The sequence below is a fragment of the Lacerta agilis genome, chromosome 1 (assembly GCF_009819535.1).
Source record: "Lacerta agilis isolate rLacAgi1 chromosome 1, rLacAgi1.pri, whole genome shotgun sequence".
Taxonomy (NCBI): domain Eukaryota; kingdom Metazoa; phylum Chordata; class Lepidosauria; order Squamata; family Lacertidae; genus Lacerta; species Lacerta agilis.
This window is the reverse complement of record NC_046312.1, coordinates 11,627,590-11,893,362: the sequence shown is the minus strand read 5'-3', so window position 1 is coordinate 11,893,362 and position 265,773 is coordinate 11,627,590. Positions and strand designations below refer to the sequence as shown.

Here is a 265,773-nt window from a genome sequence, read left to right as displayed (position 1 = left end):
GTACGTCACTACTGGGAAAACCATAGCTTTAACTATATGGACCTTTGTCGGCAAAGTGATGTCTCTGCTTTTTAAGATGCTGTCTTTTAAGATACCCATCCATATTCTGCAAGAAATAACAATGATGATAGCATGCTATACTGTACTACACTAAAATGTTATGTTTCTTTGAATATTCCCACCACACCCTTTGAGAACAACTACTTCTAGTGCAACACTATATGATGGGTTTTGGGATCATGTAGCCATGCTGCTAGGGAAAGAATAATGGAAGGAAATTAAGTAAAAAGTTTCAATTAAACTACAGTGGTACCTCGGTTCTCGAACTTCTCCGTTGATGAACATTTCGGAACCCGAATGCCAAAAACCCAGAAGTAAATACTTCCATTTTCATACGCGCCTCGGAAGTAGAATGGCTTCCTCTGTGTGTTCTTCAATTTTCTCAATTGAATTTGCAGGCAGCCCTTTGTGCCTCGGTTTTCGAACGTTTCAGAACTCGAACGGTCTTCTGGAACAGATTACATTCGAGAGCCGAGGTGCCACTGTAATCTTCTTCCACCAACCTGATGCTCTTCAGGTGTTTTGGACGGCAACAATCAATTAATAGTGTTATCCTCTGCGATTTTGTCTAATCCTTTCTTAAAGCCATCCAAGATGGCAGCCATCGCTACATCTCATGGATGCTTAAATATTAGTACCTTCTTTTGAAATTCGAAAGCCCCAGCATGTCAGCAGCCCATCACACTGATCGTCCGGTTAACTCTCTCCTCCATTTCCAACTGCAGTTAAGAAAGGAGCTGTGAAGCAAGAGGAAGTGTGTGTTATCGATGCTTTGCTGGCTGACATCAGGAAGGGGTTCCAGCTGCGGAAAACGGCCAGGAACAAAGCCGATACTGACACACCCGCGAAAACATCACCCAGTCAGCCGCAGAAAGGGAAAGAAAATGGTAAGAATAGGAAATCAAAAAGTCATAGTATCTTGGTTTTCGAACAACCTAGTTCTCGGACATTTTAGCTCCCGAACACTGCAAACCCAGAAGTGACTGTTCCGGTTTGTGAACTATTTTTGGAAGCTGAATGTCCTGCGCGGCTTCCGCGGCTTCCAATTGGCTGCAGGAGCTTCCTGCAGCCAATCAGAAGCCGCGCTTTTGCAAATGTTTTGGAAGTTGAACGGAGTTCCGTTATGGATTTCGTTCAACTTCCAAGGTACGACTGTAGTAGCAATTGCTGTTTCTGCTGCTGCTGCTGCTGTTATGAAAACTAACATGTTATTAACCTGATATCCCAGGGCAAGATAAACTACAACATTAAAACAGATTTAAACAACTTGCAATCACAAAAATCCACCCATCGCTACAATGAAAATGGGTTTTTAAATTTTATGGGCAGCCTTGTCCCACAAGCAATTGCTCTTTTTGGCAGCGGCAGGGGGTGGGGATTTTAAGAACATAAGATTTCCTGCTCATTTAGGTGGCAAAGGTCCACCTAGACAGGCATCCTGTTCTCACCGTGGCCTACAGGACCTGATTCCAGTGGGGAGCCTGCAAGTAGGACCTGAACACAACAGCGCTCCCCTTGCAGTTCCCAGCAACAGATACCCAGAGCATCTGTGCAATGCTGCTTGGTGTGGGTAGCATTTCATTTGACTGAGCCCCCATGTGGCGGAATCTGGAATTTACCATTTAGGAGGCTGAGACTAGACGTCAGGGCAAATAGGAGGCTGAGCTGGAAAGCAGCCACCCAATGACATTCAATTTATATCCCACCATCTTCTCCAAGGAGCTGAAGGTGGTATATGCTGTTCTCCCGCTCCTCATTTAATGCTGACAACAACCTTGTGAGGTAGGATAGGTGGCAAGGCAGTAATAATAATAATAATAATAATAATAATAATAATAATAATAATAATTTATTATTTGTACCCCGCCCATCTGGCTCAGTGAGTTTCATGGCTGTGTGGGGCTCTGAACCCTCTTCTCCCAGGTCCATAGGAGTCAACTCTTAGGGGCTGGGGGGTCTTCAGCCCCCCAATAAAATATTTGAGGGGGATGGGGCCCCCCAAAGTTTATGGGCATTGCCATTCAAATGGTGTGTGTGCACCGCATCATGTGATCAATTATGTGGGGTGGGGCTTGCCTGCCCCTCCACAACATTTTATTCAAGTTGGCACCCCTGCCCAGGTCCAAGTTGGATGCTCTAACCACTGCACAACACTGCCACATCAACAGTTACTCAGCATGTGGCTTCACATCACATTTCCTATCTCCACCAGTGGCAGGTGGTAGAGTAAAGGAAGGGCAGGGAAACTCACATTACTAAGAAGGAGAGGTGGAGAACCCAGAAAGTCTTGGTGGGGGCTGGCACTAGGGAAATTTAGCAGCAGCCTGAACGTTTGTCCGACAGCGTGTTTGTTTCTCATTTTAAGGTGCTGGTTTTGACCTTTAAAGCCCTATGCGGCTTAGGACCCTCGTACTTAAGGGACCGCCTCTCCTGGTATGTCCCATGTAGGACCTTAAGGTCCTCAAATAATAATCTTTTGGAGGTCCCGAGCAACAAAGTCGCTAGGTTGGCCTCAACTAGGGCCAGGGCCTTCTCAATATTGGCCCCGACGTGGTGGAACAGTCTATCACAAGAGACCAGGGCCCTGCGGGATTTGGCATCTTTTCCGCAGGGCCTGCAAGACGGAGCTGTTCCACCTGGCCTTTGGGTTGGTTTCTGTTTAATATTTATGCTTCATCTTTTATTGGTGGGTTATTTTGAAATTGAGACCTGCAGTTTTAATTGAATTTTAAATTTGTATTTTAATCTGTTATTTTAAATTGATCGTTTTTATGTTGTTGTTTTTTTTGCTGTGATTTTAATTGATGTTAGCCGCCCTGAGCCCGGTTTTCTGGCTGGGAAGGGCGGGGTATAATAAAAATATTATTATTATTATTCACACAAAAAACCCCAGAGATGGATCTGATCCTTGTGTATTTTGTCGATTTTTTTCAGGCCAGAGTTTCCAGCCTGCCAAGACCCAGCGAAGGAGGAAGGGGGAAAGGATGTGGTTGCACAAACCAGCCTCCAGGGTCAAGTAGAAAAAACAACTTCGGATGTCACGACCCCAGTTAAGACGCACGAGGCTGTCGCTGACGCCGTGGCTTCTGACAAGCCCGTTCCTGGAGTGGGGAATGGGAGGTGTTCTCCAACCCGGCCTGGTACTGAGGAGACAAATTCCTTGAATTCGTTTCCACTGGAGGGAGGCGGAAAATCAGGAAATGGCGCAAATGTGCAAGAGGGGACCGTCCCCTGTAGCGCCCAGGACAACGTGGACTTCAACAACTTGGTGTTGTCCCAGTCAACCTCCTTCATCAAGTTTGGGAGCAGCACCTCGGGCCACGAAAGTGAAACTATTTTATTAGGCTCTGGAGACCCAGCTGGAGAAACAGAACTGGTTTGTTCGCATAACGGCTTAAATCCGAATGTCCAGGTGAGCGGAGCCATCAGGAAAGGCAGCAGAAAGGAGGAAGAACCCGGACATACCACAGAGCTACTAACCCCGGAGGCGCCGAAAGAAGCGGTCAAGGAAAACAAAGAACCTTCTATAGACTCTCTGGTGGACATGTCTCAGGAGAAGTCCTTCTCGGAGGAGCCAGTGACCGATTCTTCGTGCTCAGCGGCGGTCCCTCCGGAGCAAGCCCTCGCCGACAAGGAAGGCCAAAGGGGCTCCTCAAAGCGGAAGAAGAAGAAAAGGCACAGCAAGAGCAACCCAAGTAAGCCCTTTTTGAATTGTAATTGCTGGAGGTCAAGACTGAGCCGAACTTAGTTAGCCTGCTGATGGGCTTCATTCAGGCAGACCTGCCCCCTCTCTTTTGCAGATTTTCAGGGACAGAAAAAGGGCAAAGCGTTTATCCCCAATGGCAGCCCAACTTCTGCCTGTCACATTTATTTATTTATTTATTTATTTATTTATTTATTTATTTATTTATTTAAATTTAAATTTAAATTTAAATTTAAATTTAAATTTAGATTCTTTATTACATTTGTGTGCCACCCTTTATCCATAGATCTCAGGGCGGTTCGCAACTGCGAGATACGAAACCGCGGGTAGCAAAGGACTGGCATTAGTCTGAGGTAGCTACAGATGTCGCCATCTCATAGCCAAATGCGATTGGCTACGTAACGTCCTTGCGAAGTCAAATCCGACTGAGGGCGACGCTTCTTTTCCCTTACTCTGATTTGACTTTGTGACACAGCCAATGAGATGTGGCCACCTGGCGGTGTTTGTAGCCAGCTCCGAGGGTTCTGTCTGCCCTCCCTCTGGCATCTTGAGGGTAAAAAAAGGAAGGGGGGAAAACAGGTGCACACAGGTCCAGTAAATAAGTGGTGAGAAATCTGAGTGGCTGGGAGAACATCTTCCCCTCTCCACCAAATCCCGTTTCGAAACAGAATACCTGAGAATTGTTGGCTAAGTGTTATTGGAGATACAGTTTTATATAATGGGCAGGAAGCTGAAGCTTATTTACAGTGCTACCTTGGTTCTCAAACTTAATCCATTCTGGGACTCCCGAAACAGTTCAAAAACCAAGGTGCGGCTTCCGATTGGCTACAGGAGCTTCCTGCACACGATCAGAAGCCATGTTGGATGTTTGGCTTGCGACAAACGTTCGCAAACCTGAACATTCACTTCCAGGTTTGCGGCGTTCAGTAGCTGATTTGTTCAAGATCCAAGCCGTTCGAGTACCAAGGTACCACTGTATACCTAAATTAGATTATTTCCCCCCACCCCCCATCTAATCCACCAATTAGATCAGGGGTCAGCAAGGTTTACCTCGCCTGGGCCCGTTCACTCCCGCAGAGATCGCTCCGTGGGCTGGATCGTGTCTGATCGTGTGCCGGTTCAGCGTAGCGCACGGGGATTTGCTGAGCGAGTGGCTTGGTTCGGGGGCGACTTGGGGGCCATTTAAACGACCCCCGATGGGCCGCTTGTGGCCCATGGGCCAAAGGTTGCCAACCTCTGGATTAGATGCTCATGGGAAGCCCACAAACAGGACCTAGTTGTGATTCCCAGCAATTCGTACTCAGTGTCATGCTGCTTCTGCCAGTGGATGCAAATCAAAACTATTGGGGCTGGTAGCCATTCACAATAGTTATTGAACGTCCAAGAGAATAAGTACGATGCCATGTAGCTGGACTTCTGCATTTTCATTCCTTGCAAATGCACACATCCATCCTACAAAAAATAAATAAATGATGGACACCTGCCTTTCTGCTTCAGAGCTCTCGTTTGACTTGTATATAAGCATCATCAGTTAATTAATTATGACTAAACAAAAATTTAAAAAAATCCTTGCAGTAGCACCTTAGAGACCAACTAAGTTTGTTATTGGTATTGATAGCCATCTGTCAGGAATGCTTTGATGGTGTTTCCTGCTTGGCAGGGGGTTGGACTGGATGACCCTTGTGGTCTCTTCCAACTCTATGATTCTATGAGGTTTCATGTGCATGCACACTTCTTCAGATACCTCCATTTCAAGCGGCTCAATGTGGTGCCTTCCATAGTTCTCGTTACAGGTGGTTATCTGAAGAAGTGTGCATGTACACGAAAGCTCATACCAATAACAAACTTAGTTGGTCTCTAAGGTGCTACTGGAAGGAATTTTATTTTTATTTTGTTTCGACCAAGGCAGAACAACACGTCTACCTACCTGTAACTTAATTATGACTAATCAACTAAAGCTCCCGAGGTTAATCGGCTAAGACGTCTTTAATCAAGCAACTTCTTTGTGACATCCCGCTGACTTTCGGCCCGAATGGCCATGTTGTTAACAGTTTTGGTATTGCTAATCACCTGGCTACATTCAGCGTCTCTCTTTTATTTGAAAGCAGTGGTTGACACTGATTTAAAAGCGATGGTTGATACTGGAGATAATAAAGCAAAAAGAGGTTGTGAGTTGCAGTGAGGTATGTAAACCACCGGGGGCAGCTTCTCTGTGTGAACTAACCGTTGCGTTTGGGACTTCCCACACCTAATGATCATTGCTATGTAAAGCTGTGCTTCTGCCTCTGTAATGGCTAATTATATGCGCTATATTCTTTTTGTGTGTGTAATTTTGCCATCCGGGTCCAATCTCTGTAGCTACTGAAGTCACTAGCAAGACTCCTAGTCACTCAGGATTGGGTCCAAGGTCTTACTTTTTTTTGTGTGTCAAGCCAATCATCGTTTCCTCACAGGAAAATTTTCGTCTCCTGTTGAATCGTTTAATGTTGTCAGGCGTGTGGGGATTACGGGTGTCCTTTTCGTCTTGATTTCTGTTTTCCATACCCTAAAATCCTGTAAAAATGCAATTTCAGTTATGTTCTCCTTCTTTGCAACAGGAGAATGAAATGGAGGCTTCCCCGCAGCCATCCATTGAACTTCATGGCAAAATAGAGCTTTGGGTGAAGATTTCAGCCCAAACCGTTCTGCACACTGGGCCCACTCCATTGTCAAAACACTCTAGTAATATTACTAGTAATACAGGGACATGGGTGGCGCTGTGGTTTCAATCACTGAGCCTCTTGGACTTGCCGATCCGAAGGTTGGCGGTTCGAATCCCCGTGACAGGGTGAGCTCCCATTGCTCTGTCCCAGCTCCTGCCAACCTAGCAGTTCTAAAGCACACCAGTGCAAGTAGATAAATAGGCACCGCTGCAACGGGAAGGTAAACGGTGTTTCCGTGCGCTCTAGTTTCTGTCACGGTGTTCCATTGCACCAGAAGCAGTTTAGCCATGCTGGCCACATGACCCGGAAAGCTGTCTGTGGACAAACGCCGGCTCCCTCAGCCTAAAAGCGAGATGAGCGCCACAACCCCATAGTCGCTTTTGACTGGACTTAACCATCCAGGGGTCCTTCACCTTTAGTAATATAACTCTTATTTATTTGCACGGTGCTTTGGCAGGTTAAAACCACTTCTCATGTCTGCAGTCCTTACCACAACCCCTTAACTTAGGCCGATGTGGTTATCTCAAACTAAAGATTCCTAATTCATAGCGCACATTGGTCAATAGCCAGTAGAGAAGGTAGGAAGAAAACAGAACACATAAAACACAATAGTATATATACATTAAGTACAATATTAGATGTTCGGTTGAATCAAAACAAGATAGTCCTTACCCGCAGGTTTACAGTGTGTTTTTGAGGAGCAACTTCATGGCCCATCTCCTCTGCCTTCTTAGTGTTGCATTTAAACCGGTCTTTAAAATAGAGGGCTGTCCTCTGTGAAATAGGACACATGGCCACCCTATTCCAGACAGCAGGGTCACAGTGCACAGACAGGCGTATCCAATGCTTTTCTTCTTTAAAAAATATGTTCAGGGGTATTCTTGAGTATTGACTCAAGAAAATCATCATTTTATAGTTCAAATCAGGAAAAATAAATACGGAATCTGTTCTGGAAGTCCGTTCGACTTCCTAAACATTTGAAAACCAAAGTGTGGCTTCTGATTGGCTGCAGGAAACTCCTGCAGCCAATCGGAAGCTGCAGAAGCCCCATCGGACGTTCGGAAATAGTTCGCAAACTGGAACACTCACTTCCAGGTTTGCGGCATTCGGGAGCCAAAACGTTTGAGAACTAGGGCTGTTCGAAAACCAAAGTACTACTATAAATGGACAAAAGTACAAAGATTCACAAAATGTTTAGGGGTATGCATACCCCTGCGTCAGCCCCAGAAAAAAAAGCACTGGGCATATCTGTGAGTTACCAACCCACCACTTCTGTTCACTGGAGCTGTGACATAAATCTGGATCAAAGTCCTGATAATCTGATGGTGGGCTTGCGCTGCTGTTGGGTGTCCAAAGGACTCTTCAGTTCTTCCATTGCTCAATGAGACTCCACTCAGATTTTGCCTTCGGTGGTGTAAAGCAGGCATTCCCACCCCCATCTGTGGCCTTTTAGATGTTGCTGCACTCCAAGTCCCATCACTCCCAGCAAGCATGGTCCATTGTCAGGCACAATGGGTGTTGTAGTCCAAGATGCCTGAAGGGTAGCGGTTTGGGGAGGACCAGCGCAAAGTGTTGAGAAACAAGAGGAAGAATATCCTGAAATTGCATAGTTACTCCTCCTTTGCCTTCTGATTGCAAGCCACCATAACATAACCCAATGAACCAATGACATGTGATCTCTAAACGCCTTGTTACATGACCAGTGTGTTTGTTTTACCAGGCCTTCCATTCCCCCCCCCCCCGCTAATTCTGTGAATACCCATACAGTACTGGAAACGATATGGAACATCTCTCCCAAGAGATCCCAATAATTGTCCAGAAATGGCCATTATTTTCTCGTAAGAGCACTTTGTCCAGTGAATATCCCATTCAGAGTTCCCTGTTCTCAATCACACAAACATACACACACACACCCGCAAAAAAGGAAAGTCTTCCAATCAGTGCATGAGGATGAACAAAAATCAAGAAGCCCAAGTTTTTGAAAGAAGTTATAAAATGTTCACCTTTATAGCTATGCTGTCAATATAGCCTTTATACGCATAGTGACCTTGGCTAACATGCAAACTGTTTCTATTGGAGGCTGCTGTAGACATTTTCGTTCCACCCCCACCCCCACCCCCCAAATAATGCATTCACTTGAAAACACAAGTCAAGGCAAAAATTCATTTATCCGTGATATTTATAAACTGCTCCACCCACCCACACCATAGCACCAAAGTGGAGCTCTCAAATTTCATTATCCCTTTCAGCTTGGGAGGTTTGTAGACTGCTAAAACTCTCAGCCATGTCACCAGAAAAAAAAAAAATGGCACGTGGAGCATAGCTGTCAACTTTTCCCTTTCCTTGCGAGGAATCCTATTCGGAATAAGGGAATTTCCCTTAAAAAAGGGGGGGGGGGAGTTGACAGCTATGACATGGAGCTGCAGGAGTGTTAGAGCTAAACAGATTGCAGAGATCGTACATGATGCGATGCTCCAAATTAAGCAACCCCTTTGCTTCAAAATGGCACTAAGGAAATTGACGTGTCCTTTCCTTTACAGGTGGCGCAGCGAGACAGAAAAAATAAAAAGAAGCGCACTCTTCAGTAACATATGCTATGGAAGGTAGCCATGGTAATGGGGGTAGAGGTGGGTTGTTGTTTTTCTCCTAGGGTGACGGCGGGTATTTCATAGGTAGCACCCAGATGCAAGAGATTTCCAAACATACGTGCCTTACGCGAAGTTCTAATTCTGTACAAACTCCCTCCCAGTTTCATGCTGTTGCAACAGGCCTCTGGGTAACTCACAGATCAAACGCCTGCAGAAGCCGAGGGAGATGTGGCCTAAGTGGTGCCTCTAGAACCCAGTGGCAGGGATGATTTAAGCCAACAGTGTCAACTTCCTATTGGAAGTGCTTCCATTAAATGACTGTATAAATGGGCTCTGGGCCATTGAAAGATATGTGGGACCAAGGTTGTGTTGTTTGTTGTTTGTTACTGTGTTACATGAAATGCAAATGCTCTGCTGCGTCTGTTCCTACAAAGGCTCACACTCCTGTTCCAACTGAAATAACAAATTTGGCAAAGCTATAAGGCAGGGGTCCCCAAACTAAGGTTCGCGGGCCAGATACGGCCCGTGCGAGCCAATTATCCGACGCCCGACGACGCCTGCTCTTACCGGCGCAGCACAGCGCAGCTGCCCATCTCCGGGTCTGCGCAACACCGGAAATAGCTTTTGCACATGTGCAAAGCCTCATTTCTGGTGCACCTCCGGGTCTGTGGAGGCCTGTGCGCACGTGCACAAGCTATTTCCAGTGCCGCGCCATGCCGGAAAAAGCGAGCGTGCACGCGTATGGGTACACGCTCCTCCGGCCCACTGCGCGATTGGCGATGGAGGAACTGGCCCAAGGCCAGGTAAGTTTGGGGACCCCTGCTATAAGGCCTCACCAGACTCAAGCAAGCAAGTTGTGCAGGAAGGCGAACAGGAAATCCCAAGATCTTTTTCTCAAAGCTTACTCTTTCAGACTTGTAAATGTACCAAATAATACACAGTTCCCATTTTAGGTAATAGCACTGATATATACCTTGTCATGAAAGCCTTGGAGAACCCAACAGCCAGGAAGCTAAACAAGAACTTCATTGATGCTTAAGCAAGAACAGAACAGCAAAAGGAAGTGCCTGACTCGACTCAGGTACAACTGGGTCTAGTGCCACCTAGTGACTAAACTGTAGAATGACACTATCCATGCAGACCTGTTTTGCATAATCCCCCAGCATTTATGCATCAAGCGCATCATCTGCTGTGTCAGTGACAAGCCATGGGCAGCTGCCACAGGTCAGCAGGGAGTTGAAGCCCAAGAATGCACAGTAACACTTTAGAACTAGGAAGATCTTGTTGTCCAGTCAAGGTCCCAGCTCAAGCAGGAAACCATTTATAGCCCTTCGGTTCACAGCCTGGATGGGCAGGACCAGTCCAGAGTCTTAAGAATACTGCCAGGAATATACTCCAGTATGTGGCTATGACAGCCTGCTTCCAACAGACATACTAGCTGCAGCAAATCCCGACATAGTGTTCCATCTCCATGGACAATAAGTCCATCAGTGGCTACTAGGCACAATGGCTGTCTTCTTCTGCCTCCACTGTTGCTGGGAATCACAAGCAGGGAGAGTGCTGTTCTCAAGTCCTGCTTGCATCATGTTGGCCGCTGTGAGAACAGGTTGCTGGGCTTAGCCTGATCAGGCAAGGATCTTCTATGTTCCTATGTTCCAATTACTTCAGACAAAAAGCCCAGTCTACGCAGGCCTCTGAATGAGGTGGTCGGGTTCTAAAGAGATAAAAACGGGCTGCATGGCTGCAGAACGAGGTGATGTTTTTGGATGCTGCCATAGATAGATAGATAGATAGATAGATAGACAGACAGACACACACACACACACACACACACGTAAATATTATTTTTTTAAATCCCTGGAAGTAGAAAACTAGCACAGCTGGCTGGGCTAAATCTCCTTTCCCCTGGGGAGTGGTAGTTTTGAATGCAGGCTTGGATTATTATTATTTTTAAAAAAGAGAGAGAGAAATCCCTGAAAGTCAGAAGCTAACACAACAGACCCAGCTGAAGCCCTTTTCTCTAGAGAAGCTAGTTGCTATAAACAGAAGTCGATTCAAAAGCTACGACCACCCACTTACTGCAGCCTGAAGTGGTATAGTCAATTCTGCCTCACACAGGATGGATCTAAACTCATAGTTTATAAAGTTAAGGAAGAGTTTTCCTAACACAGATGGACACATTGCATCCTACTTTTAACGTTCACAATGCATTATTAAAATGTGACACAAGAGGGCGCTGCAGAGCAACCAGGAACTGGCAGTAGGGAAACAGCATGGGGAAATGGCTTTTAAATGGCCAGAATGCCCTGTGATGTTTTGGAATGATATATCGTTCTAATAACATTAAACAGGTCAGTGTAGATCCAGCCTGAATCAGCTGCACTCTTGACTGGGAGAGTGTCCTAACTCTTTTTCTACCTTCAGTTCAGCAACACACGAACCCTGCGCCACACAATTCTGTGTGTCTTTGCCAGAAAAAACACTTGCCAAAGTATTAACATCCTTAACTCCCTAAAAAGCTTTTCACTCAAAACCTTCCCATGAGAAACCTCTGGATGTCAAAACCTGCTTTGTTTGGGGTTGTTGTTGTTGTTGTTTTTCACTGCCTGATCTCGAGGGATTCTGTGCAGACTATGTGGCTTTAATGGACTTAAAACCTTTTGGTGTTCACTAATTGGAACCTTACATAATCTATCCTAAGAACTGATTTACGTCATTGTTTATTTCTGTTGAGAACCCCGTGGATATGTACATCGCTGCCCCCTTCTGTATATTTTACCCAGGTGACATTGAAATATTACGCTGAAAGTATGGAAACAATTTTATATGCTGAGCTTAGTAACAATATGAATTGCACAAATTCTTGTTAATGACTTACAAGAGGCTAGACGCTCTGCTGAAGTGAGATGGGTGTCATATGGTGGCTTATTTTGCCTAACACTTGACTCAGAGGGCAGCCAGTTCTGACCATTTCTTTTTTGGTGATCACAGGATTTCGCTTTGTCAAAAAAGACCGCGAGAATACTTAGGGCACCTTTAAACTGCTTGTGCGTGTCATATTTGGAGATGGTTTTGTTGGGAAAGTCCTGTTATCTAGCCCTGACCTAGCCTTGGACAAGCTAGGCATTTATCTCCCTGTGGCCAACCACCTAGGCAGAACCCCAAAAGGTGGGTCAGGGCTTGATCTCTGCAAGGCATAGTGAGCAGAAAGGGACACATTTCAGGGAAACAACAGAGCACCAGACCAAACTCATGGACCAAACAAATGCATAGACAATAGGGGGCTGTGGGGCTGGATTGAGGGAAGACCGATGCTCAGTGGTAGACCATCTGGCATGCAGAGGTTTCTAGACAAAACAAAAAAAATAAAAATAAAATCCTTCCAGTAGCACCTTAGAGACCAACTAAGTTTGTTCTTGGTATGAGCTTTCGTGTGCATGCACACTTCTTCAGATACAGGTGGCTTCTGTTTCAGTGTATCTGAAGAAGTGTGCATGCACACGAAAGCTCATACCAAGAACAAACTTAGTTGGTCTCTAAGGTGCTACTGGAAGGAATTTTTTATTTTTGTTTTGTTTTGTTTTGACTATGGCAGACCAACACGGCTACCTACCTGTAACTAGAGGTTTCTAGGTTCGTTCCCCAGCATCTCCAAGTAGGGTTGGGGGTGTCACCTGCCAGAGAACCCAGAAAGCCACTGCCAGTCAGAAAATACAATCCTGAGCTAGATGGATGAATGGTCTGGTTCAATATAAGGCAGCTTCGTATGTTCCTATCCTGGGAGAGATGAGTTCCTTGCACATAATACCGTAGTAGTGGGTTTCGCCACTGCTGCTCTCCTCTAGGGTAACCAGATCCAAAGAGGGATGGACTCCTGTACCTTCAATTGAGCTGCGGTCAAACATCCCTGCGTGCCAGGTTGCCCCTGCCAAACTTCCTGTTTCTGTACAGTGTTACTGTCCCTCCACCAACCCAAGATGGAAGAAGCAGGAATTCAGTGGGACTTTGGTAGAAAGCCTTGGTTTTTAAGGAAGAGGGCAGCCTTGTCCAGCTCTGGATGGACTAATGATGATTTCACAACGTAACTTCTCCAACTCTGTGTATATGCCTACTTCCTGAGTGCAATAAACTGGCTTATATTAAATATACTCCTCTGAGCCTGCCTCTTTTTTTAATTGAAAAAAGTTGCATGAGAGTTATTGTTTATTATATTTTAGGGTTCCCCAAAACGGAACCCAAAGCGGCACACACAAAAATGAACATGTGAAAAGTGCTAGAATGTGCAGAATTGTGATCTCCTGCCAACCCCACCAGGTCCACCAAACACCACTCACAACGTGGCTTCTTCTCTTCACGGTTTAAGTCCTTCATCTTGGGAGTAAGACCCATTTGCATTCAGAGCAACCTGCTTCCGAATCCATGAGATTGAGATTTTTGGCTCCAAGTGTGTCAAAACCCATGTGGCATTTGCAGAAATATTAAATTTAAAATGTGTACGTTAGGAGAGACGTAAAATAAAGTGCCTAACCCACCCTCTATGCCCGTGACTCAACGTTATTTTATTTATTTTTGTGATTATATCTGACCTTTTCCTCCAATGAGCAGAGGTTGGATGGCCATCTGTCATGGATGCGTTAGTTGAGATTACTGCATTGCACGGGGTTGGGCTAGACGACCCTCAGGGTCCCTTCCATCTCTACGATTCTATGATAAGGTGGCATGATAAGGATTCTTCCCCCTCTCCATATTAGCCTCACAACACCCCTTTGAGTTAGGTTAGGTTGAGAAGCAGTGACTGTCCCAAGGTCACCCAGTGAGCTTCATGGCCGAGTGAAAATCTGAACCCAGGTCCCCCACATCCTAGAACAGCGCTCTGGCCACCACAACACACTGTTTTGTTTTCTATACAGAATGTTTCCATGCTGCTGTATCAAACAGCACACTAAGCAGTTCACAAGTGAAACTGTAGATACAGTGGTGCCTCGCAAGACGAAATTAATTCGTTCCGCAAGTCTTTTCGTCTTGCGGAAATTTCGTCTTGCGAAGCACGGTTTCCCATAGGAATGCATTGAAATTTAAACAATGCGTTCCTATGGGAAAAAAGTCCAAGCCTCCTGCCGGCGAGCGGGGAAAGCGAGCGGCAGAGCAAGCGGCAGAGCGACCGGTGAGCGGGGAGAGCAAGCAGGGAGCACGATCTGCAGCAGGGGAAGCCAGGAAAGCAAGCGGGGAGCAGGATCCACGGCGGGAGAAGCCAGGAAAGCAAGCGGGGGACACGATCCACGGCGGGAGAAGCCAGGAAAGCAAGCAGGGAGCAGGATCCACGGCAGGAGAAGCCATCGGAGCAAGCAGGGAACGCAGTGGGAAGCCAGAAAAGCAAGCGGGGGACACGATCCATAGCGGGGGAAGGCAGAAAAGCAAGCGGGGGACACGATCCACGGCGGGAGAAGCCAGGGGAGCAAGCGGGGAGCAGGATCCACGGCGGGAGAAGCCATTGGAGCAAGCAGGGAACGCAGTGGGAAGGCAGAAAAGCAAGCGGGGGACACGATCCATAGCGGGGGAAGGCAGAAAAGCAAGCGGGGGACACGATCCACGGCGGGAGAAGCCAGGAAAGCAAGCAGGGAGCAGGATCCACGGCGGGAGAAGCCATCGGAGCAAGCAGGGAACGCAGTGGGAAGGTAGAAAAGCAAGCGGGGGACACGATCCACAGCGGGAGAAGCCAGGAAAGCAAGCAGGGAGCAGGATCCACGGCGGGAGAAGCCATCGGAGCAAGCAGGGAACGCAGTGGGAAGGCAGAAAAGCAAGCGGGGGACACGATCCATAGCGGGGGAAGGCAGAAAAGCAAGCGGGGGACACGATCCACGGCGGGAGAAGCCAGGAAAGCAAGCAGGGAGCAGGATCCACGGCGGGAGAAGCCATCGGAGCAAGCAGGGAACGCAGTGGGAAGGCAGAAAAGCAAGCGGGGGACACGATCCATAGCGGGGGAAGGCAGAAAAGCAAGCGGGGGACACGATCCATAGCGGGGGAAGGCAGAAAAGCAAGCGGGGGACACGATCCACGGCGGGAGAAGCCAGGAAAGCAAGCAGGGAACGCAGTGGGAAGCCAGAAAAGCAAGCGGGGGACACGATCCACGGCGGGAGAAGCCAGGGGAGCAAGCGGGGAGCAGGATCCACGGCGGGAGAAGCCAGCGGAGCAAGGAGGGTGAGCGGCGGCAGCAGGAGAAAGCTGGGTGTGGGGAGCAGGGGCCGCAGTAAGGGAGAAGCCGAGGCTAAAATGGCGCCGGACCTACCTCCTCCCTCCCGGAGCGGTGAGTGTTCTGGGGTTTGCGGGGAGCAAAGGGCAGGCTTGGGAGCCGAGGGTAGGCTCGGCTGCTCCACCTTGGAACTTGTGAGCCTCTACGGTGGGAGGAGGCGAGCTGCCGCTTCCGGTTCCCGCCACTGCTGCCGCTCTCCTTGCAGCAGCAGGTTCCGGCTTTTTCTTAAAGTGGTACCGCGCAAGACGATTCGTTTTGCGAGTCACGGCCATTAAAAAATTCGTTTTGTGAATCACCTAAAAAATCGAAAAACCCTTTCGTCTAGCGGGTTTTTCGTCTTGCGAGGCATTCGTCTTGCGAGGTACCACTGTATATCGCCATATGTAGCCACAAAGCAAATTCTATACACACAGGGGCACACATCTCAGAAGATCTTCAGAGCGGCATCATGCAATATGATATCACATCACTCCTGGGAGGGTGCCATAGATGTTAAAAAGCAGAGCAAATACAAACAAACCCTCAGCCATCCCATAAATTTAAGGTAAGGCTCAGCCCATGTCTTCAAGAAAGGTCAGCCCACCCCTAGCTCATTGGCAGTGGAATCAAGGGGGTTCCCTAGGCTGCAGGTGGCTCTCTGGAGGGTGTGGACCCCCCACACTAACACCTGGTTTTCTGGCCCTGAGTCAAAGAGGATGCCTGTCAGTATACACAGGTCCAACATTTAGGCCCTGGAGGAAAGTGTTCTGAACAAGGGGCAAGTTTGAGGCATCTTGGGTTCTAGAGCTTTCAACGTGACTGACATCCATTCTCCTAGCGCAAAATTCAGCAATTCCCAGCGAATGTTCCTCTGCCGATCCAAAGTGTGCAACCTTTCAAGAAGCGTGCACGTTTTAGCAGCGAAATCCATGGCAGTCCTGCTTCATCACAGTACATTTTTTGGTAAGCTTTTCGATTCAGCTCTCCCCCCCGACCACCACCTCACTTATATCCATAATGCAGCTTCATTTATAAAGCTCTGAATCAAGATTAGGCAGCCTCTGGAGATTTAGGTGTTTAGTTCAGCTTTCCTCTGCCCACCCCACCCCACCCCCCACCACAATTAACCAACAAGAGAACACACATCTGAAAGAATACCTGGCAGTTATATACAGGTATACAATTTGCCCAGCAGGTGGCTCCATCTTCCCTAGAGTGAGCAGCTGACAAAAAAAAAAATTGGTCCTGTGCTGCAAGTCAACATAAATGGGGTTTACTTACGTATTGATCAATTAATGCATTTACTGTATTTATAGCTCGATCTATCGAGACAGCATATGTGGTCCTTCCCCCTCCGCCCATTTTATCCTCACAACAACCCTTTGAGGTAGGTCATGCTGAGAGATAGTGACTAGTCCCAAGGTCACCCAGAGAAGCATCATGGCCAAGGGGGGATTTTGTGGGATGTAAAACTGCAGTCAAGTACAACATTCCTACAGTAGACATGTATGGGGATGTTTTGTACCACTCAGGAGAAGACTTCCTGTTTCCTCCTGAGCTGGCACAGACTTGAAGAGGGTGTGGTCTGTTGTACTAGCATGGAAGAGCACACGGCCTCCATGTTTTGATCAGTGTGTGTTCTCCATTTTGTATATTGCTGTGTGTTTAGAGAACTAACTTCTTTATGGAATAGCTCTAGTTGTCATGTAACCTAAGCCTGCCTTCAGGGATATGTCTGTGAACCAGAATGAATTTGTGAGTAAACTACTTTTATATTAACATTAATCAGATTCTTATGTTTATTCTTTTTAAGGGGGTTTAGAAGGGATTTTACCCGGAAGGAATCTTTAATAGTGAGATTCAGATGAGTCAGCAACAAGCTGATCGCTATGTAATTTAAAAAGGGGGACTCTGCTAGAAGATGGAACTTGCTAGCGCAAGTTAGGAAGGATATTGTTAAATTATATGTCCTCTCCTGCCTCCCTAATCATCCCCACAGATTTAAGGCGCTGTGGTCTAAACCACTGAGCCTCTTGGGCTTGCCGATCAGAAGATCGACGGTTCAAATCCCTGTGATGAGGTGAGCTCCCGTTGCTCGGTCCCAGCTCCTGCCAACCTAGCATTTTGAAAGCATGCCAAAAAGTGCAAGTAGATAAATAGGTACCGCTCCGGCGGGAAGGTAAATGGAGTTTCCATGTGCTGCTCTGGTTTTGCCAGAAGCGGCTTAGTCCTGCTGGCCACATGACCCAGAAAAACTGTCTGTGGACAAATGCCGGCTCCCTCAGCCAGTAAAGCGAGATGAGCGCCGCAACCCCAGAGTTGTCTGCGACTGGACTTAACTGTCAGGGGTCCATTACCTTTTTTAAAATAAAAAAATCCCCCCCCATCTTAGTTAAACTGCTCCATGCTGCGTCTCAGCACCACACCGTCTGAAATGAAATTTTGGCCTAATGCTCACCCTTTGCAAGACAATCTCCCCATTTTTCCTCTCTCTGTTTGTGCATTAGCACCTTCCTACTTAAGTGACCAGTGACCAGTTCATGGGAGAGAAGCAAAGCCACGTTCCAATTTTCAGCATGGAAGAGCCAGCATGGTGTAGTGGTTAAGAGTGGTAGATTCGTAATCTGGGGAACCGGGTTCGCGTCTCTGCTCCTCGACATGCAGCTGCTGGGTGACCTTGGGCTAGTCACAGAGTGTTTGTTGTGGGGGAGGAAGGGGAAGGAGAATGTTAGCCGCTTTGAGACTCCTTAGGGTAGTGAAAAGCGGGATATCAAATCCAAACTCTTCTTCTTCTTCCTTTTTTTTTAAAAAAAAAAAACTGGAAGTTGTTGCAAAAATTGACAAGCCATTTCCCCCAAAATGCATTTTTAGATTTTTAGATTATTTCCAGAAGTGGAAATGACTTTGGTTCACATTAAGATGGGCAGGGTATAAATACCGGTAATAAAATAACAATATCAACAATTAGGCTGATCCAGATCTCTCCCCCCCCCCTGAGTGTGTGTGTGTGTGTGTGTGACCCAAATAGCAAGTTGAAATGAACACATTTCAAATTTGCTATGAAGAGGTTGCATGCAGAATTTCAAATTTGAATTGGGGGTAAAATTCTACCTGAAAATTGGAAACGTTTGCGCTTTAGACTTCTTGGCATTTCTCGCTTCGATGCTGGCAGGTGCCAAGTATGAAATATAATAAACTGTCAGTTGTCAAATCCTGTTAAAATGCCTTAGCTTTTCAGCTACAAAATATTAAGAATGTTGCAAAATGTTGTATCGGTAATTCTCAGGTCCATTAAATATGGCCGCATCTCAGCCGTTGGCACTAAATGTCATTTCGTATTTTGCCTGTGGTCAAACGCCGCGGAGAACAAACTGTCAAATACCACATATTGAAACACAGTTCTCCGAAATGGATATAAGATATGCAATGTCATTTTCACTAATATAGGCATTTAATGGACACTTTCCCCCTAATGGGTACATTTGGAACACATTTTCTTTTGGTTGGAGAACGGCATTACAAAATTCAGGGAAGTGGCAGTTTCTGCATTTCAGTTCCCAGAGTGTTTAATGAGGAAGACTCGTGTTAAAAGGTGAACTCAAGCCAATTTCTCCCCCAACCTGCAATACTTGCTTTTTTGCTGGCCTGGGCTATCCTGGTCACCTCCCTGTCAGGCCTCAATCAGGCAACAGGGAGGCAGAAGACACAGGCCACATACCTCAGCTTACAGCATGCACATGTGTTGCTAAGCTCATGGGATGCCATGAGCCAGGGCCGTCTCATCCATAGGGGCTAGTGGCGTGGCACGGCAGGCGCCGGGCCCCCCAGGGGTGCCCCCGCGAGCCCGCCGGCATACCGGGCGCCCCCCTCCCCAACCCGCCCCCTCCCCCACGGGCGGGCTGGCGGCCGGGCGCTCGCGCGCCAGCAGCACAGCCGCTGCCGCCCATGCCGCTCCCGGGCGGGCTACGAGCTGGCCGCCCTTGCCTCCCATCCTGGGAGCACTGGAAGGGCACGCAGAGCCCTGCGCCGCTTCAGCGCCATGCCTCTCATCCCCCGCTCACCCACCCCCCCCTCCCGAGGGGCGACAAGCATGGGAGGCGCCGGAGGGATCGCCGTGCCACGGCAGCCGATCTCCCTAAGACAGCCCTGCCATGAGCGGTATTTGGGTGAGTAGCAAGCAGGCGCTAGCTAGAGCAATGAGATGTCAGGATGCTGTCCTGTCTCTGGTGCTGAGGTCAGATTCAGATGCCAATCCAGCCATCAGTAGTGGCAAGTGGGGGTGGGGGTGGGGAGAGGCAGTGTGGCAGCAGGGATCAGGGCTGTGTGGGTGCACTGGCAGAGCTCATCCATTGTTTCTGCTGGTGTGTCTACACTGCCCCGACCTTGCTACTGCCCTCTACTGAACTGTGTGCAGAAGAGGGCAACCAAGATCATCAAGGGTCTGGAAACCAAGCCTTATGAGTAACAGTTGAAGGATCTGGGTATGTTTATCCTGGATAGGAGGAGACTGAGAGGAGATAGGATAGCCATCTTCAACTATCCTAAGGGCTGTCACTTGGAAGAGGGAGCAAGCTTGTTTTCTGCTGCTCCGGAGGATAGGACACAAGGCAATGACTTCAAGTTACAAGGATATTCTGACTAAACATCAGGAAGAACTTTCTGACAGTAAGAGCTGTTCGACAGTGGAACGGTCTCCCTTGGGAGGTTGGGGACTCTCTTTTCATTGGGGGTTTTTAAGCAGAGGTTGGATGGCCATCTGTCGTGGATGCTTTAGCTGTGATTCCTGCATTGTAAGGGGTTGGACTAGATGACCCTCGGGATCCCTTCCAGCTCTACAAAAATGCAGGAAGATGGAAATGCCATCAAAGCTGTTGGATATCCAACTGAAGATCTTTATTCTCCAAGAAAAGCATGAAAGATATTTACAAGATGAGAGAATGTTGATGCTCAAACAATCATGGGCATTGTATGGCATTAAATAAAGCCACCTTTTTTGAAAACTATACTAAGAAGAGATTCTATTCTGGGGATGGACAACAAACACCACCCATTAATCATGACATGTGAAGAAATTTGGCATGAGGTTTACTTTTATTTACTTTTATTTATTTCTCAATAAAAGTAAACCTCATGCCAAATTTCTTCACATGTCATGATTAATGGGTGGTGTTTGTTGTCCAACCCCAGAATAGAATTGAAAATGTGTGTATGTCATGGGACTGGCCTTATGAAACAAAACATCCGAACTACAGCAGGGTTGCCATTTCAGTCTTGTGTGGTCAACGTCATGGTCCATCTTTGTCTTTTGAATCTGAAAAGCAATGTTGCATACTCCATGGTGTTGGATCCAGACATCTTACCTGGAAGTAAGCCACATTGAACCCAAGTGGACTCGTTTCTGAGAATATGTATATAAGGTTGGGCTCGAAGATCACAGCCACACCATACATTTACGGCACATAGCTTCTCCCAAAGAATCCCGGGAACTGTAGTCCACAAATCTACAATTCCCAGCACCCTTATGGAAGTAAAGTTCCCAGGATTCTTATGGGGACGCCATAGGCCTCTAAATGTACCATGTGGTTGTGACCTGCGTTAGATGTCCTTTAGACCCACTGGACTCCATGAGGCCAACTGAAGTCCTATTGATTTCCAACTCTCAACATCCCCAGCCAGCAAAAGCAGCAGCCAGAGATAGATGGGAGTTGTAGTTCAACAGCCTATGGAGGGCTACGGACTCCCCAACCCCGATGGCTTTAAAAGAAGATTAGACAAATTCATGGAGGCAATGGCTAATGAAGGCTACTACCCATGGTGGCTCTTCATGCCTCTACCATTGGAGGCAGCCATGCTTCTGAAAGCAGTTGCTGAAAACTAGAGGAGGGGGCATGGCTCATGTGCTCAAATCCTGCTTGCAGGTTTCCCAAGGGCATCTGGTTGGCCAATGTGGGAACAGGATACTGGGCTAGTTGGGCCACTGGCCTGATCCAGCAGGCTCTTATGTCCATCTCGGATGTACAGTCAGATCACATCCAAAGACAATCTCAGTACAGAAGATCATTCTGGAGCATTCTTCCCCCTGGGGCCATTTTCACTGACGGTTAAATCATCTGCATTTTCGACATCTGCCAACCAAGTATGATACCAATGGCTGCCTTTCCCTTTCGATCCAGTTTTAACAACATCCACAGATGTGCACAAATAACGCAAGAAAGCCGTGTTGGGTGTCACCTCTGGCAAGTTCTTCCCTCTTTGTCCTTCCCCTGGCAGGCAGAGATGGGGAGCTAAGAAACTGGCACCTTATTTGGGCAGGAGCCTAAATGTTCCTCTGGACAAAGCCAAGCACTCCAGCCATAACAAACGGAAGAGCATTCCAGGGTAAACTTTGCAGTGCCCAGGAGCACACCTGCCTCTCCAATTGTTTAGTCTTTCTTTGTCGAGATAGAAATCAGCCTTCTAAACTTGCGCCGTGCGGTCTGTTTGATAGCTCTTGCTCTGTGTATCTGCTTTACTGGGTTGTTAGACCAGGTACCCATGTTTATTCTGGGCGCACTCTGCTCACGTTTTCCCGAGCGCATTGATGCTGCCGCTACAGCTCTTGCTGTTCCCTGGCGCTCAGCCACAAAATGCCACGCTATAAATAATGGAGCAGGGCGGCCGACGTCTTCCAGTAAACCAGTCTGCTTGTATTTTCATCATCACTGAATTTTGCTGAGATCAGACTCTCGGCAGCATCTAATATAGGTAAGCAGGGAAAGAGTTTTACACTCAACTCTTGGGGGCCCTGCTCCATCAGAGCGACGTAGGGCTCATCCAGGTTTGCGCTCATCCCATGCCTAGAAAGCACAGTTCCAAGCCTCATGACAACACTGCAAAAATGGGTTGCGGTGCAAGGGTGCCCCACAAGGTGACAAGGTTCGCTTCATAGAGAGTTGGGAACCAACCTCAAGTCTCGACCTACGGCTGGTCTCCCCACTTTCTGCCCTGCCACCCGTAACGGACAGAAGCCACCTCTGCTTAGATAAATAGGATTCTTCCCATTTGTCAAATAATGAGTCTATACAAAAAGGAATGTTTATTTTCTTTATTTCATTTTCAAATCCTGATTTTAAAGGTCCTGGTTTATTTCAGGCCAGAAACACGGAACAACTACGTGATGGCAAAGTTCCTGAATGAAAGGCTGCACCTATTTATTAATAAATAATATGAACCCACTGATGGGCTCCTGTTTTACGATGAATTCACATCTGCTTTCCTTTCATATTTGACAAGCTCGTATAGTTTTCCCCCCATTGGAGCTTATAATGGAATCTCCGGTTTCCTGACTCAGTTAGCTTGTGAAGTTATATTTTCCTTGAGTCAAGATTTCAAGAAGTGATCATTAACCATCAAATTATATGTGGTCAATACATCAAAGGCACTTTGCTCTGACAGGAACAACTGCTTTTTTCCCTTTTTAAAAAAAATGCAGCAAAATTCGACTTGGGCAAATGAGCGAGGGAAAGATAAGTAAGCTCCCCTGCCTTATTATCTTTAGAACAGATATCTCACATGGCATAATTTCCAAGGTGAATCGTCAATTGTTGGTACCCAGGCTGATCCTCAAATCAGTACCTCGTGGGGGAATTGAAGAGCAGAGCCAGGAATCCATCACAGGTGAAATGATTCTGCAGTTCAATGTGCAAAGTCTCCTTGCTCTAGTTTTGCCAGAGGAGCAAGCTTCAGGATTCTGAGGACATCATCGACTTTGTTGGAGTGGCCGCTGTTTGCCCCCGCTTAAACTCTTGTATCAGGATGCGGGTGGCACTGTGGGTTAAACCACTGAGCCTCTTGGGCTTGCCGATTGGAAGGTCGGCGGTTCGAATCCCCGCAACAGGGTGAGCTCCCGTTGCTCAGTCCCAGCTCCTGCCAATCTAGCAGTTCAAAAGCACGTCAAAGTGCAAGTAGATAAATGGGTACCCCTCCGGCGGGAAGGTAAACGGCATTTCCGTGCGCTGCTCTGGTTCACCAGAAGCGGCTTTGTCATGCTGGCCACAAACCCAGAAGCTGTATCCCGGCTCCCTTGGCTAGTAAAGCGACATGAGCGCTGCAACCCCAGAGTCGTCCGCGACTAGACCTAACGGTCAGGGGTCCCTTTACCTTTACCTTTAAACTCTTGTATAATTGTAAATAAAGCAAATATTGCCGAAACAGCAAAAAGTCTATGGTGCACTGCTCTGAGAATGGCAGTCACCAGTCATGATGGTGATGTTCTACCTCCACTGCCGGAATCAGTACTCCTACTACACAGAATGCCAGTTGCTGGAAAACACAGACAGGGAGTTACAGGTAGGTAGCCGTGTTGGTCTGCCATAGTCAAAACAAAATTAAATTAAAAAATTCCTTCCAGTAGCACCTTAGAGACCAACTAAGTTTGTTCTTGGTATGAGCTTTTGTGTGCATGCACACTTCTTCAGACCACTCAGCTTCTGCTCATGAATTTCCCATAGGTTTCTCGTTGGCAGCTGTGAGGACAGGAATCTGGACAAGATGGGCTCTTCTTACATTGCAAAACCTGACATTGCGGTGATGCCTGTTCAGAGTGAGGGAAATGCTTCCTGCTCTCGCTCTGATTTGGCTTCACGACTTGAGCACTTAGCCAAATATGACGTTGCAATGGCCACCAACCTGGAGGGCCTGGAAAGGGGATTAGATGAATTCACTGATGATACAGCTATCAACAGCAACTATCTGTGGTGGGTGTGTTCTGCCGCCACAACCAGAAGCAGTACAGCTTTGGATATCCGTTGCTGGGAATTGCAAGTTGGGAGAGTGCTATTGCACTCACATCCTGCTTTCCAGCTTCCCATCAGCATCTGGTTAGATATTGGGAGAACAGAATGGCAGTTGGAGGGGACCCCAAGGGTCATCTAGTCCAACCCCCTTCAATGCAGGAATCTCAACTAAAGCATCCATGACAGATGGCCATCCAACCACTGCTTAAAAGCTTTTCCCCAGGCTAAACATACCCAGCTCCTTCAACCACTCATCATAAGGCTTGGTTTCTTGTGCTCTGAACATCCTGGGTTGTACATTTCAATGTTCACATGAAATAAGCTCTACAGAATAATGAGTATTGACCATTTTCGCATCACTGCATTCTTTCGGGACACTTTTGGGGCACCACTTTTTCTAACATTTGCAGAGTTCTGAAGCAAATCACAAGCCACTTATTTATCTTTAGCATCTACTCTCCACTCCCTCCTTTCAACAACAGCAACATTTATTAGGTTTGTGAGGTCCATGCCTTTACACAAAACACCATACAACACCATTAAAAAGTAAACAATAAAATTATTAAAATAGGTTTAAGATTTTAAAAGCCTGTGCCGCGCTGCCGCAGCAAAGGGGACAAATCCAGACCAAACAAAAAAACAAAGAGGCAAAAAATGAAACCCAACACCCCCCATACAGGAAAAAGGATTCAACAGGTTAGGAGAGCGATGGGAGGGCCTTCTCTGCCTCATTCAGGAACCTCACCCTGGTTTTCATAGCCCTCGCCATGAAAACCGCTACCACGTGGGTAATCCGTGGGTCAGCGTCCACCAGCAGAAACTTTACTTGGTCCTCAGAGTTGACTAATGACTTGGGAATAGTTTGTAAGATCGCATCCCTGAAGGCCGAGTAAATGGGACAGTACAACAAGTAATGCGTGAGGTCCTCTTTGGTTCTCATGTGGCAAGGACATAAACGGTGCTCTACCGGGATTTTTGCATATCTGCCTGACAGATAGGCCGTAGGGGTAGTTTGAAAACGGGCCATGGTGAAAGCTCTCCGGAGTGTGGGATCGGTGATATTCGCCAAGTAATTGGCGCAGGTTTTAACTGATTTCAGTCGGGGAAACCAGTGGGAGGACCCTGGGTTCTGTATTTTTGTGATGTCTAACAGGGCGTCTCTCTCCAGGATCCATTCCCGAACTTTGTCCGGGCTCCACAGTTTGAGTGTATTAAACTCCGGTAGGGTGTATCTAACCAGGATATCAGATAGATTTTGACGCCAAGTGGTGTTCTTTTGAAGAGAAACAAAGGCTTGTTTGGCCAGTAAGGTGTTCGAGGTATTTGCAAGGTTGATGTAAAAACGTAAGAATCTCAAGTGGGCCCTGGCAGACACAGAAGGTAATCCTACCTCTACTCTCAAGTAAGCTGCCGGAGTTCCTTGAGGAAGGCCTAGGATCCTCTTGAGATAGTAATTTTGCAAAATTTCAAGCCGTTCCAACAGCCTCTGGTTCCACCCCCAGAGCTCTACCCCATATAACATCTGGGGAATAGCTTTCCCAACAAAAGCTCTTATTGCCGGGATCACCAGTTGTCCTCCCCGGGTATAGAAGTCGGTAACTAAACAAATCTTGCACTCCCTCCTTTCAAAACCCGCTTTTACTGGCTACTCTGAACACCTCTGTCCCATTTACTTTGCACAGAAGGCTATTTGAAGGAAAGGAAACATCTATCTTGATTTCTCATCTTATTCAATAGTCTAAAAAGCATCATTTTATTATGCTGGTGATCACCTTCGACCTGACAAAATGACATGCCGTCCTCTATCGGATTATTATTTCATATTAATCAGATTCTGGTGGTAGAAGAAAAATGAGTGTTTGCAACCGACATGGACATTCAAGGCAATTGCTGAAAAGGTTTCTCAGTCGGTGTTTACTTTTGCTTTTTTCAAGAGAGCTTTGGTTTCTGGCATATATAATAGTCGCCTTGACTATTCAGCCATTTCTAACAAATCAGAGGAGAAAGAACCACTGAACATGGCTGGTGGAGAGCATAACAAGATATTGATCTCAGGCTCTTGAATGGGGACGTGGTAGAGAGTCAGCCTTGGATGCAGAACGTCCCAGGTTGTGGGGTTGGTGGGCCACAAGTTTTACACGAGTCAGCAGTGTGATGCAGCAGTATAAAAAGCAAATTCACATTCTTCATAGAATCCTAGAGTTGGAAGAGACCACAAGGGCCATCCAGTCCAACCCCCTGCCAAGCAGGAAACACCATCAAAGCATTCCTGACAGATGGCTGTCAAGCCTCTGCCATTCTTAAAGCTGCATCAACAGAAGTATAGTCTCCAGATCAAGGGAAGCAATAGTAAAGCTCTATTCTGCCTTGGTCAGACCACACCTGGAATACAGTGTCCAGTTCTGGGCACCACAGTTTAAGCAGGATATTTGACAAGTAGAGGAGGGCAACCAAGATGATCAAGGCTCTTGAAACCAAGCCTTATGAGGAATGATTGAAGAAGCTGAGTATGTTTAGCCTGGAGAAGAGGAGACTGAGTGGAGATACGATAGGTAAAGGTAAAGGTACCCCTGACCATTAGGTCCAGTCGTGTCTAACTCTGGGGTTGCGCGCTCATCTCGCTTTACTGGTCGAGGGAGCCGGCATACAGCTTCTGCGTCATGTGACTAAGCCACTTCTGGCGAACCAGATCAGTGCACGGAAACGCTGTTTACCTTCCCGCCGGAGTGGTACCTGTTTATCTACTTGCACTTAACGTGCTTTCGAACTGCTAGGTGGGCAGGAGTTGGGACCGAACAACAGGAGCTCACCCCGTCGCGGGGATTCGAACCGCCGACCTTCTGATCGGCAAGCCCTAGGCTCTGTGGTTTGGACCACAGCACCACCCGCATCCTGAAGATATGATAGCCATCTCCAAATATCTGAAAGGCTGTCACATGCAAGAGGGAACAAACTTGTTTTCTCCTACCCTTGAGGGTAGGACTTGAGGCAATGGCTTCAAGTTACAAGAAGGGCGATTCTGACTACACACCAGGAAGAACTTCCTGAGAGTAAGAGCTGTTTGACAGTGGAACAGTCTCCCTCAGGAGGTTATGGACTTTCCTTCCTTGGAGGTTTTCAAGCAGAGGTTGGATGGCTATCTGCCATGGATGCTTTAGCTGAGATTCCTGCATTGCAGGGGGTTGGACTGGATGACCCTTGGGGTCCCTTCCAACTCTACAATTCTATGATTCAATCCCTGATATCTGTAGCTAGGGGTGGGAGATGTTCCCTACCCGAAACCCTGGAGAGGTGATGCATAGCAAGTGAGCTCCAGCTAAAACATTTTGTCCTGAGAACTGTTCTCTTTTGAAGGAAAACTATATGAAAATGATGTACAGGTGGTACATTACAGCAGTAAAAATGGCAAAAATGTATAAAAGTGGGTAAAATATTTGTTGGAAATGCAAAGGAAAAGAAGGTACGTTTCACCATATTTGGTGGGAATGTACCGGTAGAGAAGTAAAAGAAAAATTGGGAGATGATGACTCCCGGCGGCGACGCCATTGCGGGTGGTCGTGGGCTGCTTCGGCTGCGAAGCGCCCAGTCCATCCCGGGGGTTTGGAGCCCCGCTACCGCAAAGCGGGGCTCCGGTGGGGTGCGGGAAGAGTGTCCCGCACCCTGGGCTCCCCGGCTGTGCCCGTTGTGGCTCCGAACCCTTCCCTCGCTCCCCCTGTAAAGGGGGAGTGGGGGTGAAGGGACGACGGAGCCGGGCTATAGGGGACATGCCCCAACCGGGATGTAAATGCGGCGACAAATCCTGTGATGAGCGTCTAAGTTCTACCTTTGATGCATGGATTTAAAGAAACCCGGTGGTTGTGAGTACTTGATTGGACTAGATATTATGTTTTTTTGGACGATCCGGGGGAAGGAGAAAGGCAGCCTGCCTCCCTCCCTTCGAGTGTAAGAAGTTAGCCAATTTGAGTGACTGCTGCTACAGAACTGGTTACAAAGTACTTGAACTTTGATACATGAGACTGTTAAAATTTTCTTTTGGGGAGTAAATTCGCGGAAAATATCTCCGTTTAAAGCTGCGGCCTTTGCGCTCAGGCTTAGGAAAAATGGCGACGGAAAGTTTAAACTGAGGTGAAAAACAACTCTTACAAAAGGAAGAACATAGAGACAGAAACTGTAATTTGACACTCACTCCCACCCCCTCTACCATCATGTTGGGCTTTGTCTTCGAACTTGTTTTGAACTCTGGACTAACGGAAGAACAAAGGCTCAATGCTTTGAGGCTGGAACTGCTTTATCGGAAAGTGAAAGTCTTGTGTGGGGATTTGAAAAGAAATCTACTTCCCACAGAGGAGGCTCTCAAAAACTTTGACACTTTGGAAGAAAACCTTGGCAAGGAGCTGAGAGGGTTGCTGGAAGGATGGAGAGAAATGACAGGGCGACTCCGGGAAAAAGATTCGTTCTTGGGGGGTGGCAGCCCCAGGACGACGATAAGATTTGTTATATCCAGACCCCGAGGTGTGAGCTCGGGGGCAAGGGACAAAGAATTAAGATATTTACAAGAAGAAGAAGAATGGTATAAAGAAACGGAGCAGCTGAAAGAAGATGAGATGGATACCCTGAGGCTCGTTGCAAGGAGTGTTCTGAACTGTGCCTGGATCTGTGGACATTTGGAAAAAGAAGGCAACTGGAAGTTTGGTTCTGGCGTCACTAGGAGAAGGATAATGGATAGAGGGGGAGTGGGGTGAAGTATTAAGTAAAATCTAAAACGGTCTGTTATGGCATTCTGAAATCGGAGGGTGAAGACTGTTAGCTGTATGCAGTTTTTCTTAACAAGAAAGGAGATATTTGAAGTTTTTATGTTATTAGCAGCAGATTAAAGAACAGAGGAGATAGTGTAGATTTGATAAGAACGATTTGTGAAGATTTATGATGATGTATTGCTAGTAAATCTAGTATAAGATGATTAAGTTTATAGACTAAGACGATTAAGATGACTGTTTAATTCTATATATATAATTGTGTTTAATTTTTAGAAGAAGAGGTTAAAAAGCAGATTAGGGGTATAAAACCGAAGGTGAAAAGGTAGGGGAAGTCAACCGTCAAGATTCAGAAATAGAATTTTTTTTTTTACGAGATGCTTAAATAAGAAGAAGAATCCTGGCAATGTTTGTATTTGGTTTATAATTGTACTTGTTTTGTATGTGTATAAATGTAGGTGTGGATATGGGTGTATGTTGTTATAAGGAAAAAATGCCAATAAATTCTTATTAAAAAAAAATGGGAGATGATATATAATGAACTGAAAAAAATGTTTAAAATGACATTTGTTAAAAAAAAAACCACAGAAGCATTTTTATTAGGGATTTCAGGGCGAGATCTGCCAAGGATAAACAAAGAATTTGTTTAATGTATGCTACAACAGCAGCAAGAGTCTCGTTGGCACAAGGATGAAAGAATGAAGGAATCCCGACGAAGGGACAATGGCAAGAAAAGTTGATGAGTTATGCGGAGATGGCAAAGTTAACATATAAACTACGTGAGAAGGACAACCATGACTTTAAGGAAGAATGGGAACTTTTTACAATTTATCTAAAAAGAAAACAAAAGGATTTGGACGCCTTGGCAGGTTTTGAATAAACATCCACAAATTTATAAGTAGAACATACGATAGATAAAGTAATGATATGTGGAAATTTATAAGACGCAGAAAACAATATGTATAAATAAATCGGAGAAGGGAGTTGAGGGATGTCTCAGGTGGGCAGGGGAGGGGAGAGAATAAAAAAGGGGTGGGATGTAATTAATTACAATGATAACTTGTTTTGATAAGTCTTTAATTAAAAAAAAATTGTCCTGCACCCCTTCCATTGCCTCGCCTTGATTAAATGCCAACAGAGCATTTGTTAGAGGCAGTATTACACAGAGTGTCGATGTTATTGGGTTTAACGGATCACAGCCAAAGGAACCGAAAATTCCCCAGGGAGCCATTCCTGACTCCTCCCACCTTCGTGTGACTCATATCTAGCACTCCCCTCCCCTCCCCTCCCCTCTTTCTGGGGATCATGGAAACCTTTGCTACAGAAGCCAATTCGTTGCTGATCTAACACTTGGCTGTACAACCCTGGGCAGGAACTGTGAAACCTCAGCGGAGGTGTGAAGCACGGCACGGCACGTCTGGCTTTGCCAAAGGGACGACGAGAAACTGCACTGATGCCAAACAAGCAAGGCTGTTAAGCCCCATGAAAACTCGACAACATGGTGTGACAGTGCAATCCCTGCAGAGGCCTGTCCCCAGCAAACCACAAGATCCACCAACTTTAAGAGGCGGTGTCCTGCTTTGTATTGGCGCGTCAGTGGTATCTTGCAAATGGCACCTTTTTAAGCTGGGAGGGGGTGATGTCAATCTGCCCGTATTCAGTTGGCTTTCCTCCATGCTGAGTCATTCCAGCCATTGCAAAGCCAGTTTTCCAGAGCTGCAGCAGCAACTATCTTCTGCTGATGAGTCAGTAAATATATCTCAGGTGCCTGCAATTATACGATGGCAGACAGGAGTCAAAGGAATAGCTCTGGATGCATTTAGCCTAGAGAGAGTTTCCGGTGAGAGAGACCCATGTTATGGGACCCTGCACATGGGTGCTTTGATCTGGGTGTTCCTTGACTCAATAATAGTGCATGAATGGTGGATTTATTCTGCTTTTGTGTCTTCCCAAATGTGGGAATAAGATAAACCAAGAAACTGTGGTATAGACAGCAGGAAATCAGAGGATATGCACAAACCGAAAGGCCTTTTGAAATGTGCACTTCTCTGAATTTTGCAGTGCACTACTCCAGCAATGCATACAAAAACACACTTGCTAGGGTAAAGTGTGCATAAAAGTGCGTATTCCAGTGCAAATAACATACAAAAAATGCATGGCATTAGGAGAAACCGCTGTGCAAAGATGTGTATATTAGGGGAGATTGCATACAAAAATGGATACATTGGGAGAAATTCCGTGGTGAATTTTTGTAGTGACTGAAAAAGAAAAAGAAAAAAAGAAATCACAATCTGATGTGAAAATGAGGAGACATGAACTTAAGTTTGGAAAAATGAGAAACTGAGAAAAATTGAAATGGACAGATTTACCCTTGCCAGTTTTTCCCCTTTGGGGAATTATGTTTGCTCTATAACAAGATGTTCCAAGAGGCCTTGCCTTGCCGCTTTTGGCTATAAATTCGTAGGGAGGTGTGATGAGGTCTGTTGAAACGAAATCAGTTACAACAGGAAAGGAGAAGGCAGCTCAAAAGATAAGAAAGAACAGGAGCACACTAGCTGAAACCTCTGAGAAAGAGGAGGGGCAGGCGTTTGGCCCTGTGCTAAGAGCGTTTGCTTTTGTTAACCTCCCCAATAAGGAATGTTAATTTGCCGCTGCCTCTCTTTCATCAGCAGCTCACTGTGTGAGGCTCTTTTTCATTCAACAGATGAGAGAATCATATTACCCCATTTCTGCTTCTCCGGAGGGGGGTTTCATGCTGCTTTCCTCTGTGTAGATAATAATTAAGGACAAGCATAAACGAACTTTCGTGGCACCAACCTCCTCTAGTTATAAACTGAATTCTCAAATTATATCTCTTCCCCCACCCTCCTTCTCACACAGGAAACTCGATACACCTTTAGGAATTAACGATAACAACAACAATTTTCTTAGGTTTGCTCGGCTTCTTTGATCCTGAAGTATCTGATGGAACATCAGAAGGCCTTGCTCCAAGCACTTCATCATGTTAAATGATGGTGTGCCAAGCCACCTGGACCTGTGCCAGGGATGAAAGCAACTCTATTCTCCAGAAATGTTGGGTGAAAATTGGAAGCTAAGACTCGCCCTCTTTCCCCCGCGCCCCCCAATCTTTCCAGATCCAGGGCCCACCTTGACTCTCAGCCTGCAACATCATACACCCTTGTGCAAATTAATTGAAACAAACAATGTGATTTATTGTACAAAACATATACATGTACAAAACTCACATATACGTACATTAGTAACAGATATGACCTCCACTGTTTTTAAGCAGCATTTGAACATGGTTTGGCATGGAGTGTTAGGGCGCCAACAAGTTGGCATGCTGTAGCGCAGCAGTCAGTCAGATAAGCCAAGGTCGAACAGTCCGGGTCAGAAGCCAGCCGAAGTCAGGTATCAGTATGGGGTCAGGAGAAGCCGAAGTCAGAACAGTCCAAGTCAGGAACCAGCCAAGTCAGTCAGGGAAAAGCCAGGAACCAGGAACAAGCCAAGGGTCAGGAACAAACCAGGAGTCAGGAACAAGCTGAGGATCAGGAACAAGCCGAGGGTCAGGAACAAGCAGGAGTCAGGAACAAGCCGAGGATCAGGAACAAGCCAGGAGTCAGGAACAGAACGAGCAAGAGCAACCACGCACTCAGCATGTCAGTTGCAGGTGCTAGTGAAGGGAGCATTCAGCCTTTGTTAAGTAGCTGGCCTGCAACCACGTCTCTTACGAGTTGCAGCTGCCTCTAATTGTTCCCTGCGTCTCTCAGCTCTACGCTCTACAGCTGAGAAGGGAGGAGGGGAAGGGCTGTTTCTCTCCTCACAAGGGCCTGATTCTGGCTCGAATTCCTCCTCCTCCTCCTGTTCTGGTCTTTCCCCCTCTCCATCTGACTCTTCCTCTTCCGAGGAGTGCCGCCACCAGTCTTCTCCAGGTATGAACTCCTCCATTTCCCCAGGTTCTTCCGTGAGTGCAGCCTCACCAGGGGGGGCTTGCCACCACTCCTCCTCATCTGGCTCAACCCTGACATGGAGTCTACTAGTTTCGAACAATCACTGTTGATTTTCAGATCCTTGCACCACACTTGAATCAGCGCCTGAATGAGCTTCTCCACAGTCGTACAGTCTACAGCACAGAGGCGACTTTTGCATATAGCCCACAAATTGTCAATGGGATTTACATCTGGGGAATTCCCCGGCCAATCAAGTACCTGTATTTGCTGCTCTGTCACGAATTTCTTCACCGCTTTCGATGTCCGACAGGGGGCTAAGGTCCTGCTGCAATATCCCAGTACCGTCAGGATACCTCTTTTCCAGCTTTGGAAAAACTCTCTTCCGTAGAACCTCAATATATTGTGGCGAGCACATCATTCCTTCTATTGACCACAGGCTTCCAACACCATAATGACCAACTGACTTTTCGCGTTTGTTTTGAGTACAGGATTACGAGTAAGATAGAAAACATGCTTTGTTTCAATTAATTTGCACAAGGGTGTATATACCAACAGCAATCTGCTAAAGATTGTCCTTACGTTGCCCAAATGCACAAGAGAAAGATCTTAGAAGGCTTGGGAGAACCCCAAGGTTTGCTGAAATACAAAAGAGGGGGAATTACGGGGGAAATCCAAAAAAATAGCTCAATGCAGACTAGAGATGGGTGAATCTTCCAATTCTGGTTTATCTCCATTTCTCATTTTTCCAATCCTAAATTCAATTCTCTGGATTTCTACAGCAATATGTGATTTTTAAAAAATCCTCATGAAAATTCATCAGCATTTTATAGTTCCTCCTAGTCTGCACATTTCTGTTTTGAGCAATATACACATTTGCAAACAATTTCCCTTAATATGGTAACGCTGTGTATGCCGTCTCCCTCCTCCTTTCATTTTTATGCATCCTTTCCCCTAACACATGCATTTTTGTAAGTACTGTTTTGTCTCGAAATTGCACCACAAAATTCAGGGAAGTGTGAATTTCAAAGCATAGTTTCATTTCAGTTCTTGATTGGTTCAAGAAGCACAATTTAGGTAGCTTCTCATTAAAAGGAAAATAAAATCAAAATTCTTTCCCTACCCAGTATCCACAATGGCCAGAGAATTCTGACTTGACTGTGGGGAGGCAGGATGGAAAATTGAGTGACCGGGGGGGGGGGGGCAGAATGAGCATCTTGAACAATGGTATCTGCAACACAATATGGGATTTAACTGCAACACTTTAATATGTATTTTCTTCTCTATATCGGTTCCCCCCTACTTTGTCTTTTTGCCTCACTGAACTATGTGGAGCTATGTAGAATGTAAGAAATAACCTCTATATGCACTATACATTTAAAAGCAGCATCATACAGCTATTGCTATATTATTATTATTATTATTATTATTATTATTATTATTATTATTATTATTATTACTTCTCCCAAAGAAATTTGGGGACTGTGATTTGTCTGAGAGTCTTTCGGAAATCCCTATAGCCCTCATAGAGCTACACTTGCCAGGGTGGCTCAACCCTCAATGCCTCTCAGGGCCGTCTTAAGCATATTCAGCGCCGTGGTTCAAAGATCCCTTTGCGACCCCCCTTTCCCAGAGTTGTCGACCTTTCCCCAAGCCTCTGCAGGTATCTCTCTCCTCCTGCGGAGGCTTGGGAGGCAAGCTGCATGCCCACCAGCCATATAGTTGGCGGGGCGCAGCTTCCATCCTAAGCCTCTGCAGGGATCGCTCTCCTTCTGTGGAGGCTTGGGAGGCAAGCTGTACACCATCCATCCATATGGATGACGGGGCACAGCTGGTGGGCATGCAGGGAAAGGGGAGGCAGCCAGCAAAGCCGTGTAGCTCCCACACTCGCTGGGGCGCCCCTGAGAGGCCAGCGCCCTGGCACAATGCGCCAGTTCCTCTTGCCAGGGAACTTTAGCAAGGATGGGAAAGAGACCGGCCTTGGGAGTTGTGGGCCCTGAGATTTCTAGGAGGGCACTGCACCAGTTATCCAAGCACACCAATTCCCCCTGCTAATAACACTCCACAAAAAGTGGTACCTACATTCCTGAGTCTTCAGCGGGACTTTGTGCTTTGTGCACATGACTTCGTGATGTGAAAAACGTTGGCATCCCACACAAGAGGGAGCAAGAGACCTTTGTCTCACCCACCAAATGCTATTATTTGTAACGATTATCACCCCCCCCCACACACACCTTGTATTTCTCCCATATATGTGAGGCTAGCGATAAGTGCACATTACCCAATTTCCTACACATCAGCATCTTGTTTGCTGGATATCTTTTTCTTTAATGGTGCTGCCTTAAGTGTCCATAAAAGTTTTCTATTTTACAGTCATATTTTATGCTGATAACGATTCCCCAACATCTAAACACCCAGTGCAACTGCGCCGATGCTGTGGTGGCAGTGGCAAACACACAGCCACCCAGGCACATATGGAGTAGAGTGGCATAGCTGGGCGAGGCTGGCGCGGGGCCCTCCCAAGCCACGGCTGATTACTGGAGCCAGGCCTGCAGTCCAGCATTCTCTTCTCACATTGGCCAGTTAGGATATGAGAGAAATAGCACCTGTCCATTCATGACCCCCAGCAAGAGGAATTCAGAGGCATATTGCCTCTGATATCCTCAGCATTATGGGCAGCCACTGATAAGCCAACATGCTTTTAAAAGGCCCTTAGCTGTGTGTTTGTCTTCATTCTGATCTCATTGGGGGAATGAAGAGATAAGCCCAGGGGTTGGCAACATGCGGCCCATGAGCCGGATGTGGCCTACGAAGACCGTTTTACCTGCCCACGAGCTACCCCTAAACCGAGCCGACCCCTGGATAAGCCACTTTCCCAGCAAAAAGCAGGCTCCCCCGTTTCAGTCAAGGAGAAAGAAACCAAACAGCTACCTGCTACATGTTTAAGCAATTGTTTATGTTGGGCTTCAGCATGGGCGCCAAGTTGAGCAAAATATTGGAGGGCCACCCACTCTTCTGCCCTGCCCTTCTGTGGGGTGCACCCTCCTCTGCTGTGCACAACAGGCTGCTGGCCTCCCCTTTTCCTGCCCCACCCATTCACCTCTTGCCCCCCAACCACATGCAGGAAGTTTCTGCCTCCTCATCTGCCTTCCCCAAACAATGTGTTCCCAATCCAAGGGTGCTTTGAAAGTAGGATTGGGGGTGAGGACATGTGAATTGCCCACATTTTCTAGTATAGACCTTACTCTCCTGAAAGTGTGCACAAAATTGCAACCTAGCTACTGAACCCAAATTGGCGACGTTGGATTTGAGCAGACCTTCCCCCTCCCTCTTCTAGATTGCCCACATTGTGAACAACTGAAAAACAGGATGAGGGCCTGAAGTCTGTCCCTGGTCCAAGGGATGTTTACCTTCTCCACTCTCCGTCTGTTTTCATGGAAACTTTTACTTCTGCAGCTCAACATCAAGCCAATTTCCTTGCTTAAAGAGTTTTTGACCAAGGACGTCCTTAGGTGTGGGTCTTAATTGTTGCCGCCAGCTTCCGGAACAGGCTGGCCCCGGGAATGGTTTCCTAAGTGTAGCCATAGAGATGGAACCAAAAGCTGCCCACTGGTCTATTCCAACAACTCAGCTTCTTTGCACTGGAGTGAGGAAGAGAGTAACCTTTCCTAGAATCTGCCTGCTTTCAGGTTCTTTTCCATCATCTGGTTTGGAGAATCTATCTCTGGCCATTTGCCAAACTCTTAATAAGGGAGGTTTCTGTAAATCAGATGACTCCCCTAGTCATTTGATGTTTCCATTGCCGGTGTGTGCTGAGTCACGAGGATGGGGGTTACATAGTGTCGAGTTAACCGGGCAAAATGAATTACTCAAGAAATTCCTCTTTCAAGGATGGTTGGAAACCCTACTGATACATGTTTGTGTATGTTATGGTTTAAGGGGAAATTATATGAAAATCATATGGGATGCGGGTGGCGCTGTGGGTTAAACCACAGAGCCTAGGGCTTGCTGTGATCAGAAGGTCGGCGGTTCGAATCCCTGCAATGGGGTGAGCTCCCGTTGCTTGGTCCCTGCTCCTGCCAACCTAGCAGTTCGAAAGCATGTCAAAGTGCAAGTAGATAAATAGGTACCGCTCTGGCGGGAAGGTAAATGGCGTTTCCATGCGCTGCTCTGGTTCGCCAGAAGCGGCTTAGTCATGCTGGCCACATGACCCGGAAGCTGTACGCCAGCTCCCTCGGCCAGTAAAGCGAGATGAGCGCCGCAACCACAGAGTCGTCCGCGACTGGACCTAATGGTCAGGGGTCCCTTTACCTATGAAATCATATATCGTTGGTACATAAGACCAAGTAAACTGGCAAAAAATGTATGAATCTAAATCAAACAAGTGTTGGAAATGTAAAGAAAAAGAAACTTCTTTTTATCATATGTGGTGGACTTGTAGTAAGGTTAAAGCTTACTGGGAAATGATATATAAGGAATTGAAAAGGATGTTCAAAATAACCTTTGTTAAAAAAAACAAAACAAAAAACCCAGCAGCTTTTCTTTTTGGGAATTATACCTAAATACCACAAGAATGTTACTCACCCAAAAATGGAAAGAAGCAGAAGTCCCAGCAAAGGAAGAATGGATACAAAAACTTGTGGAATATGCAGAAATGGTGGAACTTACTGGAAGAATAAAAATAAAGATAGCAAACTTTTTATTTAAAAAATGGAAATGGTTTATGGAATATTTACAGATAAAATAATAATAATAATAATAATAATAATAATAATAATAATAATAATCTATTTATACCCCACCCATCTGGCTGGGTTTCCCCAGCCACTCTGGGCGGCTTCCAACAAAAGATTAAAAATACATTAAAACATCAGTCATTAAAAACTTCCCTAAACAGGGCTGCCTTCAGATGTCTTCTAAACGTCAGATAGTTGTTTACTTCTTTGATATCTGATGGGAGAGCGTTCCACAGGGATAAAACAGATAAGAACATTGGCAGGATTATTGTAATAATCTGCCATTTCATAACACTATATATTTAAAGTAGATGAATAAATGAGCAAATTAAATGAATTTGGATATGCAGAAGATATTAAAAAATAAATTTAAGGAACCACAGAAAGAGGGGGAAGGAAGTCAGGTTTTCAAATGTTAAAATGATTGCAAAATTAATGAAATGTATAAACTTGAAAAGTATAAAAACTTTTTTTAAAAAAATATACGTGTTTGTGTATCATGGAGGTTTCACGCTGCTACGAATCAGTGTAGACAGCACTCTGTTATGTTGACAAGGCATATGCAAACTCGGCCCTCCAGATGTTTTGGGACTACAACTCCCAGCATCCCTAGCTAACAGGACCAGTGGTCAGGGATGATGGGAAGTGTAGTCCCAAACATCTGGAGGGCCGGAGTTTTGCCTATGCCTGATGTAGACCAATGTTCTGATTCGGTATAAGGCAACTTCGTAATTTCCTTTTTGATGTTGCTGTCATGCACTGGTTAGAGGCAAAAGAATGGGGAGGGGGGACTAGCTGGTGAACCCCCAAGGGAAGAAGGCTCAGAGCCCGGGGATTGGTGGTGGGACGATGATGAGTGGTAAGATGTATAAGACTGAATCAGATAAGTGCTGGAGATGTGAAATATATTCGGAAGTCAAGTGTGAATTTCATGCTCTTTATTCAGCTCATAGTAGTGAGGAATGCAGTTTCCCCAAAACGTCTGCTTTATATACACTATTTACACAATGGGCCCCACGTGATTGGCTAATTCCGGGATACTCCTGTATGCCAATCGGAGTGCGGATTCACTTCCACCTGGAGCTGGATTGGGTGGCTCCTGCAGACCAATCAGACTGCTGCATTCTGAATCCTATTGTTCTAGGACCAATCAGACTGCTGCATTTTGGATCCTATTCAACTCAGTACATAACAAGATGAAATGAGGTTGAGGAAATATTCTTTCATATGTGGTGGACCTGTAAAAGGGGTAAAAGAGTATTGGGAAATGATCCATAACGAATTGGAGAAAATATTTAAAAGTACTTTCCCCCAAAAAAACCAAAGTCCTTTCTGTTGGGGATAACTCGGACTGAAATTCCCAGGTGTCAAAAAGGGTTATTTATGTAAATAGGTAAAGGTAAATGACCGCTGGACGGTTAAGTCCAGTCAAAGGCGACTATGGGGTTGCGGCACTCATCTCGCTTTCAGGCCAAGGGAGCCGGAGTTTGTCCACAGACAGCTTTCCGGGTCATGTGGCCAGCATGACTATACCACTTCTGGTGCAACGGAACACCATGATGGAAACCAGAGTGCATGGAACCGCCATTTACCTTCCCACCACAGCGGTGCCTATTTATCTACCTGCACTGGTGTGCTTTCGGACTGCTAGGTTGGCTGGAACTGGGACAGAGCAACGGGAGCTCACTCCGTCACGGGGATTCAAACTGCCAACCTTCTGATCAGCAAGCCCAAGAGGCTCAGTGGTTTAGACCACAGTGCCACCCGCGTATGCCACTACTGTGCCCTGTGTTTTGCTAACCCCAAAATGGAAAACGAGTGAGGTCCCAGCCAAAGAAAAATGGCAACTTAAGTTGACAGAATATGTGCAGCTTGCAGACTTAACATATAGAATAAGAGAACAAGAAGAACATATGTTTAGATAAGATTGGAAAACATTTATTGAATACAGTTTATGGGAAATAACTGTGTACAGCTAAAAATGCTGGCAGCATTAAGATGAATTCAACAGTGTAAATAAGTTATGATGGATGTAATAATGGAATACTGAATGGTATAGTTTTTGTAAAATATGCAGGGATTTATGATGTGTAAAATGAACCATCTGGACCATCAAGAAGGCTGATCGCCGAAGGATTGATGCTTTTGAATTATGGTGCTGGAGGAGACTCTTGAGAGTCCCATGGACTGCAAGAAGATCAAACCTATCCATTCTCAAGGAAATCGGCCCTGAGTGCTCACTAGAAGGACAGATCCTGAAGTTGAGGCTCCAGTACTTTGGCCACCTCCTGAGAAGAGAAGACTCCCTGGAAAAGACCCTGATGCTGGGAAAGATGGAGGGCACAAGGAGAAGGGGACGACAGAGGATGAGATGGTTGGACAGTGTTCTCGAAGCTACTAACATGAGTTTGGCCAAACTGCGGGAGGCAGTGAAGGATAGGCGTGCCTGGCGTGCTCTGGTCCATGGGGTCACGAAGAGTCGGACACGACTGAACGACTGAACAACAACAACAAAACCAACTGAAAGAGAAGATGGGAAGTCATTGATATTACGATGGATGAAAAAAAAGGAGTACTTTAAATTGCAAAAAGAAAAATTTAATAAAAATTATATACAAAAAAAAGGCTGGGAAGAAGAGATGTCAGAAGCTGAAGAGGTAACAGGGCTTAGTGAGCAGGGAAAGTCTGTGGCAGAGAGAAGTCCCGAATCAGAGGCAGCAGCTGGAGCAGGAGAGGAGGGAGGCTGAGGGGCAGAGATGAGTCAGACTGATGGCAATCAATGGCTGCTAGCTAGGTTTCTGTCTCCAAAGTCAAGGCAGGAATGCTTCCAAATAGCCATTGCTAGAAACCGCAACAGAAGAGGCTGTGCTTGTGCTCAGGTCACACTTCAAGATTTCCCATGGGCTTCTGTTTGGACACTGTGAGAACAGGAGGCTGGAGTAGATGGGCCAGTAAGCTATTCTTAGGTTCTTGAAAGCCAACTGAGGGAGGGAGAAAGGAATGGAGTATCCTGGAACAGGGCAAGACAGGCAGGCTGGAACCCTCACCAGTGGTGGAGCTTCATGCTCCGGCTGGGGGGGGGGGGCGAGAACAGGCTGGGGCGTGTCCTGGGGCGTGGCACGCCGCCATCAGGGGCATGGCGCGCGTCCTGGGGGCGTGGCGGAAAGCTTGCATCAGCATGACGCCCAGCGCAGGGGGGGCAGCCGCGATGGCACCCCACCGGGATCATGGTGCCGGGGGTGGTGTGCTCCCCGCGCCCCCCTCTTCCTCCACCAGTGACCCTCACTCCCTGCTGCAGCACTGTGTGCCAGGCCCCTCCTGAACTAGCAAGTCTCTTGCAGTTATAGGTATGAGCAACTTAAATCGCACCGTCACAAAGGAGGAAGGCTCCTGTCCTGCTCCACTTTAATGTTGTCAAATGACATTGTCTTCGGGCTGCCTTGGGCTGAGTTTCTTTCACTGGCCAGCAGTTTAGATCTAACATTCCTGGTTCCACACCCAAGCCCACGAGAATGATATAGGTAGCCTGGAGAGAAGGAGTTAACGAACCAAGCGGAAACGCATCTCCATGTAGCTCCCCTCCCACCCCCACCCCCAAGGCACACTGACAGTGCAAAGCATGTCTCAGCAATAAAGGTTCTTGTTCCCTGCAATGCTGGAATCTCCTTCAGAGGCTGTGGGAGTTGGCGAGGGAAGGACGGCTCTGAATGATTAGAGGTTTATGCAATCCGGCAAAATTAACGTTTGTTCGCTGCCTGCGTGCCGAGTTTAGATGAGGATCTCCTGGGGGCAATCACAGCGCTTCCCCGGTGCTGCACGTACTACGAGCAGGGCAGCCTTGGCATGAAATACAGGATACAGTAGGGAAGAGAGGCTGTTAACTGTGTCCATCCCAGCCGAGAATTCACATGGAGAAGCTGCTAAAATTGCGGGCTAGGTGACGTTGGGTGAATTTGTAGCTGGTTGACGGACCAAAGCCAAAGAGTGTTTGCTAATCGTTCCTCATTGTCCTGGGGAAAGGTGACAAGTGGGGTGCTGTAGGGTCCTGTCCTGGGAGAGCTGTCGCAAAAGAACAGGGTTTTCGGAGCACATCCCATCAGCAGATTGTCAATGCCCACAATGAGCAGGGGCATAGCGTGGGCAAGCAGGGGGTGGAGCCCCAGGCGCACAATTTTTAGGGGGCAAGAACCAGACATGCACACACCCCTCCAGGGATCCCCATCCTGCCTTGCCTGCTGCTAGAGGTCTCTGAGTCCCAGAGCTCGGCCTGGCCTAGCCGCCATGTCCCCAGCCCCCTTGCTGAATGGCTGCCTGGTATCTGAAGAAGTGTGCATGCACACGAAAGCTCATACCAAGAACAAACTCAGTTGGTCTCTAAGGTGCTACTGGAAAGAATTTTCTATTTTGTTTCGACTATGGCAGACCAACACGGCTACCCACCTGTAACTGGTCAGCATCAGGGAAATTTGCCTGCCAAGGGCTGTGTTGGCTGGCCAGGCTCCTCACCGCACAGGCAGGCAAGGGAGCAGCACAGTGCCACTTTGCTCCGGTGGCAAGGGCTGAGCCGGCACAGGGGCTCCAGTGAGAGCCAGTGTGGTGTAGTGGTTAAGAGCAGTAGACTCGTAATCTGGGGAACCGGGTTCGTGTCTCCACTCCTCCACATGCAGCTGCTGGGTGACCTTGGGCTAGTCACACTTCTCTGAAGTCTCTCAGCCTCACTCACCTCACAGAGTGTTTGTTCTGGGGGAGGAAGGGAAAGGAGAATGTGAGCCGCTTTGAGACTCCTTTGGGTAGTGATAAAGCGGGATATCAAATCCAAACTCCTCTTCTTCTTCTCCGTGAATCCTCTGTGCCCCGTGCGCACGTGCCTGGCAGCTTTGGCGGCAGGGTCTGGCCTGGAGTGGTGGGTTCTGTTGGCCCTCGGTGCCCCGCCCCTGCCTGGACACCAAAAAAGGACGCAACACAGCTGACAGTGAGCAAATTAAAACCCGTCAGCTGGAATCATTGTGGGATTTGGTGCCCCCACCAACCTGTCAAACCTGGCCCATGAATGGTGAGGGTGGTAAAGATCTGGCCTCCAGGCAAGTTATGCTCCCTTCCCTAAAATAAGACTTGGGGCAGATCCACACGATACACTTAAAGCCCATTCAATAGATGTTTAAATATGTTTTAATTATTTCCCCAAAGAATTCTGGGCACTCTAGTTTCCCACTCATGGAGCTACAGTTCCCAGCATCCTTAGCGAAGTTCGGTTCTACTAGAACGACACTCTGCTAATGGAGCAGCCTCCGTTTCTCAGGCTCAAAACGAAACAAAGGCCTGTGGTTAATGCAGTCCTGCCACGCTCCGTTCTCAGGCTCAGGGGGAAGCACCTTGTGTCACTTACCTCTCCGATATAGCTGATTAAACCATCATGCCTTGAGGGACCGTAGATGCATTTCTTGGCAGCCCAGGCATGTTTTTCCACAGCAGATTTCCTGTAGAGATTTAGATGCCGAACGTGAACAGCATGAAGTAGTGGCAATAGAAACTGACCCAGTCAGGAAATGATAAGTGACTCTGCAAATCGGGCTTTGGATTGGGGGAGCCAGCTGTTTATGGAGCAGCAAACATCAGTCGGAAAAGAGTTTTTGTGTGACAGGAGGCGAGCAGTCTGCTGACAGAGAGCAGCTGTGAACACTGTAAGAGTCTGCTGGATTAGTACAAAATGCACCTGGGTGCTTTTGGAACTAACCTTCCCAGGGGCTGCTTCGGACCACCTGTTTGTGGACCATTCATCCTGAGTTCCTTGCGCAAAGCCTATGTGGAGGTTAGACAAGGTCTGGTTTCGATTTAGCATTTGTTCCCATCTCTTTGCAGCGGGGTTATACATCAGTGAGGAGTTGAGAACAAAGAAAACAATGAGAGCCTGCTGGATCAGGCCAATGCCCCATCTGATCAGGACCACAATACCTGAAGGACTACCTCTCCCCATATAAACCACCCCAGACTCTGCGTTCATCATCTGAGGCCCTTCTTCTTCGTGTGCCTCCTCCACATGAGGTCCAGAAAGTGGCAACACGAGAACGGGGCCTTCTTTGTAGTGGCTCACCGCCAGGCGCCAAACGAAAACATTCCTCTTCAACCAGGCCAGTTTGGGCTGATTACTATTCCACAGTCTTTTCAATGTGTTTGTGGGAGGGGGATTTATTGTTTTGCTGTTTTGTCTGCCTGGGGCTAATGGCATCTCTTTGTTTGGGATGTGGCATACCGGTATTATGGCTCCTGTGAGCAGAAACTGAAAATGGAATTGCTGGACTGTGGAAAACACTATTGTATTTTAATATTCTGTTGGAAGCAGCCCAGAGTGGCTGGGGAAACCCAGCCAGATGGTGGGGTATAAATTATTATTATTATTATTATTATTATTATTATTATTATTATTATTATCAGGGAAAAACATTTCACACAGAATTAAGAAGGCAAAAGTTGAACAGGTCAGTGGTTGTAAAAGTAAAGGAAAATTATATGAAAGATTAACATCTGAATGTTTTATTGATTAACTAAGAAAAGCAATGTGATATTGGATGACCAGCACTTTGCGAAATTCAGAGCATGGGAAGTCACCCAAAGATATAAAATAATGCATTTATATTTGGCTTTTTTAAAAAAAAGTATTGCAATTTGGAATGTCTTAATGTGGTTTTTATTGGATTATTAAATTGGAAAACTTAATAAATATTATAAAAAATAAAAAATATTGTTTTGCTGTTTTGTTTTACTTATTTATTTGTGTTTCTCCTGTATTTTATTCCGTGAAGTACCCTGAGATCTTATGATGAAGTGTGGTGTACAAATGCAATGCAATGCAATGCAATCAATCAATATCCAGCATCCTATTCTCATGGTGTCCAATCAGATTCCCGTGGGAATCCCGCAAGCAGGACCCGAGCACAAGAGCATTCTCCCCACCAGCTGTTTCCAGCAATTGGCTGTGCAGTGTCGTGATGTCATAACATTCATTGAGTTATCCAGAGTGGGTGGAACCACCCATATAACTAATTTGGGGAAAGGAAGTCTCAATAGCCGGAGGATGCAATGGCACTGAACAGGGAGAGGAAAATAAATGTATATTCATTGATCTCTGTACTTATCAGGGGCAGGATTCTTTCCCACTGAAACTGCTAAGTTTCTTTCTTCCTACCGGTACAGTTGGAAACTAGGTACCATTCAGCACATGCTCTAATTCAAATCATAGCCTAACCCTAAACTTAGCTGGTGGCTTTCACCAAACCTCTTATCATACAGGATTATATATTTTTTTAATCCTCTGCTTGTTAAAATGAAAATAGCTGATGGGGCTGTTGGGAGGAAGAATGGGATAATACGGTAATTCCAAAGCATTTCCCTGCCAAAAGCTTTGCTATATTAATTACTTGCAATCTTTTTTATGGGGGGGGGAGTTTACAAAAGGCAATTTTCGAGATGTTCAGCTGGGTCCATTTCATGCCTCCCCAATACATACCTGCAAGCGGAAAAAGAAATTAAAAAGCCCTCCTAATTGAAGGGGAAGCAAATTTATATATCATCATCTAACACCCACACACCCATATGATGGTTATCAAAGGAAAACTCTGAGAAACCGTTTTCTCATCTAAGCAAGCAAGGCATGGCAGGTTGGTATGTTTGCTGGGGTTTCCTCAGGGAGGAAAAAGGGGGAGGCGAGAAGCAGGAGGGAAACGTTTTGAGGTTTTGCTCAAAGGAAATTCCAGTAATAACGAATAAAGCAAATAATGTCGCCTAAGGAGCCATCAAGAAGGCTGATCGCCGAAGAATTGATGCTTTTGAATTATGGTGCTGGAGGAGACTCTTGAGAGTCCCATGGACTGCGAGAAGGCCCTGCATGGCATAGCTCATAGTGCTCACTAGAAGGACACATCCTGAAGTTGAGGCTCCAGTACTTTGGCCACCTCATGAGAAGAGAAGACTCCCTAGAAAAGACCCTGATGTTGGGAAAGATGGAGGGCACAAGGAGAAGGGGACGACAGAGGATGAGATGGTTGGACAGTGTTCTTGAAGCTACTAACATGAGTTTGGCCAAACTGCGGGAGGCAGTGAAGGATAGGCGTGCCTGGCGTGCTCTGGTCCATGGGGTCACGAAGAGTCGGACACGACTGAACGACTGAACAACAACAACAAAGGAGCCAAGCATGCCGAAAGCCAGCTAACTGCTGTAAACAAGGACCTCGCACATCGTGCTGGTGTTCTAACCGGCTTCATCACTGCCATACAGTATATGCCACAAAAGCCAAATGGAAGCCAGAACAGAGTTGAGGGAGCTGAGGCACTCGAGCTGTTGCTAGACTCCAACTCCCATCAGCCCCAGTCAGCATGGCCGACAGTCAGGGAGGATGTAGTTGGAGTCAAGCAACATCTGTGAGGTTGCGCAGCCTTGAGACAGTGCATGGTTTGTGTTCGTTCTTGTTCTTGTTTTCATTATGTATCTCGTCTTCTCGTTTTGTATTGTTACGTTGTGAACTGCCCTGTGATCTTCAGGTGAAGGGCGATCCAAAAATTTAACAAATAAGAAACAAGAAGTTTACTAACGGTAAACAGGTTCGTTGGCAGGACACATGGAATCAGCTGGCGTGTCAAACCCCCGTTGGCAGACGTGTGCCGGTGGGAACATGATTTAGCTTGTGGGCAGAGAGCACAAGCACTGAGCCAAATGCCCCTCTCGAGAACTGCAGAGAAATGCATCCTTTGCTGCTGCTTCTGCAGCAACATCATTTGAAGAAGAACAAAAATTAGGAGAAAAGCTTGATGTCTTGTTGGGCATCTTCTGGTGGGGTAGGAGAGGGGGTAGGAGAGGGGTATTTGGGGTAGGAGGGGGGCATGGAATGGAATGAAGATGCCTTTGGGTGTCTTTCTATTGTATTTTGTAGTTATATAGATCATTTCTGTACCCCTTAACATACAAAGTTATCTCTAAGTGGTGTGCAGAAAACTAAAACAGCAGCAACAGACAACTTAAACACCGATAAATATTACGAAAACACAGTTGCATAAAAATGTCACATCAGTATCAAATTACTAATGCATGAACCCAACATTGATTCCTTCTCCTTCTGCATTCTTCCCTCTCAGCATCCTGGCCCCCACCCAGGATTCCACCCATCCACCCAGGACTCTCAGCCAGGGCCCAAACAAATTCACAGTTCACCCACAAAAACCTGAGAATGAAGAGGGTTCCTGGAACCTGCTGACATCGCCCAAGTCTCCCACACTAGGCTTGGTTTTGGAAGGACAGGCACTGAGGCAGATGGAGAATCCTCAGGCTGCCCTGAGCTGTGTACCACCCCGCAGTCAGCTGCACTTGCCACACCCACTTTCAGGTGGTGTAGTGGTTAAGAGCGGCGGACTCGTAATCTGGTGAACTGGGTTCGCTTCCCCGCTCCTCCACATGCAGCTGCTGGGTGACCTTGGGCTAGTCACACTTCTCTGAAGTCTCTCAGCCCCACTCACCTCACAGAGTGTTTGTTGTGGGGGAGGAAGGGAAAGGAGAATGTTAGCCGCTTTGAGACTCCTTTGGGTAGTGAAAAGCGGGATATCAAATCCAAACTCTTCTTCAGGTACAGCAGGTTTGTTTTGTTTCCCAGAGGGTCCCCAGAAAGGAAACATAATATAATATAATAATAATTATTTATTATTTATACCCCGCCCATCTGGCTGGGTTTCCCCAGCCACTCTCGGTGGCTTCCAACAAAATATTAAAAATACAATAAAATGTCACCCAACCACTCACATTTCTTCCTCTAGCTTCTGCCCTCTTCTCCAGCTTTTGGCACACCCATGTTTCTGTTCACATTGGTGTGCATTGGGACCTCTTTTTGCATGTGCCCAGGATTTATTTTTGTATGCCTGCAAAAAAGGGGGGGTGCACAGACCCTCCAAGTGTCCCTATTTTTCCAGATACAGGTAGGTAGCCGTGTTGGTCTGCCATAGTCAAAACAAAATAAAATAAAAAATTCCTTCCAGTAGCACCTTAGAGACCAACTAAGTTTGTTCTTGGTATGAGCTTTCGTGGGCATGCACACTTCTTCAGTGCCAGTCCTGGATTTACAAAAGCCATACCTGTTTCTGAACTGATCCCAGAATGTTCCACTTTCCCCCTATTTTCATCAGAGAAATGTTGGAGGGTGTGGCGTTATGTGACCCCCAAGACAACTGAAGGCAGCCCTGTATGGGGAAGGTTTTTTTTTAAAAAATGTTTAATGTTTTATTATGTTTTTATATATGTTGGAAGCCAAGCCACCCAGAGTGTCTGGGAAAACCCAGTAAGATGGGTGGGGTATTATTATTATTATTATTATTATTATTATCATCATCATCATCATCATCATCCCTATTTTCATCGGATAAATGTTGGGAGGGTCTGTATGCATTCCCAAAGGGCAATCCAAATTTTTTGTCCTTGTTTTCTCCACCCCCTTTCGATTCTCACAATTCTCTTCCAAGCAACTATTTGTTACAGACTGGTGGAAACCAAGGACAGTTGTGTGGCTTTGAGAGTGAGACTGCGTGCAATATGCAGCCACAAGTTTTGGTGGGTGCTGTGCAGCCTTTTCTCTTGGTGCTAAACGAGCAAGAGCAGCCAACTTGAAACCACACTTGGGTGGTGAGCAGCACCAGACCATAGAGTGATCGGGGCAGAACTGTCAAGTTTAGTTCATATTAGGGTTGCCATTATTATTATTATTATTATTATTATTATTATTTATTAGACTTCTGCTCCCATACCTTAAACAGTGATTAATTGCTGGTTATTGGCTGAAATGACTGGATTCAATAATGTATTTCTAACTCTGATTTTAGTATGAAAAATGTTAAAGGGCATATGAATCCTACAGTTTACCTGCGGCATCAACCTTTTTTAATAAATTTTTTTTATTCATTTTCTGATTTTTAAAAACATACAAAACAAATCATACAGAACAAAACATACAAAACAACAACACAACAAAACATGTAATTATAAATGTCTTGATCCTTATTTTGGTATTCATCTTAAATGGACTTCCCCAAAGCCCCTCCTTTCTGATTTTCATTTTGCATTGTCTCTGGCAATTTTCCTTATCAAGGTTCTTAACGTATTGAAACATATAAAATATACCCAACCATTATCTTCTAACATTCCCAAATCATTTTTTCCTCACCCAATCGTACAAAAAAGACTAATCTTAATTTTTTTATAATCCAATAATTAAATTTAGACATTACTAATCTAACAATACCTTCCCTGCTACCTCCTCTCCCTTCTAAGGCTATCCAAATATCCTAATATCCATATAACATCATATATTTATTAACCTATTTTTAATCTTAAATCGCTGTCTCCTCCTCTGGTCCACAAATCCCCCAATCTAGTTGGCAAGTCCCATAAATCAATCCCATTACAAAGCCAAGTTATCTTATTCATCTTTAACCTTTATATTATCTTCACCCCACCTACCTGCAGCATCAACCTAACCCGTATAATACTCATTATGTAATGCCATGAACCTCACTGGGTGATCTTGGGCCAATCACTGCCACTCACTTTAACCTACCCTACAGGGTTGTTGTGGACATTAAACAGTGAGGTGGGGAACCATGTGTGTTGCCTTTGAGTTCCTTGGAGAAATGCAATAAATAAGTAAAATAAAACACAGTGGAAAACGATGGCTCAGCTGAAGCAATTCTCATGGAAAGGTGACTTGTAACACTTAGGATATAGGCTTCCGACTGCCAATTCTCTCCTGGCATTTTCTTAACTTGAACAAGAGTTTGGCAACACGATTACTCTTTGCATTTCACGGCTGGACTGCAAGTTGATGAATGTGACCCCTGCATTTTAAAATAAAAATTTAAAGAAAACACTGGCCGCACCTTGCCATTATTTGACAGTGTCTGCCTCTCTGAAGAGACAATAGAATGGGAACAAACTGACCAGGAACTAAATTATAAATCAGAATAAGAATCAGGTGACTTTAAACACAAGCTGAATGACCATTCTCTTTTTTAAAAAATGAATTTTCCAAAGCAAACAGCAATTAAAAGCAATACATTACATATTCAAAGATAAAGATCCTAAATCCTGTCCAAATCTTGGACCATTTCAATTAATACCTTCATCTCATTCCCCCACCCGTACTTCCCTCCACCTGTGCGCGATCTTCTTTGCCTTCCTTTCTTTTTGTTATTGTTGCTTTGTTCATTATATTTCTTTTCCCGTCGTTAATATTATATTATATTTCCCGTCTCCTTGCGGCTTTTCAGTTATTGCATATTAATTTTCAGGCTCCAGCATCAACTTTTTCCATGTGATCCTTAACACATTCCCATTCTTTCTTAATTATTTGATTAGATACTCTCTAATTGATGCCGTTAATTTTGCCAACTCCGCAAATTCAAACATTTTAGTTCTCCAATCTATTAATTCTGGTATTTTATCAGTTTTCCAATTTTTTGCTATCACGATTCTGGCTGCTGCAATTGGGTAAAGGAATACATTCCTTTTATCCTTAGGGATGTCATTTGATATTAACCTAATAAAAATTCCTCTGGTTTCTTAGAAATTGACCTCCTGGATATCTTTCTAAGCTCTTCATGTATCGTAATCCAGAATTGTTTCACCATCTTGCACCCCCACCACATGTGATACATTGTCCCCACCTCTGTTTTACATCTCCAACGGAGGTTTGATGGTTTTTATATACATCTTTGATATTTTTATTGGGGTGAGGTACCGGCGGTAAAACATCTTCGTTATATTTTCCTTAATCAAATAACACGCTGTGAAGTTTATATCGGTTTTCCATAGCCTTTCCCATCTGTCTAAAGGTACAATACCTTCAATAAAATACCTGAATGACCCTTCTCAGTGGTTCGTCTCCTGCAGGCATTACTCAGCTATTTCTCTTGAATGACACAGAAGTATTCACATTGCTTAGCTACTCACTGCAATCATCTTATTAGCAAGGCTGGCATCACAGAGTGCAGGGCCGGCTCTCCCATTCGGCAGAGTGAGGAAATGGCCTCGGGTGGCAGATGTGGGACAAGACAGAACTGTGTGTGATGCAGAGCTGTCAATCTTCCCTTTTTTGCATTGGGAAACAGCCATAGCTGTCAAATTTTCCTTTTTTTGCAATGGGCACTGGAATAAGGGGATTTCCTGCAAAAAAGGGGGGGGGGAGTTGACAGCTATGGTGTGATGCATGGCCTGGCGTGCACTGCTACAACAGCCTGATGCCCTTGGGTGCTTTGGGGGTTGCCATCCCATCACCCGTTTCATATGCCAGTCCAGTCAGATTCTGCCCATGGACTGGAGGCTGCCATTTTGTTCTCAGGTTCAGAAGATAACATCATCTTAAACTATATATCCAATATATGGGGCTTGAAAAATGGTAAGCGCAAATGGATTCTCTGAACCCTTACATCTGCAAAAAGATTGATATGGATACATTGGCAGGGGAAGGGGAAAGTCTTCCTTAGATCCATGGACAGACGACATGGCAACTCTTGCAACCTATGAAAATTAGGTATGGACAAATGGACAAATGTATTGATATTAGGAAATTATTTATTGGAAGCATAGTGACTCATGAATGGGCATATACAAAAGGGACATAATAAATCTTTCTTATATTATTATAAGATATATTAATATATTAAAATAATTTTATTAGTACATTATTATAAGATACTGAAAGGGGTTGGAATAGATGACCCTTGCGGTCCATCCCAATTCTACAATTCAGTGATTCTAAAAGTACATTTTAATGGCGTTTCATTATTATTGTTGTTGTTATCAGGGCCGGATTTAGGTTTGATGAGGCCCTAAGCTACTGAAGGTAATGGGGCCCTTTATATGTCCAGCTGTCCTTTGTCAACAACAAATCGTCGCTGTTTTTTGTGTTGAATATATGCTATATGGTAATTTATGGACCTAATAGGTATCTAAAGCCATTTGCATGTAACAAAATTTGCATTTTATCAAAGTGATTGTTGAACTGAAATACAATTAAGAAGAAGTTTATTAATAGTGAAATACAATTAAGAAGAAGTATATGGGGGTGCGCCAAGAGAGTGGGGCCCTAAGCCTTATAGCTTGTTTAGCTTATAAGTAAATCCGGTACTGGTTGTTATCCTTGCTTTCTTCTTCATCATCTGTTTTTCCTTCTTTCCTTTTTTTCCTTATTCACTTTAATCAGTTGTAAAAAAAAAATCCATAACTAGGGACTGAGCATAAGCAAACCCGCACTTAGGAAGCTTTGGAATCTCAGGGATTCGAGTTTCCCATCTCGCCATGCATCTCTGGCGATGGGATGACCCTACACCGTCGCCTGATTTTGGCGAGAGAGAGAGAGAGAGAGAGAACAATAATCGCATCCTCTCCCAGTGCGCCAGTTCGCTCTCTCGGCTTCTGGTTTTAATAGGAGAGCCGCAGCCAATCAGGTGAGCGCATGCAGCTGGGCATCCTCAGCCCATTTCGCTGGGAGTCTTTTCGGTCCCTGCAAGGCGGCGGCGGCGGCGGCGTCTCCACCCCTCATCACTACCACTCCCTTCCTCTGCAATGACCTAAAGCACCATCTCTGCAAGGCTGCTGCGATGGAGCAGGATTGCAATGCAGGGCAGCAGACCTGGACCGTCTAGTCTCTGGTGACCGGCGGAGAGTGTCAGCAGTTCGCTCCCAGCTCGAGCCACTTTTTCCTGCTGCGTCTCAAAAAACCTTCCATCTTCTGCGCTGGGACTGAGCCTACAGCCGACTAAGAGTCTCTCTCTCTCTCTCTCTCTCTCTCTCTCTCTCTCTCTCCTTCCTCTGTCTCACATTGCTGAGAGCCAACCCAACCCACCAAGATGTGTGACTGTTTTCATCTAGTACTTCCAAACTGGCCGGGATCTCCAGGCAGTGGTGGGCTTAACTGTTTTTTTCTACTTTCCTTCTGCGCTGCTGCTACTGCTGCTGCCGCCGCTGCTGCTTTGAAATGCCTTTGCTAGCTGCGAACCCTCCCTCTGTGATATCCTCCTCTCCCTGCAGCTTCTTAGGGTGTGGCTTTGCCCAGATAACTGCATGCATCAGAGTTCAGAGCAGAGTATTCACACGGGCAAAACTTCATTTCGCCTTCTTACAACGCGACAAAGTCACCTCTGAAATCTCCTGCAATGTGTCAATTGCTCTCTTTTTTTGTGGTCCCTGTCAGAATATGTCAGGTTCTTTAAGCCCAGATTGCATGCCTTCAATTTCACCCCCCCCCACCTCCCCACTCCCTTTAGCAGTGAAGCTGCTAGGGCACACTGTGCATGGCATGGCATGTTCTAAAAACAACAGCAGGAAAAAGATGGCTTTTTTGACTGCAACTGAAAATATGTGATAAACGCTTTGAATGTGTAGTTTTCAACATTTCACATGCTTACTGTCAAGAGTTTATGAGGGATCGCGGTGAAAGTTAATGGTGTTTTCAGGCACGGCATAAGGTTCAGCAGAGTTACAGTAATGCCACCATAAGCTTTTAAAGTTTCATAAATAATTTCAGACTGTGTTCCCATAATCCTCTTGAGGAAGGAAGCGTTTTAAGCTTTCTTTTTCTTTTTAAAATGAGGTTTCAGGATTCAATCTTGTCTGGAAGCTGTGCTCCTAAGTCCTGAGTATTGGGGGGAAGGTACAGGTGCGCAATAGTGACCAGAATACACTCTGTGCATGCCTCAAGCTGCTCTTCTTCATTTCATATTCCTTCATGTGTTTTTCTTTAAAGAGCAATATTGCTGAAGAATGATGATGGAGGCAGGTTAGCAGGCGGAGTTTAGAGAGAAATGTTTAAGAGCAAGACGAACGGAGAGCCGGCTAGAGTTTTATTTTCCTGTTTATTTTCTGACAAGCAACAGTGGCATCTTGACTTGTTTCCCCTCTCCCAAAAGGCAAAGTAGATCTTGTTATTTTTGCATCATGATAACCATCGCCCAGTGTGTCATGCAAGGCATCTCAGAGAGAGAAAAGAAAAAGGGGGAGGCAACGGCGATTGGCTGATTCATCCCAAAGGCAACTTTTCAGAAACAAGTGCAATTGTTTAGGAGGCTGGCTGGCTGGCTGCCATGTGTTTGATATATTGCAAGTATGTAGTGAATAGACAGAGAAGGTCGGTATCAAATCAGAGTGCCTGATAAGTGAGATTTCTTGCAAGATCAAAGTGAACATCAAATCTTTTCCTGGTGGCTCATCTTGTGTTACCCTTTTAGTGATACTAAGTGTGTGTGTGTGTGTGTGCGCGCGCGTGCACACATGCACACACAGAGAGACATGCCTTTTGAAAGACCGCAACTTGTGAAAAGCTTTCTGAGGAGGGTGGGGTGGAGCGATCTTAAGGGTGTGTGTATTGAATACATGGCTTGTTACAATGCCTGTTGTGGTTTTTTTTTATACAAATCTCTTATAATCCTGTTTCCTAACGCGTTGGAATTTATGGGGCTGGCTTTATCTCCCCTTCATTCTCATGCAGAGTAGTAACTTTTACTGATTACGACTCCTCCACGGAGCCGGGGGGGGGGGCTATTTTTCCACAAGAGAAAAACAGAGCTTTAGCCCTTTCCCTAACCCCAGGATAATATTTTGATTAGATGAGCATCATCCGAACAATAATATTTTCCAGCTTCGCATTTTACAACAGGGATGGCCGTTTGGCAACCTGAGGGCTGGATCTGACTCCTGGAGCAACTTTATTGGGGGGGCAGAGACACCCCCCACACACATTTTGATCAAGCTGTGATAAAAGGCCTTGCTCATAGTTTCACTCTGGTGCAATAGGAGCGACTCCATCTGTATTTCATAAAACTCTATTGTATCGCTGTCTTTTCTTGTTTACTCTGGATGTAAGGAGGGACTTTGCTTCTCTTTCTCTCTCCGAGAACATTTATTCCTGAGGCTCCCACCACAAGGGATGGTTTCATTTCTTCTGAGCACATATGCCTTATACTTGGGAAGCCCCTTAACTGCTGGGGGGGGGTCCCAAGGTTATTATAGAGTTCTCATCTGCACTATTCGTTTTAAAACAGTATCATGCCACCTTAAGCAGTCGTGGTCCCATGCCCCCCTCCCCTCCAAATCATGGAAACTGTAGGAACTTGTTAAAGATGTCGAGAGTTTTTTAGGAGACCCCTGTTCCCCTCTCAGAGCTCCAGTTTCCAGAGTTCCCGGTGAGAAGCGGGATTGATTGTTATACCATTCTGAGAATTATCTCTCTTTGAGGGGAATACAAACTCTCAGCATCCATAATAAACCACAGTTCCCAGGATTCTCCTTGGGGAGCCATGAATGTTTACAGTGGTTTGATGCAGCTTTAAAAGTGTAGCAAAAATGGAGCCAAAGTCTGACTATCCATGAGAAGTTATGTTTCTTTCTGGACGTGGGCACTGGTGTTTCTGAGGCTATGTACACACCTCACAATTCAAACACATTCAAAGTACATAACTTCCCCTAAAAAAATCCTAGTGTGGGAATTGTGGCTCTATGCTGGGTGAACTACGGTTACCAGGATTCTTGGGGGAGGGGAAGTTTTAAATGTATGGTGAATTCACAGCCTGTTGTTTCCTCAGATTATGTAGTTACACCAGGGGTCAGCAGCCTTTTTCAGCCGTGGGCCGGTCCACCGTCCCTCAGACCATGTGGTGGGCCTGACTATATTTTTTTGGGGGAAATATGAACCAATTCCTATGCCCCACAAATAAACCAGCGATGCATTTTAAATAAAAGCACACGTTCTACTCACGTAAAAACACGCTGATTCCCGGACCGCCCATGGGCCGGATTGAGAAGGCGACTGGGCCGCATCCGGCCCACAGGCCTTAGGTTGCCTACCCCTGGGTTACACAGTCCCTGGTGCTGTGATTTGAGCAGAAATGCGTTTCTGTTCGGCTTCTGCCGTTGCCTCCAGCCCACCCTTGCCAGAACCCTCAGCTAAGGTCTTACGCACCCGGTTGCAGGGAAGGGCCGTGGCTCAGGGGGAGAAGGCCCCAGGTTCAATCCTTGACCTGTCTAGGGCTAAAACCCCAGAGAGATACTGCTAGCCAGTTCAGAGACTACTGAGCTCGTTGGATAGATATTTCAAGATACGACAGGCACCCACAATTTCCACTTTTCCGAAACAACTGAAAACATTTTTCTTCCGGCGGGCTGTCCTAGCTGGATAAGCGAAACTTTGCCACGCATATTTTGTATGGTTCTAGTTTTGTTTTACATTTATTTGTTGCTTTGTGCTTTTTAACTGTGTTTTGTTTTTGCCGTACATCACCTTAAGACGATTGCATAGAAGGTGACAGATAAATTAATAATGATAAGAGTAACATTCCTACATGCACTGGTTCAGTTGTGCCAATCTTGATCGATGGGGAAGGTGGAGTGCATTTTTACACAAATACAACAGTGTGAGTCATGATAGCTCCCTAGTATCAGGACCCCTCTTGCACCAGCCCTATCCATTTCGCATTTTTCACTGCAGACTGCAGGATAAGAGGCTTCATCTTAATTCCAAGCATTTGCGGCTTAATTGAATTACAGATCAGGCTGCCTGAGCAGCAGGTGCAAGGTCTTGCGATAAGTTGAGTTGCCATGTTCTTGTACGTTTCCGTTGAAGCAGAGTTTAACAGCTTGTCCAATGCCAAGGAGCCGAGAAAACCTAAGAGATCTGCTGCTGATTTGCTAATAATTGACCTCTCTTGTGCATAATGCATACCAAGGAGTCGAGGCTTTGCTGACAGAAACCTGTTATTGCTTAGCATCAGTTACAAATTACTTCTAAAAGGTAGAGCACTTAAGCAAGTTAGAATTGCAAGAGAGGGGGATTGTGAATATTACGTTATTGGGTTTTATTCCCCTTGTAGGACGCTCTGATCTCCCTAGTGAGGAAGAGCAGGATGAAAGCAGAAAGCAGATTTTAAATAAAATAAAATAATCTTGCACCCCAAACATAATGCTCTGAAGTAGAATCACTTCATATCCATTCATCTGAGAGAGATGCTGAAAAATCCAGGTTTATTATGGGTGGATTGGCCCATTGCTTTTTCCAGTCAATAATATAATAATAATTTATTATTTATACCCTGCCCATCTGGCTGGGTTTCCCCAGCCACTCTGGGCGGCTTCCAACAGAATATTAAAAATAGAATCAAACATTAAAAACTTTCCTAAACAGGGCTGCCTTCAAATGTCTTCTAAAAGTCAGATAGTTGTTTATTTCCTTGACATCTGATGGGAGGGCGTTCCACAGGGAGGGTGCCACCACCGAGAAGGCCCTCTGGCTGGTTCCCTGTAACTTCGCTACTCTCAATCTATAGTTCAGGGATAGCCAACACGCACCTCTCCAGATATTGTTGGACTACAGATCCCATCAGCCCTGTCCACTGATGGGATATGTAGTCCACAACATCCGGATCATACCACATTGGCTACTCTTGGCATACTATTTTGCACATGAGAGGTAAAATGCGTGCAATCAAATCCCAAATCCTGCCTGCCTGCTTGCCTTCATTTATTTATTTATCTAACAAAATTTAAATATGGCTGGATTGAAGAAGAAAGCTCTAAGCAGTTCACGGTAATATAAAGTAAAATTTAAACGTTCTCAAAAAAACAAAACAAAATAAAATTCTCAATAAAAATAAAGTTAAAAACAGGCATCTAAAAGCACTCAAAAGAGTATTGAAATCAACAGTAGCTAAAAACACACGAGAGGCAAAAGAGATAAAAGAATTATGCATGTCTAGACAGGCTTGCCCAAATAATAAAGCAAATGCGCCTGCCTGGTGTCAAGAGGCGAGGAGTTCCACAGGTGCTGCCACACTAAAAGTTTGATTACTTACAAGTGTGCGATAGGTGCAATGTAGCACTTGTAACAATGTCTGCTCCACAGACTGAGGCAGTCAAGAAGGCATATGTGGGGTAAAGAAAGCCCACAAGTCCCGTCCCCGTCCCCCCGTTAGCAACCAGCTCATATTCACTGTGATACCAAAACAACTGTGTTCCAGCAGGAGCTAAGATTCTGCTTTGTCTCCTGATGGAATGATGCTAGGCTGCTTGGCAAGGGAGGCCATTAAATTAACCACCTGAGGTGTATATACCCCTCCAAGCCCAAGGCTTTCCCTTTAGTACTATATCTGCATTTCCACCATAGTGTGAATAAGCTTGTCTGCACATTGTGTAATGTATGCGATAAACCTCAGCGTTACAGAGCACTGTAGTCAACAAGCGCTCCCTTTATTAATCACTTGGGCACAGCAACATGCTTGTTTTATACTTAATTGGGCAAAATAAGGAGGAGATGTGCTTTTTGGTGGAATGATGCATTGTGGTTGCCAAGAGTTATGATTCAGTAGGGAAGTGGGCATCATGACTTAGTAATGATTCCAAGCTGCCCAAAAAAAGTGTATGTGTGTTCTCTTAGTAGGTCGTTGCGTAGAGAGAAAGAAAAGTGCTGCCTTTTTCTAAACCCAAAGAATTCATTCATTAATTTATCGCCAAAATCTCAGTATGGGTCCCTATTGCAGATACTGAGAAAGCGTGAGACAGATATAAGCTGCAGTCTTTTGCGCATTTGGATGCAAATCCTATGAACATTTACTCAGAGGAATGCCTCTTGAGCCCCATGGCACTTCCTTCTGAGTAAAACATGGATGGGATCCAGCTGAAAAGCTGCCACTTCTTTTTAAAAGGCAAAGACTTCAGAATAATGAATTATGTACTTTGGGATAGCTCAGCTGGCAGATCATGAGACTCATCATCTCAGGGCTGTGGGTTCGAGTCCCACGTTGGGCAAAAGATGCCTGCATTGCAGGGCATTGCGCTAGATGACCCCCATGGTCTCTTCCAACTCTACAATTCTATGATAACAGAGTGCATAATAATAAATATGTATATCAGGAACACTTGGAAAAGTCCAAAGACTAGTAATTAAACTGAATATTTGCATCATGTGCTATGCAAGTCATCACCTGCCTTAATAATAATAATAATAATAATAATAATAATAATAATAATAATAATAATAAATCAGTGGTGTGTTTACAGCAGGACTAGCCAATGTGGTGCATGCTAGACATTTGGGACTACAACTCCCATCAGCTCCAGGCAGCATAGTGAATGGTCGAGGATTATGGTAGTTGTAGTCCACATCTAGCCATTGGCTGCCCCTGGTCTACAGCACTTTGCCAGAGGATCTGCACAGAGCAGCTCAGTGTAAGTAGCTGGCAATGCAATCCTATGCATAACTAAGTTCTCTGGATGGTTTACATGCCTCTTCAGAAGTAATTCCCTCTGAGTTTATTGAGGCTTATTCCCAGGTAAGTGGGTAGAAGATTTCAGTGGGTCGTGGTATTTCCCCAGTTCTCTGGGTTCCCTAGTTTCTTTCTGGCCACTGTTCAAGGCGATGGTTCTTACCTTAGAACAGTGTTTTTCAACCACTGTTCCGCGGCACACTAGTGTGCCGCGAGATGTTGCCTGGTGTGCCGTGGGAAAAATTGAAAAATTCAAGAGAATTACTTTATATATAGTCAATATAGGCACAGAGTTAAATTTTTTAACATTTTCTAATGGTGGTGTGCCTCGTGATTTTTTTCATGAAACAAGTGTGCCTTTGCCCAAAAAAGGTTGAAAAACACTGGCCTAAACTACATGGAGCTTGTCCAAGCCTGGAAGTTAGAAGTGCATGTTCTGATGTTGTGCCATATTTCTGATATGATCTGTAATCTGTTGTGTTCTGGAATTGGGTGTTGAGGCTGTAATGCTTCAGCTATGGTAGGAGTCATAGAATGGTCCACAGCAGTTTCCAAAGTCTAAATACTTGATTGTAAGCTGCATTGGGTTACCTTGGGCAAGATAAAAGGGACTAGCGTATTGCATAAATATTAAACACAGCAGCTAGCTAAACCGGAAATGTTCAACCTCCCTTTGAAAGCACCACACATATCATGAGATTACTGTACTGCTACCACGATACCTTATAGGGATGATAGAAGGACTATTTGAAGTCCTAAATCGAGATGGGGAAGGTAGTGTGTGTTCCTCCAGATGTTGTATTCTGACTCCCATCATCTCAGACCACTAGCCATGTTGGCTGGGTCACATGGGAGCTGGAGTCCAACAACATCTGGTCTGCACCAGATGTGCTCCCTCTGCCCTGAGAAGGCTAGGACCAAGATACCTACAGACCCAGCCTCCGATAAGGTCCTGACCATTAGAGAAAGAATTATTTGCCACAATATAGACGTGGTGTTCTAGGAGAGACTCCGCAAGGATCTGCAGGGCAGCAGCAGCCAAGGTTCATGCCAAGAATTTCAATGGACCTGAGGTGTGGTCTGTGAGTGCGCAAGACAGAAAGCAATGCAGCCCAAGAAAGTTGACTCACCCTATGAGATCTTCTGCTACAAATGCGACGAGAGAGAGAGAGAGAGAGAGAGAGAGAGAGAGAGAGAAAGGAAAAATGCTCATAGCTGGCATGGAACGCAATACAGCTTTAAATAGTACGCAGCACTTGGAAAGGTTTGTTGTATGAATAATGAGTTTGCACAATGCTATAGTTACCCCAGATAAACAAAAACCAGGAATGTTGCTTCCTGGTGTTGGGGCAAAGGACGAGCTGGTGCGCCTCCATTCCATGTGCAGAATCCAACCTGTTCGGCAATTGAACCGACGCCAGCAGCAGTGACAGGACCTCCCCTGCTTATTGTATGGTCAAATATGGCTAGTGTTGGAAGAGATGCTCCATTATGAAATTGGGTCCCTAGCTGTTTGGGGCTTTGAGAGCCAGTGTGGTGTAGTGGTTAAGAGCGGTAGACTCGTTATCTGGGGAACCGGGTTCGCGTCTCCACTCCTCCACATGCAGCTGCTGGGTGACCTTGGGCTAGTCACACTTCTCTGAAGTCTCTCAGCCCCACTCACCTCACAGAGTGTTTGTTGTGGGGGAGGAAGGGAAAGGAGATTGTTAGCCGCTTTGGGACTCCTTCGGGTAGTGAAAAGCGGGATATCAAATCCAAACTCTTCTTCTTCTTCTTCTTTGTGTGCTAGTGCCCTGCAGCTCACTAGCAGCCAATGCAGCACTTCCAGGACCACTGACACTTTAATCCCATTGTTGTTGTTGTTTAGTCATGTCCGACTCTTCATGACCCCATGGACCAGAGCACGGCAGACACTCCTGTCTTCCACTGCCTCCCGCAGTTTTGTCAGATCCATGTTGGTAGCTTCGAGAACACTGTCCAACCATCCCGTCCTCTGTCGTCCCCTTCTCCTTGTGCCCTCCATCTTTCTTTACAGCATTGGACTTTCCTCTCGCTTCCAGGCATATCCGCAACTGAGCCACCTTTCGGCTTTGGCCCAGCCGCTTCATCAGCTCTGAATCTACTTGTACTTGTCCTCCGCTCTTCCTCAGTAGCATGTTGGATGCCTTCCCATTAGGCTGCCCCATTTACTGACCTAGCAGCTGCATCCTGCAGTAGCTGGAACATCCAGACCATCTTCAAGGGCAGCCCCACATACAGTGCATTACAGTAGTCCAGACAGGACCAGAGCATGGGCAACTGAGGCCCAGCTATCCCAGTTTAGCTGTAGCTGGCAAACCAGCCTAAAATGGGCATAAGCACTCCTAGCCATGAAGGCACAAGACTCTGGCGACAGGTTGGAATCCAGGAGTACTTCCATTTCTGCTTAGGAGCGATTGTGTCAATGGCCCTCGACATTTCAATTAGACCAGAAAGGAATCAGCTCCCAGCGAGGAAGTTTCATGGAGCAACAGCTGCATTTAAGTTGGATCCCGAGTTAATATTTTGCCAGAGCCGGATTATGAACAAATAAAAGCGAGATCAAAACCCTTGCCAACCAATATAAAGCGAAGTGTTTATTCAGAAGCAAACATGCCAGCAAAAGTGAAGCGCCTTGCTAGAATTAAGTATAAAAGCAAAGAAGGCAGTCCTCCAATCGCGGGAGTTTGGAAGAAGCTGACATCAGTTTCAAGCCTGGGTGCTTATGGGAAGCTTGAGAAACTGGTTTCGCTATGAAAATAAAAGCTTGTTGCAGATGGATTCCACTTTACCCCCGGAGTGTGACCATTTGAAAACAGATGAAAACGGATACGGATCACTGGTGGAGGAAAAGGAGAGCGGGGGGAGCACAAGCCCCCGGCAGCATGATCCCAGTGGGGTGCTATCGCGGGTGCCCCCCGCCTGCGCTGGGCGCCACACCCCCGGGACGCACGCCACGCCCCCGGGATGCACGCCACGCCCCCGGGATGCACATCACGCCCCCAGGACGCACACCATGCCCCCAGGACACATGCCATGCCCCAGGATACACACCACGCCCCCGGGATGCACACCATGCCCCCAGGATGCACGCCACGCCCTCAGGACGCACACCAGCCCCGCCCCCACCTGCCCTCCGCCCCCCCACCAGAACATGAAGCTCCACCACTGATACAGATGTTCCCACCAACAGGGAGGTGTATCCACACCTCTTCATTTACCTGAGGCATTTGCAGGGAGGGAAAAGCATGGATAGCCTAATAAGAGAGAAGTTTTTCAAATGTGCACCAAGTAACTGCATCCATCCCTGTGGATGGCAGGATCTGTATTCAAACTAAATTGAACGGGTGATTTAGTTGACATTCCTGCATCATAGGGGGTTGGACTAGAAGACCCTCAGGCACCTTTCCAACTTGTATGATTCTATGAAAGAGGTGTGTTGAAGATGAGCACGAATGATTCCAAGTTGAGGAAAACTACATTTTTGTGCTGCAAAAGGGTTAGTTTATGTGCGACCTCAGCCGACTTCAATGCCTTCCATTGAAGGAGCTAACCCTATAAGAAAGGAAATGCAGGCTTTTGAAATCGCCCTCCTCCTCGTTTTATTTGTATGCCGCCTTTCCAAGTTTGCAACCATGCTCAAAGTCAACCGCCGTTGCAAAGGATCGGAGCCGCTCGGTATTTTGTGTGTGGTCCCCTAACACTTTGCAGACACGCTCGCTCCTAAAAGTGTAAAGCATGACTGAGACAAGCTGGGCAGGGGCTGAGAGAAGGAGGCAACGTTCGCCACCCATCTGCTTGTCAGAAAAAACCGGGAATTGGTCGAGAGTACATTTGGTGGCAAGTCCATGCATGTTGGCTTGCGCTGCATGACACAGCATCCTGCCTCAAGCTTTGATGGGGGAAAATGTAATCTGTCTCCAGCCTTAATGCAAAACAACCAATGGTCAGTCACCTTCATATCCCCTATAATATAAATCAGAAGTGATGGCAGATGGGCTGCACAATCTGGGAAGATTTCCAAACTTTTTCTTTTTCTTTTTTAATAAAGTCATTTAAACAGTGTTGTTTGGCAGTGGTGTTTGAGCAGCACTGCAGATGTGCTCTGGACGAGGATTAAGCTGGAGGACAGGTAGGGAACAGAATCTGGCAGCGAACTGGTTGGTCTCCTTTATGCAGCTCTTTTTAAAATACATTCTGGCCTGGAGCTGAACCCAGATGTGAGCAGAGAGAGGAGATAATGTCATATTTATCCCATTCTGACGGGCAGTTCTACAAAGGTAACTTGCAACAAGAGTTCTGGGCACACAACTTGCATTGTTGAGATTTTTCTTAGAAAAAGAAGAGTACTTTTGATAATTTTCCTTGAATATTTCCCACCTTTTTGTGGTACCCAGGTTGCCGAATACACAAACGAGCCCTAGTGTTTATGCTTCTTAGGGCTGACAACATGCATGCCAACCAAGTGCCCCTATTTTCAAGGGACAGTCCCGGAATTAGAAAAGCTGTCCTGGCTTCTCAATTTGATCCCAGAATGCCCTTATTATTTATACCCCGCCCATCTGGCTGGATTTCCCCAGCCACTCTGGGCAGCTTCCAACAAAAATCAAAATACATTAAAATATCACACATTAAAAGCTTCCCTAAACAGGGCTGCATATAATCCTTTATGTAAAATACATATTTTTGTGCACATTTTTGCACACAAACAAAACGCAGAGAAGAGCACAACCCTACCAGGATTTGCATTCTGACCAGCAAACCTGTTTAGACCCAGCTCCGGTCGGATTCGGAGAGCTTTTGCCATGGTTCCCGAGCACGCCGAGGACTTCAAATGCTCTGTATGAGAGCTGAGCTGTATTATTATTAATAATAAATATTTTAAGTACCTAAAATAGCCGGGCAGTGTACTGAGATAAGATAAAAGACAGTCTCCACTTGCAGGTTTACAGCCTTCAGGAGGCTGGGGGACGGGTTGTTAAAAAAGAGTGAGGCAGCTGACCAGACCACAAGTGCTAAAAGCATCATTTGTGGGAAGTGAGAGGCATTTGAAGGAGTTTTTTTGTGTGTGTATAAAGCGGGTCAAGAAGTAGCCATGTGTAAGATAACAAAGGGGAGGGGCTTCCAGTAAAAGGGAGCATCAACTGGGAAATGTCATGTTGGAAGGATAAAACATAGAAAACATGGGATGTGGAGGAGATCGGAGCCAGCAGAAAGTAATGTAGCTTGTAATGTACAAATGTTATAGAAACCGCACAGTGCATAACCAGATAGGAGCTCTCTTGGCACCACTGGGCGAGGGCTGCAAATTGGTCCTAGGCACTGATGTCTCTTGATGAAACCATGGGTGCGAGTCGGCGTTGTGCTAAGTCTCTCACTCCGTCACTGCAAGGATTTCTGCCGCACAACAGAACATTCTCCCTCCTCTTCTCCTTTTGCACGCCCTAAATCATAGAATCATAGAGTTGGAAGAGACCCCAAGGGCCATCCAGTCCAACCCCCTGCCAAGCAGGAAACACCATCAAAGCATTCCTGACAGATGGCTGTCAAGCCTCCGCTTAAAGACCTCCAAAGAAGGAGACTCCACCACACTCCTTGGCAGCAAATTCCACTGTCCAACAGCTCTCACTGTCAGGAAGTTCTTCCTAATGTTTAGGTGGAATCTTCTTTATTGTAGTTTGAATCCATTGCCCCGTGTCCGCTTCTCTGGAGCAGCAGAAAACAACCTTTCTCCCTCCTCTATATGACATCCTTTGATATATTTGAACATGGCTATCGTATCACCCCTTAACCTTCTCTTCTCCAGGCTAAATCGATTCTGAATGCTCTCCCAATCCTCTGCAACAGATTTTATGGAATCGTAGAATTGTAGAGTTGGAAGGGATCCCCAGGGTCATCTAGTCCTACCCCCTGCAGTGCAGGAATCTCAGCTAAAGCATCCATGACAGATAGCCAGCCATTCTCTGATTTAAAACCGCAGGGAAGAAGAGTCCACAACCTCCCGAGGGAGACCGTTCCAGGGTCGAACGGGTCTAACCATCAGGAGGTTTTTCCTGATGTTTAGCCAGACTCTCCTTTCTTGTAACTTGAAGCCGTTGGTTCGAGTCCGACCCTCCAGAACAGGAGAAAACAAGCTTGTTCCCCCTTCCAAGGGACAGCCCTTCGGATATTTCAAGATGGCTGTCGTATCAGTCGCTTCTTTTCTAGGCTAAACATACCCAATTCCTTCAACCATTCCTCATAAGACTTGGTTTCCAGACCCAGATTTGGGAGGTTCTGATGATGTGCAGAGAGTTGTCCAATGGGGATTGCACAATCACAATTACACAAGTGGGGATGCTCACACTGATGGGACATTACAGTTGAGTGCTACCCCCTTTCCCCCCGAGACTGTCACTTATTTGGGTTTGATCCCAGAGGAGGACCCCAATAAACTGGTATCCGGATTCCCCCCCTTCCCATTTTCCGGCACAACCCTTGCATTATTTCCAACTAAAGTGGGTCTTTATAAGTTGAAGACCCTTCCTTGTGTACACTATAGATGAGGGATGGGGGAAGCATGGCACTCTAGATGTTGTTGGATTACAGATCCCATCATCACTGACCCTTGATCATGCTGGCTGGGGCTGATGGGAGCTGGAGTCCAACAACATCAGGAAGGTCATAGAGTCCCCCAACCCAGCAACAAACTACGGTTGTTGCTGCACTTCCATTCAAGTCAGGGTGCATTTCTAACCAAGAAAGGCAGAGTGTGATCTGTAACTGATTTGAATGCCTGTTCTCCCCACTGGTTCACAGATACCATTTGCATACTTTCCAGCCTGCATTATCTGGGGATAAACGGAAAGCTATTACGTAACTGCTGGGTGGTGACAGCCAGCGTTCTTGTTCTTTCTGCTGAAACACAAGGAGAAGGTGGAGGCCGAGAGGAGTGATCTCTTGCTTGTGATCCTGTGGCATTGTTTCTGTAGTGAGCTGGTAGATCAAAATGCTCTTGATTAATAGGGGTGGGGGAAATCAGGATTTGCAGTAATGTCACTTTGGAGAGGAGCCAGCTTCAGGGAGTGGAGATGGAATAAAGTTTCCAAGATTATGAGAACAACATGAGAGCATGCATTGCCACTGGTGGTGTGTGAATTTCTGTGGCTCAATTTGCTAACAACATCGTGCTGATGTCACAGGGGCAAAAACACAGCTAACAAGCTCAACTCATGCATATAACTGACACTCTTCTTTGAAAATTAAACCAATGTCCAGACTTTAACATTGAAAAACTTTACTTGCAGAAACTTATAGATGAATTAAAACATAATATTTAAAGTCACATGCTTCTCCAAGCATGGGCTTACAGTCTCTTCTTCTAACTTCCAAACAACTGTATTTTCCTCACTTTTCAGAGCTCAGCACTTTCAGCCTGTTAAGGTTATGCCTTGCAGCTCCTATGGGAGATTCCCACTTTCACCTTCTCCTACAGCTTTGCTCTCTTTCTTCCAAGCGCTCCAACACTCTATTCAACTTAGCAGTGTTCACAGTGGATTCTAAAACACAGTCATCTTGCCGCACACAAAACGGAGTCTGTCCTTCACTGGATACATCCCATGTGACCAACATTAGCCAATCACATGAGAACTACTAGAGAACTCTCCAGAATTCAGCTACCAAGCAAATAAATTTAAACACACACAAGCATTTACAATTTCAGTGAATTAAATGACTATACTTAACTATGTTCTTACTTCCACTGTTGGAGGCAGAATGCCTCAGAATACTGACTGGTTGGAGTCTATCAACATCTGGGAGGTTCTGTAATGGCTGCCTTAAGGATATACGTGGGTAGATATATCTTGAGCAAAGTTTGGCGAACCTCCGTAGCCAGAGGACTTACTGGGTAAACTTCCTCATGCTAAAAAAAGGTGGAACTTTATTCTTTTCTTTTGCGCCTTACTGCTGTCCACAAATTTAACAAAGTTATGCAAAAGTTAAAACTGTGGAATGAGTCGAAATCCAGGTATGAATTTGTGTACGCCGCGGAATTTGAAGTTGCAGGATTTGAGTTAACTTAGTGCAGAATTTGTGTTTTGTCTGACTTCTCTCGCTGTTTCACGCCTCTTTGATCACTTGAGGGACACCACCTGGTGAGCAGTCTAATGAATTAGCCATTATATATTAGAGAGCTACTGTGTGGAAATGGGATGATGTAACATTTCAAGGTGGGTGTGACCGCCATGCTTTCGGCATATGCACTAGTTTCAGTTTAAGGGACTAGGTGAATGAAACGTGGACACCAAATTCGTAACCTCGTGACGTGATCAGTCGTAAAATCTAGTTTATGTAACAATGAGAAGTGCTTGTCAGCAAAGGAACAAATTGGGCCAGATATTCAGCTGCTGAAAAATGAGTATAGATTAAAGTCCGAGCACTGGCCTAAGAGCAGGGCACACCCAAACCATAACTTACAGCATTCTTTAACCATCACGCTCCGTCCACTGAAAGCCTGGGAAATATAGTTTGTTTGGGGTGCTGAGAATAGGAGACCCCATATTCCCCGCCCAGGCCTACAATTCTGAGTGTTCCTTGGGAAGCGGGATTGAATGTTACCTACTCTGGCAATTTATTTCCTGCATTGACACAGGGTTCGACTAGAAGACCTTTGGGATCTCCCCCATCCTGTGGTTCTACTCATTAATTTCCTGCAGTAAATGAAATGCAGTCACCTTGCATCTCTGGACACCCCAGTGGGTCAGACCAAAGCCCCATCTAATCTGGCATTCTGCTTCCCAAAGCAGGTGTCTCCAGGAAGTCCACAAGAGGGCATAAAGTCCTCTGCTGTTGTTCGCTACCCGCTCACAGTCTGGTGGCATGCCGCCAGTGACATACAAAGGCGGTGGTTGCCTTATTCTTTTCATCAAAATATTTATATACTGCTATATGGTACAAAATAACAAATTGGTTCTCAGTAATATCTACATGGGACGCGGGTGGTGCTGTGGGTTAAACCACAGAGCCTAGGGCTTGCTGATCAGAAAGCCGGCGGTTCAAATCCCTGCGACGGGGTGAGCTCCCGTTGCTCAGTCCCAGCTCCTGCCCACCTAGCAGTTCAAAAGCACGTCAAAGTGCAAATACATAAATAGGTACTGCTCCGGCAGGAAGGTAAACAGCGTTTCCGTGTGCTGCTCTGCTTTGCCAGAAGCGGCTTAGTCATGCTGGCCACATGACCCGGAAGCTGTACGCCGGCTCCCTCGGCCAGTAACGCGAGATGAGCGCCACAACCCCAGAGTCGGACACGACTGGACCTAATGTTCAGGGGTCCCTTATATCTACATATAACAAAATCCTGTAACTATTTAAGACACCATCAATTAAGTTTTATGGAAAGATGTTTTCTTAATTTCCTGAGCGAGGCTGGTGAAATAGAAAAAGGTTTCAGCAGGGATTTTAAGGCTAAAACAGAAGGTGGGTGCTCAGTCTCTGTTGGCAGAGCTTTCCACAGGACTGGATTGATGGGATTCTTAATAGCTCAGTCTGTAGAGCATGAGACTCTTAACTGCAGGGTTGTGGGTTCGAGCCCCATGCTGGGCAAAATTCCTGCCTTGCAGGGGGTTGGACTAAATGACCCTCGTGGTCCCTTCCAACTACACAATTCTATGATTCTATGACACTAAAGGCTCCACTTCACCAACTCAGGAGACAAGCAATGACACTCCTGCAGTAGATCTCAGCGATTGATCTGGAACATAAGGGTTCAGGTGGCCTCTAATTCCTTATATATCCAAGGAAGTCACTGTGGTCTACAGCAGAGCTTCTCTAGCAAATTCCAGAGTTCCCGGAAGCCTGATCCACAATAACTTGGAGCAGGGCTTTCAGTGTGGCAGCCCCTGTTCTGTGGAACAACATTCCTGCCATAATACAACAAGCACCTGCTCTCCGTACTTTGCGGAAACAAACGAAGACCTTTTTGTTCCTGCCATTGTTTTCTACCTTGTATTCATTCTAAATTCATAATGTGGGGTTTTTTGTGCTGTTTTTAAGTGTTTTGGGGAGGTGGGGTGGTTTTTTCCAATTATGTTTTTGCGTTGCTTTGACATATATGGGTGGAAGAAGATACAATTATGGTCAGGGCCGTCTTAGAGGGATCGGCCGCCGTGGCGCGGCGATCCCTCGGCACCCCCGGCGTACCGCCTCTCCGCCCGCCTCCCTCCCTCGCTGGCCGCCCCGTGGGAGGGGGGGTGGGCGAGCGCGGGATGAGGGGCGTGGCGCTGGAGTGGCGCGGGGCTTTGCGCGCCCTTCCCAGCGCTCCATCTGGGGCTCCAGAGGGCAGCCGGCTTGCAGCCCGCCCGCCGGCGCATGAGCGCCCACCCGCCCACCCGTGGGGGCGGGAGCGGGTTGGGGAGGGGCCGCCTGGTATGCCAGCGGGCTCGCGGGGGCACCCCTGGGGGGCCCAGCACCCTGGTGTGCCACACCACCCAGCCCCTATGGTGAGACGGCCCTGATTATGGTACCTCTGAATGTGCTTCTATGCATCTGATCAGAAAGTACTGTGGTTACTGTGGCTAAAGCCAGGTAGCTTTTTTCAGTCATTGTGCAGCAGAACATTTTCCAGCAGTTTTTACCTCTCGAGACATAAGTCCTTCATCCAGCACCCAAGAAACACCATCGCTGCACACGGTAGGCGACATGGCTTGCTTCATGCAGACTTTAATGGTTACAAACAATCATTATGGCTCCATTAGGTTAAATCCTTCCTGGGGCCCCGAAAAGAACAATGGGCGATGTTGTTTCACCGCCCAGGAGGATCGTGTCCACACCCACACGAAATGTGGGTCCTCCTTCATCAATCATAGTTTGTGTCAACAGACCAAAAGACACTGATTTGTCATGTTTATTCAGAAGTAAGTCCTATCGCACTCAGTGGGGCTTACTCCCATGCAAACATGCACAGGATTACAGCATAAGGAAAGGAGCACATTAAGATGCTAGTATATTCCTTCCTATATATAACACCCAGACTACCACACCATGTGTGAGCAGTGAAGACTCTCAAGTCCGCAAAGAAGTCCTGGCAGAGAACACTTTGCTTCAGAGTATTCTGAATATTCGGAACGGATACTCAGACTATGATTCTATGATTCCGTTCACTGTGCATCAGAGGCTCCATCTGCACTGTGCATTTAAAGCTGTATCATAGCACTTTAGGGATGCGGGTGGCGCTGTGGTCTAAACCACTGAGTCTCTTGGGCTTGCCGATCGGAAGGTCGGTGGTTTGAATCCCTGCGACGGGGTGAGCTCCCGTTGCTCTGTACCAGCTCCTGCAAACCTAGCAGTTTGAAAGCACACTAGTGCAATATAGATAAATAGGTATCGCTGCGGCGGGAAGGTAAACGGCACTTCCGTGTGCTCTGGCTTCCATCATGATGTTCTGTTGCACCAGAAGCGGTTTAGTCTTGCTCGCCACATGACCCAGAAAGCTGTCTGTGGACAAACACCAGCTCCCTCGGCTGGAAGCGAGATGAGCGCCACACCCCACAGTCACTGGAATTAACCCTTCATTTAACCTTAGCTTTAGATACCACTTTAAATAGTTGTCGCTTCCTTCCCCCCATGGGATCCTGGGAACTGTAGTTTGTTAATGGGCTGAGAGCTATTTTGTTGTTGTTCAGTCGTTCAGTCGTGTCCGACTCTTTGTGACCCCATAGACCAGAGCACACCAGGCACACCTCCTGTAGTTTGGCCAAACTCATGCCAGTCGCTTCGAGAACACTGTCCAACCATCTCATCCTCTGTCGTCCCCTTCTCCTTGTGCCCTCCATCTTTCCCAACGCCAGGGTCTTTTCTAGGGAGTCTTCTCTTCTCATGAGGTGGCCAAAGTACTGGAGCCTCAATTTCAGGATCTGTCCTTCCAGTGAGCACTCAGGGTTGATTTCTTTAAGGATGGATAAGTTTGATCTTCTTGCAGTCCATGGGACTCTCAAGAGTCTCCTCCAGCACCATAATTCAAAAGCATCAATTCTTCGGCAATCAGTCTAGAAGACACCTATTCCCCTCACTAAGCTACAATTCCCAGAGTGATTTAACCGTCTTCTCCCATGGAACTTTTGGGAATGGTTGCAGCCATGCTGACAGAGTCTGATTGCAGTAAAAACACCTGGAAGGCACCACGTCGGCTATCCCTGAATTATAGTAATCATTTCTAAATCTGCATCTAGGCATATAAAATTGCAAATATTAGTCATTTTGTTGTGGTGATGCATTTCCTCTCTTGGGGCATTGTGAAAGTGGCTGGCTGCATGTGATGCCACATCCCACAACTCCCCTCTGCTGGGGATATTGGGCAATTCAGACAAAAACGGAAATGGGAGCTGAAGTTGCCAACATTCCCTTATTCTTCCTATGTCCAGAATGGAAATCTGCCCAGTGAATGTTATTGGTATCTGTCAATGATGTTACTTTCAATCTGCCAATGATGGGTAATCTATTTTATCCCCCCCTTCGCATTGGTTCCCCCCCCCCTTTTGAATGAATGGGGTAGAATAACATAATTACACAACTGCCGCAGCAGCCAGTGAAACAAATAGCAGAAGGCAGTAGTTCTGGGCAGAAGGCAAACTGCAGCAGAAGGGAAACAGGACTGTGTGCGAAAATACAGGGCAGAAAAGAAAACTATCTCCTTCTTACATCCCTGAATCTAACCTCTCCTCCTCCTCCTCTGGCAACTGAAACAAAGCTAAATTATGCATAACTGCATTTGCTCTCAATCATTTCTCATGAGCCCACGCCCCCCCCCCCCGCACCTCCCCACTATCTAAATTCGATTGCAATCTCCTCGAGCCCGAAGTCTTTCCTTTTGTTTTATTTCATTGTGCTCGTACTATATAAATACTAAGCGGTATAAGGTTTCCCATGCAACAAGCTGTCAAGTTCCTTTAATGTCGTTCTCATAAAGGGAGGAATTCCGCCAACTAACCAGCGCTCGGCCCACATGTGTCCTTGATTAGATTAACAAAGTGATTTGTTGAAAGAGCTGTTTCTGTTGGCTCCGCGAGTTGAAACACCGCTTGATTTTAAATCGGGCTTCGCTGCTCTCAAGGCAATAATCAGGGGAGGCATGAGTACCTCTCTGACAAATTGGTCCAGAGAGGCAACAATTGGTGGCTCCCAGGACATCCTTTTTGGGCACACACATTTGCCACCATCTCTGTGCTTCCTCAAATGACCGTCTCCACATCCACACCACACATTTAAAGTACATTCAACCCACAAGCACATGGTTCCCCCCCCCCAAAGAATCTTGGGAACTGTAGTTTCCAGAACTATAATTCCCAGCATCCTCAGAAATCTGCAGTTCCCAAGATTCCTTGGGGGCAGCTGTGTTATTTAAATGTGTGTTGAATGCACTTTAAATGTACAGTGTGGGTGTGAGCTGAGAGATTGGGAGCAAAAGCAGAGGGTCGTTCCTCCCAGGTTCAATCCCTGGCATTTTCACTTTAAAGCAGCATTTCCCGGTGTTTTCCAGATGTTTTGGACTACAACTCCCATCAGCCCAAACCAGCACAGCCATACTGGCTATGGCTGACAGGAGTTGCAATCCAAAACTTCCAGAGGGCACCAGGTTGAGGTGGGCTGCCTTAGAGGAAGTGCTAGCAGAAAGACCTCATAACCGCTTCCAGACAGAGTGGGCAAAGAGCTTAACTAGCATAACACAGCAGCTTCCTAGGTCTCCTGTCTTTATCCCGCAACTAATGCTTCTCAAACTTAGGCCACACCTGCACTACGCATCTGAAGCAGTATCATGCCATTTTTAACACTCATGGCTTCCCCCAGGGACTCCTGGGAACTGTAGTTTGATAAAGATGCTGAGAACGGTTTTTTTATTTTTTATTACGAAATTTATATATATATATATATATACACACACAATTACAGAACAGATGTGAACTCATACATTATCTCATAAATTATACATAAAAAAACAGATATAACAACTCAAATACGAATATTCCCTTGCCCCTCCACCCTCTTTAACTTTCACCCGCTTCCACCACCCTCCACCCCACACGGTGCAAAACTCCCAATCTACTCTGCTGTAATTTCTTCTCCCCCCCCCCACTATTTTCTTTTTGCATATTTTTGATTCTGATATTTATAATCTCATATCTTAACATTCCTTTTATTTTTCCATTCTTTTTAGCTCTATCACGAGACTTGTCTTACTCTGAAAGGAGTTCGGGCTTTTCGATATATCTTCCTACGTATTCCCTAAAGGCCTTCCATTCTTTTTCAGTTTTATCTTTTGAGACCCCTCCAATCTTCCCTGCTGTTCTTGTCAAATTATGATATTCTGTTAATTTGGTAAGCCAATCTGTTTTTGTTGGGATCACACAGCTTTTCCAATTCTTTGCGACAAGTATCCTTGCGGTCACTGTCGCATGTAAATAAAGCACTTTATCCACTTCTTTTAGATTCCCCGGTGTAATGCCCAGTAGAAAGCCCTCTGGGGTTTTCTTGAAGGAGTATCTCAACATTTTCTTCATTTCGTTATAAACTATCTCCCAGAATGGATTAATAGCCAGGCAGCTCCACCAAAGACGCTGAGAACGGTTAGCGGTTTTACCCTCATAGTGGTTTAACAATCACTATTGTGAGGTGAATCGAGGCCTCCAAACCGTTCTCAGCACCCACAACCAACTACAGTTTTCATGATACTGTTGTAACGTGGGGTTAAATCAATACACAACAGATACTTTGGAGGAAGCCATGACTGCTGAGCAGTATAATTCTATTTTTCATGTATAGTGTATGGTTTGGCTTCAGAGGGTTGTCAGCAAACATTCCTGCTGTATCTGAAGAAGTGTGGATGCACACGAAAGCTCACACCAAGAACAAACTTAGTTGGTCTCTAAGGTGCTACTGGAAGGAATTCTTTTATTTTGTTCCTGCTGCAATGTTTCACCTTGATTCCAAATTTTGATTATAGAATCATGGAGTTGGAAGAGACCACAAGGGCCATCCAGTCCAACCCCCTGCCAAGCAGGAAACACCATCAAAGCATTCTTGACAGATGGCTGTCAAGCCTCTGCTTAAAGACCTCCAAAGAAGGAGACTCCACCACACTCCTTGGCAGCAAATTCCACTGTCGAACAGCACTTACTGTCAGGAAGTTCTTCCTAATGTTTAGGTGGAATCTTCTTTCTTGTAGTTTGAATCCATTGCCCCGTGTCCGCTTCTCTGGAGCAGCAGAAAACAACCTTTCTCCCTCCTCTATATGACATCCTTTTATATATTTGAACATGGCTATCATATCACCCCTTAACCTTCTCTTCTCCAGGCTAAACATACCCAGCTCCCTAAGCCGTTCCTCATAAGGCATCGTTTCCAGGCCTTTGACCATTTTGGTTGCCCTCCTCTGGACACCTTCCAGCTTGTTAGTATCCTTCTTGAACTGTGGTGCCCAGAACTGGACACAGTATTCCAGGTGAGGTCTGACCAGAGCAGAATACAGTGGTACTATTACTTCCCTTGATGCTATACTCCTATTGATGCAGCCCAGAATTGCATTGGCTTTTTTAGCTGCTGCATCACACTGTTGACTCATGTCAAGTTTATGGTCTACCAAGCACCTTACCATTTCCTGTGTTGTGAGCAGAGTCTATATCCCTGCCAATGCCGCCTTGTTTTTATCTTTTGCTTTTCTTTATTGAATTTATATCCCGCCCTACCTCCTGAAGGAGGAATGTTAAATAGTGCTCCAGTCCTTCACTACAATTACTCTGGCTCCACATCGACTTTGTCTCCACTGCTGTGGAACCCAGGGCACTTCAGCTCTGCATATGCAAAGGCAAGGCAAACAAGTTTTCATTGCAGGTTGCCAAGTGCCCTGGAATGTATACTAGCCGGTGGCAAACCTGGAAGGACTGCATCCGAATTTCCAAAAAGCAGGGCGGGTGGGATGAGTAATATTATGAGAATTATAAGGTCTAAGATATAAAATAAATGTTCATAAATGTACCAGGCAAACACACACACACACACACACACACACACACCATGTGTTTGAAATAGTACAGGAGAACAATCCTGAATCCATTTTGACTCTCCCAAATTGACCTCAGTCATAGCTGTCAACTTTCCCCTTTTTAAAAGGGAAATTCCCTTATTCCGAATAGGATTCCCCGCAAGAAAAGGGAAAAGTTGACAGCTATGCCTCAGATATTTCTCTGCGTGGGTGGCGCTGTGGGTTAAACCACAGAGCCTAGGGCTTGCTGATCAGAAGGTTGGCGGTTCTAATCCCCATGACAGGGTGAGCTCCCGTTGCTCGGTCCCAGCTCCTGTCCACCTAGCAGTTCGAAAGCACGACAAAGTGCAAGTATATAAATAGGTACCGCAATGGCGCTGTGCGCTGCTCTAGTTCACCAGAAGCGGCTTAGTCATGCTGGCCACATGACCCAGAAGCTCCCTCGACCAGTAACACGAGATGAGCACTGCAACCCCAGAGTCGGACTCAACTGGACCTAATGGTCAGGGGTCCCTTTACTTTTACCTATTTCTCTGCAAGGAGGAAGGAAATGGGAAAGGCTCTCCCATTGACTTTGGACTGTAGGGGCTTACACCTCTCAGTGTGGTGTAGTGGTTAAGAGCAGTAGACTCGTAATTTGGGGAACCTGGTTCGCGTCTCCACTCCACATGCAGCTGCTGGGTGACCTTGGGCTAGTCACGCTTCTTTGAAGTCTCTCAGCCCCACTCACCTCACAGAGTGGTTTGTTGTTGGGGAGGAAGGGAAAGGAGAATGTGAGCCACTTTGAGACTCCTTCGGGTAGTGATAAAGCGGGATATCAAATCCAAATTCTTCTTCTTCTTCTTCTTCTGCTTCTTCTTCTTCTTCTCTTCAAACACAGTCTTGCAAGTATCTGTTAAGCTGAGCAAACTGTGAATATGAATAAGAGATTCAGGAACTAAAGCATTTACCACCTTAAAGGAAAGGCCAGGCTACCCAGAAAAGGCAATCAGATTAGGCATTATCAGGTATCCTGGCAGACAAGAGAGAAGCAAAACAGTAACAAACCTGCAGACACCCAACCTGCAGAAACTCGCAGCAAACATTGCTCTGAATGCATACCCTCCAACATTTCTCCAATGAAAATAGGGATGTATTATTATTATTATTATTATTATTATTATTCCAGGATCAAATCAGAAACTGGGGCGGCTTCTGTAAATCTGGGACTGTCCCTGGAAAATAGAGACACTTGGAGCGGTCTGAGAATGTCAGAACAAAAGTTGTAATGACAACAACAGCAGCAGCAGCAAATGCATTCACTTATATATTGTTGAATTGCACCATTTCACAACGCAGGTCACAGAATTGTAGAGTTTCAGGGAGCCTTGAGGGCCCAACCCCCTGCGATGCAAGACTCCATGACAGCTGGCCATCCAATCTCCGCTTAAAAACCTCCAATGAATGAGAAGCCCACAGCCTCCCCAGGGAGTCCGTTCCACCGCCAAACTCCGAATGCCACACACACACACACACACACACAAGCCAGGCTTCCTAGCTGCTTGGAGCGGCTCTAAAAGGCAGCCGTCGGACCAGCTTCTCACACTGCGTGTGTTTCACCAAGAACTTCCATGCTGTTCCTTCTCGGAAACGCTCACTGATTCGGAAATGAAATGGAACAGACTTGATGACGAACACATGCAAAAGTGGCACAAACTGGAACTAGACGGGTCTACCTGGCCTGCCATTCGTTCCAGCAGGCCCCCTTTTTCCGTTTTGGTGGTGGCTGCACTGGATCTTCTCATTCGGAGGGGAGGGGGAGCCTTTTTCACCCCAGGGGCCACATTCTCTTCCGGAAAACCTTCCGAGAGCCACATGAAAGTGACGGGTGCGCCTGGAGGCCAAAGTGAGCAGAGCTGTAATTATACGTTTTGTGCAGTAGCCTAGTGTCTGAAAACAGACCCCTACACCTCCCCACGCCCTTCTCTCTCTCCTCCATCCAAGCAAGGAAGAAGCATCTATGGGTGGCCATCTGTCATGGATCCTTTAGCTGAGATTTCTGCATTGCAGGGGGGTTGGACTAGAGATGACCCTTGGGTGCCTTCCAACTCTACAATTTTATTTTAAGAGTTTGAGGACACATTCCAGCCAGGCAAGAACACTCAGGACAAAGCAAGGCTGGTGAGGAGTGTGGTGAGCTTGGGAAGAGTTCCAAGCCCCAAATACAGAGACATAGAGGGCCACACTTGGCCCCCAGGCCTGAGCTTCCTCACCCCTGTGTTGATTGATACAGTCACAAGGCCTTTGAATTTGTTCCTAGCTTTATTCATATTTCAATGGATCATAGAATCATAGAGTTGAGACCCCAAGGGTCATCTAGTCCAACCCTCTGCAATGCACGAATCTCAGCTGAAGCATCCATGACAGGTGGCCATCCATCTAGAAGGGGAAGTTGCAGTAAAGCTATTGGCTTCCTTTGAACACTCTGCATCAGAGGTAGTCAGTGTGCTGCCCTTCAGATACTTCAGGACCACAACTCACATCAACCTTGACTGCTGGTCAACCCTGGAGAGGCTGGTGGGAATTAAGAGTCCCACAGCACTTGGTCATCTCTTGATATTGTAGACTTGGAAATGGTTCAGAAAAAGGAGCAACTTCTCTATAAGGACAGATAGCCATTCAACCTCTGCCAAGGAAAATGCCACTTCCATTCCACTGTCGAGCAGCTCTTACTATCAGAACGTTCTTCCTGATATTTATTCGGAATCTCCTTCCTTTTAACTTGAAGCCATTGGTTCGAGTCCTACCCTCCAGAGCAGGAGAAGGCAGCCTCGTTCCCTCTTCCATGGGATAGCCCTTGAGATATTCGAAGATGGCTAAGATGCTGTTTGCTTTTGGGGCGATGTTTAAGTATTATGATTCTAGTAGTTTACAGACTATTCACTGCTTTGAATAGAAAAAAGAAAAGTGTGCTAATTATGTTTTAAGATATATCGATTTCTTTAGATGGCAGGGTTGTATGCCACTCAGGTAATCCCCGCAAATTCTGTTGGAAGTGGTAAAGGCCTGTACAGTATCAAAGAAGAAGGGGGAAACCCAACGCCTTTCCATGACGCGATCCTGAAAAGTATAACTCAGCATGAACAGAACCAACATTTGACTGTGGTTTGCGGCTCATTGATTTCTGTGCATGGAGAAGCTCAACAAGATAGCTCAGTTGGTAGAGCGTGGGACGCTTAATCTCAGGGCCGTGGGTTCGAGCCCCACGTTGGGCAAAAGATTCCTGCATTGCAGGGGGTTGGACTGGATGACCCTCGTGGTCCCTTCCAATCTACAGTTCTATAATTCTAAGGTGTCCAAATCTCATTCGCCTGAAGTATTCAGCAAAGCCAAATGTAAGCAGGTTTGGGATTTAAATCCCAGAATTCAGGGGAATCGTGCCATATCTTGCCACAAACGAGCAGCATGCGTGCACATTCACTTGCTGTCACATCTTGCGGCCTTTTGCTGGCAGATCACACCCAACTCTTGCATTTCTAGTGTGTGTTCAGCAATATTTGCTCTGGTTCCAGTCTGAGCTTCGGGTAGGACAAAAAGGCCGAGCCACTGTGCTTCCTTTGAGATGATCCTGAGGTTTGTTTGCTTCTGGCATTTTATCAAAGAAGTTGATCTCCTGTTTCTTCCCCCCAACCCCCAACCCCACCCGCTCCACTTCCTCAAGGGGGGGAATCACTGGAGGAGGGCCGGAACAAAACTTGAACAAACCAGTTTTCTACCAAATGCTAAGCAACTTTTCTCGCTTATGAGTATCTTGGATGCAGAACCAACACACCCTGACCTGGACTTGAAATAATATTCCAAGCGAATGCATATGCCTGACTGCCGGCTCCCAGTGTTAATTGAACATGAATATTCCACAGCCGTAGGTTTTTAAGTCCTCAAAGTGTTGAAAGACTGCAGGAGGCACAGAATTAAGGCAATTCCTTGCATAGTTTCCTAGGAGTTAGCCCCATTCACCATAGAGTCATAGAAATGGAAGGTACCCCCAACGGTCATCTAGTCCAACCCCCTGGAATGGAAGGGAGCTTTCCCTGGGTGGGCTCAAACCACCAACCTTCTGGTTAACAGTCAGACACACTGCCCCATTGTGCAACAAGAGGAATTAGCATAATAAGCATTGCTTCAGAAAAAAAATGCATAGGATTGGTGGGAAGCTATTGTTAGTTTAGACAGGCTTAGAAGTTAGAAGAGGGATTAACCAACATCATGGAGGACCCACCCATCAGGGTAGGATCTTCATACAATCCTGCTCACGGTGCAATCCTTCCCATTTCTGCTCAATGTCCCATTAAGATCAGTGGGGCATACTCTTAGGTTAACAGGTAAAGGTAAAGGAAGAAGAGTAGAAGAAGAGTTTGGATTTGATATCCCGCTTTATCACTACCCGAAGGAGTCTTAAAGCGGCTCACATTCTCCTTTCCCTTCCTCCCCCACAACAAACACTCTGTGAGGTGAGTGGGGCTGAGAGACTTCGGAGAAGTGTGACTAGCCCAAGGTCACCCAGCAGCTGCATGTGGAGGAGCGGAGACGCGAACCCGGTTCCCCAGATTACAAGTCTACTGCTCCTAACCACTACACCACAGTGGCTTAAGTCCAGTCAAAAGCAACTATGGGGTTGCGGCGGTCATCTTGCTTTCAGTTTGTCGACAGACAGCTTTCTGGGTCATGTGGCCAGCATGACTAAACCACTTCTGGTGCAACAGAACACTGTGACAGAAACCAGAGAGCATGGAAATGCCATTTACCTTCCTGTCGCAGTGGTACCTATTTATCTACTTGCACTGGTGTGCTTTCAAACTGCTAGGTCAGGGGTCAGGAACCTGCGGCTCTGGAGCCGCATGCGGCTCTTTCGCGGCCCTGCCACGGCTCCGGGGCGGCTGCCTGGGGCACGGAGGTGGCGCGGAGTGGTGGGGGCACTGCGCCTGAGAACTCCTCGGCCGGAGGGAAGACGCGCCAGCCCTGCCAGCGATGGAGGGGCGGTTTGCAGGGGGGAGAGAGAGAGGGAGGGAGGGGGCAGCCGGGGGGAGGCGCGGGGGGCGGGGCCTGGTGCGACGGCGGCAGCGCAGTTGGCGGAGCGGAGCGGGGCCGTCCCCGCCGTGGCCCGCCACTGTGAGCGCGCAACAGGCGCTCCTCCTTCGGCTCCGGGGCGGCTGCCTGGGGCGCAGAGGTGGCGCGGAGTGGTGGGGGCACTGCGCTGCGCTCCTGGCCCGCCTGGGCTGCGCCCGCCGCGCCATCCTCCTGACCCGCCGCGCCTGCCCGCTTCCCTCCTTGGAGTGTCGGGCCCGGTGGGCGGCTGGGGTGTCCTTGTGGGGCTTGGCTCCGTTGCGCCTTCCCCGCCCCCGGAGAGGCGGGCGGGCGGGGGACCTTCCCGGCGTCGGTCGCCGGATGGTGCTGCTGCCGCCTCCGCCTGGCTTTGCTGCTCCGCCTCGCCGTCCGGCGCCTCTTTGGCAGCGGGATCCGGGGGGCGCCCGGGGGCCCGGCCGGGACTCGGAGCCTTCCTGCGCCGCCGTGCAACAGGAAGGCCGGGCGGCGGCGGCGAAAACGTCCGGGCTGCTTCTGAAACCTCCGCCAACCGGTGCTTCGCCAGCACTCACTGCGGGCGGTGTACATGCTCAACGATGGCCCCAAGGGCGGCTCGGGGGCCCGGAGCCCCGAGGCCGGCGCGCTGCAGAGCCTGGCGCGATTCCCCCCCAAAAAACCTGTTTTTTGCTTTTTGGCTTTTTGCCTTGCTCTCCCACCCCCCCTCTCTTTTTTTCCTCCCCTCCTTTTTTAATCCAAGGGGAGAAATCCCATTTTTTAAAACAAACAAACAAACAAAAAATAAACAAACACCCCCCACAGCTGCTGCAGCCACTCTATTTGAATTTTTATTATTACCCTTTTCTCCCTCTATCCCCCCTTTTTCTTTTCTCTTCCCCTTTTGTTTTTGTTTTCAAAAAAAGGAAAAAGAAGAAAAAGATTTTCCCCCTTTATTTTTATTTTTTAAACTACTACATATTTTTAATAGATATTCTCCCCACCCCACCCCACCCCCAATTTATATTTTTCCACCCCACTTTTCCATTCCCACCCCCCTTTTTCTTTCTTTATTAATTCGCTTGCCAACCTATCTTAGAGGGGGAAGCCCTCTCTCCCACCCACCCCACCCCCAATTTATATTTTTCCACCCCACTTTTCCATTCCCACCCCCCTTTTTCTTTCTTTCTTAGTTCGCTTGCCAACCTATCTTAGAGGGGGAAGCCCTCTCTCCCACCCACCACACCCCCAATTTATATTTTTCCACCCCACTTTTCCATTCCCACCCCCCTTTTTCTTTCTTTCTTAGTTCGCTTGCCAACCTATCTTAGAGGGGGAAGCCCTCTCTCCCACCCACCACACCCCCCCAAAACAACTTTGAGCTGAACCCCAAAAAACGGGGGTAGATCACTGCTGAAAGTAGATCACAGTTTCTTGGGAGTTGGCCACCCCTGGTATAAGACATGTAACTAGAATAAAATTTTTAAAAAACCAAGCAAATAATTGTAATAACTACTGTAATAAAGCACTGCTATAATTTCCCTAAAATTTTGGTTTCATTCGCCTTTCCGTGCTGAAATGTCACAACCTGAAGGACCATGGCTTGCCCCCCCCCCAGTTTTGATCCTGGGTACGCCCCTGAGTCAATGCAAAAAAGTAAGAACTTATTCTTGTTGTTTTTACTAATTATACTTTGCATTGGCTCCTATACGTTATTTATTATTATTGCATTAAGGTAAGAAACAATATATGCAGCGTTATATTTGTTTTAAATGTCGCAATGGTTTTGCGGCTCCCAGGTTTTTTTTTTTTCCTTTGGAAACGGGTCCAAGTGGCTCTTTGTGTCTTAAAGGTTGCAGACCCCTGTGCTAGGTTAACAGTAGCTGAGACAGAGCAATGGGAGCTCACCCTGTCGTAGGGATTTGAACCACCAACCTTCTGATCAGCAAGCCCAAGAGGCTCAGTGGTTTAGACTACAGCACCACCCGCATCTCAGGTTAGGTGTGCATAGGATCACAGCTCAATTTACAGGTGCTAAGCCCTATCAACAACAACTAGTCAACCTGTCCCAGTGGCTTCAACAGGATTTTATCATGGTTGAGCGGGATCCCAGCTAGAATGTGTGTGTTTTGCCCTGTCCTGGCCCCAGTCGTGCGATGGTAAGGAAAGTCTGAAACACACATATTGCCAATCCATATGCTGATCCCACGCGGCCACACCCCATAAACCTGGGCGCTCCACCGTCGCAGGCCCACAGGTGTGTGATCCTTGCATTGCGCTAGGCAATGTGATGATGACTCATGCACAGACATACACACACCTGCACACGTGGCCACAACAGGTATGCAAATCTGGCAAGAGACTGTGTGATTAGATCCAGGTAGGCTGCAATCCTGACTCCTGAGTCCACTGGTGCTAAAATAGCAGGGTTGCAATAAATTTGCTGGATGAGCCCGAAAGAGGATGTCTAAAGGACGCCATCGGTGGCAAGATATTTAACTATGGCCCTTGCATGTGTGCTTGTGTGTGTTCTTGGCTACGTGTGTGTTTGTGTGTTTGGCGAGTACAGTGACTCATTGCCCTGAGGCCAGATTGGAAATGAATCTCAGGAAGAGAGATGTTTTGTTATGTGTGCTTTCGTTCCCAATGCATTTGCAGCCACAGGGAAACTTCTGCTCTCTCTCTTTCTCTCTCTCTTTCTCCACCCCTGGATCCACATTGGTGCTTGCAAATGTAGGCTTAGAGTCCGTATTGAAATTACACCCGCCCCACTCTTCTCCCTCCATGCCTGAGGGTGAGTCACAGACTCGGCAAAAGGCATGGAGAGTTGCTCCAGCCCTGAATGAAGCAGTCCAGCTGTTGCCTTCCTGTAGGGGTGGAGTAGGGGCGGGGGTCGGAGTTGGATATCACAGGCTGCCTGAGCTGCAACTGCACCACTGAGCTTGCGAGTGTGGCAGGCCAGGAGGACTCCTGGCGGAGACGACGAGGCAGCTCTCTTCCTTAACCTGATGGGAGGAACTCCCCGCTCAGCCTGACTTCTGAGATTCAGCAACAACACGTTTGTTTTGCTGAAGTTCTGCGTGCCTCACTTTGCAGAGGGCTGCTTGGAGGAGAAAACGGGCGTGCTTTATCTGTTCGAACTACAGAGCCATTTTTGAGAACTTTTGTTTCTTTGTTTTGGTAAGTCTTTTTCTTCTTCTTCCCACCTTCTTCCTATTTTGTTGGGGTATGTGGGCTTGCAGCATCAGACTGCAAACCCAGACATGATCTTCTTGGTTTGGGGATGCTTCACTGTCTGCATGCACTGCGATTTAAAGAGAGAGAGAGAGAGAGAAGATTACATGTCAACTTGGGACAGTGCTCCAGGGATGTGATGAGGAAGAGAGGTACGGAGACTGTGTTCTGCACCCACCACCAAGTCTTGCTGTGTTGCAGAAGTAAAAACCCAGAAATGAACACCTCAGAGGTTGTGGAATTGGGCTTTTGGGTAGCTTTGAGGTGAGGGGGGATTTTTGATCAGAAGTACAGTATAGCAAACAGTGATGACTGCACAGATTGCTTTATGAGTTCAGAGATAAGGGACAACTCTTACAAGCTGAATGAGATCAGTATCAGTAAGGTATACAGTTAAAAGTTTTCTGCTCAAACCTGTGCATGTTAGATTCAGAAGCAGAGTCCCATCAACTTCAGTCAGTTTTCTTCCAGGGGCGTGTTCACAGGGTTGCATGCTGGCAAGAAAGTCTTGTGTGTATCAGGAAAGCATAGTGGCTCAGCGTGGAAGCTGAGCTCCCAATGCCTTTGGTTCAGTTTTTACATATAAAGGTGATCTATCAAAATCCAAAACAATGAAAACCAAAAGCACCACCATCCTTCAAAATTCGCATTTATCTTAATCTTCTGAGGCAGTTCTCCAACCAAATAAGGTGTGCAAAATATACCGGTATATATATCTGGATATATTTGGGGAAAGTGTGCCTAAATAGGAATACATTGGTGGAAGTAGCATACAAAAATTGATTATATTAGGAGAAATTGCTTGTAAAAAAAATAAATAGACAAAGTTGCATAGATCAGGAGAAAGTCATACTAAAATGCTGGCTAATTTGCAAGATGATTGGGATGGGGGAAGGATTGCAAATTGCAGCACATATGCGGAGAACCAAATTTAAGATTTGGAAAAATGAGAAACCGAGAGGACGGGAATTGACAAATCCTTTGATCCCTAGTCTCCATATGCACAGAGCGAATAGGCACAGTCAGCACACATGCACCCTAAAATATTTGAGAATGAGCAGGAGTGGGCTTGCTTGTCAATGGTGAGGAGCCTGCCGCGGACTTAGCCCCACCCACTCGCTCAACAGGGTCTACAAGTTGCACCATGCAAACGAGTAGCTGTCATTCAGCCATTCTGACCACTGCCTTTTGAGACCATGCGAGGAAGGCAAAACAGGCACCGCACTTCTGATGTGGGAGAGGAAGGCGTGTCCCTCTGTGTCTACAACACTGCTGCCTTGCAGCAAGTCAGTTTAGGGCTGTTTTACACTGAGTGGCAGTAGTAGTAGAGTTTCAGACAGGCATCGGTTCCCTGCCCTACCTGGAGATGCCAGGACTCTAACTCAGGACTTCCTTCGTGCAAAGTGCTCCCACTGAGCTTTGGGTCCTTCCACAAGGACATGCTCCCTGTACAGTTCCTTACAATAACCAAGCCTTCCTTACACACCCAGTGTTGCAGACACAAGCAGTCAACAGGAGGGGGTAAGATTGCAGCCTTCCCTTATAGAGATGTCACAAGCACGGACTCCCCAAAGGTTTCCTACTGCCCTGAACATGCCTGATCTTGTCCGATCTCGGAAGCTAAGCAGGGTCAAGCCTGGTTAGTACGTGGATGGGACCCTGCCTGGGAATACTGGGTACCGTAGGCTTAGAAGCCTGGATAGCTCAGTTGGTTAGAGTCTGGTGCTGATAATGCCAAGGTTGCAGGTTCGATCCCTATATGGGAAAGCTGCGTATCCCTGCATTGCAAGGGGTTGGACTAGATCCACAGGGTCCCTTCCAACTCTACATTTCTATTATTTTTATAAGATCAGGTTTGGTTTGATTCTATTCTGTGCTTCTGTTCTCTGCATCAGTCTGTAGGGAAATTAAATGACCTTTGCATCTCCTTGCAGGCCCCCTTTTAAAAAGAAAGGTGGAAAATTATGAAAAATACATGGGGGGGGGAATGTTAGATTTCTGGGGCTGGTCCATCCATTTGTGTGGCCTCATCCTATACATGTTGGCTTACAAGTGAGTTCCATTCAGTTAACTGGGATGCATTCCCTAGTAAATGTACTGTACTTAGAACTGCAGACTTACAAAGTCCCTGCTCGCTGGCCTGTCCCCAAAGTCAGTAAGGCGGGTGTTTGTATTTTTTAGTGCGTTGCGGATTTACTGCCTAAACCATGTTTTGATTTCAGTGCTTCATTCTTCTTCTTGCACGTTCCCCTGCATACCTTTCTAGAAACTCAAGATAAAAAGAAAGAAACAGATAGAAACAGATATAACCTCCAGAATTTGCAGGTGCTAGAGACAGGGCCTTCTCTGTGGTGGTCTCTCATCTGTGGAAGTCCTTCCCAGTGGGCAAACAGTTGGCCGTTCAGTTCTGGGTTTTAAGTGGACTTTGCAGCAATTGTTTCAAACTGCTTTTTTTGCCTTCTCTTCTGGTGAATAACTTGGACGAGTTTTGATTTATCCCAGTGGCTTTCCTGCAGCTGGTTTCAAGTGTGTTCTAAATCGTAATGTTACAGGTTGCTTGGCTGGACTTCCCTAGCTACTGTTTCAAATTATGGCCCCTTGGTTGATATTGTGCTTGTGTAGGTTTTATAGCTGAATATGTAAGACACCTTAAGGGGGCTTTCTGCCCTGGAAAGGTAGCTTTAGAGATACTTAAGATTAAATAATATCTATAACCTAAGATATGCTGATGACATAACCTTGATGGCAGAAAGTGAGGAGGAATTAAAGAACCTTTTAATGAGGGTGAAAGAGGAGAGCGCAAAATATGGTCTGAAGCTCAACATAAAAAAACTAAGATCATAGCCACTGGTCCCATCACCTCCTGGCAAATAGAAGGGGAAGAAATGGAGGCAAACCTAGACAGCATCTTAAAAAGCAGAGACACACCTTGCCGACAAAGGTCCGTATATTTAAAGCTATGGTTTTCCCAGTAGTAATATATGGAAGTGAGAGCTGGACCATAAAGAAGACTGATCGTCGAAGAATTGATGCTTTTGAATTATGGTGCTGGAGGAGACTCTTGAGAGTCCCATGGACTGCAGAAAGATCAAACTTATCCATCCTTAAAGAAATCAGCCCTGAGTGCTCACTGGAAGGGCAGATCCTGAAGTTGAGGCTCCAGTACTTTGGCCACCTCATGAGAAGAGAAGACTCACTGGAAAAGACCCTGATGTTGGGAAAGATGGAGGGCGCAAGGAGAAGGGGACGACAGAGGATGAGATGGTTGGACAGTGTTCTCGAAGCAACTAGCATGAGTTTGGCCAAACTGCGGGAGGCACTGAAAGATAGGCGTGCCTGGTGTGCTCTGGTCATGGGGTCATGAAGAGTCGGACACGACTGAACAACTGAACAACAACAAGAAGAAGATTAAATAATGAGATGACTCTTGCAGAGTTTCTGTCGCTGTTTGTACTGGAGAAGAAAGCCATTTTCCTTGGCCCTCAGCTTGAGGGGAGTTGTATATTTGGCTATATATTTGTATATTGGCTGATGTGTATGTTTGTTTAACAGAAGGGGGTGAAACACAGGATTGAAGGCTCTGCTCTGAGCCAGCTTGGGAGGTTTCAAAGCATTTGGAGGCCAGATTTGACCCCAGGGCTTCCAGGTGCCTATCAGTATTGCAGATTCCATCAGAGCATGAAACAACAATTTCTGGTTTCCATGTAGGAATGGCAGGCCAGACAAACCCAGCCTGGCCTGCTCCTGTGCAGCTTGAGCTACAGCCATTAATTAGCCAGGAGAAGCTCTTATTTTAACCTCTTCCTTGCTGCACTTTAGATGACTAGTGAAAGGACAGCTGCAGGGGCCAGTCTGCAAGTTCATAAAAGCATAGAGTTGGGAGCAGGGCTGGGTTCACTGCACATTTAGAGTTGAAACTATCAAACGCACACTATCTGAAGCAACACACAAACTGAAACTGAAATTCGCACCTGTCTGAATTTTTCAATGGCGGTTTCCAATCGATGTGTACAGAAATGCATACGTTAGGAGAAAGTGTGAATGAAACTGAAACTGTCAGTGAAATTCACATACAAAATGGCATTCTATCGGGGGGGGTGGCTTGCAAAAATGTGTGCGTTGGTCAAAACCACATGCAGAAATGTGTTTATTGCGATAAATTTACACTAAAACAGTGTTTTTCAACCCTTTTTGGGCAAAGGCACACTTGTTTCATGAAAAAAATCACGAGGCACACCACCATTAGAAAATGTTAAAAAATTTAACTCTGTGCCTATATTGACTATATATAAAGTAATTTTTCAATTTTTCCCACGGCACACCAGGCAACATCTCGCGGCACACTAGTGTGCCACGGAACAGTGGTTGAAAAACACTGCACTAAAACACTGTTGGATGCTTATGATGGTTTTTTAAAAACAACAACAACAACAACAACAACAACCATTCGTTACTGCAGAAATGTGAAATACTGAATATAAGGCTGGAAAAACAAGCAACTGAGAGAAGTGAAATTGGCAGATCCTTCCATTCATGGTTGAAAGGGATCTTTTGGGGGTGCAGACCACACCCCTCACTGGACCTGCTCTGCTTCCCAAATCTTTTTGCCCAGTTGGAACATGACCCTGAACTCTCCCAATGCCCCTTGTTTGGATGGAGAATAGAGAGGGCCGTGCTTGTGTGCATGTAGAAACTAGCCTGCTGAAGTTCCCCAACCTTCGGTTAGGTTAACTTTTGGTCTGGCTGTCATGTCCTCAGATTTGGGTCTTCAGATATGGGTCTGCCCTGAGCAAGTTATGTGCAAGGATGGGGTAGGATATACAGCACGGAAAGGGTTGCGTTGGCCGGGGGTCTGGTGTAGCGTTCTATCCAAACCTGGGATCTAGATGTGCTTCTTCTCCCCATGCAAACCAAGGTTTGTTCTTGGCCCGCTGCTCTAAGCCTCTCAGCTGCTGTGCCCCATGCCCCCCTTGACTGCCTTTGACCAGGATGTGTGCTTGAAATCCCTCTTGCTTGCATGGGCAATGGATGGAGAGATGCAAGAGGGCTGTGGGTGGAAACCTCCGAATTGTAGCCTACTGTACAAAGGAAAGAGTCACACCTGGCACCCCACCCTGCTTTTGCCTCTGGCCCTGGCATGTGGCCCCTGGAAGCTTGCCAGTGAGGCAATGTGGCCCCCAAGTTGAGAAAGCTCCCCCACCCCTGTTCTGGGGTGCCCACAGCTCACAATTGGTGCTGCTCAGCTGCTCAGCCAGCTGGCAGAATCCTAGCTCAGCTCTGCAGCTTCAAGCTCCCCTGGAGTCTCCTTCCCAGTCAGCTGACCAAACCTGTGTTTTACCCTCTCCAGCAATCTCTAGCTGAGCAGGCAGCTGGCAGGGTGTCAGGATTGGCCAGACATCTGGCCTGGCACAAGGCAGAAGTCAGGTATTGGTGCTCTGATCAAGCAAAGCTGTGCCGGGGCTATAGAGAATACTCCTTTTAAAAGAAATCATAGACCACAGGATCATAACGTTGGAAGGGAACACGGGAGTCATCTGGTCCTGCAATGCAGGAATCTTTTGCCCAAAATAGGGTTCGAACCCATGACCATGAGTCTAAGAGTCTCATGTTCTACCGACTGAGCTATTCAAGATGGATGGGTCTGGAACCCTGAAGGCTGCAGCCCCGAAGGCAAAAAAAATCTCCACCTGAGGTCCAAAGGAGAGGATTCTGTTGTTCATTTCTGAAGGCAAGTGGATTTCCATAATTGGAAGGTTTCTGAGGGTCATCTAGTCCAACCTCCTTGCAATGCAGGAATCACAGCCAGGGGAGTCTTTAGCATATGCGCTGCCAGGGTGCAAAGATCCACCCAGTGCCCTGACAAGCACCGCTGTTGTGAATGACAAGCGCCGCTGCTGGTGCGCCGCATCTTTGGTAAATGAGTACACAAAGTCAAAAGTCCTTTAGTGAAACAGTAGGTATACAATTTGTTTTTCTAGCTTGATCAAAATGATTTATTATTTCATAATGGGTAGATAGTTAAGAGCTTAGGCAACTCCAGCTGCAGGCGCCTGGCACCCCCCAGAATTCGGCACCCGGGTGCCCCGCACCCCTTGCACCCCCAGGTAAAGACGGCCCTGATCACAGCTAATATGAGCAGAGCTTTCACCACTGTGCCTCCTTTTTTTTAATGGAATACCCACCTTGGGGAGGCCTTCTAGGCTCCATCTCTCCAAGGATTTAGAAGACCGAGATTTTGCGGTCATGGGCGGCTCCCAATGCAATGTCTGGCTGCCACCCCCAGCTTGTCATTCTGATGGTTCTGTTTTGATGGGTGGGGCAGGAATGGTTGAGTGTAACAGATGGTAACCTCGGTGGATCTTTGCCAAACAGCTGCTAAGAGTTGGTAGGAAGGTACGGTTTTAAGGTGAGAAGCTGCAGGCAGGTGGCGATGCATAACCTGCCTTCCCCTGCCTGCCGCTTTCCTCCTGTGTCCCCTTCTCCCTGCTGCCCTCATTGCCAGAGCAAAACAAATATGGTTAGTCCTATAAAGAAAGATGGAAGCAGCTGAGGATCTTCACTTTGGAGAAGGATGGGAAAGGACAGGCTAACCCTCTTCAAATACCCAAAGGGTTGCCACATAGAAGAGGGCAAAGACTTCTTTCCTGCTTCCTGCCAAGGCAGGACTGGATCAGGGGCAGAACTATCTGCTCCGTCACCCGGAGCGGCGCACATGCTGTGCACCTAGGGCTAGCTGTAGCGGGTGGGGAAGGGTTAAGCACCCTATTCCACTCACTGCTTCTCTGCTTCAAATCATGCCCTCCCCACACTGCTTTTCAACTCTTCGGTAGAGAACCAGATTCTCTGCAAAATGTCTCGTTCCATCCTTAATGGCCAGATTTTACTTGATTTTATTGTAAGCTGCCGTGGGAGGGAGTCATGTGAGCTTGACTCTTTCATTCTTCACAAGCCCTATTTATGCTGGCATTCCCATTCAGCTGTATGTTAGTGCAGGTTTGGTAGTTGATACAGAGAGTAAACCAGCTTCCTTTGATGTGTCTGTGTTTTCCTCTCTCTCTCTCTCTTTTTCTTTTACTGTTTTCGGTATAGCACTTTCCTAAAGTAAACTCAGCCCTGTGGATGGGAGGCTTATATAAATCTTATGTGGGGCAAGTGTGTTAAAGATGACCTCAGCCACTACTTAAAAGCAGTTCGCTGGAGATGGCTGCATTCCAGTCTGCAGTACAACTGTTTTTCATGCAAAATGCATCAAGGGCATATATTTTTTTCCCCAGTCTGGAAAGTGTGCCGGCAAAACTTCTCTTTGGGGGATATTCTTCTGGGCCCTGGTCATAGAGAATATTTTTTTAAGTTACAGTATTCATCATCTTGTTAGGTCAGTTTTTATTCCCAGCTATGAGGTCAGTGTGCCTTTAGTTCTCTTTGGCCAGGTTTGCTGTTAATCACCATAATCAAGTCCAGCGATCAGGGGATGATACAGTGAAATATATTAAGGCCCGGTGATTGGAATTAATTAACTTATGATTCACAAAGTTTGATGCAGTTCAGGAATTGACGTTCAGGAACTTCCTCTCTCAGAGGAAGAGAAGGGAACCTGCCCCATTGACATCGCAAAGGATCGTTGCCTTAGGAGAGCGAGAAAAATTCTCAGGGATGACTCACACCCCGGCTGCGCGTGCGCAAAGCGCAATTTAGTGCTTCTGCACATGCACGAAGCGCCGAACCCAGAAGTAACCCGTTCCGGTACTTCTGGGTTCGGCACGTTCGTATCCCGTGACGAATGCAACCCACAGCGAACGCAACCAGAGGTATGACGGTAGAAGTAGAATTAGCCGTACCAACAGGCTAAAAAATAGCTTCTATTTGTGGGCTGTTAGGCTGTTGAACGGAAAACAACACAGCGAAATTGACTTGCGAGGTGGTGTGTCGTTTAATAAAAGATTGAGTGTTTGGGGGGGAGCCTTGTTTAATTTCATTGTACACAGGTTGTACAATGACAATAAAGGTATTATTACTACTACTACTACTACTACTACTATGTAAGTCCTTGACAACTGCCCTACAGGATGCGAGAAAATAAGAACAGCCTTGCTGGATCAACCCATCTATTCCAGCATCCTGCTATCACAGTTGCCAACCAAGTGTCGATTGAAACCCTGCAAGCAGGACCTGAGTGTCCATTCCCGGGTTTTCTGCAACTAGTATTCAGAAGCAACAGTGAAAGTAGAACATAGCCACCAGGCTAAGTAGCCATTGATAGTCCTCTCCTCCTTGAATTTGTCCATTCCTCTTTTAAAGCCATTCGGAAGCAAGCCTGATGAGGAACGGTTGAAGGAGTTGGGTATGTTTAGCCTGGAAAAGAGGAGAGAGAAGATATATGAAAACCATCTTCAAATATCTCAAGGGCTGTCACAAGGAAGAGGGAACCAGCTTGTTTCCTCCTGCTCTGGAGGAGGGTAGGACCCGAACCAATGGCTTCAAGTTTCTTCCGACTAAACACTGGAAAGATCTGTTTGACAGTAACAGCTGTTCACCAGTGGAACAGTCTCCCTCGGGAGGTTGCGGACTCTCCTTCCTTGGAGGTTTTTGAGGAGAGGTTGGCCATCTGTTGTGGATGCCTTAAGCTGAGATTCCTTCATTGCAGGGGGTTGGAGTAGATGACCTTTGGGGTCCCGTCCAACTCTACAATTCTATGATTTTTTGAGCTAGTGGCCATCACTGCATCTTTTGAGAGGGATTCCATAGTTTTACCCATACACTGTGTTGTTGTTATTATTTATTAAATTTGTGTACTGCACTTCACCCATAGATGTCAGGGATGTTCACAACTGGGGTGAAATACTTTATTTGGTCTACCTTGAATCCTCCATCACTCAACTTCGTTGTTTTAAGCTGCAAAAGGAGAGGCTGACCACTGGATAGCTCAGTTGGTTAGAGCGTGGTGCTGATAACAGCAAGGTTGCAGGTTCGATCCCCGTATGGGACAGCTGCATATTCCTGCCTTGCAGAGGGTTGGACTAGATGATCCTCCGGGTCCCTTCCAACTCTACAGTTCTGTGATTCAACGACAGGATTCCCCAGTCTGTCAACAGGCATTCAGTAGCACGCTGGGGCAACATTGCAAGCACAGCTATTCTCTTCCAGGCAAATATTAACTCTGCTTTGCTCTTGATGCGGTTCAGTGGATGCTGTCTCCGCACCATTTAACTTGGTTGGTTTTTGGTAATGCCTTCATTGTTAACGTGAAACACGGACAATAAGGCATGAGCCTCGCATTACTTTTAAAAGCACCATTTGACCTGCTTGGAGTGGATTCACTCAAACAAGGAAGCAGCGTCTGTATGAAGTTCAACCCATCAGGGAAGGCCATAGCCCAGTGGGTGAATGCAGAAGGCCTCCGGTTTCCCATGGCTTTCCCCCAAAGAAGCCTGGGAAGTGTACTTTGTTAAAGGTGCTGGGAACTATAGTACTTTGAGGGGGGTCTCCTAACAACTTCCAGCACCCTTAAGAAGCCGGGGTTCCCAGGATTATCTGGGGGATGCCATTACCGTTAAAGTGATTTAAGAGTGCTTTCAATGTATGGTGCAGATGGGACGAAACATTGGGGAGAGGGGGCGATGAAGTTTCTGCCTGTGATGGACAACAGCTGGTGGACTACAGCTCCCATAATCCCTGACCATTGGCCGCACTGACTGGCTGGGGCTGATGGGAGTTCCAGTCCAACAGCATCTGGAGTTCCACAGGTCCTCATACCTGCTGAATAGAGAATCATAGAATTGTAGAGTTGGAAGGAACCCTGAGATCATATTTCTACAGTTAAACCATGCTATATGATTGGGGTGTGCTGAGCTTATTGTGTGATGTCTACATGTGACCTTTGTACCGTACCGTATTTTTCGCTCCATAAGACACACTTTTTTCCTCCTAAAAAGTAAGGGGAAATATCTGTGCGTCTTATGGAGCGAATGGTGGTCCCTGGAGCCAAATTGCCCAGGGGCCAAAAGCAGATCGTGCTTCTTCTTTTTTATAAAGAGAAAAGGGGGTGTTGAAAGGACCCCGCTCAGCAGCTGATCAGCAAGAGATCGGGAGAGAGATAAGAGTCCTGGCTCCCTTTCGGCCGCCCCCTTTCCCAGGCCTCCATTCTTGAAAGTGCTGCAGAGGGAGGTTGTTTGTTTCCCCAGCGACATGTGACTGGCTGATTAGATTATCCGTCTGGAAACAGTAGAAAGGGCTCCCTTTCCTTAAGATTTTTCAGAAATGTGAGTTGAACCCCGTAAAAAACAGGGCTTTTCCTCTTTGCTTTTCCTCCTTTGCAAAAAAGCTGCAAAACTTTTAGCTGATCCTCAAAAAAACAGGGCTTTTCCCTTTGCAAAAAAAAGCTGCAAAACTTTTAGCTGATCCTCAAAAAAACAGGGCTTTTAGAGGAGGAAAACCAGAAAAATATTTTTTTTTCTTGTTTCCTCCTCTAAAAGCAAGGTGCGCCCTATGGTCCAGTGCGCCCTATGGAGCGGAAAATACGGTATATGTTAAACCCAGTGTGCTTGAATTACTGAAGAAAAGCTATGCAGGGGCGCGGTCCTTTAAGAAATCCCAAGAACATAGAAATGTAGCCTACCAGCCTCTTACCAGGCTAGTAACTTTTGAGTGTTATTTGCAAGGCTGTATAAGGCCAGTCCTTATTCCTTTCTATCCTAAAACTCATGGGTTAGCGATCATGGGTTTTGGGTGCCAGTGAAAACAAATGACGGCACTGTCTGCCACATAATACAGTTTTAAACAAGGACTTCTGAGAGATTAAAATCTATCACTGTGCTCCAAAAGAGATACCGTTTCCATGTGACTGCCAATATTTCCTGTTTCTAGCAGAAGAGCATTTCCTGTTTCTAATATCAGCCCAATGCAGCGATACACAAAAAAATAAGCCTGGCATTTTGGAAAGAGAGACAAGGTTGGAATGTGTGTTGTTCCCTGTAGTACAGGAAAAAGATGGTCAGTGTGTTGTTTTAATAGAACTGTTTCCATTATTCTAGAGGAGCTAATTCTAGCCATTAAACCGAGCTCTTTATGAGATTTATGAACCCTGGGATTATGCACGTAAACATCAACATTTCAGGCTTCCTTGAAAGCAAACAATTGTGTCATCGTTGCGCAAGCAAATATGTGTAATTACGGAATCTGTGCTTCAGGAATTCTCGAGGAATTTATTCTTTGCAAATTCATAGACCTGATCTGATCTGCGGCTCCAGGACTAAGGAGTGCACTACATTCCTCCAGATATCGTGACACAGATATCTGCTCAAAAACTGTCCCCTTTTTTATTTTAAAAAATGTGCATTTTGGGATAAACTACAGCTAGAAATGCAGAACGTGAGAGAAAATATAATCGCAAATGTGTGACCTGGGCAAGATTGCATGGGAAAATTTTAGAAGATATCAAGCTAGCTGATAGATTTGCATGAGGACTTCTTTTAAAAAAAAAAAAAACCCTCACAAACTGATGTGAAAATGGGAAGAATTGAATGTAAGGTTGGAAAAATGAGAAACTGGGGAAAATCACACCTGGAATTGACAAATCGGCCCATCCCTAAGAGGCCTGGGGACACATGCACCAGCCATACCCAAAAAAAACCTTTCAGGAATTCAACTGAAGACAGCTAGATTCTCTCCACAGATCGTGGGTAGGCAAACTAAGGCCCGAGGGCCAGATCCGGCCCAATCGCCTTCTAAATCCAGCCCGCCAACGGTCCGGGAATCAGCGTGTTTTTACACGAGTAGAATGTGTGCTTTGATTTAAAATGCATCTCTGGGTTATTTGTGGGGCATAGGAATTTGTTCACCCCCCCCGCCACACAAAAAATATATATATATAGTCCAGCCCCCCCACAAAGTCTGAGGATCAGTGGACCAGCCCCCTGCTGAAAAGGTTTGCTGACTGTTATGTATTGAAGTTCTCACCCTAGGCCACTAGGGGTGTTGTGTATATAGTTTCCCTCTGCCTACCGTGGCTGCAGTTCTCACTCAGGTCCGCACATGCAAATGAAGGATTGAGGGTGCCGCTCACGGATTGGGTAGCTAGAGAGAAAGTTGCTACTGTTGCATGTTACTGAATACTATATAAGCAGGCTTGCTCAGCCCTTCAGTTCAGTTCTGTTCCAGCCTGAGAATAAAGAGAGCTGCTTGGAGAATCACTGTGTTGTCTGCTATGTCCACCCATTATTTAATATTGACCCCTGCCATAGATCTTCATGTTCAATATGTAAAAGGCAAAAGGGGTTGGTGCTGATGTGCACAGGCAGTTATGGGGCTGGGGCATGCATCATACTTCTTTTTTTTTAATGACTGAGCAGGGCTTGAGGGGAGGGGGCCTGATTTGATAAAGTGTCCAAAACTCTGAGTTAGGGAAGGAAATTATAAATGCCTTAATATATGTGAATATATTATATGACTATAATTTATTTGCCAAATGCTTTTTACTTCTTTTGTAAGCTATTAGCTCCCGGGCAAGGCATGATATTAGGTATGGGTCTATCCATGTATGGAAGTGAGAGCTGGACCATAAAGAAGGCTGATTGCCGAAGAATTGATGCTTTTGAATTGTGGTGCTGGAGGAGATTCTTGAGAGTCCCATGGACTGCAAGAAGATCATACCTAAACATTCTTAAGGAAATCAGCCCTGATTGCTCACTGGAAGGACAGATCCTGAAGCTGAGGCTCCAATACTTTGGCCACCTCATGAGAAGACTGCCTGGAAAAGACCCTGATGTTGGGAAAGATGGAGGGCACAAGGAGAAGGGGACGACAGAGGACAAGATGGTTGGACAGTGTTCTCGAAGCTACCAACATGAGTCTGACAAAACTGCAGGAGGCAGTGGAAGACAGGAGTGCCTGGCATGCTCTGGTCCATGGGGTCACGAAGAGTCGGACATGACTAAATGACTAAACAACAACAACTACCTTTTAAGTATGCTGATAGATACTGTGGGAAAACCCACAAGGATTTACTTATTGTGCGTGATTGGCTGCAAACATGCTGTACATTTAAAGCTCCCCCTTCCCGCCCCCCCAAAAAAGAATAATGGGAACTGTAGTTTAAGGGTGCTGGAAACTGCAATGCTGTGAGGGGGAAACTATGGCTCCCAGGATTTTTTGGGGAAGTTGATGTTCCTTTAACATGACTTAAATATATGGTGTGTGCGCAGACTTTATTTGTTTCCTTCAGCAGCTGATTTGAAGGTTGGCAGCCGTCCTCTTCAGGGATTACTGGCCACACATAAGGGGATGTTTTGTGTTCCTGAGAGAGGTTTTGCCCTCCCATTGTTCCTTTCAGCCTCCTCACCTTGAGAATTTTGCTGAGCCTGATTCAGCAGAATCGCCCGCTAATTCACATACCAGTCTGTCAGGTTCCACGGGAGAGGTCTCCTTCTCTACTGCCAGAAGCAAAGATCACAATAATGCAGGTGTGCCCAGTGACTGAGAGTTCAAATGTTGGCTGTTGAGGAAATGTTGTGATACGGGGAGTATCTGGCTCTGAAGCTGCTGCCCCAATCCATACATTCAGTATTCACCATGCAGAGCAGACTCATCACCATAGTCCAGGGGTTAGGAACCTTTTGTGGCCAGCAAGCCAGATCCTTATCTCCCCACCCAACCCCACGATGGGCCACGTTTGACATTACCTCAACACCTGGCATTACTATGACGTCAAGTGATGCTGCCCTTTGAAGCCCCAAATATTGGTTCTTCAAAGTGCAGCATGGGGCTGCACTTTCGAACCCTAAAGCTTTGAAAACTGGAAGTGTAAAGAGCAGTGCAGGGCTGATTGCGAAAGGGCTTTCAAACAGCCCCACGCTGGGCATCTGTTCTCAGCAGGAGAACTGGCAAGCGCAGCCAATGCAGAATCAGGCCCTGCCCCCGATCACCAGCTGACGTCGCACACCCACCCACCAGAATAGTGCCAGCTGATTGACTAGTGGGCATAAATTTGACTCTCTAGCAAGCCTTGTTGTTGTTTAGTCGTTTAGTCGTGTCGGACTCTTCGTGACCCCATGGACCAGAGCACGCCAGGCACTCCTGTCTTCCACTGCCTCCTGCAGGTCAAACTCATTTTAGTAGCTTCGAGAACACTGTCCAAAACCATCTCATCCTCGTTACAGGTAGGTAGCCGTGTTGGTCTGCCATAGTCAAAACAAAATAAAATAAAAAATTCCTTCCAGTAGCACCTTAGAGACCAACTAAGTTTGTTCTTGGTATGAGCTTTCGTGTGCATGCACACTCATACCAAGAACAAACTTTGTTGGTCTCTAAGGTTCTACTGGAAGGATTTTTTTTTTAATCACATCCTCTGTCGTCCTCTTCTCCTTGTGCCCTCCATCTTTCCCAACATCAGGGTCTTTTCCAGGGAGTCTTCTCTTCTCATGAGGTGGCCAAATTATTGTAGCCTCAGCTTCAGGATCTTTCAGTGAGCACTCAGGGCTGATTTCCTTCAGAATGGATAGGTTTGATCTTCTTGCATTCTAGCAAGCCTAGTGGGCATAAATTTGACTCTCTAGTGCAGGCATAGGCAAACTCGGCCCTCCAGATGTTTTGGGACTACAACCCCCATTATCCCTAGCTAACAGGACCAGTGGTCAGGGATGATGGGAGTTGTCCCAAAACATCTGGAGGGCCAAGTTTGCCTATGCCTAGTCTAGTGGTTCCCTGCCCGTACCATAGCTACGTGGTTTCTTTGTTAGTTTCTCCATTCCTAACTTCCATAGTGTAAAAGCACCTTTTGAATTTCTCCCTGGCTCTCCATACTAGAAAATAGGGACATCCCATTCCATAATGACAGTTTGACTATTTATACCCCACACATCTTTTTTTTTTTTATAAGAATTTATTGGCATTTTTCTATAACAACATATACCCACACCCACACCTACAATTAAACAAATGCAAAACACATAGAACAAATACAAACAGTGTCAAGTTTTCTTATTGCATCTTTCTAGAAAAAAAAAAAATTCTATTTCCATATCTTGACTGTTGACTTCCCCTGCCTTTTCACCTTAGAGTTTATATCCTAAATCTATTTTATAACCATTTCTCCTAAAAAAGAAAAAAGAAATTAAATTCAGTTGTATAATTACAGTCAATTATATCTTCAACATTTTACTAAAAATACATCTCTACATCTTGATCTCAATCCTCTTATTCCATAAACTTAATCCACTTAAATTTACTTTACTTATACTCCACCTCACTGATCTTCACAGCTCATTCGGTCAAATCTATCTCTTCTATCCTTAAGATTGCTGCTAATAACATGATAACTAGAAATATCTCCTTTCATGTTCAAATAAAAAATATAACAAAAAATTGTTGACAGTATTCACCCTCCGATTTCAGTTTACCATATCAGGCTACCTTAAGTTTTACTTATTGCTTCACCCCACACCCCCTCTGTCCATTATTCTTCTCCTGGTGGTTTCAACACTAAACTTCCATGTAGCTTCCCTCTCCAAACGTCCACAGATCCAGGCACAGTCCAAACCTCTCCTTGCCACGAGTTCAGAGGTATCCATCTCATCATCTCTCAGCTTCTTCGGTTCTTTGTGACATTCCTTTTCTTCTTGTAAATACCTTAATTCTCTGTCCCTGGCCCCCGAGCTCACACCTCGGGGACTGGATATAAAAAAACTTGACGTCGCCTTGGGGCTGCCACCCCCAGAAAGCGAATTTCTTCTCCGAAGTAGCTCACTCATCAATCCTCTCAGCTCCTTGGCAAGGCATTCTTCCAAAGTGTCAAAAGTTTTGAAAGCCTCCTCTGTGGGCAATTGGTTCCATTTCAGACCCCCACACAAGACTTTGACTTTTCTACAAAGCAGTTCCACCTTCAAGGCAGTGAGTCTCTGTTCATCCGTTAGTCCAGAGTTCAATACCAGTTCAAGGACGAAGCCCAACATACTGGCAGAGGAGGAGGAAGTGGGTGTCGTATTTCTACTCCCCTCTTTGTTCGTCGCCATTTTCCTGAGCTGGAGCGCAAATACCGCAACTTTAAATGGAGATATTTTCCTCTAATTAGCTTCCCGAAAGAAAAATTTGCCAGTCTCATGTGTCAATTTTAAATACATTATAGCCAGTTCTGTAGCAGTAATCACTCAGATTGGTTAGATTCTTGAGCTCGAAGGGAGGGAGGCAGGCTGCCCTTCTCCTTCCCCCCGGATCGTCCCAAAAGCACGATTTCACTCAAATTCTTTACTCACGACCACCGGGTTCCTTTAGCTCCATTCTTCACAGGTAGAACTTAGACGTTCACCGCGGGCTCTGTCGCCGCATTTGCATCCCGGTTGGGGCATGTCCCCGAAGCCCGGCTCCGGTTGTCCCTTCACCCCCACTCCCCCTTTACAGGGGGAGCGAGGGAAGGGTTCGGAGCCTCCGCGGGCGCTGCCGGGGAGCCCAGGGTGCGGGACGCTCTTCCCGCACCCCAACCGGAGCCCCGCTTTGCGGTAGCGGGGCTCCTGACCCCCGGGATGGACAGGGCGCTTCGGACCCGAAGCAGCCCTCGACCACCCGGCGATTGCGTCGCCGCCGGAAGTCTATACCCCACACATCTTACTGGGTTGCCCCAGCCTCTCTGGGCAACTTCCAACATATATAAAAACAATAAAACACAGTGCTATTTTTCTAGAAAAAAGGGGTGCTGGAACTCACCATGAATGCCACCCTTGTTCTATTACAATGGTAATGGTGCCCACCTGAGAAAAAAAAAGCCCTGATAAAACATGAAACATTTAGGGCTGCCTTCAGATGTTTTCCAAAGGTTGTATAGTTGCTTATCTCCTTGGTTTGGGGGACATGTAACTCCATAGCCTCCAATGTTTCTCCAATGAAAATAGGTAAAGGTAAAGGGGCCCCTGACCATCAGGTCCAGTCGTGTCTGACTCTGGGGTTGCGGCGCTCATCTCGCTCTATAGGCCGAGGGAGCTGCCGTTTGTCCGCAGACAGCTTCCGGGTCATGTGGCCAGCATGACAAAGCCGCTTCTGGCGAACCAGAGCAGCACACGGAAATGCTGTTTACCTTCCCGCTGGAGCGGTCCCTATTTATCTACTTGGCACTTTGACGTGCTTTCGAACTGCTAGGTGGGCAGGAGCTGGGACCGAGCAACGGGAGCTCACCCCGTGGCAGGGATTCGAACCACCAACCTTCTGATCAGCAAGCCCTAGACTCTGTGGTTTAACCCACAGCGCCACCTGGGTCCCACTCCAATGAAAATAGGGACATCCTAAAGAAAAGTGGGACATTCCAGGATCAAATCAGAAACTGGGATGGCTTCTGTAAATCTGGGACTGTCCCTGGAAAACAAGAGACCCCTTAGTGTGTCTGCAGAGCGAGAGGCAAATGTGACCAGAGCAGTCAACGTGAAGGTACCGTATAGACCTGGCAATCCAACACAACTTCAGATAAAATCCATCTGTTTATTCCTCTGGAAAGAACCTACATTCCCCCAGCCTAGGAAAGAACAAGGAAGTCTACCAGAGCCAGGTGTTACAGGCCTTGACACAGTGCAGGGAAAGCGGTGAGAATGTGTTAGCAAACGGGCGGCAGATGACAAAACGCACACAGCAAAGAATCTTCTCCCCTGGCTTGTGTTTCGATTTCTTTGGCTCTCATCTCCTCCAAGAACTCAAGAGTTATTTCCAGTAATTGCAACTCCCTCCTGGCTGGGGTGGAGCTCTGGCTGTGCTCACCCAAGACGTCTCATAGAGTGTAAATCATTCTCCTCTCCAAGCCTCTTTGCAGTGGCAAACTTCAGCTTCTGGAACTAAGATGCCTCGCAGCCAGGAAGAGGCAAATGGCAGGCACAAAAATAGTAAGATGCCATGAAATAAATAAATACACCTTTATTTACGTTACCTAATCTGCTTCCATTGCAATGTTGAACCTGTTGCAGAATTTGAAGCCAGCTTTGGGTGACGGTAGTTGAGAGACATGAAAATGCATGTACTGTATATGCCTCCAAATCTTCCCTTTGTGGGCTTCTGCCAGCTCATGCATTGCCAAACTTCTCAAACTTTATGAGTGTATTAAAGGCAGGGAATGTGAACCAGGTCTCAGGTTAAACTTCTGAAATCTCCAGGCTGAGAATGTTCCCGATCTAAAATTCTGGAGAGCAGCTACCTGATCAAGTTTGCAGATGACACCAAATTAGGAGGGGTGGCTAATACCCCAGAGGACAGGATCACACTTCAAAATGACCTTAACAGATTAGAGAAGTGGGCCAGAGCAAACAAGATGAATTTTAACAGGGAGAAATGCAAAGTACTACACTTGGGCAAAAAAAAAATGAAAGGCACAAATACAGGATGGGTGACACCTGGCTTGAGAGCAGTACATGTGAAAAGGATCTAGGAGTCTTGGTAGACCACAAACTTGACATGAGTCAACAGTGTGATGCAGCAGCTAAAAAAGCCAATGCAATTCTGGACTGCATCAATAGGAGTATAGCGTCTAGATCAAGGGAGGTAATAGTACCACTATATTCTGCTCTGGTCAGACCTCACCTGGAATACTGTGTCCAGTTCTGGGCACCACAGTTCAAGAAGGATACTGACATGCTGGAAAGTGTCCAGAGGAGGGCAACCAAAATGGTCAAAGGCCTGGAAACAATGACTTACGAGGAACGGCTTAGGGAGCTGGGTATGTTTAGCCTGAAGAAGAGAAGGTTAAGGGGTGATATGATAGCCATGTTCAAATATATCAAAGGATGTCATATAGAGGAGGGTGAAAGGTTGTTTTCTGCTGCTCCAGAGAAGCAGACACGGGGCAATGGATTCAAACTACAAGAAAGAAGATTCCACCTAAACAATAGGAAGAACTTCCTGACAGTGAGAGCTGTTCGGCAGTGGAATTTGCTACCAGGGAGTGTGGTGGAGTCTCCTTCTTTGGAGGTCTTTAAGCGGAGGCTTGACAGCCATCTGTCAGGAATGCTTTGATGGTGTTTCCTGCTTGGCAGGGGGTTGGACTGGATGGCCCTTGTGGTCTCTTCCAACTCTATGATTCTATGATTCTACCAGTCAGTGCAGACAGTCAGAAGCAGCTTGTCATGTTCATCTTAGGAGGGGGTCAGTGTTTTTTTCAGGCCTGCTCCAAAGTGAAGGCTATCCAAGTCGGAGACTTTTGGACAAGAACAAGCCCCAAAGCCACATTCATGTCAATAGGGCTTCTGCCAGAAACCCAGAAGATATTATGAGCCACATGCTGTGAAGCTGAAATTGCGTCAAGCCTATCAGTAAGGAGGTAATAAAACACCCACTGTCTGCATTTCCTTGTTCTTTTGACAACAGAACAGCTTCTGTGAAATATTATTCACCTCCGGCTGAAAAAGCTCCCAGCAGTGGAATTCCAACAGGCCCACAAAGCTTGCATTTCTGGCATTTCTTGATTTTTTTCCTTTCTAAAAGCAGGTTGTACAAGTTTTTTTTTTTTTTAAAGAACACTTTCACTGCAAAAAAAACAGGAAAGCATCAGGGAAACAGCCCTGTCCTGTTATTTATGGACTCGCCTTTCCCCCGGACTGTGCTTCAGCCCAACACCTGTTTGAGCGGCATTCAAGCAATGGGAACAACTAGGAGTGTTGTCAGCGTAGAGTTAAGCTGCATGGAGTTCAATTTGTCCCAGGGCACAGGTTTCAAAGCATCTACGCCCTGGGATGCGTGACGTGCTGAAAAAGACAAGCACCTCTGAGTGTAAAGTGAATTAATAGTAATTGACCACAAGCAAAATCAATCTCCCTGAGATTCTAGTTTCCAGCTATGCGTTATTCTATTTTTCACAGAGGGAATCTTTTGTATTTGGGAACAGTTGCAGCCTGACAGCAATATGCTGAATGCACAAAAAGTTCAATCCTTGGTGAAGACTCTGGATTTCAGCGTTGTGGGTTTGAGCCTTGCCTTGGGCCAAATATTCCTGCCTGGCAGGGGGTTGGACTAGATGATCCTTGGGGGTCCCTTCCAGCTCAACCATTGTCGCCCCGGACACAATCAAGACACACTCCTCTGCTGCCTTTAAATGCTCCCCCCCCCTATTTTTACTTTTGCTTCTCTATCCCCTGAATCCTTCATGTTTGTCTAAAGAAAAGGGAGAGGGGAAGGCTTTTTAAAATGCCATTATCCAAGCTGACCTCAAAGCCAGGAGACCTCCAAGGTCAAAATGCTGACAAAACACAGTCCTGATAAAAAGCCCTGTCCCCTGGAGCATTGCACATGCTGCATACCTTTGGGAGGGGACAGAGGTTAATTTGTGAATAGAGGTTAGTGAGAAAACTGGGGACCAAGCAGCTAATGTCAACAAGGAGCTGTTGGTTTTTCCTACGGATGAGACAATGCCTTTGGAAAGTTTTCTTTCAAAAACCGAAACTACAGTTAAAAACGGATCTCATGTTGCAGAATGTGTATCAAACGGGGAATGATTCCAGATGCAGAAATTGCTTGATCATGTTTTCTTAGAATTAGATCTTTGGGTCCTCGATCAGACATAGCCAGATGCTCTTTCTTTCTTTCTTTCTTTCTTTCTTTCTTTCTTTCTTTCTCGGAACTAGCAAACTTTTATTGTTTTCCTTGGATGTCGGATTGTTTAAAAGTAATATTTTCTGTGTGCTATAAAATGGTTTTAAGTACAAAAGAATTCCATGGCAGAATGACAACAAAGTCCATATAGTCCAATATTGGCTGATGTGAATGATAGGCCAAAACATTGAATTATAGAATTGTAGAGTTGGAAGGGACCCCAAGGCTCATCTAGTCCAACCCCCTGCAATGCAGAAATCTCAGCTGAAGCATCCATGACAGATGGCCATCCTTCTAGAAGGGAAGGTTTCAGTAAAGCAGTAAATTGGCTTCCTTTGAACACTCTACATCAGAGGTAGCAACAAGATGCCCTTCAGACCCTGCAGGACCAAAAGTCACATCAACCTTGACCGGCTGGTCAGTTCAGCAGAGGCATATGGGAGTTAGAGTCCCACAGCACTTGGTTATCTCATGATATTGTAGAGTGGGAAAGGTTCAGAAAAGGGCAAGCCAACACGACCAAGCGGGTGGAGAAACTTCTCTACGACGAAAGGTTGCAGTTTTTGGAACTTTCTGGTTTCGAGAAAAGACAAGCGAGAAGAGGGCATGATAGACTTTGTAAAATCATTCGTTACATGGAGAAAGCGGATCAAGGAAGGTTTTTCTCCCTCTCTCATAGAATCATAGAGTTGGAAGAGACCACAAGGGCCATCCAGTCCAACCCCCTGCCAAGCAGGAAACACCATCAAAGCATTCCTGACAGATGGCTGTCAAGCCTCCGCTTAAAGACCTCCAAAGAAGGAGACTCCACCACACTCCTTGGTAGCAAATTCCACTGCCGAACAGCTCTCACTGTCAGGAAGTTCTTCCTAATGTTTAGGTGGAATCTTCTTTCTTGTAGTTTGAATCCATTGCCCCGTGTCCGCTTCTCTGGAGCAGCAGAAAACAACCTTTCTCCCTCCTCTATATGACATCCTTTTATATATTTGAACATGGCTATCATATCACGCCTTAACCTTCTCTTCTCCAGGCTAAACATACCCAGCTCCCTAAGCCGTTCCTCATAAGGCATCGTTTCCAGGCCTTTGACCATTTTGGTTGCCCTCTTCTAGACACGTTCCAGCTTGTCAGTATCCTTCTTGAACTGTGGTGCCCAGAACTGGACACAGTATTCCAGGTGAGGTCTGACCAGAGCAGAATATAGTGGTACTCAAGTGGTACCACTATGAAGTACATAGTGGTACTTCATAACACTCGAAGATTCAAATGTTAGAAGATTCGAGGCAGATGAAAGAACTTATTCACGCAGTGTGGAACTAAACTGTGGAACTCACTTCCACAAGAGACAGTCGTGGTGGTCACCAACACAAATGACTCTAAAAGAGGAACTGGACAGATTCATGGAGAATACGACTGTCAATGGCTATTAGCCATGATGACTATGCTCTGCCTCCAGGGTTGGAGGCAGCAAAGCTTCTGGAACCACAAGAGGAGAGAACGCTCCTGTGGTCAGATCCTGCTTCAGGAAAGCCCTGGCAGGCTTCCAGAGAACGTTGAGATTCCTGGGCACAGAATTCGACAGCCACGTTTCTCCCAGGTTCTCGAATTATTATGAATAAACCCTTCTTTGCCTCCAGGGTGGATTTGATTTAAATCGAACTGATTTAAATCACGATTTAAATCACTAGTCAGTAAGGCTCAGGGTGGATTTAATTTTTTTAAAAAAAATCTGATTTAAATAAAAAAAATCGATTTAAATAAAAAAAATCAGATTTTTAAAATTTAAATCCACCCTGAGCCTTACTGACTAGTGATTTAAATCGTGATTTAAATCGTGATTTAAATCGTGATTTAAATCAGTTTGATTTAAATCAAATCCACCCTGTTTGCCTCTTTTTAAAAATTATAATTTAGTGGGCTGTCCCTTTCTTTTGCTCATTTAAAAAAAAAAAAATTTCTCTCCTCTGTTTCTGCATTCTTCTCCTCTTTTTTAAATGGTCATAAAGATTTGGTGCCCCAAACAGTGTTTCCTTTCCCAGCCCTCCTCATATTGTTTCCTCTGCTCCCATTTTTCAGCCCTCGGAGAGACACAAAGTTGCTCATAAACATGCTTTCGGCTGGTGGATTCATGTGTGGTTCTCTATAGCAACAAACAAAACCGTGAGTCAGAAACTGGCATGGAGCTATAAACACGACACTGCCCAGCGTTCTCTTGATTTCTGTGGCATGCTGCTGAGTCCTGCTGTAGAAAATCAAGTGGCCCCTGATATCTGTTCTGAGTTTCTAACAGAAGTGCACCCCTTTTTCTCATTCTGTTGTGCAATTCATCCTGTTGTGCAATTGTTAAAAGTTCTCCAGAGCCGCCCCCGCCCCCCCCCCATCAGAACATTTGCAGAACACCATGTCAGCAACATTTTAATTTTGTGTTGCACTTGAATGACTGGAAAACAGGTTTGGTTCTTCTTCCTCACCCCATCCCAACTCCTGCCCCCAACTCCTGGAAATTAGGAACAAAGGAGCCAAATAAGGGGACAGGATTCCTGCACCTTTAATAATTTACTTGCATGGCATCCAGCCAACCCAGGTAGGAAAATCCCATAGAAATACACCTTTGGCTAGCCACTGGCCCGGTTCAGATGCAAAGTTCTAGATCCAACAACTCACATGTTACAGCAGACCCTCCAAGTGTCCCTATTTTCCAGGGACATCCCTGATTTAAAGAAGCTGTCCCACTTTCTGATTTGATCCCCAAATGTCCCACTTTTCCTTAGGATGTCCCTATTTCCACTGGAGAAATGTTGGAGGGTATGGAGTTATCCGACCCCCGAGCCATCTGAAGGCAATCCTGTATAGGGAAGGTTTTTGTTTTAATGTTTAATGTTTTATTGTGTTTTTATGTATGTTGGAAGCTGCCCAGAGTGGCTGGGGCAACCCATTAAGATATGTGAGGTATAAATAGTAAAATTATCATTATGGAATGGGATGAGCCTATTTTCATCGGAGAAATGTTGGAGGGTATATTAGAGAAGGAACAAAATCAGGCTTCACGAGCTCTCTCTTTCCCCCTCTCCTGTGCCCAACTGCAGGGGAGACATCCTTCTTTGTTAAACCGCAGCTTCAGGGGCGTAGCAAGGTAAATTGGTACCTGGGGGGCAAAAAAAATTTGTCACACCCCCCCCTCCCAGGCATGGGAAGGTCAGGTGGTACCCGGTGCAGAAAATTTCTTGTCAACCCCCCCATTGATTCCCCCCCAAATGGTTTTACATTATTTCATATTTTCTTACAAAGGAATAATAACAAGTAATAATAAAAAACTTTTATTTATATCCCACCCTCCCTGGCCGAAGTCGGGCTCAGGGTGGCTAACATCAGATACATAACATTGGTATAAAATCAAACAATAATTAAATTACCTCCTAAAAACATCTCAAAATCAAATTAAAATCTAATTAGATGGCTTTCCACAGGGTTAGGGTGGGGAACAGTAAGTGTTCTCTGAACTGAAATTTCAGCCTTCACGACATATGAAAACAGCCAAGTGAACAGCTATTTTGGTGGGGGAGGGTCAAGATATTAACCGATATGCATGTAATTTCATATATAGCTATATAATCCCTAGTATAGTAAGATAAGACCTTCGGAGCAGGCATTAAAAAAAAATCAAAATAAATTGTTCCTTCATAATTTGTCACCCCCTCCATTATGGAACCCGGGGCGGCCCCCCCGCCCCCCCTTGCTACGCCCCTGCGCAGCTTGTTGTGTCTACAAAACTGGGACAGCAAAATCACAGTTTTGTGGTTTGGATGTTGCAAGGGAAGCATGATTTAATAGGTAGCAACTCAACGTTGGGCAGATATAGATCTCTACAGTAGCAATTTATCTCTGGAACTCTCTGCCACAAGGAAGCTCGTGTGGCCATCATACTTCCTTCACTGGCAAAGAACCCTGTGCAAAATGGTTGCTGCCGGTTTTAATTGTATTTTGGATAAATGTGCAATTAATTGTGGCTGTTTTGACTTTTATTGTGTTATTATCTTCCTTAGTGTGTCAGGCAAACCACTATTCTGAGTCATGGTTTTTTATAGGGTAGTATAGGGGGCACTGGGGATGAATTTATGCAACCAAGGGGGCAGCGGCCCCAAAAAGTTCAGAAACCACTGGTCTTGGGCAAGTGTTAAATGTGTTTCCTTCAATCACTGATGAGATTATATCTCACAATCCCTAAATGTTCTTCTTGGTCACTTGAATATGATTAGTTCACTCTGGGCAACATGACTGCCTGTTGTTGAACATTTCTGGAACATAAAGAATGTTTTTGTTTTCGTTTTCTGCACTCAAATGCCAACTCATACAATACAGGAATACAGTGGTACCTTGGTTTTCGAACTTAATCCATTCCGGAAGTCCGTTCTTAAACCAAGGCGTGCTTTCCCATAGCAGTGGGGGACCCAATTTACAAATGGAACAAACTCAACAGGAAACGGAACATGTTCTGCTTCCAAGGCAAAGTTCACAAACCAAAACACCTACTTCCAGGTATGCAGCATTCTTAATCCAAGTTGTTCATAAACTAAGCTGTTCTTAAACCAAGGTACCACTGTATTTAAAAGCTTTTGGCTTCCCTCATTCAGAGTAAACACTACTGCAGGGGTCGGCAACCTAAGGCCCATGGGCCACAAGCGGCCCATGGGGATCGTTTAACCGGACCATGAGCCGCCCCCGAACCAAGCCACCCGCTCAGCGAGTCCCTGTGTGCCGCGCTAAACCGGCGCAGTGTGGGGACTCACTTCCGCGATGCCAAAAATTGCGTCTGCCAGATGCCGGAAATGGGGGGGGGGCCTCACAACATGTGCAATCCAGCCCACGGAGAGGTCTTCGCCGGGGTGAACCCAGCCCGGGCAAGGTAAACCTTGCCGACCCCTGGAATACTGGGCTAGATAATAAATGCCCTGCAACATTCTTGGGACACTATTTTTTTGATCTCGTGTGTACAAGAGCACTCACGCCAGAGCGCCAGACCAAAAAAGGAGCATCTTCTGATCCAGCTCTCTGGTCCAGCTGACTTGCACCATAGTGAGCACAGTGATGAGAAATGGGACATTCTGGGATCCCATCAAAATTGCCTTACGTCGGGGGTGGCCAACTCCCAAGACACTGCAATCTAGCAGTGATCTACCCCCATTTTAGGGGTTCAGATCAAAGCTTTTTTTAGGGAGGAGGAAAGCCATGTTTTGGGGGGGGGGCGCAGGGCTAAAATGTTGAGTTGTTTTTTTAGGGAAGCCAAAGTTTTTTACCTTCTTTGGGGAGCCAGTGATCTACCAGTGGTCTGCCACAGACATCCAGTGATCATCTACCAGTAGATCACAATCTACCTGTTGGACGTGCCTGTCTTACGTGTTCCAGGATGCCCCACTTAAAACGGCTCAGTTGAGGGGTATGGATAAACCGGCTTGCTGTGCTCCAGTTAAAAACAGCAGCTTGGGAAAGCAAGCTGAACATCCTGGGGAAATGGAACGGTCTTCACCTGTTGCCGAAAGGATAGCAAATGTGATGCCAGGCGAATTTCCTTGAGAAGGGCATTCAACGTCTGGAGCAACACAAGTGGAAACACTTATATCAGAGGGGGCTCAAAAAAAGACCTCTTATTGATAATACTATTGAGGCAGGGTCACTGGAGAGAAAATAACCTTCTAGCTACCTGGTTCCCAAACTATTTATTTTGCCAATGAGGCTTCCCCCCACGACATTCAGACATGGGCCACACCCACACCACACATTTGAAACACTGTACCACTTTAAACAATCATGGCTCCCCCCCCCCCAATAATTCTGACAGCTGTTTGTTTTGTAAAGGCTGAAGAGAATTGTTAGAAGACTCCATCTCCCAGAATGGTTTGGGGAAAGCCATGGCTGTTTAAAGTAGCATCACAAGTGCTTTAAATGAATGGTGCGAATGTGGCCCTATGTGCGCAGCCAGGGGCGTACCGAGGATCAAAACTGGGGGGGGGGGCAAGCCATGGTCGTTCAGGTTGTGACATTTCAGCACGGAAAGGCGAATGAAACCAAAATTTTAGGAAAATTATATATAATTATAGCAGTGCTTTATTACGGTAGTTATTACAATTATTTGCTTGAATTTTTTAAAAAAAATTTATTCTAGTTACATGTCTTATACCAGGGGTGGCCAACTCCCAAGAGGCTGTGATCTGCTTTCAGCAGTGATCTACCCCCGTTTTTTGGAGTTCAGCTCAAAGTCGTTGACCTTTTTGGGGGGATGAGGAATGCCCCGTTTTTTTAGGGGTTCGGTTCGTTTTTAGATTACTGACCCCATTATGTAAACAGCAAACAAAAACAGCTTCAAAAAAACTGGAAAACTTCACACACACCCCAAACAGAAAGCCCCAAATGGCTGAAAAACTCAGTTTCCCAGGATCCTCAGCCCTCGCAAAGGAACTACTCACCATGCAAGGGAACTCAGTTTCCAAAGCTCCCTTGCAACGATCAGCCAGCGCAACACACACAAACACACGCGCGCACACACACACACACACACACACACAGTGTCGGCCAACAGCTCAATTGTTATTGAGATTTGGGGAGGGAGAGAAAGACCAGTAGTTTTTAGGAGAACTTTTTTTTCCTTTTAGGCTGCTGATAACCATTTAATTTTTATTTTAATTTTAATTTTTGCTTCGGGGGGGGGGCAGCTGCCCCCCTGCCCCCCCCCGGGTACGCCCATGTACGCAGCCCTGAAGTACTTGTAGGATGCCAGCTTCTTGACTGGCACCTGCTTCTGTTATCTTTAGCAGCGCCTAAATCAGCAGGCCATGAAGGATGCAGTGGAAAGCACCTTTCAGTTTCTGCAGGTCACAAGACCAGGCCAGGGTGATTTTTTTTGTGGTTTCAGCTTGCAACCCCATCTGCTCATGAGCAATTGCAAAGTGTGCGTCTGTCAGCAGTGAGTCACTACAGAGAATACACACACACACACACACACACACACAAACGCAGCACCAGAGAGAAAGTTTTCCAGGGGGAAAAAATAGGACTTTTATTTCTATTCGAGGACAGATTTGAACTCTGGTAGCTCCTTTTCTCTATAAATTAAAGGGCTGATTCTACCAATTGTCTAAACTCATGATTCCCATAAATACCTTGACTTCAAGCTTCCTTATTAAATGCCTGGTTCTCATTGCCAAGCAAGTGTCAGGGTTTTCGTTTTGTTTTTTTATTTTTTGTTTGCAAGCAGTCATGCCATTTATGGTGATTTTTACACAGAGGCTAGATGTTTCTTCTCTAGAAACATCACCAATAAAACCCAACAGACTCGTGACAACCTCTAAACTTACAGAGGTACATAACTCCCCCAACCGCCTCATTTCTCTGATCTTGTCAGGGTTCCTCTCAGCTTAGCCAATAACAAATTGTTGGTCTGGTCTAAAAAAATAAAAAGGCACCTCTTCAGGACAGGGAGAAATGGAGGTGGGAGGGGGGGCGGAGAGACCAAAGCTGTCAGCTTTTATAAACACTGTTCCGTGAAAATATTGTGCCATAATAAAGTTTGTTGCATCTTTTAAGGTGCCAAAAGACAGTTTGAATGTGAAAAAATGCACAGACCTATCATTTCCAGAGTGCTTTGACATTCCGTACTCCTTCTCAGGGAACTCTGATAATTGTAGCTTTGTGAAGCGAATAGGGGTCTCCTAATAACGCTCAGAGACTACAACTCCCAGGATTCTTTGGGGGAGGGCCTGAGTGGTTAAATAGGCACAATACTGCTTTAAATGTGCTGTGGCAGATGGGGCCATTGAGTGTGTTTACCCAGCTGATGCTTTTGAATTATGGTGCTGGAGAAGACTCTTGAGAGTCCCATGGATTGCAAGAAGATCAAACCTATCCATTCTCAAAGAAATCAGCCCTGAGTGCTCACTGGAAGGACAGATCCTGAAGCTGAGGCTCCAGTACTTTGGCCACCTCATGAGAAGAGAAGACTCCCTGGAAAAGACCCTGATGTTGGGAAAGATGGAGGGCACAAGGAGAAGGGGACGACAGAGGACGAGATGGTTGGACAGTGTTCTCGAAGCAACTAGCATGAGTTTGGCCAAACTCCGGGAGGCAGTGGAAGACAGCAGTGCCTGGCGTGCTCTGGTCCATGGGGTCACGAAGAGTTGGACACGACTAAACAACTAAACAACAACATGCAAGACAGGGACAGGGAAGGTTAGCTCCACATGTCTATCTTCCCAGCCCTGCTTTGAACCCTCCTTGAGTAATTTAGCCAAACTACTATAGGACCTTGATCTCTGATGATGCTTCTTACTTGCCTGGATGAAGGGCAGAGAGGCGTGTGAGTGAAGAAGAAACTAGCCTGCTGTCCAAAGGTGAAACTCACATTTGTTGCTCAGCCCACTCTTCCCTCTGGCCCCTTCCACCAGCAGCATGTGGCCCCTGGGACATTGCCCAGAACGGTTCCCTTTCTGCACCATAGCTCAAGATGCAAGGCTGGTGTGTGCTCCATTTGTCTCTGGCCGGATCACACATGACACAGATTTGAGCTACTGATGAAACATCACATGGGCTATCTACTCCGGGCCCAGCCATACTGTTGTTTAACATGGATAGTAAGCTTCCTGACCTCTGGATTTTTTCATACTAGAGACACTATGAAAAGGACAGGGTGTGAGAAAATATTTATTGAGAGAGGGGCAAATGTGGGAAGGGAGGATTTGGAGGAGAAAGTAATATGGTCAATGGAGAGCTGGGAATTTTACAATCCACATGAAATGAACAGCATGGATGAATCTGTGGCATTTTCTTCCTGGTAAGTGGCTTTGCAGGGTTCATACAGGACTGAATATGAATTGTTTTTCTCTATCAGCTGTGCTATTCTGTGACTAATCAGCCCCACACCACAAGGGGCTCAAAAACAGGCTTCTGGGAATCAAAACGAATGAACCACACATTGAGCAAATCTCACTTCTTTTCCTATGTACAGAATTACACTTAAAAACTCTCAATCTGGTTAGTCACTTTTCAATGCAGCCAACATTTCCAGAGTTTTCACTCCTTACATAAATCTCTGACAACTGAGGCTTTGTGTCAACCTCCTTCTGAGAGGCATTGATGGAATTTGTGGCTGTAACTATTTCCAGTAGCCACTGGACTGCTTTCAAAACAAGGGAATGGTTTTGAAAGAAGTCTGTAGGCGTTAAGACAGATCAGAAGAACATTTAAATATCATAAGACTATCACACAAACACACACACACACACACACAGAGAGAGAGAGAAGACAAAAGAGGACATGTGTATATGTTATCTCTTATTTAGATAGGGGGTGGGCAACCTGTAGGCCCTCCAGAATTTTTTTTTTTTGGGGGGGGGACTACAAATCCTATAATCTCTGACCATTTACAATGTTTTCTGGGGCTGATGGGAACTGGAGTCCAACAACATCTGCAGGGCCACTTTGCAGAACTGAACGGCGAGCGAGATGTATGAATGTACATACAGTAATTGCTTTCTTTTCTCCAAGTGCATCATCTGGGATGAGCAATCTTTGGCTCTCTGTCTGCTAAATGTGCCGTCTCTGTGGTACGAAGAACACAAAAATAGTTTTCTCACTTGATGTCATCAACATCAATTTATTTCAATATCTTCTGCTTTCCCCACAGAATTCAGGGTCATCAGCTCCAATTACAAATGGAAGTAGCAACCTAATGCTATATTAAAATAGCACAAAATGCAAGATTTTCATGAGCTCTTAGATCTCCAGTTACCAAAGCAAACCGCAATGGACTTGCTTTCTGAAACTACAGTGTTCAAGAGACACCGTTTAGAACATGTGATTCAGCCTGTGCTAAACCATAATAAAAGCATTTTATAGGTTGGCGGCAATATTTCAATGACTGCCTCTCCCCATGTGAACTGACCCGGCAATCATAATCTTGGGCCCTTCTTTCTGTCCTTCCTCCATGAGGGGTCCAGATGGTGACAATATGAGAACGGACCTTTTCTGCAATGGCTCCCCATTTGTGGCGTGCTCTCCCCAAGGAGGCTTGTCTGGCGCCTTCATGATACATCTTTAGGAGCCAGGCAAAAACACTCCCCTTCAACCAGACCTTTGGCTGATTTACAGACCATGTCCTTTAAAATGTGTTCATGGAAGGGATGGTGTAATGGGTTTGTTTTTATTATGTACTTTGTGTTTTTATTTTGTATTTTTTTATGCTGTGAACCGCCCTGAGATCTTTGGAAGCGGTATACAAATTTAATATAAATACATAAATACTATTTAAATGGAAAAAATAGATGTTGTGGGTTATAAATGTGAAGTCTATGGCCCATTAGATGTTCTGGACTCAAACTTCCATCAGCCCTGGCCACTATAGCTAATGGTCAAGGATGGTTGGAACTGCAGGATGGAAACATCTGCTGGGTCACAGGTCCCTTCTACTCCCCATTTGTGGAAGACAGGAAAAAAAAAATTTGACTTTGGAGGCTCAGTCACCATACAGCAGGCGTGGGGAACATTTGGCTTTCCAGATGTTGCTGAGATGAGACTCCAATCATTGCCAACCACTGGAGGGATAGTCCAGAAACATCTGGAGGGCCAAAGTCCCCCCCTCCTGTATAGATCACGTTTTGCTGTATATGTATCCCAAGGAACAGGGAGGGGGAACCTCAATCCCAGAACCAAAGGCAATCTTCCACCATCCCATTGGGACTCTCACACGACCACACCTATTTCCAGGCTACATCTCTTCACTGGCCCCAAGCCATGCCCTCTCAAACATTTTACTAGAATCTGTCTTTGAGCAATGATAATGCTTGGGTTGGGGGGTGGAGAAGTGTCTATGTGAGTAGAAACGTCTGAATTTTGTGTGGCTGAATCACAGCCTATTGTACAAAGGATAGAGTCACATCCATTGTTCCATGCACTTTTGTCTCTGCCCCCCCCCAAAAGAGGAGAATGTGGACCCCAGGCTAAAAAAACAACAACTCCCTACTCCTGTTCTAGAAGCTTTGCAACTGTTGCTTGTAATTTGTTGTTCAGAATTTCCATCCTGTCACCTTCCCAATGTATTAGCTGCACACTTGTGTCCATTGTTAACGGGAAAATGTCAAACAATTACTTATGACTGGATTTGTCCCATGAGGGAACTGACATCACACTTGGTCAAATGAAATCCTCACCAAAAAAAAGCTTTTTAAATGACTCATGGGTGTTAAATTGGTGTTCTGTTGAATGACCAATTCTATGCCAATGTATTCCATCTCTGGAGGCCAAACAAGAGTTTGCTGACTAAGAAATAATGCCAATTAGATGTGGTTGATCAGCTTATTCCCTATCCTTTATCGCGGGTGTGGGTGGAGCCTTATTGTTTCGGGACCAACCTCATGGACCATATTTAACAACCTGCCAATCACAGGTCATCATTATGTCGTCACAGGATTGAAAAGTGGGCAGGGATGTGTGCACCTGCCAAATGTGAGGTTTAAAGCCTTTTGCAAAAGTGCTGTTTGAAGCATCTGCCCCCTTCTCCTTTACATGAAAGATGTGTGTGGCTGTTTCAAACAGCACTTTTGCGAAGCGCTTTAAGACAGCCCTCATGCTTCTGCTTCAGCTAGAGCCTAGTACAAGGGTGGGGGTGGGGCCTTCTCCTGCCCGACTAAAGTATCTCCTTGGGTGCAACCTTCAGGGGCGCCCACATGTGAATGGTGGGCATGGCCAAAACAAGAGTGGGAATTCCCAGAGGTAAAAATGTGTGATGCAACCAATGGGCTACCCTTGTGCCAGAGGCCACATTCCAGCTACACGGAAGCCAGCGGTTTCTAGGTACACACCCTCTTCATCCAAGCAAGCAAGAGGCACTGTTACAGCTCAAGGACAGCTGGGTTGTTGTTGTTGTTGTTCAGTCGTGTCCAACTCTTCGTGACCCCATGGACCAGAGCACGCCAGGCACCCCTATCCTCCACTGCCTCCCGCAGTTTGGCCAAACTCATGCTAGTCGCTTCGAGAACACTGTCCAACCATCTCATCCTCTGTCGTCCCCTTCTCCTTGTGCCCTCCATCTTTCCCAACATCAGGGTCTTTTCCAGGGAGTCTTCTCTTCTCATGAGGTGGCCAAAGTAGTGGCCTCAGCTTCAGGATCTGTCCTTCCAGTGAGCACTCAGGGCTGATTTTCTTCAGAATGGATAGGTTTGATCTTCTTGCAGTCCATGGGACTCTCAAGAGTCTTCTCTAGCACCATAATTCAAAAGCATCAATTTGTCGGCGATCAGCCTTCTTGATGGTCCAGCTCTCACTTCCATACATCACTACTGGGAAAATCAAATCTCCTGATTTTGCAGTCCCTGGGAAAAACAGCAAAGAAGTTCAACATCTCCACGTTGGAGAGTTGCATTCCCCGAGGCTTGCTTCAGTCAGTGGTTCTCAGAGAGCAAGTCAGGAGAACCCCGAATGGGCAGTCCCTTCCATTTGTTTTCTTACTTTCCAACAAGTAGATACCTTGAGTCTTCGTATTGTGCCTTTGTTCCTTGCGTTGACTGTTTTTCGGCAAGAAGTCATTTGTTTCAGCCAACCTATCAGGAGCACATATAAACTAGTTACATAGATTCATTTTTATTTTGTTAAATTCATTTGTATGTCATTGATAATTGTTTTATATCATTTTATGTACAACAGTTAGGTTTTTTTTTAATTAAGCTTTTTATAAATTCTTTTTTTTAAAAAAAAAATTAACAAATTTACATAACCCTCTAAAGTCTCCAAGGCTTTGCACTTCAGAGAAATCCTTATCTGTGGACCTAATGACTCTATTTTCTTTGAGATGTAAATCCCTGGAGCTGGATTTAAAGTGAGCTCTTCCAGATGAGATGGTCTGTCACTTTTCTCCTATGTTCTCACTTGACACTGCCCAGGAGCACAGAAGTATCCAGTCTTGGGTTTATGTTTGGCCAGGTGTGAACAGGTTAACTACCTGAAAAGTCAACATTTCTCAACTTAACTAAAAAAAAAAAAAGCAGGCACCTTTCAGACAGAAGGGGGGGTTTCACATGTTGCATTCAGAGAATATGAGGGCCACCTGGTACTATGCTTGAGTAGTTGCCCTTGGTGCCCTCAGGTGGATCAGGACCATGTTGCTTTGGGTTTGGGGCGTATTTCAATTCCATATCTATTATGAGGTTAATAACCTTTGTTTTTCACTGCTGTGGGTGGGACAATTGTTTGATGGCTTGTTTGACCATTCCAGCTTCGGGGAGACAACTCAGACCAGAAGACACTGAGGCTGACGGCGAGGCTGATGCAGAAGATGACTCTGTGAGTAACACCCAACAGTTTTACAGCCACTGCTGGTTTTAATTCAGAGATTGCTGAGCATCTTTTCCTTTACAACAGGAGCTAAGAAGAACAAGAAGTCAAATTAAAGCCTAAGTTTAATTCATAAACCATGCTGACTCCCTTTTACCCCCTGAACTGGAATAGAGTATGCAATTTTATTTGAAAGTCTCCAGTCCATATTCAGTGTCACCCAGAGCAGAAACCTAAAAATTGGGAAGTGACTGCCTGGTACTTAAAAAGACTCTGGGCTAAAGCCCATGGGCAAATTAATTTCCCTCTGGGCAAATTAAGATGGCTGATAGGATCTTACCTGTGTTGCATCATACAGCACACCTGTTCAAAAGTGAGAGGGGCTTGGGTTGAGCTGTGAAGGGATAGACAAAGGGTTGGATGAGGTGTAAAATAAAGAAGGTTTTTTTTGCCAGTTGTAAAGGAGGAGTGGTGTGAGAAAAGTGGGGGGTTGGTCAAAGGGATTGGTGAGAAGGTGGGGTTGGCGAACAGAGGCGGCAGCCCCAGTTATATGTAATAAATACAGTGGTACCCCGGGTTACGTATGCGATCCGTTCCGGGTCACGGTACGTAATGCGGGTGTGTGTAACACGAACGCATGAGGAAAAACCCCCCGGAAGAAGCACGATTTGAGCGCTTCTGCGCATGCGCGAAGTGCACAGAACGCTTCTGCGCATCTGGGGGTCGTGCGTGGGTTGCACGCGCTCCGGAAACACTTCCGGGTTACAGGCATTCGGACGTCGAACGTCCACAACACGGGGTGTGCGTAACCCGGGGGTATTACTGCAATGGTTTGCATAGTCGATTTAAAAAAATTGGCTGTGGAAAAAAAGAAGTTAGGTATGTCTGAAGAGTCCTGCTGGATCAGCTGAAAAATCCACCGTTATGCCAATGGCCGAGCAAATGACTCTTAAAAACTCACAGCCCTGGTGTGAAGGCATATGGCCTCTCCCACTGTTTGCCCCCAGGAAATGTCATTCACAGCCATACCACCTTTGAGCTTGGTTTTACTGCCACTCCTTTACAGATACACATCTAACTCTTTTTTTTAGTTTTGCCCCATTTCGCTGGGGGGAAGGTGATGCAGTGATTTCAAAGGATTCCCTTCCTCTGCTGCTTTCTCTGCTTAAATTAGGGATGGGGCACATTTTTTTAAGCCAGTGGCCATATTCCATCAGGAAAAGTGGGGGGGGCAAATGCGGGGGAGGGAGGGAGGGAGCTACGGGTGGGCAGAGCTGCAGCCAAAAGTGGGCAGGGATACCTTAAGCTCTCTTTTTGCCACCCCTTCTCTGGAAATGCCTGGCTTCTGTGCTGGGCACTAAGAAAAAGGCTGTCAGAGGAACAATAGATTGACCTTGGGGGTAGAGGCTAGGAGGAGACACCGAGACTGGGAAGGAAGGTGTTATGTATTGAAGTTCTCACCCTAGGCCACTAGGGGTGTGTGTGTATATAGTTCATTCTGCTGCAGTTTTCACTCAGGTCAGCATATGCAAAAGAGGGATTGTAAAGTGACGTTCAGGGATTGGTTAACTACAGAAAGTTGTTACTGTTGCTTTGTAGCTGAGTTCTATATAAGCCGGCTGCTGAGGCCTTCAGCTCACTTCTGTTCCAGCCTGAGAATAAACAAGAGCTGTTTGGAAATCACTGTGTCGTCTGCTGTGTCCACCCACAACTTAACAGAAGGGATGCAGGCCAGACAGAAACCTACCATCCTAGGCCCTTATTTATACTATTCAAATTGGCAGCATCCATTGTTCATCAAGTAATATTGAATAGAGGGTACCTGCCGATGGTGGAAGGGGCTCCCTTGAGACTGCCTCCCTTCATTGGGGGTTTTCAAGCAGAGGTTGGATGGCCATCTGTCATGGATGCTTTAGTTGAGATTCCTGCATTGAAGGGGGTTGAACCAAATGACCCTTGGGATTCCTTTCCAACTCTACCATTCTACGCTAAATTACGTTGTTGTTCCACTCCTACAGGTCGACGAAGTGACAACTGAAAACATACGGCCAAGACCACAAGGATCCTCTCCTGTTTATGAGTATTGCATAGAAGATGAATATTTTAACAAAAAGGCAAGACGTGACACAATGGGATTTTGTCTTTTACTGTTTCGCTAGTGTCAAGTTCTTTTGGACCATCGAGATAATGGCTTCCTTAGCCCTTTGAAGTTAAAGGCAAAACTGGCATCAGTTGGCCATGGGGAGAACCACCTGTTTTTCCCCAAAGAATGCCCCAGGAAAGACACTACATAATGACATAGTGTTGTCCCAAATTCTAGAGGGAAAGCCAATGGGCCACTAAGGCAGCTAAGCCCTGCAAGAAACAGTGGCAAAGGAAAAAGTGGTGGTGGTGAGACCTCCGTCGCCATGTTATAAAGATAAGCCATCCCTCATTTGGCTGAATACTTGGCTGAATACTTTGGCCCAGCCCTAGATAAAACCATTGAAACCAAGCATATATGTCCAGCTGGAACGTCTGAGCAAATAAAAGTGTATTTGTCTGGTGACGAAATGGCCCTATAGTTTATTTGCATTTTATTTGCATTTATTTTTGACAATTCATATACTGCTTAATTACACCTTCATTGCATATCTTTAGGCACCATGTGCCTCTTCACCCACCCAAATCTTTGGCTAAATAAATAATGTAGGGCCTTTTAAACTAAACTTATTGTTTTCTTTGCTATTACCAATTTGTTATGTATTTTTGTGTTCTTATACTGTAAACCACTCTACGATCCTTGAATGAAAGGCAGTATATAAATGTGAATAAATAATTTTTCCTGGTCCCTGTGTGTGGGTTTGTACACACACATACATATATACCTTGGAAGTCTAAAGAGGGGTGATATTGTGTGCAGATAACTGATTTATCTCATATTTCAGAACCCTTGAAATGAATTGTCCAGCTATTGTTAACTGCAATGCCACTCCCACCACAGAAAAATTGCTAAGTGACTACAGAATGACAGATTGGCATAATCTGTGCAAATCCGTTTTAGCTAACTTAAAAATTACACCTGTGTTCCCAGCTTCAGCAAGATATAGAGAACAGACAAAGACGGGATTCTTCTATCAAAATGAGTGAATCACAGGTGAGCTTAAGGTGCCTGATAAACACCAGGTACGCCCTTCAGTACAGAAGAGCATTGTTCCGGAGCTCTTCAAACTGAATGATCTTCTCATTGATACCTGGCCCTGGAAGGGAATGCAACCACAGATTTACAAATACAAGCTTTAGCTGTTACTTGCCAAAGAATACTTCCCAAACTGGTTCTAGTTTGCGAAGCCACAGAGGGCCAGTCCATACAAGTCTTGGGTGTGTGTAGGTTGTATGTTTGGAGAATATGCATGTACAGATCCCTGCAGATAGGTACGCACTCACTCACACAACTCTGTCTACACATGGTGTGGGCGCATGCGGGTGTGTGCCTGAAATATGCATTCAAGCCTAACTGCCTGTGTGAACCAGCGTATAGGTTTTCTGAAATGTTTCCCCAGTCTTTCAAGGGAGCTTGTGATAGACCAAAGTCCCCACCCACAGATTCTCACTTGTCACAGCGCTGAAGATTCTACGTATACATATCCAGGGCTCTGTTGTACTCCATGCTAAGAATAATAATTAAATATCTATGTCCAGGACATCCAAACAATGGTGGATTCTGCAACCAATACTTGCATTATTTATTCTACAATGTTTTCTTTTCTGCAAAGTTTATTTTGGCGTTGCTTGTAATAGGATGGGAAGAGACACAGCCGCTTTCCCCCTTGGAAGTCATCTGAAACGGGAAAACACTCTGCCCAGAAAAGCTTTATGTTGACTCTGAATATGTGCAAATAAGCCCAGCAGTTCCACTGTTGTCAGTGTAGTTTGCTGTTTTCTGGATGCCAAGGGTTTCAACTATTCAGTATAATGTCAGGCTGGAACCAAATTGTGTGGGAAGATCTCCACATAGATTTTTCACAATCAATCAAACTGTTTACCCCAATTTACCTTGGGGTTCAATTAATTTGCTGTAGAGCAGCCACACCTGTGAAATGAAACAGGATATGCAGGTGGCTGGAGCTGTGAAGGATGATATTGAATATACCCATTGTACACCTAAGCGAACATTCATTTTTCAAAAGGAGGCGAATCGAATAATATTCAAAGCATTGTCATAGTCGTGCTACTGTCTCTGGATGAAAGACTACTGACTTGAGACGCAATTAGCATTCTATTTTGGTTTAAAACCTGGATAAGGAAACTTTTTAGCCTTTCAGGGGCTAGAATATTCTAGAAGCTTTTGTAAATCTACACAATGTGCAGAAGTGCGCCTTTGATGCAACCACCCTTCAGCTGATGTTTACTGATGTTATGACAGGAATGGGTTGAAGTCTTCAACATACAGTATTAGAAATGAGTTTTGATAATGTGCTTTTGGTCCAACTAGGAATCTATGGAGGTTACCTTACAAACAGAAGTCGAATCTGGTGCAAGTGGATTTAGTGTGGCTGGTGGAGGAACCGAAGGATTATTTGTGAAGCAAGTGCTCAAAGAGTCCCCAGCGTCAAAGTTATTCAGTCTGAGAGAAGGTACAGTATGGTCTTATGTCACATTATTTTAGTAAAATTAGATTTGAAAGTGAACCCCCCTCCCCCCGATGGGCGGGGTATAAATAAATTAGTAGTAGTAGTAAAAAGTTAATTAAAATGTTGGTCAAATTCATGTAAACTTTTTTTTTAAAGCACATTGGACAATCTATAGAGGAGGAGAAAGTGGGGTTCTCTTTTTTAAACAAATGACTGAACAAATAACAGTAGAAGAGCTGGGACTAACCTACTTACAGTGCAGTCCTATAAATGTTTACTTAGAAGTAAGCCCTATTGAATTCAATAGGCCTTACTCCCAGGCAAGCTGGTATAGGACTGCAGTCTTAGTCAATTGACTATGATCTAAAATTATCTTGGCCAAACCCTACGCCAAAGGACAAATGGACATAAATCTGATATCAGGAATCACAAGACAGAGAAACCAGTAGGAGAACACTTCAATCTCCCAGGACATTCTATAAAAGATCTCAAAGTAGCTGTCTTAATACAAAGAAATTTCAGAAATAGACTGGAAAGAGAAGTGGCTGAATTGCAACTAATCACCAAACTTAGAACCATGGAGAAACCTGGTCTGAACAAAGACATTGGATTCTTATCTCATTACACTTAACAAAGCTATCTTTAGCCATCTCACCCCTTGCCTTTCCCTGCAAGACTAATTGCAGCCGTTAAGAGTCGTCAACAGGTTTTCCACACCTATCAGCTGATCACCCATTCCCACCACCCTCTGAGTAATACCCCTCCCCACTCCCTCACTATATTTAAGGATCTGGTGACTTCTGTTTCAGTGTATCTGAAGAAGTGTGCATGCACACGAAAGCTCATACCAAGAACAAACTCAGTTGGTCTCTAAGGTGCTACTGGAAAGAATTTTCTATTTTGTTTCGACTATGGCAGACCAACACGGCTACCCACCTGTAACTAAAATTATCTTGACAGATAGCCAGCTGTAGCTGGAGGGCTTAGAATCTGTAAAAAACAACAACAACTGTACAAATAAAATCCTGCTCATGAATGCTCATACAACCTAAGGGGCAATTCAAATGATCAGATACAGCAGTTTTGTACTCCAGGGTGATCCCCACACACAGGGTCGGATTTAGTTTTGATGAGGCCCTAAGCTACTGAAGGTAATGGGGCCCTTTATACTGTATGTCCAGCTGTCAACAACAAATTGTTACTGTTGGGTTTTTTTGGGTGTGTTGAATATATGCTATATGGTAAGTTATGGGCCTGATAGGTATCTAAAACCATTTGCACATGCAGAATGCAGGCACCCTATATATAGAAATGAGCAAACCAGTGATATTTTAGGGAGCAGGCGAGGCCCATTACTTACACCATTGCAGCCTACACAACACAAAACACTGTTGCTGTATGTAGGCTTTATTTTATTTGTTTTTTATCTTATATTTTGGAAATGTACATCCAGTTTCCCCCCCTTTAAATTATTTGGGGGGGGGGGCCAAGAGAGTGGAGCCCTAAGCTATAGCTTGTTTAGCTTATACATAAATCCAGCACTGCCCCCCACACACCTGAAACAACAACTTGTTAGATGGTCACTTGCAACATGGTTTTGTGAATGCATACATAAAGTGCGCGTGCTGCAGGCTTATCTGAAGATCTCTGAAAAAGAGCTTGGCCAGAATTCTGCATGCACAAGTTTGGGATGCTTGTTATTTCCATCATATGACATGATCCAATGGTTTCTTGCAGGAAGGAGAGTTCTGGTGTCCATGTAGAATTACTGTAACTGGAAATTACTGTATATGAAATATGTCAATACTAGCATTTAATTCTGGGGGATATGTGTAAATACTTTCATGAGCAGGTTGTTGAATCAAGACACTGGAATATGTGCTTTTTAATGGTACAACAGGCTCCTTTTCAACAGATTTAGATTTAGAAGTGCCCACGTGGGTGGGGTGTTTGCTGTCGTTGATAGATGTCTTTGCATGAACAAGGCATCTAATGAGCAAGCCCGATGTTTTGACACCCAATTAGTTTCTGCTGCCTCTTTTCACAGGTGATCAGCTTCTAAGTGCCACGATCTTTTTCGATAATATCAAATATGAAGATGCACTCAAGATTCTGCAGTATTCTGAGCCGTACAAAGTACAGTTCAACCTCAAAAGAAAGCTCGCCAGGAAGGAAGATCTTGAGACAATGCATTTTGCAACACAATCGAAAAAAGAAAAAATGTATCAGGTAATGCACAGCTGTAAAATTACACTTCGGATCAAGGCTTGGATCTTGGGGGAGGTATTAACTTGACCATCGCTCATGTAATTTTAGGACAATGGTCTAGATCTGGCAATATATTGGGCAAACAGAAAGGCATTTCTGCTAGACTAAGGTAGCCCTGTCAAATTATCACTTTTTTTTTTTTCAATCCCACTGCAGCGCCTCTCCACTCCATTGCTGCACCAGAAATGCCCATCATGCAAACTAACACCCACTCGTCTGTCTCTCGATCCAACCTTCAGGGTTTTTTTTTAGTGGAAGTGAAATTTGAGGGGGTGTGGCCTTTGAGGCATTGAATTATTGAAGCCCTTTTTGTGTGTGTTCCTCAGTTTCTGTAAGAATGCAGTAAGCCTCAGAATAGGATGCAATCTCTCTCTCTCTCTCTCTCTCTCTCTCTCTCTCTCTCTCTCTGTGTGTGTGTGTGTGTGTGTATCATATTGAGCTGCCAGGCATCTTTTTATTATAATTATTTATTGATTTTTTTTACCGCCTTATACCTGGGGGGGGGGGGTCCTCAGGGCAGTTCACAGAATAAAATCAAGATATAAAACCACAAAATACATAGTAAAAATAAAAACAATAACTCAATACCCCCCCACAAAAAAACCACACATTTGAAAAGGGCATAGGATGTCAGTCAACTGAACCAAAGGCCTGGTTAATGTCTTGGAGACATTTTAATGCCAATAGGCCCATGCGTCTGTTTACATGTTTCTCGAGCAGCCAGTCATTTAAATGTTTTTTTTTGGGGGGGGTACTACTTTTTAAATGAGTTTATATTTCTGTACACTGACCTGATGTTTCATGGGAGGGTAGTATGTAAATGCTTTTATAAATAAAATAGATACATAAAGGGGGTGTTTTTAAGCCTAAGGACAACATTCCTTCACGGACAACTTCATGAGGGACACGGGCCAGCAGTAGGCAGGGCCTGAGGTAAAAGTGGGGGTGGCCATAGGCATACTTTGATGAGGAACATGGCTCTTTGTATAGCAGGCTACATTTTTATCCATTCTCCACCAAAGCAAGTAAGAGGCATTCACACAGTTCAAGGACACATTCCTGACAGAGAGGAATACAGAAAAGTGAGGGTACAGAAAAATGACAGAGATGTATTTGAGGCCTGGGTAGAGGCTGTGGCTTAGGGAGAGGGGGTCCTGGGGGGGGGATACACATCTGGCTTTAGGTTCCTCATACCCAAACTGAAACGACAACTTTCTAGTTCTTACGATGGCGAAGGCATACTTGAAAATGTTGTGAGCAACGCCTGCCGAAATCTTAGAAACCAGTGGGATGACTGGACAATACTGTATTTCAAGTGGGCAGGGTGCTGGTGTCCTTTTGATAATGATTTTATTGGTTTTCCAAAAATAGCAAAAGTTAAAAAAAAAACAATACCAATAACAATACAAAAATAAAACAACAATGCTTGACTTCCCTCCATTCCCCTTCTTGGTTCCATTATTTTATAGTTGTTCGTGCACGTCAGTAACACCTTATGTTCTTAATAATCCATTTTTAAAACCTTCATCTAATTACAAGTGAGTTATACTAATTACAAGTTATACTAATGTAAAGATCTATACACAAAGCTTGAAAAACATACATTGAACATTTGCCCTTTTTTATTAACTCCAAGTCTCTCCTTCTTGCACATCAGAATATTTAATTTATGCTGCATAGTTCAATACAGTAGTTAGTTTTGCCATTCTTCTTTATCTTCTTTGGCAGAGGTTTCTTCCTTCAGAAGTGGCTGTCTGGTCTTTGCCTAGCATCCACTCTCGAGATACAGGAACAAAGTATTTCGCTCTATAAATCCATCAAGTCCTGTACCTTCAGGGTTGTTGTTTTTTTTAAATAACAATCATTTTCTACACTCTCGTCAAATCTTTATATGTCTTTTCCCAGACCCCTTTTAAATGATTTTTACATTGCCACCTCAGGGTGCTGGTGTCCTGAATGGCTCCTTGCTTTTTTCTCAAATTGCTAGCAAAAGCGAAACAAATTGTGTAAAGTAGTTAAAACGACAGGATAAACTAGGCACCGTGAGGTGAAATACGGTATACAATTTTGTTAGGATTTATAGACGTTACTTCGACAGGTGCAAGATTTCTTATCGGTATACATTTTTGCCCCATGCTTCTTCCGGGGGGGGGGGACCACACGGTTTCTTTGCCCCCTCCCCTGTTATCCTGACAATAACCCTGTGAGGTAGATTAGCGTGAGAGAAAATGACTGCATGGCTGTGAGGATTCTGCATAGGATTCGGCTGTAGTTCCCTGAGAAATGCTGCATTTTGATGTGTTTTCTCCCTAACCAGCTTCAGTCTGATTTGAAAATGTAAGTCATATGATGACATCCATGCCCCCTCTCCACCCACTAGTGTGGACAGGCAATGGGAGACTTGGAAAAACACCCAACCTTTTATCTCATTGTATTATGAAAAAGATTTAACAAAAATTATTATTATTATACATCCAACCATGCTGATGTGTACAATGATGTCCAAATGTGATTTGAAATGAAGAAGAGGGAAATTATCCCACTGCATTTTAAGCTGGTAATGTGTACACAGCCAAAGTCTCTCTGTTAATTTAGTATGTTTTAATGTTTTGGGGTTTCTTGTTGCTATTTATTCATTTAAAAATTCTGATGTACATTGCCTTCAACAATTTTGAAGATGCAAAGGGGTGGGGATTAAATGCACACGTAATAAGTACTACAACCATTTATTTTGGAAATTCTGTTTCTCAGGGGAAGGAAGCACTAGAAACTTCAGAAAAGACATTCACAGAAGAAGATAAAGCGGACCTAATTGTAAAACAAAGAGTTGGAAGGCCAAAAAGATCCAAGAAGGACAGACTTTCCTGGCCAAAATTCCAGTCAATAAAAGGTAGAAAGATATTGGGGCAAAGGAGATCTCGTAGCACGTCAGATGCATATGAACATGCGATTCCGGATATTTCCCCAACAAGTACAGACACAGAATCACAATTTCAGCCTGAAGAAATTCATGCAAAAGTTAAAAGAGGAAGTCAAAAGAAACTAAGATTCCCCAGTATTGGATTCAAGATGCACAGAGCTAAACAAGAACCAGAGGAGAGGACAAAATATGAAGTCAAACCTCTCACAGACTATGAAAATGACACTGCCCAGGAAATCCCAGAAATAATCACAGTGCAATATTCTACTTCACGGGCTAAAGAGAAAAAACTGGAGGAAATACAGGAACCCAGAAAAGATGTTAGGGAAACAAAATTTGAACTGCCATATCATACAGGTAAATACCCTGAAGTTGAATTAACAATTAAAAAAACAAAAGAAAAGAAATCAAAATCCAAAGCCATCACAAAAAAATCAGAAACCACAGTGATAACAACACAAATAACAAAACCTGTATTGCAAACAGGTGAAATACAAGATATACAAATAAAACAGTTAACACCACCGAAACAACGAAAAAAGAAGCAAAAAGGATCTACAGAAAAAATGTATACAAAATTACAAATGGATAGTGAACAAAGAGAAAAAGAAAAAAAAGACATTGATGGCATCAAAGGAATAATTGATCAAAATGAAGAAGATTCAAAAGTCACGATACCAACAACTGTCATACATATGCCGACAGCCAAAGCTTCTTTGGAACTTCAAACTACAAACATACAACTAGAGACGCCATCAACTGATATGTCTCTGGGTGTTCCTGAGATTAAGAAGGATGGCATGGACACTACGTTTAAAATGCCGAAATTCAAAATGCCCAAATTTGGAACAGAACTGAAGGCTCCAGACCTAAAGATTGAGGCACAATCGTCGGATATTGCTGTAGGTGGAGTTGAAGCTAATCTGGAGGACACCGACAGTAAATTTAAGATGCCAAAACTCCAAATGCCCAAGTTTGGAATGTCACTTCCCAAGGAGAAATTCACTACAGAGGCAGAAACCACCTTACCTTCTGTGGATGTGGAAATCTCCAAACCAGAAATAAAAGGGGAAGTGACCCTGCCCTCTGTGGGGATTGAGACTGACGCGAAATTGCCCGGAGCTGAAATGAAGGCACCTAGTGTAGAGTTGGAGGTTGCTGAGAAGGGCAAAATCAAAATGCCTGATGTCAAAATGCCAAGCGTCAAGGTTCCCAAAATGAAGACTCCTCAGGTGGGAGTCTCTCTGCCAAAGGCTAAAGCAGACATCTCTGTTCCCAAAGCAAAAGTGGAAATTCCAGAGGAAGAGGTCTCTGTTAAGGTGCCCGATGCAGAAGGCAGCATTGAGGGTGGCGGAATGAAAATACACATGCCAAAGTTAAAGATGCCCAGCATGGGTTTCTCCAAACCAGAGATCAAAGGTCCCAAAGTCGATGTGGACGTCAGCGCACCCAAGGTTGACATTGGTCTTCCAGACGTCAGTGTAACCAAGCCTGAGATCAAAGCAGGTGACTTTTCAGCAGACATTAAGTTCTCAGCACCTGACATGAAGATTCCAGTGGGAGAGTCTTCCTTGGAACTGACGGCTCCAGACCTACAAGTTAAGGCACCATCAGCAGATATTGCTGTAGGTGGAGTTGAAGCTAAGCTGGAGGGTACCGACAGTAGATTTAAGATGCCAAAATTCCAAATGCCAAAGTTTGGAATGTCACTGCCCAAGGGGAAAGACACTGCAGAGGGAGGAATCAGCTTACCTTCTGTGGATGTGGATATCTCCAAACCAGAACTGAAAGGGGAAGAGACCCTGCCCTCTGTGGGCATCAAGACTGACGTGAAATTGCCCGGAGCTGAAATGAAGGCACCAAGTGTGAAGTTGGAGGTGGCTGAGAAGGGCAAAATCAAAATGCCTGATGTCAAAATGCCAAGCGTCAAGGTTCCCAAAATGAAGACGCCTCAGGTGGGAGTCTCGCTGCCCAAGGTTGAAGCAGACATCTCTGTTCCCACAGCAACAGTGGACATTCCAGAGGCAGGGGTCTCTGTTAAGGTGCCTGATGCAGAAGGCAGCATCGAGGGTGGCGGAATGAAAATGCACATGCCAAAGTTCAAGATGCCCAGCATGGGTTTCTCCAAGCCAGAGATCAAAGGTCCCAAAGTTGATGTGGACGTCAGCGCACCCAAGGTTGACATTGGTCTTCCGGATGTTAATATAATCAAGCCTGAGATAAAGGCAGGTGACATTTCAGCAGACATTACGTTTTCAGCACCCGACATGAAGATTCCAGCAGGAGAGTCTTGCTTGGAACTGAAGGCTCCAGACCTAAAGGTTGAGGCACCATCGGCGGATGTCCCTCTGGGTGGAATTGAAGCTAAGCTGGAGGGCATGGACAGTAAATTTAAGATGCCAAAATTCCAAATGCCCAGCTTTGCAATGTCACTTCCCAAAGGGAAAGACACTTCAGAGGGAGAAATAAGCATACCTTCTGTGGAGGTTGATATCTCCAAACCAGAACTGAAAGGGGAAGTGACCCTGCCCACTATGGGCATCGAGACTGACGTAAAATTGTCCAAACCTGAAATGAAGGCACCTAGTGTAGAGCTGGAGGTGGCTGAGAAGGGCAAAATCAAAATGCCTGATGTCAAAATGCCAAGCGTCAAGGTTCCCCAAATGAAGACGCCTCAGGTGGGAGTCTCGCTGCCCAAGGTTGAAGCAGACATCTCTGTTCCCACAGCAAAAGTGGAAATTCCAGAGGCAGGGGTCTCTGTTAAGGTGCCTGATGCAGAAGGCAGCATCGAGGGTGAAGGGAAGAAAATGCACATGCCAAAGTTAAAGATGCCCAGCATGGGTTTCTCCAAACCAGAGATCAAAGGTCCCAAAGTCGATGTGGACGTCAGCGCACCCAAGGTTGACATTGGTCTTCCAAACATCAGTATAAGCAAGCCTGAGATAAAGGCAGGTGACATTTCAGCAGACATTAAGTTCTCAGCACCCGACATGAAGATTCCAGCAGGAGAGTCTTCCTTGGAACTGAAAGCTCCAGATCTAAAGGTTGAGGCACCATCAGCAGATATTGCTGTAGGTGGAATCGAAGCTAAGCTGGAGGGCACCGACAGTAAATTTAAGATGCCAAAATTCCAAATGCCAAAGTTTGGAATGTCACTCCCCAGGGGGAAAGACACTGCAGAGGGAGGAATCAGCTTACCTTCTGTGGATGTGGATATCTCCAAACCAGAACTGAAAGGGGAAGTGACCCTGCCCTCTGTGGACATAGAGACTGACGTGAAATTGCCTGGAGCTGAAATGAAGGCACCAAGTGTGGAGTTGGAGGTCGCTGAGAAGGGCAAAATCAAAATGCCTGATGTCAAAATGCCAAGCGTCAAGGTTCCCAAAATGAAGACCCCTCCGGTGGGAGTCTCACTGCCAAAGGCTAAAGCAGACATCTCTGTTCCCAAAGCAACAGTGGACATTCCAGAGGCAGAGGTCTCCGTTAAGGTGCCCGATGCAGAAGGCAGCATCGAGGGTGGCGGAATGAAAATACACATGCCAAAGTTCAAGATGCCCAGCATGCGTTTCTCCAATCCAGAGATCAAAGGTCCCAAAGTCGATGTGGACGTCAGCGCACCCAAGGTTGACATTGGTCTTCCAGACATCAGTGTAACCAAGCCTGAGATCAAAGCAGGTGACTTTTCAGCAGACATTAAGTTCTCAGCACCTGACATGAAGATTCCAGTGGGAGAGTCTTCCTTGGAACTGACGGCTCCAGACCTACAAGTTAAGGCACCATCAGCAGATATTGCTGTAGGTGGAGTTGAAGCTAAGCTGGAGGGTACCGACAGTAGATTTAAGATGCCAAAACTCCAAATGCCCAAGTTTGGTATGTCACGTCCCAAGGGGAAAGACACTGCAGAGGGGGAAATTACCTTACCTTCTGTGGATGTGGATATCTCCAAACCAGAACTGAAAGGGGAAGTGACCCTGCCCTCTGTGGGCATCAAGACTGACGTGAAATTGCCTGGAGCTGAAATGAAGGCAGCAAGTGTGGAGTTGGAGGTGGCTGAGAAGGGCAAAATCAAAATGCCTGATGTCAAAATGCCAAGCGTCAAGGTTCCCAAAGTGAAGACGCCTCAGGTGGGAGTCTCGCTGCCCAAGGTTGAAGCAGACATGTCTGTTCCCAAAGCAACAGTGGAAATTCCAGAGGCAGGGGTCTCCGTTAAGGTGCCTGATGCAGAAGGCAGCATCGAGGGTGGCGGAATGAAAATGCACATGCCAAAGTTCAAGATGCCCAGCATGGGTTTCTCCAAGCCAGAGATCAAAGGTCCCAAAGTTGATGTGGACGTCAGTGCACCCAAGGTTGACATTGGTCTTCCAGACGTCAGTGTAAGCAAACCTGAGATAAAGGCAGGTGACATTTCAGCAGACATTAAGTTCTCAGCACCCGACATGAAGATTCCAGCAGGAGAGTCTTCCTTGGAACTGAAGGCTCCAGACCTACAAGTTAAAGCACCATCGGCGGATGTCGCTCTGGGTGGAATTGAAGCTAAGCTGGAGGGCATGGACAGTAAATTTAAGATGCCAAAATTCCAAATGCCCAGCTTTGCCATGTCACTTCCCAAAGGGAAAGACACTTCAGAGGGAGAAATAAACATACCTTCTGTGGAGGTTGATATCTCCAAACCAGAAGTGAAAGGGGAAGTGACCCTGCCCACTATGGGCATCGAGACTAACGTAAAATTGTCCAAACCTGAAATGAAGGCACCAAATGTAGAGTTGGAGGTGGCTGAGAAGGGCAAAATCAAAATGCCTGATGTCAAAATGCCAAGCGTCAAGGTTCCCCAAATGAAGACTCCTCAGGTGGGAGTCTCACTGCCAAAGGCTAAAGCAGACATCTCTGTTCCCAAAGCAACAGTGGACATTCCAGAGGCAGAGGTCTCCGTTAAGGTGCCCGATGCAGAAGGCAGCATCGAGGGTGGCGGAATGAAAATACACATGCCAAAGTTCAAGATGCCCAGCATGGGTTTCTCCAAACCAGAGATCAAAGGTCCCAAAGTCGATGTGGACGTCAGCGCACCCAAGGTTGACATTGGTCTTCCAGACATCAGTGTAACCAAGCCTGAGATCAAAGCAGGTGACTTTTCAGCAGACATTAAGTTCTCAGCACCTGACATGAAGATTCCAGTGGGAGAGTCTTCCTTGGAACTGACGGCTCCAGACCTACAAGTTAAGGCACCATCAGCAGATATTGCTGTAGGTGGAGTTGAAGCTAAGCTGGAGGGTACCGACAGTAGATTTAAGATGCCAAAACTCCAAATGCCCAAGTTTGGTATGTCACGTCCCAAGGGGAAAGACACTGCAGAGGGGGAAATTACCTTACCTTCTGTGGATGTGGATATCTCCAAACCAGAACTGAAAGGGGAAGTGACCCTGCCCTCTGTGGACATAGAGACTGATGTGAAATTGCCTGGAGCTGAAATGAAGGCAGCAAGTGTGGAGTTGGAGGTGGCTGAGAAGGGCAAAATCAAAATGCCTGATGTCAAAATGCCAAGTGTCAAGGTTCCCAAAATGAAGACGCCTCAGGTGGGAGTCTCGCTGCCCAAGGTTGAAGCAGACATCTCTGTACCCACAGCAAAAGTGGAAATTCCAGAGGAAGAGGTCTCTGTTAAGGTGCCCGATGCAGAAGGCAGCATTGAGGGTGGCGGAATGAAAATACACATGCCAAAGTTCAAGATGCCCAGCATGGGTTACTCCAAACCAGAGATCAAAGGTCCCAAAGTCGATGTGGACGTCAGCGCACCCAAGGTTGACATTAGTCTTCCAGACGTCAGTATAAGCAAACCTGAGATAAAGGCAGTTGACATTTCAGAAGATATCAGCCTCTCAGCACCCAATATCAAGATTCCAGCAGGAGAGTCTTCCTTGGAACTGAAGGCGCCAGACCTAAATATTGAGGCACAATTGTCTGATATTGCTGTAGGTGGAGTTGAAGCTAATCTGGAGGACACCGACAGTAAATTTAAGATGCCAAAACTCCAAATGCCCAAGTTTGGAATGTCACTTCCCAAGGAGAAATTCGCTACAGAGGCAGAAATCACCTTACCTTCTGTGGATGTGGAAATCTCCAAACCAGAAATAAAAGGGGAAGTGACCCTGCCCTCTGTGGGGATTGAGACTGATGTGAAATTTCCCGGAGCTGAAATGAAGGCACCAAGTGTGGAGTTGGAGGTGGCTGAGAAGGGCAAAATCAAAATGCCTGATGTCAAAATGCCAAGCGTCAAGGTTCCCAAAGTGAAGATGCCTCAGGTGGGAGTCTCGCTGCCCAAGGTTGAAGCAGACATGTCTGTTCCCAAAGCAACAGTGGAAATTCCAGAGGCAGGGGTCTCCGTTAAGGTGCCTGATGCAGAAGGCAGCATCGAGGGTGGCGGAATGAAAATGCACATGCCAAAGTTCAAGATGCCCAGCATGGGTTTCTCCAAGCCAGAGATCAAAGGTCCCAAAGTTGATGTGGACGTCAGTGCACCCAAGGTTGACATTGGTCTTCCAGACGTCAGTGTAAGCAAACCTGAGATAAAGGCAGGTGACATTTCAGCAGACATTAAGTTCTCAGCACCCGACATGAAGATTCCAGCAGGAGAGTCTTCCTTGGAACTGAAGGCTCCAGACCTACAAGTTAAAGCACCATCGGCGGATGTCGCTCTGGGTGGAATTGAAGCTAAGCTGGAGGGCATGGACAGTAAATTTAAGATGCCAAAATTCCAAATGCCCAGCTTTGCCATGTCACTTCCCAAAGGGAAAGACACTTCAGAGGGAGAAATAAACATACCTTCTGTGGAGGTTGATATCTCCAAACCAGAAGTGAAAGGGGAAGTGACCCTGCCCACTATGGGCATCGAGACTAACGTAAAATTGTCCAAACCTGAAATGAAGGCACCAAATGTAGAGTTGGAGGTGGCTGAGAAGGGCAAAATCAAAATGCCTGATGTCAAAATGCCAAGCGTCAAGGTTCCCCAAATGAAGACTCCTCAGGTGGGAGTCTCACTGCCAAAGGCTAAAGCAGACATCTCTGTTCCCAAAGCAACAGTGGACATTCCAGAGGCAGAGGTCTCCGTTAAGGTGCCCGATGCAGAAGGCAGCATCGAGGGTGGCGGAATGAAAATACACATGCCAAAGTTCAAGATGCCCAGCATGCGTTTCTCCAATCCAGAGATCAAAGGTCCCAAAGTCGATGTGGACGTCAGCGCACCCAAGGTTGACATTGGTCTTCCAGACATCAGTGTAACCAAGCCTGAGATCAAAGCAGGTGACTTTTCAGCAGACATTAAGTTCTCAGCACCTGACATGAAGATTCCAGTGGGAGAGTCTTCCTTGGAACTGACGGCTCCAGACCTACAAGTTAAGGCACCATCAGCAGATATTGCTGTAGGTGGAGTTGAAGCTAAGCTGGAGGGTACCGACAGTAGATTTAAGATGCCAAAACTCCAAATGCCCAAGTTTGGTATGTCACGTCCCAAGGGGAAAGACACTGCAGAGGGGGAAATTACCTTACCTTCTGTGGATGTGGATATCTCCAAACCAGAACTGAAAGGGGAAGTGACCCTGCCCTCTGTGGGCATCAAGACTGACGTGAAATTGCCTGGAGCTGAAATGAAGGCAGCAAGTGTGGAGTTGGAGGTGGCTGAGAAGGGCAAAATCAAAATGCCTGATGTCAAAATGCCAAGCGTCAAGGTTCCCAAAGTGAAGACGCCTCAGGTGGGAGTCTCGCTGCCCAAGGTTGAAGCAGACATCTCTGTTCCCACAGCAAAAGTGGAAATTCCAGAGGAAGAGGTCTCTGTTAAGGTGCCTGATGCAGAAGGCAGCATTGAGGGTGGCGGAATGAAAATACACATGCCAAAGTTCAAGATGCCCAGCATGGGTTTCTCCAAACCAGAGATCAAAGGTCCCAAAGTCGATGTGGACGTCAGCGCACCCAAGGTTGACATTGGTCTTCCGGACGTCAGTGTAACCAAGCCTGAGATCAAAGCAGGTGACATCTCAGCAGACATTAAGTTCTCAGCACCCGACATGAAGATTCCAGCAGGAGAGTCTTCCTTGGAACTGAAAGCTCCAGATCTAAAGGTTGAGGCACCATCAGCAGATATTGCTGTAGGTGGAGTTGAAGCTAAGCTGGAGGGTACCGACAGTAGATTTAAGATGCCCAAATTCCATATGCCCAAGATTGGAATGTCACTGCCCAAGGGGAAAGCCGCTGCAGAGGGAGGAATCAGCCTACCTTCTGTGGATGTGGATATCTCCAAACCAGAACTGAAAGGGGAAGTGACCCTGCCCTCTGTGGACATAGAGACTGATGTGAAATTGCCCGGAGCTGAAATGAAGGCACCAAGTGTGGAGTTGGAGGTCACTGAAAAGGGCAAAATCAAAATGCCTGATGTCAAAATGCCAAGCGTCAAGGTTCCCAAAATGAAGACGCCTCAGGTGGGAGTCTCGCTGCCCAAGGTTGAAGCAGACATCTCTGTTCCCAAAGCAACAGTGGAAATTCCAGAGGCAGGGTTCTCTGTTAAGGTGCCTGATGCAGAAGGCAGCATCGAGGGTGGCGGAATGAAAATGCACATGCCAAAGTTCAAGATGCCCAGCATGGGTTTCTCCAAGCAAGAGATCAAAGGTCCCAAAGTTGATGTGGACGTCAGTGCACCCAAGGTTGACATTGGTCTTCCGAATGTTAATATAATCAAGCCTGAGATAAAGGCAGGTGACATTTCAGCAGACATTACGTTTTCAGCACCCGACATGAAGATTCCAGCAGGAGAGTCTTGCTTGGAACTGAAGGCTCCAGACCTAAAGGTTGAGGCACCATCGGCGGATGTCCCTCTGGGTGGAATTGAAGCTAAGCTGGAGGGCATGGACAGTAAATTTAAGATGCCAAAATTCCAAATGCCCAGCTTTGCCATGTCACTTCCCAAAGGGAAAGACACTTCAGAGGGAGAAATAAGCATACCTTCTGTGGAGGTTGATATCTCCAAACAGGGACTGAAAGGGGAAGTGACCCTGCCCACTATGGGCATCGAGACTGACGTAAAATTGTCCAAACCTGAAATGAAGGCACCAAATGTAGAGTTGGAGGTGGCTGAGAAGGGCAAAATCAAAATGCCTGATGTCAAAATGCCAAGCGTCAAGGTTCCCAAAATGAAGACTCCTCAGGTGGGAGTCTCACTGCCAAAGGCTAAAGCAGACATCTCTGTTCCCAAAGCAACAGTGGAAATTCCAGAGGCAGAGGTCTCCGTTAAGGTGCCCGATGCAGAAGGCAGCATCGAGGGTGGAGGAATGAAAATACACATGCCAAAGTTCAAGATGCCCAGCATGGGTTTCTCCAAACCAGAGATCAAAGGTCCCAAAGTCGATGTGGACGTCAGCGCACCCAAGGTCGACATTGGTCTTCCAGACGTCAGTGTAACCAAGCCTGAGATCAAAGCAGGTGACTTTTCAGCAGACATTAAGTTCTCAGCACCTGACATGAAGATTCCAGCGGGAGAATCTTCCATGGAACTGAAGGCTCCAGACCTACAAGTTAAGGCACCATCAGCAGATATTGCAGTAGGTGGAGTTGAAGCTAAGCTGGAGGGTACCGACAGTAGATTTAAGATGCCCAAATTCCATATGCCCAAGTTTGGAATGTCACTGCCCAAGGGGAAAGCCGCTGCAGAGGGAGGAATCAGCTTACCTTCTGTGGATGTGGATATCTCCAAACCAGAACTGAAAGGGGAAGTGACCCTGCCTTCTGTGGACATAGAGACTGATGTGAAATTCCCCGGAGCTGAAATGAAGGCACCAAGTGTGGAGTTGGAGGTCGCTGAGAAGGGCAAAATCAAAATGCCTGATGTCAAAATGCCAAGCGTCAAGGTTCCCAAAATGAAGACGCCTCAGGTGGGGGTCTCACTGCCCAAGGTTGAAGCAGACATCTCTGTACCCACAGCAAAAGTGGAAATTCCAGAGGCAGGGGTCTCTGTTAAGGTGCCTGATGCAGAAGGCAGCATCGAGGGTGAAGGGAAGAAAATGCACATGCCAAAGTTCAAGATGCCCAGCATGGGTTTCTCCAAACCAGAGATCAAAGGTCCCAAAGTCGATGTGGACGTCAGCGCACCCAAGGTTGACATTGGTCTTCCAAACATCAGTATAAGCAAGCCTGAGATAAAGGCAGGTGACATTTCAGCAGATATCAGCCTCTCAGCACCCGACATGAAGTTTCCAGCGGGAGAGTCTTCCTTGGAACTGAAGGCTCCAGACCTACAAGTTAAGGCACCATCAACAGATATTGCTGTAGGTGGAGTTGAAGCTAAGCTGGAGGGTACCGACAGTAGATTTAAGATGCCCAAAATCCATATGCCCAAGATTGGAATGTCACTGCCCAAGGGGAAAGCCGCTGCAGAGGGAGGAATCAGTTTACCTTCTGTGGATGTGGATATCTCCAAACCAGAACTGAAAGGGGAAGTGACCCTGCCCTCTGTGGGCATCGACACTGACGTCAAATTGCCCGCAGCTGAAATGAAGGCACCTAGTATAGAGTTGGAGGTTCCTGAGAAGGGCAAAATCAAAATGCCTGATGTCAAAATGCCAAGCGTCAAGGTTCCCAAAGTGAAGACGCCTCAGGTGGGAGTCTCGCTGCCCAAGGTTGAAGCAGACATCTCTGTTCCCAAAGCAACAGTGGACATTCCAGATGAAGAGGTCTCTGTTAAGGTGCCTGATGCAGAAGGCAGCATTGAGGGTGGCGGAATGCAAATACACATGCCAAAGTTCAAGATGCCCAGCATGGGTTTCTCCAAACCAGAGATCAAAGGTCCCAAAGTCGATGTGGACGTCAGCGCACCCAAGGTTGACATTGGTCTTCCAGACGTCAGTGTAACCAAGCCTGAGATCAAAGCAGGTGACTTTTCAGCAGACATTAAGTTCTCAGCACCTGACATGAAGATTCCAGCGGGAGAATCTTCCTTGGAACTGATGGCTCCAGACCTACAAGTTAAGGCACCATCAGCAGATATTGCTGTAGGTGGAGTTGAAGCTAAGTTGGAGGGTACCGACAGTAGATTTAAGATGCCCAAATTCCATATGCCCAAGTTTGGAATGTCACTGCCCAAGGGGAAAGCTGCTGCAGAGGGAGGAATCAGCTTACCTACTGTGGAGGTTGATATCTCCAAACCAGAACTGAAAGGGGAAGTGACCCTGCCTTCTGTGGACGTAGAGACTGATGTCAAATTGCCCGGAGTTGAAATGAAGGCACCAAGTGTGGAGTTGGAGGTGGATGAGAAGGGTAAAATCAAAATGCCTGATGTCAAAATGCCAAGCGTCAAGGTTCCCAAAATGAAGACGCCTCAGGTGGGAGTCTCGCTGCCCAAAGTTGAAGCAGACATCTCTGTTCCCAAAGCAACAGTGGAAATTCCAGAGGCAGGGGTCTCTGTTAAGGTGCCTGATGCACAAGGCAGCATCGAGGGTGAAGGGAAGAAAATGCACATGCCAAAGTTCAAGATGCCCAGCATGGGTTTCTCCAAACCAGAGATCAAAGGTCCCAAAGTCGATGTGGACGTCAGCGCACCCAAGGTTGACATTGGTCTTCCAGACGTCAGTATAAGCAAGCCTGAGATAAAGGCAGGTGACATTTCAGCAGATATCAGCCTCTCAGCACCCGACATGAAGATTCCAGCGGGAGAGTCTTCCTTGGAACTGAAGGCTCCAGACCTACAAGTTAAGGCACCATCAACAGATATTGCTGTAGGTGGAGTTGAAGCTAAGCTGGAGGGTACCGACAGTAGATTTAAGATGCCCAAATTCCATATGCCCAAGTTTGGAATGTCACTGCCCAAGGGGAAAGCCGCTGCAGAGGGAGGAATCAGCTTACCTTCTGTGGATGTGGATATCTCCAAACCAGAACTGAAAGTGGAAGTGACCCTGCCCTCTGTGGGCATCGACACTGACGTCAAATTGCCCGCAGCTGAAATGAAGGCACCTAGTATAGAGTTGGAGGTGCCTGAGAAGGGCAAAATCAAAATGCCTGATGTCAAAATGCCAAGCGTCAAGGTTCCCAAAGTGAAGACGCCTCAGGTGGGAGTCTCGCTGCCCAAGGTTGAAGCAGACATCTCTGTTCCCAAAGCAACAGTGGACATTCCAGATGAAGAGGTCTCTGTTAAGGTGCCTGATGCAGAAGGCAGCATTGAGGGTGAAGGGAAGAAAATGCACATGCCAAAGTTCAAGATGCCCAGCATTGGTTTCTCCAAACCAGAGATCAAAGGTCCCAAAGTCGATGTGGACGTCAGCGCACCCAAGGTTGACATTGGTCTTCCAGACGTCAGTATAAACAAGCCTGAGATAAAGGCAGGTGACATTGCAGCAGATATCAACCTCTCAGCACCCGACATGAAGATTCCAGCTGGAGAGTCTTCCTTGGAACTGAAGGCTCCAGACCTACAAGTTAAGGTACCATCAACAGATATTGCTGTAGGTGGAGTTGAAGCTAAGCTGGAGGGTACCGACAGTAGATTTAAGATGCCCAAATTCCATATGCCCAAGTTTGGAATGTCACTGCCCAAGGGGAAAGCTGCTGCAGAGGGAGGAATCAGCTTACCCACTGTGGAGGTTGATATCTCCAAACCAGAACTGAAAGGGGAAGTGACCCTGCCTTCTGTGGACGTAGAGACTGATGTCAAATTGCCCGGAGTTGAAATGAAGGCACCAAGTGTGGAGTTGGAGGTCGATGAGAAGAGCAAAATCAAAATGCCTGATGTCAAAATGCCAAGCGTCAAGGTTCCCAAAGTGAAGACGCCTCAGGTGGGAGTCTCGCTGCCCAAGGTTGAAGCAGACATCTCTGTTCCCACAGCAAAAGTGGAAATTCCAGAGGCAGGGGTCTCTGTTAAGGTGCCTGATGCAGAAGGCAGCATTGAGGGTGGCGGAATGAAAATACACATGCCAAAGTTCAAGATGCCCAGCATGGGTTTCTCCAAACCAGAGATCAAAGGTCCCAAAGTCGATGTGGACGTCAGCGCACCCAAGGTTGACATTGGTCTTCCAGACGTCAGTATAAGCAAGCCTGAGATAAAGGCAGGTGACATTTCAGCAGATATCAGCCTCTCAGCACCCGACATGAAGATTCCAGCGGGAGAGTCTTCCTTGGAACTGAAGGCTCCAGACCTACAAGTTAAGGCACCATCAGCAGATATTGCTGTAGGTGGAGTTGAAGCTAAGCTGGAGGGTACCGACAGTAGATTTAAGATGCCCAAATTCCATATGCCCAAGATTGGAATGTCACTGCCCAAGGGGAAAGCCGCTGCAGAGGGAGGAATCAACTTACCTTCTGTGGAAGTGGATATCTCCAAACCAGAACTGAAAGGGGAAGTGACCCTGCCCTCTGTGGACATAGAGACTGATGTGAAATTGCCTGGAGCTGAAATGAAGGCTCCAAGTGTGGAGTTGGAGGTCGCTGAGAAGGGCAAAATCAAAATGCCTGATGTCAAAATGCCAAGCGTCAAGGTTCCCAAAATGAAGACGCCTCAGGTGGGAGTCTCGCTGCCCAAGGTTGAAGCAGACATCTCTGTACCCACAGCAAAAGTGGAAATTCCAGAGGCAGAGGTTTCTGTTAAGGTGCCCGATGCAGAAGGCAGCATTGAGGGTGGCGGAATGAAAATACACATGCCAAAGTTCAAGATGCCCAGCATGGGTTTCTCCAAGCCAGAGATCAAAGGTCCCAAAGTCGATGTGGACCTCAGCTCACCCAAGGTTGACATTGCTCTTCCGGATGTCAGTGTAACAGAACCTGAGATCAAGGCAGGGGATGTTTCAGCAGACATCAAGTTCTCAGCACCCGACGTGAAGATTCCAAAGGGTGCGGCTTCCTTTGAACTGAGAGCTGCAGACCTACAAATAGAGGTACCTCCTGCTGAGATTACTCTGGATGGTGCTGAGGCAAAGATGGAGGGCCTGGACAGCAAATTTAGGATACAAAAACTCCAGGCGCCCAAATTTGGAATTTCACCTCCCAAAGCAAAAGCTGCAGACGAGGAGATCTCTTGTCCATTTGTGGATATTTCTGTTCTCAAATCAAATGCTGACCTCCAAGGACCAGATTCAGAAAGCAAAAATATTAAATGTGAAACCTATGAAAAAGAAATTGTAGGAAAGGAAAGCAAATTTAAAATGCCAAAATTCAAGCTTCCATCTTTTAGCTGGTCTCCAAAGAAAGAAGCAAGTGTTTCTACTGATATTTATGCAAATTTAGAAGATGCCTCAGTTCCAGTTTCAGCAGGTGAAATTGAATCTGAATTAACACTCACTGTAGAGGAAGGAGAAATCCACATTGAAGAACTAGAGGGACATATGTCTTTTGATAAAGACAGTGAGAAAACCAAAACCAGAAGGCCTCATTTTAGCATGCCAAAGATATCCCTTCCCAAAATGAAAAGTCATAAAGCAGAAATATCTGTACCACAGTTGCATGCTGACATTACAGTATCTACTACAGAGGATGAAGGAGAGATGACACTACAAATGCCAGATACAGATATCAGTGGTGGTGATCCTAGAAAAGGCATTAAAATGCCCAAAGTTAAGCTTCCAAGCCTAGAACTTTCCAAACCAGAACTTAAAGGTCCAAAAATGGACATGGAAATCAGCTTACCTGAAAGTGATGTCAAACTTCCTATACCTGATGCCGGTCTTTCAGAACCAGAATTAAAATCACTTGACGTTGGTGATAATATTAGTAAAACAATGGCAGAAATTAAAGTCCCTGTGGTGAAAGGCCTAGAAGTAGGAATTGAAGGACCGTCCACTGATATCTCTGTAGATGGAACAGAGATAAAAACTGAAGGCATGGATGGGAAGATGAAAAGGCCTAAATTCCAAAGGCCTAAGTTTGGAATCTCATTTTCTAAAGGAAAAACTTCAGACACCGAGATTAGTTTGCCACCTGAAGATGCAAAAGTTCCTCAGCTGAAAACGACTGCAGATATTGCAGATATTGCAGTAGAGGCACCAACACTTGAAGGTGAAGGTGACGTAGCTGGTTCAGGAAAAACCGGCCCCGGAGGGAAAATTAAAATGCCCCAAATTCCTACAGCTGACATGAAGATTCCAGCAACAGACATAAAATTACCATCGGTGGGTCTTTCTGTGGTACAGCCAGAGACAGAGGCTCAAGATTTGATTGCTGCAGCAAAAGATGCTAAATTTGAGGGAGATGTAAAGACTGGAAGTATAGATGCAGAAGAAAAAGAAGGACATTTCAAAATGCCAAAATTCAAATTGCCATCATTTAATTGGTCACCTAAAAAGGAAGCGAGTGTTAAAACTACTGCAAAAGAACCTTTGGAAGAACCTAAATTGACTATCTTACCAGATGATACAGATGCAGAACTAACAGCAGTTCTGTCAGAAGATCAAGAAGTCCACATGGAGCTAGATACTGAAATATCTACAAAAAAAGGTCAGATGAAAAGGCCTCATTTTAATATGCCCAAAATCTCCCTTCACAGGCCAAAGCTACCAAAATCACAGGGTAGCCTACCAAAAGTGGAGGCAGATATTACTGTGGAAAGAGATGGGGCTTTGGTACAAATACCTGATATAGAGAGCAGTTTTACAACACAGAAAGAAGAAGAAACTGAAATATGCATAAAAGTGCCAAAGGGCACATCAAAAGTGAGAATCAAAGCTCCCCAAATAGATACTGATATTAAAGTTGATATTAAGGAGCCCACCATAGATAGTTCAGTTGAACTGAAGAGTGCAGAAATAGGATCTGAAGGTGAAATCAATGTGGATAGTGGAAGTATGAAAACTGATGTTACGGAGGGGACGATTAGAATGCTAAAACTCCAAATGCCAAGGTTTGGAATTTCAATTCCAGAAGGAAAATCGCCAGAGACTGGGGTCACCTTACCCAAAATGGAAACTGAAGTTTCTCATCTACAAGCAACAACAGACTTTGAAAGACTTTGCGGTGAAGCTCCAACCTTGGAAGTAGATGCTGAACCCGCTGATGGAGAAATAAAGTTGTCAGCTGGAGAAATACAAATGCCCAGAGTTGACATCGAAGTATCTGACGTATCTGTTCGCAGCCCTGCAGAACATGAAGCAAAGTCTGGAGAGATTCAGACTGAGGAGTCTCCAGGTTGGTTTAAAATGCCCAAGTTTAGGATGCCTTCATTTGGCCGATCATCTTCAAAGGGGAAAAAGGGTGATTCTGAAGGAGATGGCAGTACAGGAAAAGCTCCTCTTGCTGAAGTAGAAATAGAAGCTCCCGAAATGGCAACCCAGTCTCCCCATGTGGTTAGTGAATTATATTCTGGACAGGACATTTTAGAAGGCAAAGTCATGTTTCCTCAAGAGGACATTACAAAAGATGGAGTTTCAATACAGAAGGAAAAGGACTTCAGCACTGGCCTATTAATGGGGGAAGGCAGTTTTTCACAGTCCTCAGGAAAAGCTGACAATAGAATAAGTCCCCTGGAGTGTAAAACATATGCCGATGTAGTTAAACTTGGTGCTGAAGGACAGATTGTACAGATACATACAACTTCATCCACTGTCCCTACATCAGAAATCAGTGTACCAAATGTGGGTATTGACATAACGGTGGCTGAGACACCTGCCACTGAAATTACTGTGGCTGGAACGGAGAAAAAAGTTGATGCTATCATTACAGAGGCAAACGTCGCTGAGCAAAGCCCTGATGCAAAGACTGAAAAGGAGAGCCAAATAAAATCACCCAAAAAAGATACTCAAGGAAAAGAAAGCATATTCAAAATGCCAAAGTTCAGTGTGCCTTCTTTTGGATGGTCAACCACAAAAACCAGCAAGAAAGTTGATAATGCTACATCTGACTTGCAAGAGCCTGATGTTAGACCACCAGAAGTTAGAATGGATGTTTCAGTCACTGATGAAGACTTTGAAATAATAGAGTACCCAATAGAAGGCTTTGAAAAAGATATGCCCATGGAAGGAGAAGTGAAAGCAGAAGAGACAGATGGCTCAAGTAAAACAAAATCATCAAAATTCAAGATGCCAAAGTTTGGCAGTTTACGTACTAAATCACGAAGTGCAGAAGTTGATGCTGATCCACCAAAGACAGAGGCTGAGGTGTCACTAGATAAAAATGAAAGAGAGATATTCGGAATCCAGGCTCAAAAAGCAGATGAGTTTGTTGACATGAAAAGTAGAAAGCTCGACTTTGCAGGGAAACCAGGAGAGACCAGTGGCAAACAAGTTTTTGGAGATTCAGAGCTAAGTTTCCATATTCACAAACTCAAAATACCCAAGTTCACATACAGTACATCTGTAGCTGAAGGACAAGTGTTGACTTCAGAAGACACAACACACATGAAATGTGCTGCTACTGATATAGATGGTGATGGTGCCCTTCAAAAAGAATTCAGAACTACATTCCACGATGAGAAGGTAGAAGACATTGGTTGTAATATCCAGAAATCAACAGTCAGAATTACAACATTGTCTGACATCCAAAGAACACAAGTGGAAACTAAACTGCCATCTACAGATCCTTCTTTTGAGGAGACAACAACAACACTCATACAGAGGCCAGTGGAATTCAACATTAAATTTCCTACAGAAAAAATAGACACTATGAACGGTAAAATCCAAAAATCAGTAGCTAAAATTACAACACTGACGGAACCAGATATTCAGACAACACAACTTGAATGTAAACTCCCATCTACTGAGTCATTTATTCAGAGTTCATCACTGCACATTGAAGGACCATACTTTGAAGGAAACGAAAAAAAGCTACAAAGTAAATCTGCGTTTGACTCCTGCGATTCTGAAAGTCAGGAATCTTTCTCAACTCAGATAGTGAGAGAATCAGAGATTCCTCCATCAGAAGTTCAAACTGCCACCTATGGGTTTTCTCTTTTAAAAGTGAAAATTCAGGAATCACTTGTGAGCTTGGATATGCCAGTCAAACTGTCTTCTACAGAATATACGAATGAAATGTTTGAGAGTAAAGATCACCAACCTTCAGGTGAAAAGGCAGGAGAAACGACACAAAAGACCAGCTTTGCTGAACTGAAAGTATCAGACAAAGGCCAAGAACTTATTGAAGAAGCATCTTCTACTACTAAGCTGACAAAGCTGAAAGCATTTGCAGTTGAAGTACAATCTTCTGATGAGTTTGCAGACAGTTCGATGATGTCCGAATCTGCTGTAGAAATTACCGAAGAAACTGAAGTTGTAAGTGCTGAAGAAGAGTCAACAACAGATCCAAAGGAAAAATCTGATAGTAAGAGATCTTCTGGCAGGTTTAAATTTTGGCTTCCAAGTATTGGGTTTTCTTCCTCTGTTGATGACACAAGCGCAGATTCCAAACCTGAAGTTCAAAAACCATTTCAAGAAGAGGCACAAGTCGATGTCCCAGCCACATCAGACAGTGACACTGCCAAACAAACTGAAAAAGCTGGATGGTTTCGATTCCCTAAGTTAGGTTTTTCATCTCCAACAAAAAAGGGTATGGAAACTGATAAAGTAGACGAGACAGATCCAAAAGAAGAAAAACCTCAGGATGAGGAAAGTCCGACAGAAAAATCAGAAACTTTTTTTGATGCGCAAGAATCCTTGCCAGCTGATGAGACAGTCGCAGAGGGTGAAACCTCAGAGACCACACCCATTGTTTCATCTTCTGCAAGAACTGAATTGATACTGCTAGAGAAAGGGAAAGCTGCACCCCAAAGCATTCCCGAAGAGGCATAAAAATAAGATGGTTTCTTTTCCTTCAAAACTCAAGCATACATAAAAATGTGATGAAACACTTTTCTAGGCTGGGGGGGGATTAGAAAACTCATTGCCTTCTTTCCAGCAAAAGAAAATAAAACATTGCATTAAAAGGAACGAAGAAATGTTTTGTTTAAAATTACAGTACTGTTTTCAAGCTCATTGAAATATAGAAAAATAGTTCCTAACAAAAACACTTGTTGCATGGGACACAAGGAAACAAAAATAGACAAAGGAAACTACTGACAAGAGACATCCATAGTTCTAATGAAACCAACAAATACCCTTTCTATTAATTTCCACGTGTTCTCTCTTCAGACCTACTTAGAGGAATAAAGACTGGACAAAAGTTTAAATATAATCATTATAGAATCAAATCACAGCAATGATTTTGTTCTAGATTATTTGCAGAGTATTAGGAAGCTAGTGCTGGGAGAATTAGGAGACATATTTTCTTTTTTAGATTTTATTTTTTTAACTGTATTTCTGCTGCTATCTTATGAAAAGTATATATAAATATATTTTCATTATCTTTGAGCAATAGGCATATTTCAGGATCGTTTTGAAACATAGACCAAATGGAAATAATACTGTAAATGTTACAATGCTTATTCTTCCTTTCCAGTCACGAAGCATCTTGCCAGTTTTCAAGACTATCAGTTAAACTGAAGTATTGGCACCTAAAAGAAATTGCATATCAGTCCTAAACATTTTGCGGAACAGCATATCTAAATGTTACTTCTGAAATTTCTTTTTAATGACAAAAAAAAATCTTAGCACCAGTGTCTTAAGATATGTGTTAGCGTGCCTTTTGAAGTTTTATATATGTAAAATATCAGGACTAGCCAACATCTGGTCACCTAGGTGAAAAGTAGCTGTAAGAAAAATACTGCTTGCCTTCATGCTTGTCCTGTGGCAATTTGGGTAAATGCATTTACAGAAGAAGCAGTTTCAGCTATGCCCCTGCAAAGATTTTTTTCAAGCCTTTGCACTGGGGAGTCAAAAGTTGAAGCCGGTACATGATGCACTCATCCAGCTTCCTACCGACTGGAGGCCAACACACACAAACTTCCTGTGGCTACCATGCCTGTAACTGATTGCCTGAGCAGATCACATGTTTTATGGTGCATACAGGATGAATACAAATGACCGTTTACCTTACTATGTGAAAACTTGCCATGGTGCATATTTAATTGGTGTCTGTTTTGTCCTGCCAAGCCGATAGAGATTTTAACCCACACTTCCTCACATTTCTTATCAGGTAGAGGGGGCGATGGGAGCGCTCCACCCCCATCGGCGCGATCCCGGTGGGGTTCCATCGCGGCTGTCCCCCCGCCCACGCTGGGCGCCCCGCCCCCGCAGGCTGCGCGCCCCGCCCCAGAACGCATGGCACGCCCTGCGGGTGGCACGCCCCACCCCCAGTATGCGTGCCCCAACCCTTTGGGTGGCATGCCCCGCCCCCGGGACGCGTGCCAGCCCAGCCCCTGCCTGCTCCCCGCCCCCAGTGCCGGAGAATGAAGCTCTGCCATTGTGCACAGTTCTGTCCTCCCAACACCTTGCTGCTTGTCTCCACCACCTAGTATCTGCCTGAGGCAATCGCTCCACTCTGCCTAATGGCAGAGCCAACCTTAGGGACCTTCCTGTACACATTCAGGCTGCCTGTGTGATTTAGAGTAAGGAATACAGAAGGATCCCTGGTGCTGAAGTGGAGGACAATGGTGTCAGTTGCCAGGTCATGACAGACTGTGTGGGTGGTGTAAGGTCCATGGGGTCATCCCCATTTCAGTCATATGAGGCATGAAGAGGGCTTTAGTTGATGGGAAAAAGTTATGGCTTGTCAACCGTAATCTGTATTCATTTGTTGACACTCGTTCACCCCAGTGTGACTCATTCACCCCAGTGTTGTTTTGTACCCTTCTGCTGAGCACTAAAGAGAAATCCCCCACAGGCCAGGTACAGATATGTAGCCACATGATCACGAGTAGTCACTCTCAGTCCAAAGACATGTGTTGGGCAGACCAAAGCCGTCACATTCATTAATCCATCCAACCAACCATTCAAAAGCGGTATTCGTTGACTTCAATCTTAAGACAAGGGTCGTAAGATCCAACTGTCTTGATAAAGAGGACCTTCTGACCACAACAGTACTCCTACAGGATGGGGGCTGAAGTGGCGTAAGGTGTGTACTTCAGTGTGACTGGATTGTAAACTGGCATTCAAGTGACTTCAGAAATAAAACTTAATAGTCAGGAGTTTAGTGCTTGGATAAGAGATGGAAGGGAGCATATGTAAGTGGCTTTAACTTTCCTAAGGATATAGGTTGTAAATAATTATTGTTTGCCTTTTGGATTATATGAATGCTTGCTACACGTATGCAGCCAACAAGATGGTACACACATGCCTGTGAAACATTGTGCTTATGTACGGCAATAATGTTGATTGTATCCTGGCTATGCTCCTCCTGATACAGAAATAAAAGTAGTACCATTAGTATCGTGATCGTCATTCTGATTCTGAAGAAATACTATCCATGCTAACATGCCAATGCGGCTATCTAAAATGTCTGGGAAAGTTGGGGAGTGGGGAAATCTCTGGTTGTTAGGGCTAGGATTCTGAGTTCATTTGCAAAAACAAACAAAACAAAACCCTGGAATGTCCCTGAGAGACTTTTGAGATGTGATTGTGACTCCTTCCCTTCCATCTGCAGATTTGGGAATTATCTGCAAAACTGGAAATTATCTTCTCCTGCATTCAAGTTTAGCAGCCTGACAATGACTGTTAAGCCCGTACTGTAGATAAAGTCTGCAGGGGGACCTGGGACAATTTCCAAAGTAGTAGGTGGAAACTACTACTGCGCCGTGTGAATTGCAGATGTCAGAAAATGCCTGAGAATAACAAAACCAGGGGTGGCTGGGTAATTTGTCTATAATCTTGCCAGTTACAGCCCATTTACCTTGTGCCACAGATTTTAATGATAACTGCTTCGAGGTTATTTATCTATTTATTACAATCAAACCACATCTAAATCTTGTGACGTAAATAAGCAAATGGTAGCTAGCCATCAGTGCTAGATTACAGGGTCATTTTCTGGGTTTAGAGAGTCCAGGGCAATATGCCAACTGATCTTCCTCCGCACAAGGCAGTGTGGCACTGAGAAGCTAGAGGGAGTCAAATTGCCCTACCCACAGGGGTGGGCAAGTGACTGGGTTGTTGTTGTTGCTACACCATGGAAACTCAGGCCATTGGTGAACTCTCCCACGAAATTAGGGCCTTAGTAATTTCCTGAAGATGTCAACCCCTGATGCTGGCAGCAAGCAGCAACAACAATTTAATTATATGCCAACCATCTGATTGGGGGGGGGGGGAATGGCGCAGCCCGAACGAACAGAATCCCATGCCAATCCACGGACAGTCCATGGGACGGATCCTGAAGGCAATTGGGCCTGATCCGGCCCCCGGGCCTTCTAAAGTCAGCCCTGTTTAGGGAGGCTTTTAATGTTTAATAGATTATTGCATTTTAATGTTCTGTTAGAAGCCGCCCAGAGTGGCTAAATCCGGCCCTGGCTCCAAGCCAGAGCTGGGCATTGAAGCTTAGGATCACCCGGCAGGAATTCAGCCTGTTAGACAACCATAAGTTGTGGTCCAAGGAACACTGGCTTTCACAGGAATTAACTTTGGGACAGGATCCTCCACCCTATGTAAAGGTAAAGGGACCCCTGACCGTTAAGTCCAGTTGCGGACGACTCTGGGGTTGTGGCGCTCATCTCGCTTTACTGGCCGAGGGTGGCGGCGTTTGTCCGCAGTTTTTCCGGGTCATGTGGCCAGCATGACTAAGCCGCTTCTGGCGGACTAGAGCAGTGCACGTAAAAGCCGTTTGCCTTCCTGCCGAAGCGGTACCTATTTATCTACTTGCACTTTGACGTGCTTTCAAACTGCTAGGTGGGCAGCAGCAGGGACCGAACAGCAGGAGCTCCCCCCATTGCGGGGATTCGAACCGCCGACCTTCTGATCGGCAAGCCCAAGAGGCTCCGTGGTTTTAGACCACAGCGCCACCCGCGTCCCTCCATTCCACCCTATGTAGACATACCTTAATCCCCAAATATCTGGATTTTATTTATTTTTTATTTATTTAGAAAACGTAAGTTTCTAGCATTTGCAAAACCCGAGATACAATGTCCACATATGCCCATGCCAAGGAAAGAACTAGAGAGTAACCATTCAAACCAGGAAACAAGAAGATGGATTCACTCTGGCCATAGTTTAAAGATCTGGAGCAATAGGAAGATGGGTTATGTGATCAAAAACAAGTCTGTTTACTTGAGGCTCATTCTGCACTGTGGCTGACCAAACACAAATTACCAGATATATATATATATTTTCTCATATGGTTTCAACACAGAAAGCTGAACACAGGTATATATGTCCTATTTTTCCATGTGGAGAAAATAGGTGTAAAGCGGCCTTACAAGTAGTTGGTGACAATATAAATATGCACATCACCTACACCGAAATGTTTATTTAGCTATATTTACATGATTATATCCCACAGTAATGTATACAGAAAACATAATAAAATTTCCATATTCAAGCCCATAACCAGCTTGGACACAGATTTACTAGGCAGGCCTGGGTCAATTCACTTGGTAGCCTCAGTTCCCTATTTTTAAAAGCAAAATAGAAATGGCTTCCAATACAAGGCAGATATAACAATTACTGTTACTAGACACCTTGAAATTCAAGGAACAGTAATACAGAAGGCCGTATAAATCTAATTTAATAAGCAACTCTTGCTGGCAACAGCAGACAAAGCTTTTAAAAATTGCTATTCTGCAGCTGCCTTTTTCAGGCAGGATTGAGGGTACAGCCTTCAAACCTTTCTGGAGCAGTGCCGATGAAGTGAGTTCTGAACTGAGAAACAGAATGTTAGTGATTTATGAAGCACAGCTTTTAATGGGGGGGGGGGGAGCCGAGTAAAGCAGGCCATAATTTTCTCAAACATTGCCACCTTGTGGAATTTTGCAAATGCAACAATTGCCCGGTTGCATAACTCTATTTTGATCTCTGGGCTGCAATTTGAAATTGTACAACCAATGAGTATTTGCACAATTTCAGCGCGGTACAAGTAAAGAATTAACTCTCCCTTCTTGGGGTTTATTTTTTTGAGTATGCTGGCTTGAAATCACTTTTTAAAGGGTGCAGACTAAAAAGAACACCACACCATAGAATAGCATTTATTGTCAAGGTATTTGTGTTGACAAGTGATACATCTTCTAACCTAGCCATTCCACAATACACAATATTGGATCAAAGCTGCAGATAATGCGTAGCCTGGAGAGGATAAGATTTAAGAGGAGTCATTATAGTGGTCTTCAAATATCTGAAGGAGTGCCGTGCAGAAGATGGAGCAGACAAGTTCTCTGTTGCTTTATACAACAGGAATATAACCAATGAATAGAAATTGCAGGGAAGCGTGTTTCAGGTGAACATCAGGCAAAACTTCCACTGTCAAATAGCTCTTACTGTTAGGAACAGACTTTCTTGGGAGGCAATAGGCCATGTAGATACTTAATGGTCACCTGCCAGGGACACTGCAGTTGCATCCTGCATTGTAGATCCTGCACTGAGCAGTGTATTGGACTAAAATACATCCAAGGCCGTCTTTACCCAGGCGCCGAATTTTGGGGGGTGACAAATGTATACCCAGCAGCGGAGGAAGCCTCTTCGCCGCCCAGGGCAGCGGTGCGGAGGCACCCCCCTGGGGGCGGGGTATCACGACATGTCGGATGCACTGCGCATGCCCAGAATCTCCAGGCATGCGTAGTGGATCCGGCCGGCGCTGTTGCGAGCCGGCGAGCGAGCGGCGGGTCGGGCAGCCCCATCCGTAAAGAAGCACGGACAGGGTGCCGGGCAGCGGGGGAGGGGTGGGGAGTGTCCCCCCTCCCCTGGAACCAGGGGTGGAGCGCCCCCTCCGCCCCGCCCTTCCTATGCCTCTGTGTATACCTACTATATACCAGTCCCCCTCGATTGGCGGCAGTGAAAAGCAATGGAGCGAAAGTCCCCACCCCCCTCCGGCGCTCTGTTACTCTGAAGCATCAAATATTCCCAATGAGTCAGGAAACAAAAATTCACACAACTTTGGCTTCCCTCCTCCCCAAAAAAGCTCAATAAAAGTTAACTTGGGGGTGGCTAATCTAAACTTGGGGGTGCTGGGCAGATCTTTGCACCCTGGCGGCGCATGTGCTAAAGGCGGCCCTGATGACATCCAAGTTCCCTTCCAGCTATACGATTCCATAAAAATGAAATTTGTGAACGGGACTACTCCGTGATCAAGGTTTGAAACATCCTGAACTAAAACATTCAACATCTGGCAACTCCACAACGATCCTAAATTTCACACGCAGAAAGCTCATAACTGAATTCCCATTAGCAATAAATAATAATAATTTAGCTTTTAAAATAACTTTTAAATCCATCTTCCCAAGCACAGTCTTTCTGCCCAGGCAGGTCTTCCATTTTTACCGAATATTTGGAATTCCAGTCTCGTTCAAAGAGAGCCCTCAGTTGCTCCTGTATTGTAGGGTTTCTCTTTGTGGCGCCTGCTGAAGACTGCTTGGCAACCAGTCCCACACCTGCAGTGATGCTGAAGTATTCTTCTGACCAGTTAGAAGTTCCTAGAGATGTATAAAATACAGAGTGTATATAAGGGTGCAATTTTAATTTATCTAGTCAACAAAACAAAACAAACCCTCAAATTCCCCTCTTATGGCAAATGTATAAGACAGGGGTCAGCAAACTTTTTCAGCAGGGGGCCGGTCCACTGTCCCTCAGACCTTGTGGGAGGCCGGACTATATTTTGGGGGGGGGGGTGGGAATAAACGAATTCATATGCCCAACAAATAACCCAGAGATGCTTTTTAAATAAAAGCACACATTCTACTCATGTAAAAACACACTGATTCCCAGACCGTCCGCAGGCTGGATTTAGAAGGCGATTAGACCGGATCTGGCCTTAGTTCTCCTACCCATGGTATAAGAGTTCTGGTTTCGAACAACTGAATACACTATTGCTAGCATATTCACTTGAAGCTAAAGCTGCAGAGTTCAAGGGAGAGGGAGAGGGAAGAGATTGTAACAGGCAGGATCCAGTGTCAAGAAAAGCCCCAAGGAATCTCCTGCAGAGTAAAGATCTTAAAATAAGGACCCTCAAAACTAATGTGAATCGCTAGGAGTGCTTTTTACCAGCTCACAGCTGCTTTGGGACATGGTGATTCATGCCCTAGTAGCCTTGATTACTGCAATGTGCTCTAGGGTGGAATCTAGACACATATTTAAAAATGCTGTGAAAATGCTTTTTTTAAAAAACGTTTTGAAAAATAGATTGAATTTGCCATAAGCTCACCATCGCCATCTAGTGTCACATTTGCACAGTGCTTTTTCCCCTGGGGGTACGCAGGGGTACGCATACCCCTAAACATTTTGTGAATGTTTGGCCTACTTGAGGGGCAGTATTTCAGTATGAGTAGGAAAATGAGAGTACCCCTAAACATTTTTAATAGGAAAAAAGCACTGCATTTGTATAATGCGCTTAAAATGTTATATTTGCAGCTGTATAGCTGACTTCTACGCAGACCACAATCTCTACCAGGCCACAACACTTACCAATATAGACTGCCTTGTCAGTCACCATATATTTGCTGTGATTCAGCCTTGCAAAGGGGATGTTTGTGTGATTTCCAACTGGAACAGTGAAGATTTTCTGGTAAGATTTAAATATAAAAACATGTCTACAATGAGTGGGAATTAAACACAGATGACTTTTTGAGTTTCCAGCAATTGCCTGCCTTTTCCAAATAATGGAAATAAAATACGAATAGCTTTTGGCTAAACTAGAGTAGACTTTCCACTTATATTCGCCAGTAAAAGAACAAGGGGAAAAAAACCACTGCTAAGAGAGCTTTGCATTTAATAGTGCCTTTTGGGTGCACATCATCTCAAAAGGCACAGATGAAGAGAGCAACGAAGATGGTCAACTGTATGGGAAGGAAGACCTATGAGGAAAGTTTGGAAGACTTTGTTGTATTTAGCCTGGAGAACGAGGGCAAATATTTGTTCCCTGCTATCACAGATGGTAGGACTTCACCTAATGGGTTTGAGCTACCAGAGGATAGATTTTGGTTGAACTTTAGGAGAATCCTGGTTACGGAAGTTTGGCAATGGAACCAATGGCTCCCCATCACTGACAGTGCTTTTCCCCCAGGGCTTACTCAAAGGTACGCAGTACCGGCATCTCTTTTTTGTTGTTGTTAAAAAGTGTGGCACTTACTGTAACAATTTCATGGTGAGTACCTGCACCTATTTTTCGGGGGGGGGGGGAGCACTGGTCACTGGATATCTTCTTCTTTTTTAAAAAAATTAAATTAAATTTATTTTCTCTCATTACAAATATACTTATAACATACAGCTTTATATAAACACCTCTCCCTCCCCCCCTTTGGACTTCCCTCGACTTCCATTTCTGGTTTGTTGACCTCATAACAGAAAAAGCAACAGATTATGAGGGTTGTCATGTTCACATTTGAAGCAACAGATTATGAGGGTTGTCATGTTCACATTTGACACTATGATATATGACCCAGAAGAGACCCTTAAACTCGGTGTACAAGCTACATAAGTCACTGTCAATACCAGGAACATGACACATGTGCATCTGTAAGGAGCCCATGGCCCAAAAGCATGCTTGTTTTACCACTTCGATTGTGATGTTGGCATGTGGATCACTAAGGACGCTCAGTGACTCCAAGAAACGAAACATGGAAGAATCAGTATGGACCCAGCAGTTGATTAAAAGCCGTATGTGTATATTTCGGTGTAACGCCACACTTCTCAGAGCATTGTCGATGGGTGGCCAGTATCTGCAAAAACAAGATTGTAATTAGTGAAGGTTGGAGCATAAGGGCAAATGGGTACTGCCCCATTAACCTGCGTTCCAGCCCCTGCCTTCTTGCTTACAACCAAACCAGAGGGGGGGTACTAGCTGTCAGCTTCCTCCTCCTCCATCTCAGTTGCCCTTGTAGAACTCGGGAGGAGGATGGGAAGGAAACTATAATCCATTGGCTCTGCCTAGCATTGGCTCTGGCTCCACCTACTGTTGGCCTCCTGCCTTACACCTCACCAGTCCAAGTGAACAGCAGCCACAAACGCTTGTAATCCGATCAATGGGGAGCTTTATAGACACAAGCACTGTATTCGGTTTTTGGCTTCCTACTAAAGCAGAGAAGTAACAGCTTCTGGTGCTAGCTGATGGTGCAGGGAGCAGTCATACAACTAATTAGCACTTAGCTAAGAATATAAAAGGGTGCACACATATTCAGGTTTCGCTTCATACCTTGGTGGGTGTCTGAAGCGGCTCGTAGGGAAATAATCCATAATGGAGACATAGACAAATTTTTCTGCATCGTAGATAACATCGAGAATTGCCACAAGATCAAAGGTTCGACCCCCAGGACAAAAGGAAGCAGGAGAAGCCTAGAGCAAAGGAGAAGTTTAATTACTACATCATCTATTGACCCCCCATGTTTTTTCAATGAGAATACACATTTCCTGCAGAAGGTTTCATTGTAATCCTATGCACACTTACTAGAGAGTAAATCCCACTGAATTCAGTGGGGTTAATCTGAGGAAGACATGCTTAGGAACTGTCTGCTTACAGAAAAATAAACTTCAGTGCTGGTTCCATTTAACAGCACTTCCAAAGGACTGTGGCTGTTGATATTGGTAGAATAATTGCTCGGCCATGGAGACGGGATGGTGGCATTTGGTTCCCCAAGATCCCAATAGGTTCTGAAGGTTTTCCAGAGATCCTTAGCTAAGCAGCTGCAGTTGCTGATCAAAACCCCGACTTCTTTAACCTGCAGAAAGAGAGAAACTGGAGACCAATATTCCAAACCAAACCTGGAAGGGGAAGGAACAAAGTGAGGTTTGGCCGAAGGGGTCGGCCTCTTTTCCTTGGCCTTCGCCCCATTCCCAGCTGGCCGTCCATTGTTCTCCCAGGCCGGGGGCGGGACGACAGCCACCCTGACCCAGGTGGGAGGCACCAGACCAGGTAAGCCCACTCGGTGTTGCAAACCCCGCCCACCTGTTGGGAAGGGAGAGTGGAAATCGTTGCTTTCACTCTTACTGGCGTGGTAGTATATCTGGCAAGGGCATAAGTTTGAATGAAACCATAGAGCAAAATACAGAAAGCGGAAATGCCCTTTTACAAGTGCTTCGGAGCTCAGCAACACAACACCTCTGCAGTCACGTAGCGCAACCTGGGTTCTGGGGGTTGTAACACAGTGGCACTTTGCATGCAGAAGGTCCCTGGTTCAATCGCCAGTCTCTCCAGTTGAAAAAGAATCTGCGGGTGATGGGAAACGCCTGCACTTGAAAACCTGGAGAGCTGCTGCGAGTCCGAGTAGGCAATCCTGTGCTATATGGGCAGCCAGCCTGACCACAAGGCAGCTTCCTAGGATAATGTGTGTGAAATATTAGAACTCTTGAGTTCTCAGGAACTTGTCAGGGGTCACCCAAGTAGGGTAACCCAGATGCAGGAGAGCTCTCTTGTGCACTTAATAGTTGCATGAGAAGCTAGGCCTGTTGAAATTCCCTCTTCTATAAAACTATTAAAGAACCCCTGCTCTCGCTCTCTCGCTCTCTCTCCCTCCCTCCCTCCCTAATCACTCCATCTTCACGGAAAGAGCAGTAACAATGGACTAGCTTCCCACTAAAACTGATCTTTCTCCGTAACATGCAGCCAGAGGGATGCTGGGTGTCTCCAAACAGCAGCAGCATTGGGCTCTCAGATTTCAGCAGTGCCCTGTTTGACGCTATAATTCAGCGCTCACCCGCCACCCCACCTCTCACACTCTGTTCTACAGCATTGTTTTGGCGCCCGTCTGCAGGGCAGCGCCCAGTGCAACTGCACCAGGCGCCTCTGCTGCAAAAGTGCACTCTGAGGTCCCAAGTGGGTGTGACATTGGAGATCCGGGTGGACCATAGCATTTGGGAAAGGAGAGTTAACCATACGGTATGTGTATTTCCCCCTCACACCAATAGCAGCTGGGGTGGGGGGCTTTGGGAAAACAGTGCAGGGGAAGGGATTAGGCAGCCCCCCAATGCCATACTCCTAGTCCAAACTGCCCTGCAATTCAATTTGCAGATCTACCACATCATGTCAAGTTTGGCCCTTAGTTGGCACAGGATTACAGTGGCCCAAGAACCATAGCAATACCATGTGTGAATGGAGTGTGTACCCTCCAGCTTTACCCAGAATCCTGTTCAACACATAGCCAAGCTGGAGCAGTGCCTTGGCAGGCATCATGGAAAGAGTTCCCTCAAGGCAGAAAAATCTGAAAACCGCTGATGTAGCGTAACAACTTGAGTGGCTATGGTTAGAAACAGAAATGTAGGACAAGCTCGTTTGCATCTTTAGATAGATAGTATAAGACTAACGAAATATTCCAACACCTGGAAGGAAGGAAGACAACCAAGCTTGGCCAGGTAAGCAGATGGACTCTTAAGCTTTTATGTTCTCCCCAAATAAAATCACCCGTCTTAACAGAACTGGTTCTCAGGATGTTTCCGTGCAAATTTAGTCATCTTGTTAAGTATTGTGAACTCAGTCTCCCCACTTCCACCCCTGCGCCGCTTCAGCTTAACAGCCTTAAAACTCTCACCTGAGTCAGGGCTCTCCAGTCTATGTTGGCACTACCAAGAAATACGTGTTTCTTGTCTACAATCCAGAATTTGGTGTGCATGACACCATGGGTGAGCTGTCCAAAATCAATCCTTTTTATTTGGGCTCCTATGGAAAAAATGGTTTTTTTTTAAAGAGATTGAAGAACTGTTTGAAGAAGAGGAGGAGGAGGAGGAGGAGGAGGAGGAGGAGGAGGAGGAGTTTGGATTTGATATCCCACTTAATCACTACCCGAAGGAGTCTCCAAGCGGCTAACATTCTCCTTTCCCTTCCTCCCCCACAACAAACCACTCTGTGAGGTGAGTGGGGCTGAGAGACTTCAGAGAAGTGTGACTAGCCCAAGGTCACCCAGCAGCTGCATGTGGAGGAGCGGAGATGCAAACCCAGTTCCCCAGATTACGAGTCTACCACTTTTAACCACTACATCACACGGGCTCTCAAGCCGTAACACACATTTACTTCACTGGAAGTCCTTACGCGCTGAACCAGTACAAATTCACTAAACACCCCCTACAGAGTTCTGGGACTGAGGCATGTGGTAAGACTGTCGATCTCAGAAGAGTCTGGAAACCAAGCCTTATGAGGAACAGTTGAGGGAGTCGGGTATGTTTAGCCTAGAGAAGAAGACACTGAGATGAGCTATGATAGTCATCTTCAAATATCTCAAAGGCAGTCACATGGAGGATGGAGCAATCTTGTTTTCTCCTGCTCCAGATGTTAGGACTTGAACCAACGGATTCAAGGGAGATTCTGACTAAACATCACGAAGAACTATCTGATAGTAAGAGCGGTTGGACAGAGGAACGGACTCCCTTGGGGGTGGGGTGTACTCTCCTTCCTTGGAGGTTTTTAAGCAGATGTTGGATGGCCATCTGCCATGTATGATCTAGTTGAGATTCCTGTAGGGGGTGAAACTCGAAAAATTAGAATATCATGGAAAAGTCCATTTATGTAAGCAATTGTTTTCATTCGCTACTGGAGTTTAATATATGAGATAGACTCATGACATGCAAAGCGAGATATGTCAAGCCTTTGCTTGTTATAATTGTGATGATTATGGCGTGCAGCTGATGAAAACCCCAAAGTTGAAATTGTTAATTTGGGGTTCTCATCAGCTGTACGCCATAATCACCACAATTATAACAAATAAAGGCTTGGCATATCTCGCTTTGCATGTCATGAGTCTATCTCATATATTAGTTTCACCTTTTAAGTTGAATTACTGAAAGAAACGAACCTTTCCACGATATTCTAATTTTTCGAGTTTCACCTGTAGATGACCCTCGGAATCCCTTCCAACTCCACAGTTATATGATTCCACGATTCTATGAAATATAATAACAAAACAGCAACTAGCATTCAGAGGCAGCACGTAGTCCATCATGACTAGTAGGCTTCATTCGTTCCCCCTTTGCTCCCCTTTTGGTGCGCAAAACAGATATGGCAGTTTTAAGAAGCCCTGCAAGTTTAATACTGGCTTCTTTTGTAATATTTTTAGATGCTGGATTTTATGTTGTTTCAGTGGGAGTGGGGGGGGGGTCCCGTAAGCATTTTATGACTGTTTTCATGTTGTTTGCTGCTGGGAGGGGGGTGGGTGGGAGGATTTTAATAAACAGTTACCTCTTTTCTCCAGGACTTCAAGGTCAGTTGAATGTCTAGCCTTAGATGGCACGCTTGTTGCAATAAACACAGACACATTCTTCAGAAGCAGGCTTTCGAATTTCTTGAGAACATCTTCACCCTACAGAAGGCAAATCACTTAGGTACTTGTATCGAACGAGGGGAGCAGTACATGCCAAATTCTGCATGGGAAATATCCCCCCCAGATCAGAGGATGCGTGACTGGTTGGTTTGTTGACAACATGGTGTGGGGGGGGTATCTAAAGTCTTCCCATCCTTTAAAATGCTGCCTACACACAGCTGCTGATTTTATTATTATTGTTATTATTAAAAAAAACAACCCTCTCTTATCTCACCTGCTTAGACGATGTGTCATTTACGCCAAGGTCTTCTCCAGTCAAGCTCCAATAATAAGAAGCCACATGAATGCTTTCCTGGGTTATATTTAACAACTCCATCCATGCTTGGTATAAAGGCTTTGCAGCACTGCTGTTTGGTCCATATGGCATGTCCCAGGGAAGGCTTTCCACTAGCTGGAAACTGCAAGAGGGAAGGAGTAGCAGAATACTTCGCAGTCAAAACAGTTGCCGCCAAGACAACCTGAGCTAAGTCTCCAATTCACAGGGTGAGAGAAAATCTTGGTAACATTTTTTTCTGAATTAGCCACATCTGCACAATAATGTCAGACTAACCAGCCTTCCGGATTGTTTTCAAAATGGCTTGTGTAAAAGGCAAGATGTCGAGTCCCCTTGCCAGATTATATTTTACTTTTAGCTGCCTTAAAACAAAAAAAAGCAGTAGTGGAAGTTAGAATCATCCTTCTAGCGTGTGCATGCTTGGTGTACTAAATGTGTACTAAAGAGCCAGTTTAGGAATTCAGTGGTGCATTCCTGCCACTCAGGGAGGGAGCAGAACCAGGTCGGGGGGGGGGCTGCAGAAACGGGTGGTGGCCTGGGGAGTGTCTCAAGGGCCAGATAGGCAGGCTTGGAGGGCCACATTCAGCCCCTGAGCTGAGGTTCTCCACCCTTGTCCAGCCATCCCTCTGTGGTGTGTGTGTGTGTGTGTGTGTGTGTTTCTCCAGGCTTTCTGCCTGCCTGGATATGTGTGTGTGTGCCTGCCTGCCAATTTTCGTGTGTCATAAGCATAGCAAGAGTTGGTGTACACGTCAATGGGTTGGCGGCGGCCATCTTTGGCACGCGGCCGTCAGAGGGGTGGCCAACCCTCAAAACATCCCTCAGGCTCAAAAGGTTTGGCCACCCTTGACTGAAGGAATTTGCATTACCACCCTTCGTAAACATTTATTCCAGGGTAATTCACAAATGAACGGGATAATATAGGAAAGATGCCCTTTGGGTTAGTAATAGACATGCTGTCTACAGCCTCAGATTGAAAGAAATGTGTTGTTCCGCTTGTCTCAGACAGTTTCTGGCTGCTCACACACAGGGCAAGGGCTGTAGCCCATTGTCAGAGGATCTGCTTGGCACACAGAAGATTCCAGACCCAACCACTAGTACCTCCAAGTAGGGCTGGGAATGTTCTCGTCTAAAACCCTGGAAAGCCACTTCAATTGTCAGTGTAGATTGAGCTAGATGAACCGATGGTCTGACTCCATATATGGTAACATCCTATGTTCCAGGCTTTGCAATTATGCCAAAATTAACCTACCACATGACTTCCGCTTTTGAGATGGAGGTGAAGGCAGACACGCTGAGAGAAGAAAGGAGTATGTAAAACAAATTCATTCCAATATAGGTGACATTTGTAACTTTGATCAGTTCCTTTATTCAATCACATGTACTTTTCCGTGTGTGTGTGTGTGTGTGTGTGTGTGTGTAGGGCAGTATCTCCAAAAGGTGGCGCTTTTTCCTGAATCCCAGGCAAGTCTATTGAAAGACCATGGGATTTTGGGGGATGTTTTTCTTTTAAAAAAGTTCAACAAATTCCGGGGTGTCCTGGTTTTTACTTTTTGAAATATGGCAACCCTCTGTGGGGTGGAATTATGCTGATCTTGCCCCGGATCACTGTTGTATCTTAGTTTTCAAAGATTTTAACACTGCTTTAATATGTTTAACGAACGGTTGCGTATTTTCTTTTGTGCACCGCCTTGGGATGCTCTATGAAAGTCAATATGCAAATACCTAAATAAACGCGCCAATTTAAAAAAATGAAATAAAGTAATATTACATGCTGTATCAGGCACATTCACAACACTTACATTTTAAAAAGAGAACAGTGGTGGCCACAACTGTGTTCCACAGTCAAAGGCAGTGTGGCTCTGAATGCCAGTGGGTGGGAACTGCAAATAGGGAGAGCGCTGTTCCTTTTTGCGAGCTTCCCACAGGCATCTGGTTGGCCACTGTGAGAACAGGATGCTGGACTAAATAGGCCACTGGCCTCATCCTGCAGGGGCACTTCTTATGCTGGAACCAAAAAAGGCACTGGATGTAGGATTATGCTGGAGCGCTGCTGTGCGCGACCGCCATTGGCGGGAAACGAGCCTGCTGCGTCTGCCGCACATGCGACGGAAATAGACGCTGCACGATCTGTCAAACACAGCGCTGCGCATGTACAGAGTTGTTCCCGCCAGGAAATGCATATGTGTGTCTAATTGTTACTGGTTGACTGTGTGGCTACGTAGGCAAAAAGGTTAAAAATAAAAGTCTCCGCCTGGGTGCGAGCGGGAGGATTCGTCCGCTGTTCTTTGTGCACACCAGATACCCAACTACAGTCTCCTGTTTCTCCTGAGTCTCCCGTTTCTCTCAGTCTCCTGCCTCTTTCATTTTCTTTACCCTCAGGACCTAATTCAGTTGTTGGAGCAGGTTCTCCGACAACTGGAAACAACCCCAACCCCGAGGAAAAAAAAACCCCTCTTACTTGCATGAATCATTGCATCTAGGGCTGCTGCCCATCTCGGTCCCCCTGTCTCTTTCTGTGTTTCGGTTGTCATTATTGTGGGTGTTGAGAACCCCATCTTCCTCTCCCGCAGAAACTGCATCGGAGGGTTTCATGACATGAATTCTTATCACAAACAGAAGCCCAGCAACTGCAAGCAGTCCAAACACCTGGAACAAGGAAAGAACATGCATGGAATGTTGTCTGGCATCACTCCTCCGAGCCAGTATTATTACCATTCTATGAAAGATGGAGGAGGGACAACAAAAGAGTCTTGCCTTGAACAGCCCAAGAACTTTCTGGTACTGCTGAGGTTTAAATCAGGGATCTTGTAACTCCTGCTCTTAACCACGCCGGCTCCTGAGATTGAGTAGCCTCTTGGCAATGTCTATTAGCCCATAGGAAGGTTAGAGTGTGAATCTGCTCCTTCATAGGTTTTATATAGTTAAGTATATCAAATTCAGGATTCTGATTCTATTCCTTCAGTACACACACATACTCAAAATCCATCCTTTTACTACATTTGCAATTTTTTTTGGGGGGGGGGGTTGGACTTAAGTCTCATTTCAGTTCTCAGGCTCAAAACCAGTTTCATTTATTAAACAGAGCGAAACTCTGCTAACCATCCTCCTGTGTCGTGCAGCAGGTGGATGAGACTTCCTCTTTATATTTTCATCACAGTGCGGTTATAATAAAGTACAGGGAAATGTCAGTGCAGCCCACCTGCAGGGCTGGAACGAAAACCAAATAAATAACAATTAGCTGGGCTTTCATTAAACAACCAGAATGGGCAACCTGAGGCAGCCAGGCCACTTCACAGCAAACAACGGGAGGGGCGGCTCTGCCACCCAGATCAGATGATTTTGCTTGGTATCTACCCGGTAAATGTGCTTGCATCTCCATTCCTTTCCCTTTTGTATTATGCTAGCTAGACTGGGAGCCTGTGGGCAGGGGCTGTCTTTTAAAAAATGTTAAATGCTTAATTCGTAGTAGTAGTACATAGGAAGCTGCCTTATACCACTGGTCAGTATTGTCTACACTGACTGGCAGCAGCTTTCGGACACAGACTCCAGCACTGGGGAATGGCGCTTCTCCATTGACCTACAGCCCTTCCGAGTAGTAGCAGTAGTTGCAGTAGAAGTAATCTCTTTAGGGGAGGTCATCAACCATTACTGATCTCCCTGAGGCAACATTTAGACCCCAGGTTAAACACCCTTAATTTCTTCAACATTTCATCATGGGCCCTGTTTGGGCTAACATTTGCTGTACTATTCAGACATCAATTCCTGACATCAGCTAATATATGGTAAACCCCCCTTTGTTGTGTACTGGCTGGATGCAGAGGAATGGAGGGAGGCACCAGCTGGAGAAGGGAAGAAGACTCAGAGCCCAGGGATTGGTGGTGAGCCAGTGGGTGTGCAGAGGGAGAAGACCGGGAGGAAGAGGCGTCGGAAGCTAAAAAGGTAATGGGGCGTAGTGAGCAGGGAGAGTCTGTGGTAGATCCAAGTCCAGAATTAGAAGCAAGAGAGGAGGGAAGTCAATAGGCAGAGATGAGTCAGGCTGGTGACAAAGCCAAGGTGTTGTCCCGTCCCCTTGGGTCTCCCAGAACCAGAAAAGGTATGAAGAGGGAGGAACAGAGACAGACATGCCGGCGGAGTCTCAGATTGCTTGGGAAGGACCCAAGAGAGAAGGCGGCTTAGGCAGCTATGGAAAGGCGAGGACCTTTAGTCTCCATAACTGCTTCATAGGGGCAAGACTTATGAGGAAGAGTTGCTGTGCTCATTAGACTGGGCAATCCTGAGCAACCTTGTTTCTTCTAATAAAGAGTTGACTTCACTTACTCCGTGTGTTTTATTGCTAACCCACTCTTGACACCCTTCACTGTGTAGCCTGAAAGTTGCTTCATCCTGTTCTATGGCAGCACTGGTCTCAGTAACAGGATTGTCCTTCTGCACCTCCTGAAATGGTGCCTGTCTCTTTGTTCTTCAGTAGTCCCTGACCCCCCATCACATGAATGATGGTCAAGAGTCCAAGAGGAACCTGACACTGAAAGACCGGAGGTGACATTCACCAACCTGTTCCCACCCCTCTCTGACCACCCTTCTCTGCGGGCTGATGACTGGAGTGAAGGAACCAATTTTGAAGTACAACCCTCCTAAAGACTTGACACGGAGGGTTCTATTCTTCTACCACAGGACTATGATTCTTGTTGTTGTTGTTGTTCAGTCGTTCAGTCGTGTCCGACTCTTTGTGACCCCATGGACCAGAGCACGCCAGGCACCCCTATCCTCCACTGCCTCCCGCAGTTTGGCCAAACTCATGCTAGTAGCTTCATGATTCTTAGTGATTCTTCATGATGCTAGTAGCTTCATGATTCTTAGTCAAGCTAATTCAGAGAATACATTTTATTCACTGCCCAGTAGCTGCAACTTGGGTTTATTCTAGTACTTACCACATTAATGCACGTTTGCTCGCTTGGGTGCGATTTCAAATAAAAGGGCTTGTTTGTCCTCAGTGGGGTGTGTTTCATGATCTAGAACACAGAAACACATGGCAAGGAATTGGAAGAAATAAGAGTGAATGGCTCCAGTGCTCCCAGAAAGTCTACTTCAGATGAGAATGCCTTATGCAGAGTCAGATCGTGGTTCCATTTAGCCCAGGGATGGAGGACCTGTGGTCTTCCAGGTGTTGTTGGATCCCCAACACCCATCAGTCCACAGACAATATGACCAACGTTCAAGGACAATGGCAGCTGGAATCCAGCAACATCTGCAAGGTTCAACACACCACTGGTTCTGCACCAGATCTACCTCAGCTGGCAACAGTTCCCCAAGGTCTCTTTCCCAGGACCTGCTATCCAAGACCCCCTTCATTAAGAGGAGTTACTAGGGACTGATTTTCCGCACACAAAGACATGCCCTCTGTTACTTCCCAACCCAAACCATCTCTTACCTTCACTAGTGCATTTAAGTAATCTAAGGCCAATTGTCTCCTAATCATTCAAAAATGCTCACCGTCTTAGGTCGTTCCGGCTAGAAGTCTTTCTACCTCCTTCAGAGGAGCAAGTAACACTCTGCTACTGTTTGAGTGGGGTTTCATGAACTGGCCACAAACCGTGCGTGTTGCTTTTCCTCCCCCAGAGCAACAAGCGGAATTTCCCCTTTCAAACCAGAATTTCACAGCTGCTAGATTTGAATAATAGAGACTGTCTGGCAAAGGCTATCTGTGCTACACACACTACCTCAAGAAGTGAGTAAAGGTAAAGGTAAAGGGACCCCTGACCATTAGGTCCAGTCGTTTCCGACTCTGGGGTTGCGGCGCTCATCTCGCATTACTGGCGGAGGGAGCCGGCGTACAGCTTCTGGGTCATATGGCCAGGATGACTAAGCCACTTCTGGCGAACCAGAGCAGCGCACGGAAACACCGTTTATCCTCCCACTGGAGTGGTACCTATTTATCTACTTGCACTTTGACGTGCTTTCGAACTGCTAGGTTGGCAGGAGCAGGGACCGAGCAACAGGAGCTTATCATAGGGATTCGAACCACTGAACTTCTGATCAGCAAGCCCTAGGCTCAGTGGTTTAACCCACAGCACCACCCGCGTCCCTGGTGAATAGTTTTGCATTAAATCTCTCCAAAATGTCAGGGGCATTGTAGAGGCATCATTGCCCTTAAGTGTGGGCCTATATACTATTGTCATCTCTGGTCAAAAAGGTTGGGCAGGTTTCTGAAGGGCTGCAAAAAAAACCCCTGCTTGCCAGAGTACTTTGTGGGGTGAGAATAAACACCACAAGCATGTCATAGCACTTTGCACAAACGGGGTGGTCGGGAGGACGTAATTTGCCTCTTGAGGCACCCCTTTGCAATGCCCACGTTTGATGCTGTCTAGCAAAAGCTGGTTTTCGGCAAGATCCAAAATCAGTGCTCGATCTGGAAGAACATGAAGCCAGTGTAGTAAGAAGTGGGGAAGGAATCGAGCAGCAGGGTGATGAATAGAAATGACACAACAGAAGACTAGAAAGGAGATTGCAGTAGTCAGGGGGAAGAGTCCAACAAGTAGGACCTGCAACAAAACGTTGCAGCGTGGAATACTTTTTCTGTTCAGGGTCCCAGCCATCCATCCCACCTTTCAAGAATACTCCATTCCATTCCGCCTCACCCTCGGATTGCCTCCCCCCCCCATCAACATGTGAACACTGAGCATGCTCTGTTCTCATCAAACTGATTTTTCGCTCCCCCATCCATTGCTTTTCATCCCCAGCTTCATCGTAATTCTGCAACCTTCCTCTTGGGAAGCCCTCAAGGTTGTGTAGCAGGGCCAGTCAGGGGTGTGGTGTCTTGGGCAGAGGAAGCAAAGCTTAGAGAAAGCCTTGGAGACCAGATGGGGAGGCCTGGAGTACTGTGCTTGTTCCCTGGACCTGAGGTTTTCCACTCTGATATAAAGGATAAGGCCACTAGCCATCAGTGTCATCTAAACCTTCCCCCCAATTTACATTTGATCCAGTTTGGCTGCGTTCCCAGAATTGAGGTGTATATATTTTCTCCCTTTTTCACCCTTTCCCTGACGTTTCATTTCAATTTATTGAAATTAAGTCCTGTAAGAACTTGAGAAAACGTATTTTTGGAGATGAAAGAAAACCTCTCGTGGAAAACAAAAAAAGAAATGATTTATTATAGCAAATTTATGATAAAATTATATAAAATAACAATTTATTTTGTTTTTAAAGACATCCACAACATCACCTTGGAACAAAAATATACAGATAAGTTGCCTATCAACCAAATGAAATAAATTACCATATTTTTTTTAAAAAAAAGAAAAAATAAGGGGGGGTGGGAAATGCCCCACTATGTACGATTGACGGGGGTATTCCGGATTAAAATTATACAGAGTATTTCAAGAGTGGGTGTGGAAACAAAACAAAAAGACAAGTCACTGAAACAGTTTTGAATTATACAAAGTTGAATTTCTGCTATACAGCCCAGCTTGCATTTGTGTCGCATGCAGATGGAATGAATGACTCCATGAACAGTTTGTGTGTGTTTTTGAACAGCAGAAAATGATTTCAGCAGCATAACAACAGCGTATAGTTAGGCACAATTCAGCAAGGGGCACATCAGAAAGTGAACAGGTAGTTAATGTACATTTTACAGCTGCAATGTATACATTTGCTGGATTCAAAATAAAAGAGAAAGACCTCGCATCCATTTACCAATATCAGTAGCATCTTTGCACTCATACACTTTTATTTTTATTTTTAAAGTAAGTTATCTGTAAACGTTTTCTTTAACTCATTGAAGGACAAGTCAGGGCCATTCACACATTCTGGGTTTTAGGTGTACACCTAAGACCTGTTAAGTGCATCCCAAAATAACAAAGTGTGTGAGAGGAAAAGAGGTGTACCATGCTAATACAATCAGTGCACGCTCCCGTGACAAACCTTATTTTGCCTGTAATGTGTGAAGATGCCGTCCCCCGTCCCCCAAGCTGATTTGCAGGTCAAGTTTTCTCAGGTTCAAATCAGCACAAGCCAATTCCTCTTCCAACCTCCCCCAAATGGACATGTTTGGTCACTGAACCTGTGAACAAAGCTCCAGAATGTATCCGGGGGTGGGGGACGGGACCCTGCAGAGTGAGTGAATCTCAAACATCTTGGGCTCATCATCTGGGCACATGCCGAATGGTTGGAAAAGCGTGTTTCAAACTTGTGCAAAGACTTTGACCTGGTTAAAAGTTGTCCTGCCACTTAATTCAGCTTTGTCGTCATCAACAGCATGAAGAGTGACAGGCTGCACATTATATGATCAATGCAACCAGGTGTGCTCACTCTCTCGCTCTCAAATATATACATCCATTCCATCATTATGAACAATAAGAATGTAACGTTAACATACCCAAAAGAAAACTCACTCCGCCCCCCACCCCCAACATATAGAACCAAGCTCAGTTTTCAGAAAGAATCCTGAGGCAAACTGCTGCCAACTTCACCACTTAATTTCAATTTCAATGGGATATGGTCTTTTTGTTTCTCTGAAAATTTACTAGCCAAAGATAGATGTTTAACTTAAACATTTGAAGCAAAAACAAAACAAAACAAAACAACAGAGCATGGCAATACACATGAAAACAGGAAGGGGTTCATTGAGTCAATGGATTAACCCCCGAGACACTCTAGGAAAGAAACAAACCACGAAACTTGAAACCCTAAAGTAAATGATATCTGGACTACTCAAGAAGTATCAGGATGAAGACTTAACAAACAGTATGCAGCATAAAATTGGGGATTTACATATGTAGATGTTGGAGGGAACCAAAGCTGGACAGAGTTTAGAGTCATAAGGTTTCCTCTTTGGCATAACTACATGTGACAATTTAATACAGCCCAAACTGCAGGATTAGGAATACAGGCCCTGTTTGGATTAATCTATAATGCAATGTGCAGTAGGAAAACACACTGGATCACCCTTTGCCAGCCAGATGCTAAAGTACGTGGAATAGCCACTTGTAAATGTAGTATCTGCCTAGCGTGTGTGCACACAAAATACCTCACATTTAGACCTGAATGACAGGACCACTGCCAAGATTTATTTATTTTTAAGGTAAACTACAGTGTAGTTTGGGTCTACATTACAACCTATGCAGGAATATCCAAGAGGTTGACAGATACTATCCTCCTTCCCTAAGAGTGTTCTAAGCTTGTTCAAACTAAGCCTGTGGTTTTTTTTAATAAAAAAAAATACAGCATTATATTAAAAGAGAATCACATTTAGACTTGGTGTTGGCAAACACAAGAGTTGTGTTGCATCTCTGTTTGATCATGGGGAAGAACTGGGGAAGTGAAACGATTGTGCAATCCAGCCACCTCCTCTGGGTTTGCCCATTACTTCAAAGTCCTGGAATAATGTCCTGGAATATACTTGATCAAGGGGGAGGCAAAAAAATCTCTCAGCCTAAAAAACCAAGTGGATACAGACAAGCATTGACCAGGTTACAGCCTCTTCTCAGTCTCTTGTGGGACAACCCAGTCTGAAGTAGGTGTTTAGGTGAATTTGGTGTGCCCCACCAGTCCCATACGGTTTATTGATTTCACAGAAAGAAACAAATCGGCTGACCACATGCCGAGATCAACAGTTGACATCTCCTCAACGTGGCTGAATGCACCCTAAGCTGAGTTGTCAAGCACCACCCCCCATGTGGAACAGAAGAGGGGAGAACTGTGGTCCTATCCACACCATATATTCAAAGCACATGGCTTCTCCCAAAGAATCCTGGAGTTTGATGGGAATCATACCTCTGGAAAGGGTAAAACTACAGTTCCCAGGAATCTCTAGCGGAAAGCCATGTCCTAAATGTATGATGTGGATTTGACCTAAATAACTGGATGTGTAACTTGCTGGATCCTTCTGTAAACAGGAAGAGCTTGGGAACTCTTTGCTGCTGTGTCTCTACAGCAATGGCAGCATTTGTTATTCTAAGTTACACAACCATATTATCTAAGAGACGCACGCCATAAAACGAAAACCAGTTAGACATCATGGATCTTCCACAAGCAGTTAGAGAAACATAGGGAGGCTGCATGTGTTGTTCACTTGCCAGACCACTTTGCCTCTTGCCATCTTACAGCATTGTTTTAAACAAATTTCATTTAATAGACTAGCCGTGTTCTCTACTGAATACACCTGCTATCCCCAGGCCCACATTACCAGTAGGTTAACACCTACAACAACAAGAAGAACAACCACCCCCTTTCCCAACCCCCATCTACAGCAACTGGGGATCATCAGACTAACAGCGCCACCCCAAGAAAAACCATTCAATTGCATCCATTTTCAAAAAGATGGACACGAGATCCACCTCTGGCAGCGTTAAGACATTTTGCATACAATTTCACAGACTTAGGATGAATACATGAAACCTACTGCTTCACAAATGGCTATTGCAGGGCTGCATGTAGGCTGTTAGAACAGTTAGTCCTCTGTATCGCTCTGGCAAGTGATGAAGGGAATTTGACTCCACACTTGCATCTTATCAGGAACCCAACAAGACAGGGGAGTAGTGAAATTCTCCTTGTCAACTGCCAGGGCCATGCAGATAACCTGTTTTGTTAACCAACCAGCACAACAAAGTAACCTAGTAATCAGTCACTGGCATTTGCTTTTATTGACGTTGTTAGGATAAAGAGCATTTGTTGTTGTTGAGTCGTGTCCGACTCTTCGTGACCCCATGGACCAGAGCACATCAGACACGCCTATCTTTTACTGCCTCCCGCAGTTTGGCCAAACTCATGCTAGTCGCTTCGAGAACACTGTCCAACCATCTCATCCTCTGTCGTCCCCTTCTCCTTGTGCCCTCCATCTTTCCCAACATCAGGGTCTTTTCTAGGGAGTCTTCTCATGAGGTGGCCAAAGTACTGGAGCCTCAACTTCAGGATCTGTCCTTCCAGTGAGCACTCGGGGCTGATTTCTTTAAGGATGGATAAGATTGATCTTCTTGCAGTCCATGGGACTCTCAAGAGTCTCCTCCAGCACCATAATTCAAAAGCATCAATTCTTCGGCGATCAGCCTTCTTTATGGTCCAGCTCTCACTTCCATACATCACTACTGGGAAAACCATAGCTTTAACTATACGGACCTTTGCCGGCAAGGTGATGTCTCTGCTTTTTAAGATGCTGTCTAGGTTTGTCATTGCTTTCCTCCCAAGAAGCAGGCGTCTTTTAATTTCGTGACTGCTGTCACCATCTGCAGTGATCATGGAGCCCAAGAAAGTAAATGCCCAAGATGTTCTAACTGTAATTGCTTAGATTCCCTGTCTTCTCCTTACCCACATATATCCCATAAGAAATGGGGGTTTAAGTATACATAACTGGGGGAGAACCCTATACTACAGAAGTCAGTTCTAAAAAGAATTATCTTTCTACCACTAGAAATCAGATGGTGCTGGTTTGCATCATTAGTCCACCTAGCTTAGTCTTCCCCAGCCTTCCAGATTTTTTGGCCTACAACTCCCATCAACCCCCAGGAGTTGCAACACAAAATGTCTGCAGAGCATTGGGTTGTGAAAGGCCAAGCTAGCTCAGTATTGTCTTTTTCACAATAAAGACGCACGTTCCTTTTTTTTTTTTTTTAGCTACTTAAGCCAAAGAGGAATTTTGTAATAGAAAAAAAAATTAACTGTCATCTCAGTAAGTGCACCCCCCCTCCCAATCAGCAAGCACTAATTTGGCAAGTGGGAGTGGGAAACAATGAATTTTTTAAAATTATTATTATTTTTAAAATTGCATTTTTTATTAGCATACACCTCAGAATTGCTGCAAAACTATCCTTGGCGTTATCCGAGATTGTATTGGTGGAAGTAGAAGATCATTTCAATAATACTGTATTTAAAAGCCAGCCACTTAACTCACTTAATTCTTTGTAGCCAGAAGGGCTCACATATCTGGATTCAACAGTCACAGGGCGGCCACAGTGCTTGAAGCCAACTGAGGTTTCAGCTGTTTGTGCGTGTGCAGGGAGAGATTGAGAGCAATACATTCATCGTTACGGTTTGCCCAGATTTGCCAGCTCAAATTCCCCATTCATCTTGGTAGGAATGCTTGACACAACATACAAAATGGGAGCAAATAAGGTAACGGAGACAACACGAGGATGAACTCTGAACCCCCCTATGGAAACCCCAAGTGGGATGCTTCTAAGACGGACTCCCGAAATCCACATTCATGCGATCAACGTAAGGCAGTAAAAAGTTGGAATCGCACCACGATTTGCGGCAACTTTTATTATTGCCAGCCTGCATTTTGGGGAGACCAGGGGAACTGCAGAAGCTGCCGTGCCTGAGATCGGTGATCTCGCTGCCCTGCGACCATCGCCAAATGATCAACAAGCTGGCCATTTGCTAGAGCACAAAAGAGTAGCCCAGGGTCTTGCTGGCTCAACAGAGCTGCATGAGAGCACCCAAGGAAGTTGGAGGCAACACAAGACAATTCTCAATTTGCACCCCTCAAGCTCTGTTAAGGAGGCCTCCATTTAGCATGCCTCGCAGGGTGAGGAACGAGGCTCAAGACAGGATACCCGCGAGTGCAAAAAGCAGCTCTTACACTCTTAAACTTCCTATGCATGTCAACGAGATTTAGAAGCACAGGATGGTGAGTTATGATCAAAATCTTAATTGCTCACACATGGAATACTCAATTCTTTAGTGCCTTCAGAATTCCATGCAGTAAACAGGAGACTTTGTGGACTGCATTAAAAACACATTTTGACCACCCGAAAACTTAGTTATGAAGCAACTGCCATGAAATAGTACAAATTTGGCAACTTCACTATACAAAATCCTGACCTTGTGACTAATTTGCCTCCTCCTCTGCACCTGAATTTCTTCCTCCCCCCCCCTCTCTTTACTGATTACAATAAGGGAATCAAAAATGCAAACTTAATCACTGCCTCTCCATCATCTGTACTCTTTATTACTCATTCCCAGCGGAATCATAAAAGCTGTGTGATTGGAAGCAGAATGATTCAATGCCATCTTGGTTTCCTTTTTGGAGATGTTTGCAAGTTAACTGCTCTTGGATCTCTGAAAGGAAGAAAAAAAAAACTTCCACGGTGCATTGCTCAGCTGACAAGCATGAGAGGGGGGGGGGGAATCAGTTTTGGCTGAACCATTTAAAATTAAATATACAGCAACAGCCAGCCACCGCCCCCGAAAGGTACATTTTCAAAACGGAGCCTCTATACAACTAAAACAGACAGCTATAAACAGGCTAAATACAATAACATATCAGAGCTTTGGCAGTACAGAGTGAAGAATACGCAAAGCCTGTTTGCTATGGCACATTGGAGAAATTATGCATCGCTTGCTTTCTGTTAAAAATAAATAAATCAGAGTCTGCCTCTGTGCTGAGTATGTGCTGTTCCACAGTGCTCGTCCATTTTCCCCCCTTCCAAAAGGCATATACATAGGCCTGCCACTCATGCTCACACAGCAGAGATTGTACCTTTTCGTTTTCTTTTGTTTTGTTTTGTGCAATGTGTCAGCAATCTAAACAACTGCTCCACAAGGACTTGCCCACAACCACTCGTACACAATACTAACGCCACGGCAAATTACATACAAGAGGAAAAGCGATAGAAAACTTTTCTTGCTAGATCACGTATTTCTCCCCATCCGGAACAAACGTAGCATCCTGCAGGCTAGCGGAGCCAAAGTTTGATTTCTGCACGTAATTTCTCTTCTTGACAGGAGACAACGCCTCCAACATGGACCCGGAAATGTTGTTAGCAGTCCTGATTTTAGCCGCCACAGACTGTGGCGTAGCAGAAGACATTTTGTTATTGGCGAGCACATCCAAGTTTCCACTTGGGTCAATGATGGCATTTATAACTGCAGAAAAAAAGGGGGGAGAAAGTCAAGTCAGCCTTAACATGGATTTATAGGGCTACAGGGCTACACATTCTCTCTTCTTCTTCTTTTGCCAAATCATTTTTATTCATTTTACAATAATACAATAATAATTTCCATTACAATTTCTCTTCTCATCTTATACATTTTGGCTTTTTAAATCCCCGACTTCCATCAAACCTTCCTTATGATTTTCTTACATTCATTACTAATTTCTATATTTTCACTACCTAACCACTGCTTAAAATTATAACATCTAAAGTTCTCACTAAAATTCCATATCTACAATGATTTTTAAAATTTAACTTACAAAGCTTCTTGCAATCCTACCAACGTATTCAATTGACTGCAATTGTCTTTCAGATAATCTGCAAATTTAGTCCAATCTTTGATGAACTTCTGATCCTGCTGTTCTCAGTTACTTCAAACTTGATGGCTGGCAGTCAAGCAAATGAATGGCTACTATTTTATTTTGTTTGTTAAGTATTATCTGTTTTATTGCTATTATTATTATCATTATTATGTTGGGAGCCACCCAGAGTGACTGGGGAGGCCCAACCAGATGGACGGGGTATAAATAAATTTATCATCACCATCATCATCATCATTATCATCAACATCTCCAAAACAATGCCAGGTGATATAAAACCTGGAGGCTGTTGGGATTAGTAGGGCAGAATGCAGGGAGCTGGGCAGACAGGTGGCACTATAATAATATAATAATAAGTTATTATTTATACCCTGCCCACCTGGCTGGGTTTCCCCAGCCACTCTGGGCGGCTTCCAACAAAACATTAATGATAATAATAAATAGAAAGCAATAAAACTTCAAACATTAAAAATTGTTGCCTTCAGATGTCTTCTAAAAGTCAGATAGTTGTTTATTTCCTTGACATCTGATGGGAGGGCACCACTACCGAGAAGGCCCTCTGCCTGGTTCCCTGTAAACTCACTTCTTGCAGTGAGGGAACCGCCAGAAGGCCCTCAGAGCTGGACCTCAGTGTCCGGGCTGAACGATGGGGGTGGAGACGCTCCTTCAGGTATTCTGGGACGTGCTCTGATAAGGTCAGCACCAACACTTTGAATTGTGCTCAGAAACGTACATATGTTCTTCTTTCCTGGTATGTCCTGGGTAGGACCTTAAGGTCCTCAAATAATAACTTTTTGGAGGTCCCGAGCCACAAGGATGCTAGGTTGGCTTCAACTAGGGTCAGGGCCTTCTCAGTACTGGCCCCAACTTGGTGGAATGGTCTGTCACAAGAGACCAGGGCCCTGCGGGATTTGGCATCTTTCCTCAGGGCCTGCAAGACGGAGCTGTTCCACCTGGCCTTTGGGTTGGTTTCAGTTTAACCCTGATGTTTCATTCTTTTGGTGTGATTGGTGGGTTACTTAAAAATGAGGCTGCAGTCTAAATTAAATTTTAAATTGTATTTTATTCTGTATTTTTAATTAATTGTTTTATGTTTTGTTGTGATTTCATTGGTGTTAGCTGCCCTGAGCCCAGTTTGGCGGGGAAGGGCGGGGTATAAATAAATTATTATTATTATTATTATTATTATTATTATTATTATTATTATTTCCCTTTTATCTGTGGGTGGATCGACACTCATGGTTTATAACGTTAAGAAAGAGTTAAGGGATGATTTTCAAAACGTAAGGGTCACGTTATGTTTTGCTAAGAACGTTAATAAAGCGTTAGTAAATGTGACACCAGAGGGCATTGCAGAGCAACCAGGAACTGGGCAGTAAGGGGAACTGCTGTTACAGAGGAATAATGATAAGGTAATGAACGTAATTTTTGCAGTATGCCCTGTGACGTTTTAGAATGGCATAGGTAATAATGCTCTAATGACGTTTAAAAAGGTCAGTGTAGATCCAGCCCAGCTTACTACAATAAACTGCATTTAACGCAAATCACAAAGAAACAGGGAAGTCAAAATAAGGCAAACCTTCGAGTTGTTTCTGGACTCTGCGGAGCTCCTTCAAAATAGAGCTGATTTCCTAGTAATAAAGAACGATATGTTTAGTAATTCAAACACTCAAGGGACTGAGAATGCATTTATTCAATCATTGAAAGCAATTTCTGTTTAGCTCCAGATCAGTTCAACTTCCCATATTAAAACATAAACTGGGGCAAAGTTTCTAAATTTGCCTTTCCCCCCTCTATTTAAAGGTTTTTAAAGTTACATTTGGTTTTTGAAAGCTTCACCCCACCCACCCTCTAGTAAGTAGTAAAACTCAATATTTTGACCTTACAAATGTGCAGGTATTGCTGCTGACATTTAAGAGCAGCCATGTACCAGTCTCCTTTCCCAAAAAAAGTGTGGAAAAAAGGAGACAAAATTAAGAAGCAAAATCTGTAACGAGCCAAGTTTCGAGATTTCCGCTTCAGATGCACATTTGAATGAACGTAACAGAAGAAGAAGTTGCCTAGTCCAACATCATATTCTCACAGTGGCCACAAAGATGCTTAGGGGAAGATCTTGAATGTGACAGCACTTTCTCCAATTGTTATTTCCAGTAACTGATAATCAGAGGCATAATCCTCTTATGAAGTCACCCAAGTTGGTGGTTATCACTACATCTAGTGAAAGCACTTTCCATAGCTTAACGATGTGCTCCATTAAGAAATTGCTTTCTTCTGTCTCTCCTGAACTTTCCAACATTCAGCTTCGTTTTGTCGGTTGCCCCCGAGTTCCCGCATAATTTTATACACCTCTATCATGCCCTCCCTTGCACTCATTCTAGTGCCCTGCATTCATCTCAGCTGTGCCATAAATAAACAAAAGAAGGAAGGTAGGTTTGTGCGTTGAAGTCTAAGGGTTGCAGATCGATAAAGACTTCTTGTCAAACCAAGCACACAGTTCAGCAAAAATATTCCCCACCTTGTTTGAGGTCTTTAGGATTGGCACTTCGTTTTCGGAGTTAATCTTGGCCTCCATCTCCTCCCACGTCCGCTCAGTATTCTGGAACAGAATTCTGACACACAACATAGACAATATTTTGTCAAGAAAAGAAACATGCTCAGGAATAATTGTCTCCAATACAGAAATAAACTAGGATGGATAACCTGTGGCCCTTGTGCTCTTCACTCTCTTTTTTATTATGTATTTTCTCTTCTTCTTTTTTATAGTGGTACCCAGTGTTACACACGCGATCCGTTCCGGATCGCAGTACGTAACACAGCCGTGCTTAACACGAACGCCCCCCAACCCCAAAAAACCCAGAAGTTCACGCCTTTTGCGCTTCTGCGCATGTGTGAAGTGCACAGAATGCTTCTTTGCACCCGCGCATCGCACGCGCTCCAGGGAGGACTTCTGGGTCACGGAGGTCCATAAGTCGAATGTACACAACACAGAGCGTATGCAACTCGAGGTATGACTGTATTTGTATGCTGTGAATCGCCCTGAGATCTTTGGGTGAAGGATGGTCCACACGTTTAATTAAAAATTAAATCCAATTCCCATCAGCTGATGATGGGAGTTGTAGTCCAACAACAACTGGACAACCACAAACTCCCCAACCCTGGCTTAAAGATTTCTGTCTCCCACACCTGTCAATGCATTAAGATCATCCTTAGTTACAAGAAAGGAGATTTCAACGAAACATCAGGAAGAACTTTCTGATGGTAAGAGCTGTTTGCCAGTGGAATGGTCTCCCTCGGGAGGTTGTGGACTCTCCTTCCTTGGAAGTTTTTATCAGAGGTTGGATGGCCACCTGTCATGTATGATATACTGAGAATCCAGCATTGCAGGGGGTTGGACTAGATGACTCTTGGGGTCCCTTCCAATTCTATAATTCTATGATTCTACCAAAGACCGTTCTCTGAAGCCAGGGGCATTGGGAGGGAGGCAGCAGTTCCAATTTAGGCTTCTAAATGAGCCCACAGAAACTATATTACAAAGAGAGGGAGGGGTTAAAATGCATAACGACCAGCTACAGTGCACATTCAGAAGGCCTTGAATGTGCACATAATCTATCCACGAAGAGTAAATTCTCCACATTTCCCAGTCGATATACATTATCTCCAACAGGCCTTGGGAAATGTGCAGATCTCGAAAAAAAACAACAGAACTGGCTAGTTGAATCAGTCATCTCCTCCAGACCAGGAGCCTGGGGTAGAGTGCAACAGGGTTCCTCCACAGCTTCACCACTGTGAAGTTTAGACTGAGGGCGTCCACTCACTTCATTTTCTCCGCCAGGTTCTCTGTGTTTTCCCGGATGGTGTGGGATAACTGGGACACTGGATTCAGCATCAAGTTGTCAAAGATGACCTGAAACACAACACCACAAACAGCAGCATTTCTTTCAGTAGAAGCTGGTGTTTATCAGAAGTGATACCACAACAGGATTAGACCCCTGCATTTGGAAGGATATATTCATGGTGTTTTCACAAAGGAAACACTGTTTTGTGTTACTGACAACAGGGAAGGGATCAGGTCTTCTTGCAGAACTTCACTGGCAGATTATACCTGATATGATAAGTGCCAATGGGCTGAATACAAATGGTTGCATGGGAAGCTTGGTGTATACATTTAGAACTTCATAGGGTCCTAGCCAATGTATTTTTTCACACAAGCTGGTTTTAATCTGCTGAAGTCCTTCCATGATTTTAAAAACAATTTAAAAAAATCACAAAAAGGCTACTGCTCGACCAGTTAAACTGAAACAGGGATAGGAAACTTGTGGCCTTCTAGATTATGCTAGATTGCAACTACCATGATCCCTGACCACTGGATCATGTTTGCTGGGCTTGATGGTATACCTGAAGGAGCATCTCCACCCGCATCGTTCTGCCCTGACACTGAGATCCAGCTCCGAGGGCCTTCTGGTGGTTCCCTCACTGCGAGAAGTGAGGTTACAGGGAACCAGGCAGAGGGCCTTCTCGGTGGTGGTGCCCGCCCTGTGGAATGCCCGCCCATCAGATGTCAAGGAAATAAGCAGCTATCCTGTTTTTATAAGACACCTGAAGGCAGTCTTGTTTAGGGAAATTTTTAATGACTGATGTTTTAATGTTTTTTTAATCTTTTGTTGGAAGCCGCCCAGAGCGGCTGGGGAAACCCAGCCAGATGGATGGGGTATAAACAATAAATTATTATTATTATTATTATTATTATTATTATTATTATTAGAGTCCAGGATCCAGAAAGTCAAAGACTCCCCATTTGTGAATTAAAACAAGCTCTTGATAAATGAGGCACAATTCATTTGTTTTTGAAGACTATCATTTTTAATACTAATGTGCTGCTCCCAAATGACTGTCTACAACAGCAGTTGGAAACCTCCAGGTCTATGGGCCTGATTAGAATGCAAGACCTTCCCATTTGCCTGAGCCAAGCCCGCCTTCCCTACATGCCTAGCGCTGTGCTCTATGTGACGTCAGGTGACTGACAGGTGGGTGGCCCTGTAAGTGCCAGCTTTGACAACCAGGTGTTACACTCTCTGCTTTGTGGCTTTTCAGCACACTTGACAAGAACTTACCTCTTCCCTGTTTCTCATCCTTGTTTTCCTTGTGAGGTCCTCTTCTCGGCTGTCATTCATATTTTGGTCAAAATCGTGGAATCCCATTGAGCCAGGAGGCACCTTCTGGTAGTTCAGGCTTGCTTCTGGTATGTGCTGCACCAGCTTTGAAATACATAACGAACGACGAGAGAATTTATCGTCTATCGCCGTTCGGGACAGAGGAATAAAAGTGTAGGGTAAAGCACATAGGTGAACATTAAAGGTAAAAGGACCCCTGACTGTTAAGTCCACTCGTGGATGACTCTGGGGTTGTGGCGCTCATCTCGCTTTACTGGCTGAGGGAGCCGGTGTTTGTCCACAGACAGTTTTTCCGGGTCATGTGGCCAGCATGACTAAGCCGCTTCTGGCAAAACCAGAGCAGCGCACAGAAACGCCGTTTACCTTCCCACCGGAGTGGTACCTATTTATCTACTTGCACTTTGACGTGCTTTCGAACTGCTGGGTTGGCAGGAGCTGGGAGCGAGCAACGGAAGCTCACCCAGTTGCGGGGATTCAAACCGCCGACCTTCTGATTGGCAAGCCCTAGGCTCTGTGGTTTAGACCACAGCACCACGCGCGTCCCTTAGGTGAATGTTACGACTTGCTTAATCTAGGCTGAGCTACATGTTACGTGTGTCCCAGGGACGTGCCTAAAAATGGCAGCCCCACCTCTAGCTCTTTCCCTCTTTAATGCGTACAAACACCTTTCGGGTGACCCGATGACATCGCACAGCCCGTTTTCCTGCCCCCGTTTGACAACACCAGCTGCAGCCGCAAGAAAAACTCATAATGTGATGGCTTCCCATCACAGGGTGAGTAGGGAAGAACAGATTATCGATCCAGCAAAACAGCATTCCTACGTCGTGCATCTTATCAGCCTTAGCCATTCCAAAATCTTGAGGCCTTTTCCCAACGCCCCCACTAGGCTTAGTCAAAAATTTCACAGGGAAACTGTCAAAATAGCACAAGGCTTTCTGCACACCTTTTTTCTATTCAGCTCACTGCTCACTTAACCCGTTTGCCAGACAGTTCTTAAGTCTGTTTGCATCTCTCCAGGGATGGAAGGAAAAAAATGTGTTCAGTTCGCAATTCAACATGTAAGCTACCCAACTCGCCCTTTCCACGCAGATATGCAAAGCGTGACAGGGCTACCCTTTGAAACCAGCCATTCACCGAATTTTGCAATGGAGCTCTCCAACCGGCAAAAAATGCTTTATTAAAGAAGTGTACATTGGGGAAAGCGAGGAGAAAAAACGGTTTTATCAGAGCACAAGAAAGCATCAAATTGGAGGGGGGGTGCTTTCAAGCAAGAAAAGTGTATATTAGGCAAAATTGCATAGAAAATAACGTGTACATGAAGTGAAAGGGACACAAAAAATGCCTACAAATTTTCATGTGGTCTTTTTTCTTTTTTAATGTAAACTGATGTGAAAATGGGGATAAATGAATTGACAAACGAGAAACAGAGAGAAACCAAAACAAACAAATCTGCACATCCCTACACCGCAGCTGAACTGGGCGAAGCCAGCCATGTGGCAGGCAAGCATGCTCCCAGTGTGCACATGCTTGGTGTCGTGTATTAATAGCACTTAGGTTACCGTGTGCATACAATAGCACTTAGGTTACCAAGTAACATACAATCCTGACCGTTTTTCAAAAAATGCCCTTCGCACTTTCACTGCATTGCAGGGGGTTGGACTGAACGGCCTTTGGGGTCCCTCGCAAGTCTACAATTTTGTGATGCAGGAACATGCAGAGGAGGGAAGGGGGCTGCACCCAGGGACCCCGGGCTCTGCCTCCACAATCACTGCGTGTTTGGTGGGAGGTCTGAATGGGAGGCCTACGTGGGGACAGTGCTAGGTTCCTCAAAGCAGTTTGGGATCCGTATTGTGCAGGGTTCCCAGCCGTGTGGAGGAAACGACGTGCATACAAACGGCCGATGCTGGGGCCAGTGTGTGTGTGTGTGCACACACACAACGGCAGTGAGGGGATGAAAGACACAGCTCTGTGACCACACCGTCTGCCCTAATCTTTCCTGTAGAGCTTAGGTGCAGTGATGGACACTGTCCGGTCCCCAGCGCTGAAGTACCATATTGACCCGAATATAAGCCGCACTCCCCCCCCCCATTAAAAGTTAAAGTACGGCTTATATTCGCAACCTTATAATGCCGGCAAAGCAGTACAGCTCCCCCCAATCACCAAGGAAGCAGCCCGGGAGCGTGGGGCAACGGCGCCTAGCCCGCCTACCGCTCCCAAGCCCCCCCCCAAGCCACCGAACTGTAAAGGTGTGGCTTATTTGCGGGTGCAGCTTATATTCGGGCCAATATGGTAGTACAATTCAGCTGTGAGTCCAGGCAGCTTCTCTATATGGAAATTGTCCTTTGTTTCATGCAGTGAAATGGCTTGAACTAGCCCTGGGTATATAGTTATATGCATGCTGGTTTTCAATTCGGAACATCCACCAAACAAGCAGAAATTGGGGCAGGGGGTGGCAGGTTATCTTTGGGATATGGGGCTATCAAGTTCACTCCACCTTCCACAAACCAGCGTTCTGAAAGGCCCGAAAATCAAAGGTGCCACAGGCCTGGCATAGGTGCACAGAACTCTAAATGCATACATGCCATGTAGATGTTGTGTCAAACATACTCGGGTCACGGGCGGGGAAAGTAGGGGCAGAAGCGAGGAGGAATAATCGGCTCCTGATTGCATCTTTTCCTACTTGAACTTCATCTTTAATAAATGTATAACATAGCCAGATCAAAGAAATGCATTTAACGCAATGCGAGAAAATCCAGGGAAGGAAAACAAAGGCAGAGAACAGTGGTGCCATAAAGATTAGCCAAATAATATTTTTTTCAATACCCTACATCCCTAGCTTAAAACATATTTAATTTAAATGAGGTTAAAGCAACTTTAAGAGCGCTTTAAAAAGTAGAAATAAGTGGCATGGAAAATGCACCTGAGATGGAATTGCTGCTCGCAAAGATGAATGAGCAATCTGCATTAAAAGAAAAGAAAAAGAAGAGATAGAAAGAGAGAGATCAATGTGGATCATAAGAGCAACAGAATATGTACACACATATACAGAGAGGGTGAGGCAAAAGGCAAAAGTACAGAATAATGTAACTGAGAAAGCAAAAGGCAAATCAAAGAAGCGGCAGTCTTATCACAGAAAGTTCAAACATAGCATTCAAGCATGCAAAACTGTCTGCTATTGAGTTAGGATCCATGTTGTCCAGAATAGTCTGTTCTGATTGGCAGAGGTTCCTAAACTGATGGTGGCTCCTTCCCAGCCCTGGTACCCAAGATCCTTTTAAGATTTACTAATCAAGGTATTCTCCAGAAAAACATAACCATCATGAATGTATGCAGATTAAGGTATCCTTCTGGAAAATTATGGAAAATAGAAAGTTGTGCAAGATACGGCTTTAAGATGGCAGAGACTCTTGGTTGCTTTTAAAGAGCTGCGTTTAGGCACCAAAACTGGACCAGAGCACACAGAGAGGCACTCAGCAGATGCCCCAAAGCAACACAGAAAAGCCCTTGAAATGCTGCTAAAGTCTTGCACGGAGCATCTTTTAAGGAGACTGTAGGGTGATCTTTGGACTTGGGGGTGGGGGGTCAAGCCTGCAGGTTGCTGGACAGCAACTAGCATTAAGGGAGGGAGGGACAAATCTCCCCAACTCCCTAAGTAGACTGACACAGAGGTTGTAGGAAGCCGCTCGGGCATCCAGAGCGGCAAACATGATGTGCACCCGGGGGGCGGGGCGTCACTATGTAGTGACGCTGTGTATGCGCGCTACGTAGCGAGTTGCTGGTGGTGCCGCTCCAGCACTGTATGGACAGTGCCGGGATCTTCTGCTCATGACTGCAGTCGCGAATGGAGGATCCTCTACATGTGCTTGCAGCCACAAGCAGAGAATCCCAGCACCATTTGTACGGCGCTGGAGCACCACCGCCGGCACACCTCATGCCTTCTCACCCCTGGAGACATGGCACCGGGAGCGCTCCGTCCTCACATTGCTATGCCCCTGGACTGACAGCATCAACCATGACCTCTTGTCTCCGGGTTGGTGATGGGAAGGAGGCAGCCTTTATTCCGGGTGGGGGGGTGTCCCCTTTTCAGGTCCCAGGGTGAAATCCAAACCCACTTTGTGCCAGGTTGGGGAGGCTGGATTGCACAGAGACACTCCACTGGCATAAAGTTCCCCATTATGCCCACCAAATGTGCAAGGGGGGGGCAGTGCTGTTGGCAGGTCCCAACATGGGGGTGGAGAGTGTCTGAGCTGGCCCCACCTGCTGTCACAGGACAGCATTGGGTTCAATCCAGGCTTTAGTTGGGGTTAGGATTGCACCTATAGCTCAAACAAACAAACAAAATGTTCAGGTTGGGGTTATCCTATTTTAACGGTGTTTTCCTTTGAACTTTAACATCTTAGTTCTCCAGCCTTACTAGCAGGTATCCTTATTTACAGAAACAAGATCAATTCCCATAGTTTACAGACCACCACATGCATCTAAGCCAAGCTTGCTTGTATGAGAGTGGGAGCTACGGGGTTTCCGTTCCACCTGCAAATTGTTGCTATTTCAACCAGATTTTAAAGGTGGGGAAGTACAGCAGGTCTACAAAGCACCACACACACACACACAAAGACTTCTCTATACTAATTATTTCTATTAATATTTTACTTACAGGCAATAAAAAGTCCATATGGAACTGAGAGATAAGAGGGAGAATGGTTATTTGGCAGCTTCAAACGACAAGATCTGCAAGTAAGTAATTCAATAACCCAATGTTACCCATTCTCTGTTGGGAAAATATCGCCCTCCCAACTGAGTGCCCTGGGCTCTGCCTTGGCAAATCATATTATACAGCCACCAGAAGAACATAACAACAGAACTAAGGCCTTTCCGGTGGTTTACAGTTGGGGTTCTAAGTCCAGTGTGAGTGAAGAGGCCAAACACTACGTATACATGTATGATTATATTTATACCCTAAGGTCATTGAGCAGGCTTCATGGCTGAGTGGAGATTCGAACTCTCGTCTCCTGGGTCCTAGCCCAACCCTCTAACCACCACACTGTGCCAGCTGTATTATTAATTAGCTAAACTTTTCCCGTCTTTGCTTTCAGAGGTGCTGGATTGGATTTGTTGGCAGTACCCTTGAATAGCTAGGGATCCCTGACCGTTAGTTCCAGTCATGTCCGACTCTGGGGTTGCGGCGCTCATCTCGCGTTACTGGCCGAGGGAGCTGGCGTACAGCTTCCGGGTCATGTGTCCAGCATGACAAAGTCGCTTCTGGCGAACCAGAGCAGCGCACAGAAACGCCGTTTACCTTCCCGCCGGAGTGGTACCTATTTATCTACTTGCACTGGCATGCTTTCGAACTGCTAGGTTGGCAGGAGCTGGGACCGAGCAACGGGAGCTCACCCCATCGCGGGGATTCGAACCGCCGACCTTCTGATCGGCAAGCCCTAGGCTCAGTGGTTTAACCCACAGCGCCACCCGCGTACCCTTGAATAGCTATTTTTGCTAAAAGAGGAATTGCTCTTCTCAAAACTGCCTTGGCAGAACATGCTCCTCCTGCTTAGGAACTGCAGGGGGCAACCACCGGATGCAGGTCTCAAACTAGAGAGATGCAGGGCCGTGCAAGCGAAAGAGATTTCAGTTGCAAAGCAATCATGTTTAATACCCCCCGGTTAACCATGTCCTCTGGGCAGTCCAGAAATTGCATTTCATTGAATTTAAATACAATCATGAAAACAATCAATATAAAAGCAGCACCTACATAAAATGAGCAAAAACCAGCAAACAAAGCAGCATAAAATCAATGCAACACTAACTACCGACCAGGGGGGAAACAAAGTAGTTGCAAGAACTAAAAACATGAAAAGGTCTCCCCCCCCCTATCACTGAAAATTCCCAATGCAAACTCCAGGCCAACCTCTCTGGGGAGGGCATTCCAGGAACAGGGCACCACCACTGAGAAGGCCCTATCCCTAGTATCCATCTAGCTCACTTCCCTAGGTGGGGGAACCTGGAAAAAGGGTCTCCAGTGAAGATCTTATAGTCCGGGCAGATATGTACAGGGCAGGCAATCCTTCTGGTATCCTGACCTCAAGCCATTTAAGGCTTTAGATATTGATCCCAGTACTCTGAATTGGCTAGAAGCCATTGAAGGTGATGAAACATTGATGTAATGCCCTGATCTCGCCCCGGTCCCCATTAACCACAGTTGCATGGTCCAAGAGTTTTAGTACTTTTGTTTTCAAGAACAGGAGTCTGTTACCCCTTCCCTCCCTGTCTCCTCTCTCATTTCCTCCTGTGTTGAATTTCCGGTCATATGCTCCTGGAAGAAGGGACCGATTTGCTCAAACTCTGTAAAGTGCCATGCACGATAATGGCGCTATGACAGAGAGTCCAACTGTGAAGAAGTTGCTATTACTGCCTCCTTAAAGGAAGAGATATAAGTTGCAGCTTTACATATGAATGTGCATGCAAAATGAATGATTGTGGAGTATAAAACTTGCATGTAATGTAGAAAGGCTAGCTGGTTACTGAATCTTAGTGAGAAAGGGTGTGTGTTTGTGGGGAGTGCACCATGTCATATAAGAATCCCAAAACGAAGGCTTGACTTTCAGTGGGGAGAGCTGACCTTGAATACAGCATATTTCCAATATCCAGCATCAGAATTCTTTGTGAAGGGGAAACTGATTGCAAAATGGCATTGTGCATGTTCCTATCCCAATCTAACGGCAACCAATAACCAGCCACAAGGAGTGGGAGCAGAGAAACACAGGGTGTGATGAAGACAGGTCACACATTTCAGGAACCAAGTGTCACCTGGAGAAGAGGAGGAACTGGGCACGGGACTGCGGTTACCACCAACCCATGCCTGGCATCCCATCACAGTCTCTGTTCCTGGTCCCCATTATTGGAAGCTGCTGAGAGGGTTGGGGAAATACAGCAGGAGTCTCTGTAACTCAACATTTTGGAGAGAACTGGTTTTGTGTCCCAACAGCTTTTGACCTCATTTTGCTGCCAAAGAAAGAACTAGCAAAAGGGGCATGGGTGGGGTGAGCTAAAGTTAATTTTACTAAATGGAGAGGGCTTGAGAGTATGGCGTGTGTTTTTCTTCCCCTGCTCCCAAGAAGGAGAGGAAATCAAGGAGAAGATAGATGGGCCTTAGCAGGTACACAATTTCTGAAACAGGGATGGAGTCGACTGGGAGCCTCTGACTCAGCGTTTCCCAAACTTGAGCCTCCAGCTGTTGTTAGACTACAACTCCCATCATCCCTAGCTAGCAGGACCAGTGGTCAGGGGTGATGGGAATTGTAGTCCAAAACCAGCTGGAGACCCAAGTTTGAGAAACACTGCTCTGACCTAATGAAGCTTCCTCTAACCTCTGTATTTTGGTTACATTCACTACTGCATAGGTCTTAAGTCGCCATCTTACCTCTTCCCTTGCTGATATGGTAGAGGCGGGGGTGTTAGGCACAGAACTGTGGGAGGTGCTTGGCCCCGTTCCCGATGAGCTCTGGGAATCTCCATCTCCAGCAACGTCATGAATCTCTCGAGCAAGGATCGCTACGTCCTTCACCAAGGTCTGGCTCAATCTGGAGGAACAGCATGGATAACTTAAGGACTGAGGAATGTTCAACTACAAAGCCATCAGGCTCAGCCCTTGTCTACATCTTATCTAGACAGGGGATATACTCAAGAAAAAACCTGAAACTATAATTCTCTCTCTCTCTCTCTCTCTCTCTCTCTCACACACACACACACACACACAGAAAAATCCATGCCCTTGAAAAATGCACAACCCAATTTAGATTTGCAGTTACACTTATTAAATTATGAAATTGCAGAACTTCTATTTTGCTACCTCAGGACAACACATTAAAATCTGGTTATTGCATTATCTCTTCTGTTGTCTTTTTGTGGGGATTTTTAATTGATCATCGTTTGTTTCTAACCAAATGATTGTTCAATCAATGACATGTAAATAAGTTAGAATTTCCCAACACCTTTTTGCGATACTAAATGAAGTGTGAGTTAATTTACAATCTGATCAAAATTTATCACTTATCATTACATGGAAATGTCATCTGTTAACATTTTCTTTTTAAAATTCCTGATTAGTGCAACAAAGCAGAATAAAGATAATCTCAGAAACTAGGCAAGCGTGCTCTGAATTTTCAGCTTCGCTGATAAAAACTGGCCTCCTGCAAATTTATGAACTGAAACTTTAGTTGATTAATTTACCGGCTAAAGGGATTGAAGGCTGCAGCCCTGTTTTCTAGGCAGTGACTAAGATTCTGCAGAAACATGCATGGTTATAGAAATACCTTTCAGCTGTTTCCTTGGAAACAAAAAGGCGCAAGTGAGCTAAAATGGAGTAATATTTAGAACTGCATGACTAATTGAGTGGCTAGGTTTGTCTGGGGCCGAAGCAGTTTCTTCTGATGCCTCAATTACGTGATTAAGCCCAGTGTAAACAAGGGGGACTAATTTCCCTTTGAACCCTCACTTGCTATTCTAGACTGCGCCTCCCTGTTGATTCAGAAGCCGCAGCAGAGCCAGGAGGCAAAGACTGCAATTATGGGGCGGCCTTCTTGCAAAATCCAGCAGAGCCCTTTCTGCCCCGACGCCAGACGGATCACAGGAATGCATGCAGCCTTAGCTTCTGCAATCTCCCAGAGCTGGCTTCTTAAGCAGAAAGTATTTATAGAACACAGAGAGCTGTGTAATGCTTAAGTTCCTGAAGAGCTGCCATCCCTTAAACACCCAGCTGCGCCATTATCAAGAGGACAATGCACCACACCAGAATGAGCCGACTGCCAGATTTATTCAGCAACTAAAACGGCAAGATTGTGTAATGCAACCTTCCCACAAGGCTTCTCCGTTAACAGCTGTGCAACCTGAACTTCTCCTACGCTTTTTTTTGACGCATATGATTTTTAAAAAGGAGAATTCTATTAATATAATTGTTGTTGTTCAGTCGTTCAGTCGTGTCCGACTCTTCGTGACCCCATGGACCAGAGCACGCCAGGCATGCCTATCTTTCACTGCCTCCCGCAGTTTGGCCAAACTCATGCTAGTCACTTCGAGAACACTGTCCAACCATCTCATCCTCTGTCGTCCCCTTCTCCTTGTGCCCTCCATCTTTCCCAACATCAGGGTCTTTTCCAGGGAGTCTTCTCTTCTCATGAGGTGGCCAAAGTAATGGAGCCTCAACTTCAGGATCTGCCCTTCCAGTGTGCACTCAGGGCTGATTTCTTTAAGGATGGATAAGTTTGATCTTTTTGCAGTCCATGGGACTCTCAAGTGTCTCCTCCAGCAGCATAATTCAAAAGCATCAATTCTTCGGCGATCAGTCTTCTTTATGGTCCAGCTCTCACTTCCATACATTACTACTGGGAAAACCATAGCTTTAACTATACGGATATAATAAGGTTAAGTATTATAATAATATAATACTTAACCTTATTGTAGCATTCAGGGGGATTATCATTATCTCAGTAAGCCTTGCAGCAACCTTTCATATTAGTAAAGAAAGTTGCCTTACACCGAGCCAGCCTAGATTGATGCTTAGGCTACAATAAATCTGCTAGTTCTTAAGGTGCCAAATGAATAGTTTGGAAGGGTAAACGTAGAACAGGCCCTTTTGCTCAAGCACACAAAAACTTTCATTCCTCCCGTTGCGTCATGAGCAACCAAGCTTCTAATTAACCATGGTTTCCCAGTGCAGTGGAATGGCAAAACCATGGTTGCTGTCATATCCACAGTGGGTTGAGTCAAAACCAAAACCTATTGTCCTCCCAGACCTACAATTCCCAGAGTGGAATCACAGAATCCTAGAATTGTAGACTTGGAAGGGACCTCTAGGGTCATCTAGTCCAACCCCCTGCTATGCAGGAATCTCAGCTAAAGCATCCATGACAGATGACCATCCAACCTCTGCTTTAAAGCCTCCAAGGAAGGACAGTCCACAACTTCCCGAGGGAGGTTCCCCTCTTCATGAAACACTGGGAATTGTGGCTCTGTGAGAGGAACGGGGGTCTCCTAACAACTCTCAGCACCCTTAAAAAACTACAGCTCCCATAATTCTTTGGGGGGGGCATGACTGTTAGAAGTGGGATGATATTCATTTAAATGTATTGTTATAGATGCAGGGCAGGGCTAAAGCCAAGAAATTAATAAATGGTAGGATTTTGATGATTTGGGATGTGAAGGGCGAAATACAAACTACAGTACAGAGGAATTCCTGGGTTGGAATATGCAAAATGACCCGGTCAAGCTAGGGCCATTAAGAAGCAATACAGGGCCATTGAGAGCCATTGGCAATGCAAGAGAACTGTCCTGACCCGCTGCTCTTAGTTGTGAACAGAGACTGGAGGTTTGTAAGGTGGCCAGGGCAACTGGGTGTGAGGTGACAGGAAAAAAAGATGTTTTGAGAAAGGGTTGCTGGGAAGAAGCAAGAAGGACGGGGGGGGGGTGTCGTGCGTCCATCTTGGGCAGGCTGTCTGGAGGCTGTTTGCACTGCTGTGGGAGATAAATCCCTCTTGAAATGACCACGCTGTAAGATCTGGACTCCCTCCATGCAGACTGAAGGTGTAAATAGCTGAATAAACCACGAGACTGCTGTAGCTTTAAGAAACATGGTTTATTCAGATACACAGTGTATCTGAAGAAGTGTACATGCACACGAAAGCTCATACCAAGAACAAACTTAGTTGGTCTCTAAGATGCTACTGGAAAGAATTTTTTATAGAATGCTGTGTCCATTTAAAATGCATCTCTGGGTTATTTGTACTGTTCTTCCTGTTTTTTTGTGCACTACAAATACAATATGTGCAGTGTGCATAGGAATTCATTCTCTCTTTTTTTTTCCTCCCCCAAAAATATACTCTGCCCCTGCCACGAGTCTGAGGGGCATTGGACCGCCCCCCTGCTGAAAAAGTTTGCCAACCCCTGACCCAGCTCTTTCTACCTTGCATAACACTACACAACCAATATTTCCCAGGCCCCCACCCACCCATTCCTACCTTCACTTCTCACCTGACCCACAGCGCGCCGCCAATGGTTTGGGTTCCAGCGGCTCAACCTGCCGCCACAACCCGTCCCTCACCTGGCGATTTCGGCAATCTCTGCCGTCTGCGCGATGAAGTTGTAGGGGTCGTGATCGTCGTAGTCTTCGTCCTCCGTCTCCCTGCTGTTGCTGTGCTTCTGCTTATTCAGCCCTGAGCCTCGGGTCCTGGGCGTCTGGGTGGCTGTTGAAGTATGGGAGCGTTTGTGTTTAGGGGAGCTGTGGTTTGAGCCATACTCCTCCTCGGAAGTGGAAGTGTAATCTGAGCCCTGCGGCCGCCGCCTTGAAGCTTATAAGAAATGAATTGGTTTCGGGCGGTGGTGGAGGGTGGGGGGAGAAGAATAGGAAGGAGAGAAGGCAAAGAAAAAAGACTTTTGAGACGGGCTTCAAAAGGTTAAGAAACAAACAAAAACCCACTAATGCAAAAAAACAGCCCGAGGAGCAGGAGGAGCAGGAAGGTGAACAAGGAAACTCCTGTGCATCCCACCAAATGGAAAGAACTTCGGAGGAATAAAAAGATGGAATTGTTTGCATTTTTACTGTGGGCGAATACAGATGCCACCTTTTTTTTAAAACCGTGTAACGTTATCGCACTTCCGCACCTGATCTTTAAAATGACTGGCATTCTAACTGACGTTTGAATTTTATAGATTTAACTGGTTTTCATTTGTTTCGCATTGCCCCTTTGAAAACCGATTAAGGGACTACTGCGGTTAAGCGGCACGTTAAGTTGCTTAAACAGATAAATGATAAAATATGTGGCAGCCTCCTCGTTGCTCCCTTGACAGGAGCTCATTTGTAGCATAGGGAAAACCTGAGGATCTAAACTGGGCCTCTCAGGCTTCCCCACAAACCTGTCAGACTTGGTGCCATTGGCCAGATCCTGCTCCCCACTCTGCCTTAAGAGCATTAGCAGGAGGACGAGTGAGAATATGGTACCACATGCCCACTTGGGTCACGTAGAGGAACCTATGTGAGGACAGCTGGCTCCACCTTCAGATTTCTGCCTGACTGGCGGACATTTGGAGGGGTGAAGCCGAGCGGGCAGATGACACTGGGGGCTGTGTCCAGAGTGAAGCCCCATGGCCCTCTTATTCAGACATTAAAGTTTTCTTTCTCTGGCACATGAATAAGAGCTCACCCTGTAGTCGCAGCAACAGTTGTGGGCTATTTCCATCAGCCAGTCAAGCAGTAAGGAGAATTATTATTATTGTTATTTTACCACAGATCAGGTGCAGACGTGTGATAATTTTCTGGCGAAACGGCCACCCTCCACTTCCACAAATTAACCAGTCGCAACAGAGAAGGCCGCTGCAATTCTACGGTGGCAAAGTGCATACGATCGGTCTGCCCCACATGTTACAAATTTCCTGTGTGGAAGGCACCTCGCGTGAATTCCTGTACGGAAGCGCCTTCCACTGGAGGAATTTTCCAGCATGGGTTGTGGTCCTGAATTGCCACATGCACAGGAGGCCCCAGGAGGTACCGTCAGGCAGGTTAGACTTCCAGGTGTCGCCCCTCAGCAAACCACCAGTTCAGGTGACTTCATTTCCACACAGGTTAAGGACTTCCAAGATGGGAGAGCAGAAACGGCTGGCTTGTTTACACACTCAGGAAACCCCTGGTCTGTTTAAAGAGATCCAGTGTTGTCATCCTTAATCCAGTGGTTCTCAAATTTAGTGATGGGCACGAATAGTATGAAGGGTAGGGAGCAGAGGGGTTGGGGTGCTTGCATCAGGTACAGCCAAGTACACTTTCCTCCCAATAAACAGATGAAGATGAATACGAGTGAGGACATTTGGTCCATCTATCTCACTATTGTCTTCACCAACTGGCAGGGGCTCTCTCCAAGGTTTCTGGCAGGGAGTTTCTCCCAGCTCTAACTGAAGAGGCCAGGGATTGAACCTGAGACCTTCTGCATGCAATGCAGATGTTCTACACCGCTGGGCTATTTCCCTTCTCGGCAGGTTCCCCACCCCTGATTTAGGCCAGGGTCCCTAAGGCTGGAGCATCATCATACCACTCATGGCCTGCTTACTTACATTCCTGAACCTGGGTACCCTTCAGATGTTTTGGAAAACAACTCCCACCAGCCCATCATAAAATCATAGAATGGTAGAGTTGGAAGGGACCACAAGGATCATCTGGTCCAACCCCCTGCAATGCAGGAATCTCAACTAAAGCATCCATGACAGGCACCCAACCTCTGCTTAGAAACCTCCAAGGAAGGAGAGTCCACAACCTCCCAAGGGTGGTTGGATGGCCCTCTGCCATGGATGCTTTAGCCGAGATTCCTGCACTGCAGGGGGTTGGACTTGATGACCCTAGGGTTCACTTCCAACTCTGCCATTCTATGAGTCTGTTCCATAAAACATCTCCTGACTGAAATTTGCACAATGCTGGCTGGGGTAGCCCAAAATGTGTGGAAGGCACCATGTTGAAGAAGGCTCTTTCCAAAGATCATAAGGTGCCTTCCAGGAAGCTAGATCACTGGCCCATCTATTACTGTCAACTCTGATTGGAAGCTGCTCTCCAGGGCTTCAGAAGACAGGGGCCTTTCCCTGCCCTCTTGCTGAGGATAGAACCTGGGACATTCTGCATGCCAAGCAGGTGCTCTACCACTGAGCTAGGAGCCTTCCCCCTGAACTCCTGTCGCATCTCTTGACACCCAACGCAACAGCCATGCTGAGTTACTATATGTGGTTATTTGCCTCGAGATAGAACAGTGGCAAATTCAGGGGCCTGGTGGTTCCAGAGGGATCTTCCCTCACTTTTGACTTGCTTCACGGACAAATTTTACAACTCCACGAGTATTAATTGCCTCGGGATTACCGACTGTGTAAACAAGCTCAGCCAAGTGAAAGAGGAAACTTCAACAGAAGGGCAGCCCCATTTGGAGATTGCACACATCATGTTCATGGTCATAATTATTTCCATGAGATCCCTGGGTTTACCCTGCAGCATTTATATGCCACATTTGGCTGCAGTTTACAGGGAACACCCTTTTACACGCAATACAGATATTCCTGGTTACAGCTAGTCAAGGGGAGAGAAACCACTCATTTTGTTTCCCTGGAAATTCTTTTCCCAGGCTATGGAAATATCCCTTTTCCAGCTTCAAAGTTATTGTGCTTTATCAGAGTGCACCAATTCTGATAAGTGATTGTCAGCTGCTTTTGCAGCGTCAGTGCGGTGTTCAGATTTCTCCATGTTGACTTTTTTCTCTTATCCATTTGCTCACAAGAAAAAAGACACATAACTGGGAAACTGGAACACTGTGGTCTGGTTTGCACATCACGCCATGCCAAACCTTGGCTTAGTTGCTCTTGCGCAGGCTCTGGTAGAGGAGATTGTGACCGCTCTGCTCATCCCTGGTCATTCTGCTGCTGTGCTGAGCCCACAGAAACATAGGAAACTGCCTTAAACGGAAACAGACCATTGAGTCAATCTAGCTCATTATTGTCCACTCCGACTGATTCTCCAGAAACTCAGGCAGGGTTCTCTCCTGGCGACGCTGGGATTGAACCAGGGATCTCCTGCGTACACAGCAGATGTTCTACCCCTGAGAGTGCCTGGAGAGAGCTAATCCACAAGTCTGGCTTTGGAAGGCATGCTAAAGATCCAAGCGTTGCATAGCTCAGCAGAACAGTGGGACAAGCAGCAAGAAGCGAAGCAGCCACGATCTCCTCTCCCAGACTCTGAATGTAAGCGTAAAGAGTGGGGAACCTCCAGCCCATGAGCCAAATTGGGCCTGCCAGCCCTCCCCATTTGGTCCGAAAGGCTGTTTCAGCCGAACCACGACCAACATGCTCCACCTCTGATATTTTGTATGACATCAGGCATGGGACAGGTAAGGATGAGGCTTGGCCAAAAGGGGCTTTGCAAGTGCAGCATGGATCACTTTGCAAGCCCCATGCTCTCAGTGCTCCCCAAGTGACAAGCACAGGGCTTGCAAAGCACTTCCGCACTGCCCCAAAACAAGCTAATTGCTGGTACTTGGGATGTGCTGCCCAAATGGTTTTCCAGGCACTGCCTCTCCGCCAAGGCCCGCCCTTATGTGTCCCACACCTGGCACCATATATGACATGAGAACCAAGCATAACGCCTGCACAAGTTCCATAACCCCTGTGGAATTAGTAGGTTAGTCGTGTTAGTCGTATACTGATGGGTAGTAACTCCCAAGGTTAATTTGGCACTAAAACCCGGTTAGCCCGTTGGCGCAAAGGAAACGGAAGACAAAACCAATTCATTTGGAACAAGATCAGGCACGGTTAGGGTGGACCGGCGTCTCCCGGCAAATGCGACTCGGCGGTGTCGCCAGGCGGTGAGTCGCAGGGTTCCTCGGGGGAAGTCATGGCGGTTAAACCACTTCAGCTCTGCAGTACCAACAATGCACACCGCGATCCCTGCTTTGTTATTATGCACACAGCACCATTAAATCACAGTGTCATCTGCAAAGTTTAAATCATTGGTGTGGTGAAAGGCTTAAGGATTATCCAGCAACTAAATTAGAATTAATTTTATAAATTAAAAGGAACTGCATCATCCAGGGCTCAGCCGCTAGGAGTGCATCAGGTCCAAAGAACTTCCTGCAATCTCCGTTTCTGCTTGTGCTGAATGAAAAGTAGTAGGAATTAACTCCTGCAGGGAGGGGGAAGTCAGTTTGTAGGACAGGGTTATCCTAGGCCAGGCATAGGCAACCTTCGGCTCTCCAGATGTTTCGGACTACAATTCCCATCATCCCTGACCACTGGTCCTGTTAGCTAGGGATCATGGGAGTTGTAGGCCAAAACATCTGGAGAGCCGGAGGTTGCCTATGCCTGTCCTAGGCAAAGGGTGGAGAAAATGAGGCCCTCCAGATGCTGTTGCGAGTCCCATTCCCATCAGCCTCAGTCAGCATGGCCAATGGCCAGGGTTGTTTGAAGCTGTGTCCCGAGAACACCTGGAGGGCCAGACATTCACCAGCTGTGCTGTACATCAGATGGACTATGTGCAATTTCCCCCATGTTCAATGCAGACGGGTGGGGAATTAATGTGGGGTAACTCCCACAGCTTGCAAACGTCTGACAAGATGTATGATTACTAGGGTTATAACCTTTTTTACAACCTTGTGTTCCTGTAGCTTAGATAGATGAACTCTCCCCTTAAAAAAAGGAATGAATTGTCATTTCCAAATCTTTTTTTTGGGGGGGGGGAAGGTCACCCTGAAATCAATCAATCATTTTTTGTATATGTAACTGTACAATGTATTATGTTATATACATAAGGTAAAGGTAAAGGGACCCCTGACCATTAGGTCCAGTCGTGTCCGATTCTGGGGTTGTGGCGCTCATCTCGCTTTACTGGCCGAGGGAGCTGGCGTACAGCTTCCGGGTCGTGTGGCCAGCATGACTAAGCCGCTTCTGGCAAACCAGAGCAGCACACAGAAACACTGTTTACCTTCCCGCCGGAGCGGTACCTATTTATCTACTTGCAGTTACAGGTGGGTAGTCGTGTTGGTCTGCCATAGTCGAAATAAAATAGAAAATTCTTTCAGTAGCACCTTAGAGACCAACTGTGTTTGTTCTTGGTATGAGCTTTTGTGTGCATGAAGAAGTGTGCATGCACACAAAAGCTCATACCAAGAACAAACACAGTTGGTCTCTAAGGTGCTACTGAAAAGAATTTTCTATTTTGCATCTGCTTGCACTTTGACATGCTTTCAAACTGCTAGAACAGTCGTCAACAGGTTTTCCACACCCATCAGCCCATCACCCATTCCCACCACCCTTCTGAGTAATACCCCTCCTCACTCTCTCACTATATATAAGGGTCTGGTGACTTCTGTTTCAGTGTATCTGAAGAAGTGTGCACGCACACGAAAGCTCATACCAAGAACAAACTTAGTTGGTCTCTAAGGTGCTACTGGAAGGATTTTTTATTTTATTATTTTATATTTTGTTTTGGTCCACAAGTATTTGACTAGCCTAAGCAATGCTTGTGACTGATTAGCACATTGCTGGCTGAAAAGTTTCGAACTCTAACCTTCCTGCAATTCCACAAGTTCCCCTGTCTGGTTGCCAGGAGAAGATCTGTACTCACCGCAGGCGACGAGGCAAGCCTGACATAAGAACAAGCAGCTAGTGAGTATTCAGAGGTCACAGAACAATTCAAAGCAAGGGCATTGAGAGTATATAATAACTACTGCATATTCTGGCGTATAAGACTACTTTTTAATCCAGGAAAATCTTCTCAAAAGTCGGGGGTCGTCTTATACACCGGGTGGAGAATCTGCAGTCGAGTATATCTCAAACTCTATATTTTAACTGGAAAAGTTTGGGGTCGTCTTATACGCCCAGTTGTCTTATACGCCAGAAAATACGGTACCTTATTCCAACAAGCCAAGAGTCCACCCTAGTTCAGCGTTCCTTGTCCATACCACCAGATGATTCAGGAAGCTATCAAGCAGGGTTATGCTACGGAATTACCAGATGTTGGGCAACCACAGCTTCTGAATAAGGACACTGCATTGCAATGACAGCCAACGTTCCCCACACAGATACAAACCAAGGGAGAAGGGAACTCTGTTTGGGTTATAAAATCCCAGCACTTAATATTTAAAAAGTACGGGGCTCTGTATCTGTTGCAAAGGTTCTGCGGATTTATTTCCAAATCATTTTCTTATGGCTTGGAATTTTTTTAAATGGAAAATCCTAACAACACATGTGGAAACATAGGAAGTTGCCTTATAGCAGGGGTGGCCAACTCCCAAGAGACTGCGATCTACTCACAGAGTTAAAAACTGGCAGTGATCTACCCCCTTTTGGGGGGTTCAGGTCAAAGTTGTAGAGCTTTTTTTTAGGAAAGAAAGCCCTGTTTTGGGGGGTTCAGGTCAAAGCTGTTGAGCTAAAGTCATGAGCTTTTTTAAGGGGAGCCAAAGTTGTTGAGCTTCTTTAGGGGGAGCCAGTGATCTATCAGTGATCTACCAGAGACGTCCAGTGATCTACCAGTAGATCACGATCTACCTGTTGGAAGTGCCTGCCTTATAGCATAGTCCAGGGTTTCCCAAACTTTTGGTCTCCATCTGTTTTGGGACTACCTGTTCCCACAATCCCTGGGTGTTGTGGTCCAGAAACAGCTGGAAACCCAAGTTTGGGAACCCCTGCACAGTCAGACTCTTGGGTCCATGTAGTTCAGTAGTGTCTACACTGATTGGCAGCAGCCCTCCGCAGTTTCAGACAGGTGACTATTTCCCAGCCCTACCTGGAGATGCCGGGGATCGAACCTGGGCCTTCCGCACGCAAAACAGATACTCTACCTCCAAGCAATGGCAGGATCAAGCACTCCACACACACACACACACAGTTACTCACTGGAAGAAGAGGAGTATTTGACGCTGCTGGAGCGTGTCCTGCTGAAAGGCTGCTTCGAAGCAGCGACTGCCGCCGCCGTTTTCCTAGCGGCGTTTCCTGGCTTCCGACACGGGGGGCTTCCGGGTAGAATAATACGACTCTGCGCTGCGCCCGGAGAACGTCGGCCTGGCTGGTGCGCTCTCCGAGTCGCTTGGCACGGTGAAAGACCCCGCCCGTTTCCTCGGCATGGCCAGGATGTCGAGCCTCGACAGCTTCTTGGCCTCCGCCGGCTGCTTGGAAGGCGCCGCCGTTCCTTCGTGGTGAGACGTTGCTTTCTCGGTATCGGCGCTCTCGTTGTCCGAGGTGTCCCCCAACCGGGCCCGGCGAAGTTTGGAGGCTCTCGTGGGCCTCGGGGTAGACAAACTATTGGACCTGGTGAGAACCTGCTGGATCTTTTGCACCGTGGGCGTCACTCTGCTGTGCTCCTCTTTGGTGGACTGCGAGAAGGGCTTCTTCCTGGAGATGGGCCTGGAGGTGGATTGCTCTTGGTCAGAGGAAGCTATTTCATTCGCTGGCAGGTATGGAAGGCTACTACTTCGTTCATCGTCTGTATAGTCCAGGGAGCCACCGGTCCCTGGGCTACGCTTAACTTGGAAGCGTCTCGCATTTTCGCCTTTGCTCCCTGCCTCAAGCGGAAGAGTTTTCCGCTTCTCTGAAAGCCGCTCCCTTGCGCTCGGTTGAAGACTCTGATCTTGGGCAGAAGGCGTGGAAGAAGGCTTCTCTTTTTGCAAGGTTGTCACGGGTTTGCCCTTCGGCGAGTGGCTCGGTAAGTTTTTGCCGCTCACCAAGCTGACGGTGCTAGCCGTGTCCACATCAGATTCTCCGGACAAGGAGTCCTCCAACTGCCCCGGGGAATTCTCCAGAGTGTCGAGCTGGTTGGTTTGGCAGAGTATTTTGGCTTCAAGCGCTGCCAGAGCAGTTTCAGTATCTTTAAGGAGGAGGTGAGTGTCTTGGTTATAGTCCATGCGATTCGCTCGGGTGACATCGAGATCTTTGAGCAGGGGGTGGCTTGAGATATGCGGTAGCCGGTTTTGAGGAACGTTGCTGCTCGATTTCTCTTTGGTAAAGCTTTCCTGCCGGACAAAGGACGACGCTTCTTTTGCAGCCACGACTTCTTCCTCTGGAAGCGGAAGCCCCTGGTGCAAAGAAATCACCATTTTCCCGTTGGAGCTGACATAGGTATTGCTGACACCTTTGGCCGCTGGCTTCCCACACTTGAAAAGAGCCTCTTCTTTTTCCGCCTGAGAAGGAGAAACGCTGGAAGGAAGTTTCGAAGGAACCCCGCTTTCCTCTTCCTCGTCGCCAATATAGAAAGATGTCGACAGCGGGTCGCTGGAGGCTCTCAGACCCGAAAGCCTCGGCACCGTGTGCTGGTGGGTTTTGGCTTTCCCGTTTTCCGCCTTTCCCTGGCTCTGCTCCAATGTTTTGGTGCTGTTGTGGCTCCTCCTGCGTTTTTCCAAGCCAAAGCCGTCGTCAGATTTGCTGGCGTCACTAAGGCTATCGGGATCCAAATCTTCCCGAACCGCCAGTCGGCTGGCAGGATCCACAAACATTTCTGCTACGTGGCTGTTAGCAGCGTTCCTTGGTGAAACGTCAGAATATGCCTCTGGACAAATCAAAATGGTCGGTGTTGGGCTTTCCGGCTTGTCACCCGGAGGGAGCTGAGGAAGAAGACGCCTCGTCCGTAACGCCAGGGAGCTCTCAGACTCTGCCACTCTAGGACCGCAGTCCTTTTCTAAGGGGGATGGAAATACATTTACTGAAGACAACAAAAAAGGAAGTTTAGTGCTGGTGGTGGTGATATACCACCTTTCATCAAAAGATCTCAGGGCAGTTTACAACATAAGAAGAAGAGTTTGGATTTGATATCCCGCTTTTCACTACCCGAAGGAGTCTCAAAGCAGCTAACATTCTCCTTTCCCTTCCTCCCCCACAACAAACACTCTGTGAGGTGAGTGGGGCTGAGAGACTTCAGAGAAGTGTGACTAGCCCAAGGTCACCCAGCAGCTGCATGTGGAGGAGCGGGGAAGCGAACCCGGTTCCCCAGATTAGGAGTCTACCACTCTTAACCACTACACCACACTGGCTCTAATTACAATATAAAAAACATAAAATACAGTCGACTCTTGGAAGCCAAACGCCTTGGCTCCCGAACAAATTGGCTCCCGAACGATCGAAACCCAGAAGTGAGCGTTCTGGTTTTCAAACAATTTTCAGAAGCCGAACGTCCGGCGCAGCTTCGGACTCCCGGAACCGTTCGAAAACCAAAGTGCGGCTTCCAATTGGCTGCAGGAGCGTCAAACGGACTCCCGGAATGCATTCTGTTCAAAAACCAAGGTACCACTTTACACAATAAAAATGAGAACAAAAACAAACCAATAACCCCCTCGCCCACAACACATTTAAAAGGGCATTGGATGTCATTCAACCAAAGGTCTGGTTGAAGAAGAATGTTTTCGCCTGGCACCTAAAGGTGTATAATGAAGGCACCAGCTGAACCTCCCTGGGGAGAGCATTCCACAAACAGGGAGCCATCACAGAAAAGGCCCGTTTTCGTGTTGCCCCCCCCCCCTCCAGACCTCTCAGAATAGAACACTGGGCCTAAGCATCAAGCAGCAGAAAGAGGAAACAGAACCAGGGGTGCTTTTCACCTGTCCCTTTTTAGGTAAAGTCCTTTGGCAATGTGAAAATGAAGCCAGGTGCTGTACTTACCTATGCCAGCCTGAGAGAGGGGGCCCTGCAGGTGAGCATCCCCAACTCCAGGAGCAGATCCTGAGTCTGTATAGCTATCTGCAAGGCTTGCCCATCTCGATACCCATTTCTGACCACCTTGAGATGCTAATGGTAACTGCAAATAGAAAGAAGAGGGGGGGAAATCCCACACCGTTCATACAAACTCTCATCATAATGCACAGTATTTGGCCATTTTGTTTTTGGCAACATTTGCTATGGCAGGAAATGCTATGCAAATATGTAATCCTTGAAGAGGACTGATACCTGGATCCACGAGCCTTCTGTAACCACAGGGGCGCTATTTGCCTGCTTTGATTATTTTGAAAAACTCAAAATCACCCTTCATCAAAAAAAAGATCCCAGGGCGGTATACAATTGGATACAACCCATCATTGCATGTGGATGTCTACAGAAAACAAGCATACATTATGGGGCAAGACTCAAGTAATCATTTGCGCTAGCTTGAGCTGGCAGAAGTTCTGCTATCACAATGGGGCTTTCCTCCTCCCCGATCTCCCCCTCCAAACTGGCTTGGGGTGGGTGGGAGAATATGCAGAACAGTGCACAGAGGGAGGGGAGGGGAGATCTGGCATGCAGAAATTCTTGAGCTGATGGAATGATGCCAGTGTGCCATGTTAAATTCAACCCTATGTGCCTACTCAGACGTAAGCCAAATTTGGATTCAACAGGATTATATTTATTTATTTATTGGGAAAGATCTGTACACCGATTAACTCGACAAAAGGCTCTTAGTGGTTTATGTAGAGCAGGGTTTCCCAAACTTGGATCTCCATCTGTGTTTGGTTTTTTTTTGTTTGTTTTTTTTGGACTACACTTTCCATCATCCCTGACCATTGTGGTCCTGCTAGCTAGGGATGATGGGAGTTGTAGTCTACAAACAGCTGGGGAACAAAGTTTGGGAAACCCGGATACAGAGCAATATAAAATATTGGTTGAAAATGCTGATAAAAATCAAACTGACATGAAATTATATCAAAATATAATATATATAATATTCAAAATCAATAGCTTTAGAACATAGATACAGATATATAATCAAATTGCATGCCTGGGCAGGCTTGCCGAATGAATAAGTTTTTAGCAGGTGCCGAAAGCAAGTTAATTAATTGTTGTTTCAAATTATTAAGGTTTCAACGTGCACGCAGGGCTCGTGTGTGCCCTCTGTTCCACCTAGGCTCAGAAAAGAGCTAAACTCTTTTCTGATGCAAATATTTCACATAATTTATTCTGTTCCTGCAAAGCATGGAGAAGAGTAACAAGCTATGAAGGGCACTGAAGTCTTGTTCCATGATCTCTTCTGCAAATCCTGCACCATCGCCAAACTGCCTTGGGCGATTTAGCAGGATTTACAGTTCCATTAGGTTGCAAGCCTGCAGGCAGCGCTTCTACATTATTCACCTTGCAATATTTGGGAACAAGTAGTGATTGTTACTAGCAAATTCTCACTCACTTCTAATAAAACTGCTAGTCTGTTTCATGTAACTTGTTTTTTAAAGGTTTGCTTCCATAGGTATTTTTAACAAGTTTTTCCTAAATCGCTTACGGGTCTTTTGTTTGAGGACCAGTCAATGAGGTCTATAATTTTATTCAGTAAATAACAAAACGAAACATTTGCAGGCCATGAGGGCCAGAAGCAGGCATGCGAGCTGCCCTCAAGTGCAAGGAAAGTCAAAGTGAGACCTGGGCCCTTCACACATTCACTGTACCTGCATCTCCGCATGATGTTCACTGGCAACTTTGGAAGCGATGACCTGCATCATAGTCACCTTGGGCTTGAGCCATTTTCGCCGATCAAGTGAGCCAGCTCCTCCTTCTCACCTTTTATGACAGGCCTGAAGGCAGGGGAAATTCTAGAAAATACCGGAGACTCCAAAACGCCAAACACCTGATAAACCCAAGAGACGGGGAGGGGAAGGCAGCTTAGAACAAAACAGTGAATTCCTATCCACGAGGTCAATGAGCATTACATTTGCCCTGAGCCTTGCTCTGTTACACCACTAGCTGCAGCCATCAAGGGGGCCAAACTACGCAAAGTTCAATTTCCCGAAGAACGGCAGGCTCACCTGATCTATCATTTTCCGAGCCTCTTCGACTTCTTTATCTTGCGACTCCGTCTCAATGGTATACGTGCCCGTTTCGCTCAAGCTGTCGTCTTCCTCTTGCTTCCTCGCTTTGACCACTTAGGATCGGCAGCCACCGGCTCAGGGACTATTTCGGGTGCTGGTGGCGGCGGTGCTACAACTCGCGGGGTGAGCGGCGCCGGTGTCGGAGCTGGCTTCTCAACACTAGCTTTCCCAGCTTGAGAGCTCTCCCTTAAACACTCTGCAGCAAATCCTGAGCGATCTTCGACTTCCTCCCCACGCTGCCATGGTTCTTTCCAGGGGTCCTCGACGACGACGACGACGAGCTGATCCGCTCCTCTGTCTTCTCCCGCTTAAAGGATCCGGCCTAGGGGCGGTGAAAGAGTTGCTTGGCCCCTTGGTTCCCGCCGCAGGCAGATGAGATGAGAGCACAGAGCCCCCCGGTTTCTCCGCGGGCACGGTAATCTTGCGCTTCTCAATCTTGGTCTTCAAGGCGGGGTCCACGTCGTTCTGGTTGGACTGTCCGCTGTGCGTGAAGGACTGCGACCTCTTCTTCCGAGGCGTGTCGTCGTCGAAGAACTCGATGACGAAGGCCTGCTGGTTGTGGAGCATCTCCTGGGGGTCGCGCCGGATCTGGCGCTGGAGCCGGGCTTGCTCAGCCAGATGTTCTTTACTAGGTGTCTCATCTTCTTTGGGGGCTACTGGGTCTTCAGAGTCGCTCTGAGTTCCATCTTCGTGTCTGTTACCTGCGAAGTGGATGTGCAATTAGAGTTGTCCTGGGACAGAGAGTACTTACTGCTGTGGCACTGCCCCAAACATCAACCGAGGAGCCCATCTAATGCTGCATCCTACTCTCTCAGTGGCCAGCCAGATACCCATGGGAAGCCAGCCAGATACCCATGGGAAGCCAGCAAGCAGGACTTGGGTGGCCAAAGCACTTTCCCTCCAATTGTGATTCCCAGCAATTGGCATTTGCAGGAATACTGCCTGCAACAGGAGACACAGAACATAGTCATTGCATCTGGTATCCAAAGACAGCTTTATCTTCCATGAATCTGTCCCCTCCTCTTTTAAAGCCATCCAAGTCGGTGGCCATACCTACATCTTGAGAATTCCATGGTTTAACCACGCACACGGTTTATTTCCCTTAGGAAACAACTTGTTTTTTCTGAGCTTACTCAGTGAACTGTCCCCCCAAAGGGCTTCTAATCTTGGGGGGGTGAATACAAGGAAGGCAACCCTCCCCCTTCCTTGCTAGTCTCCCCACTTCCAAGCAGACATGTTTACAAAGGACAGGCAAACTCCTGGCTCAGAGGACTCACCGAGACCACAAATGGTCTTGCAGACTCTGTTTAAAGGTAGACAACATTTGCTGCTGGGGTTCAGGGCTTTCTGTGCCTCCCGGTTCGTGCTTGCGAGGAGCCACAGGACACTACAAGTCCCATGAGCCCTGGTGGGATGATACTCCTGAGCATGCTCATAAGCATAAGTAGACCTGCAATATTTCTTGTGCACCCAAAAGCAAGACCACCCGGCTCCAAGCCACTCCTCCCTCGCTTTGGGAAGAGTAAGTATCCTTGGAAGGATGGGATAAATGGAACAGAAAGATGGCCGGTAGCAGGACAAACCCCATGAGGAACAAGGCAGAGAATGAAATTCAAGTTCACAATGTAGCAGGGATTTTCAAACTGTGCAAGTTCACATTCTAAATGTCTGCAATTTCAAATATGCCCCATCACTTAGAAGAAGAAGAAGAAGAAGAAGAAGAAGAAGAAGAAGAAGAAGAAGAAGAAGAAGAAGAGGAGGAGGAGGAGGAGGAGGAGGAGGAGGAGGAGGAGGAGGAGGAGGAGGAGGAGGAGTTTGGATTTGATATCCCCGCTTTATCACAACCCAAAGGAGTCTCAAAGCAGCTAACATTCTCCTTTCCCTTCCTCCACCACAACAAACACTCTGTGAGCTGAGTGGGACTGAGAGACTTCAAAGAAGTGTGACAAGCCCAGCGTCACCCAGCAGCTGCATGTGGAGGAGCGGAGACGCAAACCCAGTTCACCAGATTATGAGTCTACCGCTCTTAACCACTACACCACCACTGGCTCTCAACTACACCACACTGGCTTCTATAGGAAGGCATCTACAGCCAACGAATGCCCTGGACCACAGCTAGCAACTCTAGCAACACTGGCATTTACCTTTCAGAGTCCTGACGTGAACTGGGAGGTCACTTTTGGTACTGTACACGTCCTCTCCCGGGGACGGCCTCCTCATGAGACTCGGGTCGTTCTGCACCAGCCAGTCAGCCACTTTGCTCTCTGCCGAGATCATTTCCGCGTGGCCGGCTTCTTTGCCGAGGTTCCTTCTCTGCCTGAGCGAAAATTTGGTGACGTGATCTTTTATCTTTATTTACCCGGGGTGCAGTCGTCAAACTCTATGGTGAAAGAGGCGTGGCTCTGCACGACGGGCAGCGCCACCGAGTCAACGTCTTTGGTGGGGATTTCGTGGACTTGGGCCTCTGGAGTTTTCACCGGCTGCTGGAATTCTTTCGTCGGGATTTCAAAGTAACTAGGCTCCCTTCGGAAGGCGTAGACAGAGTCTCCTTGAGGGTCGCTGTAGCCGGTGATGTTCCCATTGATTTCCTCTGCGTGCTGACCTATGTCTTTTGTTCTCTCTGCAGGGTAAAGGGGGGGAGTATTAATTTGCTTTATTCTTTAATTTGATATCAAAGCTTTTTATTTAATACTTGTCTTCCACTTTCCAACCACAAACGCAGAGCACAAAGCAGCTCACAACAACCACAACAGAAGCGTTTTTTTAAAAAAGCCCAGCAAACATCACAATATCAAAATCAAAGTCTACACAGAAGTTTTGAAAGTTTCTACGAGTTTTAATCCGTTTTAGTCTATTCCATTGCAGTTTTAACTTTCTGTAGGTTTTAAAATATGGTTGCAAATCTTTTAGTAATCATTTTATTGCTTTATCTTTTTTGTCTTTGAAGTCCCCCCCCCCACACAATCAACGGTATATCAATTGTATGAATAAATAAAATAAATCAAACACAGTAGCATATGGATATAGCACACAACACCACAAATTACTCAAAAGGAATTACAGTGGTGCCTCGCAAGACGAAATCAATTCGTTCCGCGAGTGCTGCGTATAGTGGAAATTTCGTCTTGCGAAGCGCGGTCGGAGGAAGCGCGGCTTTACGGGGGGAAACCCGCAAAATGTTTTCGTTTTGTGAGTCGCGGCCATAGGGAAATCCGTCTTGTGAGTCACCCTTTCGTTAGCGAATGCCTTTCATCTAGCGAGGCATTCGTCTAGCGAGGTACCACTGTAATGCAATTCAATAAAGTCACGGTTATGTAAAGTTCCTATTCACACTATTCACCCTTAACTGTTGTAAAGAGAAGCAGCATGCATATTTACCTGGATACGGCTCTTCTTGCCTTCTGTCATCCGCTGACTCCACTTATTGTTTTCATCATCTTCCCCCCACCATGATGGCTGGCCGTAAAGGGGTGTGCGGTAAGTAGTTGTCGTCTCTGGAGGAAGACAACACACACACACAAACACAAGGCGGCATTAGTTTGCTGGCAGCTATTGTTATCAAGTTCAAGATGGTGGCAAAGGGACACGTACTCCAAAATATACACCTTTTAGAAAACTAAGGGCAACAATATTAATTAAAAGTCTTCCATAAACCAACTGCTCACCCGCTTAGGCTTCTGAAGTAGTCAGACTGGTTTTTAAATGGTGCTACTTGACCAAATGCAAACCTTGGTTCCAAATCTTGGTTATTTGGAATACCTGGCGAGCTAAATCATGGTTCACTTGAAGACACGTATGCAACTTGATTTTTATTTTTAAATCACTGCAAGGCATATACTGAACACACAGCATAACACGCAGTCAGAAGTCTAAAATGTGGACTATTATTTAACCTAGACCAACCAAAAAAGTCTCGATTGTCTGCAGAAGTTCTTTATTATTATTCATTAAAACAGTACCGGTGAGTTTTAAATGAGTCTCTGCGTCTCTGTACTTCAGCTAGTGGTATTTTGTCTGGTCAATTTCTCTGTCAGGGCCAATTGCCAAACTTTGTTAAGCCAGTTCAATAAGGAAGAAGAGTTTGGATTTGATATCCTGCTTTATCACTACCCGACGGAGTCTCAAAGCGGCTAACATTCTCCTTTCCCTTCCTCCCCCCCCCCACAACAAACACTATGTGAGGTGAGTGGGGCTGAGAGATTTCAGAGAAGTGTGTTTAGTCCAAGGTCACCCAGCAGCTGCATGTGGAGGAGCAGAGACACGAACCCGGTTCCCCAGATTACGAGTCTACCGCTCTTAACCACTACACCACACTGGCTCTCCAAGGACGCCCCTTCCGAATCTTTCCAAAACTGGGCTGTTGACAAGTCCTGATGCTAACAATGTATTACCAATAAGAGATTTAAACGAGACAGATAAATAACTTTAAACCCGCAGAAGGCTTACAAGTATTCTTTTACCCATCCACAGACTTCTTACGGCACAGACAGAGCAGTCCCAAGTGGGGTCAGGAGAGGAGTGGCGTGGTAGATCTAGCATCACACCCAAAACCCTGCCAGTTCACACCAGCCAGGGAGACGGTGGCTTAAACTCAGCACCACGCATGCAAATGGGCTCATGTGCACATATATAAACAGCTTCACCTACCTGAGAGCCATTTCCCATGCAGAAATAAGCAAGGGGAACAGGAAATACAGGTTCCTTGGGCTTCCAGTCATCATAACACACCCCACAAAAAATGCACACAAGCACTTATTGTCATATCAGGAGAGCCGTGCAGAATCAAAAAAGGTACCCTTGCAACTGCTTCCTTTGTGTAGCAAATTCAGTCGACACAAAGACATTCGCTCTGGGTGACTGCCCTCCCTAGTAACCCACCAATCCCTGAACTTTATCTTCAGAAGACCGAGGTTGGCTTGTGGGGACCGGAATAAGTGCTTTAAAAGGGAGCTGAAATCTTCAGCACAGGGGTTCTGCTTCAGCCTGACATGCTCAGTGCCGGATTTACGTATAAGCTAAACAAGCTATAGCTTAGGGCCCCACTCTCTTGGGGGCCCAAAAAAATTTAAAGGGGGAAAAAACTGGATGTACATTTCCAAAATATAAGATAAAAAACAAATAAAATAAACCTACATAGAGTTAAAAAGGTAAAGGGACCCCTGACCATTAGGTCCATCGCGGACGTACAGCTTCTGGGTCATGTGACCAGCATGACAAAGCCGCTTTCTGGCGAACCAGAGCAGCACACGGAAATGCCGTTTGCCTTCCCACCGGAGCGGTACCTATTTATCTACTTGCACTTTGACCTGCTTTTGAACTGCTAGGTTGGCAGGAGCAGGGACTGAGCAATGGGAGCTCACCCCGTCACAGGGATTCGAACCGCCGACCTTCTGATCGGCAAGCCCTAGGCTACGTTAGAGCTTGATAATTATTTCACTATTAATATACTTCTTCTTAATTGTATTTCACTATTAATCCACTTCTTAATTGTATTTCAGTTCAACAATTACTTGTTAAAATACATGTTTTGTTATATACAAATGGCTTTAGATACCTATTAGGTCCATAAATTACCATATAGCATATATTCAACACACAAAAACAGCGACAATTTGTTGTTGACAAAGGACGGCTGGGCATATAAAGGGCCCCATTACCTTCAGTAGCTTAGGGCCTCATCAAACCTAAATCCGGCGCTGGACATGCTATGTACCCTTTTAAAATTATAATTCACACCCCGAGAATCAAGGATAAAGCAAGCTAGAACTTGAAACACATAATTACTGCTCTCTTTCTGGATGCCTCCCCTGAAATCTCTTTCCATGATGTGTACTGACTTGCCCATCCTTCTTCCATCATTATTAATAAAAGCAATGCTTTTTGTAGCACTTTTATCTCACGGCAGAGTGCTGTACTCTACTGTTTTGCCGTAAACCAGGGATGGGGGAGCTCTAGCCCTCCAGATGTGATCAAGGATGATGAGACTTGCAGTCCGACAACATCTGCAGGACTCCAGGGTTCCCCATCCTAGGCTTAAACCATCACTTTGAGGTAGGTCATCATTATACCCATTTCACAGATAGGGAGAGGGCCATTATGCTCATACTCTGCTGGTGGGCTTCCCAGAAGCAGGTGGTCGGCCACCATAAGAACGTCACGCTGGACTAGATAAATCTTTTATGCAGCAGGGCTCTTCTTATGGAGACGGAGGAGGGGGAAAGGGGTCAAATTAGAAATTACTCTGCACTGGGGACAGGCAATATGGTGCCTCCAGATGTTCATGGACTCCCAAATCTCATCATCCCTGACCACTGACCATGTTAGCTGGAGCTGTTTTTATGTTGTGATCCTCGGTGAATAGTGTTATAGATATTTTAACAACAACAACAATTTGTGCTTTTATACTGTAAACCACCCTGTGATCCTCAAATGAAGGGTGATGTATAAATTAAATGAATGAATGAATGGGCCCATGGGCTAGAGGTTCCCCATTGCTGTGATAAGACCATCAAGTCCAGATTCTAAAACCACCAAATTGCAGCACTGCAATAAGGTTTCCATGAAGTTTCCTATCCCAAGCACTGATTGCACCTAGACCCACTGAGGTTGCAGCATCATGTGCCTTCCAGCCATGTCCTGGGGCCAAAAGTTACAGCCTAAATCCTCTCACTCAGTGCTCCCCAACCTTTTTATCGCCGCAGACCGTCAACGTTTGATAGTTTTGCCGCGGCCGGGGGGGGCTTGATTGTTTATATTTTAGATTGTTTTGATTTAATAATTTTAATTTAATTGTATTTAAACATGCCTTCAAAATAAAATACAGTTACACCAAAAAATGAATATAAAGTGATTTAACATTTTAACTCACTAGAACGCTAAATCAATGAGAACCTGAGCTTGTTTCTTTGCAACGAGATGGTTCCATCTGGGGGTAATAGCCAGGGGCGGAGCAAGGGGGCGGGGTGGTCCTCCCCAGGTAGCGCCTTGGGGGGTGACACTCGGGGCGGGGCCCCGCCCCCTGCGATCAGCGCCTCCAGCCAGCGGCGGAAAAAAGCCACTGAAAAGGGGCTTTCCCCTTTCAGCGGCTTTTTTCACCGATGGGCTCCCAGAGCGGAGCTGGGGATGGAGAGTGGCGGGCTAGCGAGGGGGGGGGTGTCACCGGGGGTATCACCCTCCTCGCTGGCCTGCCCCTCTCCATCCCCCGGCTCCGCAAGCCAGCCAGCGGCGAAAAAAAGCCACTGAAAGGGGACATCTGTTTCGTACTCATTTTTGCTAATTTGTGGGTTAAATTTGAGCAAACACAATATACACATACACCAAGCACTGTTAAACATGAGAAAGTACCGCTGAACAGAGAGAAGAGCCATACACACCTTCTCTTTACCAAAGCTACAACGCCACTCTGCCGCCTGCAGCCGCCCAGCTCCAGACGTCACCTAAAACCGCCTCGATATCACAAGATTTTGCGCATGCGCGGTATTGGTGCGGCTTTAGGTGACGTCTCTCAGCTCCCGGTTACCTCTCGTCCATGGAAAGTCACACAAACCCGGGAGAAATACACCACAGTAAATAAAATGGAAATAATTTAATGTTCCTTGGGCAGCCCGGTACCATTTGATCCATGGACCAGTACCGGTCCATGGCCCGGGGGTTGAGGACCACTGCCCTAACCCACAGCACAGAAGAAGCCTATGTAAAGAGTGAACCGGCAGTGCCTGAAGCTTCAGTGAAAAGTAACTAAACAACTCTGTCGTCCTAATTGTATTAGAGCCAGTGTCTCCGAGCCTGGCTCATTAAGCATCCATCCACCACCCCAACCCTCTGCCAGAACTTTTTATGCCAGCCTGTCCAGATGGCTCCAATTCATTCAGGCACTTTTCTTGGCTCATCAATCCAGCCAGACAGCCCAGGGAGGGCGAAGTGGGGAACAGCATCCCTTTAAATGACAGGATCGAGGTCACTAGTCTAGATAAATATTGAACTGTTGGGTGGCGGCAGCGATACTACAAACACCACCGACATTTGTGGGGGGGGGGGAGCGAGAGTGGGATTAACAAGATAAAAACGGGCAAGGAAAAAAGAAAAGACCAATAGAGCACCGCCAATCAAAATTATCGAGTTCCAGTAGACTGGATTTAACCCAGCAAAGCATTATGGGAGTTCCAGAACAAGGTGTCATCCATCATGTATATACTAATAACGAAGTTAATTCTCCAGGAGCCAATTATTAGGTAGGCAAAGAAGGGACAAGAGGATGGGGGAGAATCTCAACATTTGCAGAAATAATAATAATAATAGTAATAATAATAATAATAATAATAATAATAATAATAAAGTTGGGTGGTAGAATCAAGGCTTGAGAGGGGAGAATCCACAAGACTGTGTGTGTGTTTTCAGTGGAAAACTGGTGGCAGAGGGAGAGATGGAATATACTGGGGGGGGGGGTAAGCATGACTGGCTCACACCCTGAATAGGAGCACTCCATGCTGCAAAATTCGTCTGCAGGTCCCATTTGCCAACACTCACAGCTCAGGACCCTCAAGGATAGGCATCCCCAAACTGTGGCCCTCCAGATGTTTTGGCCTACAACTCCCATGATCCCTTGCTAACAGGACCAGTGGTCAGGGATGATGGAAAATGTAGTCCAAAACATCTGGAGGGCCGAAGTTTGGGGGTGCCTGCTCAAGGACTTCCTCTCCCCATAAGAACCAACCTGGACCCTGCGGTCCTCCTCCGTGGCCCTTCTTTGCATGTTTCTCCCACGAGAGGCCTGGAGGGCAGCAATATGAGAAGGGGCCTTTTCTGCGGTGGCTCCTTGTTTGTGGAAAGCTCTCCCCGGGGAGGCTTGCCTGGCACCTTCACTACTTATCTTTAGGAGCCAGGCAACAACGTTGCTTTATAACCAGGCCTTTGGCTGAGGAAACAACAATTGGTTTTGTTTTGTTGCTCTTATTAGATCAAGAGGTTTTATGGGGGGGGGGGGGGAGTTATTGTATCGGGAAGTTTTTAATGTTTGATGTTTTATTATGTTTTTATATGTGCTGGAAGCTGCCCCAAGTGGCTGGGGAAAACCTAGCCAGATGATTTAAATAGGGCATCCCGGAAATTCAGAAACCATCCTGGCTTCTGAGTGGATCGTAGAATGTCCCATTTTTTGGTCCAGCGCTATGGCGCAAGTCAGCTTGCTCCTGTGAGAGCTTGGGACCAAAAAAAAAAAAACCCCGAATGCCCCAATTTGGATCACCTGGATGTTGGAGGGTACCTTATTATCATATGCATTCTGTGTTTTCACTTTTTAAATTTATTCTGTAAACCACCCTGTGATCTTCAAATGAAGGACGGTGTATACATTTAATAAGTAATAACAATAATCACTGAAGGTAAAGCAGCTTTGTCCCACGAATGAATACTGCTGCCTCATTTGAGCCACGGGCAGTTTCTTCCTGGCACCGCCAGCACTGACTGGCAGCATGTCTTGAACCCACCTCCCTCAAGTCACAAGGGGGTGGGGGCAGAGACCTTCCCAGTCTTGGTACTCTTGACAGCCCTTGAACTGGAGATGTCGGGGACTGCAAACAGGGTGCCACATACCCGTTCGGTTCTTTGGATTGAACTCTTTTGTTCAAGCTCATGGGAGAAGGACTTTGAGGGCCAATGAGAGTACTGGGGAAAACGTTGCTAACAAATCCATGGTACGAGCTGATTGCAAGCAAAGACATCACCTTGCCGACAAAAAGCAAAAGCAAAGACATCACCTTGCCGACAAAGGTCCGTATAGTTAAAGCTATGGTTTTCCCAGTAGTAATGTATGGAAGTGAGAGCTGGACCATCAAGAAGGCTGATCGCCGAAGAATGGATGCTTTTGAATTATGGTGCTGGAGGAGACTCTTGAGAGTCCCATGGACTGCAAGAAGATCAAACCTATTCATTCTCAAAGAAATCGGCCCTGAGTGCTCACTAGAAGGACAGATCCTGAAGTTGAGGCTCCAGTACTTTGGCCACCTCATGAGAAGAGAAGACTCCCTAGAAAAGACCCTGATGTTGGGAAAGATGGAGGGCACAAGGAGATGGGGACGACAGAGGATGAGATGGTTGGACACTGTTCTCGAAGCGACTGGCATGAGTTTGGCCAAACTGCGAGAGGCAGTGAAGGATAGGCGTGCCTGGCGTGCTCTGGTCCATGGGGTCACGAAGAGTCGGACACGACTGAACGACAACAACAACAACAACAGCAGCAGCAGCAGCAGCAGGGTTAATGCACAAAGGCAGCAAACTTCAGTTTTTGGTACCTGAGTGGGTGACAGCAACCAGAGGGCGCATCGTGCACTTGAAAGGGCACGATGTGTTGGATGCGCTTTACACCTATGGTGCGCAAGTTCTGCGGAGTTTGGAATTCCCCAGATGTGGCAGAAAGCGGCAAAGAAAAAGAAAGGTGGGGAGGGGGAGCCATTAGCCATAACTGGGATGGGAGGCCAGGAGCCACGTTAGATCAACCCAGCAGCGCGTTAGGAGAAGCAGCGCGGCACCCAACCCCCTCTCTGTCCCACTAAAAAGTCAATAAAAATAAAATGAGCGATTGCAAAGAGGGCACTGCACCAGCTCTCTCCAGACAATGAACTCAAGTGCTGATCTAAAAATACCGTCTGGGCAGATCAGAGGAAGGAGAGCCAGGCATTGAAATAAGGGCAGCTGTCCCAAGAGACGGCTTTTAATTGATGGTTCCTGCAGCTTTGATCATGGCAGCGGCTCACTCTATTTTCTTTGAAACCAAAATATTTCTGCAATTGTTTTGTTTTGTTTTTGTTTTTTTCACAAAAGTAGCACACAAACACACACACATACGAGTGCCTGGGCTGCCAATGTAAGTTTTTAAGGGACCCCTCTCCTTACACACACACACACACACACACACACACACACACACACAGATTTATAACAAAGGCATCTCTCTCAAAATGAAAATCTATACCACTGCAGTCTAGCCTTTTTCCCATTCATTATTAACAGCATCGCTTCAATCTCCAGCAGACACAGATAACGAATGGACTGGTAGCGAGGGAAAAATTAGCAGAAAAGCAGGGGTGGGGAATCTGATTCAATCTTTGATCACAGGTCAACAAAGGGGTCGGGAGCTACAGGTGGGTCATGGGGGTCACAACACCAAGCGGCTGCCGTCATGTTGGACTCCAGTGAAGGCCAACCAGACCAAAGGAGCACTATATATGGTGTCCTGGCCAGCGCACGTTCTTCTTACGAGACACTCATTCAATCAGTTTCCATGTGTGCTGCAAATGCTTGTGAGACATGGACCACTTATAAACGCCAACTCCAACTTCTCGAAAGATTTCATCAACGGTGTCTCCAAAATATTTGCACAACCCTTGGGAAGACAGTCAAACTATACAGTATACAGTCAGTATACTGGAAAAAGCAAAGATCACCAGTGTCAAAGCAATGATTCTTCATCATCAACTTCACTGGGCTGGTCATATTGTTCGGGTGCCTGATTATCATCTTCCAAAGCAACTACTCTATTCCGAACTTAAAAATGGAAAGCGTGATGCCGCTGGTCAACAAAAGAGGTTTAAAGACTCTCTCAAGGCAAATCTTTAAGAATGTAGAATAAACACCGACAACTAGGAAACACTGGCCTGTGAGCGCTCCAATTGGAGAACAGCCTTTACCAAAGGTGTCAAGGACACTCGAACTCAGGACAAAAGGGAGAAATGCACTAAGAGGAAGGCACACTTGGCAAGCCCTCACCATGATCAACACCACCCGGAAACCTATGTCCCCACTATGGAAGGACGCGTGGATTCAGAATTGGCCTCCACAGTCACTTACGGACTTACTGTGGAAACCATGTTCATGGAAGACAATCTTATTCGGCTACAAGTGATCAACAAAGAAGAAGTATCAAAGAATCATAGTTGGAAGAGGCCCTTGTGTTCATCTAGTCCAGACACAGGCAAACTCGGCCCTCCAGATGATTTGGGACTACAACTCCCATCATCCCTCACCGCTGGTCCTGTTAGCTAGGGATGATGGGAGTTGTCATCCCAAACATCTGGAGGGCCAGGTTTGCCTATGCCTGATCTAATCCAACCCCCTTGCAATGCAGGAGTATCCAGCTATCCCTTACGGGGATCAAACCTGCAACCTTAGCATGACCAGCACCACGCTCTAACCAACTGAGCTATCCAGCTTAAAGAGCAGGGTATGTATTTCTGGCCAACCACTGTCCCCATTTTCCTACTGCTATGCCTAGAATGAGGAAGCTCTGCATGGAGAAGGGATCACTTTCTGGCCTATTTCTATGACTTTCTAGACTTCTCCAGGAGTGAGCAGAAGCTGTGGTGGGGAAGCCCAGTTGCCTGGCAGTTTCCATCATGGCAGCTGCTGGGGGTTCAGAACATGATGAGGGGGGAAAGGAGGTGCTCAAGCCTTCCCCCACCCCACCTGTCCCTCAAGAATTAGAGGGGCAGTTCATCTTTTACAGCTCAGGGGGCGTCCCGTCACCCCCTCCAAAAGCCCAGTCACACACAGAGATATGCTCATTCACATATTTTCAGACACACATCACTCTCGCTGGTAGGAGAGGAACTGCATCTTGAACTTCAGGGATTAAATCAGAGATCTCTCCTACCAGCGACAATGTACCAACCACACAATCCTTTGCGTCCAAGCAAAACAGGTTTTGAAGGGTTTTTTAAACAATACCTTCTTAGCAGAAGGAAGAACAGGAGATAGAAGAAAAGAAAGAAAGAAGAAAGATATAACACAATAAGAGCACATCTCTTTGAAAACCACATTTATTTCTCAAAAAAGAGGGGGGAGAGATCATTGTTAATGCTAAGCAAATTTAGCACCTAGTGAGTGAGCCCCATAGAACAGAGTGAGGCTATTTCGCAGTAGATATACTACGGCCTCACCACGCTTTAAAACAGTATTTCAGAGCTGACCAAAAGAACTAAATCACTTTATACCTGCAAAGTATCCACAACACCGACTGTCAAAGTCCTGTGCTACTCCACAAATCACTTCCAAAAGACGCAAATTTGCAGCCACCTTCCATGCACAAAGGAAAACAAATGGTAAAACCTACCTGGGGCTCAGGAGAGAAGGAAAACGACTTCGGAACTGCGGGATGAGCCTAGGGGCAAATCATATACTCCTTCCTAATCTAATCAGGGGGATCAGCTAATTCCTAAATCGCAAGAGGACAGAGCTCTCTTTTCCAATCTGTTTTATGAAATGAAAACAAAATATTGCAAAGCACAGGCAACTGACGACCGGCAATTGAAACAGACTTGGGTCTCAATAAAAGTTCTCAGGACCGCGGAATGACGCTTGCTGAAGCTGGCTTCTGCGATGTATTGAGAAAAGATAGCAAAATAGTAATAATCTCATACAAATTTTCACTTTATTGCTTTTTCAACATTTTACAAAAACATATTGCAGGCAATGAGGGGGAATGAAAGAGGCTTTACTTGTTTGGATTCCTAGCTCGGTTCTCCTGGGCTCTCAACTTCCAACAGAAGGAAAACAAACAAATGAAATTTGCTCACCTCAGAGCTTGCTTCAATTTACTAGAAGCAAATTACTAAATACCTACAGGCTTAACCCAGCAGTTTTCCTTCCAAAGCTTCTTTTCCACCACGACTGAGTAGCCCACTTTTCTACTAAAGGTATTATGTTCTTTATTCCATTAATGATTTAAACCCACTTCCAATCCTCAAAGTTAGGGAGGGGGGGCGACTAAAAGGGTCTACAAGAGCCGGATTGGTGGTGTAACGCAAAACCATACACCTGTCGCACAAGACATTCATTAACGGATCAATGCGTTGAGAAGAGTGCAATACAGCCCTCGTGGGATCGTTGTACTCCTTCAGAATAATGGAGAAGGGATTACATGGAAGCATAGAATCAAGAGTTGGAAGGGACCACGAGGATCATTTAGTCCAACCCCCCTGCAATGCAGGAATCTTTTGCTCAATATGTGACTTGAATCCACAACCCAGAGATTAAGAGTCTCGCAATAACACAACGGAATTCATAACAGTGGCAATGAACTGAACATTTATTCAAAAACTAATCGGTTTAATGATCAACCCAACAAAACTGACGAACTATTTATTGTTTAAATTTGTAGGCCACCCTTCATCCAAATACCTTAGGGTGATTCACAGCCCTGAACATGATCAAATGCATCCCCCACATAAAGCCCTGTACATCTCAGGACCATGGCATCTGAAGAAACCCCCCTTTGCAGGAGGACTTTCTCCAGGTGAGCATCAGAAATGAGGCAGGTGCCTTCTCAGTGGTGGCCCCACAATTATGGAATGCTCTCTCTAGGGGAGGCTCACCTTGGGACTACTCTGCTAGCTTTTCCGGCACTGAAGACCTTTTTCGTATTTTCCCAGACTACTAAACTGTAAATGATTATTATTCCTCCTTCCTTCCTTCCTTCCTTGCTTGCTTCCTTCCTCTCGCCTTTCCTCAAAAAGACATTCCCTGCCTGTGGAAAGCAAGCAATTTTAGACCAAAGGATTCCAGAACATAGACTGTGCCTGAGCCTGGTACCTAAATTTGTCAGTGACCTGGGACAAGCGAGTGCTCAAGCCCTGCTAGACCTGTTCCGCCTCAGAAGTGAATGGGCGTGTGCAACATCAGGTGTTGTAAATGGCAGATATTATAAAGCCTCTGCATTGGAGAAGCATGGCAGAAATAACAGGGGCCTCACCTTTTCCCTTTCCCTGGTCAGTGTACCATGTTCCTCCTGCACTGCAGGGCTCCCACTGAAGTCCTTACTCTGGTGGGACGACATCCGCACAATACACTTAAAAGCAGCATTAGACCACTTAAACAGCCATGGCTTCCCCTTAAGAATCCAGGGAACTGCAGTTTGTTAAAGGCGCTGAAAGTTGACTTGTTGTTGTTCAGTTGTTCAGTCGTGTCCGACTCTTCGTGACCCCATGGACCAGAGCACGCCAAGCACGCCTATCCTTCACTGCCTCTCGTACTTTGGCCAAACTCATGTTGGTAGCTTCGAGAACACTGTCCAACCATCTCGTCCTCTGTCGCCCCCTTCTCCTTGTGCCCTCCATCTTTCCCAACATCAGGGTCTTTCTAGGGAGTCTTCTCTTCTCATGAGGTGGCCAAAGTACTGGAGCCTCAACTTCAGGATCTGCCCTTCCAGTGAGCACTCAGGGCTGATTTCTTTAAGAATGGATAGGTTTGATCTTCTTCCAGTCCATGGGACTCTCAAGAGTCTCCTCCAGCACCATAATTCAAAAGCATCAATTCTTCGGCGATCAGCCTTCTTGATGGTCCAGCTCTCACTTCCGTACATTACTACTGGGAAAACCATAGCTTTAACTATACGGACCTTTGTCGGCAAGGTGATGTCTTTGCTTTTTAAGCTGCTGTCTAGGTTTGTCATTGCTTTTCCTCCCAAGAAGCAGGCGTCTTCTAATTTCGTGACTGCTGTCACCATCTGCAGTGATCATGGAACCCAAGAAAGTGAAATCTCTCACTGCCTCCATTTCTTCCCCTTCTATTTGCCAGGAGGTGATGGGACCAGTGGCCATGACCTTAGTTTTTTTATGTTGAGCTTCAGACCATATTTTGCGCTCTCCTCTTTCACCCTCATTAAAAGGTTCTTAATTCCTCCTCACTTTCTGCCATCAAGGTAGTATCATCAGCATATCTGAGGTTGTTGAGAGTTGACAGGCAACCGCTATTCCCCACACAGAGCTACAATTCCCAGAGTGGTTTAACAATCAAGAAACTCTGGGAATTGTAGCTCTGTGAAGCGAACAGGCGTCTCCCGACAACTCTCCGCACTCTTTGCAGAGCTCCAGTGACGCTTTGGGGGAAGCCATGAGTGTTAAATTGGTGCAACTGTGCTCTGCAGCAGGGGCAATCAGCACCAGGTATGGTTGGACTACAACTCCCATCAGCCCCACCCAGCAGTGGGTGATGGGAGTTGTAGTCTAACAACATCTGGAAGCCCCATGTTGGTTACACCCTTAACAAACTGCCGTTCCCCAAGGTACTTTGGGGAGGAGCCGTGACTGTTCAAAGTGGTAAAGGTGCAAGTCATGCCCTAGTATGACTTTTAGAACACACACATCCAGATCTGGATTTTGATACAGCTACCCACTTGCCCAGACAGGTGGTATGGAATGACATCTGCCCATACACCAAATGCATGGCAGGGAAGGCAAGACCACATCTGTTGGTCATGGCTCCAAACACCTAGCACCCAACTGGCCACACCCCCAGGCACCCAAAAGTGCCGCATCAATGCAACTGTACACACTCAGATCCTCTTCTTAGTAATGCTGTACATAGAACCATAGAACTGTACAGCTGGAAGGGACCCACAGGGTCATCTCATCCAACCCCCTGCAATGGAGGAATCTCAACACGCAGCCCCCCATCCAACCTGGAACCATACCAGACCCTGTTTAGCTTTGCAAATGTGCAGGCAATGGACGGGCACGGGCAACAGGCTCAAAAGCAGCAGGATGGCCTGCAGACCTGTAAAGTTGGGTTCTAACAGAACTCTGAGCATGCCTAAACTTTCCATCAATTTTCAGCATAAATACTGCAAATGTTAGTTTGCAAGGAGCTGGTCCATAAGGTGCAGCCTTCCAGATGGTACTGGGCTGAAACTCCCGTCAGCCCCAGCTAGCATGGCCAATGGTCTGGGATGACGGCAGCTGCAGTACAGAATCTAGATGATGGCACACAGACTGCCCCAGATGTAGGGGAACTTGCGTAATCTCCAGCAGCTGACAAGATAAGACGGGCAAGGGATGCGAATTAATTACTCTGGGGATTGACACGGGCTTTACAATGGCACGGCAAGGATCTGGCTCACATTACAGCTGTTGCCACTGGGAAGTTTCCTTCGAGGCTTTCACCCTTGTCTGCTGTCGCAGCTCATCACAGGAAGCGGCTCTTGTCGAATGCGAACTCCTGGCTCGCTCTGAGCAAAGCAAAACGGAGCTTGTCATGCCTGCTGGAGACGTCACAGGTAAAACTGACAGCCACCAGCCACACAGGTCTTACTCACCCTTATTTTGCCCCCCTCTTCCACGATTTAATGTCCAAGCATTTTATTTATGTTTTATTTGCCCCGAATTTTCTCCACAGAAACCAGCTCTTTTAAGCTGAATCCGAGCAAACATCAAATCGGGTTTTCCTCGGACTGACGGTTTGCTCCGATCGAGCTTTAAAAAGAGCTGGGGGTTTGCTGGCAGAGGAAGCTCGGGGCAAAAAAGGGCTCTTGGACACGGAGCTTCAAATCACAGACGGTGCCTGGAAGAACGGAGGAGAGGTAAATGGAGGTAAGCCCCAAAAGGGAGGAGGTGTGCAACACATGAATGAAAAGAGGTAGATGCATGCCTGCGAACTCTCTCTCTCTCTCTCTCAGCTCAAATAAAGAACCAACAGGGAAAGGATGGCTCTAATACCTGATCCCAGCTTAGAGGGGATTTTTGCAAGGACAAATACGGCCGCACAGAAGATTAAGGTCACGAGAAACTGCCGTCACTAAGACCAGCCTCCATAAGTCCAGCAAAGGATCCCTTTCCCTTCCCTTTGCAACTGAGATGGGCTTTAAGGGGCAAACTGAAAGGAGACTCCTGTCAGTCTTGATCAGAACAATAATTGCATTATTTGCCACCCCGCCCATCTGACTGGGTTGCCCCAACCACTCTGGGGCAGCTTCCAACAAATATAAAGCATCAAAACTTCCCTTTGCAAGGCTGCCTTTCTTCCTTCTAACGCACAGGGGTCGCCAGGGCAACAACTGGCCTTCAAGACAACGCTAATATACGTGGTTGAGGGGAGAGGAAGGGGTTGGTCAGTCTCCTCAGCTTTCACCACTAAGCTTTACTGAGGTGGTGCACATTCTTAAAATATAATTCATTCAATTAAAGAGCAACTACGCTGAGCTATACGCCTCGGCCTAGTTCTCCTCAGACCCCTTTCAGGCATTTATTTTATTTATTCTGTTCTCCACACCAGCCTCGCCCAAACTGCGGCCCTCCCATAAGAACGTGAGAAGGGTCTGGCTGCTGGATCAGGCCTAAGGCCGGGCAGAACGGCCAGGAAACATGGTGCTAGACTGCAACTCCCATCATCCCTTCCCATTGGCCATACTGAGCAGGACTAATAGGAGCTGGAGTCCAGCAACAACCGCTCAGATGGCGGCCTCTCGAGTGATGCCAGAGAGAAGCCTTTCTTCCCATCTCAGCGCATGATGAAACTGGGTGAAATATTTGGCTTATGGGCTAATCCCCAAAGGACGAAACACCTGGAATCAAGAGCACCCGCATTTATTTGAAAGTAAGGTTTTGCTTAACCCTGAAATACAGAAACATGAGGAAAACAGTTCTGGTTGTCCCCATTAATCGCAGATTTAGGGTTGTAGGCAGTGCTAGTCACACTGAAAAGGAACAGATACGACTAACTCAGGCGTCCCCAAACTCGGCCCTCCAGGTGTTTTGGGACTACAACTCCCATCATCCCTAGCTAACAGGACCAGTGGTGAGGGATGATGGGAACTGCAGTCCCAAACATCTGAAGTGCCGAGTTTGGGGGGTGCCTGGACTAAACCTAAGTCCATTAATGGGTCGACTCAGTATGACCAGCACCGAATGCAACTTTTAATTATTTATTCATTTTATCATTTCTTTATACTGCACCTTTTAAGAGTGGTCCCTATAAAGGTGGTTTGATAAAAGCGTCGACGTAAGAAGCAAAATGGCGAGACAACGCAGAACAGCTAAAAAGCTGCCTTAAAAATCATGCCTGTATATCCAGATAAAAAGAAATCAAAGAAGACGCTCTTAAGAATAGTAACATGAAGAGAAAGGGCTGCTGGATCAGGCCAATAGCCCATCTAGTCCAGCATCCTGTTCTCACAGTGGCCGATCGGGGTGTCTGTGGGAAAGCTGCACGCAGGATTTTATCACAAGACCAATCACCTCTCCGGCTTCCAGGAACTACTATTCACTAGCAGCATTAATAATAATAATAATAAATAATATAATAATAATAATAATAATAATATACTGCCCTTCATCCACCGATCACAGGGCGGTTTACAATATAAAAATGCAAAAATGCATACCATAATAATGAACGAAAACAATTTTTAAAAGCCCCCAGTTTAAGTTTTGCTACCTCCGTCCATGGAGGCAGAGCAAAGCCATCCTGGCTGGTAGCCACACATAACTTTTTCCTCCGAGAATCTGCCCAGTTCCCTTTGAACCCCACCCAAGCCCATCGCTGCCTCCTGTGGGAGCGAGTTCAAATCTCACGTAGATCTCATCTTGGCATGGGTAAGGAGAGGCAAGGTTGCATTGCGCCAGATCCACGACGGCAACTCCTGCCGAACGGCTAACTCCTAATCACCAGCAAAATCAAGACTTGCAACAGAGAGAGACCGGGGGGGGGGGTGGCTCGTTTCGTTCCCCGGCCAACGGGTTTTCCCATACAGGTACCTGTAATTGCTTTCTTCTCGCCTTTCTCCAGCTTCGCTTGGGGCGACTCGGTATCTCCGCCGTGCTCCAAGGGCTGCTCTAACCCTTTTCATGACTGCGCTTTTGAAGCTCATCTGAAGCTGGCTGGTGTATTTCTCATGCTGAAGGGCAAAAGAGAGACACACAAACGTCTATAGCACAAGGTGGGGTGGGGGAAAACTGTTTTCCAGCCCAAGGGCAACACTCCCTTTCTGAGCAGGCCTTTGGGGGCCGCGAGGCAATTTTTGGGTAGAGCAAAATAAGCGTTAAGTTTATTCACAGGCAAGCTTGTTCATACACTCTCTTAGCCACTATCCAGGCAAGCAATAAGTGTTGTCGGAGTTCAAGGACAGGGCCGGATTTAGGGTAATGGGGCCCTTTATATGTGATATTTTAGGGAGCAGGCTAGCAGGCGGGGCCCATTACTTACATCATAGGAGCCTACACAACACAAAACACTGTTGCTGTATTTGGTGTTTTTTTGGGGGGGGGGAGATCATCAGGGTCATCTAGTCCAACCCCCTGCAATGCAGGAACCTTGTAATTGAATTAATAGTTTGTCATTGTTACAGTGTGAGGATTAAACAGGAATGGGGAAATGCAAAACATTTTGGTAATATTTTGTGGGGGGGTGTGCACAAAGGTAAGAAGCTTGAGGAGAGGAGAAAAGGGTCTTCTTTGCAGTCCTGGGCAGGGCATATATAGACATCATGGCACCCTCAGACCCCTTATTTTTAATATTTTTAAAAAACTGACAGGGGTTGGACTTTTGAGGTGGTCTGCCTGCTTGGGGAGTCTGCCTACTTGTGTGTGTGTGTGTGTGTGTGTGTGTGTGTTATTTTTGTGGGGGTTGTAGTTGTTTCGCCTGTTGTTGTTGGGATAGGGCGGCCATCACTAGTTTTTCTTTCTGTGAAATGGGCTTTTTTGTGTGGGTCCATGGCAGCTTCCTGGATTTCTGGGTGTGTCCCAAGGCCTAAGAAGGCTGGAGACATTTCTTATAACCCGTTGCTATAACAAGCCACTGTTTCCAAATAACACCCCCCCCCCCAAATCTTTTGTGGAAGCTCTTTTGCCCTGCCACGGAATTCACACAAGATCTCCAATCTGCACTGCTGTGTGTTCTTCCTTACGATGTGCGTCTTATTTCTCAGGCTCAGGCAGCCGAAACATGGCCCAAATCCTGCCCGGCAACTTTGCCTGAGCCGTGGACTTTCACAAGAACCTCATCACTGGCTGGCTTTGAAAAGAAAAAAAGTAAGTGAAATTGCTAGAGCCTCATGACTATGGGCCAAAACCTTGAAAAGGTGAAGGCAGCCTATCCTATGGAACAGGCGGAGATATATAATAATAAGCGGACACAGATCTGCCAGGTGGGGATTAGCTCTGATCTAAGATTGTTTCAGCATAATGCACTGGGTGTTTTCTCATGGGAAAGATCTGAAATAAATGGGAGTGGTGGTGAAAAGCTGCATCTGTGCTTTTTGCACAACACCTGTTCTCATCAACAAGGCTCATGCCTGAATGAGAAGCTCTGAATGATTGTGCACACCACACACTTTTCTCCATTGGGGGGTTTCTAAGCAGAGGTTAGATGACATCAGTCCTGTATGATCAAGCTGAGATCCTGCATTGCACGATTCTATGAACATCTGGAGATCCAAATGTTCCCCACACCTAAGCTAAGCCAATACTAACTACCCGATTTGGGGGGGGGATGTCAGTTTGCATTTCTTAGTGCAGAAAGTATGATCTGACGTGTAGAGATCTTTCCTATTCTAATTGATTCAAGAGGGTTCTGGAAGCCTCTCTGTGCGAAAGAAACAAGCAGAAGGTTCGTGGTGTTCGGGTTATTCCTTCAGAGAAGCTGAGTGCAGCTGGTTTAAACTGGTTCTGCTATCTCTTTCAGTCAAGGTCATGCTGACTATAAAAGTAAGGCCAGAAGAAGCCTGGGCTTCACTTTCTCTTTCTGTCTCTCTTCTTCTGGTGTGGTGTTCTGTACACAGCATGCTTAGTGTTAAGGTTTAGTCTTATTATAAGTTATTGTGAGTTTAAGTTAAGTCTGCTGCAACTGGATTTCTTATGGACAGTGCCAATCCTGTGTATTGGATTTGTGACCATTATGCTCATTTGCCTTCAGTAGCAGTAAAGCTCTGCTGGATGAAATACAATTGCCTCTGGTCTATTTTTTGGGAATCCTGCAACATGCTAACTGTACATTGGAATCTGCTCTGGATCAATATGAATAGAATTCTCTGACGCTCTCTACAAGCATAGAAATGACCTTCCCAATATCAGCTGATCTCGTTATCCATGGAAACATGCAGAGCATGCATCCTACCACTGAGCCACGCAGCCTCCATTTCTACTGCTAGGAGAGCTATCAGAGGCATCAGATCCCATGCCTCCTATGAATCTGGGAAATCCCATTTCCCCGACACCCGTTTTGGGGGATTTTACAAGCTAAGCAGCGGAAAGAAAATGGTGTCGAGCCACTCGTGGGATCTCCCTGAGCTGTAAGTATAGCTCACTAGCACAAGAAGCGTGTCATAAATAGCCCCCTTATTCTCATCCCGCCCCCACAAACAAACAAACACAAAAAGGAATGCAAATGCTCACCTTTAGTGCTTCTTCTGGGACCTTGTGCTGGATGTGTCAAGCACATACATGTTGGCATGTAGAGAACACGTTAAGGAAAGAGGCAGAAGGTTTTTTTTTGCAGGACTCATCTACTGTAACATTATTAGAAGCCAACTGTAACATTATTAGAAGCCAACGGCAACTCCTCTCCCAACACGTCATGTCATGTCAGATGATTTCAAAGGAGCCATAAATAAACATTCATCATACAGTGGCTGGAAAGGGAAAGTGTGTAAGGGGATGCAGATTCACCATCTGTGACAAGACTGGTTTGCGATGCGGTGCATATGTTAAAGCTGAACATTGATGTTATAACTGAGGTGCAATTCAAGTTTTCCCACTCCCGCCAGTGGGGAGCTATCAAAACATCTGCAGGCCTGCTGTTCATGACAGCTGGGGAGGAAGTTCCAGAGCATGATGATCAGCCCCAGATCAGGCCCAATGCAGTGATGCAATAGCTTGGGATCCAGCAGATCCCTGGCCGTCTCAGCACAAGCCCAACAGAGCTTTCAGATCATCCAAGGAGATCCTGTTAGTCATCCCATGGCCAGCAGATTATCACTTATTGATGAGGAAGCAGGACTTCTGGGTGGTAGCACCATCTTAGAATACTGTCCCCCTGGTGTTTGAGAGGCAGAGACAGACGACAGCTTTAGATGCCTCTTCAAAGTTTACGCAATATTTCAAGGTCTCCAATTCCCAACTTTGAATCGTACACTGCCCAATTTTACTTATAATACAGTTTTATTCTGTTTCTGCTTAGTTTTTAGGAAGTGTCATTTGTTATTATTGTATATGTACATGAACGGATATAGATTCCCCCCCCCACTATATCTGCCGATCGTGATTTGCGAGGGGTGGGGAGAGGAACAGTATTAAATTCTATAAATCAATGAAGAAAAGGAAGTCACTGTATCTTCAAAAGAAAAATACACAGCACACCAGCTAGGATCACCTCGCAGCCAAAACTTACATCATTTCTACAAGGAAGTAAACAAACAAAAAAACCTCAGGTGGTCAAGAGAGGAAAAACAGGTGATTCAGAATCAAAGGAGAGAAGTTTATGCGATGACATCATTCCTTTCTCCCTGCCTGCCTCTCCCCACCCACCGTTACTGCCAAGTCCTCTTACACCTATCCATCCAGCTGGAATTAGATTAAGCTATACTTCAATTGGCAAGAAGGACACTTGAGAGTCCCTGAATGGCTGCGCCAATCCAGGGCATGCCCTGGCAAACAGAGTGCATTCCATTCATTTCAAATGAGTTCTCCTATGGAGGTTGCTCACAATAAAGGATTTTTAAAAAGAGGAGAAAGAAGAAGAAGAAGAAGAAGAGAAGAAGAAGAAGAAGAAAGAAGAAGAAGAACCTAGGAAAAGCCCTGCTGGATCAGACCAAAGGCGCACCTAGTCCAGCATTCAGTTCTCACAATGTAAGGCCATCCAAGTCAATGGTCATCACTACTGCACACAGTTCGAAAAACCAACGCAGTCGTGCAGGCCTCTTCACAGACATAAATGTGGCCATCCCTGCACAGCAGTGTTAGAAACCGAGATATGAAAGCTAGGAGTAAATGGCACCTTAAACCCAGGTTATGGGTGTAACAACGGAATGCCTAGGCGTGCCTTTTAAACAACAAGAATACAAAGCTGAAAATGGAATGAACTGCAGCTAAAATATTACGTTCATTTTTCACATGGTCTAGTCCTTCCCCCGCCCACCCCGTAATATTTTTAAGAGGGTCTCTTCTCCAGTCTTTGGAGAGTAGCTGGAAGTGGGGAGGCAGAAAAAGGTCCTCTGCAATTTTCATCTTGAAATCTTAGGCGCAGTATTGCGCCCAGAGCTCAGAAAATGCTTGTGCGCTAATGAAACTCCCTGTCGCAAAATTGTGCCTAGAACAGGCATCCCCACACTCAGCCCTCCAATGTTTTGGGACTACAATTCCCATCACCCCTGACCACTGGTCCTGTTAGCTAGGGCTGATGAGAGTTGTAGTCCCAAAACAGCTGGAGGGCCAAGTTTGGGGGTGTCTGGCCTAGAACAATGCGAGTTTCTAACGCTGCTGCACAGGCCATACATCCCTGCTTGGCCACTGCTCAGCAGAGGCAGCTAGAAAATGCACATCCCCTCCCGCCCCCTTGACCACCATGTTGCCAGACACTGTGGCACATGGGCACTGAGCTGTCCAGCTTCCAGAATCACATGGGTAGGGCAGATTCACTGCCAGAGGAATCCTTGGCTAAGCCTGTTCCACTCCATGCAGGTGAAAAGATGTAAAGGTACCCCTGACTGTCAGGTCCAGTCGCAGACGAATCTGGAGTTGCGCGCTCATCTCGCTCTATAGGCCGAGTGAGCCGGCGTTTGTCCACAGACAGCTTTCGGGTCATGTGGCCAGCATGACTAAGCCGCTTCTGGCGAACCAGAGCAGCGCACGGTAACGCCGTTTACCTTCCCGCCGGCGGTCCCTATTTCTACTTGCACTTTGACGTGCCTTCAACTGCTAGGTGGGCAGGAACTGGGACCGAGCAACGGGAGCTCACCCCGTCACAGGGATTCGAACCGCCGACCTTCTGATCGGCAAGCCCTAGGCTCTGTGGTTTAGACCACAGCGCCACCCGTGTCCCGTGCAGGTGAAAGGTGGCACCCTTAAGAGCAAAGAGGGGAGAGGGGATGTTTAAGAAACCCAGCTGCGGTGGTCCAGGTTTACTCAGGTGACAAAAAGGCTTTCCAGCCATGTCCTGGGCCCCTCAATCTCTCTCATCGCCAAGAAAAACTAATAAAGTAATAGATATAGAACCTACCCATGTGACGCTGACACCAAACCTCGCACACACACCATGTAAAAATACCAAAGTTTGCTATCTGCCCCGTTTCTCTCCTCCTCCTCCTCCAGCCTCATACTGTCTGTAACATTACAGCGGTTTCTCAGTTCTCAAACTTAATCTGTTCCGGAAGTCCGTTCCAAAACCAAAGCGTTCCAAAACCAAGGCACATCTTCTCATAGAAAGTAATGCAAAACGATTAATCCACTCCAAAATTTTATAAACAGCCCTTAAAACAGCAATTTAACATGAATTTTACTATCTAACGAAACCATTGATCCATAAAATGAAAGCAATAATCAATGTACTGTACTATAAAATAAATAAGACAGTATTGTAGATGATAAAAATTTAAAAAAATTCTTACCTGGACTGATGATAGTCATTGTTTGGATGGGGGGCTTTTATCCATTTCCGCAGTCACACAATCAATCATCAGTAGCTGAACTTGGTTCCACACAGTCACAAAAACAAATTAACCAAAAGCCTCAAACAACAAAAACGCAAAATAAATAGCGAAAACACAAAAGCACCAAACTTAATCCGTTCCGGAAGTCTGTTTGACTTCCGAAATGTTCAAAAAACCAAGGCACAGCTTCTGATTGGTGCAGGCGCCCCAGAAACAATAGCAGACAGCAGCATCGGACGTTCGGCTTCCGGAAAATGTTTGGAAACCGGAACACTTACTTCTGGGTTTTTGGCATTTGAGAACCAAGGCATTTGAGAACTGAGGTACCACTGAATGTAACTGAACTGTAGAAAGGGCTCTATGAACTGAAAGCAGAGATGCTGTAAGCACTTTCGTCCTCAAGAAAATCTGTATTTATTTATTTTTAAGGAAGAAAGGAAAGGCTTCCCTGTTTATCACAATCAGAGCAGACCAAAAAGAAAATGAAAGTTCAGAGCTCCAACATGAATTTGATGCCCGTTGCCCAGAGAGGCTCCAGCTTAAAATGGAACATAGGACTGTATCCTGGGAAGAAGAAGAAGAGTTTGGATTTGATATCCCGCTTTTCACTACCCAAGGAGTCTCAAAGCGGCTCACATTCTCCTTTCCCTTCCTCCCCCACAACAAACACTCTGTGAGGTGAGTGGGGCTGAGAGACTTCAGAGAAGTGTGACTAGCCCAAGGTCACCCAGCTGCATGTGGAGGAGCGGAAGCGAACCTGGTTCCCCAGATTACGAGTCTACCACTCTTAACCACTACATCATACTGGCTCTGGGAGCTTTGTGTGCAGGCAGACAGTGGGACACCTGGTTTGGAGAGAAATGGGAAGCCAAAGCAGGCACACAAATAAAGCAGCATTGTGCAGAAATGTGTCTGCCATACCCAGCCATCAGGCTCGGCCTCAGGAGCAATAAGTATAGACGCAACACAAAAGATTGCCCCGTCAAAAGCACAATGAACCGTTTTAAACGGGCAACGTTTACACAGCTCACATTACAGCTGCACAGAATAGCTGGCTTGCACTTCACCAACAGAGGAGGGTGGGGATTATTTGGAAACGTTCGAAACGCAAGAAAGGCTTGTGCATGTTGCTTTTAGAGAGAGGGGAACAGACCAAGGACAAGGGCACAGTTGGGGAAACCGGCCAGTTTTTGTCGTGGCCGGCAGATGCGTCCCCTTCAGCATGAGAACACTGCTGACTCAGGCAATGCAAAGATGGTACGAGCTATAAAGAGCTGAATGAGAAGGGGACAGGCAGAATGCTTTTTGGAAAATGCCAGTCAGATGGTAGGGAGGGGACAGAGTAAATTGCACCAGGTTGCCGGAATTAGGCATGCAATTTCATCTGCAAAAGATTCAATTTCAGCAAAAGGTTCTGCCTACCCTGCAACTACCCCTGTCCTTTTTCTGTCTCTCTCCTTATGACACAATCACACCACAAGGATCTAAACAACCGCAAGGCTGCAGAGAGACCTGTCTGCTGCCAAGATGCACTGAAATGCCAACCCCGCACACCCTATTTGGAGAGAGAACCTTGCTTGTCCACAAAGCATGTTAAAGTGGAATATGCCTGTTTTTGCACTCGACAGAAAACACAGTGTTGAAATGTAGACAAATTTAAGAAAAAATTAAAAAGCCAGAGGTGGGTATGGATCTTGGGATAATTCAGGAACCTGCTTAAAAATCAATGCCTTGCTAATCAGGAATTCCCCCCCCCCACTGACCTGATTTTAGCATCAAGGCTGTTTAATGAAAGGAGGTCGATATAAATTAGGGGTGGGTGGGAATAGGCTGGAGCACGTGTGTTGTGTTTGTGTGTGGTGTGTGTCACACCAGAGAGCTGTTCTCCGACACCACCGTTCATCGTGGACAGTGGCCCAAAGGGCTATAATGAATGTGATAATGTGAACCCCTATAAATCCTTGAATATGCTTCTAATAGAGAAGTTAATGGTAACCTGTTGCTTTAAGAAACTGATGATTTGGACAGCTAATACGTCGATCCCAAAGATTCAGCTCATAAGCTAGAACATAAGTTGATACATGGTGCAAATTTGCAGTTTTGCGAAAAGATTCAACTGTAACCTACTGCTTTGCAATGAACAATAATGGACTCCTAGCTCCTATTGCCATAACTCAGAAGATAAGCCATTTTTGGCTTACAACCATCGTACATATCGCAGGATAAGCAAAGTTTAACATCCCCTTCCCCATTTATTCTCAGGACTGGCATAGTATTATTATTAAATTTATTAAATTTATACAGTGGTACCTCGGGTTACATACGCTTCAGGTTACATACGCTTCAGGTTACAGACTCTGCTAACCCAGAATTAACGCTTCAGGATAAGAACAGAAATCATGCTCTGGTGGCGCAGTGGCGGGAGGTCCCATTAGCTAAAGTGGTGCTTCAGGTTAAGAACAGACCTCCGGAACGAATTAAGTACGTAACCAGAGGTACCTCTGTATTAATATAAATTCATATATTTATATTTCATTCATTTATATCAATATGGGCCAGATTATTTTTCCCTCTGGTCATACGTCCCTCGAACCCACAACATGGCAAACAAATCAAAAAGGGAAAGGGCATGGACCGAAAGAATCTCAGGCGTCACGAACTCACGTACACCAAATCAGCTTCGTGGCCTAATCCCCTATTTTTCTCCCCACCCACCCACAGTTACAATTCCCAGAGTTCCACCGGAAGGAGGATGGGTTGTTCTCCTAGCGACTCTCAGCACCCTTAGCAAACTGCAGCTCCCAGGGTTCTGTGCGGGAAAACGACGGATGTTTGAAGTGGTAAATGAGCACTTTAAATGCATGAAACAGACGTGGCCTTAAACTAGGTCAGGCTATTTGCTTGTCTAGACCAGTGCTATCCATTCCAGCCTTGCACTTAAGCCTGGTAGCCATAAGCCGTATTTACAGTAGTATTTCAAGCAGGCAATGAAGAGCTGGAAGCAGAAAAGCAAGAGGACTGTGCCAAGCACAGAAACCTAGCATGTCCCACAGGCAGAAGGTCCTCTCGGCCATGCCCTTCCTTGCTCTCTCCATCCCTCTCCTACCAACTTGCTCCAGTCCCAGCTGGAGTTAAAAACTCAGATATAGAATCTAATCGCCAAATGGCACCTTAAACCTGAATTGCGGTTGGCACAACGGAATGTCCAGGTGCTTTTTCCAATGGGAATCATTGTTATTGTTACTTTCATGTCTATACCGCTTTATATTTTAAAGAACAAATCTCAAAGCGGGTTACAATACATTAAAACATCAAACGATCCAGAATTAAACCAAGCTTCAAGGGTCTTTCTCTTCCAAGTGACGTTTTGCTTTCCCCAGTCGCCAACCTGGCATCCACAGATCTCCACATGGTCGCAAAACAACCCGGCTAATTTCTAACACGGAGCCCAGCAACACTAGTAGTAATTGCTGCAGACTAGTAACTTCTGTGGGCTTATTTACAAGGCTGGTCTACTCCAGCTGACAGCAGCTGTCCTGGATGTCAGGCAAGAGACCTCTCCTGGCACCTGCTAACCTCAGGTGTGCAGGATTTAACCTGGAACCTTCTTCAGGCAAATCATGTGTTCTGTCACAGAGGAAATGGTCCATCCACCTGCCAATTGTTATTAAAAATCCTGGCCGGGGGGGGGGGGACCTAGAGCATTCACAGAAAACGATCGCAACACTGGTAACTGGCTGAAGATACCAGACAACTGGGAGATGATGCTCTGATGAAGAGATTAAAAGCCCAGCCTCGTAAGATTCTGCAGCTCCATCTCACAGATGTTTCCAAAAGAGTTAAGCAATTGCATTCTTTCCCTCTGAAGCTGATGCCAAGTGTAAGTTTTTTCAACCGATCCCGGTTTGGGAGGCAGCGATGGAAATCAAGAGTCCTGTTTTCTGCCAGTTTAGGGGGATCCAGAGGGAATTCCCACTGAAGCCAACAAAATCCATTGTTTGGCTTCGCTCAAGGCCAGGATGCAAACATTTTTTTTCAGTTGCCAAATGTCCAAAAACCTCCAAGAGATGGAGGGTGAAATCTACAGGATGCTGTTCCATGAGCGTCTCAGGGAAAGAACTTTGCTTTCATATTCTGCATTTTCTCTAAGGGGGTCAGAGTGACCTACATTAACCCACTGTCCAAATACAAACCGCCACAGACATTGGCAAGGGGGCATGGTAACTGCCTCAAGTCTCTCTCTCTCTCTCTCTCTCTCTCACACACACACACACACACACCCCACCATGTGGATTCAAACTGCCTTAGTGTCCCCCCTCCCTCCCATTTCATTTTCCTCGTGTGTCGTGTCCTTTTAGATCGTGAGGCTGAGGGCAGGGAGCGTCTTAGGAGAGACATTTGCAAGCTACTACTTACTGGCTACAAACGCAGCAAATTAATCAATGAACCGAGTTTATAAATTCTGCAAATAAACAAGCAAATTATAAATGCTGCAAATAAATAAACAAACAAGTTGCTCACAGCAACCCTGTGAAGTACTGTACTTTTCAGTATATAAGACTAGGTTTTTTCCCTTAAAAATTATGCTAAGAAGTTTGGGCTATCTTATACATGGATACTGCATAGGGTGGACGTTTGATTGGTTGCTGCCGCGGCTGTCAGCAGCTATTGGGTGTGTTATTGGTTGCTGCGTCAATGGGGGGTGTTGATTGGCTGACGCGGTAACTGAGCTGGCGATTGGCAGCTTCTGTTGGCGAGGGGACAGACGAGGGGGTGGGTGTTGCGACACGTGGGGGTGAATGATTTTTGGCAATCCCCCAACAACTTTGGGCAAATCTCCCCCCCAAAAAAAGTTCAACAACTCTGTGCCATCTTCCCCCATTTTCTTAAATTTGGGTCCCCCAAAATAGGGGGCATCTTATACATGGGGGCGTCTTATACACAGAAAAGTACGGTAGGTTAAGCTGAGTGCTAGCAATAGGCCTCAAGGTCACCCCATGAGTTTCACAGGTGAATGGAAGTCTGAACCTGTCTCTTCTCAGTCCTAGTCCAACATTTTAACCACTATACCACACTGCCTTCTCCAAAATGAGGCTGCAAGAAAATGCAATAACCGTAAATTTCTTTTAGGAGTGCAAAGGCAGACTTCCAGGGGTGGTGGTGCCCCATGAAGTCAGGATTGGCTCACAGTGGGAAGAAAGGACATTGCTAAGGGTCCCACAAAATTCTGCCCATAGAGCACACCCAAAAAGGATATCATAGCCGAAACGGATCACATCGTTCAGTCTTAGCGTGATGTACTTCTGGTCTGGAATCCGCACATCATTCACAAAAGTCTGTGGAGAAGAAGGGCAAAACGTCATTTAAAAGACTGTTGTTGTTGTTGTTGTGTTGTTGTTGTTGTTGAAATTTGTATACTACCCTTCTTCACAGGGAGGTTCACAACAGAAAAATACAAAATGAGAATGCAAAATACATAAAATAAAACCAATAACAAACCAATAACCTCCCTCCCAGAAACATACCATTTGTGGGCCTGAATATAAGCCTTAATCCCCCACACACACCCAAAAAAAATCTGACCATGAAAAGTTAAAGTACAGCTTAAATCTGTGACCTTACAAAAATTGGCTTTTACGATATCGCTGCTGAAACAGACCTACGGTAAAACGAAACGGGTGTGAGTGCCTGTGGAATTTTAAGGGAGCGGCTTATATTCGGGTGGCTTATTTCCGGGCCAATACGGTATTTAAAAATTCATAGGATGCTAATGAGTTGAGTGCTTGGGGGCAGACAAACCTTTTCATCCAGCATCTAAATATATGCAATGAAGGTGCCAGGCAAGCCTCCCTGGGGAAGGCATTCCACAAACGGGGAGCCACTGCAGAAAAGGCCCTTTCTCGTGTTGCCATGCTCCAGACCTCTCATGGAGGAGGCCCATGAAGAAAGGCCTCAGATGATGGTTGCAGGGTTTGGGTCGGTTCAATTGCGGAGGGGCGGTCCTTGGGGTATTGCTGTCCTGAGCCATTTAAGGCTTTATAAGTCAACAGCAGGCCTTTGGATTGGGCCTGGAAATTAATTGGCAGCCAACGAGGCATCCTTCAGATGTTATGGACTACAAATCCCATCATCCCTGACCAGTGGCCGTGCTGGCTGGAACTGAAAAATACCTGGCTAACTGAACACCACACTGACTAGCCCTGCCCAGGCAATGCAACAGACACCCTTTACTGTGATTGCTGCAATGACACACTCACACATTTTATCTACCTTGAGAGAGATTCAGAGAGATGAAATTTGTTTTTGCCGTATTTATTGAACAATCCATGTGGCGGAGAGGCTTTCGGACAATTCACCCAAGCAGAGTACGAATTCTACACATCTGCAGGCAGCCCACGTAATCTCAAAGTGGTTTCGTCCTCCTTGGCATCACAGCAGGGAAGAGAGTCTGAAATTTGATAAGCGGGGCGATGCTAAAGAGCAGCCGCCGTCTAGTAAATGTGTTTGCTCTGAACTTTAGAGCAGAGTGTTCTCAGACGTCGGCCTGGTGAGCTTTCATAAGTCAAGACCTTGGCTTTTGAAATAAAACCTATTTGAGGCCCCACAAAGATAACGACGACAGTTCAGCTGGGAAGAGCTATGTTCATTCTAAGCCCAAAGGTGGGCAAGCACAGGAAAATGGGGAAAGGCCATAAGATTTGTAATAGCTCAGTCAATAGAGCATGAGACTCTTTAATCCCAGGGTCATGAGTTCGAGCCTCACGTTGGGTGAAAGATTCCTGCATTGCAGGGGGTTGGACTAGATGATCCTCGTGGTCCCTTCCAACTCTTCAATTCTATGATTCTATTTGCATTGCACGCAGATGGGTTTCAGGTTCAATCCCAGCCAGCTCCAGTGTCACCTGCCTGGAGAGCGGCTGCCAGTCAGTGTGGACAACACTGAGCTAGGTGTATAAGGCAGGTTGCTATGTTCCTAAAACTCTGATTTCGGTTTGAATTAGATGGAAGGGTGTAAACGGGTTATTTTAAAATTGTTTTGTACCGTATTGTTGAAATTTGTTGAATTGTTTTATTTTGCGTGTATTATGATGAATGTGTTTTTGCTATGTGATATGGGCCAAATGGCCGAAATAAACTACCTACCTACCTATGTTCCTAAAATGACAAGAGTACAATGCAGGCAGCACTGCAAGCATCTTAAGATCTAGGAGCCAAGGATGCCAGGATGGGCAATGACTTCCCTGCCATTAAAAGAGGAGGGTCCCCTTGCAACTGTAGCTCCATCCAATGAGGTGCCCTCAAGGCCAGCCAGATGGATCTTCCACTAGCCAAGGCGGCTAATATGAGCAAGCCTGGCAGCTGCCCAGTGTGCCAAATTCCCAGGGGTACCTGTGCAAATGTCTTGTAGAGAGAAAGTTAAGGCCTGCACTTTTGAAGCACAAGCACAGAGGAATCTGGGCAGTTCCTTGAATGGATAAGATCCTCCTCATCTGCTTTGCACAGCTTGTAAAAGCTTGCGGAATTCAGACTTTTTTTCTTGTCATTTTTATGCAACGGCAGCTTGTAGCTGCTGGATTAGTTGGAGGTGCAAAGAGGGCGTAGAGACAGTTCCGAGTTTTGTCTCCCACCCCAAGGGCCAGAAAGAGAAGCCTAGGGAGCCACACTTGACCCCTGAGGTTTTTCACCCAAGGCACTACTGGAGGTCTGCTGGAAAGACAGCTTCCGAGCCCCTGCCCTGAGCCTAAATGACAAAGCCACTCTCTGTGTTGTCATAAAGCTGCTCAATTCAAGGGTGTGCATGTGCTAAGAAACAAACAAACGGCTTCTCTCTGCCCTTAAAATGCAAATACGACGCAAACATGTGCTGGCACGCTGGAAAAGCCAAGCCACGTACAGCTGCACTTGGATTTGGAAATCCAGAGCACAAGCAATCTTTTGCAGATGGGACTTGCACAGCAAACAGAGACAGGAAATTATGTGCTGCCGTATGTTTCCACAGCGACAGCACAGACGTAAAACAGTGGGGCTCACACAAGGTTAAGAAGGGGGTTTGGGGAGCCAAAAAGAGAGAGCTCTCTGCTCCGGGACATATTTGAAATCATTTAAAATCATGTCACTATGTGCCTTTTGCAAGGTACATCTTTTATGGAAGCTAAGGCTTGTTGCAGACATCAATAACCCTGCTGGTTAGGTCCCTTACCTACAGCTAGGAGATCTCATGGGCTCAAACACTCTGTCCTTCCTTCCTCTCTTTCTACTTTCTACCCTTTCATTCTTGACGCTAACCATGGTGCAGTGTGGTTTTGCTACGACCACAGTTGTGCTCCCAATCTCAATTTGAAACAATGCTTCAGAAGTGGATTTCTGCTTTAGAATTGTTAGGCCAGGTTTTCCCAAACTTGGGGGCTCCAGCTGTTTTTGGACTACAACTCCCATCATTCCTGACCAGGTCCTGCCAGCTAGGGATGATGGGAGTTGTAGTCCAAAAAAATTGCTGGAGACCCAAGTTAAAGAGCTGCCATATTCATCTAGCCCCAACAACAAGGTCTACCCCAGGGACGGGGAACCTCTAGCCTTCCAGATGTTGTTGGACCCCAACTGATTATGGGAGATGGCGTTGTTGTCTAGATCTGTACATGCAGCAGAATACAGGGGCAGAGTAGCTGGGAGATTGTCAACCTGGGAGATAGTCACGCATGAGTCAGTAGTTCTGCATGTATCTCTCTATATGAAATACTCGTATTTCCAGTACACAGTCACATTGACTGAGAGTTCCTCTTCCTTACAGGATCTGTAAAGTCACATTCCTTCTCAGCAAGAAGCTCAGCCCTCAGTTCTTTCATTTCATGCCATTGAAAAATTTCAAAGCTCGTTTCTCTGAAAAGCTTTTTTTTAAGTGTTTATTTAGTTTTCAAAAGTTTACCACCAACAATGCCTCTAATTTATGCATAGTTTCTCTGAAAAGTTGTCTTCTTTTATTTCAGAGGTCAGGTCTTATTCTTTAGCCATAAAAACTTCAAATGTTTTCTGATGGAATTACTCCCTTTCTAACAGCCCAAAGGTTTTTTAATGCTGCTGTTTATTTTATTGCAGGCAAACTCCGGCCCTCCTGATGTTTGGGACTACAATTCCCATCATCCCTGACCACTGGTCCTGTTAGCTAGGGATGATGGGAATTGTAGTCCCAAACATCTGGAGGGCCAGAGTTTGCCTATGCCTGTTTTATTGCTTACCAGCAGGCACAGGTACTCCATAAAAAACTATTGGGCTACTTTTAGGGCTTGTGCAATGGTACCTGCTCCAGAGGGTTGTGAGTAAACCTGGGACGTATTCAGGCTGCATACAAGGGGAACAGAGGGAGGGCACCCCATTGCACAAGGAGGAATCCTTGTGCCAGCAGAACATTCACCTTAGCAGCACATTGAATGCAACCCAAAACTTTCTACTAAAATTACAAATGAAGCTGCCGGTAAGGCCAAATACCTTAATACAAGGCGAGTCATAATACGGATAGATAGAATTTAATTTGGACAACAGAAATATCTGAACTATATCAATTAGGAACATAAGAAGAAGAGCTCTGCTGGATCAGTTGAAGGGCAGAATCCTGTTTTCACTGTGGTCAGCCAGATGCCTATAAGAAGCCTGCGTGCAGGTGGTCCTTCGACCTGATCCAGCAAGCTCTTCTTAAGCTCTACAGCAGAATACGCAACTCGGAAGTCTTGTTTTAATCCACGAGAAAGCGGAACAACCCTTGCCAGCATTGCTACCAGTCAAAATGTCTTTCAGGCCTTTATGGGCTTCCGTAACAGGAGGAGGAGGAGAAAAACTGAACGTCTGGCAAATCTAGCCAAACCCTATGAAGCATCTATGGAGGTACAGCTTGGGCTGGCCTATCCATCATAACCAGGGGTTCCCCCAAAATAGGCCCACTATCCTTCCATGACTAGCACCAGCCCTACTGACTTTGCGTTGAGGTGCTTCAATCGCCTTCAGCACACAGGTCTCTAAAGCACTCCCAGCAAAGCAAAATGGAAATGCGCAGCCAAACACCCGCAGGAATGAAGCCATCCCGTCCAGCAGCCGACTTCCTTACTTACCCCATTTAAGCTTCCCAAATCCTTCACCCAGTGCTCATCTCCTTGTCGTAGTTGATGACGGCATGTTGCTTATCCACACTGCGAGACTGGGGGGAAGGAAGGCAGAGTTATACATGTCAGTTCTGCAAGACAAGAGATTGTTCTAACAGCTGCAGCAATGTAGCTGGAGAGACTTCTTCGACATAAGAGGGAAATGTACCTACTGAGTCAGTAAACTTACCTACATTTATCATAATTTAGGAGTAGTGCCCTTTGTTCCAAGGGCACCCAAGGCAGCATACAACATTACCTGCTGGGGTGTGTGCCTAGCCCTGGCACCTGTTCCAGTGTGATGGCATAGGTCTTACCGGTGTTTCTCAAACTTGGGGTTCCCTGGCTGTTGTTGGACTACAACTCCCATCAACTCTAGCTAGCAGGACCAGCGGTCAGGGATGATGGGAGCTGTAGTCCAACAGCAGCCAGGGGACCCAAGAAAAGCAGTTGGGATAGTAAACAGTTGTTCAGGGACTGGTGACTTCAAGGCTAAATTATTGCAATGCGCTTTGTGTGGGGCTCAACCCAGAAGCTGGAGTTAGTGCAATTATGGCTGCTGATAGGAGGGAGACCCCGTCAGACCCTGTGGTCCATTTGCTACCAAGGCAAGTTCAAAGTGTACCAGGATATAAAGCCCTTAACAGTTTGGGGCCGGTTTAGCTGCTGCATTTCTTTACCCAATACATACCCACTACACTGCTTCGATCTGCAGAACTGGCACTGTTACAAGTGCCGCATAATATTGTTCCACACTTGTAAGAAATCAATCTTTTAATGTGGCAGCACTTAAAACCTTGGAACTCCCGGCCTGTTGATACTAGGCAGGAACCTTCCCTGTGCTCTTTTCAATGCCTACTTCAAACATTTCCCTTTAAGCAAGCCTATCTCAACAAGGGAAGGGACAAGGGTGGCGCTGTGGGTTAAACCACAGAGCCTAGGGCTTGCTGATCAGAAGGTCAGCGTTCGAATCCCTGCGACGGGGTGAGCTCCTGTTGTTCGGTCCCTGCCTGCCCACCTAGCAGTTCGAAAGCACAAAGTGCAAGAAGATAAATAGGTACCGCTCCGGCGGGAAGGTAAACGGCATTTCCATGTGCTGCTCTGGTTCGCCAGAAGAAGCTTAGTCATGCTGGCCACATGACCCGGAAGCTGTATGCCAGCTCCTCGGCCAGTAAAGCGAGATGAGCACCGCAACCCTAGAGTTGTCCATGACTGCACCTAACGGTCAGGGGTCCCTTTACCTTTACCTATCTCAACAAGCAGAAGTTATATGTGTTTTCTTTCTTTTTCCCTACTTTGGATTTTAATCATTTTTGGAATGTTATCATCAAATACCTGTTTTTAGTGTTTCATTTTATATACTTATAAACCACCTGCATGTGTTTCTTATAGTCAAGTGGTATATAAATTTTGGTAAATAGAATAAAGTTTAAAAGAAATAAACCTGAGCTGTAACTGATCGTTTAACCATTACATTATTCCAAACAGTTCATTCCAATGCAAAAGCCACTCATTTCAAGGCATAGGAGATGCAATACAAATGAGGGGGCGGAGGGGGAAACATCATCAATTGCATATCATTTGCAGACTGAAAAACAACAGCAGCAAATGCCAATCATATTCGCTGGATGCATTCTGGACAAAGGGCAAATAAGAGAGCACAGGCAATTTCTGCTCCCGTTTACAACATCCCTAATCTAGAGTTTTAACACCTCATCTGTATCTGTCCGAGAACAAGGCTACACCAAAACAAAACAAATGTCAAAAGGCAGAGCCGTGTTACTTAATAGTGTGTTTTAGTAGGACTTCACACTTCACAGCACATAGCAGCCCCCTCGACGCACACAAAGGACTTTGTATAAATTCCTAACACGAGAACTTGCAGCTTCTAATTTGCGCAGGGTAAACATTGACACAATCTGCACCCTGCCGACCCTCTCTAAATAAATGAACAAACAGGAAGTTAGTCAAAGCCGCTATGCATGTTTTCTTCTAATAGGGCACTCCTTGAATGTGCAATTAAAGCTTTGCAGATGCTGAGCAAGTGTTTCTATTTCCCTGCCGCAACCCGGAAGCAGGACCAAGGCCCTCCACCGCCACCCAGCATAATGACGAGATGGGGGGGGGGGGGGGAAATGGATGCAAGGAAGGTTTGTTAGGAATGCAAGAGCCCTGAATACAGGAACATAAGAAGAGTCTGCTGGATCAGGCCAATGGCCCATCTGGTCTGCCAGCATCCTGTTCTCACAACAGCTAAGCAGGTGCCTGTGTAAAGCCTGCAAGGTAGACATTAACGCAACCGCACTCTCCCCGCTTGCCAGAAGTGGTATTTGGAGCCATGATGCCTCCGACAGTGGAGATAGCCAAAGGAACGGAAGTTGTTAAGTGATGGAGAGCTCTTTTCCATAAACATTCTGGGACACTGTCTAGTTATCTGCCTCATCCAGCATGCTGCTACAGTGGCATGGGACAGAGAAGCACAGGTTTAGGTGCCAACTGCGTCCCTCCAGGCCCCTATCTGGCCAGTGTTAGAAATTAGCTAGGTGCCAGGCGCGTTTTTGTGACTGGCACAGGTCCAATTGAGACCAAGTGGAGATCTCTGGATGCCAGGTTGGCAACTGGGGAAAGCAAAATGTCACCGAGAGGAGGATTTGAATTATTTTCCTTGAATCTGTTTTATTCTGGACTGTTTTATTTGATGTTTTAATGTGTTGTTAACCACTTTGACAGTGGTTTTCAACCAGTGTGCCATGCCACCCTGGGCTGCCTTGAATGATGGCTGGGGGTACGCGGGCAACACTAGCCTCTGTCCCTCTTTTCTTCCCTCAGGCTCTGATGCCCTCTCGCATCTCTGCCACCCAAAGGCTTGCACAGCTGTTCATTGCAGCAGCCCTGGCTACAAGCTCCTCAGGAAAATGGTGCCTCTGGGGCTGAGCAGGGGGTGAGCAGGAAGTGGAGGCACTTCTCTTTGGGGGAAGGGGGGCAGTTCAGAGACAAGGGGCGGCGGCAGCCCAGAGGACTCCCAAGGGAGGGTGTTCAAAAAGGGGTGAAGGGCTGCCAGCTCTGCAGGCAAGGGGTGACCTATTTTGTTGAAGTCGGTGCCTATGGTGGGTAGCAAACTCTCCACAGGTATGCGCTGTGTGAAGAAGCCGTTTCTCATCTTGTCCTGACTTCCCGCCATTCTGTTTCACCGGACGGCTGCGAGTTGTAGAATTACGAGAGAGGAGAGAAACACCCCCTGTCCTCTTTCTCTACACACATTCTCCCACTGAGAGCCAGTGTGGTGTAGTGGTTAAGAGCGGTAGACTCGTAATCTGGTGAACCGGGTTCGTGTCTCCACTCCTCCACATGCAACTGCTGGGTGACCTTGGGCTAGTCACACTTCTCTGAAGTCTCTCAGCCCCACTCCTCACAGAGTGTTTGTTGTGGGGGGAAGGGAAAGGAGAATGTTAGCCGCTTTGAGACTCCTTCGGGTAGTGATAAAGCGGGATATCAAATCCAAACTCTTCTTCTTCTTCTTTCCACCCTTCTGTAATTGTCTCAAGTCATCTGCACCATCGCAAGAAAGCTACTATCAGCTGAAAAGACTACACCTTGAAGGCAGAAAGCGTGCATTATGGACGGCGAGTGTCCAAACCCTACGATGTTCCCGGAGAAGCCGAGGGCAATGTGCCGACATGAATGAATACGATTCTACACTGATTCGTAGCCTTGGTTTCTTGTGCAATTATAGAAACGGAAGGAGCCGCCTTACACCAGGAAATACTATTTGCCCCTCCAGGCCAGGATCCCTCAGTATTGCACCCTGGTTCTCAAAGGTGACAGGGAGATGTCTTTCACATGCTCCACAGTCCTTATAACTGGGGACTTGCTCCTGAGTAGACCTGGTTAGGACTGCGCCGTAAGAGCGCTAACACTTAACAAACATATAAAACCAAACACAAAGCTATCATTTCAAGCCAGCTGGCCCTTCTCAAGAAGGCGCTGCAGTCATTTAGAATGGATGTGGCATTTGATGAATTGCAACCCTTCCAAAATCTGCTGCTTAAAGGGTCAGTTATCTATATTTCATAGGGCAATTAATTGCATTGTAACATAACAAGGAAGCAAACAAGGAGGTGGATGTAGCGTTCAAATGCTGCAACCTGCCTTGAGACTTCATAGCGAGAACGGCAAGTAATAATTTTATATAAACACACACACACACACCACACAATGGCACAGGTCGTTTTCTGGATTAAAATTGGGGGGGGGGCCACAGTTCCCTCATGATCAAAAAAATATACATATATGCAGACATATTTCTCTATCAGTCAACAGGTTGCCCACTGCAAAAAGTCCCACTTATATCGCTCCTTTCCCCCCTTTGTGCCGTCAATCATGGCTCACGGATAGGATAAGGGCTTTGGGGGCAATTTTATTTATTATTCATTTCATGCCATGTCATTTCTATCTCACCTTTTACTCCGAGGTGCTCAAGGTGGTTCACATGGTTCCCTTTCCACCTCCTCATTTAATCCCCCACAACAACCCGGCGAGGTTGGATAGGCAGAGAGGCAGTGACTGCCCTGAAGGTCACTCAGCAAGTACCATGGCCGAGTGGGGGATTTGAACCCTGGACTTCCAGCCCGACGCCCTAACCAATGATCCTGGGATGCTCCCATACCTGTCAGCTGCAGCACAGGTGGCATCAAAGCAATCTAGCACATTGGGGTAATTTTAATCTTTGTACTTAATGGTTTTATACTTCCTCCTCTAGATTCTGGGGGAAGAGGCCGCAGCTCGGGGGGGGGGGGAGAGCTTCTGCTTATCATTCTATGATTCTACGCAAAAGGTGCCAGGTTCCTTGCCTGAAACCCTGGAGAGCCGCTGTCAGTCAGTGCAGACAATACTACGCTAGATGGACAAAGTATGAGGACACGGTATAAAGTCCTTACCCGAATAACTTAACTTCTGCACCAAAACATTCCTATCCTGCCTTTTGAACAACAGCAAAATCTCCAAAATTTCAAAATCCAAATAGCCATTAAAACAAATTCGCAAAAAAAAACCCCAAAAACAGAAGCAGGACAAAAAAGCAACCCATTTGTTAAGTGGCTTCTAACATGCATCTAACCTTCAATTCCTCTTGCAGCATACAAACATCTCCACACACCACACATTTTGGGCATCATTATACTCTTGTTAACTGGATCCCTACTAAATGCAAGACACGCAGCTCCAATCCTGTGCCAGTTCCATTGGTTTCAGTGAGGCTTACCTTAGTAAGCCTGTTTGGGGTTGCCGCCTACAGCACCTACAGACAATTTGAGGGAGACCTGCCCACCCCTCCACAGAACTTTTGGCACCCATGACTTGATCTTTTGGCGCAAGCACACAAGCCCAGAACACTGAGTGGACATGTGCAATCTCTGCAAGTCTGGGAGCATTTCCAGATCTAACTACAACACTCAAAGCAGACACCCCACTGAATTTCTGGCACACAAAGAGTGGCAGAATTCAGCCTGCAACAGGCACTAAGCACCTCCCTTAACTCCCCTCCCCCAGGAACAGAATAAATGCATGCTCAGTTTTCCGCTAAATATTCTAATCGCAACCTAAAATTCAGCAACATGCTTCTTAATCCTCACAAATATTTTAAGTATTTCCAAGCCGTAAAGTAGGCACAGAAGGTTTCCTGAAAGATTAAGAAGAGTTTGGATTTGATATCCCGCTTTATCACTACCCGAAGGAGTCTCAAAGCGTCTCACATTCTCCTTTCCCTTCCTCCCCCACAACAAACACTCTGTGAGGTGAGTGGGGCTGAGAGACTTCAAAGAAGTGCGACTAGCCCAAGGTCACCCAGCAGCTGCATGTGGAGGAGCGGAGACGCGAACCCGGTTCCCCAGATTATGAGTCCACCGCTCTTAACCACTACACACTGGCTCTCTTCTCCCCCCCCCCTAGCAAAATTTATTTAAATACCCAGGCTTCGAGACTACCACCTTCTCCAAGCTCCATATTGCCCCCAGCGACCTATCTAAATTCATGGGCGAAATCAATGCAAACAAGGGTTAAGTACAGAATGTGTGCTGAAGTACGATGCTGAGCACCCACTTGCAAATGCTTTTTTTAAAAAAAGCTACACATGCAGGTTGGGCTGCTTGGGATGAATGGAACAGTTATATTAATGAATGAAAAAGTGCTGAATCAACTGAATGGTGTTAATCCATTCATTCTTATACCGTCCAGTCTTCCAAAGGAGCTCATCAAGGGCCCTTCTTCAACACACACAGAATTTATCCTAACAAACCTATGGGGTACATTAGGCTGAATGACAGCAAGCAGCCCAACATCACATAATAAGTTGAGCATCTGAGAGGGGATTTGAATTTCGCTGCCTCCCCCCCCCAATTCCAGGTGCAAACTGAAGCCACACATCACGCCAGAAATCACAATTTCTGCACCGTTTCACTGCTGATTCACACAAGGTTTCCCCCCAAGGTTTTCTTGCTAGCAGTTTTGATCACTGGGAAAATAATTAGAAGTCACCCTAAGGGCAGCGGTGTTTAGCTGGTGATATATCGCAATGCTGAAAACCAGGTATCGCCCAGCCCCAGTCCTGCTGCACAAAAATCCATGTCTGGTAACACTCTCTGCCTTCCCCGCAGCTTCCTTCATTTGAGCTTCCCATATAGGCACCTGGTTGGCCACGTGAGAATTGGATGCTAGCCACAATATGGCCATTGGCCTGATCTAGTTGGTTCTTCCTGGTGCTCAGCATAATTTATCCTAATTTATTATTTATTGTATTTATGAATCACCCTTCCTCCAACAGAGCCCAGGGGCAGGGTACGACAAAGGATAAAGAACCAGTGATTTAAACAAACACAGAACTGAAATATTCATAAAAATAACTGTGTCTTGTGGTTGGGGGGGGGGGTATTTTGCTACCACGGTTGAACCTTGAGTCACAAATCCTTGCCGATCTACTTCCGGTTGCCCAGAGATCTACTCATAAATCCTAATCTACCTTTCTCTAATCTAACTCACGAGTTTTACTAAGGCGCCTCAGGCAGATTCCTAGTCAATCAGTCTTATTATTTATCGCCTGCTGCAATATGGGGATAATGTTTAATTATTTATAAACCGCTCGGCTCTTTCACTCTCTTTCTCTTCTCTCTCTCTCTCACACACACACACACGTGTATATGTATATTGTGGAGCTATACAAGAAAACCATCAAAATAAAAAAGTTAAATAAAATTAAAATATGCATAGCAAACAACCACTCCTGGATCAATATTCTGTAAAAACTCTCAAAGAAACGAAAAAATCATTTTCAGCAGGAGATAAAATACAAGGATTGTAGGTGCCAAGCTAGTTCCAATAGTGTCACTATGGTAAAAGTCTTTGTCTGCACAGAAATTGAGGCTATTAATACCACCAAACTCTGAGCGCTCGGATATGCTCTGTACATAGACCCATAACATTTTCAATTTGGGGGCACACGCTAAGTTCTACTATTGCATTTGGAGTCTGAAGAAAAATCCGTATTTGAAGCACTCACACTACTTGAACAGTAAAGTCGGCACCCATAGCAAACTACAGTTCCCAAAGATCTCCCTAACTGTTAAAAAGTGTGTACTACAAGTGTTCTAAATGTATGAGGGGTGTGTGTGTGTGTGTGTCCTTGCTCTTTTTCAGAGATGAAACCCAAGTTGTGTATGAGAACGAATCAGGTATAAACCAGGAACTAGGCGTTATCAGGAGCAGTCTCAATCAGGTTCTTGTAGCATCTGGTCATAGGAGCCCGTGCGGCTTCGTCTTCAAAACAATGAGTTTTGTTATCAGAATTTTTTAGGTTAGCTAGCCTGAGTTTAACTAACATGAAATAGTTTGGGAGGATTCTCCCCCTACTGCACGTTATTCTTTTGGTTTGATCTTAGTAACTTTCTGATTTCCCTCTGAGGAAACTGACTTCTTATCCAGTGAAACGAGGAAGAGCCGGCATCTCGTTAGGGTTTCAGTTATGAGGGTTTTCATTTGAGTATATATATATATTTGTCTAATTCCGCTTAGTTGTTCAGGGGCCCTCACCCCATTTTTGGAGTTGTGTTCAGTCAAGTTTGGGTTATATCTTTATTATACCTTTACCTCGTTTTAGGAATTAGTCACGGCTGAGTATTTTATACTTTTTTTCCTTGGTTATTACACCCCGTGATTGTCTTTTCATTTTTTCGCCTAATTATGAGAACGGAGGCATAATCACTAACCTGGAGCATCAGCTCACAGTCTTCTCTGCCGACAAATATCATCTCCCGAGGGAGCCGGTGGCGAATGCCTGCACTGCTCACCAGAAACCATGATGTCACACTCATTTTGGTGTTTGGCACTTCAACTTTTCACCATCCTAGATGAGAGAGAGAGAAAAGTTACAGAAAAAAATGTGGACCAAAAAGGCAAACAAAAATATGTCAACAGTTAAGAGCACAAAAAGCACGACCACTAATTCTTTTACAACAGCAACAGCATATGAGGGCAGATTTCAAGATCTACTTTGATTTTTAAAAGGTAAAGGTAAAGGGACCCCTGACCGTTAGGTCCAGTTGTGTCCGACTCTGGGGTTGTGGTCCTCATCTCGCTCTATAGGCCAAAGGAGCCGGCATTTGTCCGCAGACAGCTTCCAGGTCATGTGGCCAGCATGACAAAGCCACTTCTGGTGAACCAGAGCAGCACACGGAAACACCGTTTACCTTCCCGCTGGAGCGGTACCTATTTATCTACTTGCACTTTGGATGTGCTTTCGAACTGCTAGGTGGGCAGGAGCTGGGACCGAGCAACGAGAGCTCACCCCATTGCGGGGTTTCGAACCGCCGACCATCTGATCAGCAAGCCCTAGACTCTGTGGTTAACCCATAGCACCATCTGGGTCCCACACTTTGATTTTTACTAATATGCAAATATCTATCAACTGGAGTCAGGAGCAAACAGCATGCATTTAGGATTAAAGCATTCTGAGCCCAGTAATTTGTTCTGGTACCAAAACTGAACCGAGCTCACAGTCACAAAAACCCGCTCCCAGTTAGATATTTTGATATTGCCATTGTTAAATAACTGGGAGTCAGAAATCCCTGCAGATCTACTTCAAAATCACCCAGAGATGCACCAACAATACAGATCCTGATGCACCCTTTCCCCACCTCTGGTCCCTCAGCTGCAGGTGTGCAGAAATTTGGAGCTATAGTTCGGCAACATTGGAGGTCCAGATGTTCCCCAGCCCCATTCTTTGCTGACCAAAACCAGCTCTCCAGGGTTTCAGACCAGGGAGTTTCCCAACCTGGAAATGCTCGAGAATGAACCTGGGACTTTCTGTGGGCAAAGCAAATGTTCTACACTAAGCCAGGGAGCCTCCCAGCTGGTAGTCCTTAAAGTTATTATAAAAGGGAAATGGAGAAAATATCCACCAAAAGCCAACAAGGAAGACAAGCAAAGGTTTGGTTAGGTTTGCTGAATTTATAAACCACTTCCCACAACAAAAAGTCCTGCAAAGCAAGACTTTTTACAGCAAGAATAAAAAAGCATATTAAAAACACAGAACAAAAATATCCACTCACTGGTGATGTCCAATTGCAGAGGGAAACAAAAAACAGACTTTGCCTGGCGCTGAAACATGGCGAAGTTGGCACCAGGAGGGCCTCTCCAAGGAGAGTATCAGTGGTGGGCAGAAATGGCCCTTCTTATTTCATCACCATCCTCAGAGGCGACACATGAAAAAGGGCTTCCGGTGACAATCTCAAGCCCAGGAAGTTCAATACGAACCAAAGCCCACCAGACATCAAGCTTGAGCTGGGGTCTCGAACACCTTATAGCAGTAGTTTTCAACCAGTGTGCAGTGGCACCCTGCAGTGCCTTGGCAACACTGGCCTCTGTCCTCCTTTCCTTTCCTTTCCTTCCTTTCCCTTCCTCCCTCCCTCCCTCCTCTGATGCCCTCTTGCATCTCTACCTCCCAAAGGGCTTGCACAGCTGTTTGTTGCATCAGCCCTGGCTACAAGCTCCTCAGGCGAATGGTGCCTTCCCAGGACCCTGTGGGGCAATTTAAGGAGGCCACCTCTCTTTGGGGCAGGGGAGCAGCTCAGAGACCAGGGGCAGCTGCCCAGAGGACTCCCCAAGGAGAAGGGAGAAGAGAGGAGGCCGAGGGAACACTCCCCAAGGGAGGGTGTTCAAAAAGGGGCGAGGGGCTGCTGACTCCGCAGGCAAGGAGTGACATAACTGGGTTCCTGAGCCCCGCAGGGGTACCACAGAAAAAAATGTATTTCGTCAAGGGAGCCATGGACTCAAAAAGGTTGAAAACCTCTGCCTTGTAGACTTTTTAAAAAGCAGCCTTTCTCTGGTCACACTAGGAGGATTACATGCACAAAGCATTCAAGAAGCTCAACACAGAAGGAGAAAGGAGGCAGGAAAGCCGAGAATGCTCACAGAATTCCGTGCACAACATCCACACACGGAAACAGGCAGAGCAGGTCATACGAAACAAGCCCGCCTATGTCAAGAAGTCTCTGGGATAGATTAGAGTTGAGTGCCTTCCTTCCTGGCTAACCACCTGTGCCTCACCTGGAAGGCCCACCTCATGCTCTAGGGAAGACCAAAGTAGAGAGAGGCATTTTCAAGTTTTGACCTATAACCTGATCCTACACTTTTAACAGCAGACTGACACACAGGAATCAGCACTCTTCCCACCCTTATCTCCACACCTGTGATCTCCAGGTGGTGGTGTTGGGCTGCAAGTCCTATCAGCCCCAGCCAGCACAGCCAACAGGTAATGGGAGTTGTAGTCCAATCTCTCTGGAGGGCCAACCATCTCATTCCCAGTGAAGACTGTTGGACTGACTGGAGGGAGCTGGGCTGAAACTCTCACTCAGTCATGGAGTCCATTAGGTGACCTGGAGTTGTCACTAGCTCTTAACCCAACCTATGACCTGGGGAAAGGCCGTGGCTCAGTGGTTGAGCATCTGCGTTGCATGCAGAAGGTTGAAGGTTCAATCCCTGGCATCTCCAGGTAGGAATGGTCTCGGTCTGAAACCGCCAGACAGTGTGGGAGAGTACCAAGCTATGTGGACCAGTATTCTGACTCACTATAAATCAGCTTCCAATGTTCCGGCTTATAAATGATGTTCAGTTGGTAGAGCATGAGACTCTTAATCTCCATGTGGGGGCAAAAGATTCCTGCGTCGCAGCGGGTTGGACTAGATGATCTTCGTGATCCCTTCAGATTCTATGACTGGGGGGAAGAGAGACCCTGTGTGCTGTCCTGAGCAACTTGGGGTGCAGAGTTCAAGGCTTAAAATAAACCCCATTTGTTTCTTTCAAAGCACTTACAAACTGCGGGATATTCAAAACCTCTAAGTACACTAGTGCACAAAAATCCAACATACAAAAGCAATTTTTAAAGTATCATAAAAACAGAGATGGAAGACAGACATCTGGTCAATCTTATGGGTCAGGGAAAAGCAAAAATATATATTTCTGTGCAAGACATCCAAAGCAATTGATGGGTGATGCTTATTTTAAAAGGTAATAATAGATGTTTCTGTTTGTTGTGCTGCTGCGAAAGTGGGGGGGGGCAGGGAAATAAGTGTTAAGCCTATTATGTTCCAACTTCCTAGTTTTATAAATCCCCCCTGTAAGAGGGGGGACAGGAAATTTAACATATCAAGGGAAAGGGAAAGGCTGCCCCACCACTGAGCTGATAGAGAAGGATCTCCTGCATGGAAGATTTCACTTGTAAATTTGCTCCTTTTGTGCCTCACTTAATTCAAAGCAGCTCCCCTCCCTTGCCTCCATCTGCATACCGTGCAATGTTTGAGGACTGAAATAAGTACACTTTTGAATAAGTACTCTTGTTCGTAGGCTACCCAGCTATTGCAGTCTTAAGGTGCTGGATCTATCTGCTGACATCCTCTCCTGTTAGGTGGATTCGCAAGACACTACCTACCAAGGGCTGAAGTGAACTAAATTATTGCACCTGCAGAACAGGACTTTCACACCCCCACACTGTTGCAAAATCACAGGAACCACCAGAGCAAATTGTATGGGGCACACGGGGGGGGGGGGGAGAGAGAGAGAGAGAGAGAGAAGGGGACCGTCCTGTTGCACAAGGACAAATGCTTGTACTGGTGCAAGTTACAGGTAGGTAGCCGTGTTGGTCTGCCATAGTCAAAACAAAATAAAATAAAAAAATTCCTTCCAGTAGCACCTTAGAGACCAACTAAGTTTGTTCTTGGTATGAGCTTTCGTGTGCATGCACACGAAAGCTCATACCAAGAACAAACTTAGTTGGTCTCTAAGGTGCTACTGTACTGGTGCAAGGTTAGCCTTAGCGCTACATTTTCATAGAAATGTAGAGTTGGAAGGTACACCAAGGGTCATCTAGCCCAACCCCTGCAATGCTGGATTTTTTCATGCACTGAAGTGCTTTGAACATTCACGAAGCACTATGCAAAAGCTAACTATGAACCTAAGAAGATGCCTTATGCCACTGGTCCATCTAACTCACTGTCTAAATTGACTGGCAGGTGCCAGGAATGGATGGATCCTGGGTCCTTCTGCACGCCAATCAGATGCACTGCCCCTGAGCTACATAGCCCTTTCCCCAGAAACTGCTGACACCCAGGCCTCACACTTTCCTCCTTTTGACACTCGCATTTCCCCACTCCCTCTTCCAGTGCATGCTAGGAGCTGCAGGGGCATGTTGGCATCTGTTGCTAGGAGGAAGGGAAATAAACACTCTGGGCAAGAGCCCCCATTGGCCCACAAAAGCAGACACAATGTCAGAGCAGAGACTGAAGCCTACAACTCTATTCTCTCCCCACACACACACACACACACACACCACCCCTCAACGTTTTCATTTTTCTTTTGCTCCCATTTGGCGGCTGTAGCTTTAATCAGCTCGCCCTGACCCTTAGCAGCAGATTCTGCCACAACTAATGCTTATTATGGACATTTTGCCAGCAGGAGGGGAAGATTTAAAGGAAAACACACAAGCCAGGCCCACAGATCGAGCCCACCATAATCCACCTGATCTTTTTTTTCCTTTTGGTTGCAGGCTTTTAAAAAGAAGAAGAGAAATGAGGAGGAGAAGGGGAAAGGGGTGAGAAGAGGGAAAGGAGTTACTAAATGAAGGGGGGGGGAGCATTACAAGAGGGAACCAGAGAAGCCAGCACATATAACAAGCGAGAGGGAGAAAAACCAGCTCCAAAAGATGGTTAGCATTTGGGGTTGCCTGGTGCCACCAGATGCCAGTTCAACTGGCTGAGCCAGGCAATTCCTCCCAGATCTTGCCACCATTATTACAAAGCAACTGCCAGCAGCTATCCACACCCAAGGAAAGGATGGGGGGGGGGTATATCCGAAGCTTCGCCACCAGCCCTACCCAAGGTGCAACAATAAAGCCGCCAGCCGCCGGATAAATCTGTCTCTCTTTCGAGGGTTTGGGGGGGGGGGGCAGTGAACCTTCAAACCTCCAGGGGGTTGGGGATAGAGAAGTCGTCTCTTTGTTTAGGAAGAAGTCTGGGGCTGCAGCAGGAATCCAAGCTGGGGAACGGTGTGACTCCTGGGAAGGGGGAGGGCGGGTATTATTTTGGTAGGAAGCTAGCAGGGAGCACAGAATCCGGGAGGAGGAAGAGGAAACCTCCAGCTCTATTGATCCCTACCCAAAGTGGCCTTTCTGCTCTTTTATATACCTCTCTAGTCATTGAAGATGAAGGAACCTCCTACCTGCCACGCTGGATCCACTGACATTCCCCCCCTCCCATTATCCAACAGCTGCTGCGACCCCCCCCCCCCCGGCCAAGGCTCCGGAGACCCCATTTGGGAGAGGACTTGGCCACAAGCCACCACAAGCTCCTCGCTTGGCCTTCCCTTACCTGGCTGGACTCTGTAGTTGCTGCACCAGCGGCCTCTCTCAATGACACCTCCCCATCATGGAGATGCTCCCCCTCCTCTGTCCCCATAGCTGCACCCGCTCCCATTTCAAAATCTGGCCTTAGCAGCAGCAGCAGCAGCAAGCCCACCTCCTTTTGTGTGAGAGAAAGATGGGAGGGAGGGTCTGGCCAATCTCCACCAATTCTATCCACCCCCCTCAAAATAATAATAATAATAATAATAATCGCCTTCCAAGCGGTCTGCTCTCCATGCCCACCTCCTCTCCCCAGCCCCGATCTTGCTGCAGAAGGGAAGCGCGCCTTTCCCTCCTCCTCCTCCTGCGCAGTCCCCGCATGCCCGGCTCTCCAACCCCGCAGGCAGGCAGGCCCTTGACCCGGCCGGGCTGGCAAGGCGCATCGCAACGCGGCCAGGTGCTCCTTGCGTTGCCGGATGGCCGCAGGCCGAAGCCCAGCCGGCGCGATCAGCTGTTTCCTGTCTGCGGGGCGGACCTGCCCGCCTTCCCCGAGGGTGGGCTCCGCCTGCCCCGACCACCACCGCCACCCCTAACTCGGCGCAGCCTTACCCGGCGTGGCGGCCCCCGGCTCTCCGCCCTCCAGCGCTGCGCCAGGTGCGGGGCGCCCGATCCAAACCCCAGGGCGCACCGTCAGCCTCCCCTAGCCTCTCCGGATCCGGCGCTGCTGGGCTTCTGCCATGGCCGCGCACCGAGGGATCGTCCTTTCTCTCGCCCTGGGGAGGAGGACACAAGGAGCGGCGCCGCCACCGCCGCCGCCGCCTGCGCTCACTTGCACAGCAGGTTCCAGACGTCAGGAGGCGGCTCTTCGCTTCCCTCGCCCTCCTCCTCCTCTCTCTCTCCCTTCCCTCCACCCCTCCCGGTACTCCCAGCCCTGCCCTGCCCTTCCCTCTCGGGCTGCCTCCTCCGGCAGCGAAGCCGCCAGGTTAGATCAGGTGACGCCGTCGAGGCTTCTCCATGGCACAAGCGTGGTGCGCGCCCGTGCGCCCTCGGCGGCTTGGCGCGGGTGGCGGCGGCGGCGGCGGCGGCGGCTTCCCCCGTCTCTCTCTCCCTCTCCCTCCCTTGGCTGGTGAGGAGTTTGGTTGCGACGGCAGGGCGGGCGGAGCGGAGCCGAGCTCCCCGGGGGCGGGCTCGGCGAGGAGGAGCACGCGGCCGCGTTGCTTTTGCCTCTTTAAGCCCTAAGCGGCGAGACGAAAAGCTGGGTGGGAGAGGAGAGGTGCCATTTCTTGCTTTCCAGGAGTGCCAACTTGAATAAAATATTATTCTGCCCCGCCTCCCCCCGCATAATCGATCACATGTCACCGCACCCCCACACTATTTGAATGGCAATAGGCCTGCCCATTAACTTTGGGGGAGCCCAGCCCCTCAAATATTTTATTGGGGGGGAGCGCAAAGGGACCTCAGCCCCTAGTCGTTGGCTCCTATCTATCTATCATAGGTGCCGGGGCTCAAAATTCCCCATGAAGGGGCTGGGCACCCACGGTCGTGGGGTCAAGTTGGCACTCTATCTATCTATTATTAAAACCAAGCTGCCAACCAGGATGCGGCACCCTTGGCTAGTCTCCAGAAAACTGGAGGATGATCCCGGTCAGTGAAAGGGGGTGCGGGAATAATCCAGCAGTTCATCTTAACATTTTTTGTTTCCCCATACATGCATTGGTTGTGGTGGGTCACCATCATAAATAGGGCTGGTGTAGTTCTCACCTTTGAACACTGCTAAGCATTTTCTCTGTCTTGGCCAAGTAAGCAAACCTTTCTACTTGTTAATAATTCTACACACCGCTTTGTGTTGCCACTTGGTAAAGTAAAGGTAAAGAACCTCTGGATGGTTAAGTCCAGTCAAAGGTGACTTGCGGCACTCATCTTGCTTTTCAGGCCAAGGGAGCCAGTGTTTGTCCACAGACAGCTTTCCGGGTCATGTGGCCAGCATGACTAAACCGCTTCTGGCGCAACAGAACACCATGACGGAAGCCAGAGCGCATGTTAATGCTGTTTACTTTCCCACCACAGCGGTACCTATTTATCTACTTGCACTGGTGTGCTTTCGAACTGCTAGATTGACAGAAGCTGGGGCAGAGCAACGGGAGCTGACCCCGTCGCAGGGATTCGAACCGCCGACCTTCTGATCGGCAAGCCCAAGAGGCTTGGTGGTTTAGACCACAGCGCCACCCCGCTCCCTACCGTTGCAGTTGGTTTTGTGACCCAGAAAAAGTTGGCGCCAAAAGATCTATGGATCAGCTGGGGTGGTTAAAATGCATGCTTGGCATACATCCATGTGGAATCATAGAGTTGGAAGGGACCTCAATGGTCATCTAGTCCAGCCTCCTGCAATGCAGGGATCTCAGCTAAAGCATCCATGACAGATGGCTATCCAACCTCTGCTTAGAAACCTCCAGTGAAGGAGAGTCCACCACCTCCAGAGGGAGACTGTTCCCCTGTCGAATAGCTCTTACTATCTCACATGCGTTAAGTGGGGCAGTGTGCTGGAACTCAAACAATACCTCTCTTGAAGTAGTTTGACTATTTATTTATATGGCGTTTATATCCCACCTCCCCCCCCCCCAAGGAGCTCAAGGTGGCACAGATGGCTTTCCCCCTTCCTATTTGGAACCCTGCAACAACCATGTGAGGTAGCTGAGGCTGAGAAGTAGTGAACAGCCCAAGGTTACCCAGTGAGCTTTTTAGGGTCCCAGAAGAAGAAGAAGAAGAAGAGAAGAAGAAGAAGAAGAAGAAGAAGAAGAAGAAGAAGAAGAAGAAGAAGAAGACCAACAACAACAACAACAACAACAACAACAACAACAACAATTTATTGTTTATACCTCACCCATCTGGCTGGGTTTCCCCAGCCACTCTGGGCAGCTTCCAACAGAATGTTAAAATACAACAATCTGTTAAACATTAAAAGCTTCCCTAAACAGGGCTGCTTTCAGGTGTCTCCTAAAAGTCTGGTAGTTGGTTTTCTCTTTGACCTCTGGTGGGAGGGCGTTCCACAGGGCGGGCGCCACTACCGAGAAGGCCCTCTGCCTGGTTCCCTGTAACTTGGCTTCTCGCAGCAAGGGAACCGCCAGAAGGCCCTCGGCACTGGACCTCAGTGTCCGGCAGAACGATGGGGGTGGAGACGCTCCTTCAAGTATACTGGACCGAGGCCGTTTAGGGATTTAAAGGTCAGCACCAACACTTTGATTTGTGCTCGGAAACGTACTGGGAGCCAATGTAGGTCTTTCAAGACCGGTGTTATGTGGTCTCAGCGGCCACTCCCAGTCACCAGTCTAGCTGCCACATTCTGGATTAGTTGTAGTTTCCGGATCACCTTCAAAGGTAGCCCCACGTAGAGCGCATTGCAGCAGAGCCGTCTCATCCATTGGGGCTGGTGGCGCGGCGCGCCAGGGCGCAATGGCCTGGAGGGCACCTCCGTCCTCCAGCCCCGCTGGCAGCGCCTGCCGGCAGCGCCCTCTGACTCCCAAAAAGGGAGCTGGCCGGCCACGCCACGCCCTCTGGCTGCCCAGCAGAGCACAGGAGCACAGCTCTGCGCGCCCTTCCAGCGCTTCCGGGACGGGAGGCGAGGGCGGCCGGCTCGCGTTCCCGCGCGCAGCCGGGTGGCGCGGCTCAGCCGGGCAGCTCGCGCTCCGCGCGCAGCCGGCCACCCACCCGGTGGAGCACAAGCTGCCCAGCCGCGCCGCCCGGCTGCGCCGCGCCATCCGGATGCGCGCGGGAGCACGAGCCGGCCGCCCTCGCCTCCCGTCCCGGAAGCGCTGGAAGGGCGCGCAGAGCCCCGCGCCGCTCCAGCGCCACGCCCCTCACCCCCCGCTCGCCCACCCCCCTCCCAAGGGGCGGCAAGCGCGGGAGGGAGGCGGCGGAGAGGCGGCATGGCGGGGGCGCCGGAGGGATAGCCGCGCCAGGGCGGCAGATCCCCTTAAGACGGCTCTGCATTGCAGTAATCCAAGCAAGAGATAACTAGAGCATGCACCACTCTGGCAAGACAGTCCGTGGGCAAGAAATCGAAAAAAATGTGGTTTCAAGCATTTCCATGCGCCTTACACCCTGGCATCTTAGGTTCCAGCTTCGGATGAGTCACAGCCAAATCAGATAGCTTAGATAATTGACTTTTCTGTTGGGGATTGGTGCACTTTGCTTTCACATCACCTTTCCATTCAGAGGGGCCTTTGCTGACTATCGCAGCACCTTGATCTCCTTTAGTGCCATAGTGCTACCAGGTAGGCAGCCTTGATGTTCCTGCCACCTGGCTAGTTAGGGGGATATTTTTGGCCCCAGTGATCTGGTGCAGGGATTAGCTGAGCAGGTTGTAGTTCCTCTCAAATCAAGTTACTTAGCCGAGCCCTGTGACAGAGTCACTTGCAATGATACTCCTTGACGGAATGTATTTAACAGCGATCAAGGAGGGATTGGGCTAATCTTTGGGGTTTGCAAATCTATGCAAATACTTCGTTAACAAAAGATGCCATGTTTATAACAAAGGGGATGGTTGTAAGTAACTCATTTGTTTCTGTGTATTATTAATATTTTTGTGTCTCTGCTGGCATTCGTTGAAAATTGGTTGATTGCAATTATATCCCACTGTTTTCTCCAAGGAGCTCAAAAGTGGCGCACATGGTTGTCCTCCTCCTCATTTGCTCCTCACAACAACCCTGTGAGGTAGGCTAGGTTGAGGGGCAGGGACTCTGCCAAGGTCACTCAGTGACCCCTAAAATGAACTGCAGTGTTGGCAAATGTCCTCCTTTGATGGTCCTGCTTGAGATGGCTGTTCATGTCATTCCTAGTGGAATCCAACACAGTCAAGAGTTCTTTACAACAGTGACTCTCCGCAGACTTTCCTGGGAGTAAAGGTAAAGGGACCCCTGACCATTAGGTCCAGTCGCGGACGACTCTGGGGTTGCGGCACTCATCTCACTCTATAGGCCGAGGGAGCTGGTAGTTGTTTATCTCCTTGACCTGTGATGGGAGGGCGTTCCACAGGGCGGGCGCCGCTACCGAGAAGGCCCTCTCAGAGATACCTGGCTGAAAAGGAGATACCTGGCACATTCAAAACACATTTTTCTTCCCCTCAAAGAATTCTGGGCATTGCAGTTTACTTGCAGTCACAGTTCCCAGCAAACCTTAACATACACTACCTACAGTACCTGGAATTCTTTGAGAGGAGAAACGCACTTTGGATGTGTAAGCAAAAATGTTTTCGCCTGGCGTTAAAGGATTGCAGTGTGGGAGCCAGGCAAGTCTCTTTAGGGAGAGAAGGCTAAGTTTGTAGACTCAGGAGTGCTGTCCCTGCCGATGTGCCCACAACCTGTGACACCAGCCTCACTCGGGGAGATGCTCCCACCTCCCAGACATCTCTCATTGGCCTTAACGCTTCCTCCAGATCTCCCAAGATACTGCTGACTACCACCTATGTCCTGAGTCACACTCTCCATTTCTCAGACCTTTCATTAACCACCCAGTTCCCTGTGAGCCATGACCATGATGATGTTGTAGTAACTCACTATTACATTAGCACATCATGAACTGCATTGGACGTGCATTGCAGTTTCCTTTTAGCAAACGTTGGAGCCACTTTGCTTGCCACCTAACTGGATTTAAACAGGCTTTGCCACCCAGCTGAGCTTAATTTAGTCTTCTCACTCAGCAATGGGCAGTTTCAAATTGGAATTGACGGATAGAATAGAAACTGGAAAAAGCACCAGAGGGGTTTGTTTATTTTGATCTATTTATTTGTTTTCGTTTCTTCATACCTCCCCCCCCCCCAAATAAAATAAATTTTCCAAGAATAACTTTGCATTGTGAACTTTACAATAAGTGTAATAATACAACTCTGGCCAGTGTAGAAGTTTCAGCACCAATAAATATTTTTAGCAGGAAGTGTGTATCTGCTTCAGGTGTAACCTGAACAACGGGGGCTATTTGGTGGTATTCCTCTGAAGCAAAGGAGGTGTAGGTGCTGCCAGAATCATAGAATTGTAGAGTTGGAAGGGACCACAAGGGTCATCTAGCCCCGCTCCCTGCAATGTAGGATTCTTCTGCCTAATGTGGGACTCGAACCCAGTACCCTGAGATTAAGAGTCTTATGCTCTACCAACTGAGCTGTTCCTGAAGTTAAGTCACCTGGTCCTGAGCCTTTGGACCAGCTTCAGTGGGCATGGAATGTCAGCAAGGAAAAGGAAATTAAAATAATAGGTTTATGTGAAAATTCAATAAAAATCATTGCAAAAAAGAAAAGAAAAAGGAAATTAAAAAGCAGGGGACGGGGTGGAGAGACAGCAACTCTGATCAGGGAACACTCCACGCTGCAACGTTTTGTTGCAGATCCCACTTGCCGTGTAAAAACCCAGCTGGAAGGATAGTCATTTTGTGGGCGGCAACGCTAGAATCTGCTGCAGAGTGACGCCTGCTTTTGTTGCAAACAGGTTTGACATAGTCCTCCTCCTGTTATGGTTGCCTGCAGGGAACGAGATCATTAATCATACATGTACATCCGAAGGTCATAATCACTCAGGACAAGGCGGTCTGTGCAAACAATGGGATGAGGCTATTGAGTAATATTCATTATTTATTGTCTAGCCCTTCAATACAGGTATCTCCTCCCTTCCCTTCAGTAATTCTAAAAAAACCAAAACCCAGAAACAACAGCTCTCTCTCTCTCTCTAACACACACACACACACACACAAACTTTATTTACTTACTTACTTACTTACTTACTTACTTACTTACTTACTTTTCTTGAGGATAATGAGTGGGATTTACAATATCAAAGTTTATGCATGGGCGAGCCTGGTTTTAAAGATGCATTCTGCTTTGCATGCATCATTTTGGACACAGCTGGAGGATGTTGAGGGTTTATCATAGTTGCTTTTTCTAGACCGGTGTTTGACAGTCATCTGGTATTCCTGAGCACGCTCCCTGTGGCCGTCCTGGCCTCTTGTGGCCTGCTTGTAAAACTGCATTATTTATTTATTTATTTATTTATTTAATGCAGTGTGTGTGTGTGTGTGTGTGTGTGTGTGTAATGATTCCAATGATAAGAGCACGTAAAAACTGTTCCAAATGGAAGAGAATGGCATGAATTTAGCAAAAGAGGTGGCATATCATTTTTGTAACTTGCTTTGACTCCCCACCCCCTGGTATGTACATTTTATATAATGATAAAGGTAAAGGGACCCCTGACCATTAGGTCCAGTTGTGTACAACTCTAGGGTTGCGGCGCTCATCTCGCTTTAATGGCCGAGGGAGCCGTCGTACAGCTTCCGGGTCATGTGGCCAGCATGACTAAGCTGCTTCTGGCGAACCAGAGCAGTGCACGGAAACACCGTTTACCTTTCCGCCGGAGCGGTACCTATTTATCTACTTGCACTTTGACATACTTTCGAACTGCTAGGTGGGCAGGAGCAGGGACCGAGCAACGGGAGCTCACCCCGTCGCAGGGATTCGAACTGCCGACCTTCTGATCGGCAAGCCCTAGGCTCTGTGGTTTAACCCACAGTGCCACCCGGGTCCCTTTATATATAATGATAGGGTTGCCATATTTCAAAAAGTAAAAACCGGGACGCCCAGAAAGTTGTTGAGCTTTTTTTTAAAAAAAAAACAAATGTGTCCCCAAAAATCTGGGACATATGGCAGCCCTATGTACTGATGCAAGCTTCTATTACCTATCTTTGAAGGAAAATTATGGATACCAAAGGTGGATGTCTGTGGAGATACATTTATTGAGAAATGTAAACTGCCTTGCTTAACCAGCACAGCTGTCTTAATTGCTTTCTCGGGTGGTCTTCAGAAAACCTCACCCGCTTCAGACATTTATTGCTGTTGGTCTTGATGACCCTTGGGGATCCCTTCCAACTTACAGTTCTATGATTCTATGATCCCTGGAAGAAGAGGAAGAAGAAGAAGAAGAAGAAGAAGAAGAAGAAGAAGAAGAAGAAGAAGAAGAAGAAGAAGAAGAAGAAGAAGAAGAGGAGGAAGACAGGGAACAATGAGTGACATGGCTTCCCTCCAGCAGCATCACCCAGGCACCTCCAGCAGCTTCTGCCCAGTGATTTCATCTACTCACTTCTGCCAGCCAACTTCCACAGGGTTTCATGCTGTTGGTGTGTTGCCAAAATAAACTTGAAACAAGCCTTGAAGCAGACCTAAAACATCCACTTAGCCATGAGAATTCTCCCCAGCCACAGGCATCTTTATCAGGTCATATCTGGAGGAGATACCATGAATTGTGAGGCAGTCAGTGTGTGCCATAATAAGTCTGTGAGTCTCTCTGGCCAGATGGCTGAAGGGAGCAGAGATCTGTACATAGTTCCGTAGGCCACTACTGTTATGCAACTTGTAATGTAAATAATAAAGACTTTAGAGAAAAAATTGGATGAGTGAGGTGGTTATTCCTGTCACGGGAATCCACCAAGAGAGGGCTGGGTGGCTGCGGCTGCTGCTGCTGCGAAGATGTAGGAAGACTTTCTGAGTAACTCTTCTGAGAGGAAGAAAAGAACCCCAAGAGCTCACACATACAACTGATATTATTCATATAAGCCACTTAAAAGCCATTTGGGCATGTGAGTGGTACATAATTTAATCAAAGATGGGGATCTGTTCGGGAATATCAACCAATTTCGCTTCACATATCACTTCCACGCTCAGGCACACGCATTTTGCTTCTGCCACATTCAAAACCTCCATTCGTTCACATTTATTCCCAGGCTTCAACCCACAAATAACCACCGGCTTCTGTCAATCGGCTTCTGAAGGTGAATTTCAGCCACCTTCCATCCCCAGACTCTTCAGACCAATTGGTTGCACAGTCCTAGTTCTTCTTTCTTCTATGGCAATCACTTGTAGCCAAGTAAGATTGTCTTCCATGAAAACGGTTTTAACAGTGAGTCCGTAAGTGACTGCGGAGGCCAATTCTGGATCCACATGTCCTTCCACGGTGGGGGCATTGGTTTCCGGGCGGGAGCTGATCACGGTGAGGGTTTGCCAAACGTGCCTTCCTCTTAGCTTGCTTCTCCTTTTTGCCTTGAGTTCGTACTTCTTCAAAGACCACAACATCTTTGGTAAAGGCTGTTCTCCAACTGGAGCGCTTGAAGGCCAGTGTTTCCCAGTCATCAGTGCTTATACTACATTTTTTATTATTTGCCTTGAGAACATCTTTAAACCTCTTTTGTTGTCCACCAGTATTTCGTTTTCCATTCTTAAGTTGAGAATAGAGTAGTTGCAGTAGTGGCGCCTGCCCTGTGGAACGCCCTCAAAGAAATAAACAACTATCGGACTTTTAGAAGACATCTGAAGGCAGCCCTGTTTAGGGAAGCTTTTAATGCTAGATGAATCATTGTATTTTAATATTCTGCTGGAAGCCGTCCAGAGTGGCTGGGGAAACCCAGCCAAATGGACGGGGTATAAATAAATTATTATTAGTTATTATTATTAATTATTATTTACTTTGAAGACAATAATCAGGTATCCGAACAACACGACCAGTCCAACGAAGTTGATGTTGAAGAATCATTGCTTCAACACTGGTGATCTTTGCTTCTTCCAGTAAACTGGCATTAGTTTGCCTATCTTCCCAAATGATGTGCAAAAAAATTTCAGTCCTGGTAGCAAGTAGCTCACTGTACAAAGGTAAAATGTAATCCCACTTTGGGGTCTGGCCCTGTCCATCACTGGTATGTGGCCCTCAGAAGCTGCCCAGAAGGGAATGTGGCCCTCAGTCTGAAAAATATTCCCCACTCCTAACTTCATGAAGATCAAAAACAGCACCTTGAACTTTGGCTGGGAACAAGTAACAGTGTCCTCAGCTGGAAGATGACTCATACTTTGTGAGAAGCTGGGAGGAGACCAAAGACCAGGCCTCTGTAAGTACAACAGCCTTATTTACATAACAGAAGAAAGCAGGCTGGTTTGTGTCATGGAAAAACACAGCTGGGAGAATCATGCAGTCCTGGTCTACCCACTGGGTTGCAGGGCACCAGGTAGCCAAGCACAGGAAGAAAATCGGCTGAGATTTCTTCCCCGTGGCTCACAAGTTCCCAGGAATGCTTTAACCACAACTTTGGCACTTTAGCACGAAAAGGGTTTCCCCAAATGAAGTCACGGTGGGGCAGAGGAGAACCCCACAACGTGTTGGCCGTCATCCAAAGATCTCAGAAGCCCATTAGACACTTATCCAGCAGCACCACTAATGGTGTTTGTTTTATCCATGGTCTCTAGACCAGTGTTTTTCAACCTTTTTTGGGCAAAGGCACACTTGTTTCATGAAAAAAATCACGAGGCACACCAAATTGATCTGTAAAAATGTTACCTGGAAAAATGCGAGAGACATTGTACACTTCTGTAAACCAAGAAAATCTTTAATAAAAGAAAAAGAATACTCAAAAAAAATGTTTAAAAAATTTAACTCTGTGCCTATATATAAAGTAATTCTCTTGAATAGGAATCAAATAAACGCAAAGAATTATTTTATAATTACTTTATTATGAAATAGTAAGTAAACAGAAATATGAAAAATTATAAAATACTTTATTCAGTGCGCAACCTGGGTCTGTTTGGCTGAACACAAACTTGATATTCGAATTTTTCAATTTTTCCCACGGCACACCAGGCAACATCTCGCGGCACACTAGTGTGCCGCGGAACAGTGGTTGAAAAACACTGCTCTAGACATACACTTAACACAGTCAACATTCAAACATATTACTTAACGCAGTGTTTTTCAACCTTTTTTGGGCAAAGGCACACTTGTTTCATGAAAAAAATCACGAGGCACACCACCATTAGAAAATGTTAAAAATTTTAACTCTGTGCCTATATTGACTATATATAAAGTAATTCTCTTGAATAGGAATCAAATAAACACAATTTTTCCCACGGCACACCAGGCAACATCTCGCGGCACACTAGTGTGCCGCGGAACAGTGGTTGAAAAACACTGACTTAACGTAACCTCTCCACTGATAATACTGAATTTGGTGATTAACATGGTTCAAGAAAGGGGTCCATGATTCTCAGAAAGGTGTCTGTATTCATTATGCCTTTAATTGCCCTCCTGTGTCTGGTGAGAAGCTCAGACATTGCTGTATCCCAAATATTATTTCAGGGGCATTTCAGTCCGGTTCTTCCATTGCTGAGCAATCGCTATTGGTGCCACGGTCAGTAAGGAGCCTACTAGTTCTCTGTGGCACAGAGTTGCTTTTAAGGTTTTTTTTTTTCTCTTACATGACATTGCCTTCCAGTAGCACCTTAGAGACCAACTAAGTTTGTTCTTGGTATGAGCTTTTGTGTGCATGAAGAAGTGTGCATGCACACGAAATCTCATACCAAGAACAAACTTAGTTGGTCTCTAAGGTGCTATTGGAAGGAATTTTTTATTTTGTTTTGTTTTGACTATGGCAGACCAATACTGCTACCTACCTGTAATGAGATTGCCTTGTCCTACTCGGATACCTAGAATGACGGCATTTCTTACAATCGAGCAGTACGGTACAGTGGTGCCCCGCTAGACGAATGCCTCGCAAGACGAAAAACTCGCTAGACGAAAGGCATTCGCTAGCGGAAGGCTGTCTCGCAAGACGATTTTTTGAATAGGCTTGCCTCGCAAGAGGAAAAAAATTCCGATCCCCCCCCCCCCGTCAAACTGCTCTTCCCCCGTTGGTGCTTCGCAAGACGAAATTTTCGCTATACGGCAGCACTCGCAGAACGAATTAATTTCGTCTTGCGAGGCACCACTGTATATAATTTTATGAAATGAATGAATAAATCAATTGCCTTCAGATAGCAGTTTAGGATTGCAGAGCTGGAAGTGACCACGAGAGTCATGTAGTCCAAGCCCCTGCAATGCAGGAACCTTTCGCCCAACGTGGGGCTCAAACCCATAACCCTGCAATTAAAGAGTCTCATGCTCTACCAACTGAGCCATCTCAGTTCTTGAAAGTGCATACTCAGGAACAAACTTAGCCTTGCCTCTGCATAATACGTGAAATGCTCCATCTTTACATATTGTTTGAGGGGAGGTTAAACACATACGATTAGCCTCTTTCAAACTTAGGGTCCCCATATATTGTTGGACTACAATTCGCCCAACGTGGGGCTCGAACCCACAACCCTGAGATTAAGAGACTCATAGTCTACTGACTGAGCTATTAATAAATTAATCAATTCACTGACATCTTAGGAAAAGAGAGGGGAATAGTGGATTCAGATAACACCACAGACTTTTCTAGGGTGGCACCATAAAGAGCTAAGCACTTTGGCCGGAGTAGCAGGCAGGCAGGCAGGTAGGCAGGCAAGGTTTTCCTCTCTAAATCCTGCTCCGTGAATATTTCTCTCTCTCCCTTCTTCTGCTACTCTTTCTGACAGTGTTTCATTTTCCATAAGCTCTGCCCGCGAGTGAGAGCTTGAGCCCTTAGCTGCTAAAGGTCCGTGTCACTCTCTGTTCCGTCAGTCGCTCATCGTACCATAGATACCCGGCTCAGGCATCTTTGGAAAATGGGTCATGCTCGACATACGCTCTTCCGCTATCTGTCAGGACCCATCCGCCTCTCCCAAGCTTGCCTTGCAAAGACGCCGAGCATCTGAGAACCCTGGTTTACTTGCCGGCAGGATTGTGGGCGACCCTGGTCGTAAGTCCAAGCCTGTTTAAAATCCAGAGCGCATCTTGCCCAAACCGCAGGTGACTGGCGGCCGGTGCTCTTTGGAGCTAATGGGACAAAAATCAAGGAGGCTAACAGTAGGTGGCGCCAGAGCCAATGACAAGTGGAGCCCCTGGACGAGCTTTAAACTTTCCCATAGGGAAAGAAGAAGAAGAAGAAGAAGAAGAAGAAGAAGAAGAAGAAGAAGAAGAAGAAGAAGAAGAAGAAGAAGAAGTGGAGGAGGAGGAGGAGTTTGGATTTGATATCCCGCTTTATCACTACCCGAAGGAGTCTCAAAGTGGCTAACATTCTCCTTTCCCTTCCTCCCCCACAACAAACACTCTGTGAGGTGAGTGGGGCTGAGAGACTTCAGAGAAGTGTGACTAGCCCAAGGTCACCCAGTAGCTGCATGTGGAGGAGCGGAGACACGAACCCGGTTCCCCAGATTACGAGTCTACCACTCTTAACCACTACACCAAACTGGCTCTCTAGGGAAAGGCTGCAGTGTTTGGGACTTTTTAGTCTAGAGAGAAGGCAGGTAAAAGGTGACATGCTAGAAGTACCGGTATATATAATTATGCGTGGCATGCAGAAAGTGTATAGAGAAACATTTTCCTCCCTGTCTCATACTAGGCACTAGAACTCATGGATAGCCAACACCGGGGAATGTTGGAAGATTCAGGACAGCTAAAGTACTATCTACACACAGCACTGGGGCTGGGCAATATACTGATATAACATCCAAAACCGGTTTGCAGCCCATATAGTGATACTGGTTTCATAAGTTTTGACTTGGCAATATATCGCGAATCATGGTGGGTAGGTGGGTGGGTGTGCTATGCAATCACAATGTAGGGGAAACCAGCCAATGCTCCTCTTGATTCCTGCAGCCCCCTATTAACTCAGCTCTCCCCTGCCTTCTGAGGGGGGCAGTGAATCACAAGAGCAGGCGCCAGCGAAAAATCACGATGCAGGAAAAACCATGAAGCCAGCCAATGCCTCTACAGAGCTTCATCCTTATTTCAGACATCGTGATATACTGTGTCGGTATAAAGGTAAAGGGACCCCTGACCATTAGGTCCAGTCGCAGGCGACTCTGGGGTTGCGGTGCTCATCTCGCTTTATTGGCCGAGGGAGCCAGTGTACAGCTTCCGGGTCATGTGGCCAGCATGACTAAGCCGCTTCTGGCGAACCAGAGCAGCGCACGGAAACACTGTTTACATTCCTGCTGGAGCGGTACCTATTTATCTACTTGAACTTTGACGTGCTTTTGAACTGCTAGGTGGGCAGGAGCTGGGACTGAACAACGGGAGCTCACCCCGTCACAGGGGTTCGAACCACCGACCTTCTGATCGACAAGCCCTGGGCTCTGTGGTTTAACCCACAGCGCCACCCGCGTCCCTCTGTGTCTATTGCGATGTTTAACTGGTGATACATTGCAATGTTGAAAACCAGAAATCGCTCAGCCCTACACAGCACATAGTTAAACTATGGAACTCGCTCCCACTGGAAGGAGTGATGGCTACCAATGTAGCCATCCCACAGAACTACAATTCCCACAGAACTACAATTCACAGAGTTCCGTGGGAAGAGAGACAGATTGTTAAGATGCTCAGGAAATTCTAACTCTGAGTAAGGAATAGGAGTCTCTGGCCGACTCTCGGCATCC

At 46.2% G+C, this 265,773-nt stretch overlaps 4 protein-coding genes across 4 annotated transcripts; 2 read left to right on the top strand and 2 right to left on the bottom strand.

Annotated features, from left to right (window-relative positions):
- Positions 1-1,183: 1,183 nt before the first annotated feature.
- Positions 1,184-9,609, top strand: LOC117060529. The gene is made up of 3 exons (XM_033172822.1): positions 1,184-1,206; positions 2,995-3,755; positions 9,006-9,609. The coding sequence occupies exons 1-3, from the start codon at positions 1,184-1,186 to the stop codon at positions 9,029-9,031; spliced, it is 810 nt and encodes a 269-aa protein (XP_033028713.1). The 3' UTR covers positions 9,032-9,609.
- Positions 9,610-52,362: 42,753 nt separating this feature from the next.
- LOC117060522 (neuroblast differentiation-associated protein AHNAK-like) lies at positions 52,363-146,793 on the top strand. Its single transcript, XM_033172809.1, has 7 exons — positions 52,363-52,425; positions 116,891-116,958; positions 118,968-119,063; positions 120,023-120,085; positions 121,424-121,565; positions 123,610-123,804; positions 126,592-146,793. Exons 1-7 carry the CDS (start codon positions 52,371-52,373, stop codon positions 145,479-145,481), a joined length of 19,509 nt encoding a protein of 6,502 aa, XP_033028700.1. The 5' UTR covers positions 52,363-52,370; the 3' UTR covers positions 145,482-146,793.
- Positions 146,794-151,757: 4,964 nt separating this feature from the next.
- On the bottom strand, positions 151,758-167,424 carry PLD4 (phospholipase D family member 4). The gene is made up of 11 exons (XM_033172797.1): positions 167,329-167,424; positions 164,201-164,281; positions 161,731-161,918; positions 159,213-159,396; positions 158,857-158,977; positions 157,217-157,344; positions 155,210-155,410; positions 154,888-155,027; positions 154,249-154,414; positions 153,162-153,258; positions 151,758-152,173 (listed from the first exon to the last, which is right to left on the bottom strand). Exons 1-11 carry the CDS (start codon positions 167,422-167,424, stop codon positions 151,947-151,949), a joined length of 1,629 nt encoding a protein of 542 aa, XP_033028688.1. The 3' UTR covers positions 151,758-151,946.
- Positions 167,425-172,415: 4,991 nt separating this feature from the next.
- Positions 172,416-252,497, bottom strand: CEP170B (centrosomal protein 170B). Its single transcript, XM_033138610.1, is given in 31 exon segments — positions 172,416-173,129; positions 175,097-175,148; positions 176,033-176,126; positions 177,333-177,421; positions 178,629-178,772; positions 181,609-181,647; positions 183,343-183,366; positions 186,106-186,265; positions 189,781-190,027; positions 197,091-197,184; positions 197,186-198,864; positions 199,842-199,977; positions 201,590-201,657; positions 201,660-201,768; positions 201,947-202,062; positions 202,065-202,217; positions 202,220-202,330; positions 202,333-202,710; positions 204,154-204,363; positions 204,366-204,629; positions 205,388-205,429; positions 205,432-205,503; positions 221,530-221,608; positions 221,610-221,669; positions 224,164-224,198; positions 224,201-224,221; positions 232,672-232,750; positions 237,515-237,555; positions 237,558-237,600; positions 245,800-245,936; positions 252,033-252,497. Coding segments are annotated over 30 exon segments (4,983 nt in total). The 5' UTR covers positions 245,905-245,936; positions 252,033-252,497; the 3' UTR covers positions 172,416-172,890.
- Positions 252,498-265,773: the final 13,276 nt, after the last annotated feature.

Excerpts from the sequence above, each read along its gene's own strand:
- LOC117060529 (XM_033172822.1), top strand. The coding sequence starts at position 1,184 with ATGGATTTCGTTCAACTTCCAAG. Across the intron at positions 1,207-2,994 it reads GATTTCGTTCAACTTCCAAG|GCCAGAGTTTCCAGCCTGCC; the intron begins GTACGACTGTAG and ends GATTTTTTTCAG. Across the intron at positions 3,756-9,005 it reads GCACAGCAAGAGCAACCCAA|GTGGCGCAGCGAGACAGAAA; the intron begins GTAAGCCCTTTT and ends TTTCCTTTACAG.
- LOC117060522 (XM_033172809.1), top strand. The coding sequence starts at position 52,371 with ATGTGTGACTGTTTTCATCTAGTACTTCCAAACTGGCCGGGATCTCCA. Across the intron at positions 119,064-120,022 it reads ATGAATATTTTAACAAAAAG|CTTCAGCAAGATATAGAGAA; the intron begins GCAAGACGTGAC and ends CTGTGTTCCCAG. Across the intron at positions 120,086-121,423 it reads TCAAAATGAGTGAATCACAG|GAATCTATGGAGGTTACCTT; the intron begins GTGAGCTTAAGG and ends TGGTCCAACTAG.
- PLD4 (XM_033172797.1), bottom strand. The coding sequence starts at position 167,424 with ATGTGCCCAGATGATGAGCCCAAGATGTTTGAGATTCACTCACTCTGC. Across the intron at positions 164,282-167,328 it reads TTCTGGAGCTTTGTTCACAG|ATCATGAAACACACCCCACT; the intron begins GTTCAGTGACCA and ends TCTGTGTTCTAG. Across the intron at positions 158,978-159,212 it reads ATGACACATCGTCTAAGCAG|GGTGAAGATGTTCTCAAGAA; the intron begins GTGAGATAAGAG and ends TGCCTTCTGTAG.